At 40.7% G+C, this 288358-nt stretch overlaps 9 protein-coding genes across 32 annotated transcripts; 5 read left to right on the top strand and 4 right to left on the bottom strand.

Moving 5' to 3' along the window:
- Positions 1-2250: 2250 nt before the first annotated feature.
- Positions 2251-5113, bottom strand: LOC307120601 (ladderlectin-like). The gene is made up of 6 exons (XM_079807708.1): positions 5076-5113; positions 4883-4950; positions 4636-4730; positions 4022-4147; positions 2654-2765; positions 2251-2511 (listed from the first exon to the last, which is right to left on the bottom strand). Exons 2-6 carry the CDS (start codon positions 4941-4943, stop codon positions 2444-2446), a joined length of 462 nt encoding a protein of 153 aa, XP_079663834.1. The 5' UTR covers positions 4944-4950; positions 5076-5113; the 3' UTR covers positions 2251-2443.
- Positions 5114-34041: 28928 nt separating this feature from the next.
- Positions 34042-36975, bottom strand: LOC307120483 (ladderlectin-like). The gene is made up of 6 exons (XM_079807526.1): positions 36883-36975; positions 36690-36763; positions 36443-36537; positions 35823-35948; positions 34445-34556; positions 34042-34302 (listed from the first exon to the last, which is right to left on the bottom strand). The coding sequence occupies exons 2-6, from the start codon at positions 36748-36750 to the stop codon at positions 34235-34237; spliced, it is 462 nt and encodes a 153-aa protein (XP_079663652.1). The 5' UTR covers positions 36751-36763; positions 36883-36975; the 3' UTR covers positions 34042-34234.
- Positions 36976-119733: 82758 nt separating this feature from the next.
- On the bottom strand, positions 119734-126275 carry LOC307120680 (natural killer cell receptor 2B4). 2 transcript variants are annotated; one of them, XM_079807811.1, is made up of 4 exons: positions 126142-126275; positions 120986-121306; positions 120598-120900; positions 119734-120511 (listed from the first exon to the last, which is right to left on the bottom strand). In XM_079807811.1, the coding sequence occupies exons 2-4, from the start codon at positions 121260-121262 to the stop codon at positions 120333-120335; spliced, it is 759 nt and encodes a 252-aa protein (XP_079663937.1). In that variant the 5' UTR covers positions 121263-121306; positions 126142-126275; the 3' UTR covers positions 119734-120332. The 2 variants fall into 2 exon arrangements, with proteins under 2 accessions (XP_079663937.1, XP_079663936.1); XM_079807810.1 differs by lacking the exon at positions 126142-126275 and adding an exon at positions 124272-124429.
- LOC307120679 (SLAM family member 9-like) lies at positions 125190-139454 on the top strand. Its single transcript, XM_079807809.1, has 6 exons — positions 125190-125835; positions 129041-129376; positions 134066-134365; positions 134547-134693; positions 136892-137233; positions 138640-139454. Exons 1-6 carry the CDS (start codon positions 125793-125795, stop codon positions 138729-138731), a joined length of 1260 nt encoding a protein of 419 aa, XP_079663935.1. The 5' UTR covers positions 125190-125792; the 3' UTR covers positions 138732-139454.
- Positions 139455-143014: 3560 nt separating this feature from the next.
- On the top strand, positions 143015-152158 carry LOC307120769 (uncharacterized protein). Of its 2 annotated transcripts, none has more exons than XM_079807943.1 (7): positions 143015-143130; positions 143895-144221; positions 144675-144962; positions 145054-145197; positions 145296-145334; positions 151046-151408; positions 151685-152158. In XM_079807943.1, exons 2-7 carry the CDS (start codon positions 143924-143926, stop codon positions 151765-151767), a joined length of 1215 nt encoding a protein of 404 aa, XP_079664069.1. In that variant the 5' UTR covers positions 143015-143130; positions 143895-143923; the 3' UTR covers positions 151768-152158. The 2 variants fall into 2 exon arrangements, with proteins under 2 accessions (XP_079664069.1, XP_079664068.1); XM_079807942.1 differs by lacking the exon at positions 143015-143130 and adding an exon at positions 143218-143573.
- A 231-nt stretch (positions 152159-152389) lies between these two features.
- On the top strand, positions 152390-164898 carry LOC307120923 (uncharacterized protein). Its single transcript, XM_079808200.1, has 9 exons — positions 152390-152786; positions 154379-154711; positions 154799-155080; positions 155185-155307; positions 155419-155460; positions 155550-155582; positions 159886-159927; positions 162766-163121; positions 163358-164898. The coding sequence occupies exons 1-9, from the start codon at positions 152744-152746 to the stop codon at positions 163406-163408; spliced, it is 1305 nt and encodes a 434-aa protein (XP_079664326.1). The 5' UTR covers positions 152390-152743; the 3' UTR covers positions 163409-164898.
- Positions 164899-173548: 8650 nt separating this feature from the next.
- LOC307120925 (myelin-oligodendrocyte glycoprotein) lies at positions 173549-175987 on the top strand. Its single transcript, XM_079808202.1, has 4 exons — positions 173549-173692; positions 174393-174433; positions 175240-175566; positions 175716-175987. Exons 1-4 carry the CDS (start codon positions 173628-173630, stop codon positions 175841-175843), a joined length of 561 nt encoding a protein of 186 aa, XP_079664328.1. The 5' UTR covers positions 173549-173627; the 3' UTR covers positions 175844-175987.
- Positions 175988-176000: 13 nt separating this feature from the next.
- LOC307120922 (myosin IXB) lies at positions 176001-247265 on the bottom strand. Of its 22 annotated transcripts, XM_079808189.1 has the most exons (43): positions 246963-247265; positions 223932-224828; positions 209241-209335; positions 205458-205520; positions 203556-203655; positions 203371-203471; positions 203166-203295; positions 200683-200772; positions 200493-200609; positions 200282-200416; positions 200080-200201; positions 199856-199997; positions 197894-198089; positions 197548-197623; positions 195807-195920; positions 194772-194811; positions 193493-193609; positions 192645-192725; positions 192374-192484; positions 192160-192279; positions 191918-192067; positions 191668-191825; positions 190833-191572; positions 190523-190700; positions 190367-190430; positions 189286-189404; positions 188530-188636; positions 188266-188444; positions 188015-188122; positions 186325-186495; positions 186189-186230; positions 185995-186106; positions 185838-185911; positions 185371-185563; positions 185115-185243; positions 184929-185034; positions 184711-184842; positions 182966-183089; positions 182722-182769; positions 180390-180505; positions 180169-180296; positions 180000-180061; positions 178639-179839 (listed from the first exon to the last, which is right to left on the bottom strand). In XM_079808189.1, exons 2-42 carry the CDS (start codon positions 224766-224768, stop codon positions 180003-180005), a joined length of 6024 nt encoding a protein of 2007 aa, XP_079664315.1. In that variant the 5' UTR covers positions 224769-224828; positions 246963-247265; the 3' UTR covers positions 178639-179839; positions 180000-180002. The 22 variants fall into 22 exon arrangements, 18 of the variants coding, with proteins under 18 accessions (XP_079664318.1, XP_079664325.1, XP_079664321.1 ...); XM_079808192.1 differs by lacking the exon at positions 180000-180061 and adding an exon at positions 196678-196770 and having other exon boundaries at positions 176001-179839; positions 190523-191572; XM_079808199.1 differs by lacking the exons at positions 180000-180061; positions 195807-195920 and adding an exon at positions 196678-196770 and having other exon boundaries at positions 176001-179839.
- An 11641-nt stretch (positions 247266-258906) lies between these two features.
- Positions 258907-262250, top strand: s1pr4 (sphingosine-1-phosphate receptor 4). The gene is made up of 2 exons (XM_079808201.1): positions 258907-259004; positions 260793-262250. Exon 2 carries the CDS (start codon positions 260925-260927, stop codon positions 262092-262094), a length of 1170 nt encoding a protein of 389 aa, XP_079664327.1. The 5' UTR covers positions 258907-259004; positions 260793-260924; the 3' UTR covers positions 262095-262250.
- The last annotated feature ends 26108 nt before the right edge of the window (positions 262251-288358 follow it).

The following is a 288358-nucleotide window of genomic DNA, read 5'->3' as shown; positions in this document are numbered from 1 at the left end:
TTTTTAAGACACTTTTAGGAAAACTATCCTTTATTTAACATATTTGTGTTGATGTTTTAGGAGGTATGGTATACACCAGGGCGATACCGGCATCCGGCCACAGGGTTTTTGGAGGAGCGACTCCGTAATATCAGGAAGCGCCTTCACAGGCACAGTTCAACATCTAGACAGAGGCTGCTGAGCACATATGAGCGCCGAGCTACTGTGACTGATCGGATCACTTAATTGCAGGTAGGAAAATTTTAACCAAAGTTGCTGAAAACTTACGGCCATTTTTCTTTCTATTTTCTTACTTTTTCCTTTTTTATTCCTTAAATCCAAATTGTGCTGTGATCAAAGCAGCTCAATGTGAAACTGTCTAAATAATCCACAGATTTTGTTGTCCTTTATTTGGAAATTTTAGTAGTAACTGTTGATTTACGCCTGTAGGTACATAATTAATGACAACACATTTTGAATAATATTTGATCCATGTGTGTATATTTACCATTTCAAAATTCTATTTAAAGGTCGACGCAAACATCATTCAGGAGCAACGGAGGCAATTCCATGTCCTGTGTCCTGTGGTTACCTATTGTTACTGCGTAACAACCTGTAATAAACCTTGCACATTATACTTCTTTATATATACATATTATATATTTTATGTTAACCACTTATTTTTAAGTCTACAGTTTATCTCACTTATCATCCACATATTTTTTTATATATATATTTTTTTTTTTATATATTTTTTTTTTTATCTTATTTCCTATTTTTATCTTTTACTTGATTTATTTATAATTCTACTTATGTTAATACTTTTTATTCTAACTTTATTCTATTTCTATTTAATTTCTTGTAACTGTTATTTGCACTGTCCATGGAGCGGACCTGTTTACATTTCACTGCCAGTTGTATATTGTGTATATAACTGTGTATGTGACAAATAAAACTCTTGAATCTTGAATCTTGCAGCTTGGGGATAAAGTCAACTGCTCACAAGGCTTCATCATTGTGTGAGGAATGGCACTAGAGCAAGACAGATAATAGTTTTATGTTTTACACACAAGTCTGCTGCTGCTGTTTGGCCATTTCTACCACACACTACATATTCCGTGCCAGGAGGTGTTCCATCTACCCATTGTCGCCTACTTAGGCAGTTTATCATTGGATAAGCTGGACTAGCTTCAGTTTGTTTATTTGTGTTTGTGCTCCCTGTTTCTTAGAACTTAAAACATGGAAAATTATTTTTTTACATTAATATTCTGTGCCTGGAGGTGTTCCCTCGACACACTGTCATCTATACAATGAGGCAATTATTTATATGTGTTTGTATGTTTATTTGTTTATTAAAACAATTGCAACAATAACTACTGGAAATGTTCAACTTCCAATTGAATGTAAAATGTATTGAAGTTGTGAGTTATTTATTTGCATGGCAATAATAATATTAAATTATAATACTAGGTTGGTTAAAGCAACATTTTGGCCAAATGACCCAACAAATTAGTTATTTTGTAACCCAATTTATTGGGTAAAACTTACTACCCAATGTATTTGGTTAAAATAACCCAACAAAAGGTCGGTGCTATATCAACCCACCATTGGGTTATCTGTTGGTAATTTTTAACCCAACTTTTTAAAGTGAGTGGTTACATACGTAACCTGAGACGTTTATATCTTGTGGCCATAGAAGTGATTGAAGACCTGAACTCAATGATTTGGAGGAGTGTGTGTGGTGATTTGGAGCCTACTGTGCACCACCAGGGGCATCACTAGACCTTTTTTATTATATTACTGATAAATCCTTCTCTGATGTTGTACATTTCTGTAGCTGACCTGAGAATAATTTTTCTGATAATATTTCAGGAGTCATGTTCTGTGTGTTTTCTATCAGCTGTCTATCAACTAGCAATGCCAGAATAGTGAATGAATCACTATTGATCTAATCGGTCAAACAGGTTTAGAAAATGGTCTTTAATTGTTCGTGATTCAGTTTGATTCATTCGCAGAGGTTTCTCACTCTGAAATAGCAATGAGATATTTCATAAGACAGAAAACAAAAAGAGCACTGAATGAGGTTCATATTTGCTTAAAATCCATTGTAGGAAACAAACGCACAAATGTCTTCTAGTGTTTGTCAATGATGAAGCAGCTTAAACCCCTACCCTGACATTATATAATGCTGTTATAATAACCACATCCTCAAACCTTGCTACACAATATTCTTATATTTATATAATATAAAAACACAAACACACATGATTTGCTTTATCAATGCTTTTATTGATTAGAGGAGTGTTTCAGAGAAAGTCATTTAAATGAAGTAAATCAAGAATATATATTTTTTTGAGATCTCAAAAATGATAAGAATCCCCATTCCCACTTTATATTAAAGATAAGAAAAGATCAGAAAGTGTACAATCAAAGTAACTGTGGAGCAGCATGACTGCATGTGATCTCACGGGCCTGTAGCACAAATATAGCCGAACTGGGTTGAACAGGTACAATCGTTCCAGCAACGGTTAGCTGTAGGGTGGAAAAATGAAATAAGTTATTCTGATCATTATAGTGGTGTTAGAATCCAAATAAAATAAACAAACAATTAGCCATTGCATGATGCTGTATGATATGAAATTATAGTATTGTAATAGTATAGTATTGTACTCACAGGTCCAGCTGATCTCCAGACAGTTCTCGTCACCATAGCCATTGTTAGGCTCAATCGAGCACCAGTTGGTATAATCATACGCACTTCCATCAGACCACAGCCACTGTCCTTCCTAAAGAGCAAAGACAGTGATTATAAGAGTTTAGGACTGTACTCAGACTTCAGTAAGAAGCCGATTAAAGAGATAATGAATGAAAATGACCACATGATTTACTGACCCTCAGAGACTCCTGGGAGAGACCCCTGACGTGGTTGTAAAGTGCTTTGGGCGTACAGTAGTACATATGAATGCGCTATATAAATGCCTCATTCAAGTCATACTAGGTGTATATCACATTCTTGTTTCAGAGAAATACAATCAGAGTAATATTAAAATGTCCTGCTGTTCCAAGCTTTATAATGGCAGTGAATTTGAGATTTTGAAGCCCAAAAAAGTGCATCCATCCATCATAAAAGTAATCCATACGGCTCCAGGGGGTTAATAAAGGCCTTCTGAAGCGAAAACTTTATAAAGTAAAATAAATAAAATGGCTCAAGCTTCACGTTATTATTTCCCAGATGTAGTTTTAGTATTGAGGTCAAAGTCCACCTGCCTTGCGATCGCAGATTTGAATAGTTTCCTCCTATTACAGCGACTTTCTTTTTGCATGTTCTGCAGACAGGGAGATAATCCTCGATTAAGTTTCCCTCAGGACTTTTGTAAAAGCCAAAATATGACCACACCTCAGATTTGGTCCTTTTAGAGAAGGCTGAACAATCTCCCGGAGCTGTCACTGCCTTCCGCCATTTCCTCTCATTCAAAAAACAGCGTTGCGTGCTGCGTCAGACTGACACTGGACAGGATTTCAAAATCGTGATAATCAAACGCGGTTTTAATGAAAATTTTAAACGATATTACTAACCATCAGTACATTTTATCATGGTTTATTGTGAAACCGGTAATCGTTCCATCCCTAGTCAGGGGTCACTCTTTCTTCGTAAATCGATGCGTACCGCTGTCTACCGGAAGCTAGTTATTTTAGTTTATAATATTTTAAATATGAATTATTCTTACACAAACGCATGGCTTTGCTTCAAAAGTTTATTAACCCCCAGAGCCGTGCAGAGCACTTTTATAATGGATAGATGCACTTTTTTGGGCTTCAAAATCTCAACCCCAATACAGCTGGGAAGAGCAGAACATTTTTAATATAACTCTGGTTGTGTTCGTCTGAAAGAAGTCATACACCTAAGATAACTTGAAGGGTGAATAAATCATGGGGTAATTTTCATTTTTTGGATGAACTATTATTTCAAGTTCTTTGTATTTACTGTTTAAAGCAGAAATTTCAGATAAGACAAACAAACAGTTCTCTCAGTTTAACTTACTTGTACAGCATCATGAGCACCGATCCAAGCACGTGTGGAAGAAGAGGGCAGCAGACTCAGCAGGACATCATTTTCCACTTTATTATGCACAGATGCCAGATTCGCATCAAGCTTTAGGCAGTTTTTCTAAAAAGACAGATTTTTTTATTATCAATAATCTTTGTTAATCTATGTAATAATATTTTAGCATAAAGCATAAGTGACCTTTCAAACAAAGTCTGCTCTGATTGATTATTTGTTCACAATATATTTTTCAGAAAAGAAAGGTTTACTTAAAAAATAAATCACAATTCTCAACTATTGAGATTTTAAGTGTCTTTAACTACTACTGTACTAACATTTAAAAATAATAACTTTACTTGGTGCACTTATTGTTTACTTATATTTAAGAAATATCTGCATGTAATTACAGCTGTAGTTAATTTCTGTAATTAGACGGATGATTACGCCGTTGACGCTTCCCTTACACCTTAAACCGACCCATCCCACCAAAACTGCCCCTAACCTCACCCGTGTCCCACCTCGATAGCAGCGAGTGTTTTAAAATACATCAACTCAATGAGTACATTGTACCTTATGTATTTATTTAATGTAGAGTTTGAGCAACACATTACCTCTGCTGTGATCCAGGGAACCGTCTGAGAGAAGAACTTGTAGCACCGGAGTCCAAAGTTTGTCCATCCATTGGGGCATCTTTCAACTAAATCAACTGCATCCAGTGCAGAAATGTTAGGGCGTTTGTAAAATTCACAGCAAAAAATGCTTTTATTTTTTATTATTATTTTATGTTTGTGTACTTTGACCCTCTACATTTCTAATTAATCATGCAAATATTAGTAATATTGTACATATGTGTCTTACGTTCTGCGCTCCCCATGGAGAAGATGATAAAAAGAAGCAGAAAACTTCTCAGCATTGCCATGATGAACCTGAAATTAGGAAAGATAATGTCTGCACTCATATTCGGCACACTGTGGATTCTCAATGCATTTAAAGACAAAGCACAAAGATACTTTAGAAATGTTATTCAGAAGGTTTTGTCCCAGAAACTCACCTTGGTTTGGGTGTTGCCTTTAGAATCTCAGAGGAAGATTTTGTGATGTTGCAGAATCAGCCCTGCTTTTATACTTTACTTAATATCAAGTGTGTATGGGCCAAGTCACGAGGAAGATATCTGATCTTTTGATATGTAGATTTTTATACGCATGAAATAAAATCCAAATATTGGAGAATGGGATGAGCCAGTAGAAATTCAATTAAATATTTATTTTAAAGTATTTTAAATATTTGGGTTGCTGACGTGAAATGGCATTTAATCACACAAGATCATTATCATAATTTAAAATGCAGTAAATAGTTAATCATTTTATATTCACCCTTATATTCTTCATTCTTGCTATGTCACACATTTCAGTAAAAAATGTTCAAAAAACAATGAACGAATTGACAAAGTGACCTTTATTTTCTCAAACATCAGACTTCACACTACAGGTGCTGCATGGTCATATAATTAGAATATCATCAAAAAGTTGATTTATTTCACTAATTCCATTCAAAACGTTAAACTTGTATATTATATTCATTCATTACACACAGACTTGTATATTTCAAATGTTTATTTCTAGGGTTGGGCGATGTCCCCTAAATTGATGATGTTTACAGTAAAACATTGTGATGGTCGATGATATCGTCGTTTGGGGGGGGGGGGTCATTAGGTAAATAGGTAGATCATTTACTATATCTCTTTCCATAAATATTAGTTTCTACTTAAAAAAAAATAATAATTTCGTTATTTTACTAACCCAGTGTTTTGTTTGTGAATGATGTTTCACGTGAATATTACCACAGGAGTGAAGCACAAAGCTTTGTTTAGCCTAGAAAGGAAATAATGGTCAGATAGCACATTTTCATTCTGTTTTGCGATCTAGTCACTCAATTTTCCGTGAATTTTAACAATAGGCCTAGTCCATTTTATCCCAATGGACATAGACATCTCGTTTCTTTTCCCAAATCTTCACTCACGTGGCACCCATTTTCGCAGGGGATTATAAACGTTTCTTCCTTTCGTTTGATTTTTAATTCTAAAGTCTATTATAAATATTCTTTACTGTGGTAAAGTATAAAAACACTTTGGGACGAATACCTTACTTCAAATTTTATTTAACACAGTTTGTTATGGATGTTTCAGCCTCAAATGATTTCAAAATGTAGGCTATATATATATATATATATCTGGCATAGACGACAGTATTTAAAATAGCATATGGATTAGTTACATTCTCAATTTAATTTACAGAGCAATCCCTGCTAAGTTTTTAGTTTAAATAATAATATAGAAGAGGATTAGTGTGTGTCACACTCACAACAGACTCGCAACGGGGGCGTGGCATCACGATGGTGGCGCTCAGCTATCACGTCCATCGGCACAACCCTATTTATTTATTTTAATTTTGATGATTATAACAGACAACTAAGGAAAATCACAAATTCAGTATCTCATAAAATTAGAATATTACTTAATACCAATACAAAGAAAGGATTTTTTAGAAATCTTGGCCAACTGAAAAGTTTAAAAGGATTTTTATTTCTGTGCCCCTGAGAGTACAGTACCTACCACATATGGGATTTATAATGTTTGGAATTCTGTTTAGTTAGCAAATGCTTTGAAAATCACAATTGTGATCGATTGTTTATATAGAAGCTGTCAGGGTTCTGTCACTTCGGTCTGGTTTATTCTTGTTTGGTGGCCAAGTCATTCAGTCTTGAGTTCATTTGGTCTGTTCACTCTTTGTTCTGCATGTTGTTCAGGTCCCATGACTTTCGGTCCTGTGCCGGGTTTGAGACATTCCTGCTCTGTGTTTTTGTTGCATGGCAGCACATTTTGCAAATATTTAAAAATGTCTGCTTTTAAACTGTATACACATATTTACATTAACAATATTATCTCCATTATCTGTAATCTCATAGCATAAATATGGTTTTGTTGGTCTTGTTGGTTTTCCACTGAACATCTCTTCTCAGTTAACTTGTACAAACACACCACAGCTCCAATTAGAGGTTATATCACTTCATCATATCTTTTAATATTTACTGTAATGCTAAGGCGTGAAAAGAATCAACATGCAAGCACTACTTTATTAACCATTTATATAAAGCTTTCAACAGACTCATGGACATCCAAAGCCTCACATTCACCCATTCATACACCGACGGCAGTGTCAGCCATGCAAGGTGCCATCCAGCTCGTTGGGAGCAGCTGAGGTTAGGTGTCTTGTTCATGGACACCTCAACACTTGGTCAGGTGGAACTGGGGATTGAACCACCAACCTTCCGGTTTGTAGACAACCTACATGAACCCCTGAGCCACTGTCCGTACCCACATACAGTTAAGTAAATACATAAATGTAGTGCTATTTTATATGAAACCCTTAAAACAAAAAATGCAAATGTACATTATTGTATGTGTCCAAAATTTTATAAAAACCTGGCCACTTGGTGTTTTTGAATCTTGCCTTTGAAAGTGTATAACTAAGACCGCATTCATTCTGCACATCTTGATGCCCAATTCCGATTTTTTTTTTACGATAAGCTTATCTTCTTTTAAAAGTGACCCATTTCTGCGTTTACACTACACTTGGCGAAATGAACAAAAAATAACATTATGATATCAAGAAATCAATTTCAAATGGAATTGAATTCATGGAATTCATAGAAACATTCTTATATCAAAATCATTATATAGTACAAATTCTTCAAGATGAAAATGATTCTGTGGTGAAGTGAATGCTACAGAAAAAACTAATGCCATTTCTACATTAAAAAAAGTTAGTTCAGGCAAGAATTAAAAAAAGCGAAGTAAATTCTATATTAGTACTCAATTCAAGCTTGTAGAAATTAAAGGGTAACTTCAGTGATTTAGCATTAAGCTTTGTATCAGTAGAATCCCGGTAGTATATTTTAATTATGGTACTTTCCCCCATCATATCCCCCTGAGACGAGAGAATTATACATTTTATTTCTGGAAAAAATCCTCAGATGATGCAAATATCATCATTTTACGTCATCTGAGGATTTTTTGGCCAGAGGCTAAAAACTACAGCCAGTAGAGGGAGCTGTTCCGCATGTTTTCAACCCGCTCGCAGGGGAGGGATCTCACTCACAGAATGTAAATGCGCTCGGCTCGGCCTCGGGCATTAAAGGGTTAGTTCACCCAAAAATGAAAATTCTGTCATTAATTACTTACCCTCATGTCGTTCGACACCCGTAAGACCTCCGTTCATCTTCGGAAAACAAATTAAGATATTTTAGTTGAAATCCGATGGTCTTCACACTCTCAAGACCCATAAAAGATACTAAAGATGTTGTTACAAAGTCCATCTCACTACAGTGGTTCTACAATAACTTTATGAAGCGACGAGAATAGTTTTTGTGCGAAAAAAACCTAAATAACGACTTATATAGTGATGACCGATTTCAAAACACAGCATCATGAAGCTTCGAAGCGTTATGAATCAGTGATTCGATTCAGCGGTTTGAATCACCAAAGTCACGTGATTTCAGCAGTTTGACAAGCGATCCGAATCATGATTCGACTCACTGATTCATAACGCTTCGAAGCTTCATGATACGGTGATTTGAAATCGGTCATCACTATATAAGTCGTTATTTCGTTTTTTTTTCGCACAAAAACTATTCTCGTCGCTTCATAAAGTTATTGTAGAACCACTGTAGTGAGATGGACTTTGTAACAACGTCTTTAGTACCTTTTAAGGGTCTTGAGAGTGTAAAGTGCATTGTGCCAATGGAGGCCTTTCTGAGCCATCGGATTTCAACTTAAATATCTTCATTTGTGTTCTGAAGATGAACGGAGATCTTACTGGTGTCGAACGACATCAGGGTAAGTCATTAATGACAGCATTTTCATTTTTGGGTGAACTAAGCAAAGTGAGCGTTTCAACTTTTCATTGAATTCCTATAAAAGTTTAGCTTCCATATGCGATCAGAAAATGCGCCAGACTGGACACGCACTGAGAAGGACTCTCGCGCTTACCTCAGCTCTGCTCAGCTCTTACTTCCCTCTCATGCTGAATAAAAATCTGATTCCTGCTGCGTTTGTCCTGTGACTTTCGTTGGGCTCACTCACACTTTATTGAAAAGACACGTTTAGGTTTTAATTGTTGTGTTTATTCTCTAACTGAACGGAATTATTGTATTACTATGAAGATCAAAACGACGCTGGGGGTGGTGTAGGGAGTGGCCTCGTAGGGCAGCGAAGCAAGTGCATTCTGGGAGTTGTTGTCTTTCATCCACATCAGACAAATACATTTTGTGTCTTCTCTCAGTCTAGAAGGCACCAAATTCAAAAATTATTTCACATTTCTACTACATAAATGACAGTTAAATACACATTCATCTTCCCAGCGCTGAAGTGCCGCTTTAACAACAGTAATGTGCAAAAAGCTAATTTTTATAAGGAAAATTGTAATATTCCACGCTTATTAAATGTACTATTGTTCTTCTATAATATTATACTGAACTAAAAGGAACACTCTTTACTTGTTTTCTGTGTAATCCAGTCACAATTTGAATAAAAGTTTTTTTTGTGACTTCCATATATTAAGAAGTGGAAATGTCTAAAAAGTCAAATAAGTGCTCCTATGTCACCACCTACTGGTTATAGTGGTGTTTTTTTTTTTTTTTACCATAGAGTGGCCAGCACCTTTAAACTTTCAGTTTGACAAATCATCACACTAAAAATAATATTAAAATCGGATAATATTTAGAGCTTTGTAGTGCTGCAAAAAGTGTGAAACACTTGAAAAGTGCTTGAATTCAACTATTTCTTCCACAATACCCAATCCTTCCAGAAAAATGCGGCTTTTTTCGTGATTGTTGCGGGCAAAAATCCTTGATTATGCTGCACATATTCTTAAAAAATGCGACGGAAAATGCGGGATATTTATGCAATTTTTATGCAATTTTATGCAATGAAATTGCGGGAACTTGAAACTTGGTTTGATGAAAAAGAGAAAAAAAGCACTTCATCACAGAAAGTGCTTGGAATATTTAAATTCTCATCTTGTTTTATTGAAGACTTTAATAAACACATGGCTCAACAAAACATTGAGTCAAACAAGTTCTGTAGCTTTACAAAAGGAATATGCTACAACTTCTGAAAAAATGAATAAATATCTTCCTATTTTACAGAGGTAGCTATACAAAACAGACATTTGAGTGCTTCCAATGCACAAAGTGCAATATCTTACAGGGTTAGTTCACCCAAAAAAGAAAATTCTGTCATTAATGACTGACCCTCATGTCGTTGGACAGCCGTAAGACCTCCGTTCATCTTTGGAACACAAATAAAGATATTTTAGTTGAAATCAGATGGCTCAGAAAGGCCTCCATTGGCACAATGCACTTTACACTCTCAAGACCCATAAAAGGTACTAAAGACGTTGTTACAAAGTCCATCTCACTACAGTGGTTCTACAATAACTTTATGAAGCGACGAGAATAGTTTTTGTGCGAAAAAAACCTAAATAACGACTTATATAGTGATGACCGATTTAAAAAAACAGCATCATGAAGCTTCGAAGCGTTATGAATCAGCGAGTCGATTCATGATTCGGATCGCGTGTCAAACTGCTGGAATACGTGACTTTGGCGATCTAAACCGCTGAATCGAATCACTGATTCATAACGCTTCGAAGCTTCATGATGCTGTGTTTTGAAATCGGTCAACACACCGGGAAACTGCTTTGCGCAGTTTTTTGCTGTTATTTTTGTTGGAAAAAGGGAATTTGTGTGCTTCATCTTGGTGTCACCGATATCGTCTCGGTTACGGATGTAACCCTCGTTCCCTGAGGAGGGAACGGAGACGTAACGTTAGTGACTAACGAATGGGGGTTTCGCTTAGAAGCCTATCATCTTCGAGCATTTAGAAAACGCCCTATGGCGTGCCAATGCCATGGGGCATGCGGAATTTGCATACGTAACTCCGCCTCACCGCGTGAGTATAAAAGGAAGTACGTGGCAATATCGCATTATGTTACCTGCTGAGGAGCCAAGACTGAACTCCTGCGTTCCAGGTAGCACAGCTGATGTGGCAACGGGATGTTACGTCTCCGTTCCCTCCTCAGGGAACGAGGGTTACATCCGTAACCGAGACGTTCCCTTTCATTCAGTCACTACGACGTAACGTTAGTGACTAACGAATGGGGGTCCCAATATAATCCCGCCACTCAGCTGTCTTCCAGCGCCCTGCGTAAGTGTGAGTACCCTGTCGTAAGACTAGCACGGACGAAGGACTCCCACTTATCACAGGAATACCACATATTCCAGTGAGGAAATGCCAAGATGCCTACCCGTAGGGAGGACTTAAGAGAACACATATGACCCGCTAAGGGCTGCATATGGGAAAACTCTAGGGTACCAGCCGAAGGTGGATTTTTAACCCCAGGGGTGGCAGGGACTTGCCAAGGGAAAGACACCTGCTCACTGCGGAGGCTTACGGTGGAAATACACGTGTGGGGGTCGCCGGAGGGGAACCATGCACACGGGGCACCTGGCCGGACACCGAGAGCCCTGAGCCCCTTCAGCACTGCTTACGCTGATACCTGTGTGTCTGCCCTCTAGCGAGCCCAGACCCTCAGGTATCAGCGTAAGCAGTGCTGAAGGGACTCAGGGCTCTCGGGGAGCTCACCTGAGGAAGATATCGCACGTATCCAGTCCGTGGAGTGGAATGGCGAGCAAGCGAAGACACCTGAGCCCAGTCCATTACCGGCCCCGGGGAGGGGCGAGTACATAGTCGGACACTGGCTCCACTCGGAGATTATAGAATCTGACGAATGTGTTAGGTGTCGCCCAGCCTGCAGCTCTGCAGATGTCTGTTAGTGAGGCGCCATGCGCTAAAGCCCAAGAGGAGGCGACACTCCGAGTGGAGTGAGCCCGAACCCCAAGGGGACATGGTCGACCTTGCTGCTGGTAAGCCAAAACAATGGTGTCCACTATCCAGTGAGACAGCCTTTGCTTTGAGGGAGCTCTTCCCTTCCGCTCTCCACCATTACAGACAAAGAGCTGGTCTGAGGTCCTGAAACACTGCGTCCTGTCTACGTAGGCACGGAGAGCGCGTACTGGACAGAGCAGTGCCAAGGCTGGGTCTGCCTCCTCCATGGGCAGCGCTTGCAGGTTCACCACCTGGTCTTTGAACTGAGTGGTGGGAACCTTGGGCACATATCCAGGCCGGGGTCTCAGGATCACGTGAGAGTTGGCCTGCCCGTATTCCAGGCACGCTTCGTCAACCGAAAATGCCTGCAGGTCCCCGACCCTCTTGACGGAGGCCAATGCAGTCAGGATCGCTGTCTTCATTGACAAATATTTAAGATCCACTGACTGTAAAGGCTCAAAGGGAGGCCTCTGCAGAGCACTTAAAACTACTGAGAGGTCCCAAGAGGGTACGAGAGAAGAGCGAGGAGGATTTAGTCTCCTCGCTCCCCTCAGGAACCTGATGATCAGGTCGTGCTGACTTACCTTTTTGTTCTCCAAAAGATCGTGGTGGGCAGATATTGCGGCCACATAAACTTTGAGGGTGGAGGGAGACAGCCTTCGCTCCAACCCCTCTTGGAGAAGCGAGAACACAGACCCGATCGGGCATTTCCAGGGGTCTTCTTGGCGAGAAGAGCACCAGGTTACGAAGAGGTTCCACTTCAACGCATAGGCATGCCGAGTTTGGACTCTGCCCTAGCGGAAGTGATGGTGGCGACCACCGTAGGGGGCAGGCCACTCAAACCTGCCGCGTCCCATCGAGGAGCCACACGTGAAGGTTTCACAGATCGGGACGCGGGTGCCATAGGGTAACCCGTCTCTGAGTGAGGAGGTCCGGTCTCAGAGGAATAGGCCAGGGAGGGGCTGTCGCAAGGAGTATGAGTTCGGGGAACTAGGTCCGGCCGTGCCAGTACGGGACGACCAGAAGGACCTGCTCCTTGACCTCCCTGATCTTGCACAAGAGCTGTGCGAGTAGGCTCACTGGGGGAACGCACATTTGCGTATGCCCCGCGGCCAGCTGAGTGCCAGTGCATCCGTGCCGAGCGTGCCCTCGGTCAGGGAATAAAACAGGCTGCAGTGGGAAGAGTCGTGGGAGGCAAACAGATCTACCTGCGCGTCCCCGAACTGTTCCCAAATCAGCTGGACAGTCTGGGGATGGAGTCTCCATTCTCCCGGGAGAGGCTGAAACCACGAGAGCTCGTCGGCTGCGTGGTTCAGGACTCCCGGAATATGGACAGTACGAAGGGACCTCAGGTGCTTCTGACTCCATAGAACGATATGGCGGACGAGTTGAGACATACGGCGGGAACGTAGACCACCCTGGTGGTTGATGTACGCTACTACGGCCGTGTTGTCTGTCCGGACAAGCACATGTTGACCCTTCAGCAACGCCCGGAAGCGGTACAGGGCGAACTGTACTGCCAGCAACTCGAGGCATTTGACATGCAGAAGGCGCTGGGGTCCTGCCCAGGAGCCCGCGGCTGCTTGTCCATTGCACATGACACCCCAACCCGTGGCAGCGGCAACCATCGATACGACAATATGCCTGGAAACTCGTCCTAAGGGCCACCGGCCCGTAGAAATTAAGTTTGGCCACGGGGTGAGGGTCTGCAGGTAGGCCCGAGTCACTGGGACCCGGAGCGTGCCCGAATGCCATGCCCATCTCGGGACTCGATCGCGAAGCCAAAGCTGAAGCGGTCTCATATGAAACAAACCGAGTGGCGTTACCGCGGCTGCAGATGCCATATGCCCCAGGAGCCTCTGAAATAAATTCAGTGGACCGCACTCTTGCTCTCGAATTAACAAAGGCAAGTCAGCAGTGACTGTGCGCGCTTGCTGGTAAGCAGCACGCACATGGCGACCGAGTCGGAAACCATACTGAGAAAAGAGATCCTCTGCACGGGGCAGAGTCGCTCTTCTCCCAGTTAACCCGAAGGCCCAGACGGGCTAAGTGCCGGAGCACTTAGACTCTGTGTTCGCACCCCTGCTCTCGAGAGTGACCCAGTATGAGCCAGTCGTCGAGGTAGTTCAGGATGCGAACCCGTGCTGCCTGAGTGGCGCAAGGGCTGCCTCGATAGACTACGTGGAGTCACGAAGGGACAGAGCTGGCCCGAATGGGAGGACCGCATACTGAATGTCTGCCCCTCGAAGCAAACCGTAGGAAAGGTCCGCGACGAGGAAGGAGACATGGAAGTAAGCGTCCTTCAGGTTGATCGCTGCAACCAATCTACCGGACGAACGCGTCTGAGGAGGCGTTCGCCACCAACATCCTGAACGGAAGCCTGAGAAGGGATCGGTTCAGGACAGGCAGGTCCAGGATTGGCCGTAACCCACCGGTTTCCTAGGGTACAATTAAGTAAGGGCTGAGGAAGCCGGACTTCATTTCGGCTCGAGGGACAGGCTCGATTGCACCCTTCGCCAGTAGGGTGGCAACCTCCGCACGCATTACTGGGGCCTTTTATTGGGCCCCACCATGGAATCCCACCCCACCAACTGAATTGCGCAGCCGAGCCTGATGGCCTTCGCGACCCAGCGGACAGTCCCTGAAGCCAGGCTCCCAGGAACTGACCAGCAGGGTCACTCGAATCACAGACGTACCCCGGGTGGGGCAGCGAGGCAGCGTGACTGGCCCGGACGTGGGAGGTGTAGCGTCCCGGTGTGGGGGCACAGTCAGCAGCTGCGTCCTGACAGAGGAGACCAGGGAAGGACGCACGTTCCACTGGGGTCTGCTCTGAGAGGAGGCTGGCGACAGAGAGGGACGAGAGCGGCGCGGCCCGGGGGGCGTTACACACTGCCATCACCGCCCAGGGAAACACACACCAGCCATCTAGCAGACCACTGCGCAGATCAGCAGGCAGGAAGTATGCGATCACTGGAACGCGCCGTCACACCAACACCGACTGGAAAGCCGCTCGTCTCGAAGAGGCTGAGAGAGTCTCAGAAGGCTTGTGAGGAGTGAAGAGGTAGGTACTCTTGGCTCCGAAAGCAGAAACATAATGCAATATTGCCACGTACTTCCTTTTATACTCACGCGGTGAGGCGGAGTTACGTATGCAAATTCCGCATGCCCCATGGCATTGGCACGCCATTGGGCGTTTTCTAAATGCTCGAAGATGATAGGCTTCTAAGCGAAACCCCCATTCGTTCGTCACTAACGTTATGTCGTAGTGACTGAACGAAAGGGAACTATGGTTTCACCACGGGGTTTGCAGCTTTCCGATGATGTTCGCGTCAGGTAATTACGCCACTTCAAAACGTTCCCATGGCAATAGGGGGAAATGGCGGCTCTTGTGTGAAGTAAACAAACATTTTTCAACTTTCTGCAAATATATATGACTTTTTTGCAACGAAAATGTGGGGATTATGAAATCATGCTAGCCCCGCATATTTTGCACGCGGAAATAGGCAATTTATGTGGCGAAAGTGCGGCGTATTTGAAAAAATGCAGCCCCTGCATAAATATGCGGACTTTTTGCTGATTATGCATTAAATCATGTGATTGCACAATCACGTTTTTTCTGGAGGGACTGAATACCATGGGGTGTTACTACATTAAATCCATGGGGAATGTTTATGATTTGTGGACTGAAACCCATGAATGTTTCAAAATGTTTCTCCTGGTCTCAACGTCAGCTCTGTTTGATCTGATATCTGTGGTTTATAACAGATAATTCTGCACCAAATGCTTCCCGCTAGGTCTCGCAGTAGCGATGTTATTAATACTGAGGTGAATTCAAATGCTTTCTCACTGGATCTCCCAGCGCTGTTTAGTAATGGTGTCTCGTGATCGAGATCAGCCCATGTATGAGCTCGTGCTGCGATGTCTATTATTACTCCGAGCTGATTAACGGCCCGCGTAGCACAGCTTTAGCGAGTAGCGCGGTTCCGTTCCGCTTTCGATACGTTTGCCGTCCGATGTTTCTCATATGTAACAGAAATGGCAGCTCTTATCAGTTGGGCACCGCCAAACCAAACCAACCAAATTCAGTCGCACCAGCAGGAAAAAAGTTCCCAAAATGCAACCATTTAGTCGAAGTCTGGATCCCTGCAATTATGTCTTATATGGCATGTGTGCATGTGAACAACGTGTTCAGATGAAGGGTCTGTGACTCGAACTCTATAGTGGCTCAAAGTTTGACTGTTATTTTGCTTTTGAACTTTTAAATCAAATGGCCTAGACGAGTGCATATTTTCCACCATTCTGAATTCTGTTAAAAACTATTTTCTTCAAACCCATTAAATCTTAACCAAATCTTCAGATGATGATGGCAAAAAACGTCTCGGTTACGTATGGTAACCCTCATCCCTGAAGGAGGGAACGGAGACGTACGTCGGTAATAACCGACGAATTGGGATCACTTCAGAGAGCCCCTATCAGCTTTGAGAACTTAAGAACAGGCCAATGAACAATTGGCGTGCGAGATTTGCATCTCGCGCTCCGCCCCGCGCCGCGGGTATAAACAGGAAGCGAGAGCATCGCACTGACGTTTTTCACTGAGGAGCCGAACCAGAGACCTGCCAGGCAGTGATGGAAGGAACTGTGGCGACGGGACGTACGTCTCCGTTCCCTCCTTCAGGGAACGAGGGTTACCATACGTAACCGAGACGTTCCCTTTCAGTCGGTCACTACGACGTACGTCGGTAATAACCGACGAATTGGGATCCCTATGGAAAACGCCACAGTTACTACCACTTCCAGCGCCCAGCGAGAGCCCCTCAGACCCCGTACTGAAGCGGGCGGGAAGATTCACGCCAGAAGAGTCATACTGCTGTTCCGCAAGACCCATTCAGCAGACTTGATTGGATAACGCTGGGAAAGCGTGCCCGAAGGACGCTGCGGGAGCCACATCATGCCCGGAGGGAGTTACCACGTGGAGAGAACACGTATGGGCTGGCCGTGGGCAGCACAACATACGGAAGTCCCAGGGGAGGCCCCGGCCTAATGCAGGCGGGGGACGACACCGTACTGAGACGGCAGAGAACTCTGCCAAGGGAAAGACACGAGCTCGCCGTAGGGAGCTGTACCGTGGAAAATACACGTATGGGACCGCCGTAGGGGTCACGACATACGGAACCCAGCCTGACACAAGTTCCTCCAATGCATACGAGTGCCAGACCTGGCGTCGGACGCTCCGCAACATCCGACTGCCGAGGGGTGCGGAGGACTCAACAGGGTTCGCCAATCCTGGGGAACTCGACTGGAGAAAATAAGCGCACGTATCCGTTCCAGGGGAAGGGAATGGCGCAGCAAGCCGACACTAGAACGGGCACTTCAGTGAAGCTGACTATGGGAAGCGAGCACACGAGAAGCCACCAGCTCTACACGCAGGCTATAAAACCTAGCGAACGTGTTGGGTGTCGCCCAGCCCGCAGCTCTACAAATGTCTGTCAGCGAGGCGCCACGAGCCAGCGCCCAGGAAGAAGCTACACCCCTGGTGGAGTGAGCTCTAACCCCGAGCGGGCAGGGCACGTCTTGGGATTCATACGCCAAGACGATGGCATCCACTATCCAGTGGGCCATCCTCTGCTTGGAGACAGCCTTTCCCTTCTGCTGTCCTCCGTAACAGACGAAGAGCTGCTCTGAGGTCCTGAAGCTTTGCGTTCTGTCCACGTAAGTCCGGAGAGCACGGACGGGACAGAGCAAAGCTAGGGCTGGGTCTGCCTCCTCCGAAGGCAGCGCTTGCAGGCTCACCACTTGGTCCCGGAAGGGAGTAGTGGGAACCTTGGGCACATATCCAGGCCGGGGTCTCAGGGTCACCTGAGAATCTCCCGGCCCGAATTCCAGGCACGATTCGTCGACCGAAAATGCCTGCAGGTCCCCTACCCTCTTAACTGAGGCCAATGCAATCAGGAGTATTGTCTTTAGAGACAAGATCTTAAGCTCTACTGACTGTAAAGGCTCGAAGGGCGCCCTCTGCAGTGCGGTCAGCACCAGAGTCAAGTCCCAAGAGGGTATAGAAGAAGGGCGAGGAGGATTTAGTCTCCTCGCTCCCCTTAGGAACCTGACGATCAGATCATGCTTGCCTAAGGACTCACCATTAATGAGGTCATGGCTTGCGGCGATGGCGGCAACATATACATTGAGGGTGGAGGGAGACAGCCTTCTCTCCAACCCGTCTTGAAGAAAAGATAGCACAGATCCGATCGAACATTTCCGGGGGTCTTCTCGGCGAGAAGAGCACCAGTCGACGAACAGGTTCCACTTCAACGCATATAGCCGTCTCGTAGAGGGGGCTCTGGCGGAAGCGATGGTGTCGACTACCGCTTGCGGTAGGTCACCTAGAACCTCCGCGTCCCGTCCAGGGACCAGACATGGAGTTTCCAGAGGTCTGGACGCGGGTGCCATAGGGTGCCCCGTCTCTGAGACAGAAGGTCCTGCCTCAGAGGAATGGGCCAAGGAGGTGCTGTCGCGAGGAGCACTAGTTCCGGGAACCACGTCCTGTTGGGCCAGTACGGCGCTACCAAGAGGAGTTGCTCCTCGTCCTCCCTGACCTTGCACAGAGTCTGTGCAAGAAGGCTCACTGGGGGAAACGCATATTTGCGCAGAGCCCGGGGCCAGCTGTGTGCCAGTGCATCCGTGCCGAGGGTCCCCTCGGACAGGGAATAGAACAACTGGCAGTGGGTCGTGTCGTGGGCGGCAAACAGATCGATCTGTGCGGCCCCAAAGCGACTCCAAATCAGCTGGACCACCTGGGGGTGGAGTCGCCACTCTCCGGGAAGCACTGGCAACCGCGACAGCTCGTCGGCCGCACGGTTGAGCAGGCCCGGAATGTGAATAGCACGAAGGGACCTCAGATGCTTCTGACTCCACAGGAGGAGATGGCCGGCGAGTTGGGACAAACGGCGGGAGCGTAGACCACCTTGTTTGTTGATGTACGCAACGGCCGTCGTGCTGTCCGTCCGGACCAGAACGTGCTTGTCTTTGAGCGACCCTTTGAGGCGGCTGAGAGCAAGACGAACTGCCAGCAACTCTAGGCAATTGATATGCCATTGCAGTTGGGGCCCCGTCCACAGACCCGAAACTGCAAGCCCGTTGTACGTGGCACCCCAACCCGTGGGTGAGGCATCCGTGGAGACAACATGATGCCTGGACACTTGTTCTAGAGGCACTCCTGCCCGTAGAAACGAAGGGTCCGACCACGGGTTGAGGGTTTGGCGGCATCTCGGCGTCACTTGGACACGGAGGGACCCGCTGTGCCACGCCCATCTCGGGACTCGGTCGTGTAGCCAGTGCTGAAGCGGTCTCATATGGAGCAGCCCTAGCGGCGTTACTGCGGCTGCTGCTGCCATATGCCCCAGGAGCCTCTGAAAATGTTTCAGTGGAACCGCTGTACTGCGTTTGAGCGTACTCAAGCAGCTCAGCACCGACTGGACGCGCTCCTCTGTAAGGCGCGCAGTCATGGCGACCGAGTCGATCTCCATCCCGAGAAAAGAGATCCTCTGTACGGGACAGAGTTTGCTCTTCTCCCAGTTGACCCAAAGACCCAACTGGCTGAGGTGCCGGAGCACCATGTCCCTGTGTTCGCACAACTGTTCCCGCGACTGGGCGAGAATCAGCCAGTCGTCGAGATAGTTGAGGATGCGAACACCACGCTCTCTCATGGGAGCAATGGCCGCCTCCGCGACTTTCGTGAAGACACGGGGCGACAGGGACAGCCCGAAGGGCAGGACTTTGTACTGATATGCCCGTCCGTCGAAAGCAAAGCGTAGAAACGGTCTGTGACGAGGGAGAATTGAGACATGAAAGTACGCGTCCTTCAGGTCGATCGCTGCAAACCAATCCTGGGGACGGATGCATCTGAAGATGCATTTCTGGGTTAACATTCGGAACGGCATCCTGTGGAGGGAGCGGTTCAGGTAACGCAGGTCCAGGATCGGTCGTAACCCGCCACCTTTCTTGGGTACAATGAAGTACGGGCTGTAAAACCCGGACTTCATATCGGCTGGAGGGACCGGCTCTATCGCGTCCTTCGCCAATAGGACAGCGATCTCCGCCCGAAGCACGGGGGCGCCCTCCTTCGGTATAGAAGTGAAGAGGACACCCCTGAACTTCGGGGGACGCCGGGCGAACTGAATCGCATAGCCGAGTCTGATGGTGCGGATGATCCAGCGAGACGGGCTGGGGAGCGCTAGCCAGGCCCCCAGAGACCGAGCAAGCGGGATCATCGGCACCACGGACGTACCCGGAGCGGGGCAGCGCAGCGGAATGCAGGGGCCCCAGGACGACATGGGAGTGGTCCGTGCAGGGGTCTGGGTCTGACACACGACCTGCATCCGCTGAGGGGACGGGCGAGCGTGGGGAGGCACTTTGTGTGCGTCCGCACAACCGACGCCCCCTGTTGGCGAGGAGAGAGGTGTCTGAGGGGTACGAGGCATGGTAGCGTCGCATACCGCCAGACGCGCTCTCTTGGCACCCAGAGATGTTAGAAACTGCTCTTTTATTGAAAATTTGGGGCCAGTGGCGGAACAGAAAATAAAATGGGGTTCCCCCGCCCCTCCACCGGGGGAAGGAGTGGTGCTGCAGCAATCTCCCGAAGAGCAGTTTCCTCCATCTCTGGGCGGCCCGTCTCAGGGTCTCTTCCGACAGCGCTTGCCACCTGGCTTGGCAGCGGCCTGAGCGGGCTGGACGTTCTTCCCGCGACCGGCTCCACGGCCACGACCGGTGGAAGGCTGCTGCTGGGCTGGGGCGGGAGCGGGGGCGGCCGCAGGAGGACGTCCTCGGCGACGGGCAGGCGGAGGTGCTGCAGCCGGCGGCTGGGTGGAGGCAGCAGCGGGCCGCCGGTGCAGGATATGTTTGATGGCCTCCGTCTGCTTCTGGGCGGCCGAGAATTGCTGGGCGAAATTCTCGACCGCGTCGCCGAACAACCCGGCCGACGATATGGGGGAGTCCAGGAACCGGTTCTTGTCAGTCTCCCTCATGTCGGCCAGGTTGAGTCAGAGATGCCGTTCCTGGACCACTAAGGTGGACATCGCCTGACCCACGGAACGGGCGGTAACATTCGTCGCCCGGAGGGCGAGGTCCGTCGCCGCCCGGAGCTCCCGGAGGAGCTCTGGGTCAGACCTACCCTCGTGCATGTCCATGAGTGCCTGGGCCTGGTGCACCTGGAGCAACGCCATGGCATGCAAGGCAGACGCGGCCTGTCCGCAGGACCTGTAGGCCTTCGCAGTCAGACTGGACGAAAACCTACAGGCTTTGGACGGGAGACGAGGATCACCACGCCACTTGGAGGCGGTTGCCGGACACAGCTGCATCGCGACGGCGCGTTCGACTGGCGGGATCCTCTCGTAACCCTTGGCCTGTCCACCGTCAAGGGTAGTGAGGAGGGAGGAGCCTCCAGGTCTGTTTCTGGCACTGAAGGGTGTCGTCCACGACCTGGAAAGCTCCTCATGCACCTCCGGGAAGAATGGCACTGGGGCGGGACGCTGAGAACCAGCGCGACCCCCCCCCAGAAACCAATCATCCAACCTAGAAGGCTCGGGACGTGGTGGAGGGTTCCACACAAGCCCGACCTTTTCGGCGGCCCGGGAAAGCATAGCCGTCAACTCAGGGTCCGACTCAGCGGTTGCCACTCTCCCAGAGGGAGGCAGTACAGCTGAATCTTCATCCTCCGAGGACTGGAACTCCCCCTCCGATGCTGCGATCGACATCTGCTCGTCCGCGGGCGCTCCGAAAGAGATGACTGGGTGCCCGTGGGCGGGACCAGCGATCTCTTCCGGTGGCGCCACCGGCAGCGGTGCTTGTGAGGGTTCAGGGACCTGCGTAGGAACACTAGGCGGGTTTGTCCTGAACGTAATCCTCAAGTCACCCCGGTCATCTGTCGAAGTAGGTCTATCCTGGTTAGGGATAGCTCTAGATCGAGGTATGGGGAGGGGGACTCCGCCTTCCCGGAGGTAGGTGAGTCTCGACCTAAGCACCGCAATAGTCATGTTCCCGCAGTGAGAACACGAGCTATTCACAAACGCTGCCTCAGCGTGCTGTAAGCCCAGGCACGTGATGCAGTGAGTGTGGCCGTCAGCGGGCGAGAGGGAACGACCGCATCCAGAAACGCACGGGTGGAATGACATCTTGAAAAAGACGCAGTGTCACACCCGTGTTGCTCTTTTTGTGAGGAAACGCTCTTTTAAGAGAGTGCTGAAGCACCCAGGGAAACCGCGGCAACACACAGGGGATAGTGCAGCCTGTGTTTGCACTCAGAAGAAACGCCCACCGATACCAACAAGCTCTCTTGCTGTGATAACAGCAGTTGTTCCTCGCAGCTTTGAGTTTGCGGTCCCGCTGGAAAGCGCCGTCACACCAACACACACGATCCTCTTCTCTCTGTTCTTGTAGTAATCTTCGCTGAATAATCAGGAAACAGTCTGTAGACTTCAAACGCCGGTTAGGCTCCGAAGTGAATGACGTCAGTGCGATGCTCTCGCTTCCTGTTTATACCCGCGGCGCGGGGCGGAGCGCGAGATGCAAATCTCGCACGCCAATTGTTCATTGGCCTGTTCTTAAGTTCTCGAAGCTGATAGGGGCTCTCTGAAGTGATCCCAATTCGTCGGTTATTACCGACGTACGTCGTAGTGACCGACTGAAAGGGAACTTTCGGATTGAAGAATTTGCTGTTATAGAAGGCCAGAAACACTGCATGCATGGTGACACAATTTGCAAATATTTAAACGTCTGTCTTTAAACTGCAAAATATTTACTTAAACAATATTATCTCCATTATCATTATCATCTCGATATGCTGGGATTCCTGTTAACTCCTTTTCTCAGTTTACTTTGTTCTGTACAAACAGAGTTGCTTCCAGGTTATATAAGGTGAGTTCAGTTAACATAATAATGTTCTTCATTACATAAACTATATACTGTGTAATTTCAACTCAAATTTCTGCTTTAATTGAATTTCTTTAAAAATTAAGTTTTAGTAACTTAATGAAATTGTCTTGTTAACTTTGGACATTGGGTAGTGGATTTGTGCCTGTGTCTTTGTTGCCTGTTTAATTTCAGTTATATTCACGTATAAGGAGAAATAATGTTAATCTATCTAATTGTCCAGTGTTGCTTTATTAGATGTTTGTTCTTAAACATATGAAACAATATCGACAAAGAGTATGCGAACAGATGTAGGCATTTATAGATCAGTGGATGTAGACTACAATAGAGCATGTAAAATAAATGGTTTAGTTTTGCTTTTATAAACTCAGTATGCATGATAATATTACAGATAAATTAATTTTCCTAAGTTGAATTGTGTTAGGCCCATCTGTAAGATAATGCATGCTCAAAAAAAACAACTCATTGGACAAACTCAATTGAGGGCAGGATATATGTAGCCTCAACTCATAAAAAACAAATTCAATGAAATGTAATTGATTGGTCCAACTCAATTTGATCAAATACAGTTTAAATGAAATTGATACATTTAAAAAGTGACTTTTTATGCTTGTCAAACTTGAATTAAAACATTTAATTGGAAAAATCAACTATATGGATTTTCATTCATCATTATACACAATGTATATAATGAACAAATAAGAAAAGACTGCTGTCAGACCTTCCATCAGCAAAGATCCCAGAGTGCCCATCCTAAACACAACATTCAAAAACATTACAGAAACTCTTCCAAATGTCCATCATAACTGAACATTAAACACTAACATTAACTGGTTCACATCAGTTAGATTGATTTAAGCAAATTGCATTTGTTTTGGCCCGTGTGCAAAAGAGTTAGTATAATTGTCTACAATTTGCACAATGACTAATTGCACAGGCTTGTTGATCAACTGACGAGTTGATTCTCAGTGAAACTCTTCATAACTTATAAAGATTTCATTGAGTGAGCCATCACATGCAAAAAGATCCATTCAGTGATCAAAATCTGTCACACATTGTTCCATAAATATTTATGACATGAACTGTTTGTTAAATTGCAACACATAAACTTGCTCTCTCTTTCTCTCTCTGTGTGTGTGTGTGTGTGTACATCGATCAGGCATAACATTATGACACTGATTATCTCTTCATCACGGCACCTGTTAGTGGGTGGAATATATTAGGCAGAAAGTGAACATTTTGTCCTCTAAGTTGATGTGTTAGAAGCAGGAAAAATGGGCAAGCGTAAGGATTTGAGCAAGTTTGACAAGGGCCAAAATGTGATGGCTAGACGACTGGGTCAGAGCATCTCCAAAACTGCAGCTCTTGTGGCGTGTTCCCGGTCTGCAGTGGTCAGTCTCTATCAAAAGTGCTCCAAAGAAGGAACAGTGGTGAACCTGCGACAGGGTCATGGAAACGCATTTCTTCAAAAAATAAATGTACAATATAAATACAAATGAGTAAGTACAAATATGGACAAATAAGTACTGATGTAACTGCTGCTGTTCACTTCCACTTCTCTCAGTCCAGTCTAAAGAACTCCATTTCCATATGTTCAACAAAAACACTGCCCAGTTACAAAATTATGAAACACTGAGTATTAGGGGTGTAACGGTAAACATATTCGTACTGAACCATTTCGGTACAGGGCTTTCGGTTTGGTGCACGCGTGTAGCCTACCGAACGGTTTCCGAATGCAATCTTTAACAGTTAACAGTCGGCATGTCTTAAGCGCGGAAAACACTTCAATCCGAGTTCCCACACCAACATCGAACAACATTTATCACGAAATTCAAACGATAAATGGCATTTTGACGCTCTTTAATGTGACGTGACTGATCACACAGTTCAAGCAAAGCGGCGACGCGCGAATGAACGCGATCATCTGTGAGCGCGATCGATCGTCTTTTCCAAAAGAATAAACATGAATGAACATCTGAATGCATGTTGAGGATACATTACAACTTACTGTCACGTATCATATGTGGTGTAATCGCTCAATCAGTGTTTCAACGGCGGTGCAAAGTGCTTGTAAACTAACAATGTCATGTAGCATCACATTTACCTCAGGCAGTCATTCAGTGTCCACCACAGAATTTTATTCACTAGAGAAATCAACTCTTTCACTAAATATATGCTCTATATCTGCCTACATATTCATTATATTCTACTTAACCTGTTAGTGATGTCTTGATTATTTCATGTATGTTTAAATAAACCTGTCATGAAAATGACAGCCACTGTGTATAAATGATTATATTTCAACAACGAATTAGAGAAAAACTTTTATAATTAGATTTAGAAGTTATTGCAAATACTGCCTTATGTGAAGTTTACATGTTTGCGTTGTTATTAGAGTGTTGATTATTATAGGCTACCTAAAAATAAATAGCAACTGAATTTAGGCAAATAGTTTGGGCTCTGTTGATAACTTTAATATTAATGTGCAAGTAAGGGCTCCCTATATAGTTTACAGCAATATCTTCAATAAACTTTTAGTTATAATTTAATTAATTTAAAGGGGTGATGAATTGAGAAATCAACTTTCCCTTGAGCTTTTGATATATAAGAGGTCATGGTGATATAAGTATATATTGTAAGTTTTAGAGCTGAAAACTTTCTTGTTAGTCAAAGAAAAGCTTTTATAGACACCAGACCCAGAAAACGATTTTGTGCTTCATCTTTACGTCATCGCGCAACGAAACACCGCTTCTACAGAATAATAAGCATGTGTAATTCAGTAGCCCAGCCCACTGACTCATGGAGCTGGTCGGATTGCGCTAGCCAGCAGCAATAAACATGCCGAGGATATCACCATATTGCGCTATTCCTGGATGTGGAAGAACACAGTCGCTGCATAAGCTTCCTTTGGATCCTAATATTAGGAATATGTGGTTGAACTTTATTTTTAATGAAGTTCCAGCTCACGTGGGGATTTGCAGACATATTGAGATTGAAACACAATGCTGTTCCATCTATATTGGACACGACAGGAATGGTGCAGCAAACTTATATGAGTAAAACATGTTTTTTTTATACGTGATAGTATTGCATTGTTACAGATCGTTTGATGTGTACGATTGTCTATTGATTATGTGTAGGCCTACGTGTCTAAGAAGAGGCGCTGGTGAGCCTTCTTGACCAGGCTGGAGGTGTTGGTCGTCCACGACATGTCCGCCGAGATGTGGGTCCCCAGGAACTTGAAACTGGAGACACGCTCAACAGCCATTCCATTGATGTGGATGGTGTCGTGTGTGCCTCTTGACTCCTTCCTGAAGTCCACGATGAGCTCCTTCGTTTTGGTGGTGTTGAGGAGCAGGTTATTATCAGCGCACCATGTGGCCAGGTGCTGGATCTCCTCCCTGTAGGCGGTCTCATCGTTGTTGCTGATGAGACCAATCACCGTAGTGTCGTCCGCAAACTTGACGATGGAATTAGATCCATACACAGGCTTGCAGTCGGCGGTGAAGAGGGAGTAGAGAAACGGACTTAGCACACAGCCCTGTGGTACGCCAGTGTTGAGTGTGATGGATGTGGAGCAGGTGAATCCTGAACGAACATTCTGGGGTCTGTCAGTTAGGAAGTCCAAAATCCAGTTACACATTGAAGTGTTGATGCCCAGGTCTCCAAGTTTGGCTATTAACTTGGATGGGATGACAGTGTTGAATGCTGAGCTGAAGTCAACAAACAGCATGCGTGCGTAAGTGTTCTTATGGTCCAGATGGGTGAGCACAGAGTGCAGTGCCATGGAAACGGCATCCTCTGTGCTCCTATTGCTGCGGTAGGCAAACTGGTGTGAGTCCAATGTGGATGGTAGAGAGTCTTTTAGGTGTTCCAGGACCAGCCGCTCAAAGCACTTCATAACGATGGGTGTGAGTGCTACAGGGCGGTAGTCATTAGGGCACCTCGGGTTAGAGTGTTTTGGCACTGGCACAATGGAAGTGCGTTTAAAGCATGTCGGTACAGCTGCTTGGGCAAGAGACAGGTTGAAAATGTCTGTAAAAACCCCAGCGAGCTGCTCCGCACATGCCCTGAGAACACGACCAGGGATGTTGTCTGGTCCAGCAGCCTTGTGCGCGCTGATCCGGCTCAGTGCCTTGCAGACATCTGTGGAGGAGAGTGTGATTGGTGGGTGGTCAGCTGAGGGTTTGAGCTTGGTGGCAGTTTCTCTGTTGTCTCTTTCAAAACGAGCATAAAAGTAATTTAGCTCGTTCAGGAAGTTGATATCAGTGGCTGCGGGGGTGGAGTGGGTGGGTTTGTAGTCACTGATGGCCTGGATGCCCTGCCACATGCGTCGAGGGTCAGAGTTGGAAAAGTGACCCTCTATCTTTAGCTTGTAGCAGTGCTTGGCCTTTTTGATGCCCCTCTTCAGGTTAGCTCTGGATGTACTGTAGGCTTGTGCATCACCTGATCTGAAGGCAGTATTGCGTGACTTCAGCAGGAGTCGAACTTCCCTGTTCATCCAAGGCTTCTGATTAGGGTATGTGGTGATCTGTTTCTGGGTTGTAACACTGTCGATGGTGGTATTGATATGATCCAATACAGAGGAAGTGAATGAGTCAATGTCCGTGTGAGCGCCACTGGTGGCTTGAGAAGCAAACATACTCCAGTCTGTGTTTAGAAACCTTTCCTGGAGTGTGGAATCTGCCCCCGCAGGCCACACCTTGATGGTCTTCACTGATGGCTTCACACGGTTGATGAGGGGTGAATATTTGGGTGATAGAAACAAAGAGAGGTGGTCTGACTGTCCCAGGTGGGGGAGGGGTGTCGCAACGTAAGCTCCAGCCATGTTTGTGTAAACATGGTCTAAGGTTTTGTTTCCTCTGGTGTGGCAGGAAACATGCTGGTGAAACTTGGGTAGCACTGACTTTAGGTTTGAATGATTAAAGTCACCTGCAACAATAAACGCAGCTTCCGGGTGATCAGTCTGTTGTTTACTGATGGCTGCGTGAAGTTCTTTCATAGCAAGCTTGGCATCAGCATCCGGAGGAATATAGGCCGCAGTGATAATAGTGGAGGTGAACTCCCGCGGTAGATAAAACGGTCTACATTTAACCATGAGAAACTCCAGGTTAGCTGAACAATGACTCCCAACAATAGCAGAGTTTGTGCACCAAGCTTTGTTAATATAAATGCACAATCCACCCCCTCTGCTCTTCCCGGAGCCATCTAGTGTTCTATCCGCCCGGAGTGTGTGGCGTCCCGCTAGCTCAATAGCGGTGTCCGGTATTCCGCTGTTTAACCAGGTTTCAGTGAAGATTAGGACGTTACAGTTCAAAAGTTTCTTACTGTGTGTAATGCTGAGTCGAATCTCCTCCATTTTGTTCACTAGCGATCGTACATTGGCAAGGAAAATGCTGGGTAAAGAGAGCCGGTAAGGAGTTAGCCTTAGCTTAGCTCTTAGACCTCCACGCTTACCCCGCCTTTGTTTACGATCACAGCGCCGCCTTCTAGCACTTCCGCCCGGCCGGGCAGAGCGCATCGCCTCGGGCGTCCTAGCGATCTCAGGAAGGAGTTGAAGATTGTCCAAATATTGGAGAATGGGATGAGCCGGTAGAAATTCAATTAAATATTTATTTTTAATTATTTTAAATATTTGCGTTGCTGACGTGAAATGGACTTTTAACGGTCACACAAGATCTTTGTCATCATTTAAAATGCAGTAAATGGTTCATCATTTCTTTGTCTTACATGGACCTATTGATATTAAAACTGCTTTGTCTTTAGTCTTTAAAAATGTTTTTTTTTTTTTTTTATCTCAAAAATGTATGGTGTGACTGTCTCAAGCATGGTCAACAAATTACAACTTTTATAAATTAAAAAGAAAAGAATGCAAATGTTAATAAATACATCAGGCATAATTTTACAAGTGTCTATTTCAGTAAATGGCAATCGTTTTTTTCATCCATATATTTCTAAAAGCATAGGAACCATGTGACACCATATCCTGACTTTAAATCAGGCAATTCCACTGACAAGTTTAATTCGTTGACGGACCCCATTCAAGGTCTTGTTCCTGTGAAGCCCGTGACATGTGCACATGGTAGGTTTTTGTCTTAGAATTGCACAAATATTTTACTCTTTTGTTTCTGTTGTCCTTTGGTACGACACCCTAATATTCTTAATTCTTGCTGTCACACATTTCAGTAAAAATTTTCAAAAAACAGTGAATTAATTGACAAAGTTAATGACCCCTTATATTTTAAACAGCATGTTTTCTGCATATTTGCCAACTACCCATTTATAGTTAAAGGGTTAGTTCACCCAAAAATGAAAATTCTGTCATTAATTACTTACCCTCATGTCGTTCGACACCCGTAAGTCCTCCGTTCATCTTCGGAACACAAATGAAGATATTTTAGTTGAAATCTGATGGCTCTGAAAGGCCTCCATTGGCGCAATGCACTTTACACTCTCAAGATCCATAAAGGTACTAAAGACGTCGTTACAAAGTCCATCTCACTACAGTGGTTCTACAATAACTTTATGAAGCGACGAGAATAGTTTTTGTGCACAAAAAACCCCCTAAATAACGACTTATATAGTGATGACCGATTTCAAAACACAGCATCATGAAGCTTTGAAGAGTTGTGAATCAGTGAGTCGATTCAGCGGTTTGAATCGCCAAAGTCACGTGATTTCAGCAGTTCAGGCGGTTTGACACGCTATCCGAATCATGATTCGACTTACAATCATGTCTTTACGGGTGTCGAACGACATGAGGATAAGTCATTAATGGGTGAACTAACCCTTTAAGTTAAATGTTAGTCATCCAATACTTTTTCTGTGCCTGTTCAAAAAAATCTGAATGTGTATTTCTAATTCATTCTAATGTCTGATCTAGGAGGACATTTTTTTTTCACTTTCTTCTTTTAAACCCATCTGATGTGCTGACAGAATTAAATAAAGGCCTACATAAAATACTGACTCTTGATCACTGAACGGTTGATCAGGACGAGATGCTCAATGACTGTGGCACAACAACAACAACAACAACAACACACTTGTTTGTGTTTACAGTTGTAGGCCATGTGTGCATCTCAGTCAGCTAAAAAATATGTTTAAAATTCAGGCTGAATACATTTTTTAGTAATGACAACTCGTCATTTTTTTTTTCATGCATAATTTGAAAAATTATGTAAAATTTTGGCCGTTATAATCCAATTCAATGGGCACTGAAACATTCATCAAAATATCTTGTGTTCAACAGAACAAAGAAACTCCTTCGTTTGGTGAGTAAAGGATGACAGAAGTTTCATCTTCGGGTGATTCAACACTTTAACACTATTTTCAGCATTATTCGAAGTCATTTTTACTGGGTCATGTATAACTGCAATCTCAACACGTGAACTAAAATTATTTCAAGTGAATCTATTTTTTAGACAAGTAATCTTGTATTGTACTGTAATGAGCAGTGATGACGTAGCACAAAAACAAATTTATAACCAAAAAATCTGAACATGACTGAAATGAAATATGTTCTTTTAAGCTTTTTGTCCACTACACAATTTCCAAAGTTAATAATACTGCAACTTAATTTTTTTTAAATAAATTCAATTAAAGCAGAAATTTGAGTTGAAATTACACAGTATTAAGTTTATGTAATGATCAACCTTATTATGTTAACTGAACTCACCTTATATAACCTGGAAGCAACTCTTTTCCGAGCCGTCTGTTTGTACAGTACAAAGTAAACTGAGAAAAGGAGTTCACAGGAATCCCAGCATATTGAGATGATAATTGAGATAATATTGTTAAAGTAAATATTTTGCAGTTTAAAGACAGACATTTAAATATTTGCAAAATGTGTCACCATGGATGCAGTGTTTCTGGCCTTCTATAACAGCAAATTGCTCAATCCAAAAGTTTTGCCATCATCATCTGAAGTTTTGGTTCAGATTTAATGAGTTTGAAGAAAATAGTTTTTAACACCTAGGAGGAGTCGGAGCTGTTTTGGGGCCCTTTAGAAGTTTTGACATGCTCTGACATTTGTGTTTTTTTCAGTTGCTTATAAACACATTAATGGCAAAAGTGTAATTACACTGTATTTAGCACAAACTGGGCTACCATAATATGTGAGCAACATGTATGTACATGCTTGTATTTTTGAGAGAAAAATGTTTATGCATGGATTTTGGAAAAAAAACTTCTTTTTTTTTTAAATTGTTTTAAAATTAAGGCCTCAAAACACACAATAGATATCTGTTCCCAAGACTTTTGACTCCTGTCTGTATTTGTATATAGTTTAGGGATGAAACGATTACCGGTTTCACGATAAACCACGGTAAAATTTAGTGACGGTTAGTAATATCGTATAAAATTTAATTATCATTAAAACCGCATGTGATTATCACGATTTTAAAACTTGCGGTAAATCTTGTCCAGTCAGCGTCAGTCTGTTGCGCGCACCGCTGTTTTCTGAATGAGAAGAAATGGCAGAAGGCAGTGACAGCACTCTGGAGATTGTTCTGCCTTCTAAAAGGACCAAATCTGAGGCGGTGTCATATTTTGGCTTTTACAAAAGTCCTGAGGGAAACTTAAGGCGAGACACGGCAGGTGAAAACATCGTTTTTTCATGCAGTGGTCAATTTTGAGATTTTGGGCCAGTTTGCTCCCTTAACATGTAAGCTTTCATGTCAAAATAAAAAAAATGTCAACATTACACATTAAGGTGGTTATTTCATTATATTTTGTCACCGCGCGCCTTTAGATTTCTACCCGAAATCATCAAACGTTATTCTAGCGCGATCTCTCGTGCCGTCTCCATTCACAGAAACATGTCATGCTTGGTATCATTATAAAGCTCTCAGTCTCACACACAGCGCTGGCTAATCCAAATATGGACATTTCCTTTGTAAAACTAACCAACCGCGAAAGTTTGCAGCCAAAAACCACATCTGATTGGTCGATGTAAATTTCTCACGCGCTGCAGATTGCTTGTGTATTCTCCACCTGAGAGAAAGTGCAGACAACGCTGAAATCGGCTCATAAACGCTCACAGAAAAGACCAAGTAGCAACAGCTAGTAAAAAGAAAGTAAACAACAACAGATTAGACTACGAAACCCCGTCAGAATTAGATTCAAATAGTTATAGATGGACCAATACAACAAACAGGGACAGTTCATCTGCAGTTTTTGTGACTGGCGTTTGTTAAGGTAGTTCTCTTAAGGTAGATCTCTAATAGCTATTGCTATTAATAATTTATTCATTTATCAATTTCCACGTGTTTTAAATATTATACTCTACTGATATTAATTAACTGAATATATATTTTGTTTGTAGGTTGGGGGTTTTATAGAAATGTATGCAGTTGTAGAGTATACAACTTTAAAGGCCGTTTTCTCAAAATGAGTTTTTTCTCACACTCAGAGTCAGATTTATCCACTTCAGTAGCACCTACAAGCACCAACTTTTGCAGTCTTATACGGAACTACATTCTGAAGGCTTTTACAGAGGGATTTGTTGATATATCATTCCTATCCTGAGTTATAGGTCCTTTAACTCCAAAAAACATGGCGAAAATTGATTTTTTTAAGGCTATTGTCAGTATTCTCTAATTTACTAAAGCACAAAATAAGATATCCAGAATCCCCTCTGTTAAAGCCCTCTCATCTAACATGTCAACAAATAGAACCAAGAATTTTAAACATGGTCCTTTCCATTTTCCAGATTTTGTTTTTGGAAAAGTATGTAAATGAGCGTATATTTAAGTATATAAGGCCTCATTTGCATATTAAAACATTAATTTACTCAAAACGTGTAATACATTTTTTTCTTATGTTTATGCCAGTAATAAACTGGAGAAGTTTCACAGTAATATCTTGTAATTAAAAAAAATTCCCTATTCACCTGTAGTGTCTCGCCTTAATCGAAGATGGTCACCTGTCTGCAGAACATGCCAGAATAAAGTCGCTGTAATAGGGGGAAACTTCAAAACTACGAACGCAAGGCAAGTGGACTTTGACCTCAATACCAAAACTACGTCTGGGAAATAATAACGTGAAGCGAACGAACAAGTTCCGACAAGACTAGGATGACATTTAAGAGATAATCAGGGTTTGCCATTAACAACCGCCGTTTGCGGGTGTAAGTTAACGTTATTTCGGCTGCACACTAGCCACTCTGCTGTTGAACTTATTATAGTCTTCTCAAAAGCCATCTGTTATAATCGCGTTGCACATTATAACCACTCACACGTGTTTATATTGAGTTTATGAATGCAATGTCTCATAATCAGAGGCGTTCAGATTATCCAGAATTTTGTTCAGAGCGCGCGCCGCTCGCACGCTGAAATCTACACTAAAAGCAGAGATGTGTGTGTTGGTTAAAGCAACATTTTGGCCAAATGACCCAACAAATTAGTTATTTTGTAACCCAATTTATTGGGTAAAACTTACTACCCAATGTATTTGGTTAAAATAACCCAACAAAAGGTCGGTGCTATATCAACCCACCATTGGGTTATCTGTTGGTAATTTTTAACCCAACTTTTTAAAGTGAGTGGTTACATACGTAACCTGAGACGTTTATACGCCTGTGGCCATGGAAGTGATTGAAGACCTGAACTCAATGATTTGGAGTGTGTGTGGTGATTTGGAGCCTACTGTGCACCAGGGGCATCACTAGACCTTTTTTATTATATTACTGATAAATCCTTCTCTGATGTTGTACATTTCTGTAGCTGACCTGAGAATAATTTTTCTGATAATATTTCAGGAGTCATGTCCTGTGTGTTTTCTATCAGCTCTCTATCAACTAGCAATGCCAGAATAGTGAATGAATCACTATTGATCTAATCGGTCAAACAGGTTTAGAAAATGGTCTTTAATTGTTCGTGATTCAGTTTGATTCATTCGCAGAGGTTTCTCACTCTGAAATAGCAATGGGATATTTCATAAGACAGAAAACAAAAAGAGCACTGAATGAGGTTCATATTTGCTTAAAATCCATTGTAGGAAACAAACGCACAAATGTCTTCTAGTGTTTGTCAATGATGAAGCAGCTTAAACCCCTACCCTGACATTATATAAATGCTGTTATAATAACCACATCCTCAAACCTTGCTACACAATATTCTTATATATAATATAAAAACACAAACACACATGATTTGCTTTATCAATGCTTTTATTGATTAGAGAAGTGTTTCAGAGAAGGTCATTTAAATGAAGTAAATCAAGAATGTATATTTTTTTGAGATCTCAAAAATAATAAGAATCCCCATTCCCACTTTATATTAAAGATAAGAAAAGATCAGAAAGTGTACAATCAAAGTAACTGTGGAGCAGCACGACTGCATGTGATCTCACGGGCCTGTAGCACAAATATAGCCGAATTGGGATGAACAGACAGCATCGTTCCAGCAACGGTTAGCTGTAGGGTAGAAAAATGAAATAAGTTAGACTGATCATTATAGTGGTGTTAGAATCCAAATAAAATAAACAAACAATTAGCCATTGCATGATGCTGTATGATATGAAATTATAGTATTGTAATAGTATAGTATTGTACTCACAGGTCCAGCTGATCTCCAGACAGTTCTCGCCACCATTGGCATTGTTAGGCTCAATCGAGCACCAGTTGGTATAATCATACACACTTCCATCAGTCCACAGCCACTGTCCTTCCTAAAGAGCAAAGACAGTGATTATAAGAGTGCACGACTGTACTCAGACTTCAGTAAGAAGCCGATTAAAGACATAATGAATGAAAATGACCACATGATTTACTGACCCTCAGAGACTCCTGGGAGAGACCCCTGACGTGGTTGTAAAGCGCTTTGGGCGTACAGTAGTACATATGAATGCGCTATATAAATGCCTCATTCAAGTCATCCTAGGTGTATATCACATTCTTGTTTCAGAGAAATACAATCAGAGTAATATTAAAATGTCCTGCTGTTCCAAGCTTTATAATGGCAGTGAATTTGAGATTTTGAAGCCCAAAAAGTGCATCCATCCATCATAAAAGTAATCCATACGGCTCCAGGGGGTTAATAAAGGCCTTCTGAAGCGAAAACTTTATAAAGTAAAATAAATAAAATGGCTCAAGCTTCACGTTATTATTTCCCAGACGTAGTTTTAGTATTGAGGTCAAAGTCCACCTGCCTTGCGATCGCAGATTTGAATAGTTTCCTCCTATTACAGCGACTTTCTTTTTGCATGTTCTGCAGACAGGGAGATAATCCTCGATTAAGTTTCCCTCAGGACTTTTGTAAAAGCCAAAATATGACCACACCTCAGATTTGGTCCTTTTAGAGAAGGCTGAACAATCTCCCGGCGCCGTCACTGCCTTCCGCCATTTCCTCTCATTCAAAAAACAGCGTTGCGTGCTGCGTCAGACTGACACTGGACAGGATTTACCGCGAGTTTTCAAAATCGTGATAATCAAATGCGGTTTTAATGAAAATTTTAAACGATATTACTAACCATCAGTACATTTTATCATGGTTTATTGTGAAACCGGTAATCGTTCCATCCCTAGTCAGGGGTCACTCTTTCTTCGTAAATCGATGCGTACCGCTGTCTACCGGAAGCTAGTTATTTTAGTTTATAATATTTTAAATATGAATTATTCTTACACAAACGCATGGCTTCGCTTCAAAAGTTTATTAACCCCCAGAGCCGTGCAGAGCACTTTTATAATGGATAGATGCACTTTTTTGGGCTTCAAAATCTCAACCCCAGTACAGCTGGGAAGAGCAGAACATTTTTAATATAACTCTGGTTGTGTTCGTCTGAAAGAAGTCATACACCTAAGATAACTTGAAGGGTGAATAAATCATGGGGTAATTTTCATTTTTGGATGAACTATTATTTCAAGATCTTTGTATTTACTGTTTAAAGCAGAAATTTCAGATAAGGCAAACAAACAGTTCTCTCAGTTTAACTTACTTGTACAGCATCATGAGCACCGATCCAAGCACGTGTGGAAGAAGAGGGCAGCAGACTCAGCAGGACATCATTTTCCACTTTATTATGCACAGGTGCCAGATTCGCACCAAGACTTTGGCAGTTTTTCTAAAAAGACAGATTTCTTTAGTGTCAATAATCTTTGTTAATCTATGTAATAATATTTTAGCATAAAGCATAAGTGACCTTTCAAACAAAGTCTGCTCTGATTGATTATTTGTTCACAATATATTTTTCAGAAAAATAAAGGTTTACTTAAAAAAAAAAAAAAATCACAATTCTCAACTATTGAGATTTTAAGTGTCTTTAACTACTACTGTACTAACATTTAAAAATAATAACTTTACTTGGTGCACTTATTGTTTACTTATATTTAAAAAATATCTGCATGTAATTACAGCTGTAGTTAATTTCTGTAATTAGACAGATGATAACGCTGTTGACCCTTCCCTTACACCTTAAACCGACCCATCCCACCAAAACTGCCCCTAACCTCACCCGTGTCCCACCTCAATATCAGCAAGTGTTTTAAAATACATCAACTCAATGAGTACATTGTACCTTATTTATTTATTTAATGTAGAGTTTGAGCAACACATTACCTCTGCTGTGATCCAGGTAACCATCTGAGGGAAGAACTTGTAGCACTGGAGTCCAAAGTTTGTCCATCCATTGGGGCATCTTTCAACTAAATCAACTGCATCAAGTGCAGAAATGTTAGGGCGTTTGTAACATTCACAGCAAAAAATGCTTTTATTTTTTATTATTATTTTATGTTTGTGTACTTTGACCCTCTACATTTCTAATTAATCATGCAAATATTAGTAATATTGTACATATGTGTCTTACGTTCTGCGCTCCCCATGGAGAAGATGAGAAAAAGAAGCAGAAAACTTCTCAGCATTGCCATGATGAACCTGAAACTAGGAAAGATAATGTCTGCACTCATATTCGGCACACTGTGGATTCTCAATGCATTTAAAGACAAAGCACAAAGATACTTTAGAAATGTTATTCAGAAGGTTTTGTCCCAGAAACTCACCTTGGTTTGGGTGTTGCCTTTAGAATCTCAGAGGAAGATTTTGTGAAGTTGCAGAAACGGCCCTGCTTTTATACTTTACTTAATGTCAAGTGTGTATGGGCCAAGTCACGAGGATGATATCTGATCTTTTGATATGTAGATTTTTATACGCATGAAATAAAATCCAAATATTGGAGAATGGGATGAGCCGGTAGAAATTCAATTAAATATTTATTTTAAAGTATTTTAAATATTTGGGTTGCTGACGTGAAATGGACTTTAATCACACAAGATCATTATCATAATTTAAAATGCAGTAAATAGTTAATCATTTTATATTCACCCTTATATTCTTAATTCTTGCTGTCACACATTTCAGTAAAAAATGTTCAAAAAACAATGAACGAATTGACAAAGTGACCTTTATTTTCTCAAACATCAGACTTCACACTATACAGGTGCTGCATGGTCATATAATTAGAATATCATCAAAAAGTTGATTTATTTCACTAATTCCATTCAAAAAGTTAAACTTGTATATTATATTCATTCATTACACATAGACTTGTATATTAAATGTTTATTTCTAGGGTTGGGCGATGTCCCCTAAATTGACGATGTTTACAGTAAAACATTGTGATGGTCGATGATATCGTCGTTTTTTGGGGGGGGGGGGGGGTCATTAGGTAGCTAAATAGGTAGATCATTTACTATATCTCTTTACATAAATATTAGTTTCTACTTAAAAAAATTTTTTCGTTATTTTACTAACCCAGTGTTTTGTTTGTGAATGATGTTTCACGTGAATATCACCACAGGATTGAAGCACAAAGCTTTGTTTAGCCTAGAAAGGAAATAATGGTCAGATAGCACATTTTCATTCTGTTTTGCAATCTGGATCTAGTCACTCGATTTTCCGTGAATTTTAACAATAGGCCTAGTCCATTTTATCCCAATGGACATAGACATCTCGTTTCTTTTCCCAAATCTTCACTCACGTGGCACCCATTTTCGCAGGGGATTATAAACGTTTCTTCCTTTCGTTTGATTTTTAATTCTAAAGTCTATTACCGTATAACTATTCTTTACTGTGGTAAAGTATAAAAACACTTTGGGACGAATACCTTACTTCAAATTTTATTTAACACAGTTTGTTCTTGTTATTAAACTTGGTAAGGCGCATCAAGTTTGGTTTATTTGTATAGCGCATTTCACACACACACACACACACACACACACACACACACACACACACACACACACACACACACACACACACACACACACACACACACACACAGGTGATTTTAGTTTCGTTTTCTCTGGCAGTGAATAATCAAACATTGCCTGAATGTCTTGACTCTGTGGAAGATAAAATTCGCTCTTCGGACCTTTTACAACAAGTGTTTCTTTGCAACATCAGGAGAAAACATGAAGACGAAGATATTCGAAAAGGTCCAGCTTGTGTCCCACATTCCTCTCAAAGCGCAGAGCGGTATATGACACATCTTTGCAGGGAAATAGTATGAATCAAATATTTTTCTAACTAATATTTAATTTTCTTATATTCTTTAGGTTACCATTATTTACTGAAAATCGTTTAAATGTTTTATAGGCTGTAGGGTGTTGTTGTTTCACTGACGGAAGTGCTAAAATAAACACGCATGCTTATGGATGTTTCAGCCTCAAATTATTTCAAAATGTAGGCTATATATATATATATATATATATATATATATATATATATATATATATATATATATATATATATATATATATATATATATATATATATATATATATATATATATATATATATATATATATATATATATATCTGGCATAGACTACAGTATTTAAAATAGCATATGGATTAGTTACATTCTCAATTTAATTTACAGAGCAATTCCTGCTAAGTTTTTAGTTTAAATAATAATATAGAAGAGGATTAGTGTGTGTCGCACTCACAACAGACTCGCAACGGGGGCGTGGCATCACGATGGTTGCGCTCAGCTATCACGTCCATCGGCACAACCCTATTTATTTCTTTTAATTTTGATGATTATAACTGACAACTAAGGAAAATCACAAATTCAGTATCTCATAAAATTAGAATATTACTTAAGACCAATACAAAGAAAGGATTTTTAGAAATCTTGGCCAACTGAAAAGTATGAACATGAAAAGTATGAGCATGTCCAGCACTCAATACTTAGTTGGGGCTCCTTTTGCCTGAATTACTGCAGCAATGCGGCGTGGCATGAGGAGATCAGTCTGTGGCACTGCTCAGGTGTTATGAGAGCCCAGCTTGCTCTGATAGTGGCCTTCAATGGAGGCCTTTCTGAGCCATCGGATTTCAACTAAAATATCTTCATTTGTGTTCTGAAGATGAACGGAGGTCTTACTGGTGTCGAACGACATCAGGGTAAGTCATTAATGACAACATTTTCATTTTTGGGTGAACTAAGCAAAGTGAGCGTTTCAACTTTTCATTGAATTCCTATAAAAGTTTAGCTTCCATATGCGATCAGAAAATGCGCCAGACTGGACACGCACTGAGAAGGACTCTCGCGCTTACCTCAGCTCTGCTCAGCTCTTACTTCCCTCTCATCCTGAATAAAAATCTGACTCCTGCTGCGTTTGTCCTGTGACTTTCGTTGGGCTCACTCACACTTTATTGAAAAGACACGTTTAGTTTTTAATTGTTTTGTTTATTCTCTAACTGAACGGAATTATTGTATTACTATGAAGATCAAAACGACGCTGGGGGTGGTGTAGGGACTGGCCTCGTAGGGCAGCGAAGCAAGTGCATTCTGGGAGTTGTTGTCTTTCATCCACATAAGACAAATACATTTTGTGTCTTTTCTCAGTCTAGAAGGCACCAAATTCAAAAATTATTTCACATTTCTACTACATAAATGACATGTTAAATACACATTCATCTTCCCAGCGCTGAAGTGCCGCTTTAACAACAGTAATGTGCAAAAACCTCATTTTTATAAGGAAAATTTTAATATTCCACGCTTATTAAATGTACTATTGTTCTTCTATAATATTATACTGAACTAAAAGGAACACTCTTTACTTGTTTTCTGTGTAATCCAGTCACAATTTGAATAAAAGTTTTTTTTGTGACTTCCATATATTAAGAAGTGGAAATGTCTAATAAGTCAAATAAGTGCTCCTATGCCACCACCTACTGGTTATAGTGGTGTTTTTTTTTTGCCATAGAGTGGCCAGCACCTTTAAACTTTCAGTTTGACAAATCATCACACTAAAAATAATATTAAAATCGGATAATATTTAGAGCTTTGTAGTGCTGCAAAAAGTGTGAAACACTTGAAAAGTGCTTGAATTCAACTATTTCTTCCACAATACCCAATCCTTCCAGAAAAATGCGGCTTTTTTCGTGATTGTTGCGGGCAAAAATCCTTGATTATGCTGCACGTATTCTTAAAAAATGCGACGGAAAATGCGGGATATTTATGCAATTTTTATGCAATTTTATGCAATGAAATTGCGGGAACTTGCAAAAACTGCGGTTTGATGAAAAAGAGAAAAAAAGCACTTCATCACAGAAAGTGCTTGGAATATTTAAATTCTCATCTTGTTTTATTGAAGACTTTAATAAACACATGGCTCTACAAAACATTGAGTCAAACAAGTTCTGTAGCTTTACAAAAGGAATATGCTACAACTTCTGAAAAAATGAATAAATATCTTCCTGTTTTACAGAGGTAGCTATACAAAACAGACATTTGAGTGCTTCCAATTAACAAAGTGCAATATCTTACAGGGTTAGTTCACCCAAAAAAGAAAATTCTGTCATTAATGACTGACCCTCATGTCGTTGGACAGCCGTAAGACCATTCATCTTCGGAACACAAATAAAGATATTTTAGTTGAAATCCGATGGCTCAGAAAGGCCTCCATTGGCACAATGCACTTTACACTCTCAAGACCCATAAAAGGTACTAAAGACGTTGTTACAAAGTCCATCTCACTACAGTGGTTCTACAATAACTTTATGAAGCGACGAGAATAGTTTTTGTGCGAAAAAAACCTAAATAACGACTTACATAGTGATGACCGATTTCAAAAAACAGCATCATGAAGCTTCGAAGTGTTATGAATCAGCGAGTCGATTCATGATTCGGATTGCGTGTCAAACTGCTGGAATACGGGACTTTGGCGATCTAAACCGCTGAATCGAATCACTGATTCATAACGCTTCGAAGCTTCATGATGCTGTGTTTTGAAATCGGTCAACACACCGGGAAACTGCTTTGCGCGGTCTTTTGCTGTTATTTTTGTTGGAAAATGGGAATTTGTGTGCTTCATCATGGTTTCACCGATATCGTCTCGGTTACGGATGTAACCCTCGTTCCCTGAGGAGGGAACGGAGACGTAACGTTAGTGACTAACGAATGGGGGTTTCGCTTAGAAGCCTATCATCTTCGAGCATTTAGAAAACGCCCTATGGTGTGCCAATGCCATGGGGCATGCGGAATTTGCATACGTAACTCCGCCTCACCGCGTGAGTATAAAAGGAAGTACGTGGCAATATCGCATTATGTGACCTGCTGAGGAGCCAAGACTGAACTCCTGCGTTCCAGGTAGCACAGCTGATGTGGCAATGGGACGTTACGTCTCCGTTCCCTCCTCAGGGAACGAGGGTTACATCCGTGTTACCACGGTACACTGGGATGCATATTCCAGTGAGGAAATGCCAAGATGCCTACCCGTAGGGAGGACTTAAGAGAACACATATGACCCGCTAAGGGCTGCATATGGGAAAACTCTAGGGTACCAGCCGAAGGTGGATTTTTAACCCCAGGGGTGGCAGGGACTTGCCAAGGGAAAGACACCTGCTCACTGCGGAGGCTTACGGTGGAAATACACGTGTGGGGGTTGCCGGAGGGGAACCATGCACACGGGGCACCTGGCCAGACACCGAGAGCCCTGAGCCCCTTCAGCACTGCTTACGCTGATACCTGTGTGTCTGCCCTCTAGCGAGCCCAGACCCTCAGGTATCAGCGTAAGCAGTGCTGAAGGGACTCAGGGCTCTCTGGGAGCTCACCTGAGGAAGATATCGCACGTATCCAGTCCGTGGAGTGGAATGGCGAGCAAGCGAAGACACCTGAGCCCAGTCCATTACCGGCCCCGGGGAGGGGCGAGTACATAGTCGGACACTGGCTCCACTCGGAGATTATAGAATCTGACGAATGTGTTAGGTGTCGCCCAGCCTGCAGCTCTGCAGATGTCTGTTAGCGAGGCGCCATGCGCTAAAGCCCAAGAGGAGGCGACACTCCGAGTGGAGTGAGCCCGAACCCCAAGGGGACATGGTCGACCTTGCTGCTGGTAAGCCAAAACAATGGTGTCCACTATCCAGTGAGACAGCCTTTGCTTTGAGGGAGCTCTTCCCTTCCGCTCTCCACCATTACAGACAAAGAGCTGGTCTGAGGTCCTGAAACACTGCGTCCTGTCTACGTAGGCACGGAGAGCGCGTACTGGACAGAGCAGTGCCAAGGCTGGGTCTGCCCCCTCCATGGGCAGCGCTTGCAGGTTCACCACCTGGTCTTTGAACGGAGTGGTGGGAACCTTGGGCACATATCCAGGCCGGGGTCTCAGGATCACGTGAGAGTTGGCCTGCCCGAATTCCAGGCACGCTTCGTCAACCGAAAATGCCTGCAGGTCCCCGACCCTCTTGACGGAGGCCAATGCAGTCAGGATCGCTGTCTTCATTGACAAATATTTAAGATCCACTGACTGTAAAGGCTCAAAGGGAGGCCTCTGCAGAGCACTTAAAACTACTGAGAGGTCCCAAGAGGGTACGAGAGGAGAGCGAGGAGGATTTAGTCTCCTCGCTCCCCTCAGGAACCTGATGATCAGGTCGTGCTGACTTACCTTTTTGTTCTCCAAAAGATCGTGGTGGGCAGACATTGCGGCCACATAAACTTTGAGGGTGGAGGGAGACAGCCTTCGCTCCAGCCCCTCTTGGAGAAACAAGAACACAGACCCGATCGGGCATTTCCAGGGATCTTCTTGGCGAGAAGAGCACCAGGTTACGAAGAGGTTCCACTTCAACGCATAGGCATGCCGAGTTTGGACTCTGCCCTAGCGGAAGTGATGGTGGCGACCACCGTAGGGGGCAGGCCACTCAAACCTGCCGCGTCCCATCGAGGAGCCACACGTGAAGGTTCCACAGATCGGGACGCGGGTGCCATAGGGTAACCCGTCTCTGAGTGAGGAGGTCCGGTCTCAGAGGAATAGGCCAGGGAGGGGCTGTCGCAAGGAGTATGAGTTCGGGGAACTAGGTCCGGCCGTGCCAGTACGGGACGACCAGAAGGACCTGCTCCTTGACCTCCCTGATCTTGCACAAGAGCTGTGCGAGTAGGCTCACTGGGGGAACGCACATTTGCGTAGGCCCCGCGGCCAGCTGAGTGCCAGTGCATCCGTGCCGAGCGTGCCCTCGGTCAGGGAATAAAACAGGCTGCAGTGGGAAGAGTCGTGGGAGGCAAACAGATCTACCTGCGCGTCCCCGAACTGTTCCCAAATCAGCTGGACAGTCTGGGGATGGAGTCTCCATTCTCCCGGGAGAGGCTGAAACCGCGAGAGCTCGTCGGCTGCGTGGTTCAGGACTCCCGGAATATGGACAGCACGAAGGGACCTCAGGTGCTTCTGACTCCATAGAACGATATGGCGGACGAGTTGAGACGGGCGGGAGCGTAGACCGCCCTGGTGGTTGATGTACGCTACTACGGCCGTGTTGTCTGTCCGGACAAGCACATGTTGACCCTTCAGCAACGCCCGGAAGCGGTACAGGGCGAACTGTACTGCCAGCAACTCGAGGCATTTGACATGCAGAAGGCGCTGGGGTCCTGCCCAGGAGCCCGCGGCTGCTTGTCCATTGCACATGACACCCCAACCCGTGGCAGCGGCAACCATCGATATGACAATATGCCTGGAAACTCGTCCTAAGGGCCACCGGCCCGTAGAAATGAAGTTTGGCCACGGGGTGAGGGTCTGCAGGTAGGCCCGAGTCACTGGGACCCGGAGCGTGCCCGAATGCCATGCCCATCTCGGGACTCAATCGCGAAGCCAAAGCTGAAGCGGTCTCATATGAAACAAACCGAGTGGCATTACCGCGGCTGCAGATGCCATATGCCCCAGGAGCCTCTGAAATAAATTCAGTGGACCGCACTCTTGCTCTCGAATTAACAAAGGCAAGTCAGCAGTGACTGTGCGCGCTTGCTGGTAAGCAGCACGCACATGGCGACCGAGTCGGAAACCATACTGAGAAAAGAGATCCTCTGCACGGGGCAGAGTCGCTCTTCTCCCAGTTAACCCGAAGGCCCAGACGGGCTAAGTGCTGGAGCACTTAGACTCTGTGTTCGCACCCCTGCTCTCGAGAGTGACCCAGTATGAGCCAGTCGTCGAGGTAGTTCAGGATGCGAACCCGTGCTGCCTGAGTGGCGCAAGGGCTGCCTCGATAGACTACGTGGAGTCACGAAGGGACAGAGCTGGCTCGAATGGGAGGACCGCATACTGAATGTCTGCCCCTCGAAGCAAACCGTAGGAAACGTCCGCGACAAGGAAGGAGACATGGATGTAAGCGTCCTTCAGGTTGATCGCTGCAACCAATCTACCGGACGAACGCGTCTGAGGAGGCGTTCGCTACCAACATCCTGAACGGAAGCCTGAGAAGGGATCGGTTCAGGACAGGCAGGTCCAGGATTGGCCGTAACCCACCGGTTTCCTAGGGTACAATTAAGTAAGGGCTGAGGAAGCCGGACTTCATTTCGGCTGGAGGGACAGGCTCGATTGCACCCTTCGCCAGTAGGGTGGCAACCTCTGCACGCATGACTGGGGCCTTTTATTGGGCCCCACCATGGAATCCCACCCCACCAACTGAATTGCGCAGCCGAGCCTGATGGCCTTCGCGACCCAGCGGACAGTCCCTGAAGCCAGGCTCCCAGGAACTGACCAGCAGGGTCACTCGAACCACAGACGTACCCCGGGTGGGGCAGCGAGGCAGCGTGACTGGCCCGGACGTGGGAGGTGTAGCGTCCCGGTGTGGGGGCACAGTCAGCAGCTGCGTCCTGACAGAGGAGACCAGGGAAGGACGCACGTTCCACTGGGGTCTGCTCTGAGAGGAGGCTGGCGACAGAGAGGGACGAGAGCGGCGCGGCCCGGGGGGCGGCACACACTGCCATCACCGCCCAGGGAAACACACACCAGCCGTCTAGCAGACCACTGCGCAGATCAGCAGGCAGGAAGTATGCGATCACTGGAACGCGCCGTCACACCAACACCGACTGGAAAGCCGCTCGTCTCGAAGAGGCTGAGAGAGTCTCAGAAGGCTTGTGAGGAGTGAAGAGGTAGGTACTCTTGGCTCCGAAAGCAGAAACATAATGCAATATTGCCACGTACTTCCTTTTATACTCACGCGGTGAGGCGGAGTTACGTATGCAAATTCCGCATGCCCCATGGCATTGGCACGCCATTGGGCGTTTTCTAAATGCTCGAAGATGATAGGCTTCTAAGCGAAACCCCCATTCGTTAGTCACTAACGTTACGTCGTAGTGACTGAACGAAAGGGAACTATGGTTTTACCACGGGGTTTGCAGCTTTTCGATGATGTTCGCGTCAGGTAATTATGCCACTTCAAAACGTTCCCATGGCAATAGGGGGAAATGGCGGCTCTTGTGTGAAGTAAACAAACATTTTTCAACTTTCTGCAAATATATATGACTTTTTTGCAACGAAAATGTGGGGATTATGAAATCATGCTAGCCACGCATATTTTGCACGCGGAAATAGGCAATTTATGTGGCGAAAGTGCGGCGTATTTGAAAAAATGCAGCCCCCGCATAAATATGCAGACTTTTTGCTGATTATGCATTAAATCATGTGATCGCACAATCACGTTTTTTCTGGAGGGACTGAATACCATGGGGTGTTACTACATTAAATCCATGGTGAATGTTTATGATTTGTGGACTGAAACCCATGAATGTTTCAAAATGTTTCTCCTGGTCTCAACGTCAGCTCTGTTTGATCTGATATTTGTGGTTTATAACAGATAATTCTGCACCAAATGCTTCCCGCTAGGTCTCGCAGTAGCGATGTTATTAATACTGAGGTGAATTCAAATGCTTTCTCACTGGATCTCCCAGCGCTGTTTAGTAATGGTGTCTCGTGATCGAGATCAGCCCATGTATGAGCTCGTGCTGCGATGTCTATTATTACTCCGAGCTGATTAACGGCCCGCGTAGCACAGCTTTAGCGAGTAGCGCGGTTCCGTTCCGCTTTCGATACGTTTGCCGTCCGATGTTTCTCATATGTAACAGAAATGGCAGCTCTTATCAGTTGGGCACCGCGGTGGTCGCACCAGTGCGACCTCCAACCAAATTCAGTCGCACTAGCAGGAAAAAAGTTCCCAAAATGCAACCATTTAGTCGAAGTCTGGATCCCTGCAATTATGTCTTATATGGCATGTGTGCATGTGAACAACATGTGTCCAGATGAAGGGTCTGTGACTCAAACTCTATAGTGGCTCAAAGTTTGACTGTTATTTTGCTTTTGAACTTTTAAATCAAATGGCCTAGACGAGTGCATATTTTCCACCATTCTGAATTCTGTTAAAAACAATTTTCTTCAAACCCATTAAATCTTAACCAAATCTTCAGATGATGATGGCAAAAAACTTTCGGATTGAACAATTTGCTGTTATAGAAGGCCAGAAACACTGCATGCATGGTGACACATTTTGCAAATATTTAAACGTCTGTCTTTAAACTGCAAAATATTTACTTAAACAATATTATCTACATTATCATTATCATCTCGATATGCTGGGATTCCTGTTAACTCCTTTTCTCAGTTTACTTTGTTCTGTACAAACAGAGTTGCTTCCAGGTTATATAAGGTGAGTTCAGTTAACATAATAATGTTCTCCATTACATAAACTTAATACTGTGTAATTTCAACTCAAATTTCTGCTTTAATTGAATTTCTTTAAAAATTAAGTTTTAGTAACTTAATGAAATAGTCTTGTTAACTTTGGACATTGGGTAGTGGATTTGTGCCTGTGTCATTTTTAATTTCAGTCATGTTCACGTATAAGGAGAAATAATGTTCATCTATCCAATTGTCCACTGTTGCTTTATTAGATGTTTGTTCTTAAGAAACAATATCGACAAAGAGTATGCGAACAGATGTAGGCATTTATAGATCAGTGGATGTAGACTACAATAGAGCATGTAAAATAAATGGTTTAGTTTTGCTTTTATAAACTCAGTATGCATGATAATATTACAGATAAATTAATTTTCCTAAGTTGAATTGTGTTAGGCCCATCTGTAAGATAATGCATGCTCAAAAAAAACAACTCATTGGACAAACTCAATTGAGGGCAGGATATATGTAGCCTCAACTCATAAAAAACAAATTCAATGAAATGTAATTGATTGGCCCAACTCAATTTGATCAAATACAGTTTAAATGAAATTGATACATTTAAAAAGTGACTTTTTATGCTTGTCAAACTTGAATTAAAACATTTAATTGGAAAAATCAACTATATGGATTTTCATTCATCATTATACACAATGTATATAATGAACAAATAAGAAAAGACTGGTGTCAGACCTTCCATCAGCAAAGATCCCCGAGTGCCCATCCTAAACACAACATTCAAAAACATTACAGAAACTCTTCCAAATGTCCATCATAACTGAACATTAAACACTAACATTAACTGGTTCACATCAGTTAGATTGATTTAAGCAAATTGCATTTGTTTTGGCCCGTGTGCAAAAGAGTTAGTATAATTGTCTACAATTTGCACAATGACTAATTGCACAGGCTTGTTGATCAACTGACGAGTTGATTCTCAGTGAAACTGTCAAACTCTTCACAACTTATAAAGATTTCATCGAGTGAGCCATCACATGCAAAAAGATCCATTCAGTGATCAAAATCTGTCACACATTTTGTTCCATAAATATTTATGACATGAACTGTTTGTTAAATTGCAACACATAAACTTGCTCTCTCTTTCTCTCTCTCTGTGTGTGTGTGTGTGTGTGTGTGTGTGTGTGTGTGTACATCGATCAGGCATAACATTATGACACTGATTATCTCTTCATCACGGCACCTGTTAGTGGGTGGGATATATTAGGCAGCAAGTGAACATCTTGTCCTCTAAGTTGATGTGTTAGAAGCAGGAATAATGGGCAAGCGTAAGGATTTGAGCAAGTTTGACAAGGGCCAAAATGTGATGGCTAGACGACTGGGTCAGAGCATCTCCAAAACTGCAGCTCTTGTGGCGTGTTCCCGGTCTGCAGTGGTCAGTCTCTATCAAAAGTGCTCCAAAGAAGGAACAGTGGTGAACCTGCGACAGGGTCATGGAAACGCATTTCTTCAAAAAATAAATGTACAATATAAATACAAATGAGTAAGTACAAATATGGACAAATAAGTACTGATGTAACTGCTGCTGTTCACTTCCACTTCTCTCAGTCCAGTCTAAAGAACTCCATTTCCATATGTTCAACAAAAACACTGCCCAGTTACAAAATTATGAAACACTGAGTATTAGGGGTGTAACAGTAAACATATTCGGACTGAACCATTTCGGAACAGGGCATTCGGTTTGGTGCACGCGTGTAGCCTACCGAACGGTTTCCGAATGCAATCTTTAACAGTTAACAGTCGGCATGTTTTAAGCGCGGAAAACACTTCAATCCGAGTTCCCACACCAACATCGATCAACATTTATCACGAAATTCAAACGATAAATGGCATTTTGATGCTCTTTAATGTGACGTGACTGATCACACAGTTCAAGCAAAGCGGCGACGCGCGAATGAACGCGATCATCTGTGAGCGCGATCGATCGTCTTTTCCAAAAGAATAAACATGAATGAGCATCTGAATGCATGTTGAGGATACATTACAACTTACTGTCACGTATCATATGTGGTGTAATCGCTCAATCAGTGTTTCAACGGCGGTGCAAAGTGCTTGTAAACTAAACAATGTCATGTAGCATCACATTTACCTCAGGCAGTCATTCAGTGTCCACCACAGAATTTTATTCACTAGAGAAATCAACTCTTTCACTAAATATATGCTCTATATCTGCCTACATATTCATTATATTCTACTTAACCTGTTAGTGATGTCTTGATTATTTCATGTATGTTTAAATAAACCTGTCATGAAAATGACAGCCACTGTGTATAAATGATTATATTTCAACAACGAATTAGAGAAAAACTTTTATAATTAGATTTAGAAGTTATTGCAAATACTGCCTTATGTGAAGTTTACATGTTTGCGTTGTTATTAGAGTGTTGATTATTATAGGCTACCTAAAAATAAATAGCAACTGAATTTAGGCAAATAGTTTGGGCTCTGTTGTTAACTTTAATATTAATGTGCAAGTAAGGGCTCCCTATATAGTTTACAGCAATATCTTCAATAAACTTTTAGTTATAATTTAATTAATTTAAAGGGGTGATGAATTGAGAAATCAACTTTCCCTTGAGCTTTTCATATATAAGAGGTCATGGTGATATAAGTATATATTGTAAGTTTTAGAGCTGAAAACTTTCTTGTTAGTCAAAGAAAAGCTTTTATAGACACCAGACCCAGAAAACGATTTTGTGCTTCATCTTTACGTCATCGCGCAACGAAACACCGCTTCTACAGAATAATAAGCATGTGTAATTCAGTAGCCCAGCCCACTGACTCATGGAGCTGGTCGGATTGCGCTAGCCAGCAGCAATAAACATACCGAGGATATCACCATATTGCGCTATTCCTGGATGTGGAAGAACACAGTCGCTGCATAAGCTTCCTTCGGATCCTAATATTAGGAATATGTGGTTGAACTTTATTTTTAATGAAGTTCCAGCTCACGTGGGGATTTGCAGACATATTGAGATTGAAACACAATGCTGTTCCATCTATATTGGACACGACAGGAATGGTGCAGCACACTTATATGAGTAAAACATGTTTTTTTTATACGTGATAGTATTGCATTGTTACTGATCGTTTGATGTGTACGATTGTGTATTGATTATGTGTAGGCCTACGTGTCTATCCAGTCACACGAGAAACTTGTTGTAACGTTATGTGTCCGCACGAGTGTGTGTGTGTTTGATATTTTGCAAGTTCTCTGAGCATTTCCTCCAGACGATTCCTGGGACAGACGGTAGCTGAAACTCATTAAATATGCAAATATTATCCAATCCTAGCCGTGGGCGTTTACTTCCAAGTCTTCAGTTCGGCACGCCCATCAAATCCGAGTGTTTCTCAGAGAGCCTCAAAACCAAGGCAGAAAATAGCCTATTACTTATACTATCACATTATGATGTTTTTGAATGTACAAACCACATAAACGCCATAAGTTGACTTCAGACAACAGTATAAAAAAATTAAAAAAGCCAGTTCATGACCCCTTTAAGGACAGACACTTTTTTCCCCCAGTAAACCAATAAAAATAAATAAAAAGCCATTTTGTAAAACTGCTGTACCGAACCGTGACTTCAAAACCGAGGTACAAAACTGTCAGTTTTGCGTACCGTTACACCCCTACTGAGTATAAATACTTCAAATAACTATTTATTAATTCATGTGTTTGTATTAGTGCTTGGAATCGATTACAATTTTTTACTAATTAATCACGATTAATCGCAACTTTTTAATATTTTTGGAGTTTAATATTTTGATATTGTATTAATTTCAGTTACTCTCCAAATTAATGAAGAAACAATTTAAAGACAGCATATTTTAAATATTTGTTGTAATGGCATCTTTTTATGAATGAAGGCCAGTATCACTGATGTCTCTATGAAACATTAATGACGTTACATTACAGTATAACTAAAAGCTACCAATTTCAACATTTATTAGGCTTTAAAAAAACTACTTTTAATTTAAGTGAACTTAAAACAATCTTTACATAACCCCATTATAATAAATGTTATATTTACCCATGGCCTTCCCTGTTAGACATATACAGAACTGTAATAGTTATCAAACACCTTTACTGCATGAATAATAAATTAAATATAGATCAATCATCATTTAAGCTGTTCCCGCTGTTCTTTGATGAACATTAATGACAGACATCATCAGTGCTGCTGTCATTTTAAGATCGGACGCTGCGTTAATTGCGTTAAATACTGAAAAAATTAATCGTGTAAATCGTTAACGCGTTAATTTACCCAGCACTAGTTTGTATGTGTGTGTGTGTGTTAATGTATCATGGAAAATATATTACAATGTAACATTTTTGAGCCGTCACACTCCTGACAATTTATTTCCTGCACCATATTTCCCTGCGTGCATTCGAAGCCTCGAGAAATGAACCAGTTTTAACACATCTGGCTTCAAACTCAAAGCTTCATCTCACCACCACTACTTCTGTTACCCTACATTTCATCAGGAATAAGTGCTCAAGTGAAGACACAGAGGCCTTTCACATCTAAACCATCATCCATATTGCATTAGCTCCCTCTAGTGATCAATGCTGATCACTGACCAACTAGAACAGAGAGCAACTTTGTATAATCCAGTGGTTCCCAGTCACACCTTTTCCATTAAGTAATGATAAATAGATACCTTTAAAGGTTTAGTATTTATGAGGATCTATTGACAGACATGCTATATAATACACATAACTATGTTTTCAGTGGTGTAAAAAGGACCTTACATAATTTAGTAGGACAGCGCTCCAGATTCATTAACTAAATGCCTACAAATGTTGTAGTTAGGCCCTTCTGAAGTCACAATGAAATAATGTTCTTTTAGAAAGTTACTCAGAATTAAACTCTATATGCACCCAAGATAAACTGGTCAAAAATAAAGCAATTGAAAGAATAAAACTCTTGTAAAAGTAACAAAATGTAAATTATTTAATTAGAAATGGAAAGTCAAAAATTGATTTAAAAAAAATTAATATCAGAATGTGAAGAAATTCACACAAATCACATTTCAGAAATCACCTATTGACACAATATCACACTGATAATACAATATATCAGGTGATGATGACTAAAGTTGTCTATGCGTCACAAAAGACACTCAAAAGGAAATGAACAGGGTAACACACTGGAATGAAACGTATAAAAAGACTCACTGTGAGTATCAAAACTCAGAATATTCAAAACGTTCCCATGGCAATAGGGGGAAATGGCGGCTCTTGTGTGAAGTAAACAAACATTTTTCAACTTTCTGCAAAAATATATGACTTTTTTGCAACGAAAATGTGGGGATAATGAAATCATGCTAGCCCCGCATATTTTGCATAATTTTTGCAAATAGGCAATTTATGTGGCGAAAGTGCGGCGTATTTGAAAAAATGCACTCAGAATATTTATACATTTTCAGATATTAAAATGAACCAATATGTAAATGTTCGTTCAGTAATGAGGCATTCTTTTATGAATAGGTCATTGAATCTTTGATTCAACCGATTCATTCAAAGCACTGAATCATTCAGTAATACACTGTTGCTGTGAGATGCGTTATGGTTCTGCTGTGATCTTTGTTTTCGCTGCTCAAATAGAACAAAAACAGTTATTATTGCATCTAAAATGTAAGTTACTTAATGTTAATTCATTGCCTATGGAACTGTCAGTGTCATATGAAATCAGTGTCACATTTTCAGTCGTGATGGTATTCAGGAAAACAGCACTCTTGGTCGTGTGATGTTTTTTAACTGTATTATATGTTATAAATATAAAAACTTCACATTTTGAATTGTTACTGCAGTATGTGACTGAGTTTCTCTGTGTGAGCGGCGCTCATTTGTTGTGATTTCTCCTCGAGAGGCTGCTTGAGCCTCAACAGCGCAACCTTGTTACTGTCAGTTCATTACATTATATATATATTATTATCCACCATCGATCGCCACTTACACTAATGAAAGCAGAATCATTCTTGCATTTTGGTGATTCCCTAGTTATTTTTGTTATTGATGTTGTCCGGTCAGGCAAGTAAAATTCTCTTTCACTTGCCACTTACACGCGATAATGTTGAGCCCTGAAACTGATCAGAAAATGCAACGAAACGTTGTAGAAATGTAGTGGGGTAGAAAGTATAATAATTGCTGTAAAATGTAACAAAGTAAAAAGTATGCACTATTGATTCTACTTAAGTAAAGTAACAAAGTATTTGTACTTCATTACATTCCACCACTGGTGATGTAAGGCTTGGATAAGCTGCTCGGCCATGGAAACCCATTCCATGAAGCTCTACACACTGTTCTAGAGCTCATCTGAAGGCCACATGCAGTTTGGAGGTCTGGAGCTATTGACTCTGGAGAAAGTTGCCGACCCTCAGCATGTGATGACCCCGCTCTGTGATTTTACGTGGCTGAGTTGCTGTTATTCCAAATTGCTTCCACTTTGTTATAATACCAGTAACAGTTGAGCGTGGAATATTTAGTAGTGAGGAAATTTCACAAATGGACTTATTGCACAGGTGTCGACCGATCACGCTTGAGTTCACTGAGCTCCTGAGAGCGGCCCATTCTTTCACAAATGTTTGTAGAAGCGTCTCAATGCCTAGTGCTTTGTTTATACGCCTGTGGCCATGAAAGTGATTGAACACCTGAACTCAATGATTTGTAGGAGTGTTTGTGGTGATTTGGAGCCTACTGTTCACCAGGGGCATCACCTTTTTTATTATATTACTGATAAATCCTTCTCTGATGTTGTAGATTTCTGTATGCTGACCTGAGAATAATTTTTCTGATAATATTTCAGGAGTCATGTCCTGTGTGTTTTCTCTCAGCTGTCTATCAACTAGCAATGCCAGAATAGTGAATGAATCACTATTGATCTAATCGGTCAAACAGGTTTGCAAAATGGTCTTTAATTGTTTGTGATTCAGTTTGATTCATTCACAGAGGTTTCTCACTCTGAAATAGCAATGGGATATTTAAAAGACAGAAAACAAAAAGAGCACTGAATGAGGTTCATCACACAAATGTCTTCTAGTGTTTGTCAATGATGAAGCAGCTTAAACCCCTACCCTGACATTATATAATGCTGTTATAATAACCACATCCTCAAACCTTGCTACACATTATTCTTATATTTATATAATATAAAAACACAAACACACATGATTTGCTTTATTGATGCTTTTATTGATTAGAGGAGTGTTTCAGAGAAGGTCATTTAAATGAAGCAAATAAAGAATAAATTTTCTTTTGAGATCTCAAAAATAATAAAAATCACCATTCCCACTTTATATTAAAGATAAGAAAAGATCAGAAAGTGTACAATCAAAGTAACTGTGGAGCAGCATGACTGCATGTGATCTCACGGGCCTGTAGCACAAATATAGCCAAATGGGACTGAACAGGTACAATCGTTCCAGCAACGGCTAGCTGTAGGATGGAAAAATGAAATAAGTTAGACTGATCATTATAGTGGTGTTAGAATCAAAATAAAAAAGAGCCATTGCATGATACTGTATGATATGAATGTATAGTATTGTAATTTATGATCAGAAGTTCTCACAGGTCCAGCTGATCTCCAGACAGTTCTCTCCAGTCCCGGCATTGTTAGGCTCATTCAAGCACCAGTTGCTATAATCATACACAGTTCCATCAGTCCACAGCCACCGTCCTTCCTAAAGAGCAAAGACAGTGATTATAAGAGTTTAGGACTGTACTGAAGCTAATTAAAGAGAAATGAAAATTACCACATGATTTACTGACCCTCAGAGACTCCTGGGAGAGACCCCTGACGTGGTTGTAAAGCGCTTTGGGTGTAGGGGAGCGCCGGGCACGTTTTAACACTTTCCACACATGCCAGGATGACGAAACTTAGTGTATTTACTAGTTGCCATATCAACATTATTTAGAGAAAAAATAGCGCCAAAATTAAAAAATCTCTGGAAGATATCACTGAACATTTATTTAATCATAGCAAAGGTAAATTTCTTACTTAAGTTTATTTTTCATCTCTGTTTTTTGTGTTTATTTAAAATAAGACAAATCTGATATTATTGTAATCTTATATCTGTTATTTAACAGTTGAGATGGTTCTTTAATGTTGATCTAACAGCAGAAGACACGAGCCGCGGTTTAAATCCCAGTTGTGCAGGTGGGGTGTGTTGTCACACTGCGTTACAATGAGCCACTATTAGAAATATCTTATTATATTCTATACTTTTCTGAATTCTTTTGAGAAACCATGAGAAAACGGTGAATAATGACTTAGAGTTAATGTTCAGAAATTATTCATTATTATCATGTTTTGAATGCTGTTTAGCTGTATTTAGCAATGCGTTTGTTGTCAAACTCAAAAATGAGTATATTTTTAATGATTCAAAAATGCCATTATTCTATTTTAAAAAGTTAATAATTGTATTTTGTTGACAAAATATTTTAGTTTGTCTTAGATATTTTTTTGATTATATCAGGTAACATTTTAAGCTGTCATTTGGTCATGTACAATGTACCCCACCTACGGGGCATGTTGTCACATTTCACTTCCATTCTTTCAGGGTAAATCAAGAAAAAAAGTATACACTGTATTAATGAAACAAAAGCACATAATTGTACTAGACATGTGTGCAATTAATGTGGGGAAAAAATAAATACTCCGAACCCCAAGTGGATTTACACAAACTTAAACAGTCAATAAGCGTTAGGTAGTGCCCGCTCTCTCCTACAGTAGTAAATATGAATGCGCTTCATTCATTCAAGCCATCCTAGGTGTAAATGACATTCTTCTTTCAGACAAATACAATCAGAGTTATATTAAAAATGTCCTGCTGTTCCAAGCTTTATAATGGCAGAGAATGGAGTTGAGATTTTGAAGCCCAAAAAGTGCATCTATCCATCATAATCCATAATCCATACGGCCCCCGGGGGTTAATAAAGGCCTTCTGAAGAGAAAACTTTATAAAGTAAAATAACTAGCTGCCGACAGACGGCCTACGCAAGTCGACTTACACCAAAAGAATAACCCCAGACATGATGAAGGAGAAGCTTTGACGCCTTTCACGGTTCAAACTAATAGTGCTGGGCAACAAACTCAAGCCCCTCTTCTCTTATATTGAAACATTTCTCTTTTAAAAATCTTGTTTTAGACTCGAATTCTTGACCAGTGTTTTGCTTTGCTCTATTCCAGGGGTCTCCAAACTCAGTCCTGGAGGGCCGCTGTCCTGCAGAGTTTAGCTCCAACCCCAAATAAACACACCTGAAGCTAATCAATGTCTTACACGGCCCTAGTTAGACACCGATTAGCTGGTTCAGGTGTGTTTAATTGGGGTTGGAGCTAAACTCTGCAGGACAGCGGCCCTCCAGGACTGAGTTTGGAGACCCCTGCTCTATTCTCTGAGCTTCAATATGTTAGTACGTCATGCGTCAGGTCAGGGTTCACTCTTTCGCCGTAAATCGCTGGCCATCTACCGGAAGCTAGTTATTTTAGTTTATAATATTTCAAATATGGATATTTTTCTTACACAAACGCATGGCTTCACTTCAGAAGGCCTTTTTTTAACCCCCAGAGCCCCAGAGCACTTTCATGATGGATGGATATGTTTTACAGGCTTCAAAATCTACTGAATTCACCCATTCTTCCCACACTCCCATTTTAAAGCTTAGAACAGCAGGACATTTTAATATAACTCTCATTGTGTTCGTCTGAAAGAAGACCTAGGATGACTTGAGGGTGAGTAAATGATGAAGTTCAGCTTTAAACCAACTTTGTATTTACTGTTTAAAGCAGAAATTTCAGATTAGACAAACAAACAGATCTCTAGGACACACAGTTTAACTTACAGCAACATGAGCACCGATCCAAGCACGTGTGGAAGAAGAGGGCAGCAGACTCAGCAGGACATCATTTTCCACTTTATTATGCACAGGTGCCAGATTCGCACCAAGACTTAGGCAGTTTTTCTAAAAAGACAGATTTTTTTTGGGTCAATAATTGTTAATCTATGTGTTAATATTTTTAACCATAAAGCATAAGTGACTTTTCAAACAACATTTTAGTACTTTTCAAACAAAGTCTGTTCTGATTGATTATTTGTTCAGTATATTTGCATAAAATACATTTTTACTTAAAAAATAATAAAAATAACCATTCTCACTTTATTTTAAGTGTCTTTAACTACTACTGTACTAACATTTAAATTAATAATTTGATTTGGTGCATTTATTGTTTACTTATATTTAAAAAAAAATCTGCATGTAATTACAGCTGTAGTTAATTTCTGTAATTAGACAGATGATTACGCCGTTGACCCTTCCCTTACACCTTAAACCGACCCATCCCACCAAAACTGCCCCTAACCTCACCCGTGTCCCACTTCAATAGCAGCAAGTGTTTTAAAATACATCAACTCAATGAGTACATGATTGTACCTTGTGTATTTATTTAATGTAGGGTTTGAGCAACACATTACCTCTGCTGTGATCCAGGGAACCGTCTGAGGGAAGTACTTGTAGCACCGGAGTCCAAAGTTTGTCCATCCATTGGGGCATCTTTCAACTAAATCAACTGCATCCAGTGCAGAAATGTTAGGGCATTTGTAAAATTCACAGCAAAGAATGCTGTCATTTTTTATCATTATATGTTAGTGTACTTTGACACTGCAAATTTCTAATTAATCATGCAAATATTAGTAATATTGTACATATGTGTCTTACGTTCTGCGCTCCCCATGGAGAAGATGATAAAAAGAAGCAGAAAACTTCTCAGCATTGCCATGATGAACCTGAAATTAGGAAAGATAATGTCTGCACTCATATTCGGCACACTGTGGATTCTCAATGCATTTAGAGACAAAGCACAAATATACTTTAGAAATGTTATTCAGAAGGTTTTGTCCCAGAAACTCACCTTGGTTTGGTTGTTGCCTTCAGAATCTCAGAGGAAGATTTTGTGAAGTTGCAGAAACAGCCCTGCTTTTATACTTTACTTAATATCAAGTGTGTATGGGCCAAGTCACGAGGAAGATATCTGATCGTTTGATATGTAGATTTTTATACGCATGAAATAAAATCCAAATATTGGAGAGTGGGATGAGCCTGTAGAAATTCAAATTAAATATTTATTTTTAATTATTTTAAATATTTGGGTTGCTGATGTGAAATGGCATTTTAACAGTCACACAAGATCATTATCATCATTTAAAATGCAGTTAATAATTTCTTTGTCTTACATGGACCTGTTGATATAAAAACTGCTTTGTCTTTAATTTTTAAAAATGTTTGAGCCAAATCTCAAAATTGTTTAGTGCGACTGTCTCAACATGGTCAACAACTTACAACTTTTATAAATTAAAAAGAAAGGCATGCAAATTTTAATAAATACATCAGGCATAATTTTACAAGTGTCTACTTTAGTAAATGGCAATCGTTTTTTTCATCCATATATTTCTAAAAGCATAGGAACTTGATACATTTTGTCACTAAAAACCATGTGACACCATATCCTAACTAAATCAGGCAATTCCACTGAGAAGTTTAATTAGTTGAAGGACCCCATTCAAGGTCTTGTTATTGTGAAGCCTGTGACATGTGCACATGGTAGGTTTTTGTCTTAGAATTGCACAAATATTTTACTTTTTTGTTTCTGCTGTCCTTTGGTACGACACCCTTATATTCTTAATTCTTGCTATGTCACACATTTCAGTAAAAATGTTCAAAAAACTGTGAACGAATTGACAAAGTTAATGACCCCTTATATTTGAAACAGCATGTTTTCTGCATATTTGCCAACTACCCATTTATAGTTAAAGGGCTAGTTCACCCAAAAATGAAAATTCTGTCATTAATTACTTACCCTCATGTCGTTCGACACCTGTAAGTCCTCCGTTCATCTTCGGAACACAAATGAAGATATTTTAGTTGAAATCCGATGGCTCAGAAAGGCCTCCATTGGCACAATGCACTGTACACTTTCAAGACCCATAAAAGCTTCGAAGCGTTATGAATCAGTGAGTCGATTCAGTGGTTTGGATCGCCAAAGTCACGTGATTTTAGCAGTTTGGCGGTTTGACACGCTATCCGAATCATGATTCGACTCGCTGATTCATAACGTTTCGAAGCTTCATGATGCTGTGTTTTGAAATCGGTCATCACTATATAAGTCGTTATTAAGGTTTTTTTTGCACACAAAAACTATTCTCGTCGCTTCATAAAGTTATTGTAGAACCACTGTAGTGAGATGGACATTGTAACGACGTCTTTAGTGCCTTTTATGGGTCTTGAGAGTGAACCGTGCATTGTGCCAATGGAGGCCTTTCAGAGCCATCAGATTTACACTAAAATATCTTCATTTGTGTTCCGAAGATGAACGGAGGTCTTACGGGTGTCGAACGACATAAGGGTAAGTAATTAATGACAGAATTTTCATTTTTGGGTGAACTAACCCTTTAAGTTAAATGTAAGTCATCCAATACTTTTTCGGTGCCTGTTCAAAAAATCTGAATGTGTATTTCTAATTCATTCTAATGTCTGATCTAGGAGGAAATATTTTTTTTTCACTTTCTGCTTTTAAACCCATCTGATGTGCTGACAGAATTAAATTAAGGCCTACATAAAATACTGACTCTTGATCACTGAACGGTTGATCAGGACGAGATGCTCAATGACTGTGGCACAACAACAACACACTTGTTTGTGTTTACAGTTGTAGGCCATGTGTGCATCTCAGTCAGCTAAAAAATATGTTTACACAACAGTTTGACTAATTTTTTTAGTAATGACAACTTGTCATAAAAAAACATCCATCCATCCATCCAGCCATCCATCATCTTCCACTTATCCGGGGCCGGGTCGCGGGGGCAACAGTCTAAGCAGAGACGCCCAGACATCCCTCTCCCTAGCCACTTCCTCCAGCTCTTCCGGGGGAACCCCAAGGCGTTCCCAGGCCAGCCGGGAGACATAGTCCCTCCAGCGTGTCCTAGGTCTTCCCCGGGGCCTCCTCCCGGTGGGACGTGCCTGGAACACCTCCCTGGGAAGGCGTCCAGGAGGCATCCGAAATAGTTGCCCGAGCCACCTCAGCTGGCTCCTCTCGATGTGGAGGAGCAGCGGCTCTACTCCGAGTTCCTCCCGAGTGACTGAGCTCCTCACCCTATCTCTAAGGGAGCGCCCAGCCACCCTGCGGAGAAAGCTCATTTCGGCCGCCTGTATCCGGGATCTTGTCCTTTCGGTCATGACCCACAGCTCATGACCATAGATGAGAGTAGGAACGTAGATTGACCGGTAAATCGAGAGCTTTGCCTTGCAGCTCAGCTCCTTCTTTACCACGACAGACCAGTACAGCGACCGCATTACTGCAGAAGCTGCACCGATCCGTCTGTCAATCTCCCGTTACATCCTTCCCTCACTCGTGAACAAGACCCCAAGATACCTGAACTCCTCCACTTGAGGCAGGAACTCTCCACCCACCTGAAGCGGGCAAGCCACCCTTTTCCGACTGAGAACCATGGCCTCGGACTTGGAGGTGCTGATTCTCATCCCAGCCGCTTCACACTCGGCCGCAAACCGTCCCAGTGCACGCTGAAGGTCCTGGTCTGAGGAGGCCAACACGACAACATCATCCGCAAAAAGCAGTGACGAAATCGCGTGGTCCCCAAACCGGACACTCTCCGGCCCTTGGCTGCACCTAGAAATTCTGTCCATAAAAATTATGAACAGAACCGGTGACAAAGGGCAGCCCTGCCGGAGTCCAACATGCACCGGGAACAAGTCTGACTTACTGCCGGCAATGCGGACCAAGCTCCTGCTCTGATCGTACAGGGACTGAACAGCCCTAAGCAGGGGGCCGCCGACCCCATACTCCCAGAGCACCCTCCACAGAATGCCACGGGGAACACAGTCGAATGCCTTCTCCAAATCCACAAAACACATGTGGACTGGTTGGGCAAACTCCCATGAACCCCCCAGCACCCTGGAAAGGGTATAGAGCTGGTCCAGTGTTCCACGACCGGGACGAAAACCACACTGTTCCTCCTATCGGCCGAATTCTCCTCTCCAGTACCCTGGCATAGACTTTCCCGGGGAGGCTGAGAAGTGTGATCCCCCTATAGTTGGAACACACTCTCCGGTCCCCCTTCTTGAAAAGAGGGACCACCACCCCGGTCTGCCAGTCCAGAGGTACTGTCCCCGACCGCCATGCGATGTTGCAGAGGCGTGTCAGCCAAGACAGCCCCACAACATCCAGAGACTTGAGGTACTCAGGGCGGATCTCATCCAACCCCGGTGCCTTGCCACCGAGGAGCTTTTTAACCACCTCGATGACTTCAGCCCGGGTGATGCCCGAGTCCCCAGCCACTGCTTCCTCAACGGAAGACATGTCGGTGGGATTGAGGAGATCCTCGAAGTATTCCTTCCACCGCCCGACGATATCCCCAGTTGAGGTCAACAGGTGCCCATCTCCACTGTAAACAGTGTTGGTAGGGCACTGCTTCCCCCTCCTGAGGCGTCGAACGGTTTGCCAGAATCTCTTCGAGGCCGACCGATAGTCTTTCTCCATGGCCTCACCAAACTCCTCCCAGGCCCGATTTTTTGCCTCCACGACTACCCGGGCTGCAGTCCGCTTGGCCTGCCGGTACCGGTCAGCTGCCTCCGGAGTCCCACAAGCCATCCAGGCCCGATAGGAATCCTTCTTCAGCTTGACGGCATCCCTTACTTCCGGTGTCCACCACCGGGTTCGGGGATTGCCGCCTCGACAGGCACCGGAGACCTTACGGCCACAGCTCCGAGCGGCCACAGAGACAATGGAGGTGGAGAACATGGTCCACTCGGACTCAATATCTCCAGACTCCCTCGTGATCTGGTCGAAGCTTCGCCGGAGGTGGGAGTTGAAGACCTCTCTGACAGGGGGCTCGGCCAAACGTTCCCAACAGACCCTCACAGTACGTTTGGGTCTGCCCAGCTTCCTCCCCCGTCATCGGATCCAACTCACCACCAGGTGGTGATCAGTTGACAGCTCCGCCCCTCTCTTCACCCGAGTGTCCAAGACATATGGCCGAAGGTCTGATGACACGACCACAAAGTCGATCATCGACCTCCGGCCTAGGGTGTCCTGGTGCCACGTGCACTGATGGACACCCTTATTCTTGAACATGGTGTTCGTTATGGACAAGCTGTGGCTAGCACAGAAGTCCAATAACAGAACACCGCTCGGGTTCAGATCAGGGGGGCCGTTCCTCCCAATCACGCCCCTCCAGGTGGACAACTTGTTTTTTTTTCATGCATAATTGAAAAACTATGTAAAATTTCGGCCGTTATAATCCAATTCAGTGGGCACTGAAACAGTTTGGTTACCAACATTCATCAAAATATCTTCTTTGTTTTTCAACAGAACAAAGAAACTCATACCGGTTTGGTGAGTAAAGGATGACAGAAGTTTAATATTCGGGTGAACTAACACTTTAACACTATTTTCAGCATTATTGGAAGTCATTTTTACTGGGTAATGTATAACTGTCACAGTTCCTGTCTGTCTCTGTTGTTTTTTGTACTTCCTGGTTTCAGTTATCACATGTTCCTTTGTCTGAGTTTCCCGCCACTTGTCTGTTTCCTTAGTTACCCTCATCTGTATCACCTGTGCCCCTCGTTAGTTAGTCATCTGTGTTTGTATTTAAGTTCCTCCCATTCCTTCAGTCTCTGTCCGATCTCGTTTGTGTACGTTATGTATGGTGTGCTACTTTGTTCTATTTGAGTCTTCTGAGTATTAAACGTTGTTTGAGTATTCTACTACCTGTCTTTGCCTTCCTGCCTGAGCACACCCGCAACAATAACTGCAATCTCAACTAAAATTATTTCAAGTTCATTTATTTATTTGACAAGTAATCTTGTATTGTACTGTGATAATGAGCAGTGACGACGTAGCAGAAAAACAAATTGATAACAGAAAAATCTGAACATGACTGAAATTAAATATGTTCTTTAAAGCCTGTTGTCCACTACCCAATTTCCAAAGTTAATTAAGACAATTTCATTAATTTACTACAACTTAATTTTTTTAATAAATTCAATTAAAGCAGAAATTTGAGTTGAAATTACACAGTATTTAGTTTATGTAATGAAGAACATTATTATGTAAACTGAACTCACCTTATATAACCTGGAAGCAACTCTTTTCCGAGCCGTCTGTTTGTACAGTACAAAGTAAACTGAGAAAAGGAGTTCACAGGAATCCCAGCATATTGAGATGATAATGATAATTGAGATAATATTGTTAAAGTAAATATTTTGCAGTTTAAAGACAGACGTTTAAATATTTGCAAAATGTGTCACCATGGATGCAGTGTTTCTGGCCTTCTATAACAGCAAATTGCTCAATCCAAACGTTTTTTGCCATCATCATCTGAAGTTTTGGTTAAGATTGAATGAGTTTGAAGAAAATAGTTTTTTAACAGAAATTCAGAAAGGTGGAAAATATGCACTCGTCTAGGCCATTTGATTTAAAAGTTCAAAAGCAAAATAAGAGTCACAGACCCTTCATCTGGACACATGTTGTTCACATGAGTGAAGAACCTGGTTGTATCAATTGTTGTGGAAAATAAAATAAAATATGCATTAAAAAAAAAAATCTTAATCTCCTGAAACACGTACGTCAAATGAACGTACATCAATTCGACCTATGAATTGATGATCGCTTTGAGAGACCAATCTACTTTGAGTGTAAACTAAACGAGCCAATGGACATTGGCATGCGGTTTACGCATATAAATAAGGAAATGGATGCACCCCCACCTACGGGAACATGACCATCGCTGTGTTGCGGTCCAGCCTCGAGTACCTCAAACCTTTGCCTATTCCCCGATCTAGTTCTTCTTCTGGGGCACCCCAGAAGATACTTCGTTAATAGCCTTAGTGGTGACCTGAAGATCACAGTAAGGGCTTGCCCGCTGAGTCAACCTCCTCAGGCACTTCACTCCTCTTCAACACCACAAGCAGTGGAGCTTCCAAAAGAGTGCGCTGGCCCTTCCGATGTTAAAGGGTTAGTTCACCCAAAAATGAAAATTCTGTCATTAATTACTTACCCTCATGTCGTTCGACACCCGTAAGACCTCCGTTCATCTTCGGAACAGAAATGAAGATATTTTAGTTGAAATCTGATGGCTCTGAAAGGCCTCCATTGGCACAATGGCACTTTACACTCTCAAGACCCTTAAAAAGTACTAAAGACGTCGTTACAAAGTCCATCTCGCTACAGTGGTTCTAAAATAACTTTATGAATCGGCGAGAATAGTTTTTGTGCGCAAAAAAACCCTAAAAAAAAAAAAAACCTTCGAAGCGTTATGAATCAGCGAGTCGAATCAGCGGTTTGAATCGCCAAATTTCAGCAGTTTGGCGGTTTGACACGCGATCCGAATCATGATTCGGCTCACTGATTCATAACGCTTCGAAGCTTCATGATGCCTTGTTTTTAAATCGTCATCACTATGTAAGACGTTATATAGGGTTTTTTTGCGCACAAAAACTATTCTCGCCGATTCATAAAGTTATTTTAGAACCACTGTAGTGAGATGGACTTTGTAACGACGTCTTTAGTACCTTTTAAGGGTCTTGAGAGTGTACAGTGCCATTGTGCCAATGGAGGCCTTTCAGAGCCATCAGATTTCAACTACAATATCTTCATTTCTGTACAGAAGATGAACGGAGGTCTTACGGGTGTCGAACGACATGAGGGTAAGTAATTAATGACAGAATTTTCATTTTTGGGTGAACTAACCCTTTAAGGGGTTAATAAAGTAGTGCTTGCATATGGATTCTCTCCCTGCTTCATCCCTGCCTCAGCATTACAGTAAATATTAAAAGATATGATGAAATTATATAACCTCTAACTGGAGCTGTGGTCTGTTTGTACAAGGAAACAAGAAATTTGATCTGTACAAGAAGAGATGTTCAGTGGAAAACCAGCAAGACCAACGAAACCATATTTATGCTAGTTATGAGATTACAGATAATGGAGATAATATTGTTAATGTAAATATTTAAATTCAGTTTAAAGACAGACATGTTTAAATATTTTAAAAATGTGCTGCCATGCAACAAACACACGGAGCATGAATGTCTCAAACCCGGCACAGAACCGAAATAAAACTAGACCGAAGTGACGGGGCCCGAAATGAAGTGAAGCTACAGACGAGCTACTGTAGCGCAAATTGCTCAAGAAGTTAATGCTGGTTCTGATTGAAAGGTGTCAGAATACACAGTGCATTGCAGTTTGTTGCGTATGGGGCTGCTTAGCCTCAGACCAGTCAGGGTGCACAAGGAGGGAACGGAGACGTACGTTGGAACTGACCAACGATTTGGGGATCATTTTCAGAGACTAATCTACTTTGAGTGTTTAAAAACGAGCCAATGGACACTGGCATGAGATTCACGCATTCCACCCTCCACCCTGCAGCACGGGTATAAATAAGTAGAATAAGTATAAGTAGAATACCGCATCTTTGCTTTTCTGCTGAGGAGCCGGACTAGTGACTCTGTCCTTCAGCGGAAGCACAGCACCTGGCGATGAGACGATGAGATGTCCGTTCCCTCCTTCAGAGAACGAGGGTGTCATACGTAACCGAGATGTTCCCTTTCAGTCGGTCACATTCGACGTACGTCAGAACTGACCGACGAATTGGGGATCCTGGCCCTTCCAGCACCCTGCTTGATCTCGCTGGACTGGGAATGGGAGTCAGGGCTCCAAGCAGGGAAGGTCAGTCACTGCTGTTCCTGCAAGACCCACTCAGTGTGACTATTGGATAACGCTGGGAAAGCGTGCCCGTCTCGATCTCTGACCACAAATGTCTTCACCTCTGTGCGGAGCAGCGATGCCCATGTCTTGTGGTCAGAGATCGATGTACTACTGGCGAAGGACACGGTCGAGCCGGTTCCTCCAGCAGATATGAGGTTGGGGTTCTACAGCCCCATGTCGGGCATCGCTGTTCCGCACAGAGGTGAAGAGGATGCCCGTGTACTTGGGTGGCCCGCGAGCGAACTGAATAAACGCGGGAGCGTTTAGTTTGTTTTGCAAAGGTGTGTTCAAATAAAATGCCTTTAAAATTATTTTTTTTATTACTTGGCCCGCCCGATCAGTGAATATAACCGCAAAATGTGTACACGGCACACACGCACGCGCAAGATAGCCCGTCGGCAGGCCGGTGATACGTTTTGGTAGCCCGTCTGAAAAACACATAGCCCCGGGACGTTAGGCTTTTTAAAAAGTCAAGTCCGAGCCCTGGCCTATAACGTTGCAAGTCCGAGTATGTTAACGAATGAAGCTCCAAATAGAGAAATTTACAGCCTGTGATGGCGTGCTAAGGTACTTAATCAATAGATTTCAAACGATCTGTAACAATGCAATACTAACACATATAAAAAACATGTTTTACTCACATAAGTGTGTGTTGCACCGTTCCTGTCGGATCCAATATAGAAGGCACAGCATTGTGTTTTAATCTCAATATGTCTGAAAATCCAGTCTCGACCTGTATCTTGTTTACAAACGATTCTGCAGTGAAATGAAAGAACAAACGCAATGTCTTACGCACGTGAGCTGGAACCGGCATGTTTATTGCTTGGTGGCACGATCCATTTAGCTCCACGAGTCGGTGGGCGGGGCTACAGAAGCAGGCGTACATATTTATATGTTGAGGCGGCGTTTCTGCATTCTATGACGTCAGTGGTCGACATATTCTGAGATTGAGCGTTTTCTGGGCCTGGTGTCAATAAAAGCTTTTCTTTGACTAACAAGGAAGTTTTCAGCTCTGAACTTTTATATATCAAAGGCTCAAGGGAAAGTTGATTTCTCAAATCATCACCCCTTTAACATACCCTGTCATTCGCTTTGACAGATGCGTGTCCGTCCTCAGCGCAAAAAGTAAATTTTACATGTTATATCCTCATGTGTAAATGTTACTAATTCACGCGAGTATTTCCTTTTTGCATGAAAGCATGTCTTGACAGTCCGCAAGCTTCAAACTTCACTGAACGAGCGGCGGCGCACGCATTTGTGTCAAACAGAGAGAATGCAGTAAAAAGGGAGACAATTAATATTCAGCAAAAACATTCATTTAGCTGAAATATCTGCTGTTTGACGCTACATTTTAGTCTCAACATGTACACTACCAGTCAAAAGTTTGGAAACTGTACTATTAAGAAGTCTCTTCTGCTCACCAAGGCTGCATTTATGTTATTAAAAATACAAAAAAGCTGTAATATTGTGAAATATTATTAAAATGTAAAATAACTGTTTTCTATTTGAATATATTTTAAAGGGCACCTATTATGCCCATTGTCTGTGAAGTTTCAAATCAAGATTCCTAGCAGATTACTTAATATACCATTTTGAAAATGTCAATTTTTGGGTTTGAGAAAAATTAGCTGTTCCCTTTCGTTCAGTCACTACGACGTACGTTAGTGACTAACGAATGGGGGTTTCGTTTAGAAGCCAATCATCTTCGAGTATTCAACAGCGCCCAATGGCAGTGCCAATGCCATGGGCATGCGGAATTTGCATGCGTAACTCCGCCCCACCTCGTGGGTATATAAGGAAGTACGCTGGCAACATCGCATTATGTTTTTGCTTTGGAGCCAAGAGGATCTCTTCACTCCTACAAGCCTGAATTCTGAAGTCTTCTCTTCAGTCTTCGAGACCAGCGGTTCTCCAGGGTGTTGGTGTTACGGCGCGTTCCAGCGATCTCATGCTGCCTGCCTGCTGATCTGTGCAGTGATCTGCAACAGCTGTGTGTGTGTTTCCCTGGGCGCTTCGGCACTCTGCAGAGCTTTCCTCTCACAAAAAGAGCTTGCACGTGGCACGTCTTTTTCAAGACGGTTCGCCCGTGCACTTCCGGGTGCGATCGATCTCCGTTGCTGTCTATGGGCACATTCACTGCTCGATGTGTTTGGGCTTCAGCACGTTCGGGCAGTGTTTGTGGATGCGTCATGTTCCCACTGCGGGAACGTGACCATCGCGATGTTGCGGTCGAGACTCAGTGATCTCCGTGAGGAGAGAGAGTCCCCTCTGCCACACCCCAATCTACCGTCTCCGAGTGAGGTGGTACTTTGGCTGGTGGCCAGGGTGACCTGAGTGCGGTGCCGTGGTATTAAGAACCCCGACGATCATTCCTCGGGCCACGCCCCCTCTCGCACATTGCTTAAACCCGCGAGTGTTGGACTGAAACAGCGGCCCGTCTCTGACGCCTCGTTCGTTTCGTCCACGCTCCAGATAGCAGTGAGATGTCGATCGCCGCATCCCAAGGTGGGCTGGAGTCCTTTGGGGATGACGATTAGGAGTTGTGCTCCGCCTCCGGGTGTGTCAGCACTGCCTGATCCGACCTAAGGTTGACAGCCATGTTATCTCGGGCAGCCGCGAGTCTCGCGCTGGTGTGGAACTCCGCCCAGTCGCGAGTGCTCGTGGTTGCGCGATTGGTTTTTGGGGACGGCACCCGACAGCTGTTGGGCCCCGCCCCCAATGCCTTTCGCTCCCGAGGTGCATGAGGAGATCACGCGGTCCTGGAAGTCCCCGTGCTTCCCGCGATCGTTTGGTGGCCTCCTCCGCCTTCTCTGCCCTTGATGGGGCCGCGGCCTAGGGTACACTGGGGCCCCCTCACCCCCACTGTTGAACTCTCTGTTGCGCACTACGGTGTCCACAGAGGGCTTGACGTGGCGTGGTGTGGCTGTCCTAAGCACCCTCCCAAAGCCTGTGGGCTCGTCTACTTCGGTGGCGTGGTCCTGCAGAGCTACGGGCAGGCCGCCGCCCCGTTGCACATGCACAAGGGTGGAGCCGACCCAGGGCTCTTCATTGAGCTGCGTGCCGCGACTGATCCCGCCCCCGGGCGGTGAAGGTGGCCACACGCTCCCTGGGTCGGGAGATGTCCACAGCTGTGGTCCGGGAGAACATCTGGCCTTACCTGGTGGCTGCGCTTAACTGCGCCCAACAGTTCTCGGCCGCCCCAGAGCAGACTGAGGCTGTAACACGTACTGCCCCGGCGGCCAGCTGCTGCACCAGCCGCCGGCTCAGTCGCGTCAGTCCGCTCGCCGCCGAGGGCGCCCTCCCTCTTCCCGCCCGGCCCCAGCAGCAGCCTTAACCTGGGCCGCGCCGTGGAGGTGGTTGAGGATGTTGCCCAGTCCGCTCCCCAGACTGGTTAAACGCCACGCTGGAGGTGGACAACTCAGAGATGGGTTCCAGTTCTTCCCAGGGGATGGTAGCAGGGCCTCTCCTTCCCCCGGTGGAGGGCCGGGGGAAAATCCTTCCGCTGCTGGCCCCCGGGCTAGCAGCGCTTGGGAAGAACTCATGTTCCTGTCTCTGAGGACCCAGAGACCTTGGGAAGAACTCATGTTCCTGTCTCTGAGGACCCAGAGACCGGTGATGACAGTGCGCGCCACCCACGGGTCCCGCCACTCGCATCCCTCTCTGTCGCCAGCCTCCTGGCAGAGCAGACCCCAGTGGAACGCGCGTCCTTCCCTGGTCTCCTCTGTCAGGACGCAGCCGTTAACCGCACCCCCACACCGGGACGCCCAACAGCCTCCCTTGTCCGGGTCGGTAACGCTGCATCGCTGCCCCACTCCGGGTACACCTGTAGTCCGATTGACCCCGCTGGTGCAGTTCCTGGGAGCCTGGCTTCAGATTCCAGGGCTGTCCCGCTGGGTCGCGAAAGACAGTCAGGTGCGGCTACGCGATTCAGTTCGCGCAGGTTCCTCCCTGCTTCCGGGGAGTCCGTTCCACTATGATCGGGGCTAATGCCCCCGTCATGCGAGCGGAGGTTGCCACCCTACTGGCGAAGGGTGCGATCGAACCTGTCCCTCCAGCCGAGGTGAATTCCGGGTTTTACAGCCCGTACTTCATTGTACCCAAAAAGACCGGTGGGCTTGACCGATCCTGGACCTGCGCGTTTTGAACCGTTACCTCCACCGGTTTCCGTTCAAGATGTTGACAGCGAAACGCCTTTTCGAATGCGTTCGTCCAGACGATTGGTTGCAGCGATCGACCTGAAGGACGCCTACTTCCATGTCTCCATTCTACCTCAACACAGACCGTTCCTACGGTTTGCTTTCGAGGGGCGGGCATATCAGTACGCAGTTCTACCATTCGGGCTATCTCTGTCCCCTCGCGTCTTTACGAAGATTGCCGAGGCAGCCCTTGCGCCCCTTCGGCAGCACGGGGTTCGCATCCTGAATTACCTCGACGACTGGCTCATACTGGGTCACTCTCGAGAGCAGGTTTGCGGACACAGAGATTTGGTGCTCCATCACCTAGCCCGTCTGGGCCTTCGGGTCAACTGGGAGAAGAGCAAACTTTGCCCCGCGCAGAGGATCTCTTTTCTCGGTATGGATCGACTCGGTCGCCATGTGCGCGCAGCTTTCGAGCGAGCGCGCGCAGTCTCTGCTGACTTCCCTTCGACAAGTCGAGGGCAAGAGTGCGGTTACACTGAAACTGTTTCAGAGGCTCCTGGGGCATATGGCATCTGCAGCCGCGGTAACGCCGCTCGGATTGCTTCATATGAGACCGCTTCAGCACGGGCTACGCGATCGAGTCCCGAGATGGGCATGGCGGTCTGGCACGCTCCGGGTACAAGTGACTCGGGCCTGCTTACAGACTCTCTCCCCGTGGTCGAACCTCAGTTTTCTACGGAGTGTCCTTAGAACGAGTTTCCAGGCATCTTGTTGTATCAACAGATGCATCATCCACGGGCTGGGGTGCCATGTGCAATGGACAAGCAGCCACGGGCTCCTGGATAGGACCCCAGCGCCTTCTGCATGTCAATTGCCTCGAGTTGCTGGCAGTACGGTTCGCCCTGCACCGCTTCCGAGCGTTGCTGAAGGGTCAACATGTACTAGTCAGGACAGACGACACGGCCGGGTGGTCTACGCTCCCGCCGTATGTCTCAACTCGCCTGCCATCTCGTTTTTTGGAGTCAGAAGCATCTGAGGTCCCTTCATGCTGTCCACATCCCGGGAGTCCTGAACTGTGCAGACTACGAGCTCACGGCTTCAGCCACTTCCTGGAGAATGGAGACTCCATCCCCAGACGGTCCAGCTGATATGGGAACGGTTCGGCAACGCACAGGTAGTCCTGTTGCCTCCCAGGACTCTTCCCATTGCTCCCTGTATTATTCCCTGACCTATGGTCGGCACGGATGCACTGGCGCACAGCTGGTCGTCGGGGCTACGCAATTATGCGTTTCCCCCAGTGAGCCTTCTCGCACAGGTACTGTGCAAGATCAGGGAGGACAAGGAGCAGGTCATGTTGGTCGCCCCGTTGGCACGGCCGGACCTGGTTCTCAGAACTGCTACTCCTTGCGACAGCCCCTCCCTGGCCTATTCCTCTGAGACTCCTCACTCAGAGACGGGGCACCTTTTGGCACCCGCGTCCAGCGTTCTGGAAGCTCCACGTGTGGCTTCTGGACGGGACGCGGCTGGTTTGAGTAGCCCTCCACCTGCGGTGGTCGCTACCATCACTTCCGCTAGGGCAGAGTCTACACGACACCTCTATGCGTTGAAGTGGGACCTCTTCGTCACATGGTGCTATTCCCGCCAGGAAGACCCCTGGAAATGCCCGATCGGGTCTGTGCTTCGTTTCTCCAGGAGGGGGTGGGACGAAGGCTGTCTCCTTCCACCCTTAAGTGTACGTGGCCGCAATATCTGCCTACCACGATCTCCTGGGAGACAAAAAGGTAAGTAGCAGCACGACCTGATCATCAGGTTCCTGAGGGGGGCGAGGAGACTGAATCCTCCTCGCTCTCCTCTCGTTCCCTCTTGGGACCTCTCAGTAGTCTTAAGTGCTCTGCAGAGGCCTCCCTTTGAGCCTTTGCGGTCGGCTGAGATTAAGTTCTTGTCTATGAAGACGGCTCTGCTGACGGCATTGGCCTCGCTTAGAGGGTCGGGGACCTGCAAGCATTTTCGTTTGACGAAGCGTGCCTTGAGTTCGGGCCGGCTAACTCTCACGTGATCCTGAGACCCCGGCCCGGATATGTGCCCAAGGTTCCCACCACTCCGTTCCGAGATCAGGTGGTGAACCTGCAAGCGCTGCCTTTGGAGGAGGCAGACCCAGCCTTGGCATTGCTCTGTCCAGTACGCGCTCTCCGCGCCTACGTAGACATGACGCAGTGTTTCAGGACCTCAGACCAGCTCTTTGTCTGTTATGGTGGAGAGCGGAAGGGAAGTGCTCTCTCAAAGCAGAGGTTGTCTCACTGGATAGTGGACACCATTGTTTTGGCTTAACAGCAGCAAGGCCGACCATGTCCCCTTGGTGTGAGGGCACCCGGAGTGTGGCCTCCTCTTGGGCTCTAGCGCATGGCGCCTCGCTAACAGACATCTGCAGAGCTGCAGGCTGGGCGACACCCAACACATTCGCCAGATTCTATAATCTCCGAGTGGAGCCAGTGTCCGACTATGTACTCGCCCCTACGGGTGGCCGGTAATGGGCCAGGCTCAGGTGTCTTCGCTTGCTCGCCATTCCACTCCCAGGACTGGATACGTGCGATATTTTCCTCAGGTGAGCTCCCCGAGAGCCCTGAGCTCCTCCAGCACTGCTTACGCCGACATCAGTTCAGTCTGCCCTTTCGAGCCCAGACCCTCATGTCCGGCCAGGTGCTCCGTGTGCATGGTTCCCTCCGGCGACCCCCACACGAGTATTTCCACCGTAAGCCTCCTCAGTGAGCAGGTGTCTTTCCCTTGGCAAGTCCCTGCCACCCCTAGGGTTAAAAATCCACCTTCGGCTGGTACCCTAGTGATCTTCCATATGCAGCCCTTAGCGGGTCATATGTGTATTCTCTAAGTCCTCCCCACGGGTAGGCATCTTGGCATTCCTTCACTGGGATATGCTTCCCAGTGTACCTTGGTAATCCTGTGATAAGTGGGAGTCCTTCGTCCGTACTAGTCTTACGACAGGGTACTCACACTTACGCAGGGCACTGGATGACAGCTGAGTGGCGTTGTTGTATAGGATCCCCCATTCGTTAGTCACTAACGTACGTCGTAGTGACTGAACGAAAGGGAACGTCTCGGTTACGTATGTAACCCTCGTTCCCTGAGGAGGGAACGGAGACGTACGTTTCCTTGCCACGTCAGCTGTGCTGCCTGGAACGCGGAGTTCAGTCTTGGCTCCTGCAGCAGTAACATAATGCGATGTTGCCAGCGTACTTCCTTATATACCCACGAGGTGGGGCGGAGTTACGCATGCAAATTCCGCATGCCCATGGCATTGGCACTGCCATTGGGCGCTGTTGAATACTCGAAGATGATTGGCTTCTAAGCGAAACCCCCATTCGTTAGTCACTAACGTACGTCTCCGTTCCCTCCTCAGGGAACGAGGGTTACATACGTAACCGAGACGTTTTCTGTGTGTCTGTTTATGCTGCTCCCCTTCCCAGAGGGCGGAGCCTTCACGGCTTGTGAACACGCGAACTGAAGCATCATGCGCTGACCCTGCTCTGTGATTTTACGTGGCTGAGTTGCTGTTGTTCCCAATTGCTTCCACTTTGTTATAATACCACTAACATTTGAGCGTGGAATATGTGTGGTGATTTGGAGCCTACTGTGCACCAGGTCATCACCTTTTTTTATTATGTTACTGAAAAATCCTTCTCTGATGTTGTAGATTTCTGTAGCTGACCCGAGAATAATTTTTCTGATAATATTTCAGGAGTCATGTCCTGTGTGTTTTCTATCAGCTGTCTATCAACTAGCAATGCCAGAATAGTGAATGAATCACTATTGATCTAATCAGTCAAACAGGTTTAGAAAATGGTCTTTAATTGTTCGTGATTCAGTTTGATTCATTCGCAGAGGTTTCTCACTCTGAAATAGCAATGGGACATTTTATAAGACAGAAAACAAAAAGAGCACTGAATGAGGTTCATATTTGCTTAAAATCCATTGTAGGAAACAAACAGACAAATGTCTTCTAGTGTTTGTCAATGATGAAGCAGCTTAAACCCCTACCCTGACATTATATAATGCTGTTATAATAACCACATCCTCAAACCTTCCTACACAATATTCTTATATTTATATAATATAAAAACACAAACACACATGATTTGCTTTATCAATGCTTTTATTGATTAGAAGTGTTTCAGAGAAAGTCATTTAAATGAAGTAAATAAAGAATAATTTTTTTTGAGATCTCAAAAATAATAAAAATCACCATTCCCCCTTTATATTAAGGATGAGAAAAGATCAGAAAGTGTACAATCAAAGTAACTGTGGAGCAGCACGACTGCATGTGATCTCACGGGCCTGTAGCACAAATATAGCCGAACTGGACTGAACAGGTATTATCGTTCCAGCAACGGTTAGCTGTAGGGTGGAAAAATGAAATAAGTTAGACTGATCATTATAGTGGTGTTAGAATCAAAATATAATAAAAAAGAGCCATTGCATGATACTGTATGATATGAAATTATAGTATTGTAATTTATGATTGGAAGTTTTCTCACAGGTCCAGCTGATCTCCAGACAGTTCTCTGCGCCACCGGCATTGTTAGGCTCAATCGAGCACCAGTTGGTATAATCATACACACTTCCATCAGTCCACAGCCACTGTCCTTCCTAAAGAGCAAAGACAGTGATTATAAGCACGACTGTACTCAGACTTCAGTAAGAAGCCGATTAAAGAGATAATGAATGATAATTTACGCATGATTTACTGACCCTCAGATACTCCTGGGAGAGACCCCTGACGTGGTTGTAAAGTGCTTTGGGTGTACAGTAGTACATATGAATGTGCTATATTTAAAATGCCTCATTCATTCATTCATTCATTCATGTCATCCTAGGTGTAAATGACATTCTTCTTTCAGAGAAATACAATCAGAGTTATATTAAAAATGTCCTGTGGTTCCAAGCTTTATAATGGCAGTGAATTTGAGATTTTGAAGCCCAAAAAGTGCATCCATCCATCCATCATAAAAGTAACCTATACGTTTAATAAAGGCCTTCTGAAGAGAAACTTTATAAAGTAAAATAACTAGCTGCCGACAGACGGCCTACGCAAGTCGACCTACACCAAAAGAATAACCCCAGACATGATGTAGGAGAAGCTTTGACGCCTTTCACGGTTCAAACTAATAGTGCTGGGCAACAAACTCAAGCCCCTCTTCTCTTATATCGAAACATTTCTCTTTTAAAGGTCAGGGGTAGGGATGAAACGGTATGAACATTTCTAATAGAACAGATGCACACACAGAAAACATTTCAACAAGTGTTATATTTGAAAATCAAAAAACAACAAATAAAACAAGCAGCTCTATGCACTTTTTTAAGCAAGATTCTATTCTGAGGCACATCCGCATTATAACAGTGCACATCCACGTATTACAACGGACATGCTCTCTCGTTTCATTCAAATGCGTCTTGCGTCTCTGCTTTTGATTATATTGAAAATGACATTACTACATTACTGATAACTATTAATACTAATATAATTATTACTATTACTTCTTGTGATCATTGTCTGGAGGATTGTTTTGTACACTGTACAAAATGGATTATAAACAGGTTCAATATGTTCATAATTATTTATGTGGTAAAGAAAATCTGTGTAATAAGTGTAAAATAAATGTACATTATTATCCCTTAAATGTCACCCTAGTCTTGTCTTTGGCTCAAGCTTCACGTTATTATTACCCAGATGTAGTTTTAGTATTGATGTTCAAGTCCACTTGCCTCACGTTTGCAGATTTGAAGTGTTTCCCCCTATTACAGCGACGACTTCTTGCATGTTCTGCAGACAGGGTGACCTTCCTCGATTGAGTTTCCCTCAGGACATTTGTAAAAGCCAAAATATGACCACACCTCAGATTTGGTCCTTTTAGAGATGGCTGAACAATCTCCCGGCGCCGTCACTGCCTTCCGCAATTTCCTCTCATTCAAAAATGCGTTGCGCCTGCACCAGACTGACACTGGACAGGATTTACCGCGAGTTTTCAAAATCGTGACAATCAAATGCGGTTTTAATGATAATTACATTTTACACAATATTACTAACTCTCAGTACATTTTATCATGGTTTATCGTGAAACCGGTAATCATTCCATCCCTAGTCAGGGGTCACTCTTTCTCCGTAAATCGATGCGTACCGCCGTCTACCAGAAACTAGTTATTTTAGTTTATAATGTTTAAAATATGGATATTTTTCTTACACAAACACATGGCTTCACTTCAGAAGGCCTTTATTAACCCCTGGAGTCCCAGAGCACGTTCATGATGGATAGATGCACTTGTTTGGGCTTCAAAATCTCAACCCCAATAAAGCTAGGACATTTTAATACAACTCTGATTGTGTTCGTCTGAAAGAAGAATGTCATATACACCTAGGATGGCTTGAGGGTGAGTAAATCATGGGATTATTTTCATTTTTGGGTGAACTAACTCTTTAAGTTCAGCTTTAAACCAACTTTGTATTTACTGTTTAAAGCAGAAATGACAGTTTAAACAAACAGATCTCTAGGACACACAGTTTAACTTACTTGTACAGCATCATGAGCACCGATCCAAGCACGTGTGTTAGAAGAGGGCAGTAGACTCAGCAGGACATCATTTTCCACTTTATTATGCACAGATGCCAGATTCGCACCAAGACTTAGGCAGTTTTTCTAAAAAGACAGATTTCTTTATTGTCAATAATCTTTGTTAATCGATGTGTTAATCTTTTTAGCATAAAGCATAAGTGACTTTTCAAAACAACATTTTAGTACTTTTCAGGTTTAGTAGGTTTACTTAAAAAATGATAAAAAAAATAAATAAAAAAACCCACCATTCTCACTTCATTTTACGTGTCTTTAAAATGACCCTTCCCTTACACCTTAACCCACCCTTAACTAACCCATACCACCAAAACTGCCCCGAACCTCACCCGTGTCCCACCTCAATTGCAGCAAGTGTTTTAAAATACATCAATTCAATAAGTACATTGTACTTTATTTATTTAATGTAGAGTTTGAGCAACACATTACCTCTGCTGTGATCCAGTTAACCGTCTGAGAGAAGTACTTGTAGCACCGGAGTCCAAAGTTTGTCCATCCATTGGGGCATCTTTCAACTAAATCAACTGCATCCAGTGCAGAAATGTTAGGGCATTTGTAACATTCACAGCAAAGAATGCTTTTATTTTTTATTATTATTTTATGTTTGTGTACTTTGACACTGTACATTTCCAATTAATCATGCAAATATTAGTAATATTGTACATATGTGTCTTACGTTCTGCGCTCCCCATGGAGAAGATGATAAAAAGAAGCAGAAAACTTCTCAGCATTGCCATGATGAACCTGAAATTAGGAAAGATAATGTCTGCACTCATATTCGGCACACTGTGGATTCTCAATGTATTTAAAGACAAAGCACAAATATACTTTAGAAATGTTATTCAGAAGGTTTTGTCCCAGAAACTCACCTTGGTTTGGGTGTTGCCTTTAGAATCTCAGAGGAAGATTTTGTGAAGTTGCAGAAACAGCCCTGCTTTTATACTTTACTTAATGTCAAGTGTGTATGGGCCAAGTCACGAGGAAGATATCTGATCGTTTGATATGTAGATTTTTATACGCATGAAATAAAATCCAAATATTGGAGAATGGGATGAGCCGGTAGAAATTCAATTAAATATTTATTTTTAAGTATTTTAAATATTTGCGTTGCTGACGTGAAATGGACTTTTAACAGTCACACAAGATCATTATCATCATTTAAAATGCAGTAAATGGTTCATCATTTCTTTGTCTTACATGGACCTATTGATATTAAAACTGCTTTGTCTTTAGTCTTTAAAAATGTTTTTTTTTTTTTTTAAATCTCAAAAATGTATGGTGTGACTGTCTCAAGCATGGTCAACAAATTACAACTTTTATAAATTAAAAAGAAAAGAATGCAAATGTTAATAAATACATCAGGCATAATTTTACAAGTGTCTATTTCAGTAAATGGCAATCGTTTTTTTCATCCATATATTTCTAAAAGCATAGGAACCATGTGACACCATATCCTGACTTTAAATCAGGCAATTCCACTGACAAGTTTAATTCGTTGACGGACCCCATTCAAGGTCTTGTTCCTGTGAAGCCTGTGACGTGCACATGGTAGGTTTTTGTCTTAGAATTGCACAAATATTTTACTCTTTTGTTTCTGATGTCCTTTGGTACGACACCCTAATATTCTTAATTCTTGCTGTCACACATTTCAGTAAAAATTTTCAAAAAACAGTGAATTAATTGACAAAGTTAATGACCCCTTATATTTGAAACAGCATGTTTTCTGCATATTTGCCAACTACCCATTTATAGTTAAAGGGTTAGTTCACCCAAAAATGAAAATTCTGTCATTAATTACTTACCCTCATGTCGTTCGACACCCGTAAGTCCTCCGTTCATCTTCGGAACACAAATGAAGATATTTTAGTTGAAATCCGATGGCTCAGAAAGGCCTCCATTGGCGCAATGCACTTTACACTCTCAAGATCCATAAAGGTACTAAAGACGTCGTTACAAAGTCCATCTCACTACAGTGGTTCTACAATAACTTTATGAAGCGACGAGAATTAGTTTTTGTGCACAAAAAACCCCCTAAATAACGACTTATATAGTGATGACCGATTTCAAAACACAGCATCATGAAGCTTTGAAGAGTTGTGAATCAGTGAGTCGATTCAGCGGTTTGAATCGCCAAAGTCACGTGATTTCAGCAGTTCAGGCGGTTTGACACGCTATCCGAATCATGATTCGACTTACAATCATGTCTTTACGGGTGTCGAACGACATGAGGATAAGTCATTAATGGGTGAACTAACCCTTTAAGTTAAATGTTAGTCATCCAATACTTTTTCTGTGCCTGTTCAAAAAAATCTGAATGTGTATTTCTAATTCATTCTAATGTCTGATCTAGGAGGACATTTTTTTTTTCACTTTCTGCTTTTAAACCCATCTGATGTGCTGACAGAATTAAATAAAGGCCTACTTAACAAAATATTGACTCTTGATCACTGAACGGTTGATCAGGACGAGATGCTCAATGACTGTGGCACAACAACAACAACAACAACAACAACACACTTGTTTGTGTTTACAGTTGTAGGCCATGTGTGCATCTCAGTCAGCTAAAAAATATGTTTAAAATTCAGGCTGAATAAATTTTTTAGTAATGACAACTCGTCATAAAAAAACACAACTCGTTGGTTTTTTTTTCCATGCATAATTTGAAAAATTATGTAAAATTTTGGCCGTTATAATCCAATTCAATGGGCACTGAAACATTCATCAAAATATCTTGTGTTCAACAGAACAAAGAAACTCCTTCGTTTGGTGAGTAAAGGATGACAGAAGTTTCATCTTCGGGTGATTCAACACTTTAACACTATTTTCAGCATTATTCGAAGTCATTTTTACTGGGTCATGTATAACTGCAATCTCAACACGTGAACTAAAATTATTTCAAGTTAATTTATTTATTAGACAAGTAATCTTGTATTGTACTGTAATGAGCAGTGATGACGTAGCACAAAAACAAATTTATAACCAAAAAATCTGAACATGACTGAAATTAAATATGTTCTTTTAAGCTTTTTGTCCACTACACAATTTCCAAAGTTAATAATACTGCAACTTAATTTTTTTTTAAATAAATTCAATTAAAGCAGAAATTTGAGTTGAAATTACACAGTATCAAGTTTATGTAATGATCAACCTTATTATGTTAACTGAACTCACCTTATATAACCTGGAAGCAACTCTTTTCCGAGCCGTCTGTTTGTACAGTACAAAGTAAACTGAGAAAAGGAGTTCACAGGAATCCCAGCATATTGAGATGATAATTGAGATAATATTGTTAAAGTAAATATTTTGCAGTTTAAAGACAGACATTTAAATATTTGCAAAATGTGTCACCATGGATGCAGTGTTTCTGGCCTTCTATAACAGCAAATGCTCAATCCAAAAGTTTTGCCATCATCTTCTGAAGTTTTGGTTAAGATTTAATGAGTTTGAAGAAAATAGTTTTTAACACCTAGGAGGAGTCTGAGCTGTTTTGGGGCCCTTTAGAAGTTTTGACATGCTCTGACATTTGTGTTTTTTTCAGTTGCTTATAAACACATTAATGGCAAAGCTGTAATTACACTGTATTTAGCACAAACTGGGCTACCATAATATGTGAGCAACATGTATGTACATGCTTGTATTTTTGAGAGAAAAATGTTTATGCACGGATTTTGGAAAAAAAACTTAAAAAAAAAAAAAAAGTTTTAAAATTAAGGCCTCAAAACACACAATAGATATCTGTTCCCAAGACTTTTGACTCCTGTCTGTATTTGTATATAGTTTAGGGATGAAACGATTACCGGTTTCACGATAAACCACGGTAAAATTTAGTGACGGTTAGTAATATCGTATAAAATTTAATTATCATTAAAACCGCATGTGATTATCACGATTTTAAAACTCGCGGTAAATCTTGTCCAGTCAGCGTCAGTCTGTTGCGCGCACCGCTGTTTTCTGAATGAGAAGAAATGGCAGAAGGCAGTGACAGCACTCTGGAGATTGTTCAGCCTCTAAAAGGACCCAATCTGAGGCGGTGTCATATTTTGGCTTTTACAAAAGTCCTGAGGGAAACTTAATCGAAGATGGTCACCTGTCTGCAGAACATGCCAGAATAAAGTCGCTGTAATAGAGGGAAACACTTCAAAACTACGAACGCAAGGCAAGTGGACTTTGACCTCAATACCAAAACTACGTCTGGGAAATAATAACGTGAAGCGAACGAACAAGTTCCGACAAGACTAGGATGACATTTAAGGGATAATAATCAGGGCTTGACATTAACAACCGCCATTTGCGGGTGTAAGTTAACGTTATTTCGGCTGCACACTAGCCACTCTGCTGTTGAACTTATTATAGTCTTCTCAAAAGCCATCTGTTATAATCGCGTTGCACATTATAACCACTCACACGTGTTTATATTGAGTTTATGAATGCAATGTCTCATAATCAGAGGCGTTCAGATTATCCGGAATTTTGTTCAGAGCGCGCGCCGCTCACACGCTGAAATCTACACTAAAAGCAGAGATGTGTGTGTGATGTACGCAAGAGATTCACTCATCATACAGAGGTTGACTGTTTTTGTTCTATTTCAGCAGTGAAAATAGTTTCAAACAAACACAGCAGAACCACAGCGCATCTGATGTGACTGGCATAAAGTTGGTGAATTTAGGGACCGTCTCTAAAGTTACATACAACATTGGTAACGTTATACACGTTTGAAACTTTAATAGCATTTGAAGACAATGAAAGTCATAAAACTGGCTGTAAAGTGATCATCTAGGTGTCAGGTATGATGCAGTCATTTTGATATTTAATAAAATAAACTGTCAAATCATATGGAAATATGGATATGCATTATTTCTCTAGGATACTGTTTGGGCTCTTACACAAAACATGCTAGATTTAAATGCATCATTGCTGAACACTGATGAGAATATTGCTTGAGAATATATTTACAGAGATAATATTAGAGATTATATTTACGAGAAATTATTATTATTTATGCGTTGCTATATTGACGACGGCCATTATAAGGAAGAAAATCCCACAGAATCTTGCTTAAAAAAGTGCATAGAGCTGCTTTAGTTTGTTTGTTGATTTTCAAATATAAAACTTGAACAAAACCGTGATAATATTGATAACCGTGATAATTTGGGTCACTATAATCGTGATGTTAAATTTCCATACCGTTTCATCCCTAAGTAGTTTTTGCTTCAAACTGATGTGAGAATCATTGAGCCTACTCATTCACATAAAACAACACGCTGATTTAAAATTTGTAAGACAGTTTCTCTTCACAAAGCCAATATGCGAGGAGGCGTGATATCTAATGAATAATGATGGGATAGCACCTGAGATAACAAAGGACTCGCATTAATGAGCTGCATAATGAATGAGCTTCAGGTAGGCCTGTGCAAGAGAGCAACAGAGCAAAGGAAATATATATTTTTTGTAGTTTATTTTATTTGGAATGTAATCAACAAAGACCTATTATATTTTAAATGATCAGAAGATTTGACTGCACTGCAAAAAATGCTCTTTTTATTTGGTATTTTTTCTTGTTTCCAGTCCAAATATTTAAAATTCTTAAATCAAGATTAATTTACTAGATAAGTACAAATTTCTGGGGGGACAATCAAAATGAAGTGAGTTTTTGCTTAGTTAGTTAACTTTATTGTCCCCAAGAGGAAATTCTGCTTATAGGCACAGTGCAGAGTTGCTTCATAAAGGTAGGCCAGATAACTTAAAACAATCTATATTCTCTGCCACAACAATTTATGATTTATTCAACTATAATGTATGATTTATTACACCAATTTATTAAAACACAACAATTAGCTAATGAGAAACCATGTTTTTACTCCAAACTTACTTTATATCACAAGTCAAATGTTTTAAATAACCTTATGTGATCTCATTTGGCTTTGGATCACAAAATCAGACATAAAATATATTTTACAATATTCTGCATAGTTATAAAAGCTCGAGTAGCATTGCATTATAAATATAATCTATTATGAAAACACCCAACATGGTATAAATAACACAGATAAGCCATATATTAATTGTCGCGATTGTTTGTTTATTTTCTTCAAAATTGTTTATTTGCATGTTAGAGCGATTTCTGGAAGCTGTTTATGTCAATGTCACATGGTATCTTCTTCATGCGTGCTATATATGGACTACATGTGCACGGAGCGCCCTCCGGCTGCCAGTATGAAGTATGAAGAGTTCCCTTTCGTTCAGTCACTATGACGTAACGTTAGTGACTAACGAATGGGGGTTTCGCCTAGAAGCCAAGATCTTAGAAAACGCCCAATGGCAGTGCCAATGCCATGGGCATGCGGAATTTGCATACGTAAATCCGCCCCACCGTGTGGGTATATAAGGAAGTACGTGGGCAATATCGCATTATGTTTCTGCATCGGAGCCAAGAGCATCTCTTCACTCCTGCAAGCCTGAATTCTGAACTCCTCTCTTCAGTCTTCGAGACGAGCGGTTCTCCAGGGTGTTGGTGTGACGGCGCGTTCCAGCGATCTCACATTGCCTGCCTGCTGATCTGTGCAGTGATCTGCAACAGCTGTGTGTGTTTTCCCTGGGCGCTTCGGCACTCTGCAGAGCTTTCCTCTCACAAAAAGAGCTTGCGCGTGGCACGTCTTTTTCAAGACGGTTCGCCCGTGCACTTTCGGGTGCGATCGATCTCCGTTGCTGTCAATGGACACATTCACTGCTCGATGTGTTTGGGCTTCAGCACGTTCAAGCAGTGTTTGTGGATGTGTCATGTTCCCACTGCGGGAACGTGACCATCGCGATGTCGCGGTCGTGACACCATTGTTTTGGCTTACCAGCAGCAAGGTCGACTGTGTCCCCTTGGGGTTCGGGCACTCCACTCGGAGTGTTGCCTCCTCTTGGGCTCTAGCGCACGGTGCCTCGCTAACAGACATCTGCAGAGATGCAGGCTGGGCGACACCTAGCACATTCGCCAGATTCTACAATCTCCGAGTGGAGCCAGTGTCCGACTATGTACTCGCCTCTACTAGTGGCCGGTAATGGACCAGGCTCAGGTGTCTTCGCTTGCTCGCCATTCCACTCCACGGACTGGATACGCGCGATTATTCCTCAGGTGAGCTTCCCGAAAGCCCTGAGTTCCTCCAGCACTGTCTTACGCTGACACCAGTTCAGCCTGCCCTCTCTTGAGCCCAGACCCTCGTGTTCGGCCAGGTGCCCCGTGTGCATGGTTCCCCTCCGGCGACCCCCACACGTGTATTTCCACCATAAGCCTCCTCTGTGAGCAGGTGTCTTTCCCATGGCAAGTCCCTGCGACCCCTGGGGTTAAAAATCCACCTTCGGCTGGTACCCTAGAGCAGCGGTTTTCAATAGGTGAGGCGCGTCTCCCCTGGGGGGCGCCAAAGAGCCACAGGGGAGGCGCGACGTGAAGAAAAAATAAAAATACACCAAATACTCGCGTCGCGGTATACTGGGTAAAAGCTACGCGGTATACTGGGTAAAAGCTACGCGGGATACTCGCGTCGTGGTACAAACGAGTTGACTGATTACTGACAAGTAGTAATGCTGACAGATTAAGCAATGGCTCCTTCTGGCTCAACGTGTGCACAGGTGCTCAAACAATAGGCCTACTCGAAAACTGAAGGATTTTATGAATGGCACCTGTTTTCAACACAAACACTCTACGCAGAAAGAGTGTTTCTTGTACTTAGAAAAAACTGCAATACAATTATTTTTTTAAGGGGTAGGCTATGTTTATTTTTTTCAATCATTTTAAAATTAATTGGAGAATTAACTTGAATGTGCCTAATAGCCTATGTGTTGTAGCCATTAAATAAACGCATTTAGTTTCATATGTTAAAATATTATATGTTATTTTTTTCCATCTATATGTTGATTATGAAAAGTGAACACCATGAGTAAGATAGGATGATTCGGGGACATGGAGTGGGTCAGACATGATTGACCACTTCATTAAGTTTCGTTTTGTAGAAAGACTTTCTTTAGTTTAAAGTGAATTTCGTTTTGTATAAATTGTATCTTAATTTTAATAAATGTTTATTCAACAAATTGCCTGGATTTAATAAATAAGAAGCAAATATAGCCGCGATCAATTGCATTGCACGCGTGAACTGGAGCGCATCATAAATTCATATCTCATATCTCTTTAATTTTTTATTATAAATTAATCGAAACTCATTTATGCCTCATAGACATGAAAAAAATTTAAGAAAGCTTTACATTTCTTTAAACGAAACTATTCAAAACGAAAAGAAATAGGCTAGCTAACGTTACTCAATGTAATCCATGATGTGCATTTCTCTCTGTAGGCTAGGTGTGTTCAATACGGAGATGGCGATCTTCAACTTAATTTTTTGCAGCTGACACAGACAGAAAAGACTAGTGTAGGCCTACTAATACAAATCAATGCACGAAATCGAACTTTTTTATTTTAAATTTTTATTAAGCTTTAACAAAAACTGGTCGATCTCAGCTCGAATGTGGACTTGAAGCAGAGACTGGCAGAAATGCCGATCACGCGTTTCTGGTTGTCTGTGGAGAGTGAGTTCCCTCAGATCTCCACTAAGGCTATGCAAGTCCTAATCCCCTTCACCTCCACTTACTTGTGTGAGTGTGGGTTTCCGCACTGACCATGATTAAAAATAAATACAGATCAAGGCTGCAAGTGGAGGACGACTTGCGTTTATTTCTCTCTGCAGTGCAGCCCCGCATCGAACACCTCTGCGCGTCAAAAGCGCGTCCTCATTGTTCCCACGGATATGGGCGGTTATTCAAAGTTCAAAATTAAAATTAAAATGACGTGAATGGTGCATTTTGTTTATTGTTTAAATCTGAATGTATGATTTTAAATAATTTTAGCCACATACAAATCTTGTATGTGGCTGAAAAAAAAATTGTAATGCAAATCTTTTTGATCTGATAACATGCCTTCAATGCAGTTGACTGTTATGTGTTATGCGCTCCGTGAACAAAAAGCGTTGTCGTTCATTGATCAGAGAGCTGTCCATTGTGCTGATTTTGTTCGAGACGATGTGCATTAAAATGTGCGCTTAAAGGGATAGTTCACTTTAAAATGAAAATTCTGTCATCATATACTCACCCTCAATTTGTTTCAAGCCTGTATGAATTTCTTTCTTCTGCTAAACACAAAGCAAGATATTTTGAATAATGTCAGTAACCAAACAGTTAACTGGTCCCATTGACCTCCATAGTATATATATTTTTTCTTACTATGGAAGTCAATGAGACCAGTTAACTGTTTGGTTACTGACATTCTTCAAAATATCTTGCTTTGTGTTTAGCAGAAGAAAGAAATTCATACAGGCTTGAAACAAATTGAGGGTGAGTATATGATGACAGAATTTTCATTTTAAAGTGAACTATCCCTTTAAGACCCAGACACAAGTTTCACACTTGTAACATTCACATGTTAAGCATGTTTTGTTGACTTATGGTTAGGCCTACTGATGTTCTGTGATTTTTAAAAGTAGCCTCAAATAGGCCTGCATAAAGTTGGAAGTTATTTGCTGTTGCAAAGATTTATGAATGCACTTCTTAAAAAAAATAATAAAATACAATATGAAAATATTTACATTTTATTAGTTGTTATTGAAACTCATCATTGCCAGGAACACACAGAAGATGGCATTTACTGCCGAGGCGTGTGTGGGTTAGAGCAGGCGGACAGGATTTTGGGGAAGGGGGGGCTCGGCTGTCCTTACCTACTCATAGGGGAGGCTCACATTCACCCAATTTGAAAACCCCTGCCCTAGAGTTTTCCCATATGCAGCCCTTAGCGGGTCATATGTGTGCTCTCCAAGTCCTCCCTACGGGTAGGCATCTTGGCATTTCCTCACTGGAATATGCATCCCAGTGTACCTTGGTATTCCTGTGATAAGTGGGAGTCCTTCGTCCGTACTAGTCTTATTACAGGGCACTCGCACTTACTGAGGGCACTGGAAGACAGCTGAGTGGCGTGATTATATTGGGATCCCCATTTGTTAGTCACTAATGTTACGTCGTAGTGACTGAACGAAAGGGAACGTCTCGGTTACGGATGTAACGTCCATTTGCCACATCCGCTGTGCTGCTGGAATGGCCGGGAGTTCAGTCTTGGCTCCTCAGGTAACAATGCGATATTGCCCACGTACTTCCTTATATACCCACACGGCAGGGCGGAGTTACGTATGCAAATTCCGCATGCCCATGGCATTGGCACTGCCATTGGGCGTTTTCTAAGATCTCGAAGATGATTGGCTTCTAGGCGAAACCCCCATTCGTTAGTCACTAACGTTACGTCTCCGTTCCCTCCTCAGGGAACGAGGGTTACATCCGTAACCGAGACGTTTTTTATGAATGAGAGCAGCTGACGCTCGTATTACAATCTTTAGAAGGTACCGACGGTTTTCATATTCATAACTCCTGACACATATAAAAAAATTAGGGTCACAATATGACTTTGAGAATAAAACAGAGGAGAGAGAATCAAAAATGGAAGCTTGAGTCTTAGATCTTTTAAGTGTTGTATAGTTTGTCAAGGTAATTACTTACATCTGACAGTAATTTTGAGCTAATTTAAACAAAGAAAGCTTCGGTGCGCCCTCGTGCACAATGTGTTTGTCGATGTGTTTGTTTGAGCTGATGTGTGTGTGGGTGTCGCCTCAGTATTTGAATCTCAATAGAACACGCGCTTCGTGGGCGTGGTCGCATTAGTGTATAATGAGCCGCTCAGGAACGACTAACATCGCTCTGCTTTCAAACGGATTACATAAACAGAATATTTGGACTGCATTTATATAGCGCTTTTAACAGACCAACGGCCTTCCAAAGCGCTTTACACATTGCCTCACATTCACACACAAACGGCGGTGTCAGCCATGCAAGGCGCCATCCAGCTCGTCGGGTTAGGTGTCTTGCTCATGGACACCTCGACACTTGGTCAGGTGGAACCGAGGATTGAACCACCAACCTTCCGGTTTGTAGACAACCTACATGAACCCCTGAGCCACTGCCACCCCAGTTTTTGTTTTTATTGGTTTTTGATTTGGTTTACAGTGTTTAAAACCTGACATTTCAGCGTTTCTTTAGACATATGTCTCATGTTTGTGAGTCAAGTATTCACTAAGCTAGAGGTCATTTTCTGAAGACTTTCTGAATGAACGTCTTTGACAGAGAGGCTGCAGATTGCGCATCATGTTTGTTTGATTTCTTTATTTTGCAAAAAGCACAGCAATTTGTTTTTATTGTGACTGTACTGAAAAAAATAGAAACTTAACAGATTATAATGATGTATAACACTTGCCTGAATGATAAAAAACGACTTATTTGAGTCTCTTTGGCACTGATAAGAAAAAAAAGCAAGCCAATCACGCCAGCACGACGGTCGACTCGAGAGGGTTAACAGAATTCAGAATGGTGGAAAATATGCACTCGTCTAGGCCATTTGATTTAAAAGTTCAAAAGCAAAATAAGAGTCACAGACCCTTCATCTGGACACATGTTGTTCACATGAACACATGCCATATAAGACATAATTGTAGATATAAAGAAATATAATTCAAATTTATTTTAGTGAAGAACCTGGTTGTATCAATTAAAACAAAAAATAACATGAAATATGCATTAAACAAAAATATCTAAAACTCCTGAAACACGCAAGTCAAAACCGACCTATGAATAGGTTATCGCTTGAGACCAATCTACTTTGAGTGTAAACTAAACGAGCCAATGGACATTGGCATGCGGTTCACCCATCCAACGCTCAGTTGGTCAACATGTGTGTAGGCTGAGTATCCATATATAGTGGTTCCTACGGCAACCCCATATTTGTATTCTTCCACAGTACTAGCTACCCTACTTGGCTAGCCCCGTGTCTTTCCCTTGACGTCTCTGGTGGTGTTATTTCCCCCCCGGGACCAGGTTGGATCCACCCCAGAAACTGCCATATGTAGAACTACCCTGCTAGGTTAGTCCTTATGCGTAATCCACCACCTCTCCTTCCATTGAAGGATGTGGCTCCGCAGTGTTCCATCTCCCCGAGATGGGCACGCTTTCCCAGCATTATCCAATAGTCACACTGAGTGGGTCTTGCCGGAACAGCAGTGACTGACCTTCCCTGCCTGGAGCCCTGACTCCCACTCCCAGTCCAGCGAGCTCAAGCAGGGCGCTGGAAGGGCCAGCACCCTGGCATGTTGGTAGGATCCCCAATTCGTCGGTCAGTTCTTACGTACGTCGAATGTGACAGACTGAAAGGGAACATCTCGGTTACGTAAACAGTATAACCCTCGTTCCCTGAAGGAGGGAATGGAGACGGAATGGTACGTCCCATCGCCAGGTGCTGTGCTTCCGCTGAAGGACCGAGTCACTAGTCCGGCTCCTCAGCAGAAAAGCAAAGATGCGGTATTCTACTTCCGTATTTATACCCGAGAAAGCAGGTCCTTCCTCAGGGGAATTGGCCAGGAGGGGCTGTCGAGAGGAGTGTAAGTTCAGGGAACCAGGTCCGGTTGGGCCAGTAGGGCGCAACTAACAAGACCTGCTCCTCGTCCTCCCTAACCTTGCACTGTATCTGTGCGAGAAGGCTCACTGGGGCAAATACATATTTGCGTAGGTCCCGGGGACAACTGTGCACCAGTGTATCCATGCCGAGGGTGCCTCGGTCAGGGAATAGTACAACTGGCAATGGGTCGAGTCTGGAGAGGCGAACAGGTCTACCTGCGCAGCTCCGAAAAGGTCCCATATCAGCTGGACCGCTTGGGGATGGATTCGCCACTCCCCCGGAGGTGTCGGCTGCCGTGAGAGCTCGTCGGCTGTCCGGTTGAGCGCACCTGGGATGTGAATGGCACGAAGCGACTTTAGATGCTTCTGACTCCAAAGGAGCAGATGGCGGGCGAGCCGGAGCATGCAACGGGAGCGTAGACCATCCTGGCGGTTGATGTACGCAACGGCCGCAGTGCTGTCCCTACGGACAAGTACGTGCTTGCCCTGTAGCGGCTTTTTGAGGCGACCCAGGGCAAGACGTACCGCTAACAACTCGAGGCAATTGATATGCCAATGCAGTTGGGGCCCCGTCCACAGACCTGAAACTGCATGCCTGTTGTACATGGCCACCCAGCCCATGGACGAGGCATCCATGAAGACCACAGAATGCCTGGACACCTGTTCTAAACGAAGGGTCTGCCCACGGGCTGAAGGTTACGCGACAGTAATGCGTAACTGGGACCTGGTACTTGCCGCTCTGCCACGCCCATCTTGGGACTCGGGCGTGAAGCCAGTACTGAAGTGGTCTCATATGAAGCAATCCGAGCGGCGTTACTGCGGCTGCAGATGCCATTTGACCCAGGAGCCTCTGAAAAAAATTTCAGTGGGACCGCTGTCCTGCCAATGAATGTACTCAAGCAGTTCAACACTGACTGGACTCGCTCCTCTGTGAGACGCACAGAGTCTGGTTGACCGAATCCAGCTCCATACCGAGATAAGAGATCCTCTGTGTGGGACAGAGTTTGCTCTTCTCTCGGTTGACCCGAAGGCCCAACATGCTGAGGTGACGGAGCACCATGTCCCTGTGTTCGCACAACTGAGCCAGTATGAGCCAGTCGTCGAGACAGTTGAAGATAGCAGACGTCGATGCGTTCTCTGAGCATTCTCTCAGAACACGCAGGTCCAAGATTGGCCGTAACCCACCACCTTTCTTGGGTACAATGAAGTAGGGGCTGTAGAATCCCAACCTCATATATGCTGGAGGAACCGGCTCGACCGCGTCCTTCGCCAGTAGTACATCGATCTCTGACCACAAGACATGGGCAATGCTGCTCCGCATGGAGTTGAAGAGGATGCCCTTGTACTTGGGAGGCCGGTGAGCGAACTGAATAAACACGGGAGCATTTAGTTTGTTTTGCAAAGGTGTGTTCGAATAAAATGCCTTTAAACGTGGAAGGAACATCTGTTTGTGTATGCATTTGTAGACAATGCCGCCGCTCCCTATACGCAGAGTACGCGGATTGCGTAGGGCACCAACTCCCAGAGCGGGTACCATCTCGGTTGCTCAAATTTTCTTCTTTTTTTTAGATAAATAAATGAAATGAACCTTTTACTCTATATTGATATTAACAAAAATAAATATGAACATAAATATAATATTTTACGGTGAATGCACTAGGCAGTAGCCTACACAATGCGCAGTTCATCACAACGCTCCATTCCCGCATACGCGCCCGGCCCTCTGTTTGTGGCTGACTTCAAGGCTCATGCATTAGCGTTTAAAGGGGTCATGAATTGGCTTTTTTTATACTGTTGTCTGAGGTCAACTTATGACATTCGCATGGTTTCTGCATTCAAAAACATAATGAATAAGTAATAGGCTATTTAATGCGTTGGTTTTGAGGTTCTCAAAAGAAACGCTCGGATTTGATGGGCGTCCTGTACTGAAGACTTGGGAGTAAATGCCCACGGCTAGGATTGGATAAGATTTGCATATTTAATGAGCTTCAGCTCCCCTGTCAGTACATGTGGGAATTGTTTTGAAAGCGTGTGGGGAAACACTCACAGGACTTGCAAAATATCTTTATCAAACAAACACAATTATTAATCTCTCATCCACCCGCGATTGATTGGAATGTAATTTTTGTATTACTTGGCCTGCCCGATCAGTGAATATAACCACGAACCGTGTACACACAACAAACACACACGCACGCGCAAGATAGCCCGTCGGCAGGCGGGTGATACGTTTTGGTAGCCTGTCTGAGTCCGAGCCCTGGCCCATAGCGTTGCAAGTCCGAGTATGTTCACGAATGAAGCAATAACACTCCAAATAGAGAAATCTCCAGCCTGTGACCGCGTACTAAAGTACGTAATCAATAGATTTCAAACGATCTGTAACAATGCAATACTAACACATAAAAAACATGTTTGACTCACATAAGTGTGTGTTGCACCGTTCCTGTCGGATCCAATATAGAAGGCACAGCATTGTGTTTTAATCTCAATATGTCTGAAAATCCAGTCTCGACCTGTATCTTGTTTACAATCAATTCTGCAGTGAAATGAAGGAACAAACGCACAATGTCTTACGCACGTGAGCTGGAACCGGCATGTTTATTGCTCGTGGCATGATCCGTTTAGCTCCACGAGTCGGTGGGCGGGGCTACAGAAGTGCATATTTATCTGTTGAGGCAGCGTTTCTGCATTCTATGACATCAGTGGTTGACATATTCTGAGAGCGAGCATTTTCTGGGCCTGGTGTCAATAAAAGCTTTTCTTTGACTAACAAGGAAGTTTTCAGCTCTGAACTTTTATATATCAAAGGCTCAAGGGAAAGTTGATTTCTCAATTCATCATCCCTTTAACATACCCTGTCATTCGCTTTGGCAGATGCGTGTCCGTCCTCAGCGCAAAAAGTTAATTTTACAGGTTATATCCTCATCTGTAAATGTTACTAATTCACGCAAGTATTTCTATTTAGCATGAAAGCGCGTCCTGACAGTCTGCAAGCTTCAAACTTCACTGAACGAGCGGCGGCGCGCACATTTGTGTCAAACAGAGAGAATGCAGTAAAGAGGGAGACAATTAACATTCAGCAAAAACATTCATTTAGCTGAAATATCGGCTGCGCAACACGTGCGTGCATATTGCATATTAGGCTACATGTGGCTGGCAGCGCAACTTCAGCGTTGCTGGTAGGACCATCGAGCAGAGGACAGCCTTGAAGCCATCCACAGTTGATGCAATCCTTTTTCTGCATAAAAACCTGGATTAGGCCAAACTTTGATGGATGGATTATGTAAATAGATCCCATGTTGCAGTTTAGTAGCCATACAGTTTGAGAAAAATGGTAAGAGTGATTTTCATTTCAATAAGCTGCATTTGTGTTACGTTAATGTTTTGTTAGCTTGGGCCATTTTTGGTAGACCTTTGTACATTTAATTTCAATTGGCTATTTGATTGGGTGACGTTAACATGTGTAGCCCATTTGTTTCCCCATCTGGGCGCTGATGTGCTCATCTATAATCATTTCAGAATGCCTTCCTACAGTTGCTTAATCAAAGCGGGCTTTCCACACAAACAAATGTACTGTACATGTGTCATTAGTATGAGAAAAAAATAGATCGGGCTCGGACATAAATATCTTAATTCCTGTCGGGCTCGGGTCGGGTTCGGTTACTGCCCTGTCGGACGCGGGCCGGGCTCGGACAGAAAAATGTGGCCCGATCCGCACTCTAATGCGCACAGAGAGCTGGATGTCCGCTATTAAATTAGTCTAAACTTGTTCTCTTTCATTTGTTATTGCGATTAAACTGTCAAAAACACAAAGTTATGTCAGAAACACACAAATTTCACATGAAAACAGTTGATTATGTCTGTGCACATGCAGCAAGTACAGAAATCCCATGTGTATAGATCTGTGTATTAAAGTGAGAGCAGTGTAATATACAGTACCTACAGCTATATCTGCTGTTAATATGAATCAAACAAAAGAAGAACAACAGAAAATCACTCACTGCTCTTGACTGAGTAACTTTAGTAGCTTTATTAAGAACACATTTCTTATTTGAATGCTGCTGTCAAAGTCGGCGTGAAACGGAAGTTGAGATCGTCCTTTTCTCCTTATTGTGACGTATATCCGACTGAAACTGCTTCTGAAATCTATCAAATGTAGGGCGGGGCTTGATTTCGTCCTTCAGGAATTGAGGCAGATTTGAATGCCAGTTTGCACTCAGTTGTGGAGAAACTCAATCTAGCTCTTAAATAAAAGTATTTTCTCTCTAAATCGTTTCTATATGTTACTGAGCATGTTTCCTCACTTTTCGCTGGTTTATACTACAGATTCCACTCATTTTAAGCCTTTTATGGCTTTATTTCTGTAAAACTTTTTTCTCAGCTCTCCCTATATAAGGGGGGGGGGGGGGGGGGGTTCAAACACGCTGCATTCCTAAGTGCGAGCCGTCACGACAAGCTGATCGTCCGACTATATTGAGTACTTTTTACATAAAAGCTTTTACTTATCATATATTTCTCTCTTTTTGACTCAATCAAGGACACCTTGATTGAGGGCAATGTCCTTCCTGAAGAAGGTATTGTGTATACCAAAAAAATGCACCTAACCACCATATTGCTACGATCAGTGACAGGTTTCTGAGAGGCGGTGCAGAAACTAAACAGAGCGCGATAGCCCCGCCCTCGCACCATAGCACATGACAGGAAGAGAAGTCGTTTCGAGGGGGAAGGTAAGGTTAACATATTTCATTAAAGATTATAAGGGTAAATTAATAAATAAAAGAAAATGAAGTGCACAGATAAATCAGTTATAGTAAACACTACAATATTAAATATAAAAATTCGAATAGTAACATTTGATTTCATGCCAACTTTAATGCTCTGGCGAGGAGATAAACATGGCGGACTGTGAACTGCTCTCTGAGGGTGGGGTCTATGCTAATACGGCAGTGTCCATCAACACTCGTGGGCGGGGCCTGTGAAATGTGACGTCACTTTACCAGGATTCTGCAAACGGCTTGTTCTGAGACAATGCTTATTCAGGGCTCGACATTAACACTTGTCCGGGACAAGTGGATTTTTTGAAGGGGTAAGTAAAAAGACAATTTTACTTGCCCGACCGGACAAGCTGATTAAAGCGTCAATAACAAAAAATAAGTAGGGAATCACAAAAATGCAAGAATGATTCTGCATTCATTAGTGTTAGTGGCGATTGACAGTGGGTAATAATATATAATGTATAATGAACTGACGGTAACAAGGTTGTGCTGTTGACGTTCGCGCAGCCTCTCCAGGAGAAATCGAAACAAATGTGCACCGCTCACACAGAGAAACTCAGTTAACACACTACAATAAACATATAGAAATGTGGAGTTTATTTATATTTATAACATGTGATACAGTGGCAACCTCACACTACCAAGAGTGCTGTTTTCCTGAATACCATCACGATTGAAAACGTGACACTGATTTCATATGACATTTCCAGAAACAATTATTAACATTAAGTCACTTACATTTTAGATGCAATATTGAGTGTTTTTGTTCTATTTCAACAGCGAAAATAGTTCCAAACAAAGATCACAGCAGAACCATAACTCGTCTCACACTTACGGTCTATGGTCTCACAGCAACAGTGTGTTACTGAATGATTCAGCATTTGAATGAATCGGTTGAATCAAAGATTCAAGGATTTAAGCTGCTTCATCATTGACAAACACTAGAAGACATTTGTGTGTTTGTGTCCTACAATGGATTTTAAGCAAATTTGAACCTCATTCAGTGCTCTTTTTGTTTTCGGTCTTATAAAATATCTCATTGCTATTTCAGAGTGAGAAACCTCTGCGAATGAATCAAACTGAATCATGGACAATTAAAGACCATTTTCTAAACCTGTTTGACCGATTAGATCAATAGTAATTCATTCACTATTCTGGCATTGCTAGTTGATAGACAGCTGATAAAATGAAAAACATTTAACTCCTCAACAACATGCGCCTGTTTTTGCACACTGTCACAATACATATACTGCACCTCATGAATCACTTCTCAACCATTAAAAAGTGAGTATGCATGTGTTCTGGAGCAGTTCTGGAGCAATTTCACTGTTTTATGTGATTTGACTGTAACCACATGGACATAAAATGATGCGTGGAAAGGAAACTATCGGCAGTCAGTGAGTTTGATTCATACAGTTTGTAAGTATATTGTAAGTATATGATGATGATGATAATAATAATAATAATAATAATTATTATTATTATTATTAGTAACAATAATTTGTTACATTTATATAGCACTTTTCTAGGCACTCAAAGCACTTTACATATAGAAGGGGGGAATCTCCTCAACCACCACCTGGATGATGCGACGACAGCCACATTGCGCCAGAATGCCCACCACACACCAGCTGATTGTTGGAGAGGAGACCGAGAGATGAAGCCAATCGCATACATATATATGGGGATGATTAGGAGGCCATGATGGACAGGGGCCAATGGGCAAATTTGGCCAGGATGCCGGGGTTACACCCCTACTCTTTATCGAAGAACATCCTGGGATTTTTAATGTCAGAGAGTCAGGACCTTGGTTTAACGTCTCATCCGAAGGATACAGTATAATGTCCTCATCACTATACTGGGGTGTTAGGACTCACACAGACCACAGGGTGAGCACCCCCTACTGGCCTCACTAACACCTCTACCAGCAGCTACCAAGTTTTCCTAGGAGGTCTCCCATCCAGGTACTGACCAGGCTCAGCCCTGCTTAGCTTCAGCGGGAAACCAGTCTTGGGCTACAGGGTGATATGGCTGCTGGTAAATGACGCAGTGAGCAGTTCAGCACTGCAGTTCATATTACAGCTTCCCCTGCATTATGTTAATTATTAGGGTCAAGAAAATGTATTATTTGTCAAATTCGAATGACGTTTTAGTCATTTTTGACAGTATGAGTGAGTTGAATTTGTTGATGTTAATATAGTTAATGATTTAATACACTGAGCACTGCTCTCACAACACTCTACAACAGCAGAATTTTACTTTGAATTCTTTTAAGCTAAATCAGATTTAGATCTTTGTATTTTGCAGATGGGGAAATGCCTAATCAGCAGAGAGATTTACCAAACAGTAAGTTTATTTAAAACAATGTACATTGTTTTATTTCATTGTCCATTACAAGTAGCCTAATCATAAAAAATAAATCAAAATAAAATATAAATCTGTGATTATTGTTCAAACTAAGATCCCAAGATTTCCAATATCACAGAAACCAAAGGTTTGTTTGACAAGATATTAGTTGCATTTACATTTCTTTCCTCCAGATATGATTCGAGTTGGGCTAGATCAGTGGTTCTCAAAGTGTGGTACTCAGACTCCCTCTAGTGGTACGCAGAGGAATCACTAAATTAAAGGCAATTCTTAAATTTGTTTCTAAACACATTATAAATGTTAGAAATGTATTGCTGAAACACGTTACAAAGACCAAATTTTTCTGTGGTGTGACAAACTCATAACAAATATAAATAAATGTTAAAACAATACATTTCATTTTAATCTTTATTTGAGTAAAGGTTTTTTTTAACATTTAAGTACAGTACAGTATTAAATTTAACTTTTAGGTACAACACATTTTAATTTTATCATTATTTAATTATTGTATTTACCTGCATGTAAGCACAGTGCAGTGTTAATGTACAAACTGTGTAGAATGAAAAAAAAGTGGCTGACAACAATAATGTTGGTCATTATGGTGGTACTTGGAGAGCCAAATATTTTCTACGGTGGTACTTGGAATAAAAAAGTTTGAGGACCACTGGGCTAGATAAAGTGAAGAAAATAAAAGTGAAGCAGGGAGATACTGTCACTCTAAACTCTCGAGTCTCTGACACACAGAGAGATGATCGGCTACGGTGGAAATATGCTGATTCCAGAGTATCGGATTCCACAACCTTATTTAGCGCCATAGCTGTACAATAAAAGGACTAAAAGGTTCTCATTAAAGGATGGACCCGGTGGGAAATTCATACACAGACTGGTGCTGGACCATAAGACTTTTTAAATTTGAGATCTCCAGCAACACAAATCCTCTTACGAAAACAATCAAAGTCAATGTCTGTGGTGAGAAGCTTAAGATTAAGTCTTACTCAGACTTCCATTTTCTCTCCTTTTTCTGTTGTTTTTTGAACCCAGTCAACAATTATAGCTTTACAACAATTATATTTTACTATGTTTGTCCTAAACAATTCCCTTTGTTTTCTTACAGCTCCCACACAAAAGGATGGGGATGATCCAAATGAGACAATGTTGTCCTTGATACCAGAAGAGGACCCCAACAACACCAGTACATACACTGTGCAGCCGACAGGCACTTTATCCACTGAGGATGAGGAGTCTGCTGGAGAACAGTGACACAATTTCACATGGTGGATGTCAAGTCAAGTCAACTTTATTTATATAGCGCTTTTAACAATGCAGTTACAGTGTTAACAACAATAACATTTATCAATTATCATACAGTGACAATGTGGGCTTTAGATAAGTAATTAGATCAGTAATTTAGTTTATATGGTTAATTTAGTTTAATAATTAGATTTATTTGGATATTTAGTTGAAAAAATTAAGAAAAAAATTGTGAAATTTAGTGTCCCCAACTGAGCAAGTCAAGCCGGAGGCAACAGTGGCAAGGAAACCAAAACCCCATCAGGTGACCTAATGGAGAAATAAACCTTGGGAGAAACCAGGCTCAGTCGGGGGGCCAGTTCTCCTCTGGCCAATTAACAAACAGCGTATGATTATGATTCTGGCAACTTTACAGGTCAGCGGTCATAATAGATCGGAATATTCGAAAGATCAGAGGCAACACGCCGGAGACGGGTTTATTGAGGATGATGTGTTGATTAAATAATTTTTAAAGTACAATATTCGAAGGATCGGAGGCAACATGCCGGAGACGGGTTTATTGAGGATGACATATCGATTTAACAATTATTAAATTGAGATATTCTAACAATCGGAGTCATCACGCCGGAGATGGGTTTATTGAGGATGCCGAGTCGACGAGGCAATTTCAGGGGGAGTCTAATTTACAAGGTCTCTGCAGACACTTCAGGGTCATGCGTTGGTCATGTCTGGGCGCAGGTCCACCATCTGATCTGGATACGGCCCGGATCCGGCTGCCTGCAGTAAACCTCGGGATAAAACAGAGAGACTATCATTAGCGTAGATGCCATTCTTCTGATGATGTAACGAGCACATCAGTTGTTATGGGAAGTGTTCCCGGTTCCGGCTGACCTAGTTAATGCAGCCTAACAATCATTTAACTGAAAAAGTGTTTTTTGTGTATGCCATAGTGAAGAGATGTGTTTTTAGTCTAGATTTAAACTGACAGACTGTGTCTGCTTCCCGTTCAATGTTAGGAAGACTGTTCCAGAGTTTAGGTGCTAAATAGGAAAAGGATCGACCACCTGCAGTCATGAACGCATTAACTAACTGTTCAGCATTTTGCATTGAGAGCTTGTGCCGTAATTTAGATATATTTTTAAGATGGTAGAATGCAATTATACAGATGCTAGAAGCGTGGCTTTCAAATGAAAGATTGAAAGACAGAGCAGCCATCAAGTGTTAGACAGTATTCTAGGTTACTACTTGTGGAGCTTTTTTGTCCAATAATTAGAAATTCCGTTTTTTCTGAATTAAGTTGCAGGAAATTACTGGTCATCCAATGTTTTATATCAGCTATGCATTCCGTTAATCTTGTGAATTGGTAAGTTTCGTCAGGGCGTGAAGAAATATAGAGCTGAGTATCGTCAGCATAATGAAAACTAACGCCATGCTTCCAAATGATATCTCCCAGTGGTAGCATGCACAGGGTGAAGAGCAACGGTCCTAGCACTGAGCCCTGCGGTACTCCACACTGAACTTGTGATCGGTGTGACATATCTTCATTTACTGCTACAAACTGATAACGGTCACATAAGTATGATTTAAACCATGACAAAGCAATTCCACTAATGCCTACATAATTTTCGAGTCTATTCAAAAGCGCTGATTTCGATACTATCGATCACAACATTCTAAGATCGAGTAACACTAATAGAGAGATACAGCCACGATCGGATGATAAGAGTAAATCATTTGTAACTCTGATGAGAGCAGTCTCAGTACTATGATACGGTCTAAATCCTGACTGGAAATCCTTACAGATACCATTTCTTTCTAAAAAGGAACATAATTGTGAAGACACTGCATTTTCAAGTATTTTTGACAGAAAGGGTAGATTTGAAATTGGCCTATAATTGACTAATTCTGTAGGATCAAGTTGCGTTTTTTTGTGGTTTACTAAAAGTGGTTTAATAATAGCTAACTTAAAAGTTTTTGGTACATATCCTAATGACAAAGATGAATTAATGATATTAAGAGGAGGATTTATGACCTCTGGTAGCATCTCTTTTAATAGCCTAGTTGGTACATGGTCAAGCATACATGTTGTTGATTTGGATGATTTAACGAGTTTAGCCAATTCTTCTTCTCCTATAGCAGTGAGTGAGAGTAATTTTTCCTCAGTGACACTACCTGCCTGCCTGATGTGATACTGTAGACGGCTGCATGGTTAATTTTCTTCCTAAAATTATCAATCTTACATGTAAAGAAGTTCATAAAGTCATTACTTCTGTGCTGTTTACAAACATCAGAAGTTGAAGCTTTATTTTTGGTTAATTTAGCCACTGTATCGAATAAATACCTTTTTGTGGTTGTGTTTGTTTTCTTCCAAGAGAGTCGAGAAATAAGCAGATCTAGCAGTTTTTACGGCCTTTCTGTATGCGATCATGTGCTCTTTCCACAGATTACGAAAGACCTCTAGTTTTGTTTTCTTCCAGCTGCACTCCATTTTTCTGGCTGCTGTTTTAAGGGCCCGGGTGTGCTCGTTGTACCACGGCGTTGGACTATTTTCTTTAATCTTCTTTAAGCGCAGGGGAGCAACTGTGTCTAAAGTATTGGAAAAGAGAGAGTCAATAGTTTCTGTTGCAACATCGAGTTCTTCTAAGCTATCTGGGATGCTGAGGAGATGATACTGATGAGGAAGATTATTTAAAAAGCAATCTTTAGTAGCGGCAGTGATTGTCCTGCCATTTTTGAAGCGAGGGGGCGGCTTTGCAACCTTAGCTAAATTAAGTATAAATTATACTAGGTAATGATCTGAGATGTCATCGCTGCAGATGCTGCAGAATTTCAATGGTATTGTACAATATTCAACAGCAGTGACAATATTAGGTCCAAAGTATGATTATGGCGATGAGTGGGTCCTGACACGTGTTGCCTAACTCCAATAGAGTTTAGAATGTCTTTAAATGCTAATCCCAATGCGTCTTTTTCGTTGTATACATGGATATTAAAATCACCAACAATTGGTACTTTATCTACGGCCAGTACTAACTCTGATATAAAATCAGCAAATTCTTTGATAAAGTCTGTATTATGCCCTGGTGGCCTGTATACAGTAGCTAACACAAATGTTGAACGGGTTTTATCATGTACACTACATAACGTTACATAAAGCACCAAAACTTTGAAGGAATTATATTTGAAACTAGACTTCTGAGTAATACTGAAGATATTATAAATTACAGCAACCCCTCCCCCTTTACCTTTCAGACGCGGCTCATGTTTATAACAATAATCTTGGGGGGTGGACTCATGTAAAGTAATGTAGTCGTCAGGTTTTAGCCAGGTTTCTGTCAAACACAGCACATCTAGATTATTATCTGTAATATCATTAACAATAAGCACTTTTGGGGAAAGGGATAGAATATTCAGCAACCCAAGCTTTATCAATTGTTCATCTGTATTATATCTGTTTTTTATTTGTTGGACATCAATTAAATGATGTTGAATGGTTTTGATGTTTTTTTGTATTTACTAATTCAGGGAACAGACACAGTCTCTATATGATAATATCTAGATGAAAGAGTCTCTATGTACTGGGATTTATCTGACTCCGGTGACATAAGACAGCTAGCAGACGGTCGGTTTAGCCAGTTTGTCTGCTTCCTGACCTGGGCCAGTCAAGGTTTAGCTCTAAGACTATGAGCCAAATTACCAGAGAGAAGAGCGGAACCACCCCAGGAGGGATGGATGCCATCCTTCTTCAACAGGTCAGGTCTGCCCCAAAAACTTTTCCAATTGTCTATGAACCCTATGTTATTTTGCAGACACCACTTAGACAACCAGCCATTGAGTGATGATAGTCTGCTAACTCTCTCATCACTCCTTTTAACAGGGGGCGGTCCAGAAAAATAAACAGCCATATATAGTATATATGGATTGTATTCATACTACACACATGCATACTCACCTTTTTAATGGTTAAGAAGTGATTCATGAGGTGCAGTATTTGTATTGTGACAGTGTGCAAAAACAGGCGCATGTTGTTGTTGAGAAAGGTTTTCAGTTTATTTGGCAATACTAGGACAACAGACACTATGTTGCCTAAAGTTTTGGGATGCCTGCCTTTACATGCACATCAACTTTAATGACATCCCATTCTTAATCCGTAGGGTTTAATATGGAGTTGGCCCATCCTTTGCAGCTCTAACAGTTTCAACTCTTCTGTGAAGGCTTTCCACAAGGTTTAGGAGTGTGTTTATGGGAATTTTTGACAATTTTTCTAGAAGTGCATTTGTGAGGTCAGGAACTGATGTTGGACGAGAAGGCCTGGCTTGCAGTCTCCGCTCCAATTCATCCCAAAAGTGTTCTATCCGGTTGAGGTCAGGCCAGTCAAGTTCCTCCACACCAAACTTGCTCATCCATGTCTTTATGGACCGATGCTTTGTGCACTGGTGCGCAGTCATGTTGGAACAGGAAGGGGCCGTCCCCAAACTCCCACAAAGTTGGGAGCATGAAATTGTCCAAAATGTCTTGGTACGCTGAAGCATTAAGAGTTCCTTTCACTGGGGCCAAGCCCAACCCCTGAAAAACAACCCCACCCCATAATCCTACCTCCACCAAACTTTACACTCGGTACAATGCAGTCAGGCAAGAACCGTTTTCCTGGCAATCACCAAACCCAGACTCGTCCATGGGATTGCCAGACAGAGAAGCGTGATTGGTCACTCCAGAGAACACGTCTCCATGGCTCTAGAGTCCAGTGGCGGCGCGCTTTACCCCACTGCATCCCACGCTTTTCATTGCACTTGATGATGTAATGCTTGGATGAGCTGCTTAGCCATGGAAACCCATTCCATGAAGCTCTACACATAGTTCTTGAGCTCATCTGAAGGTCACATGAAGTTTGGAGGTCTGGAGCTATTTACTCTGCAGAAAGTTGCCGTCTTCTGCGCACTGTGACCCTCAGCATGTGCTGACCCCGCTCTGTGATTTTACATGGCCTACCACTTCGTGGCTGATTTGCTGTTTTTCCACTTGTTATAATACCACTAACAGTTCAGCGTGGAATATTTAGTAGTGAAGAAATTTCAGGAATGGACTTATTGCACAGGTGTCGACCTATCCCGGTATCACGCTTGAGTTCACTGAGCTCCTGAGAGCGACCCATTCTTTCACAAATGTCTGTAGAAGCGTCTGCATGCCTAGTGCTTGATTTATATGCCTGTGGCCGGATCTGCGTCATATTCTCGCGCATGTGTCGTGGAGGCACACACGGAAGACAAGAACAAGTTGGATAAAAGGTGTTATTTTGATTTTTTTTTTGCGCACAAAAACTATTGTCGTCGCATCGTAAAATTATTGTAGAGTCACTGTGGTGAGATGGACTTTGTAACGACGTTTTAAGTGCCTTTTTATGGGTCTTGTGAGTGTAAATTTACTGAATGCCAATGGAGGCCTATCTGAAGCCTTTCTCAGCCATCAGCTTTCAACAAAAAATATCTTCATTTGTGTTCCGAAGATGAACGGAGGTCTTACGGGTGTCGAACGACATGAGGGTGAGTAATTAATGACAATTTTAATTTTTGGGTGAACAAACCCTTTAACTGCACCTGTGCCCAGAGCTTTACCCTTTCTTTGGCATGTGGCTGTACCATGCAGAGGACTGAGTTTTATTCCCTTCTATTTTCCTATGTGTGCGTAATTGACCATGTAAGTGCTTTTGCTTGATATTTGAAGATTCCTTTTTGTATGATTTAAGTTGGTATAAATGTTTATTTCCATGCTTGCTGTATCTCCTGCCTAGACATGTGCTTTAGTTATTTCTATGTGTATTTGGGCTTTTAGTATGACTAGATGGCCTCAAGTATTGTTTAAGTTACTTTTGCCTGTGAACTTAATGTAATATAGCTAGTTACCTTTTTTACCTGATTTGGCATGGTTTATTGTGAAACCAAAGCTCTGTATTTGTTCCTTCTTGTAGAGACCACACACACGTGTATACCTTCGCATGTACATTCAATAACTGCCTGGGTGTATAATAAAGAGAACTTTTGAGTTGACTAGACTGCACCTGTTCTTACCGACAGCCCCACTGGCTTCAAGCTAGCTACCTAAACATCTCCATGAAATCCTTTACACCATCCTAGGTGTAAATGACATTCTTCTTTCAGAGAAATACAATCAGTTATATTAAAAATGTCCTGCGGTTCCAAGCTTTATAATGGCATTTATAATTGTTGAGGTTTCGAAGCCCAAAAAGTGCGTCCGTCCATCCATCCATCATAAAAGTAATCTATACGGCTCCAGGGGGTTAATAAAGGCCTTATGAAGAGAAAACTTTATAAAGTAAAATAACTAGCTGCCGACAGACGGCCTCCGCAAGTCGACCTACACCAAAAGAATAACCCCAGACATGATGTAGGAGAAGCTTTGACGCCTCTCACGGTTCAAACTAATAGTGCTGGGCAACAAACTCAAGCCCCTCTTCTCTTATATCGAAATCCTCAACATTTCTCTATTAAAAATCTTGTTTTAGACCATTTCTTGACCGGTGTATTGTTTTGCTCTATTCCAGACGTCTCCAAACTCAGTCCTGGAGGGCCGCTGTCCTGCAGAGTTTGGCTCCAACTCCAAATAAACACACCTAAACCAGCCAACCAATGTCTTACACGGCCCTAGTTAGACACCGATTAGCTGGTTCAGATGTTTATAATGTTTTAAATATGGATATTTTATTATACTTTACTTACAGTCAAGTGTGTATGGGCCAAGTCACAAGGAAGATATCTGATAGTTTGATATGTAGATTTTTATACGCATGAAATAAAATTCAAATATTGGAGAATGGGATGAGCCGGTAGAAATTCAATTAAATATTTACTTTTAAGTATTTTAAATATTTGGGTTGCTGACGTGAAATGGCATTTCAACTGTCACACAAGATCATTATCATAATTTAAAATGCAGTTAATCATTTCATTGTCTTACATGGACCTGTTGATATAAAAACTGCTTTGTCTTTAGGTTTTTAAATGTTTGAGCCAAATCTCAAAATTGTATGGTGTGACTTTCTCAAGCAACTTCTCAACTGTCTCAACTTTTATAAATTAAAAAGAAAGGAATGCAAATGTTAATAAATAAATCAGGCATAATGTCTATTTTAGTAAATGGCAATCGTTTTTTTCATCCATACATTTCTAAAAGCATAGGAACTTGATACATTTTGTCACTGAAAACCATGTGACACCATATCCTGACTTTAATTAGTTGAAGGACCCCATTCAAGGTCTTGTTATCGTGAAGCCCGTGACATGTGCATATGGTAGATTTTTGTCTTAGAATTGCTCAAATATTTAACTTTTTTGTTACTGCTGTCCTTTGGTACGACACCCTTATATTCTTAATTCTTGCTATGTCACACATTTCAGTAAAAATGTTCAAAAAACAGTGAACGAATTGACAAAGTTAATGACCCCTTATATTTTCTCAAACATCAGACTTCACACTATACATATGTATTTTTTTTCTTCAAAAGTGGTGGTTTACAAAAAGAGCATGTTTTCTGCATATTTGCCAAATACCCATTTATAGTAGAGTTAAATGTTAGTCATCCAATACTTTTCCGGTGCCTGTTCAAGAATTCTGAATGTGTATTTCTCATTCTAATGTCTGATCTAGGAAGAAAGATTTTTTCACTTTCTGCTTTTAAACCCATCTGATGTGCTGACAGAATTAAATAAAGGCCTACATAAACTATTGACTCTTGATCACTGAACGGTTGATCAGGACGAGATGCTCAATGACTGTGGCACAACAACAGCAGCACACTTGTTTATGTCTACTGATGTTGGCCAAAAAGCTACTTTGTTGAACTATATTTGACCTGTCCAATATACCGTTCGGCGGTCTAACGAGTCCGCCAGTGTATGTAGGCCATGTGTGCATCTCAGTCAGCTAAAAAATATGTTTACACAACAGTTAGAATTCCTTTTTAGGTAATGACAACTTGTCATAAAAAAACCACAGCTCGTAGTTTTTTTTACCTTTTCATGCATAATTAAAAAAATTATGTAAAATTTTGGCCGTTATATGCAATTCAATGGGCACTGAAACGGTTTGGTTACCAACATTCATTAAAATATCTTCTTTTGTGTTCAACAGAACAAAGAAACTCATACCGGTTTGGTGAGTAAAGGATGACAGAAGTTTCATCTTTTGGTGAGCTAACACTTTAACTGTCACATGTCTGTCTTGTCTTGTTTGGCACATGTGGTGTTTTGGTCAATTCCTGTAAGTGTTGTTGTGCAAGTTCTGTGTATTTGTTTCATAATCAATTCATTTACAAGTAATTCATAATTTTATGTTTTTGGTTTCATTTAATTTGTTCATATATTTGAAGTACAATTTAAGAATGTGATGTGAAATTCATTCATGGCCCCTTTAAGACGTGAAGCTCGCGATAATGCATCACTTTAGTGGAAATAATGAACTACGGTGTTGCCCCAAAGGACTGACGATGAGCAGACGCTCACGCGGCTCTGCCAAGTTGCATTAAGTTTAAAATTAGTATTTTCACAAGTCAAACGGACTGTAAAGAGCAAAACTAAGGACTCAAAGACCTCTTTTCATAACAAGCAGCCAACAAGGTATTTGTTTCACTTGTTTAATGTATTTTAAGCATCATTTGTATCTCTTTTCCTTTAAGACTATGTATTGTATAATTTTCTGTCTTGTTTGTACTATGCTCATTTACAAATACAGTTCTCACGGCATAAAGATGAGCCAAAGAATTAAACGCCCGTTTCAAGGAACCGACCTGTGTCTGTGTTGTTGTGGAGAGAGCTACAGTGAGAACTCGACTGCTCGATGGCGCGGGTAGGAGAGACAACGAGATCGTCGCGGGTGTCGACCGGATGAAAAGCCAGCGTATCAGATAAGCAAAGCCCATATCCGAACGTCGTTATAACGATCTCAAGCAAGCAACAGTGATTAGACTTTGAAAGTGCAACATATCAAGCTAAAATCAAGAAGTGCTCTGCTACAAGGAAGCTATTGGTGGCCTGAGAAGGGATTCAACTTGAAAATTGCATCAAGGACAAGTCTAATTATTCTGCATACCGTGTTTGGGACGATCTAATGTGCAGTTTTTTTATTGTTATATTTCTTAAAGGTTTGGAAAATTTATACCATTACAACTGAAATCAAGATTTTCCAATTTTGTGCTTGTGAGAAGTAATCAAGCTTCAAGTGCAATTTAAGTGAAGCTTAAAGGGAAACCGAAACATTTATTTTGTGGAAAATAAGTAATTTACTATATTTTGAGTATATTTTCTCTGCAGTTGAGTTTACAAATTGCCTTATACAACGTGAAGAATAATGTATAATCATTTGTTTTTCCTTGTTCTAAAATGTAAGTAATTTTCAAGTAGAGAAGTTTGAACTGATGCAATATTGAAGTCTTTATTTAGAAAATTCTGATTTTCATGTATATCTATCTGATTGTTCACATTCAGAGAATTGTAGTTTACACACATATAACCAAGCTTAATTTAACATACACAAGTTTAATTTAAGCTCAGTAGTCACATACATTTCAAGATGTCTGACCTAAATGCTGAAGTCTGCCATAAAAATGCCAATTCACCTGTTCAAGTTGAAAATCCAGATCAAGAATGTGCAGAAGAGGTGGAAAAGCTGCGAAGTGAAAGAACACGAACCCTCACAGAAAAGGAAAGAGAACTTCAAGAGAAAATGTTGAAAGGTGTACAACGACGGTACAGACTCATCTATGAAAAATGGAGGTATAATGCAAGATTAGGCAAGGAAATATTGTCTGATGAAGCCTCCCAAGACGAATTGAAGGAGCTAATTGAGAACATAGAAAGCACCAGTTCTGATGTAAAGTTAATTTATGAAGAGATGCGTCGAGTGCAAACTCCAGAACCAGATCTGCGACGCAAGGTTGATACATGCCTATCGCTTTCAGAATTTTTAATTCGAAGAGCTCATAGGCAACTTGAAGGACATGCAGAAAATGAGCCTTGGCCTGATCAATCTTAAACTCAACAGGTTCTTTATCAGGACCACTGTCTCAATCAAAATGTAATTCAACCCACTCTAGCATCCACTCAGCCAAAAGAAACGAAGCTGTAGCTGAAGCTGATACATCTCAGGAAGTTTTGGCGGTGTTGGAGGAACAAGAAAGGGAAGTGTCAGAACTTCAGAGGCTAGAGGTCGAAAGTAGACAATGTTTGGCACGATTTGAGTCTGAGGACCTGGCTAGACAACAAGCAATGCAGGACAAGCGCAGAAGGCATGAGCGTTTAGAAGAATTGAAGAAGTTGAATGCTGCAAGAGCTCGAGTAAAAGTCTATGATCAAGTTGAAGGTGATTTTGAAGTAGTTGATTTGTTGCATACTGAGACAGCAGGAGAACTTCAAGTTCCTAACTTCACGAATCCCCCAGCCATTCCCCAGTCTCTGCCTGTCATGGCCCAAGTCCTCAAGCCCTCCATTTATTCCCCCAAATCTGCCAGTCACAACACAAACCCTCCAGGCCTCAAGCCCCTCATTTGTTCCTCGATCTTTCCCAGTCGCAAGTCAAGGTCTTAATTTCCAATCTCCGCAATGGTCATCTCAAGCTCCACCACCTTTAACATATATGCCTCAAATGCAAAACAACTCTGATTTGGTCAGTGCGCTAACAGAGGCTTTGAGTGCCAACCGTCTTCCAACGCCAGAACCTGCAGTCTTTATGGGAGACCCTCTGAAATTCAAAGACTGGAAGCTCTCTTTCGAAACCTTAATTGATAGGAAAAACATTCCAAAGAAAGAAAAGCTGTATTACCATAGAAAGTACTTAGGTGGCGCTGCAAAGAAAACGGTCGAAGGATTCTTCCTACTAGGCACAGAAGCAGCATATGACTCTGCCTGGCAGCTGTTGGAAAAACGTTTTGGAGACCCATTCATAATTGGGAAGTCCTTCAGAGATAAGCTGCATGCATGGCCAAAGATAAGCTCTAAAGATGGTTCTGAACTAAGAGATTTTACGGACTTTCTCAAGAGCTGTGAAGCTGCAATGCCCCATCTTAAGACATTGGAAGTTCTCAATGACTGCAATGAGAATCAAAAAATCATGCTCAAGTTGCCAGATTGGTTAGTGTCCCGATGGAACCGCAAAGTGATGGAAGCCAGAGAAGCAAATGCTGGTTACCCAAAATTCAAAGAGTTTGTAGACTTTTTAATCAAAGGAAGCAGATCTTGCTTGTGATCCTATATCTTCAATACAAGCACTTAAGAGCATGGAAAGTGGGAAACCAAAATATTTACGAAACCAAACCATTCAAGCAAAGACCTTGTACACAAACGCAGCAGAGCAGTGTCTCAACATGCTTCTTCTGTAAAAGGACAGGACATGTCTTGGCTAAGTGTAGAAAATTTGGTGAGAAGACCGTTCAAGATCGTGTCAAGTTTGTGCGTGCAGAGAAACTCTGCTTTGGATGTTTTGCAGACTGGTCATCATTCAAGAAGATGTGAGAATAAGAGCACATGTGAAAGGTGCCAGAAGAGACATCCTACATGTTTACATGACGACAAGTTCAGAGAGTATCAAAGGCCTTCTTCTTTGAAGGGAGAAGATTGTTCAAAGGATAAAACTGACAGCAAAGAAATAGCTGCAACAGCAATCACCAATGCAGTCAGACAAGAAGGCTTAAACACACAAACTTCCACAATCATACCAGTTTGGGTATCATCCACAAAGTGGCCAGATCAAGAAGTCCTTGTCTATACGCTCTTAGACACGCAGAGTGACAACCTTTATCCTTGATGAAGTAGCTCAAGAGCTCGATACGAACAAGGAGAGTGTCAGTTTGCAGCAATCTACAATGTCAGCAAGGTCAACAGTCATACCTTGTCAGAAACGGACAAATCTGCAAGTGAGAGGATACAACTCTGAGAAAAGGATTCCATTGCCTGTGGTTTTCACACGAGAGTTTATTCCGACAAACAGGTTGCATATCCCAACTTCAGAAACAGCTCTAAAATGGCCTCATCTGGAACAATTGGCAGACAAGATTCCACCCCCATTAGATTGCAAAGTAGGTCTTTTCATAGGCTATAACTGTCAATGTAAGAGTCGGTTTTGGTGCTAAGACAAAAGTTGAGATACACACCTCAGCAATTGAACAATAAAAGTCACTAATCTTGAGGAAAAGATCTCACAGAAACTGTGACAACACCCTGACAAACATTCCTCCCCCCTCCCCATTTTGCCCTCTCCTTGTCCTGGTTTCAAGTCACCAAATGCAGATATACCAGTGATGATGTTATTTGTAAATTTATTGTTTTATCCTTTTCATGTTTGATGTCTTTTTAAAGGTCTCAGTGCGAATGGTAAAATGGTCTCAGTTTTACTGCAGTCACTGGTAGTATTAGAAAGATTGGAAAACTAATGAGAATTCAGTTCTCCTTTGAGTAGTCTCTTCAAAGATATCTGATCCACTCCCCCAAAACCAGGTGGGGGTGTTGCAAATATTTACAACCCTTTGTTCTAGTTGGAGTATTTAAGGCTGGATGTTCTAACTCTCTGGGGGAATATTCTGTAGTCAGACCCCCCGTGCAAACTGCATGTAGATGTGCCAGACATGATGACTCTTTTAAATTATTTTCATATTGCTTTGCAATTGTGTTTTATGTTTTTACGCTGATCAGTTGTGTACCATGGATTCTTGTTTACTTATTTACTTTTCCTGTCTGGCCAAAATAAATCTTAATCTTGATTTATCTTGTATGGTTCCGAAATCATTATTCTAGTATGGATCGATGTATACTCCTTTATTACCGCAAAATCTAGGGTTATGATAGATCACACCGATGACGCCACGAATGAAGCATGGAGCGCAGCGTGCGCAAAATTCCGATTTCTGACTATCGCTGGGTTAGCAAGTTGTAGTCCGTGAATATTACTAAAATTACACTTTTTGTTGAGTGAGCATGTGCAACCACTTAAAGGTAAAATATTCACTCTACACCCTCTGACTAAATCACAGAAGTAACCGTTTTGTGCCCGTGAGCACGCGAAATCCGGACGCGTCTGTCTCTCTGCGATTTAGGGTCTCTCGATGAACGAATATAAAAACTAGGAAGATACAAAGAAAATCAACGATCTAAATTAAACCGCAACTAATCGTAAAATCAGCTGATAAACTCTAAATGTAGCACACTTTATGGAGTCACTTAGAATTGGAGTCAGATAAAATTATTAATGAGTCAGATTTAAAATGAGATATCAATAAATTAAGAAAACTTCACCGAAAGGCTGAAAAGGCTTACACGCAGAATTCCTTCTGACCAAGTCATTAGTATCCGGTTTTTGGGCTAATGGATGGAGATTTACATCAACAAGCTCTTCTTCCCAAGGAGATCCTGTCTGGGGAGGACAATCAGCCATATGCACAACGTACCGACCTTGGCTGGAGTATTGTCGGCTGCTCGTACCCAGCAAGTGATTTTGATGATGTAATAGGAGTCAGTCACAGAACCTTGGTGCGACGAGTGATGCCAGTAGTGTGTAGCCGGGAGACATAATCCCTCCAGCGTTTCCTAGGTCTTCCCCAGGGCCTCCTCCCGGTGGGACGTGCCTGGAACACCTCCCTGGGAAGGCGTCCAGGAGGCATCCGAAATAGATGCCCGAGCCACCTCAGCTGGCTCCTCTCGATGTGGAGGAGCAGCGGCTCTACTCCGAGTTCCTCCCGAGTGACCGAGCTCCTCACCCTATCTCTAAGGGAGCGCCCAGCCACCCTGCGGAGAAAGCTCATTTCGGCCGCCTGTATCCGGGATCTTGTCCTTTCGGTCATGACCCACAGCTCATGACCATAGGTGAGAGTAGGAACGTAGATCGACCGGTAAATCGAGAGCTTTGCCTTACAGCTCAGCTCCTTCTTTACCACGACAGACCAGTACAGCGACCTCATTACTGCAGAAGCTGCACTGATCCGTCTGTCAATCTCCCGTTCCATCCTTCCCTCACTCGTGAACAAGACCCCAAGATACCTGAACTCCTCCACTTGAGGCAGGAACTCTCCACCAACCTGAAGTGGGCAATCCACCCTTTTCCGACTGAGAACCATGGCCTCGGACTTGGAGGTGCTGATCCTCATCCCAGCCGCTTCACACTCGGATGCAAACCGTCCCAGTGCACACTGAAGGTCCTCCCCCAAACATCCTTGAACATCATCCGCAAAAAGCAGCGACGAAACCGTATGGTCCCCAAACCGGACACTCTCCGGCCCTTGGCTGCGCCTAGAAATTCTGTCCATAAAAATTATGAACAGAACCGGTGACAAAGGGCAGCCCTGCCGGAGTCCAACATGCACCGGGAATAGGTCTGAATTACTGCCGGCAATGCGGACCAGGCTCTTGCTCCGGTCGTACAGGGACTGAACAGCCCTAAGCAGGGGGCCGCCGACCCCGTACTCCCAGAGCACCCTCCACAGGATGCCACGAGGAACACAGTCGAATGCCTTCAATTATGAAACACTGAGCATAAATACTTAAAATTATGGATGTCACGGTACCGAAATTCCAGTAGTCGGTACCAATGCCATCAAAATTTCACGGTACTCTGTATCAATTTCGGTACCACTGCTAAATGTTTTTTTTTAACTATTTAAAAACATGTATTCAATGTATTAAGTTTATTATTAATGATAATAATCATAAGTAAATAATACATAAACATTTAAAGGCTATATGCTGTTTAAAGGTCCCATGGCATGAAATGTTCATTTTATGAGGTATTTCAACATTAATATGAGTTCCCCTAGCCTGAATATTGTCCCCAAGTGGATAGAAATGTTGATCGGTGTAAAACCGAGTTCTGGCTGTCTTTCTCTGCCTTTGAGAAAATGACAGGCCAGACGAGCCAATCCTGAAGTCTACTGGTTTGATGTCCAAGCAGGAATGGTTACCTCCCTTTCCTCCGCCCAGAGAATCTGGCACGCCCATGCAAACGCTCCAGAGATCATGGGTTGTGAACGAGTGAATGCTGGCAGTTTCTCAGTGTTTGGATGTACAAATGAAAACAGAAGTCTTTTTCAGTTCCTTCTGATCTGTGATCAGTGATTTCTTATGTGTAGCTAATTATTTATTATTCGTGCACACACTGCGGCTTCTCTCTCTCCCGACAGAACGGTGTTTTCGTGTTTTCTATCTTGTGAGTCAGTGTTTTTGTACGTCCTCGTCGCGTCTATCTGTTCTTAAATGTGCATACAGTCGGGAGTTTCTGCTTAACATCGGCAGAGCCACATCTATAACCCCACGCACGCCGAAGCTCGGCCTTCAACATCCCCGACCCCCAGTACTGCATCTGGCCCACAGCGGAGGCACCAAACGCGGTGTGATATTAAGCAGAAGGAGGGTAAGCGTGAGGGTATCCGGCTAGGCTAGCCAGCTTTCCCCACAATAAACTGGATTACATTCGATTACTGCTGTTGTGTCTTTGTTTGGTACATTGCATGTGTTACAAAGTTGGTAATAATGATGAAGACGGACTCGGCGTGACTGGGACTCGTGTTTATTCAGAACTCTCAGATACAAACACAATAAACTCGCGCTGACAGACAGCGCTCTCACAACTCAGTAGTTACTATAAATAACTTTGTTAGCAATCGCTCCGTCTCAGTGATGTCCGGTTCGCGAACGAATCATTCTTTTGAATCGGTTCTTTTTAGTGAACCGAACCAGTTCACCAAATCGGACTGAATCGTTCTAAACGGTTCGCGTCTCGAGTCAGCGCTGATCCATAATTTACTAAAGTTACTAACTTTCTGACATGAGTGACAGCCCCTCCGACTAGAAATAAACTAATAACCTGAAGTATATTCTAGTAACTACAACAGTTCACCCTGAACTGAGACATGCTGAGAGAACTGATGTGAAGTGAACTCAGGTCCATCCGTCTCTCTGGCAGCAGCTCGTGCGTCGTAGATCATATTAAGAACGCCATAGACAGACTGGAATTAATATCTCCAGATTCTCCTAAATTCATTCTGGGCGACTTTAATCACTGTTTCGTAGAAAAATCATTGAAAGGTTTTCAGCAGTATGTCACGTGTGCTACTCGCTTGGGGAAAACATTGGACAAATGCTATGGCTCAATCACAGGTGCATAGATCTATCGCTCTCCCACCACTCGGTTCTGCTGATCACTATACTGTACTGCTTGCACCAGCATATTTACCGGTTATAAGGAGGACAAAGAAGGTTATAAAGGTTGTTAAACAATGGACTAACGACAGCATTGATATGCTACAGGGATGTTTTGAAACAACTGACTGGAATACGCTCATAGCGCCATCTATCGATATTAATGAGCAAGTAGATACAGTAACATCGTATATCTCCTTCTGTGTGGACAACATCATTCCTACAAAAAATATTACCATCTTTCCTAACAACAAGCCCTGGGTGACTAAAGAACTCAAAAACATTTTAAACAAGAAAAAGAGAGTTTTCTACACCGGCACTGAGTATGAAAAAAAGGAGGTTAATAGAGAGGTTAAGCGTGCTATTAAACATGCCAAACTGAAATATAAGGACAAGATTGAGCAAACATTCACTCAGGGGAACCTTCATACAGCTTGGAAGGGTCTTAAGAACATGGCAGCAGTTAATATTGCTCCCACTGCTCGCAAGCACATTCAGGTTGCAGGTAGCAGTTCAACGACTCTTCCAAATGACCTTAATTCTTTTTACACCAGATTCGAGACTGATAATAGCACTCAAGTAGAAACAATAATTTCTACCTTAAAACCTGGTGACTGTGCTCTCACCATCAGTACAGAGGAGGTTGTGCGAGCCCTCAAGAAGACCAAAGTTAAATCTGCGCCGGGTCCGGATACTGTCTGTGGCCAAACCTTAAAACACTGTGCGGAGCAGTTAGCGAGTGTGTTTCAGACACTGTTTCAGAACTCCCTGGCCTGTGGTGTTGTCCCTCAGTTGTGGAAACATTCCACGGTCATTCCAATACCAAAAAAGAGTTCCATCAACGTCTTAAATGACCTGAGGCCCATTGCTCTCACCTCTCGTGATGAAAGCAATGGAGAGGATTATTAAAAACGACATCACTAAAGTAACTGAGTTGCAGTTGGACCCACTTCAGTTTGCCTATCGCACAGGCAGAGGGGTGGATGATGCAAAAGTGTTTATCACAGATATTGTCCATAAGCATCTTGAGTCTCCTAATACCACAGCTAGATTTTTGTTCGCTGATTTTTCTTCGGCATTCAATATGCTACAGCCACATATTCTTGCTGAGAAGCTCATCAGTCGTTTCCATCTGGAGGACCAGCTGATCTTCTGGATAATTGACTTTCTGACAAATAGGCCTCAGAGAGTGCTGGTCAACAACACCTTTTCTGACCTCCTTTATACTTCAACCGGCTCTCCACAGGGCTGTGTCCTTTCACCGCTCCTCTTCATTCTGTATACTGACGATTGTAGGTCCACCCAATCGAATTGTAGTCTAATTAAGTTCGCTGATGATACCGTCTTATTGTCTCTGCTATCAGACTCTCAACAGCATCACGGCCCAGCTCTTCAGGAATTTGTGGAGTGGTGTGACAATTCGTGTTTGGAACTCAACGTAAATAAAACTAAAGAGATGGTGGTAACCTTTTCCAACAAGCAGAGGCAGTTGGCTATGGCAGTCACCACTGTGATTCACGGAAAGCCCATAGAGATCGTCGAAGAGTACACGTACCTGGGCACAATTTTTGATAATATGCTGAAATTCACCTCTAACACAGAACAGATATTGAGAAAATGCCATCAGCGGCAGTATCTTTTAAGAAAGCTCAATTCGTTTGGAGTTAGTAAGAGCATTCTTACTATGTTCTACTACTCCTACATCGAAAGTGTCATTACTTTTTCTATCGTCTGCTGGTTTCACTCCATCAGCCTTCAAAACAGAAATCGCTTGGAGCGCACAGTAAAAGTCTGTTCAAAAATTATCGGACTTCCTATTAGGACACTTTCTATTATAAGTGACCAGCAAACACTGAGGTTGTCCTGCAGGATTCTACAAGATCCGTCACATGTCCTTTTTTCTGTTTTTGAGTGGCTGCCCTCTGGGCGACGTCTTCGTTGTCCGGGCTGTAGGACACAAAGGAGGAGGGCAACCTTTGTTCCAAAATCGGTGCAGCTTTTAAATTTACAGCCGTCTTTAAGCACCATCAAGTTCACCATGCAGTGATTTTTTAATTGCATTTATACACATATATATTAACGTATTTATTCCTTTATATATGTTTGGACTTGTTTTAATATATTTGCACTTGTGCACAGTGTTATATGTCTATTGTGTGATTATTTTATGATAGTGACTGTGTGTTACTCTACGTGGCCTTGTTAATTGCCCCTTGGGGATAAATAAAGTATTGAAATGAAATGAAATGTAGACCTCGTTAACCCACGCCCCTCCGCTCATTTCAAATGCAAAGATGTCAGCCAATAACAACAGTGGGCGTTTTTACTGAAGTCTCACAGCAGACACGCCTCTTGAAGCAGGGCAGTCAGCCACAGGGCAAACAGCAGTATAGACAAAATGCCTTTTATTTCTAAATTATGACATTTTGTGATGTAAAAATCATACTAACAATATAAGTACACCTCAGGAAACACTATAAAATAATAGAAAAATGCCATGCCATGGGACCTTTAAACTTAAACATTGTTTATGAAAAAAAGATCAAGTGAAAAATAATCAACCATCTAGGCATAATTATTATTATTAGTTGATATGTATTATTATTACATAGAGACGTAGCTAAATCTACTGTAGTCTCCAACAGTAGCCTAATATATTGCCAATTTCAATTTTTTTAAACCAAACTTTTATTTTGACTGGTTGCCGTGAACAACTTTGAGTGTCTGTGTTCATTAAATGACAGTTTTCTCAAATGAAACGGTAAATTCTCATGAAGTGACGGTTTATGCGTTCGTGTCCTCATATAGTGACACACGGCAGAGACTACAAAGACAGCGAGCGCTGTGTGTGCACCACTTTTCAACCTCCCGCCCGTCATTCACACAGAGAGGCAGAACATGCAGAGTGATATTTAAATAGTATTTTGCAGTTTAATATCAACAGACAGCTGCGGTTACCGAATATACTCGGGAGTCGATACTACCGGTACTACAGAAATGCTGGTATCTTCACATTTTTATAATTTCAGTACCGACTTGGTACCGAAGTACCAGTACTTGTGACATCCCTACTTCAAATAAATATTTATTAATTCATGTGTTTGTATTAGTGCTGGGAATCGATAAAAAAAAAACGAATTAATCAATTTTTTTCTGTAATTAATCGCGATTAATCGTTTAGTTTTTAATATTTTGATATTGTATTAATTTCAGTTACTCTCCTAATTATGTGTTGTAATGGCATCTTTTTATGAATGAAGGCCAGTATCACTGATGTCTCTATGAATCATCAATGACGTTACATTACAGTATAACTGAAAGCTACCAATTTCAACATTTATTAGGCTTGAAAAAAAAACTACTTTTAATTTAAGTGAACTTAAAACAATCTTTACATAACCTCATTATAATAAATGTTATATTTACCTGTGGCCTTCCCTGTTAGATACAGAAATGCTATAGTTATCAAACACCTTAACTGCATGAATAATAAATTAAATATAGATCAATCATCATTAAAGCTAAAAATTTCTCTGTTCTCGTTGTTCTTTGATGAACATTAATGACAGGCATCAGTGCTGCTGTCCCTTTAAGATCGGACACTGCGTTAATTGCCTTAAATACTGTAAAAATGAATCGCGCGCGTTAATTTGCCCAGCACTAGTTTATATACGTGTGTGTGTAAATGTATCATGGAAAATATTACAATATAACATTTTTGCGCCGTCACACTCCTGACTATTTATTTCCTGCACCCTATTTCCCTGCGTGCATTCGAAGCCTCGAGAAATTAACCACTTTTCAGCACATCTGGCTTCAAACTCAAAGCTTCATCTCACCACCACTACTTCTGTTACCCTACATTTCATCAGGAATAAGTGCTCAAGTGAAGACACAGAGGCCTTTCACATCTAAACCATCATCCATATTGCATTAGCTCCCTCTAGTGATCAATGCTGATCACTGACCAACTAGAACAGAGAGCAACTTTGTATAATCCAGTGGTTCCCAGTCACACCTTTTCCATTAAGTAATGATAAATAGATACCTTTAAAAGGTTTAGTATTTATGAGGATCTATTGACAGAAATGCTATAAAATACACATAACTATGTTTTCAGTGGCGTATAAAAGGCCTAACATAATTTAGTAGGACAGCGCTCCAGATTCATTAACTAAATGCCTACAGATATTGTAGTTAGGCCCTTCTGAAGTCACAATGAAATAATGTTCTTTTAGAAAGTTACTCTATACGCACCCAAGATAAACTGGTCAAAAATAAAGCAATTGAAAGAATAAAACTCTTGTAAAAGTAACAAAATGTAAATGATTTAATTAGAAATGGAAAGTCAAATTGATTAAAAAAAATGAATATCAGAATGTGAAGAAATTCACACAAATCACATTTCAGAAATCACCTATTGACACAATATCACACTGATAATACAATATATCAGGTGATGATGACTAAAGTTGTCTATGCGTCACAAAAGACACTCAAAAGGAAATTAACAGGGTAAAACACTGGAATGAAATGTATAAAATGACTCACTGTGAGTATCAAAACGTCACTCTGAATATTTATACATTTTCAATGCACTGAATGATATCAAAATGAACCAATATTAAATGTTGTGGGCCCACACACACACACCAGTCATTCACAACCCACCCCAGGCCTAAATCGTAGTTTGTGTTCGTTGTGGCCGGGAAACTAAAAAAAAATGGCACCTTTACTCTCCTGAGCACAAATTAAAACTCAAACACAGATACCTCAATTTCAACGTGCAACCATACAGCGATTCCGGAATCCAGTCCCCGCGCAGCTCTTCGCGCGCTCTCTCTCTCCCGGGCTCACGCAGATCCTCGCGCTCTTTCTCGGCCTCGTCAGCCAACGACACGAACCTCCCTCGCAGCCAGAGGAACTCCAAATAACACGGGTATTTGGGGCGCAATCTGGTCCTCAAGGTTCCCATCGTTGTGAAAAAGACAACAGCGTTACCAGTCTTAAGTCTTTGTGTCTATCAGCCGTTATAATAACTTGAAAACAGCTGCGTCAGCCCTCTGCACCGCTAACTAACGTTATATAGAAAATGGCCGCGATAGACTGCCGCGATGTCAAACGAACGAGAACTGAGTAAAAAAAAAAAAAAAAACACTAATTCAACACTTGTGTGTCTTACACAGGCCACTATACACAATATTAGTGTTTTAATCCGATGATTTATCGACTAAACACCACTTTTCATTACCGCAATCTCTCACGCTCCTCTAGAATTTATACACAGCATCAGAGGCGGACTAAAACGCTCATAAACCAATAAAATAAAGGAATACCTAACGCTAACAATCAAACTTTGTGTATGATCGCGTTCTTAAAGGCATACATACACACAATATATCAACGTGAAATTCACTCACATTTAAGTTCTGGATTAAAACCAAACAACAACAAATACATTTGAAATAAACCCATTAATTGTAAAACTGTTTTCTACTGGGTCACATTTTTATAACCTTATAGAATGACCCATTTCTCTACAACGCGGGTCCCCTTACAGTGAAGTTGCCATTTTGCGCCATCATGTTTCTACAGTAGCCTAAAATAAATGGACAAACTGCTCTACAGAGCGATAGTCACTCTCTGCTCTCTCTGACGATGACATCTTTGTCCTGTGTCGGCCACCGTTGCTTCTCTATTACCCCTTTTCCACCAAGGCAGTGCTAGAGCTAATTCAGAGCCAGAGCTAGTCCCAGTTCATAGTTGGTTCGACTGAGGAGCCTTCTAAGAACCGGTTTGCTTTTCCACCTGCTGAGAGCCACAACAGAGCCATGTCTACGTCACTGTTTACGTCTCATCTCTCTCAGCAACGCTAGCGAGGCAGCGGCAATGTTGCCAAGTATGTGGTTTTGCCGCGGGCTGTTTTTTCATGTCCGTGGGATGAAGCGACCCCAATTATATGATATTTAGCCCCATATTGCGAATTTTAGTAGGCAACCATGCCAAAAAAACCACATATTTTACCCCCAAATGTGATTTTTACTGGGGAATCCCCCCCTGGAACGCGATTGGGCTTGTTTTGAGTAGCAATTGGGCGGGTTTGTTGTGAAAACCTGGCAACCCTGGGCAGCGGGAAGCACACACACACACACACACCAGGCTTGTTCGAGATGCATCGTTCAAGTGCAATTCACAACCTCACCGCTGGATGCAGCTAAAAATCACACACGGCACCTTTAAGTTGAAGTACTGTTTGTTTATTCCCGTTGTTGTTGTTTGATTAACATTAACGATACATGCACAGGGTTAGGTTGCTTTGACTTTAAGACCTACAATAATGCACAAATCCAATATTGAAACACGTCCCAAAATTGATCACTCAAGATATAACCTCCAAGATGGACATTTAGGCATAATTATGTGTGTATTTGATTATTTACAGGCAAATACGCCTAGAAATAGATCACATTTCTCATAAAGGGCAGGTTCTTCAGAAGTCACAAGTTTGCAAAACTAAACACTTCCTGTCAACACTTACATGCTGACAGGCCACAGAAACAGACCTGATACCTACACCAGACCACAAAAACAGAAGAAAATGACTGATAAGCATATCGTAGATGAAAGAAAAGACTATTTTGTGGCATAAACAGAGGTTACGTAAAAATCACACGAGACCAGGCTGCATGCCATGTTGTTTTAGAGGGCATTAATAAAGTATTAAAAACTTTTCTAAAATGAAGACAAACATTTTGTATTTCACTCCAGTAAAAGTGCTTCGGAAAAAAATTGTTTTATCCTTGACATTATTTTACATTTCCTGTTATAGTGGGCTAAATCAGTTTGATATTGATGTCTGAGCTCTGAGCTCTTCTTTTCTGTTCTTTTCTGTTCTTCTCTTCTCAGCTTTTCTGGATGTGATGTCATAAACCAGAACAACAACTGTAGCCACGCCCACCAGAGCAGAGAGGACCAATTGGATCACAGCTTCAGTGGGACTACAACAGCAGACACATTCTTAACGGAAAAAGAACAGAAAATATCAGTATATAAAACGATTGATATGCTTCTGATGTGCTGTTGAACTGATGGTTTGATGCTACCTGAACATGGCCGACAGAGTTGAGTGATGTCCAGATGTTGAGTCTGATGGCTGATGGGATTGTTCAGCACACAGCTGTAGGTGTTTTTATCCTGATAATCCACCTCCAGAGGTAGAGAGAGACTGATGCTGAGATCAGACGCACTGATGCTGGACAATAAACTGTTTCCTTTGTACCAGGAGAGAGTCACATGACTCACATTCACCACTGAACACAGTAACACACATTTGGACACCGATGATCCTGATGGTGATGAAGGATTTTGAGGACAGTAACTAGTGATGGCAGGAATGGGAAGATGAGCTGGAAAACATGAGGAAAAATATGAATAAAGAATTTGTAATGTCAATTTCATTTTTAGAGAACCTCTACCTATATCGGTACTCACCAATGACAGTAACATTGAAGGTTTTCTTTGAAACTTTATGTCCAATCAGCTGTGCTTTATAAAGCCCAGAGTCTGCGGTTCTGATGTTTGTGATGGTCAGTGATCCAGTCTGCTGATCCAGCTCCAGTCTGTCTCTGAATCTGTCGTTATTTTCAGAGATGATTTGGGAGGATATGTTGAGCTTAGCGATACAATAGTCTCCGCACATCCACATTATCAGATCGTCCTCTTGTATTTTATTCACACCAGTCTGTAGGGTGAGAGATTCGCCCTCCATCACTGACACCGACTCGATTTCATCTGTCTCAACACCAAACACACCTGAAACACACAGGGGCACTTTCTCAATCACAGACTACACTACTGAAGTAACTTTCTGTTGGATAATAGTTTCAGTTAAACATTTTTATATCTCATAATTCTGACTTCTCAAAACTGAAAGTTCATATCTTTCAATTCTGAATTTATTTTTTCTCAATTCCAAGTTTATATCTCAAAATTCTTTATTTTTTCGCAATTCCAAGTTTATATTCCACAATTCTGATTGAAGCTGGTGAAAATTCAGAGATCAGGAAGAGTATGATCCAAATGCAGTTTTATTTAAGCAAGCAACAATCCAAGCACAAGGAGCAGAAACTGGGAATCACAGGAGCAGAACTGAGATCAAAGACACATCCAACAATGGACAAGATCCAACCAAGAACAAAGGAAACACTGGGTGTATATACACAAGGGGTAAAAAGCAACTACAAAATGGCATTAGAAACAGAAAACAGGAAAAGAACCGGTGAGAATACAACTTAAAAGTCCAAATAACAGAAACACAAGGTACACAAAACATGTAACAGAGACCCCCTTTAAGGAGCAGATTCCAGATGCTCCATGACCAAACACAAGAGTCCAGGAGGGTCTTGGAGCGGAGGCAGACCAGGGGAAGGGATAGCAAGCCAGGCCCATGTGGTGGAAATGGACATGGCGACTGAAGCACAGCTAGCAAAGTGGAGAGCCAGAGCGGAGCCTGCAGAGCAAGGAGCTAAGGTGGAGTGGGGAACCAAGGTAGAGCAGGCAGTTCACAGAGCCTGGATGGAGCAGGTGACCAGGGTGGAGTCTGCGAAGCTGAAGGTCACAGTGGAGCTGAAGACCACGGCGGTGCCAGTGGAACAGACATGGAGAGCCCAGAGAGTTCAGGGATGCTTTAGTGGCCTGACAAGGGGCACAGGGAGTTCAATTATGGCCTCCCTGGCTATGACAGGGCAGGCAGTGGGTTCAGGGACGGTCTCCTTGGCCATTAACAGGAGGAGCCGCAGTAGATGCAGCCGCCGAGGAGTGTGTGCAGCCCACACACACAAGATGGTGGGACCAGCAAACTTGGAAGCGCTGAGACCACCCGGACTAGTGACCACTGGACTTTGAAGCTCTTAGACCACCGGACTTGGGACCAATGGACTCGGGACCATCTGATTTGGGACCACTGAGCACTGAGACGACCAGACTCATGACCACCTAACTTGTACCACCAGACTTAAAAGAACTGAGACCATTGGACCTGGGACCATTGGACTTGCAAGCGCTAAGACCACCGGACTTGAGACAATCAGACTCAGGACCACCTGACTTGGAAGCGCTAAGACCACCCGACTTGGGACCACCCGACTTGAAAATGCTGAGACCACCTGACTTGAGACCACCAGACCCAGGACCACCTGACTTGGGACCACCTGACTTGAGACCACCAGACCCAGGACCACCTGACTTGGGACCACTGTACTTGGAAGTGCTGAGACCACCTAACTTGGGACCACCTGACTTGGAAGTGCTAAGACCACCCAACTTGGGACCACCGGACTTGAGACCACCAGACTCAGGAACACCTGAAGCACAGAGACTACCAGACTTGGGACCCCTTGACTTGAGACCACTGGACTTTGGACCACCGGTATCTGAAGCACTGAGACCACCGGACTTGGAAGAGTTTAGACCGTTGGACATGGGACCATGGGACTTGGAATAGCTGAGACCCTTGGATTCGGGACACTGGCATAGGAGAGCGGAGGTCACCAGGCTTGGGAGCGGGCTTGTGAGTTTGTAGCTTGCTCCTGGAAGAGTTCAATTTAGGGGCTCATTTAACCAAAACATTTAAAAAATGTCTTAAAAGCAGTCTCCTCTTAGTTCAGACAGTCAGCCAGTGCACAAAACTGAACTGTATATTCCTCTGTATAGAGTCTATTTAAACAAACAACAATCCAAGCACAAAGAGCAGAAACCAGGAATCATAGGAGCAGAAATGAGGACACCAACGACACATCCAACAATGGACAAGATCTGACCAAGAACACAGGAAACACTGGGGTAATAGGCAAACAAGACACACTTGGGAACAATCATGGAACTAATAACTCGCAATTCCGACTTTTTTCCTTCACAATTCCAAGTTTAGATATAATTCTGTGGCAGAAACAAGCTTGCATAAATTTGGCACTATAATTTAAAAGTTAAATTATTTTCAAGTCATTGGGAAGTCAACAGAATAAATACAAAGTAGCATTGACACAAAGGAAGTAAAAATGGAACTGATGCTTTAAAATGTGTAGTTATGGAAGATGTTGTAATTGGAAAGTTGAATAAAAATGGGTTTATTTTCCTAAATGTCTGGAGCTCGTGCTTGAAGTGGGCAAAAAAAGGGCCAGTACTCTTGCTTTGACTCTGATTGGTAAATACCGGTCTGTGACCCACCGAATTATGTCTCAAATGCACACATACTGTAAAAACAATCACAGTAAAACCACAGATTGATAAGCTTGTCATTTAGGTCAAAGCTAAAACTACAACTAAAAGCAGGAGCATCACTAAAAATGAACTAAGATGTACTACATTTCATATGGTGTAGAGTGGCTTTTAAAAAATAACTTGTCCCCAGCTAACAGGAAACGTTCTCAAAACATCAGCACAAAAACATTTGTCTAACATTTTTTAAATGTTACTACTTGTTGCATGTTCAGAGAACATTCAAATGTTCCCTTAACGTTTGCATAACCAGGAAAAAATTACGTTTTCAACGTTCAAAGAATATTCAGAAATTACGTTTTCATAAATTACAATTTCCTAAAGGGACTTTTAGCATAATATTTTTAGAACATTTTTTTTTAGCTGGGTAGCAGTAAAGCAGCTGAGTAGCTTGTCAGACACTGCAAAAACCATTAAATTAACTGTTAATAACCTGTTTCTATTTCAACACCATTATAAAAACTGCATTGAACTGAAAAGCTAAAAACACATTTTAACTTACCAACGAGACGCCAGAAGCACAAACAAAAGAAAACTAACCCACAAAGCATTTTTTTCCGCAGTTGTCTGTACTGAGAAAACATAACTTGAAATGTGACCAAGTGTGAATCCCCCCACCTGACACTTTCCACCACCCTCCCTGTGCTCACGCTCCGCACTAACTGTGATTGCGTTTGTTCTACTTGCATATGTTATTCTAGTCCTTATTTGCCTTTGAACTGGTGGTAGGAAATATTATTTTTTATTGACAGACATGTTACCACGTATAGGCCCTTCAAAATTGCTGATATTTAAAAAGTAATTTCCCAATATCTTACATTACTAGTGTGTAAAGTTCAATTTCTCACAATGGTTACATTTGTTTGTATATTAAATAGTAAATGATGATTGTTAAATGGTGCTGACACTTAAATTTTAACTATTGTCGATGAATTCACTACTTTGTTTAACAGTTAACTTGCACTGAGTAACAGGAAAACATTGTGATGTAAAGGTTATCAGGACAGGAAGAAGCCCTTGAGCCAAAGGAGGCATAAAATGCACAACTTGTCCACTCAACAAAATAAAACCCACATATCGTTGTAGGTCTTAAGAAATCAGACCACAGCAGGTTTCAGTTTGACTCAGAAATTGAGCTGGTTGCAGAAGTGCATTGAAATGATCTTCTGCTGAAATAGCATGTGCCGAAAGTTGAAACCAACTAACAATACCACATTTGTTGTTAATATAACTATCAACACACTCCTTTTTTTTTATATATAAGAACATGTCAGTTTGATTTGGGGTCGATTTTAGTATCATGCCAGCCAGCATGGACTGAAAACAAGTACAATGCACTGTACACCATTATCCTCAAGTGGTCATTAGGTTGAACTGCAGCTTAAAACCCACACAGACCACAGGATGAGCGCCCCCTGTTGGCCTCACTAAAGCCACTTCCAGCAACACTCGGATTTCCTCATCCCTGTTTAGCATTCCATAAACTGACATGAATATAGTAAATATAGGCTGTGGAAAAGCGGCACCTGCCATGAGGACTAATATTAATTTATTTTACGTGTTGTTGTTATTGACCTTCAATCACTTCTAACAATTAGTTTGCATAAGGGACCCTGCATTATATTGTGTTTATTCGTTTGTACGTTTTACTCGGTAACGTTGAGAGAGAAACACTTGAAACAGTATAATTGAAACGGAGTTCACGTGGTTTTAACACGGACGAGAGAGAATTCAGTAATAGTTAAAGGTCGCTTTTTTTGAGTTGAGTGACAATATCACTGCGTCATGAGCCGACACCCTTCATTCCTATCTGAGGAACTTCCTGACATTAACCTACTTCCGAATCCCAACTTTTCCTCGCAGTTACGCAGATTTACTACCAGCAGTAATGAAGAATATAATTCACCAAGTCTCTGTTGTTGTTATATATAATACGATAGAACAAATATGTTAATCGTCGCTGTCAGCTGTCAACGGAACCGATGAGCCACGGCATCTTCACCACATTTCACTCTCCATCAGTATGATGATCTGTGTTTTATTTATCTGCCTTTTACTCTTGAAAGGTGAGTACAGAATTTAAAACCTCATAGACGTTAGTTTTCATTTATCGTCTTTTGCTTGGTTTCAAGCGTTTAAGTACATTTGCAGTTAAACTAAATATTTTACAATGTTTTTATTATTGAGAGACTTCATTTAACTAGCCTACCGTACTTAAGGCAACAAGTCTTATTAAAATGCTGATGTTGGCATAAACACTATTATTGTTTATTTAAACCTTTATTTTTTGTGTAAAGAACGAGTAGCTGAAACTGAATGATTATAGAAATAAAACTTAAAAATGAATGAATGTTCTGTCATGATTTACTCACCCTAATGACCTTCGTAACCCATGACCATATTTCTGGTCATAAAAGATGCTATCAGAGCATCCATGTTGTTGTTTTTTCATAAGAGCAAATGGGGATGAAGGCAGCAAGCTCCAGAAAATGACCCAATGACAAACTACTATCTAAAACTGTATTAAATTGGGTGTTAGTTCACCCCAAAATGAAAATTATCCCATGATTTACTCACCCTCAAGCCGTCCTTGGTGTATATGACTTTCTTCTTTCAGCCAAACACAATCCACAAAAAAATATCCTGGCTCTTCCCAGCTTTATAATGGGAGTGAATGGTACCTGAGAAGGCCAAAAAACACATCCATCCATTATAAAAGAAATCCACACGGCTCCGGGGTTTTAATAAAGGCCTTCTGAAGTGAAGCTGTGTGTTTTTGTAAGAAAAATATCCAGATTTATAACGCTATTAAGTATAATTGCTGTAATGGCTGTACACACAAGTCTAGTTCCGGTGGAAGAGTGACCTCTGACCTGACGCATGAAGTAGCAGTAACGTAAGCTCAGGTGAGAGTAGACCATAGAATGTTAAAAAAATATGGACGTAGTGTCCGTGACATCACCGGTAGTGTTTCTGAAGAGTAGTTTTGAAGCCTGAAAGTCGTCCGTTGCCATCTTGACAGTGTGTCATCACGAGCGTCACTACCGGATAACTGAAAATGGGCAAAGGAGCGGGACGTGGGTAGGGTTGGGTACCGAAACCCGGTACGGGTACCTATATAACCGGTATGTACCAGACCGAATCTGAACGCAGATTTCGGTGCCACTTAAATTCAAACGTGCTTTCGCGCTTTTGGCTGGCGCCGAGCCAGAGACAGACACGCTCAGCGCTCGTCACATATCAGAACTATTCAGTGTTTTCAACTACATAATGTTTATTTTAGGTTTCAGACATTTAAATGCTCATAAGTACTAGCAAAAAAACAAACACTGATGTCTATGGAAGCGGCAATAACAATCCTTTCAGACAGTTATAACTTGACTACGTGTTTTATTCATATCAGATACACATTATATAGTAACTCAATAGTTTACTCTATTCTTCTCCCAGTTCAGCGGTCACTTACTTTCATGTATTTCGTGAGACGTGAATGAATTTACGTGATGTAAATAAAATCTGCGGCCCCCATCACGCAGTATAGATCAACTAACACACATTCACTCACACATATTTGAAAATCAGAATATCAGAGTTCATAACATAGTTAACAAGAAAAAAAAACAAAATAAACCCAATACAGCTGAGCTGTCATACAGCGGCTGCTGTGTGTCATGTGAGAAGCATGACGCGTCGCCATGGAAACAATAAGGCGATGCATTTTAGAATATTTAGCCAGAGAATATGGTCATATTTCTGCAAAATAAAGCTGAAGCTTGTTTGTAGCAGACCAAGAATACAGACGACTGCTGTTATTACTGTAACTGTTATTTAGAGTTAAATTAGGCCTATTGAAGTTGGGTCAGGTGGCTTTAGTTTTACTGTGAATTTGTTAAGTAAATTGTGTTTTGTATTTATTTATATTTATATATTTAAGTATACTTTAAACTTGTAATAAATAGTTCAATTTAAATAAATAAATAAAAAGCCATTCTTAATCTCATCCACCTCGTTTTGTGGCTCTTTTTTTAAAAGTATCGGTTCAGGCACCGTTTAGGCACCGGTACCGTTTTAAAAGTATCGGTTTGGCACCGGTATCGAAACAAACCCAAACGATACCCAACCCTAGACGTGGGCGGAGCTGAGGTGACGCGATGACTAACAGACAGCAGACAAACGGCAATCCACCTGTCACTCAAAGTGGCCACACCCTTAATTATGCAGAGCTTTAAGCTTTAATATAATGTATACGAATGAGTTATAAAAAAATTCACCCCCTCACAGTCGTCATGAAGGGCAAAATTAGCCATATAGATCAAAACCACAATTTGTACCAGACTATATAAACATGTTTTTTTCTGCTGTAAAGTTGGGCATTTTAACATGGCGCTCAATGAGATTCTGCTCCTTCTGGAGCCTGTCTCTAGTGGCCAGTCGATGAAATACAGTTTAGGTCACTTACGTATTGGCTTGAAGAGAAACTTTGGTAGGTTACCACTTGGAGTAGACGTGTCTCACGCGGCATTCACACGGGGCGTCGGCATTAACGCTTCTCATTTACTTTGAATGGGTGACGTCATGCATTGCCGAACTGGATTGTGGGTTCCGTCGCGTCACTTCACTCGCGTTGCAAGCGGCAGAAGTTGAAGATTTCTCAATTTTTCAAGCGCCAACGCAGGCGTCATCCAATCCGATCACCCTATGCAAGTACCCTAGAGCTAACCAATTGCGTTCATGCAACCCTAGAGGAGACGCGGCAAGTAATGTGATTGGCTGTTGTCACTATGACGGTCGCATCAGCACCAAGCTTCAGCCACGCCCTCCGACAAGCGTTAACGCCGACGCCCCGTGTGAAGGCAGCGTCACAGTTCAAACAACAAACTCTAGCTCCTCCCACAAAAATGACCGGTGTTTTGTTTCACTCTATCCTCTGCGCTTCAGCGTTCGTCAATACGTCATGTGTCGAATCAGAGGTCACTCTTCCACCGGAACTCGATTCGTGTACGGCTGTTACAAGAAGCCAGTGATTTTAATTTATAAAGTCACAAATATGTATATTTTTCTTACACTTCGCTTCAGAAGGCCTTTATTAACCCCTGCAGTTGTATGGATTACCTTTTTTGGGCTTCAAAATAAAAATGGGAAAAGCCGGGATATGTTTTTATATAACTTATGAGCTAATTTTCATTTTAAAGTGAACTAATCCTTTAAGTCTCAAGAAGTTGTTTAGACAGGAATGATCTCCATTTGAGAAACTGTTTGTTTGTTCTTCAGGTGTGTTTGGTGCTGAAGATGAAGTGATCTCAGTGATGGAGGGGGAATCTGTCACTCTACATGCCGAGCTTCCTGAAACACAGAGCGTTGAGCTGATACTGTGGACGTTTGGACCTGACCGCACTCGTATAGCTCAGATCAACAAAATGATCAATAAGGTCTCGTTATACAGTGATGCTCTTGATGGGAGATTCAGAGACAGACTGAAGCTGGACGATCAAACTGGAGATCTCACCATCACAAACACCACAACTGAACAATCTGGACTTTATGAACTACAGATCATTGGAGGAAAAGAGATCCCATCCAAAAAAATTAGTGTTTTGGTTTATTATGGTGAGTAGTTCAAATATAGTCGGTTTGATTTCATTGCTTTGCAGTATTGTTCCCTACTGGACATAATGTCAGTATGTCAGTCAGCAGCAAAACTGACTAATAGTGAGAAATTTAACCAAGTTCCACTGAGCCCCATCATTCCATTATCCTAAATGCAAGCTGAACCTCCAGTATCTGGTTTCTTTTGTAAAGGGTAACATGAGTCACAGCCCGGTATAGCCTATATAATTTGAGACAATCAATCCAAAAAGAGAGATAATGAAATGTTTGGCATTTGCGGAGACTGTATTTAGGACTTTTACAAGTACATTTTTGTCTCTTAATCAATATTCGTAAATGATGGTGTGCGTCAGGATACAAGAATAGATTGTTTTATCTAGTAAAGTGTGTCATAGTGAACGACAACCAACTGATACTTCAGCATGTCATGACAGAAAGACTAGCATGTTTGATTTTTTTCTCTGTCTTCCACGGCGGGTTCCGTCACATCTGTGGCATTGACCAATAGGAGTACAGAAGCTCTAGTCTGGCTCCGCCCTCCTACGTACTTCCGCTCAATTTTCCAGTGTTTCCCACAGATTAGAAACCAATTTGTGGTTTGATTAGGGTGGGGTATTTGGGGTTGGTGATTGGCACAAATATCGATTTATTTCGATCTTGATTCAGTATCAATTCATATGTAAATAGCCTACTGTACATATAAGGAAACATAAGTTTGCCTTTTTAGCACTATTTCAAACTATTTTAAATGATATTTGCTCACATTCATTAATATTCACTTGTGTGTTCTTGTATAAGTATCATTAAAAATATTAGGATGCAAGTTATTAATGTTTTAAAATTTCACATTTAAAGAAATCTAGTGTTTGATCATGTCTAAATGTATTCAAATGCAAAACCTAAAAATAAGTAAGCAGTTATGATCTGCAATACTTTTTTTGAGCAACTCGACTAGATCCATGTATATTGATTAAAGAGCCATACAGACACCTATAGTGGGTAAACCATGGCATTACAAATTAAATTAATTATTTTTCCAGATACATAATGACTAATTTGCATTGGATTTCTCCATTTTAACATTAATTACTACACTAATTGATATATAAATAAGAAAAAATATATTATAAGTATTTATTTTTATTTAATTCATTAAATGGTCATTAATGGACCATAATTATTGCACAAATAATAGGCCTATTTAGTACCAAAACTAAATAAATAAATAGCGCCGCCGGGAGATGAGAGCATGTTGCCTCTGGCTTTAACAGTTATGCCACATTAGCGCCAAAACGCTATTTATTGTTTGAATTCCGTATTAAAACTTTTAAAAAATGTAAAAGCTTAGACTTTGCTTCATAACAAAAGCAGGTTTGGCGTTTGAGAGCGAGAGACGTGCGTGAGTGACAGAGAGACGGAGGGAGAGCAGGGAAAGAAAGTGCAGCTGAACGAATACGCTGCGTGTTTTAAATAGGGTAAAAAAAATTTTTAAAAAAAGAATAACGACACGCAATATGTGGCAGCCCGTGTTGATTTTGTGGCGCACCGCCACAAATTAGTCTATGTGTGGGAAACACTGATTTTCATTTTCCTTCAGTACTCTGTCTGGGACTGCGGTATATATTATGTTTTCTCAGATCACATTTTTACCGCTCCAATCAGCGAACAGAGGGAATGGCTGAGAACGATGACGTTGATGCCGTGCGCCAGTTTGAGTTGTAGTTCAGTAATGGCGGCGGAGAAAGAAGCGAGTGAAGCCATTCATTCTGTTGTGGCTCCGCTGCTGAATATCCAGAAGTTATAGCCGGAGCAAGAACAATCTTTGCTGAATTTTGTTGGTGGCCATGATATTGTGGTTTCTGGAAAAGTTTGATTTTCCAGTTCGCTCCGTTAGTGGTGAAGGAGTTGGCTGAAGCCGTAATCGGATGGTAATTGTTTCTCGTGCGGTTGTAAGGTATTGTCATCGTTAGGGGCTAGTCAGTGATTTTATTGCTGTCCGTCTCCCACCACCTGCGTAAAAATCCCTGGCCGAATTACCCACTGCTTTTGACAAACACCAAGATTGTGTGGTGATTTAATTGCTGGCCGAATCCACATCTCTGAGTTTTCAAGAATATATCACCTCAAAATTCACTATTTATATCCTTTTTGTCCACTGCAGAGCACCGTGCGGTTGCGCTTCGCTGTAATTTGGATGCATTTCTAGATTTGTATTTCTTTAACCCTCTGGGGGTCTTTGGTCATTTCTGACCCGATTTTTTTTTTTTTTTTAATGTTAAAAATCGTAGCTTCATCGGAATGGTCCGAAACTTGGTGACTTTATTGGTACTTGGTATATGAACACACAAAAAAGTCACACAGGGTCTTCGGGTCAAAAATGACCCCCATAGGAAATGAATGGGAAATTGGCAAAAATATGAAAATGCAGAGCTTTTTTGTGCATACAATCTACAAATCAGCCAGGATGCAGAAAAAAAGGACTCAACAGTGAAGGGGTGAATCTCTAAAACATCAAGAGTCCAAAACAGACAAAAAAACACACACACACACACACACACACACACACACACAAAAACACAATTAGGTTTTGGAATGGCACGCGTTAATTTGTGTGTGCGTGTGTTTTTGTGTGTTTAAGTGTGTGTGTGTGTTTTTTTTTGTCTGTTTTGCACTCTTGATGTTTCAGAGATTCACCCCTTCACTGTTGAGTCCTTTTTTTCTGCATCCTGGCTGATTTTTAGATTGTATGCAGAAAAAAACTAATTTCCCATTAATTTCCTATGGGGGTCACTTTTGACCCGAAGGTCCTGAATATGACAATTTTTTTTTTACGATCACTTAGACTTTTCAAATCCTGTCCCCAATTTTTTTGAGTGTTCATATACCAAGTACCAATAAATTCACCAAGTTTCGGACTTGGTGAATTTGAGTGGACAAGCTCAAAACGTTTTAGACCCCGTTTACACCTCTATTTAACCCCACTTGTGATCCGATCGACCAAAATGCATCTTAATACCATTTCTGCCACATAAGAAGAAAATGTATATATATATACATTTTTTATTATATTCAATGGGAAAAAATGGGTCATAATTATTGCATAAATATTAATTATTAATCATAAAATTATCTCAAAACACCAAAAAAGAAAAGAAAAAATATTATTGAACAAAAATATATTTCATTGATTTTACTCAAAAAAAATTTTATCTTAATCCCGCCCTCCGGGTCATTTTTGACCCGAAGGCCCTGTGTGTGACCCATAAATGAAGACTCCCATAGGGTTAAATGCTGGCAAGTATTTATTTATTTCAATCTAATGGACGAAATAGTCTCGCTTTCATTTCTGCTCTGACAGCCGCAAGACCAGCGAACGCTGTGAGTGTGTGTTACAAATCAGGAATGGTGAGCGAACATTGTGCTTGGTACGTGTTTTTTTTTTTCAAACCAAACTTGGGTCTTCAGCCACAAAGTTTAAATCCCGTCTGGCTAGCGCGCTTCCCATAATGTTTACGTGTTACATCAGTAGGCGGAGAGTAGGGGGTCTTTTAGTGGCTGTTTCGAACATATTCGACCACATGAGCGTCTACACTACGAAAGCAAGCCAGTCAAATGTGTTTTCCACTACCTCTGGAAGAGTTTGAAAGTGGACAAGCTCAAAACGTTTTAGACCCCGTTTACACCTCTATTTAACCCCACTTGTGATCCGATCGACCAAAATGCATCTTAATACCATTTCTGCCACATAAGAAAAAATTGTATATTTGGTTTGGGACATTAAAAAGTCATTATTTTCAGGTTACGTCAAAAACACCAAAGTTAATAAAAAGTTTAGTACTTCAGGTTAGGAATCAAATAAGTACATTTTTGGGACGTAGCTCCGCCTAACAATGCCTGTTTGGAAAAACAAGATTTAAAAAAATGACGGACTCATTTCAACATTTTCAGTGGCGTAGTCACTTAAGGCTTAAAGATCTAGGTTTTGACTGATCCACCCGGGTTCGGATTCGCCTTTTGCCGAACTCGCTCTTCTCTCTTTTTCCATCACATATCTCATCGGAAAGGCATTTACTTTCCGTACAAATTAAGAAAATGTTCTAAAAATGGAAATACATTTCCTAACGATTTTTTTTTATAATAATAAAAGCATTTATTTGGGAGGGTTAGAGGTAGGTGTAGGGAGGGCTTTTATTGTCCCATTAAGACAGCCTCCATTTGATAATTTTAATAAATATAATTATTTACACTGTTTTTATTACATCCTGTTAATGTACAACAATACTGAGGTGCAAATAGTATGTATCTGTCAAAATAAAGTATAAATAGCATGTAATTACTACTTACACATATTGCAAAGAACTGCTACTTTTACATGGTGTAAATAGAATATATCACTATTTTTTTACTTAACTGTCTCGCTGCGATAACTCATAATTCAATTGCTACATTATTCTTCTTATTGAAAAATGCGTCACATGATGGGAGTAAAACGTGTTTGCCAATAATGCCAAATTTCACAGTAGTGACTCCCCTGATTTCCCCTTTCTGCTGTAGTCTGATTAGTAGAAAGTGTACACATTTCTTCAAACTATTTTATCAAGGTGCCTCTATTTAGGTAAATATTAATATTTATAACAGTTGATTCACCTGTAAATTACAGTTGTCTGTTTATTCTCTCATGTTTTCCAGCTCGTCTGCCTGTTCCTGTCATCAGCAGTAACTCTTCACAATGTTCATCATCATCATCATCATCATCATCATATTGTTCACTGGTGTGTTCAGTGGTGAATTTGAGTCATGTGACTCTCTCCTGGTACAAAGGAAACAGTTTATTGTCCAGCATCAGTGTGTCTGATCTCAGCATCAGTCTCTCTCTACCTCTGGAGGTGGAATATCAGGATAAAAACACCTACAGCTGTGTGCTGAACAATCCCATCAGCCACCAGACTCAACATCTGGACATCACTCAACTCTGTTACGCATGTCCTGGTACGTCAGCGCTGAATTCTTCTTCTCTACATTATTGACACCTCTCAACTTTGTTTCCAGTTCTCAGGTTTCCCATAATTACAACGTTGACATTTTTGTCATCTGACCCATTTCAGATCTCAGTTTTTGCATATACTCACAAGTTTTGTACGTTAACTCGGTCTGATCTATTGTTTTACAGTGGACGAGTCGTTGATCAAAACAGAAAGAGGTTTATTGTCCAGTCATATAGTGCTGATCTGTTTTTTCGTTGGATTAATTGTCCTAGCCGTGGCTGCTGTTGGGATATTCACCATCCACAGGAAATATAGAAATCCAGATCAAGAGGGTAAGGAATTAATCAATTCCCATTTCTATTGATTAAACAAGTTCTAAACAAGACATGGTTTGTAGTAGGCTACTGATTATTGACGTCCATTCATCCGTCTTCCATGCCGCTTATACCAAATGGGACGCGGGAATGCTGGACGTTTACTGACGTACGGCAGGGTAAATGATATCGGAGTAAAGAGGTTAGAGGAACGTTCTGAGAACGTTCTGGGAAGGTTAAAGGAACGTTCTCCAAACCAACAGGGAACCTTCTATTTGCGTGAAGAGAACTTTCCTGGCTAACCAATAGAGAACTTTAGGATGTCTGTTCAGGGAACGTTCTGAGAACCAAAATTTGTTATCTGGGTTGCGTTTAAACCAAGTGGCAACCTCCCGCAGTTTCTTTTGAAGCAATTCCTCGACTGGCCACTAGAGACAGACTCCAGAAGGGACTCCAGAATCTCATTATCCTCATGTTAAAATGCCCAACTTCACAGCAGAAAAAAACCGTCTGGGACAAATTGTGGTTCTGGTCTAAATGGCTAATTTTGCCCTTCATGACAACTGTGGGGGGTGAATTTTTTTATAACTCATTTGTTTGCATTATATAAAGCCTTAAAGTTCTGCATAATTAAGGGCGTGGCCACTTTGAGTGACAGGTGGATTTCCGTTTGTCTGCTGTCTGTTATGTGGCGTTCACACCGGACGCGATTGACGTGAATAAATCGCGCTATTTTGAGTTTACTCGCTTCATTCGCGCGTGACATTCACTGCACAACAGACACAAATTCGCGTCATAGGAGGGGCTTCTTCCAGCCGGCTCTTCTCGTTGAGAAATGGCTGACATGGGCTGTGTTTACAGGTCTTTTTTTGTCAAAATCTACTGTTAATGTGTTTTAAGACTTTTTCAGGCGATAATGTAGTTGTTTAAAGCTCAAATCTGTGGTTTACTTTTAAAAAGAGCGCCTATTTGAAAATTTTATCTGCCGTTTTCGGAGTTGTGAGCTCCAGTGGATCAGCGGCGCTCCGTGCTCATTTACCCCGGCGAGAGCAGCCTTTCCTCGGCCAGTCCTTCTGCCGTCTGCCTCTGATGTCTCTGTGGTGTCTCGAGCTATAATTCGTCTTGTGTAGATGTAACGGCCGATCTTTGGTCTCATGGATCTATAATTTGTTCCCTGGCAAATCGTTTAGGCCGAGGGCAAAGTGAAGTTTCGTTAACTTTTCTATTTTTAGGCTATAACTTTACGTTACAGTTGTAGCCTACTAGCACTGACTTTGAATGTTTGACTGAATTGTTTGCTTTATGTCATGTATAGCTTATTGTACCTTTTACTTACCTTTTACTTATACTTTTGTATTATTGATCAAACATAAACTTGCATTTAACAAAAAGAGACTGGGTTGTGTTTCATGTCATTTAATGTTATCACAGTGATAATCATATTGTCTGAACCAGATATTAATATACAGATTTTCTCCTCATTGTTGTCACTACTAGAGCAAGCTCCTGATTTTTTTACGCGTTCAAAACGCTCAATTTGCGTGCGAGTGATTTACATGTTAAGTCAATGCAGAGACGCGAAATGGCATTCTGCGGCACGATTCGCGCGAATGAGGCCATTTCGTGTCTCTGCATTGACTTAACATGTAAATCACTCGTGCAAATCGCGCCATTCACGTCCGGTGTGAACGCACCATTAGTCATCGCGTCACCTCAGCTGCACCCACGTCCTGCCTCTTTGCCTATTTTCTGTTATCCGGGAGTGACATGCGATGACGTGCTGACAAGATGGCAACGGCCAGCTCGACCCTACATCCTATGGGTGACGTCACGGACACTACGTCCATATTTTTTTACAGTCTATGGTTTAAACATGACAGGGCTCGCAACATCACTAGCCCGACGTCCCGGGGTTATGGAATCTTCCAGCCGGTTAACCAAAACATATCACTGCCCTTCCCGACGGCCAGCTCTGTTATTTAATCATCTACTTTAAATAGTGAAATACAATTATTTTCTTGTTTTGTCAGTCAGAATATTTTTTTTCACTTTCATCCCTGTACTATGCTTGCTAGGATACTCACCAAGACGGGCATGTGTATATATGTGTATTATATATATTGTGTATATATAAACAATTTAGTTTGATGACAGTCTATTCTGTCATCAAACACCATTACAATGTTTAATCTCGATCTCCATTCCTGATTGTTCAGCTGGCGGGGACGTTCCTGAGAAAGTTGAACTGAAGACGGTGTCAGTGATGTTGGGACAGTCCGTCACTCTAAACACTGGCATAACTAAAATACAAAGTTGCGATGTGCTGCAGTGGAGGTTTGGAGAAGCGGGCACAGATCGCACAAACCCATTTGATGTCATCGCCAGACTGAATGAACTGAACAATAGCGTTTGTAACCATCATGAGGACAGAGTACACCTGAATCGAAAGACTGGATATCTCACAATCAATGACTTCAGACCTACAGACTTTGGAGTTTATAAGCTAAATATCACCAGGAATGGGAGAAGTACGATCTCCAAGACTTTTCTTGTCCAAGGCGAGTAGCTCAATTCTGTCGTTATAATGAAGGTAGACCAAATAATACATTTTACTGGATTTATTGGCTAAATTTAGCGAGCAGTTCCCATATTGCATTAAAATATGATTTAATCATCTAGTGCAGGAGACGTCAATCCAGTGCAATTTTAAAAGCTTCATTAACCTCTTAAACTCCGCAGACCATGTACCGGGTCCGGAATGACATCATCAAGTCTATTCTTTAAATGTTAAATGTCTGTGGAGGAGCTCTGACCTCATATGAACATTTTAAAGCATTTGAAAGCTTAGAATGTCTGCTTTCTGGAGATATGCATCACTTTGGCATTGGTTTCATTAAGTAACTTATTTGCACTAAATTACTCTGGTACCATTTCCGCCTGGATTTGGCCGAGCCAAATTGAAAAGCTTCCCATACCCACATACAGTGGTCTCTAAATACACAATTTTGGTGTAATTTTACAGGAAACCCTTTGAAGTTACATAAAAAACTGCTAAAAGTGATAAACATGTTAGTATATGTTGTCTTGAGCTGTGATACCATCACCCCCCCCATAAAAAAGAGACGCTTTCTTTATTTTTTGGGGTTATAAATTCAGTTTTGAAAGTGTATAACTCAGGCCCTGTGTGCTCTAGCACCCTGCAGACGGTTTGGGCCGTTTCCACTAGATTCCTAGATTTTTGTCTGTATCATGTAGGGCTGGGCTATATGGCCAAACAAATAATATCTCTGTATTTTTTTGGTTGAATGGCGATACACGGTATATATCCCGGTATTTTCTAATGAATAATTTTGTTTTTAAATCACTAAACTAAAAATGAAAATAAAAACAAAAGCATGTTAGCCTATATTTCATTACCACATTATAATGGTCACTTTCATATAAAATGCATAGGTTCCACATATGGCACATTTATTGTCCAACAACAAATATTTTATAAACATGTATATTTTAGTCAAAATTATTGCGTTCCTATTCTATTGCGCTCCGTCTGTTTGCTCATTCACCAAAGCCTGAATTTTAGCGGATACTTGTTATACACTTGTTATACATGAATTTATAACCAAAAAAAATAAAAAAGCACCTCTTTTTGGCAGTGGGGGGTTAGCTTATGGGTATGGGAAGCTTTTAAATTTGGGTAGGCCAAATCCAAGCGGAAATCCCCCAAAATGTTCCCAGAGCTTAAGAGGTTAATCATATCAATATCTAATGGCAGGTGAAAGGTCATATTACAGAAATAAAAGATTTGCAGTGTCAGTTGCCAACATGAGCTAAATAGATGCAGTGATAAATAAGTTATTTTTGTTCTACTGTATTTTGCAGGATGTTTTTATTCTCCCCTCTTGTATATTTTAGGCATATTTGAGTAATTGTAACATCAACATTTTTTGATACTATCTTACAGATTCCTCGGAAAGCAGAGAGGATTCATCCGAGCCAGAGGAGACTAAATCACTGATGAAGAATGGACAGATCTCTGAAAGCTCTCGTCTATAGCGGCATTATCCCTGTATGCTTTTACAAGCTTTAACATCTGGAAAATGTCTTTGAAATGAATGCTTCATACCTGGGAAACGTAACGACAAACGGTTTCTTTTAACTTCGCACTAACGTTTTTTTGTTATTTTAAAGTTGATGGGATGCGTTACCATTAACTGTGATCCTGTCTGTTATGCAGATATTCATGGCATGTGTATTTCATGTCTGTTACATTATATAGTGTCAGTTTCACTGATCTGAACAGTGATAATGAACAGAACAAAAACGGGTGTTTAAATGTTTATCTTTTTATAATCAGTTTTATAATGTGAATGAGAGACTGCAATTTTTGTGTGAAACTAATTTAAGCCTCATTAAAAACAAAACATGGATTTTTTACTTGTTAATATTATTTTAAAAAATTGTTTTAAGTAGTGTCAACTTCTGTCTTCGGAAGTATATTTTTCATACTTATATAATTTGCAGTAGAATTACTCATGTATCCATACAAATGTTCACTTTATGCAGTAAGTTGACATACAGTTAATATGCATTTTGCAGTATTTCATTATTTTCCATTAAAATTATTAGCCTGCATTTTTGACAGTAACAGTAGTTTTAACTTTGAGTTATTACATTTTCTAACACCCATTCACTGCATCAAATGTCAAAACTTTTGAAACTTGACTTTGTGAGTTACTTCCAGTGTCGGAAATCAAATATATACATTTACAAATGGACAAATGGACTTGCTTCCTTATTTTTAAGAAATGTGGATTTATGATGTTTTCCCAGCAGTGAAATTATCAGGAACAGTCACAAATAATTTTTTTATTTGTGTAAACTCATATAGCGTTAAATCTATCGATCTGAAGTCGGTTGTGAAAATTCTGTCATCATTTACTCACCCTCAAGTTTTTCCAAACCTGTATTTCTTTCCTCAAGCTGAACACAAAGGAAGATATTTTGGAAGAAATAAGAAGCCATTGACTATAGTAGTCTGATTCTTGTATTTGTACAGGTGCAAGTCTGATATAATAATATTTGTAGTATTTTTGATACAATAATATTTGTATATGTAGGTATCTGAGCACTGCCGATTCATTCACCAGCATTGCCAGCAGTTTTAGGTTGGGCATCAGCACTGTAGATGGAAAAACGGATGCGAAAAACGCAGAAAATCGAACCTGTTCCTATTTTTTTTTTTGACAAACGAAAGTTTCGGAGGCAGTGTGCAAACGTAATTGACATAACGTGAGGTCGAATTTATTTTTTGACGTGCGAAAATTTCGCATGCGAATTTCAGACTCAGTGTGCAAAGGCCTTTACAAATATAAAAAAATGATGGCGCATTTCCGGCAAAATCCAGCAAAACGCTCCACTCATGAACCCCTCACACTCACCGGTAAAACTACGTTTACTCATATCCCACTCCGACATGACGTGCTATAATTGTTGCAGCCATTAAGGTATTTATTTTTATATTTATGTTTAAATATTATAATGTGGGTTTTTTATGTCTATGTTGTCGATCTGTCTATGTCGATTATGAAAAGTGAACAGCATGAGATAGGACACATCATAAGATGAATGGAGTTGATCAGACATGATTCATTGACCACTTCATTAAGTTTTGTTCTTAAATTTAATCAATGTTTCATCAGCCAATTGGGGCATTCTGGGTTGAGCGAGCGGAGCTTAATTGGTCAGTATTATTAAATTGCAGACAAAGATTTTGGATAGCTTGGTGTGGTAGAGGGCCAAACATCATTTTCTTTCATAGGGCCCAAAATTGCTAGCGGCGTCCCTGCAAGTAACGTACACTATATTGACAAAAGTGTTAGGACATCCCTCCAGATCACTGAATTCAGGTGTTCCTCCGATCACTTCCACAGGTGTATAAATCAAGCACTAGGCAGACGCTTCTACAAACATCTGTGAAAGAATGGCTCACTCTCAGGAGCTCAGTTAACTCAAGCGTGATACAAAAAGAGTGTCAAAATTTTACCTTTAGGGGTACAACAGCTTGTCACTGGGGCAGTACTCTTAAAAGGACATCTTTGTAACTTTTTTACTCCTAAAAGGTGCATATCAGTACACATACATATACCTTAAGGTACTATTATGAACCTTTTTTTGGTAAAAAGGTACAAAGATGTCCTTTTAAGGGTACAGCCCCAGTGACAAGCTGTTGTACCCCGAAAGGTACAATTTTGAAAAAAAATTCTCTGTGTGATAGGTTACCACCTGTGCAATAAGTCCATTCCTGAAATTTCCTCACTGCTAAATATTCCACGCTCAACTGTTAGTGGTATTATAACAAAGTGGAAGCAATTGGGAACAACAGCAACTCAGCCACGTAAAATCACAGAGTGGGGTCAGCGCATGCTGAGGGTCACAGTGCGCAGAAGTCGGCAACTTTCTGCAGAGTCAATAAACCTCCAAACTTCCTGTGGCCTTCAGATGAGCTCAAGAACAGTGTGTAGAGCTTCATGGAATGGGTTTCCATGGCCGAGCAGCTCATCCAAGCCTTACATCACCAAGTGCAATGCAAAGCGTGGGATGCAGTGGGGTAATGCACGCCGCCACTGGACTCTAGAGCAGTGGAGACGTGTTCTCTGGAGTGACCATTCACGCTTCTCTGCCCGTATTTATCAAGCTTCTCAAAGTGCCATTTTAGTCTTAAGTGCTGAGAATTCATTTAAATTACTCCTAGTTTCAAACTTAAGTATAAAAGCAAGTTATCAAATTTCTTAAAGCTAAGAATCACTCTTACTCCCCCAGTTATTTAAGACAGCTCGAGAGGTCTCTCAAGTGGTTAGGAGTTGCCAGTAGGGGCTTGTGATGGCACTGAGGAGATAGAGATATGCGCAAATCTTTTTAGAAGAGGATTCATGTTTTTGAAATGTTTGACAATGAGCAGTTAATCAAATATTTGGTATCGTTTGGACAGAGCAGGCATCATCTTTGTCTGTGCTGGATAATGTTGGGCTGAACTTGCCTTTTATAACATTCCGCTGTTCAACTAATTCAGCAAGCAGTAGCGCTTCTTCCTCCCGCCAGTTCTGTTTTCTTTTGGAATCCATGGTGGCTGATTATATTAAAAAAATGTACGCTATATATCGGCAGGTCAGTTAATTAAAAAGACATGGTGGAAAACGTGTTCATCTTTCATTTCAGATGTGTATATTATAATTTATTTATTTATTCTTTGTTGTCAAATGTGTGTTGAATGTATACTCCTCTTAGGAATTTCACCATTCAATGTGAATTTGTCTGAGAATATTCTTAAATAAGGACATCTATTCAGTGATTGGTTCATGCCTATGACATCATCCAAAATCCTGTTTGTGGCACAGCAAAGTGTCGTGAATCAACTCTAAGACTGACACTTAAAATTTAGTCCTACACTTCACTTAAAGTATGATTGAGATGCTTGATAACTAACTTTTATGCACAGCTTTGAGCCAAGAATTTTTTTTACTCTTAAGTCAATTCTTAGCAGTGTTCTTGTGAGTAATTCTCAGACGCTTGATAAATACGGGCCCTGGTGTACAAGTCAGGGTTTGGCGACTGCCAGGAGAATGGTACTTGCCTGACTGCATTGTGCCAAGCAGTGTTGGGAGTAACGCGTTACAAAAGTAATGCATTACAGTAACATATAACGTTTTGCTGTAACACAGAAGTGTTAGGCATTACTAATCAAATTTTGGTACTTGTTCAGTAACGCTTGCGCTACAACACATTTTTAGCCCAAAATTTAATTGTTAAAAAAACGAGAAAAAAAACCCAACAAAAATCTGTATAACAAAAAAAAAATGATGTAGAGAATCACCTATGGTACCTTTAATGTTAGAGGGGAAAAAAGTAGGCCTAGTGTATTGTCTCATATGCCCACAAGAAGGCGCAAGCGAGCGCAATAAGCAAATATAAACCAAATCAAGTACAGCATCTTTTATTGAATGACATTCACTTTTTTTTCTTTTTTTTTTTTAATGTGCATTAACTTTTAAACAATTTTTCTTAAATAAATTATAATTCCATTAATGTGCATGCAAGGAAAATGAGGTAACAAAAGTGCATAAAATTGTGAAGGCTAAGTGTTTTGCTTAAAGTATCAAATATGGATATTTTCTTACAAAAACGCATTGCTTCGCTTTAGAAGGCCCTTTAACATCTGAAGCCTTAAGGCAGTGGTTCTCAACTCCAGTCCTGGGGACCCACTGCTCTGCACATTTTGTATGTCTACCTTATTTAAGGCACCTGATTCTGATCATCAGCTCGTTAGGAGAGAGCTCCATGAACTGAACTGAGAGTGTCAGATAAGAGAGACACAAAATCTGCAGAGCAGTGGGTCCCCAGGACTGGAGTTGAGAACCACTGCCTTAAGGTGACTTTAAGATGAGTAAATCATGAGGTAATTTTACATTTGGGTGAACTATATCCCTTTAACGAGGATGAACGAGAATTCATTGGAACTCACAAGTTATGGGAAGATTTCACTGCGTCATATTTACAAACCAGCTGCAACTGGTCATGTGAGGAACATCCTCCTGACATTTAAATCTACTTCGAAACGCGTTTCTCAGCAGGAATATGACTCCGAAGACGAATTTAATTCACCAATAAATACCATTGGGTATGAGGTCTCTTGTCAAATCAGTTAAAAGTACTCATGTAGTTAGAAAAGTGTGTTAATCGTCGCTGTCAGCGCGGATGTAACTTATTTAATACGAAACCGAGAGCTAAATGAAGGCTACTCGAAAGTCGAAAACGCAATGTAAAATCCCATTTTACTCACATATACACCCAAAAAAATGAGGACATCTGTTCATATTTTGTGCTTTTTGCTCGTGAAAGGTGAGTATTTAAAAAGCTTTCGAAAGACTTTCGCTTTCACTTTTTTAGCCCTTTCATTAGTTTAAGTGTTCATTGTAATCGAACTTAATATTTAGCCTACTTTATTGTTTATCGATTCACGAAGGCCTAATATTTACATAATTTATCTAACATCTGCTCACTGTATTAGCGTACGACCATTTCTCCCATAAACACTAGCATACTAGCCTTTTTTAACTGTATGAAGTCTCATTAACTTAGCGAACTCAATAACCTAATTTGGATTTGTTTAAAGTTGTCAGTCCCTCAGTCTGAGAAAGTTTACGTTGTTTTTGTTCTCAGGTGTGTTTGGTGATGAAATAAAGTCAGTGATGGAGGGAGATTCTGTCACGTTAGACACTGATCTTACTGAACTAAAGAAATATGAACACATACTGTGGACATTTGGACCTGACAGCACTCGGATAGCTCAAATAAACAACGTGGTCAATAAGATCTCCTTGTATAAGGATGTTCTTGATGGGAGATTCAGAGACAGACTGAAGCTGGACGATCAAACTGGATCTCTGACCATCACAAACATCACAACTGAACATGCTGGACTTTATGAACTACAGACCTTTGGCGGAAACGAGATCCCACCCAAGAAATTCAGTGTTATTGTTTATGGTGAGTGATTCTGTTGTTGAATTCTGATTGAGTTCAGTGCATTACATAACCATATTGAGTATACTACTAGTCACCCAAAGTCAGTCAACAGTAAAACATACATTTAGCCAGGCCACAATGCTAGTTGGTAACTTTCCCATGTTTCTATCACCCTATATCCTCTTGGAGACAAAGCCAGCTAGATGTACAGTGTCTGGTTTCTTTTGTAAAGGGTAAAATGAGATCTGTGTCACAACCTGGTATGTGTAATTTGCAGCCAGCGCGTGACCCAGAGAGACAAAATTAGTGGAAATTTTAGAGGTTTAGTACTCTCTTTTTTTTTATTTTATTTTTTATCAATATTACAGTTTCTTTCGTAGTTACTGAGACGATGACATGGATGCTGATAAATGGGTATGTGTTGAACTTAAAGACTTGTAGATGGTTATTATCGGTTTATTCTCTTGTTTCCAGCTCGTCTGCCTGTTCCTGTCATCAGCAGTAACTCTTCACAATGTTCATCATCATCCTCATATTGTTCATTGGTGTGTTCAGCGGTGAATGTGAGTCATGTGACTCTCTCCTGGTACAAAGGAAACAGTTTATTGTCCAGCATCAGTGTGTCTGATCTCAGCATCAGTCTCTCTCTACCTCTGGAGGTGGAATATCAGGATAAAAACACCTACAGCTGTGTGCTCAACAATCCCATCAGCCACCAGACTCAACATCTGGACATCACTCAACTCTGTCACACATGTGCAGGTACGGCAGCACGGCTGATATTAGCTGATTTGTTCAGTTCTAGATGCAAGTCAAACGTTTTTTATTTGTTAACTCTCTCTGTTCTACATAGTGGAGGTACCGAGTTCCGATAGAAAAGAGCGCTTACCCAGTCCTGTGGTGCTGATCTGTGGTGGTATTTTAATTACTCTACTAGTCTTGGCTGTAGTTGGGATATTCGGTATCTACTGGAAATTTAGAAAAACAAATCAACTGGGTAAGTTTACTCTCAGGTAATGGAGCAAGATGAGCTGTTTTGTGGCAGCATATAAAAAATGCAAAAATATTTAGTTTCTGTGGTTTGTGTTGAAACAGGTCAGACTCCTGGGCAAGAATCCATTGAGATGAGTAATGGTAAGACACTGTATTTTCTACATCCAGTATAGGGGTGGGCGATATGGCAAAATATCGGATCATGATTTTTTAACAGTCTTATCACGATTCTTTTTCATGTTGGTTTTAAGACTATTTTGCAAGTTACTACTGTGCAGTAAAAACTAGTATCTAACTATCTAATGTAAGACCTTCTCAAGCTTAATTGAAGCCAAGTAAACAATCAGAACAATGACAAGCAATAGAACAAATAAATACAAAAACAAAACAAAAATAAATTGTCCAGATAAGCCCATCTAACACAGGGGTGATTTTCCTGCAAAATAATGGCGTTTATTTGGAATTATTCAGCCTTTCATGAACAGGAAGAAACGAATGTACAAACGGGAATCTCATTGGCTGGCGCGCACCTATTACTGTGCCTGTTTTGATTTCAGCAAATCAGTTCGAATGAGCGCTGACAACGTGATTAATATTCATGAACCCAGAAGCTCATTATTCCTTAGTGCAGTTTATTTTTATTAATAGAAGAATTCGTGGTATTATTATCTAATCAACTCAAATTACTGAAGTTCTATCATTAAATTATTATTTTCAACTTTTTTGTAATCTGAAGACATTTTTGGGATAATTACTTTAGCTGTTTCTGCTATTTTTACCACTGTTTGCACCATGAGTGTATGAATAGATACAGAATCGGTTTACATGTAAAACTTTGATTTGATTTCATTGATTTGAATTATTATTGTTTGTATTGTGTGATGTTTTTGAGCACAGTTGCACTATTTAAACACTACCTGCACTTTTACAGAAGACAATTATATCTGCAACTTTTCCATTTCTGAAAAGGCTGGTGTGGAATTTTACATAAATATATATATATATATATATATATATATATATATATATATATATATATATATATATATATATATATATATATATATATATATATATATATATATATATATATATATATATATATCAGGGTTCCTACGGGGTTTGGAAAAGTATGGAATTTGATTTGAGTGATTTCCAGGTCTGGAAAAGTATTTGTTTCCAGACTATTGTCCCTATTTCATTTTCTAAATATAAAATTAAGAATTTCTAAATGTATATAATAAATATATACACAATCGTTTTTTTTCAATGAATGAAAAACTTGTAGCCTGGCAGTAAAGGTCAGACCTCTGCGTTCCTTCCTTTTCTCAGTTCAACAGTGGTTAACACAGCACTTCGTAGTTTGAGAAAGCATGGGTTTGAGGATAAAACAGAGTCGATAGTGGAGTTCTTAAAGGAATAGTACACCCAAAATGAAAATTTGTCATTTATTTACCCCCCATGTCTTTAAAAACCATAAGACTTTATTATATTAACATTTTTAATATTTTAAATCTGAGAGATTTCAGTCCCTTTATTAAAGGACTTGTTCACCCCAAAATGAAAATGTCCTAATCATTTACTCACTTGTACTCACATTTAATGACTTACTTTCTTCAGTGAAAGATAAATTAAAGGGGCTATATGCAACTTTTTCCCCAAAATAAACGTAACAATAGCCTTTTTATTTGACCATTTATGACTCAAACATCTCCTGATGAGCATACTGACACCTTGTCCGCTCACAGTGGGTGCACCTATAAGCCTGTATCCTATTTTACCTATTTTCTGTCGGGTCGTCTTTTCCCGCGCTGTCTTCGGATGTGACGTCACCACCGCTGCGAGAGCGAGCAGAAAATAAGAGCAGTTCTGTTTTTTGGCCACAGGTGTCAGTCGCGAGTTTAAATTTCAGAAAAACGCATATAGCCCCTTTAAGTTTTTGAGCAACCGAGTTGGTGCCATTTTGGATGGCATTGGGGTGAGTAAATGATTAGGACATTTTCATTTTGAGGTGAACTAATCCTTTAAATATCTTCATGTGTCCAAGATTTCCAAGATTAACAAAAGTCTTATTAGTTTAGAATGACATGAGGGTAAGTAAATTATGATAGAAATTAAATTTTTGGGTAAATTAATAACCCTTTAAAAAAATTGTGACTGATTTAGCATTTTGATCATTAAGGTCACAAAAGGCAATATTTTAATATAGGATTTCTAAATATTAGATAGCCTACATAGAGGTTTTGACTCCGAGTGTTACATACTTGTCGGTGCCGATGGCATTGTGGGTAAGTGCGTCGCCATGTAGTGCTGTTGTGCTTCGGGAGACCCAAGTTCGAGTCCTGCCTCATGGACTTTTCCCAATCCCGCCCCCCTCTCTCTCCCACCTTACTTCCTGTCTAGCTACTTTCCTATCCTAATAAAAGCCAAAAACGCCAATACTAAATCTTTAGAATGTAACACTTGTTAGCAGTTGAATTTGAAAACATTTTATCAGAACAAGTTAAATATGGTCGGAAAAATCTGTAGGAAGTCTGGAAATTCGAGTCTGGAAAAGTATGGAATTTTGAAATGAAAATTGTGTAGGAACCCTGATATATGTATTATAGGAGCCTATTTGATGACATGTACGTTTTACTGTAGGTCATTGTTTGTTTTTCTGAGAATCTCAAGAATGCATGCAGCTCTCACTTGTATCCAAAAACATGGGGAATGATACTACATTTATCGTCATTGATATCGTTATCGCAATAAATACTAGAAAATATCGGGATACATTTTTAAGTCCATATCGCCCATCCCTACTCAACACCTGTCCGGAAGTTTCTAGTATGCCTAATAAGACCTTGATTACCTCGTACAGGTGTGTTTAATTGGGGTTGGAGCTAAACTCTGCAGGACAGTGAAATGTAAATTGATTGAAACACAATTATTTGCTCAAAACAGTGCGAGTAATTTTCTCTTTACCTTTTGTTGTTTGATTAACATTAAGGACTAAAGACAATATTTAACATTGAGCGTTCGTGCTCTTATTCCAGTCTTTTAAAATGTGGACAAGTACACAACTCCATTACTTGAGTAAAAGTAAATACTATTGGTTAAATATTACTCCATTACAAGTGAAAGTTGTAAACATAGATTTTTACTTAAGTAAAAGTACAAAAGTACTTGCTTTTAAAAGTACTTAAGTATCAAAAGTAAAAGTAAACGCATTATTTTATTATCGTTGTATTGTTGAATGAATGCACGCTGTTCCGTCATGGTGGTTTAAGCCAGTCATGCTCCATCTGACATGCTAGCATATCTTGATCTCATTTAAATACTTGCTTAAAAGTTATCAAAGTCAAAATCATACTAGAAAAGAAAGGTTTCTACATTGTGTTTATTTGACAAGATAAAGTAAAACATATTTCTGAAAGGACTTCATTGACTAACTAACATCATTGTTGAACGTTATGCGTTAGCGCTGTATCCACAAGGCTATGGCAACTTGGTGGGTAAATCTATAAAAATCATTTGACCAACCATACTTCATACCAGTGTAAATTTTGACAGCAAATTTTGATTTAGTTTTAGTCAGTCTTTTGACTATAACATTTCAGGCATCTGAATTGTTTTAGTCTAGTTTTAATTGACTATAATAAGATTTGAGTAGATTCAATAGACTAAAATTCAGTACTTGTGGTCTGAGAGGCAGCTTTCTGTGTGCACTTTCATGTCGTCGCACTTTTTTAGACTTATCCACGTCTGCTCTTCTGAATTGTAACTTTTAAGTATGACCATGGTTGCGCGCACTGCGTCTGGGAACTGCCGCCTTCTATTTTGCCATCAATTGATTGGTGTTCAAAAAAATACTTGGAAATCATTGAACTTCATGTGATCCTACAAGAGTGATTACTGATAGGCTGTGGCTGTCTGCAAAAAACAAAACAAAAAAAAACAATCACGTTTCAATCAATCAAGAAAACAAATCATCCACTGACTTTCAAAGCGGCTACGACTTTCTACTTTGAGGGCCTTGATAGAAATGTAGTGGAGTAAAAAGTACGATATTTGTCTTTCAAGTGTAGTGAAGTAAAAGTCATAAGTTTTCAGAAAAAATACTACTCAAGGAAAGTACAGATACTCAAAAAGTGTTCTTAAGTACAGTACTCAAGTAAATGTACTTAGTTACTGTCCACCTCTGTATTTGAATGAATGAATGTGGTACGTGCCTTAAATAAAAAAAAATGTAATTAGTGCTCACACACTTCAGCATTGCGATCACTAGTTTAGACAAGCACTGATACCCTGTGGTGAAATAATCGTGTATGTTTAACAGATCAGCGTGGGTTGGATTAAAACATAATATTTAGTTGAGGAAAAATCTTTAGACAGTAATGATCAGTCAATGTCCAGATTCTTCTTGCAGACAAGCGTTTTAGATGGCATTTAGTCAACGAGGTGACTACAGCAAACTGAAAATATACATAACCGGAAATAAATTAGTTGGACTATTTCAAAACGGAAGTCCGTCACAAAGATCAGTGCAAGTAGTCCATTGAACTTTAACGGTTGATTATGACATAGTATGAGAACACAAGGATGCAAGATCGCTTAAACCGATCACCGAAAAATTTAAATTAGCCCATGATTTACTCACCCTCAAGTCATTCTAGGTATAGCCTAGATGACATTCTTCTTTCAGATGAATACAATCAGAGTAAAACTTTATAATGTAAAATAGCTAGATTCCGGTGGACCGCCTTCCGTATTCAACTTGCACAGAAAGTGTAACGCCTCTCGCAGTTCAAAATGCTTAGGCTACGTCTGACCTAACACACCAGTTATGATTTTTCTGTAAGTTGAATACGGAAGGCGGTCTGGCGGAAGCCAGATATTTGACTTTATAAAGTTTTAAATATGGATATTTTTCTTACACAAACCCATCGATTCTCTTCAGAAGGCCTTTATTAAGCCCCCTGAGCCGTGTGGAGCAGTTATATGATGGGTGGATGCACTTTTTTTTTGGCTTTTTATTTATTTATTTATTTTTGGGCTGCCATTTACTGCCATTATAAAGCTGGAAGAACCTGGAGATTTATAATATAAAAAATTGTTTTTTTAAATTATATAAAAATGTTGCCATTTCGGCAGTGGACCGGGGTCAGCATGGGTACCCTGACTGGTCTGCGGTTATGCCGCCCCATACGCAACAAACTGCGAAGCACTGTGTATTCTGACACCTTTCTATCAGAACCAGCATTAACTTCTTGAGTAATTTGAGCTCCAGTAGCTCGTCTGTTTGATCGGACCACACGGGCCAACCTTTGCTCTACAAGTGCATCAATGAGCCTCGACCGCCCATGACCCTGTCGCCGGTTCTCCACTGTTCCTTCCTTGGAGCACTTTTGATAGAGACTGACCACTGCAGACCGGGAACACCACACAAGAGCTGCAGTTTTGGAGATGCTCTGACCCAGTCGTCTAGCCGTCACAATCTGGCCCTTGTCAAACTCGCTCAAATCCTTATGCTTGCCCATTTTTCCTGCTTCTAACACATCAACTCTGAGGACAAAATGTTCACTTGCTGCCTAATATATCCCACCCACTAACAGGAGCCGTGATGAAGAGATAATCAGTGTTATTCACTTCACCTGTTATGTCTGGTCAGTGTATGTAGGAATATGTAATTTCTCCAAATAAAAGATCTCCAAAAATGGCCAAAAAGTTGCAGCAACAATGAGAAAGTCACTAAACTTGGTGACCCAATCCTCAAATTGGCAGCACAGTCTTCAAGATCGATCACGATACATGAATATGTTTGTTAGCATTATTATAGTACTTGTACTGAATGTTTACTCTCTGTCTAGGTTCTTCAGATGATCCTTTGGCTGAGTCAGACGTAATGAAGATCGTGTCAGTGACGTGTGGAGAGTCCGTCACTTTAAACACTGGTGTCACTGCAATACAGACATGTGATGTCCTACAGTGGAGGTTTGGAGAATTGAGGACAGATAGCACAAAACCATTTGAAGTCTTTGCCAGACTGAATGAACCAAACAGGTCCGATTGTAATGGTCATCATGATGAGGCATTCAAAAAGAGAATACAGCTGGATCAAAACACTGGATATCTCACAATCAATGACTTCAGACCTACAGACTTTGGCATTTATAAACTAAGTATCACCAGGAATGGAAAAAATGCGATCTCTAAGACATTTCTTGTCCAAGGTGAGTAGTTTATTCAACACTGAACAAGTTAAATGCCCTGAAATGACCAATTAATGCATTTCAACAGATTGAATAGGTGAATTTTCCTATAATGCATTAATAAATAATAATATTTAATAATCAAGTGCAAGAGACAATCATGTAACACAATTTTTAGATTGATGATTGATCATTTCAAGTAAAAAGTAATATTACAGTACAAAAAAAAAAGAATGTAGAATCGACCAAATATGAGCTAAATGTTTCAAACAATGATCTTTCAATATTGTTTTGCAGATTCCTCAGAAAATGGAGAGAATGAGCCAGAGGAGAAGAAATCATTGATGAATGGAGAGATCTCTCAAAGCACTTCTTTATAGCTATATCTACATTATAGTATTTTAAAATAAAACATCCCTGCTTTTATGAGCCTTTAAAACTGTTTGAAATGGCCGCCACATGCTGTTCACCTGTGAAAAGTAACATAACGGGTGGAATGGAATATGTTCCACTAACCGTGGTCTTGTTTGCATGTCGGGTATTTTTTAGTATTCGTTTTAATATTTAGTTCAGGGTTAAAGAACAAAACAGTGATGTTTGATCGTTTTCTGCCCTCTAGTGGACATTCTGAATGTTTGCTGTTTCAGACAGTTGTATAATGTGAATAAGAGACTGCTATTTTAGCCTGAAAGTCCAATTTCAGCCTCATTAACAACAACATATTAACTTTTTTATACAACTTTTTTATTTATTAAAAAAACCTTGTCTTATAAAGTTGTGTTGTATCTGTCAAGTAAACTGCAGAGGACCATGCAGGCTAAAACTTCTTATCCTGTCACTTCTTATTAATTGTATATAAATGGTAAGTATTGCTTTTTACTTAAGCTATACAAACGGGATTTTCAGTTTCATTCTTATAAAAAATTATAAAAATTGCATTACATTTTCCTCAAAGTTTGAACTGTGACCTATATCTCGCCTACACACTTTCTAAACACCATGATGTCAGTGATGTTCGCTGTGGTGTGGGACTTTTCTTGTGCTAGACGCTGATCTACTAGTATGTCCTGATTGACAGATCCCATATTGGGGAGTTCCAGTCAGTCAGTGAACTTACTTCCTTATTTTTTATCGTCTTGTTCGAACTGAAATAACTAACGTTTAGCGTTTCACTACTATAAACGCTACCTATTGATCTGAAGTCGGTGAATTATGATAAAGTCATCTGTAAAAGTGAAATTATGTTAATCGTCGCTGTCACCATAAGTTTGAGCTCGTTTAGAGAGATTGGACGAGTGAGATTCAACGGAACCGTTTAACAATTAATGGACAACTTATACTCACGTGTACAAAACTATGGAGATGTTTGTTTTGTTTTTCGTTCCTTTACTTGTGGATGGTGAGTAGCTACTTCACCTTACACTTTTTAGAAATGTCTAAAATTATGAATGGTCTAACGTTATCTCTCCCTCCCTCCTATTTTAGTAACATTTTCAATTAGTTATGTTTTGTGGAGCATGAATTAAAAATATTCTGTCCAATCACTGCATTAACATTAGTCAGTGAAGTTACCTGTGAACTCTCTTATGCTCATGTGTTGGGCGTAGTATTAAGTAACGCGAGGTACGTATCAGATCACTTTTTTGTAGTTGTAGTTGTAGTAAATTAACGCATTCATTTTAAATTTACAACAAAATATCTTTTAAAAACTGTTTTAAATAAGTAACTCTAAGTTACTTTGCTCCCCCATTTATTGACTGACATCTGTTGCCATGTTGTGTGAACTTGATGTTATTGTAGTTTTAGACTAAATGTGAGCATTAATTTGCTCACTTGCAAAAAACAGATTCAATATTCATCAAAAGGTATAAAAACAGTGAGATGCAAACTCAGAATATTACACAAACCTGAAATAATTAAATAGGCTAAGTCAAATTACACAAATATAGCGTTATGATAGGCTTTATGTATTTAAACTAACTTTATTAACCAATGTCTGTGTCGCTGATCATTGATGAAACAATTCGACCATAAAAATAGTGTCGGTACCAAATTTTTAATACCGAATTTTTAAAAACTTGACGATACCAGCATTGCCCTCTAGCATTTTGAATGTGGCTGAACGGATTCTTAAACACATCTGATTGGCCACTGTGTTCACACGCTCAACGCATATGTCTGTGATTGGCCATTGTGTTCACACGTTCAACGTATATGTCTGTGATTGGTTAAAATGATCAACGCTCTTCACCGAGCGATTACACGATACACAAGGGAGCATTTTAAAGCAGGCTTCTTTCAGTGGATCTCTAATATACATATCAGAGATTAAAAAAAAAATTACTGTAGCACGCAACTTTCTACAACACTGCTCATGACCACCTTTCATTTTGTTGTTCCTGTTTTCACAAAATATCCTGAAAGACTTGAAACGTGGTCTTGAACTTGTGAAGATTTAAATAGGACTAGAAGTAGAAAACAGAACAGAAAACCTAAACTTTTTACTCACCCTTAAGGGATAGTTCACCCAAAAATGAAAATTAACCCATGATTTATTCACCCTCAAGTCATCCTAGGTGTATATGACATTCTTCTTTCAGATTAATACAATCAGAGTTATATTAAAAATGTACTGGCTAATCCAAGCATCATAATAGCAGTGAATGGCAAAAATTCAATAAAACTGCTCCACATGGCTCCGGGGGTTAATAAAGGCCTTCTGAAGCGAAGCCATGCATTTGAGTAAGAAAACTATCCATATTTAACACGTTATAAAGTAAAATAACTAGTTTCCACCAGACCACCTTCCATATTCCACTTACAGAAAACTTACTTCAGTTAAAGGTTCGATTTTTGGGAATTTTTTGAAGGAAAGATCAAAAGGTTCAACAATGCAGATTTATTTTTACAGCCATCTTTGATCATATTTACCAAGGGGGGCAATAATTCTGACCTCAACTGTGAATCTCTGAAACTGTCTCTGTTGTGCAGGAGTGTTTGGCGTTACAGGTGAAATAAAGTCAGTGATGGAGGGAGATTCTGTCACGTTACACACTGATCTTACTGAACTACGGAAATATGAACGCATACTGTGGACATTTGGACCTGACAGCACTCGGATAGCTCAAATAAACAACGTGGTCAATAAGATCTCCTTGTATAAGGATGTTCTTGATGGGAGATTCAGAGACAGACTGAAGCTGGACGATCAAACTGGATCTCTGACCATCACAAACATCACAACTGAACACAGGGGCGTTTATGAACTACAGACCTTTGGCGGAAAAGAGATCCCATCCAAGAAATTCAGTGTTATTGTTTATGGTGAGTGATTCTGTTGAGGCATCAGGTTTGATTTCTTTGCATTGAAGTATGGATGGATTATAGACTTTATTCTCTTATGTTTTCCAGCTCGTCTGCCTGTTCCTCTCATCAGCAGTAACTCTTCACAATGTTCATCCTCATATTGTTCATTGGTGTGTTCAGCGGTGAATGTGAGTCATGTGACTCTCTCCTGGTACAAAGGAAACAGTTTATTGTCCAGCATCAGTGTGTCTGATCTCAGCATCAGTCTCTCTCTACCTCTGGAGGTGGAATATCAGGATAAAAACACCTACAGCTGTGTGCTGAACAATCCCATCAGCCACCAGACTCAACATCTGGACATCACTCAACTCTGTCACACATGTGCAGGTACAGCAGCGCTGATTTAATCAATATGTTGGTCATATTCAGGTACGTCAACAGCAAGTTTTAGCAGTTCCAATACTGACACGGTCTCTCTCTTTCCACTGTAGCGGCAGGTTTGTCTGCAGGCCATATAGCGCTACTTTGCGTTTGTGCGCTGGCTGTGGCTGCGGTTTTGTGTGGTATTTACTATTACCGTGAACGCAAGACGTCTAAATGTACAAATCATGGTGGTACGTGTTAACTAGAGCTGAAAGCTTTATTGTGCAAAATATAAGGTTACATTTTCTTCTGCGTTCTTGTTCGTATACATTCACATACAAGACATTGTTCATTTTTCACAGGTGGGGAAACCTCATATAATGAGGACAGATATTCAAAAAACGGTGAGTTACTGTAAACTGTGTGTACTTTGTTTGAAAGTTACTATGTCAAAAGGTGTGACTTAATTAATTTTGTGATATTGGTTAAACAGGTGAAGTTCCTTTGTTAGCTGTGGAGACAGACGGTAAGATATCATGTTGTAATATTGCAGGTTATTGTGAAGTAAATGTACACCGATCAGGCATAACATTATGAAGTGAATAACTAGGGATGAAACGGTATGGAAATTTAACATCACGATTATAGTGACCCAAATTATCACGGTTATCAATATTATCACGGTTTTGTTCAAATGAGATGAAAGTGTTCAAAAAGAACAGATGCACACACTTAAAACATTTCAACAAGTTTTATGTTTGAAAATCAACAAACAACAAATAAATCAAGCAGCTCTATGCACTTTTTTAAGATAGATTCTGTTCAGTGGGATTTCCTTCCTTATAATGGCCGTCGTCAATAGCAATGCACAACGCATAAATAATAATAATTTGTCGTAAATATAATCTCTAATATTATCTCTGTAAATATATTCAAGCAATATTCTCATCAGTGTTCAGCAATGATGCATTTTAATCTAGCATATTATTGTGTAAGAGCCCAAACAGTAGGCCTATCCTAGTGAAATATGCATATTTCCATATGATTTGACAGTTTATTTTATTAAATATCAAAAGGTGTGTATCATACCTGACACCTAAATGATCACTTTACAGTCAGTTTTATGACTGTCATTCTCTTCAAATGCTATTGAAGTCAGAAATGTGTATAACGTTACCAATGTTGTATGTAACTTTACAGATGGTCCCTAAATTCGCCAGCGTTATGCCAGTCATATCAGATGCGCTGTGGTTCTGCTGTGTTTGTTTGAAACTATTTTCACTGCTGAAATAGAACAAAAACAGTCGACCACTGTATGATGAGTGAATCTCCTGCATACATCGCACATTTATCTGCTTTGAGTGTAGATTTCAGCGAGTGAGAGCGGCGCACGCTCTGGACAAAACTCTGGCTGATCTGAACGCCTCTGATTATGAGACGACATCGCTTTCATAAACTCAATAGAAACACGTGTAAGTGGTTACAATGCGCAACGCGATTATAACAGATGGCTTTTGAGAAGACTATAATAAGTTCAACTGCCAAAATAGTGTGCAATAGTGTGCAGCCGAAATAACGTTACACCAGCAAATGGCGGTTGTTAATGTCAAGCCCTGATTATTATCCCTTAAATGTCACCCTAGTCTTGACTGAATTTGTTTGTTCGCTTCACGTTATTATTTCCTAGACGTAGTTTTGGTATTGAGGTCAAAGTCCACTTGCCTTGCGGTCGTAGTTTTGAAGTGTTCCCCCTATTACAGCGACTTTCTTCTGGCATGTTCTGCAGACAGGTGACCATCTTGGATTAAGTTTCCCTCAGGACTTTTGTAAAAGCCAAAATATGACCACACCTCAGATTTGGTCCATTTAGAGGCTGAACAATCTCCAGAGTGCTGTCACTGCCTTCTTCCATTTCTTCTCATTCAAAAGCAGACTGACGCTGACTGGACAAGATTTACCGCGAGTTTTCACAATCGTGATAATCACACGCGGTTTTAATGATAATGAAATTTTATACAATATTACTAACCGTCACTAAATTTTATCGTGGTTTATCGTGAAACCGGTAATCGTTTCATCCCTATGAATAACACTGATTATCTCTTGAGCACCTGTTAGTGGGCGGGTGAACATTTTGTCCTCAGAGTTGATGTGTTAGAAGCAGGAAAAATGGGCAAGCGTAAGGATTTGAGCGAGTTTGACAAGGGCCAGATTGTAACGGCTAGACGACTGGGTCAGAGCATCTCCAAAACTGCAGCTCTTGTGTGTTGTTCCCGGTCTGCAGTGGTCAGTCTCTATCAAAAGTGCTCCAAGGAAGGAACAGTGGAGAACCGGCGACAGGATCATGTGCGGTCGAGGCTCATTGATGCACGTGGGGAGCAAAGGCTGGCCCGTGTGGTCCGACCAAACAGACGAGCTACTGGAGCTCAAATTACTCAAGAAGTTAATGCTGGTTCTGATAGAAAGGTGTCAGAATACACAGAGCATCTCAGTTTGTTGCGTATGGGGCGGCATAGCCGCTGACCAGTCAGGATGCCCATGCTGACCCCTGTCAACCGCCGAAAACGCCAACAGGGGCACATGAGCATCAGATTCCACACCTTCAGGGGTCTAGTGGAGTCCATGCCTTGATGGGTCAGGGCTGTTTTGGCAGTAAAATGGGGACCAACATGTTACGCCTGATCTGTGTTTTTGTTCAGCATATGGGGCATGTTGTCATGAAGCTGATTAACTCAGAAACAGCATAAAATAGAAACTGGCTGGATATATCCCATCTAAAAAAAAGTGTGTTCTTGGTTATGCAAACATTAGAGAAAACATTAAGGGAACATCCCATTTTAGGATTTTGCAATCAGTATGGGAATGTTAAGAGAACCTTGCCAGAGCGTTAGCTAAAGTTCTGAAAATGTCCGCTGTTAGCTGGGTATGCCTAAAAGAGTATTATAAGGTGAGGCTGAACAGATAACAGGTTTATGGATTATCCTCAGGTGAAGGGTGTGACTGAGAGAGGTATGGAGCATAGATTGTAGGAAAGCACATGGGAACTCCAAAACTTTTCACTCAAACACAAACTCTCCCTCCCTCTCTCTCTCTCTCTCTCTCTCTCTCTCTCTCTCTCTCTCGCAAAATGTCACTTTTTTGAGAATGAGCCATTACTATGTATATATACACTCACCTTAAGGATTATTAGGAACACCTGCTCAATTTCTCATTTATGGCAGTTGCTTCAATGCATTTAGGGGTGTGGTCCTGGTCAAGACAATCTCCTTAACTCCAAACTGAATGTCAGAATGGGAAAGAAAGGTGATTTAAGCAATTTTGAGCGTGGCATGGTTGTTGGTGCCAGACGGGCCGGTCTGAGTATTTCACAATCTGCTCAGTTACTGGGATTTTCACGCACAACCAGTTCTAGGGTTTACAAAGAATGGTGTGGAAAGGGAAAAACATCCAGTATGCGGCAGTCCTGTGGGCGAAAATGCCTTGTTGATGCTAGAGGTCAGAGTAGAATGGGCCGACTGATTCAAGCTGATAGAAGAGCAACTTTGACTGAAATAACCACTCGTTACAACCGAGGTATGCAGCAGAGCATTTGTGAAGCCACAACACGCACAACCTTGAGGCGGATGGGCTACAACAGCAGAAGACCCCACCGGGTACCACTCATCTCCACTACAAATAGGAAAAAGAGGCTACAATTTGCACGAGCTCACCAAAATTGGACAGTTGAAGACTGGAAAAATGTTGCCTGGTCTGATGAGTCTGGATTTCTGTTGAGACATTCAGATGGTAGAGTCAGAATTTGGCGTAAACAGAATGAGAACATGGATCCATCATGCCTTGTTACCACTGTGCAGGCTGGTGGTGGTGGTGTAATGGTGTGGGGGATGTTTTCTTGGCACACTTTAGGCCCCTTAGTGCCAATTGGGCATCGTTTAAATGCCACGGCCTACCTGAGCATTGTTTCTGACCATGTCCATCCCTTTATGAGCACCATGTCCCCATCCTCTGATGGCTACTTCCAGCAGGATAATGCACCGTCACAAAGCTCGAATTATTTCAAATTGGTTTCTTGAACATGATAATGAGTTCACTGGACTAAAATGGCCCCCACAGTCACCAGATCTCAACCCAATAGAGCATCTTTGGGATGTGGTGGAACGGGAGCTTCGTGCCCTGGATGTGCATCCCACAAATCTCCATCAACTGCAAGATGCTATCCTATCAATATGGGCCAACATTTCTAAAGAATGCTTTCAGTACCTTGTTGAATCAATGCCATGTAGAATTAAGGCAGTTCTGAAGGCGAAAGGGGGTCAAACACAGTATTAGTATGGTGTTCCTAATAATCCTTTAGGTGAGTGTATATCATGTATCTTCTGCAAAATTAGTCTGTTATCGATTTTTTTTTTTTCATCTGAAACATGCTGCAATTTATATTCTCATATAAGGGATATTGTACATCCAGTCGGTTGTTATTGAAGAATAAATTTTTTCAACCAAAATGCTGGGTTGAGACTGTTGGGCAAGAATGCTGGGTTGATTTAACCCAATTTGTAATTTAGTCAATCTGTGTGTGTAAAAGTGATTTCATAATGTCCATGTTTTCTGGGTTTAATTTCAAACCCATTTTGGGTTAATTTTAACCCAGCAATGGACAACCCAGTGCTGGGTAACCCAGCATTTTTTATAGTATAGACATCTAATATAAAGTGTGACCCAATTTTGACCCAGTGCAACTTGACAGTGGTACAGCGGTTCATACTGAAGCTCTGTGTGTCTGTGTTTTTGTGTATTTACAACAGAATAACAGTTGTGTTTGTTTTCACCAGGCGGGGACACGTCTAATCATCAGGAGAGATATTCACAAAACGGTAAGTTACTATTTTATAACTGAGAGGATTCATTTGCCTGTACCTTGTATACATCAAACACCATTACAAAGGACGTAGATCTACATTTATTCGTTTTTATTGATGCTTTTATCCAAAGAAATGCTCCATTGCACAACTATCCAATTGCTCAGAAAGGACAACCTAGTGAAGATGCCTGGAGAGATCCGTCTGTGAGGTTCAGGATGGAGTTTGATAGTGTTGAAGGCTGCATGGAAATGGATACAGGGCTTCATTAGTGGAGAGCGAGGTCCTTCTATGAGAGGGAAAAAGTGTTTAGTGTTGGTTTTTAGCAGAGGGGTTAGAACAGCACCCGAAATGGTGTGTTATCGTGAGGCACTTTTGTGAAAACTACAGATTATATTTTTGCATTCTTGTAAGGGTAGGTTTATCACTGAAAATTGTATCGTAGTATGTCTACTCTTTAATCCGCGTTATGGAAAACAATGGCAACAGCATTATTACCTGTACGGGACGTCGCTTTGCTTCAGGTGGAACAATTTTCCCCCTTCGTTTGGCCTAAAACACTGTGTTTGTGGTCATCCAGTCAACGCTGACTACAAACAGTAGTTTTCAGTCATGCCGTTCTCTCTGTATTTACGATTCTTTGCAGTCTTTTGTTACTGCTTACAATGTATGGATCCTTTACTGGAACAGAAAGTATTTCACTCCCGCTAATTTTTGCACGCAATACAAGTTGACACCATTATAAAAGTTTGCTAAGAGGCATTTTCTACTAAAGGCCAAAGTATACTTCACTTTTTACGCGTACATGAGGATCAGCGTACAGTGCGCGTGACGCGACTTTCGTCATCAGAAGAGTAGCCTATGCGCATACTGAAAGCGAACCGTCTGATTTCTTTTGTACACCAGTTATCACACAGAGAGGAGAGTGGTGTATTCAGCAGATATTATGAATAATAAAACCTGTTTGTTGGGAGTTGTGGGAGAAAGGGTGTTGCCGTGTCCTCTGGGCAAATCCAGGTTTAAGACCCAGGAATGCTTTGACAACTGACTGCCATTTCCACATTCCCACACACAGAGAGCAATGAGAAGAGGCAAAGAGACTGCTTGTTGGATCATGTTGTACAGCACAGTGCTGTGACCGTTGGCCGCCATTTCAAATTTTCTAAAAAAAAAATAAATTAAAAAAAACCTAGAACTCCTCCTAGGCTGTTTTGTTTTTTTGTTGTTGATGGTTTCCAATATGAGCCAATGGGGGAGTTTGGCCCATGATGAATACGAGTGAACGCAAAGTTTCTCGGGGGAACATAAAGGTTTTACGAGTGAACGTAAAGGTTTTACGAGTGAATGTAAAGTTTCTCGGGGGAACGTAAAGGTTTTGCGAGTGAATGTAAAGTTTCTCGGGGGAACGTAAAGGTTTTACAAGCGAACGCAAAGTTTCTCGGGGGAATGTAAAGGTTTTACAAGCAAACGCAAAGTTTCTCGGGGGAACGTAAAAGTTTTACGAGTGAACGTAAAGTTTCTCATGGGAATGTAAAGGTTTTACGAGTGAATGTAAAGTTTCTCGGTGGAACGTAAAGGTTTTACAAGCGAACGCAAAGTTTCTTGGGGGAATGTAAAGGTTTTACAAGCAAACGCAAAGTTTCTCGGGGGAACGTAAAAGTTTTACGAGTGAACGTAAAGTTTCTCATGGGAATGTAAAGGTTTTACGAGTGAACGTAAAGGTTTTACGAGTGAATGTAAAGTTTCTCGGGGGAACGTAAAGTTTCTCGGGGGAACGTAAAGGTTTTACAAGCAAACTCAAAGTTTCTCGGGGGAACGTAAAAGTTTTTCAAGCGAACGCAAAGTTTCTCGGGGGAACGCAAAGGTTTTACAAGTGAACGCAAAGTTTCTCGGGGGAACGCAAAGGTTTTACAAGCGAACGCAAAGATTCTCAGGGGGAACGCAAAGGTTTTGCGAATGAACGCAAAGTTTCTCAGGGAGAACGTAAAGGTTTTACAAGCGAACGCAAAGTTTCTCGGGGGAACGTAAAGGTTTTGCGAACGAACGCAAAGTTTCTCAGGGAGAACGTAAAAGTTTTACAAGTGAACGCAAAGTTTCTCGGGGGAATGCAAATGTTTTGCGAACGAACGCAAAGTTTCTCGGGGGAACGCAAAGGTTTTACAAGTGAACGCAAAGTTTCTCGGGGGAACGCAAAGGTTTTACAAGCAAACGCAAAGATTCTCAGGGGGAATGTAAAGGTTTCACAAGCGAACGCAAAGTTTCTCGGGGGAACGCAAAGGTTTTACAAGCGAACGCAAAGTTTCTCGGGGGAACGTAAAGGTTTTGCGAACGAACGCAAAGTTTCTCAGGGAGAACGTAAAAGTTTTACAAGTGAACGCAAAGTTTCTCGGGGGAATGCAAATGTTTTGCGAACGAACGCAAAGTTTCTCGGGGGAACGCAAAGGTTTTACAAGTGAACGCAAAGTTTCTCAGGGGGAATGTAAAGGTTTCACAAGCGAACGCAAAGTTTCTCGGGGGAACGCAAAGGTTTTACAAGCGAACGCAAAGTTTCTCGGGGGAACGTAAAGGTTTTACAAGCGAACGCAAAGTTTCTGGGGGGAACGTAAAGGTTTTGCGAATGAACGCAAATTTTCCTTGGAGAACGCAAAGATTCCTTGGAAACTGGCTCAAAGTTTCAGTAAATAAATTGTTGGTGCAACCGGTGTGTTTTTTTCCCCTATGTTTATTTTTATTTTTTTCTGTGCAGAAAAACAAATTAAACGCTGTCATGTTTTCTTGCATTCTGATGGTGTTTGGGGACACAATTGTGGTTCAATCTCCCTTTTAAAAAAACTGTTTCTGTTTGTTCTCCAGGTATGTTTGTTAAGGAAGATAAAATCACATCAGTTCAAGTGATGGAGGGACAACCTGTCACGCTACACAATGATGATACTGAAATACAGGACATGGATATGATATGGTGGAAGTTTGCCAATTTCAAAGAAAGCAATTGTGCTAAATTTGTTGTCATCGCCACACTGAGTAAAACAAACAATGAGGAAGACCCATATAATAGAACAATTCTACAATTCAAAGACAGTTTGAAACTGGACCAAAATACTGGATCTCTCACCATCACAAAAATCACACCTAAACATTACGGACATTATAAACTACACATCACCAGCAAGGGACAGATGATCGTTCATACGTTCAATGTTCTTGCTCATGTGAGTAGGTCAAGTCTTTCAAAGTAATATTTGTCTTCGTAAGATGAAAACTATTTTAAAAAGACAGATCATAAAATAAAGCAAGTTTTATGTTCTTTGTATATATTTTTTGAAACCCAGAAATAAGTCATGAGTGTCATATTTCACTGTAGTGAGAAGACCAATTGCATTTTTAGATTGGAACGATGGGAACATTCAAACACTATTTTTACTTCTGCTTCTTTATTTTCTTACAGTTTAGAGAGCAGATCCCAGCCCTTCCCCAGAGAAGACAGACCTGCCCTTGATTACTCTGATGACCATCCAGTATATAAACACTGAAATATCCTCCACATTTCAATTCCACTGACGAAAACAAGAAACATGTTTCTATTTGTTTTTCAACCACCTAACATCCCTAATGTCAAAATACCTTAACGACAAAGGTAAAGTTGAGAGTTCTGTAAAGCTGACATAAAATGTATGTTTTGTCACACCACACCTATTTGTCAGGAGAAAGGAGCTATTAACTGTAAACACAACAGTATTTTAATACTGCTATTAAAACTATTATGACTATTACTACTATTCAACTTTTTGTTAGTTTTTTTATTTAGAGTATTTAAAAGGGTTATGACATGAGACATCAAATGTGCCTTGATATTTTGACATATTAGAGGTCTCGTCATGGCTTAAAATGGCCTCCTCATTATAAAGAAAGCATTTCAATCTATCTTCAAAAATGGCTCATTTTGATATTACGGGATCTGTTACGTCACACTGGCTAAACCATTTGCATATGACCGCCTCCAGAGCAAAACATCAACCAATAGTTATACATCATCTCACCATAGGCCCCGCCCACTGGCGCTTAACGGCTGACATTTGCCTAAACTGCAAGCGAGTGTCAAAAGCAACTAGAGCCCGTCTTTATTACACTGGATAGAGTATACAGATGTGCGTTCAGTTGAGTCTGTTGAAAACAGGACGAATGGAAGAGTGAAAGAACGTTTGTTTTGACGCTTCTCGAAACAGCTGGTTTACATTTACATTTATGCTTTTTATCCAAAGCGACTTACAACTTGGGGGTACAATAAGCGATTGGTCATGAAGAGTCAAGTGAGCGCAACAAGTGCCTGAAATACTGAGTCCGTGTACATTTCTCAGTGTAGCACAGGCTAGAGTAGGGAGGGGAAAGGGAAGAAAGAGGACTTTTTTTTTTTAAGAGGTCAAGTGCTCACGGAAGAGATGAGTTTTTAGTTGACTTTTGAATGTTGTCAACGAATCAGCGTTTCGGATGGCGGTGGGAAGATCGTTCCACCAGTTGGGAACGTTGAATGAAAATGTTCTGGAAAGGGATTTTTTGCCTCTCTGTGATGGTATCACAAGCCAAGTTTGCGTCTATTTATAGACTTCAAAAGGATCACAAAGTGTCATAAACAAGTGGATGGTTAATTTTATTGCCGTCACATCGGAGGATTGTATGTTTGTTTGGAGCATTTTGTTTTGTAAACGAGGCACAGTGTAATGGAGAGTTCGAGTTCACAGATGAAGCTCCAACAATCTGACAGCAGCTGCATCACAAACCGTATGTAAATGATTTCATAATTCTGTGTCTGTAAATTACGGGTTTATATGGATAACGTTTTCAAAATACTTTTGTGCAATAGCCCATTTGATTAAATAGGTTTTTTTTTTCCATCAAAAATTTGTCTAAATTGTTGGCTAAATATAAAAACTGGACTGGATCAAAACAAAAAGTGATGAAAAATGAATAAACTGCATTATATGTATATCATACTTGTGTGTGTGTGTGTGTGTGTGTGTATTATATATATATATATATATATAATTTATATATTAGGGCCGTCAATCAATTAAAAATTATAATCTAATTAATTACTCTGTGATTAATTAATCTAAATTAATCGCATACATAATTTTTAATGTGAAAGTATTTTAAATATTTCAATTCAAATGAATCAATGAATAATCAGCATTGTGACATTAAAGTTCAAAAACTCTTTTATTATTTTCACTGTTCAAATATTGGCCATAACAATAAACAATATGACCTAATATGCTGAGGAAATAAAAGTGCTTCAGGAAGAAGATTTTTTTCCACTGTACATACAATCAGGGCTTGACATTAACTTTTTTCCTCACCAGCCACTGTGGCACTGGCTAGTGGTTTTCCAAAGTTACTAGCCACTCAGCATTTTCACTGGCCACAATTTTGCTGCTTGGAAATGACATTTTATATGATTAAAGTTGAATTTGGCCTGCTTAAATTACTTGATGTTGAGTCATTTTACTTGATTTAGAAGATTTAAAACCCTTTCAAACTTTCAATGCAGAGTGACCACTCAAATCAAGACTACATTGTATATCAGCTGGTATGTGCAGGTGGGCCAGGGGTGGGCAATATGGCTAATATGAGAAATTTTATATAGGCTAAATAAAAGAACAAAGAAGCAAATTACAAAAACAATAGTACATTTCTTAAAAAAGATACAGATACAGTAGGTTTATTTATACATTTATTTAACATCTGTAGTTGTTTGATTAACATTAATGACATGCGGGTATTCATTTGGGCTGCTAAATGCATGGACGTTGTAAACGAGTATGAATATGTGGCCCCTTTAAGAGTGTGCGCTTCCTGTTGAACTTTTGCGAACATTTAGTTATTTTGTTTTATTAAGTAACGCTGTGGACGGAATGGAGTTTGTGACGGACTCTTGTGGGAGTTTCGCAGGGAATAAAGTGCAAGCTGTCTAATGTCAATCGCCTCTGTGTTAGTTTGCATCAACTCCAGTTACGTTAAGTGAGCTATCCCTATTTTAATTCGGACACAGCGCGTTAAAACCAAGCGGCAACCTCCCGCAGTTTCTCTTGAAGCCAATACGGAAGTGCCTCAAACTGCAATTCATCGACTGGCCGCTAGGGACAGGATCCAGAAGGGAGCAGAATCTCATTGAGCTCATGTTAAAATGGCCAACTTTAGAGCAGAATAAAACATGTTTACAGTCTGGTACAAATTGTGCTTTTGGTCTATACGGCTCATTTTGCCCTTCATGACAACTGTGAGGGGGGTGAATTTTTTTATAACTCTTTCGTTTACATTATATAAAGCCTTAAAATTCTGCATAATTAAGGGCGGGGCCATTTCGAGTGACAGGTGGATAGCCATTTATCTGCTGTCTGTTAGTCATCGCGTCACTTAAGCTCCGCCCAAGTCCCGCCTTTTTGCCCATTTTCTGTTATCCGGGAGTGACGCGCTGCCAAGATGGCTCGTCCCTACTTTGCGCTTCAGAACGGCTCATCAGAATCCTATGGGTGACGTCACGGAGACTACGTCCATATTTTTTTACAGTCTATGGTTACAACCTTACACCGTTATATTCTGACACATATCCAGTTATGGTTATTGCCCACCTGTTTACGTACACTTAAGCCTGATAACTCATAACTAATAACTCCACACGATGGACATTTTGACATCTGTATGCGCGTGTATTTTACTATTCAGGCACTAGAATTACTAGAAATGGGCATACCCTCGCAGCGAGAGCAGCGTCCGTGTGGGCCTTGCCCGTGCAGATCGATCACGCACCCGTCGTGGTTATCCTCCTAGTGCAGGTAAGTACTGCACACAAGTGATATGTTTTTCTCAGTATTGTACAGAAAGGATACACCGTAGTGTTTCACCAAAGAGAGCAGGGGAAAGGCGTGACAGCTCACGGGATCGCTGGCGATTTGAGCGCGCTGAAATACAGCAGGCCGCTGACTCTCGCAGGACGTCCGGTCTGGCTAGCTCGCTATTCCGCTGCAGGCTCATCAATTCACGGTGAAGGTGGTGTAGTTCGAGTTTATCAGCGAGGACCATAGATCGTCGCTGAAGGAGATTAATCTGACGTTTTTGACAGTTACAGCGTATTTTATATGCCCCTTTCGCGGGCTCTTGCACTCAGCTTCGCAGGCTTTGTGCCCATTGGTTCGCTCAGATTGCGCTGTTCTGCCATTGGTTCATGCAGTTCCAACTGGCCAGCCAATAGCGTGCGAGATGTCTCGACAATGTTTTGACTGGGCAGTAGCACTGCGTGGTTTTACAATTATTTCAGTATATTCGAGAGTAGGAGAACCTACCCATACAGCGTCTTAAGACGCAGTACGAACTGACCGTTCGAAAGGGAACTGATCACGCGTGCGACAGAGAGAGAGCGTGCGCACGCGAGAGAGCACTTCTTTTGTCATTCAGTGCGATTCCGCCTATCCCGCCTTCACTAACCGCAAGTCAATCGATAAAGAATTGTAATTGAATTGTAATTTTGTGATACAACGGGCTTGCAGGACATCGTAGATTACTTTATTTTTAGAATCTGGCAGTACGTTTTGGGAGTTCATTTTTAGTCCATCTCTGCAAAACGGACTTCAGGATGGACTAAAATGAACTCCCAAAACGTACTGCCAGATTCTGGAAGATGAATTCTTCAAACAGTGGTACTAGAGGATGTGGTGCTGGTCCTTCAAGAGTCACTCTCAACCTATCTGTCCATAAAGCCTATAAAAAAAACTTCTTCATGTATTTTACAACACTTCAGCTTGTGATTCTTATCTAGTGGGGATCATTTTTTAGGATTCTTTACCTAACTGAAGTCTCTGAGATCCTGACACCTTGCACTTCTGGAGACTCCAGGTAGGTTGCAGCTTTGGAAAATGGTGGCGCTGGAGACTAAAGGGTTCCTGATGGTTTCACCCTTAATTCTTCACCTTAATTCTTTTGCAGTTAACAGGTGTCTTTACTTCACCACCTGTTTTTGTCAGATCCTGCTGACCCAACGAGCATTTCACTGTCCAATGGTCATGCCTTAACTGCAATGTCTAGTATTGCATTAGTATTGCATCCTTCTCATGGGCATTTAATACCTTTTGACTTTTCAGTCTGAGTTAAATCTCTTTTTTGGCTCAATTTATCTGTAAAAGAAAACATGCCTAATAATTCTGCACACCTGAATATAAGGTGATTTTCATTTCCAGCCTTCATGAACAATTATATATCACTTATACATTATTAAATACTAAATCAATAGTAGTTATTAGGATTACTGTAGTTTGGAATTGGTCAAATGTGCCTGGAAAAAAAATATGATCAGAAAATCAACGTGCCTAATAATTCTGCACTCCCTGTATATATATATATACCATCCATCCATCATCTTCCGCTTATCCGGGGCCGGGTTGCGGGGGCAACAGTCTAAGCAGAGACGCCCAGACTTCCCTCTCTCTAGCCACTTCCTCCAGCTCTTCCGGGGGAACCCCGAGGCGTTCCCAGGCCAGCCGGGAGACATAGTCCCTCCAGCATGTCCTAGGTCTTCCCCGGGGCCTCCTCCCGGTGGGACGTGCCTGGAACACCTCCCTGGGAAGCGTCCAGGAGGCACCCGAAATAGATGCCCGAGCCACCTCAGCTGGCTCCTCTCGATGTGGAGGAGCAGAGGCTCTACTCCGAGTTCCTCCCGAGTGACCGAGCTCCTCACCCTATCTCTAAGGGAGCGCCCAGCCACCCTACGGAGAAAGCTCATTTCGGCCGCCTGTATCCGGGATCTTGTCCTTTCGGTCATGACCCACAGCTCATGACCATAGGTGAGGGTAGGAACGTAGATTGACCAGTAAATCGAGAGCTTTGCCTTGCAGCTCAGCTCCTTCTTTACCACGACAGACCGGTACATCGACCGCATTACTGCAGAAGCTGCACCGATCCGTCTGTCAATCTCCCGTTCCATCCTTCCCTCACTCGTGAACAAGACCCCAAGATACCTGAACTCCTCCACTTGAGGCAGGAACTCTCCACCCACCTGAAGCAGGCAAGCCACCCTTTTCCGACTGAGAACCATGGCCTCGGACTTGGAGGTGCTGATTCTCATCCCAGCCGCTTCACACTCGGCCGCAAACCGTCCCAGTGCACGCTGAAGGTCCTGGCTCGAGGAAGCCAACACGACAACATCATCCGCAAAAAGCAGTGACGAAATCGTGTGGTTCCCAAACCAGACACTCTCCGGCCCTTGGCTGCGCCTAGAAATTCTGTCCATAAAAATTATGACAGGAACCGGTGACAAAGGGCAGCCCTGCCGGAGTCCAACATGCACCGGGAACAGGTCTGACTTACTGCCGGCAATGCGGACCAAGCTCCTGCTCTGGTTGTACAGGGACTTAACAGCCCTAAGCAGGGGGCCGCCGACCCCATACTCCCAGAGCACCCCCCACAGAATGCCACGGGGAACACAGTCGAATGCCTTCTCCAAATCCACAAAACACATGTGGACTGGTTGGGCAAACTCCCATGAACCCCCCAGCACCCCGGAAAGGGTATAGAGCTGGTCCAGTGTTCCATGACCGGGACGAAAACCACACTGTTCCTCCTGAATCCGAGGTTCCACTATCGGCCGAATTCTCCTCTCCAGTACCCTGGCATAGACTTTCCCGGGGAGGCTGAGAAGTGTGATGCCCCTATAGTTGGAACACACTCTCCGGTCCCCCTTCTTGAAAAGAGGGACCACCACCCCGGTCTGCCAGTCCAGAGGTACTGTTCCCGACCGCCATGCGATGTGACAGAGGCGTGTCAGCCAAGACAGCCCCACAACATCCAGAGACTTGAGGTACTCAGGGCGGATCTCATCCAACCCCGGTGCCTTGCCACCGAGGAGCTTTTTAACCACCTCGATGACTTCAGCCCGGGTGATGGACGAGTCCACCAGCCACTGCTTCCTCCACGGAAGACATGTCGGTGGGATTGAGGAGATCCTCAAAGTATTCCTTCCACCGCCCGACGATATCCCCAGTTGAGGTCAACAGGTGCCCATCTCCACTGTAAACAGTGTTGGTAGGGCACTGCTTCCCCCTCCTAAGGCGTCGAACGGTTTGCCAGAATCTCTTCGAGGCCGACGGATAGTCTTTCTCCATGGCCTCACCAAACTCCTCCCAGGCCCGATTTTTTGCCTCCACGACTACCCGGGCTGCAGTCCGCTTGGCCTGCCGGTACCGGTCAGCTGCCTCCGGAGTCCCACAAGCCATCCAGGCCCGATAGGACTCCTTCTTCAGCTTGACGGCATCCCTTACTTCCGGTGTCCACCACCGGGTTCGGGGATTGCCGCCTCGACAGGCACCGGAGACCTTACGGCCACAGCTCCGAGCGGCCGAAGCGACAATGGAGGTGGAGAACATGGTCCACTCGGACTCAATATCTCCAGACTCCCTCGGGATCCGGTCGAAGTTCTGCCGGAGGTGGGAGTTGAAGATCTCTCTGACAGGGGGCTCGGCCAAACGTTCCCAACAGACCCTCACAGTACATTTGGGTCTGCCGGGTCTGTCCAGCTTCCTCCCCCACCATCGGATCCAACTCACCACCAGGTGGTGATCAGTTGACAGCTCCGCCCCTCTCTTCACCCGAGTGTCCAAGACGTATGGCCGAAGGTCTGATGACACGACCACAAAGTCGATCATCGACCTCCGGCCTAGGGTGTCCTGGTGCCACGTGCACTGATGGACACCCTTATGCTTGAACATGGTGTTCGTTATGGACAAACCGCGGCTAGCACAGAAATCCAATAACAGAACACCGCTCGGGTTCAGATCAGGGGGGCCGTTCCTCCCAATCACGCCCCTCCAGGTGTCACTGTCACTGCCCACATGGGCGTTGAAGTCCCCCAGTAGAACGACGGAGTCTCCAGTCGGAGCACTTTCCAGCACCCCTCCCAGAGACTCCAAGAGGGCCGGGTACTCCGCACTGCCATTTGGGCCGTAGGCACAAACGACAGAGAGAGACCTATCCCCGACCCGAAGGCGCAGGGAAGCGACCCTCTCGTTCACCTGGGTGAACTCCAACACATGGCGGCTGAGCTGGGGGGCTATAAGCAAACCCACTCCAGCCCTCTGCCTCTCACCAGGGGCAACTCCAGAGTGTTAGAGAGTCCAGCCTCTCTCGAGAAGTGTGGTTCCAGAGCCCAAGCTGTGCGTGGAGGTGAGCCCGACTATCTCTAGTCGGTACCTCTCGACCTCCCGCACAAGCTCAGGCTCCTTCCCCGCCAACGAGGTGACATTCCACGTCCCTAAAGCCAGATTCCGTGTCCAGAGATCGGGTCGTCGGGGGCCTCGCCCTCGACTGCTGCCCGATTCACAATGCACCGGCCCCTTACGCTCCCTCCTGCAGGTGGTGAGCCCACAGGAGGGCGGCCCCACGTCACTCCTTCGGGCGTATATATATACATATACAATTGTATTGTATTTTTTAAAACTAATATAGTTTAATATATTAGTTTTAAAACTAATATTTTTTATTACTAATATATATATATATATATATATATATATATATATATATATATATATTATTTATTTATTTATTTTAAATGTCATGCATTGAAATTAGTTAAAAAAAAAAAAAATTATATATATATTGTAAGAAAAAATTTGTAAAACGAAATTCAGAAACTTCTAAGAAAAGCAAATCATCATTCAAACACATTTATGACGGGTCACGGGAGGCGTCACATCCTTACAAGTTAGCCTATTTAATGCAAATATAGTGTTAATTAAGTAATTATAGGTTTGATTGAGTGTATTAGGAGGCATGTTATTTGATTTATGTGAAACCATTCAGTTTGCTTTTATTTATCTGTGTAAATGCTTAGTGTTTGGGCTCAACCGCTGAATAACCTAGCCTGGATGCCAGCCGAGTTTAGCCCCGCCCACAACATTTTAACTCGGGCAGTTCGGTCTGGAATCTCCGGGAAAAAAAGGCATTTGGGGGGTAAAATATGTGTTATAATTTCGCATTCCTGGGTCTAAATATCACATAATTGGGGTCGCTTCAACCCAATGACTTGGCAACACAGTGCAGTTGAGTTCTGTTGACATTTGACAACTAACGTTATGCGTCGATCCGTTGCTCTGATTGGTTGTAGGTCTATCCAATTGAGGTCTTTCCTGGTTCGGTTGAAACACGCCCCATAATCACAGCACAACAGAGGAGGCAGTATCAGACTCAAATCCTGACTAGAATTGAGTATGACGACGTCAGGCTAAAGAAAAATACTTTTTTAATCAAAACTACTTGTGTTTGGTCCTTGTGTTCAAAAGATCACACATTTAAATATACAGATGTATTTGTAGATTATGTGCTGAACTGCATTCAAATCATTCATTATTTAAAAAAAAATGTCATGCATTGAAATTGCAAAAAAAAAAAATGATTGTAAGAAAAAATTAGTAAAATGAAATTCAGAAACTTCTCAAAATAAGCTAATCATCATTCAAACACATTTATGACGGTGAGGTCACATCCTTACAAATTATTTAATGCAAATAGTGTTAATTAAGTAATTATAGGTTTGATTGAGTGTATTAGGAGGAATGTTATTTAGTTGATGTGAAACCATTCAGTTTGCTTTTATTTATCTGTGTAAATGCTTAGTGTGTGGGCCCGGCTCAACATATCGTTGGCCATAATGTTTTTTTTTTTTTAAACAAGAGCTATTACACATTATCATAATAACATTAGCTGCCAGGAAAAAAAGAAAAGAAAAAAAATTACAAAAAATTCAATGCTTTCAAAGCATTAGCCTACATGTTTGACGTTAAAGCCCCGCCCCCTTGTTTATTTTTGAAAAAGACCGTTTGGACTGTGTGGTAGTTTTCGCCATAGAGACAGAGCGACACGCGTCATAATCTGAAGACCACGCCCACCGGGGGAGGGGGGGGGGCAATCAAATCAAAGCCGTCTCCATTGACTTTGCATTGCGAGGCTGCCTCTTTGTCATTTCGGACTTATAACAAAAAACTGAACAATGTATAAAAGCTGATATGTGACAAGGTGTACAGCAAACAAGCTAAACAAAACCCAGACGTTTTTATAAGCTGTTGACCTAAAAAACGAGCGTTTAGTACAAAAAAGTGGATTCAGGTCATTGAGACAGCGCGCGGGTCATATTACACTGAGAACTACGGCGACTAGAGGGGAACGTAATCAGCGACAGTAATATAATATATAAAACTGACATTTGGATATTTGACTTAACAGTGACAAAATGTTTACTGCACACATAGACATATTGAGGCATACTGAGTGTCAGGATCCCAGAATGTACCCATTCTTCCTGCTGAAGCTTCACGACTTATTGCCTGTATCCACTTTTATCTTCTTAAACGCTCGTTTTTTGGGGTCGACAGCTTATAAAAACTTATTTCTGTGTTTTTTAGCTTGTTTGCTGTACACCTTGTCACATATCAGCTTTTAGACATTGTTCTGTTTTTTGTTATAAGTCCGAAATGACAATGAGGCAGCCTCCCGCAATACAAAGTCAATGGAGAGCGTTGGATTGTTTTCCCCCCCGGTGTGGGCGGGGCCTAAATACGCTCTGTCTCTATAGAAATCCATAATTCGCCCTCCTCCTGCAGTTGAAACATTCACGACTTTCACTTTTTAAGAAGGCGCGTTTTTTAAATTAGTTGCAGGGCTATCCGAGACGCAGCATGACGCTGTCACCGACGGCTAATTCTGAGAGTAACCCTCACACACAGCACAACACCTACCGACGGTAAGAGCTTTGATTTAAACTGCATGATGTTAAATACTGTACAAGTCTGTCATTTTCCGCGTACAATGTAGCTTCTTGGGAGACTTGGAAGGGCTTGCGATATTGAATTAACGTTTCAGTTAGTTATGTGGGATAGAATGACCCTTATATTCATGTAGTGCAATATTGTAAAAGAAAGCATTATATTATTATATTTACAATGTCCTAATATATTTTAAAAACTATTTGCAGGGACATTTTTGAATGAAACAATTCTAATATTATAGGCTACTTTGTTTCAGTATTTTTATTTTTTCAGAGGCCTACATGTTCATTCTATATCTTAGTTGTTGTCAGTCTGTTCTACATACTCTGAACTCTACCAAAATGTCTTATATTTGTTTTGTACTTGTCTGTAATTTAACTAAAAAAAAGAAAACTAAGGAACCATGTGCACGTCGCTGAACTGTAAATAAGACAAACCTTCACAAAGATTTCATTCATCCCATTGAACAAAACAGCTGTCAGTTAACTTACGGATCAGCCAATCAACTCAAGGCTGGGCTACACGTGGGAAGGCGGGGTTGTTTTCAAATGATGCACATTTGAAAAAGGATCAAAGCTTGTTTTGTTTTGGATAATGATGGCAGAATATTTTGAATGACTTTTATGGACTTGGCATCGCTCCGCATGATTAAAAATGTTCTCTCTTGATTTCCAGATGCTGTTTCCTCTCTCTGTTGGTACTGTTAATAGATAAAGGTGAGAACAGTAAATACTGTAGAGCACAGGTTTTCAAGCCTGGGTCACAAAATGGAGTTACGGAGTTTTTTAAAAATAAAATCAGATTTGTTTTTATAAAATCATAATCTATAGGGCAATATAAAAGTAATACATATGCAAAATACATTTGACTTAATTAACAGATTAACAAAACGAAAGGAACAAAAAAGTGACTGTGCTACTGTGATACCTGGGGTAAATTGAGCCACAGGAGCACTTTTTTTTGTAAGAAGCCATATATTATTAGCCACATATACCATTTATAATGATAGCAAACATCCTGAAATTACTTTAGATACTTTCAATGCACTTGAGGACCATATCAGTAAAACATGACTCATCTTACCCCATATCAGCCAAGTGCTTGGCATCATCAAATGTGGTTGTTTTGTGCCATCTAGTGGTTTAATGGAGAATACAGTCAAATGGCCCATTGTGTAGAAGTATTCTAATGCTTGGCTTGACTTGTTTGAATGTAAATGGTTGTATATGGGTTTGAAACCACTAGTGAAACGTTTTACTCTACATTTTTATGATTGAATACTTTTTGCCATTACAAGTTATTTGCAAAACAGCATTTTGCATTTCAATGGAAGAAAATCAAACTGTACAAAGAGTCACATGAGCTACATTTGATTTCGTACGTAGAAATTCAGAAATAACTAATAATATTGAATATTTGAGGGAAACAAATCCCAGATTTTCAACATTTTTCATGGTTTTGAGTCCCACTGTATGATAATAGTGAACGATTATGTCTAACTAATAAAAGTTGTGTTTTCTAGCCTCTCTGTATCCGGTAGTTGAAGGCGTTGAAGGAGGCTCAGTCGTTTTGCAGTGCAGTCACAGAAGAATTGTTCATGAAGAAAAACATCTGACCGCCCACTGGAGACACAACGACACCAGGAATGTGTACGATATTATCCATGGAAAGGTTTCTGTAAATGAACAAGAGCCAGCGTACAAGAACAGAGCTGAAGTTTTACTTGAAGAGCTCAAGAAGGGCCAGATCTCTCTCAAACTCACCGGTCTTCAGCTCTCAGACAGAGGAACTTACCTCTGTTTTGTCCCAGACGTGAGACTCTATCACAGCACACAACTGCTGGTCAAAGGTGTGTTGTAATACCTCCTAACTTTATACATTTGGAATTGGATTAAATAGTCAAACATTTTGTATGTCCGACAGTACACATACTTTGGTGTCAGGCTACTAACTAATCGTTTTCCAAGTGTTTAATTGTACACGTTTTTGCCCTCACAGAACGAGCAGTAACAGAATACAGAGCAGATCAATTAAGAAGCCATGGCACAGGATCAAGCCTGGGAAGGACTCCGCACCTCCTACTTCCTTTATCAGGATTCATTCTGCACATTATGTTGTTCCATTGATATACACTTTCTGTGTTGTTTGTTTATAGATGATGTACTTCTTTTTATACTACACATTGCAAATGTATTCAAAATGTCTACTAAAACTGAACATATTTTTAACATTGACTCGGTATTTGTAATAAAACACTGCTTTAAATAATGAATGAATGACTTTTGTGTTCATTTATTGAAAGGTGATAATTAGGATTATCGATTATGAAGAACAGGCAGAGAAGGAATAGATGGTCAGTAGGGGTGTGACGAGAACTCGCGAGATTAAAGGTCCTGTTCTTCGTGATCCCATTTTTCAAACTTTAGTTAGTGTGTAATGTTGCTGTTAGAGCATAAATAATACCTGTAAAATTATAAAGCTCAAAGTTCAATGCCAAGCGAGATATTTTAATTAACAGAAGTTCCCTTTCAAAGCCTACAGCGAACGACCGGTTTGGACTACATCCTGGTACTTCCTGCTTTAATTACGTCAGTAGAACAGTTTGTCGACTAACCTCCGCCCACAAGAATACGCGAAAAAGGGGGCGTGGTCTTGTTGCTCCCTCGTGGAGAAGAGGAAGTGTTGCGTTCGGTTCGGTTTGGTTGCGTTTGTCGCCATGTCGTTCAGACGCTGTTATTTTCATCCTGGAGTCAAATCACCTTAGTTTGGTCTTCAGGGGCAGTAGTTTGAGCGCGTTCATCTCCCCGTTATGGTAAGAGGTGTGACTTTTCCGGGCAACGTGCGCTAAGCTGCTGTCGAATCACAACACGGGAACCGCTGGCACAATCAGAACTCGTTACGTATTTCTGAAGGAGGGACTTCCTAGAACGAGGAAATTCTCAGGCCGTTTTGAGGACAGTGAAAACAGCGGTATACAGATAAGTAAATTGTGTGAAAAATACTCTTTTTTTACACATGAAACATGAACACATCAACACAATCAAAGCTTCAAAAAAACGGGACCTTTAAAATGTGATGAGGCGAAAAGCTGTCTCTCATGATATTGCCATGACGGAGCGCGAGGGTGAAGCTGGGATATTAATGCTACCGCTACCTCTACATTACACCTCCACTGTTGTTTTGCTTTTCATAGAAATAAAAACTATTTAATTCAGGTGGATAACGGTCGCTTCAATTCCATCAGCTCACCCAACACGAGCTGTTCGAGGACCGACAGGACCGTGGCGGAGGATTCGTTGCGCAACAGAAGCGTCTTATCTTGTAAAATGCGCGCTAAGCGGCGTCACTCCCTATTCACAGAGTACACACGATCGCGAAATTCAAAGTAAACGCGAGTGCGGATTACAATACCCCACTTTTTGAAAGCGGCTCCCTGACGCATGCGGGTATCTCCCAATATGAAGCTATCGTAGACTGGGCTGTGTAGTTGTAACCATCTCTTGCGCTGCATTCACACGGGTGTCGGCGTTAATGCTTCTCATTTTCTCTTAATGGGTGACGTCATGCGTTGCCAAACTGAATTGTGGGTTCCGTGAGTATAACTCTACCCCTAACGTGTGATGTGAATGTATGTCGCGTTGTTCAGTATCGGGATGGAGGCAAATTATAGATTGTGTCGAAAAATAATTAATTAAATGCAAAACCGGAAAAAACGCTATTCACAAGTGCGTATTGAACCGTGAATGCCGTACCGAACGGTTCAATATTTTATTGGGAATTGTGGCATCCCTAGCAAATACCCTAGAGCAGACGCTAGCCAATTGCGTTCATGCAACCCTAGAGCGGACGTGTGATTGGCTGTTGTCACTATGACGGTCGCATCAGCACCAAGCTTCAGCCACGCCCTCTGTCATGTATGGTGATTTGAGTTCTTCAAGCCTTCACTATTTTCATAATAATAAGGTATGCAGTGCTGATTGAGTGCAGACTTTATCACTGTATAGAATAATGTAAAACAAAGCATGTCTGCCTCATTCTGTCCAACAAAATACAACGTTATTAAACGTAGACGTATTTTGCGGGCAGGTAATTGCATTTGTCACGGGATTTGTAGTTTTATCACTGCGTACGTGTACCAACACCAATATCCCCCAGAAATAACTACTACACACCGAACAAACGTTCTGAGGGCAGTGTAGCAAAGACTAGAGCTCCGCTTTGTAGTCTACGATTCGATACTTTTTTGCTACTGTGTAACGTTTATAACTTTCTGCGGCCAGTGTTTCTGGAAATGAACGAGGATAAAACCTTTTTTTTAGACCTAAATAAATTAAATTTAAGAAAATCTGGGTGTTTTTAAGACGTTTTTAGGCCTTAAATAAAAAAAAATAGAATTTTAGACATTTTAAGATCCCGCGGGAACCCTGTTGTAAGTATTCAACTGAACAAAATATATAACACTGGCCTAGTGGCTTTTGGATATTTTACTGAACAAATGTTACATAGTGCACCTTTAATATCTATGAACTTGTGGGAAGGAGTTCAGTTAGGAGGTCAGAAGTTGTAGAAGCTCATAAATCATGTGCGGTTCTACTGTCTGAAGAGACGATCATACAGGAGAGAAGCCAATCAGTTGAGTTTGTGGCAAAACCTTTACAGTGCTTGAGTATTGTTGTCTTTTACTGACAGAAAGTAGAACTGAAATGACATTCATTACAAGATGAGTTAAAAGATTTCAAATGCACCTACTGACTATATTTCTAGTCATGTATTTCGTCATTGAGGAATGCTTAAAAATACTGCGTAAAACTCTCGTCTCGTTCTCGTGAGCTATCGGTCTCGTCACACCCCTAATGGTCAGTGATGTCTCCGTAAAAATGAAGCCACAAAGAATTAAGACACATGAAAAAAACACAGGTTTGCGGCCAGTACAAATTGTATTGTAAGAAAATAATTAGTTTCATTTCTCCATTAAAAGCGAAAAACATCACTGAGGACTCAAAAACAGCGACACTAGTAGGCACATTCGGTCCACGTGACGCAAAACAATTGACATCATAGACATCCAGCCGGCATTCGCTCCATACTTTTCAATCATGACCACATTCAACAGCAGACGTAACGCTTTACTTTAGTATTAAACACAATGGCTTGGCCACTAACTGTATTTAGTCCTACACAAAGCTATTCTGAATAGACATCCACGCAGATGCAAAGTGTCATATCACAATGAGAGAGAGAAAAAAAAAGAGTTCCGAGTTATTTTGGAAAATTGCATTCGGTTATGACATTCTGGTCCAGGAGGAAAGTGGCTAGTGCTGCATCCTTCCCCCTCCAGTCAAAACTTGTCCATTGAGTGTTTGTGCAGAACGTTAAGCTTAAAAGTCATTAAGATGAACCAAACATCAAGGCGATATTCCTCATGGTTGAATTAATCATTCCTGTTCGTTAAGGACATAAAAAAAGGTGCAAGACTGTTTTTTTCTTGATGCTTAAAAAGTAATAAAAAATAAAAAAAAATCAAGCAACAAACATTGACATGTCAATGTGTGTATGCAGCACAAATCTGAGTCTTAAAAAAAGTCTCTTAAAATCCAATATATTATTAGTATGGAAAAGTGCTAGGTGAGACGATTCTCTTTATCAGTCACTATGACCGTGGCAAACTGTTCTTTCGAGAGCAGGCAGCTTTGCAACTCAAACCTTGTCGTTTACGAAAGCAATGTCCGGGTCCGAGAAACGTCGGGAGGAGTTCTGGAGCTCTTGTGTGCTGGAGGTGTCTGAGGCCGCAGTTGAGGACGGGAAGAGGAGCTCTGTTCCTGCTGCGATGTAGAGGGATTGGATGCTGTCTTTGCGGCGCCCGGGTTGCTCGCGCCGCTGGATGAGGGTGAGCGACAGCGCTTTTCGGGGAGGGAGGGACTGTACAGCCGGGTGGCACAGGACTCCTGGGGGAAGTTTGACCGTTCCGGGGATGATAGGGTGGCGACGCTGGAGCTGAAGCCTGGGAGAAGACAGTGAAGGAAGAGAGGGGCCGTCAGCCCATGTGCTGCCTCCCTGGGCCAGGATGACAGACTTAGGAAGGCAAGCTGGTTTGGATAATCTTGGCACTACCATTGGTTGTCCTACAATAGGGAGACAGAACCAATCAACCCCCGAAGCAGGAAAAAAACCCAATGCAGAACCCAAGACATGCCACCAAAGGAAGACAACATGCAGTGTCTTATTCCGTCACCGCAACCATGCACATAACACCGAAGCACTTGGGTTAGAAGAGATCACAACCTGCTACAGAGTGGACGGCACCGCCACCCTCTTTAAATGCGCCAGGAGCATCCCGTCCAGACCTGCGCTACACACAACAGGGACAGGACCCACACACATGGGTGACTACTGCAGAGGAGAGAAAAGGAGATTGGTCCGAAACGGAGGGAGTCTGTACCTTAATACTGACCTTCCGTGTCCGAACAGACTGCTCGCTCGTCCAGCAGGCTCTCGGAGCTGACAGACGCTTCCGAGTCAAGGTTCTCCTGGTCAGAACCGGGCTGTTCTAGTTCAGGCAGCCTGCAGGCGAGGTCCTCTCTGGAAGACAAACGCCATTCAAGAGTTAGGATGCAATCTGATACAAGTGGTCCTGTGATTACTTGTGATGAGATTTCTTCTACATCTACATACTTTTCTTGCTTGATGGACTTGATCCGATCCAGCAGGCTTTTCTCAGCCTCCGTGTCTGAATCCAGGGGCTCGTTCTCAGGTACAACACAAAGGTCGGAAGCTGGCTTCTCCCGTATCTAGAGTCCAAACAGAGCAAATTTAACTCAAGATAATGAGATTGACATTAAAGATTCTTCCCCCGTTGCCACAATAAAAGGAAACACAGAAAGGAGGTTATTCAATGAAGGGACTATACTCCTGAAAGAAAATCCCCCGTTCCCGTTCAGTTAGTCTATGGCCCTGTTTACACCTTGTATTAAGATGCGTTTTGGTAGATCGGATCCACTGGTAGATGAGGCAGACATACCCTTTTACACCTGGTGTTTTAATCTGTCTCTTTTGTCCACTTTTGACCACTTCTGGGGAGGGTCTATGGGCAGGTAAATGTATGGGTCTTTTCAGATCTTTCGATCTAATGGATGAAATAAGCTTGGACACTTTAAATATGAACGTGAAAGGAGTTTAAGGTGCTCTAAGCAATCCTGGGTGGAGTAACTTCTTGTTGACGTTCGAAGTGCTAGCTAGACCCTCCCTCCTCCTCCCCTTCCCTCCCCTCCATGCTTCCTGATTGGAAGCCCTTCTGCCGCCGGAGTAAATTCGGGACTTTGTGCGTTCCTTCTCCTTTTTCCTTTTCGTTGCAAGTTGTTCATCAGAACGTTGTCTCTTTGGTCGTGTGTCGGCCATATCAAAATCATATAATTCGAACTTCCCTCTTTATGCTTCTCTCTTCTACACACACTTCATGTGCACGCGCACTAACCCCAAACCTCCACCCCCAAATCATTCTTGTCGGTTATTGGCTGGAGCCCTGTTTTGTAGTCCAGACTGCCCATGTTTGTTTTTGTTGCCGTTTGTGGAGCTTGTGCTGACTACAGAGACCGCTTTTTTTACAGTGTGTTCAGGGGACAGGCAGCTAGCGGATAGTGCGGAGATGTTTGCTGTATGTGACAAAAAATGTTTTGGCCTAAAAAAACGTGTGACATCGCTTAGAGCACCTTTAATGGAAAAATGCACGGAGAGCAGCAACTTTTGTTTCTGCTCTGCCAGCCACAATACCAGCTAAACACGAAGTGTGTGTTAGAAATCAGGAATGGTGAGAGAACATTGGGCTTGGTACATTGTTCGTCTTCAAACCAAACTTGTCCTTCGATAAAGAGTAGGGGTGTAACCCCGGCATCTTGGCCAAATTTGCCCATTGGCCCCTGTCTAACATGGCCTTCTAATCATCCCCATATATATATATATATATACGATTGGCTTCATCACTCGGTCTCCTCTCCACCAATCAGCTGGTGTGTGGTGGGCGTTCTGGCGCAATATGGCTGCCGTCGCATCATCCAGGTGGTGCTGCACATTGGTAGTGGATGAGGAGATTCCCCCCTTCTATGTAAAACGCTTTGAGTGCCTAGAAAAGTGCTATATAAATGTAACAAATTATTATTAATTATAAACTTAAGTTTCAGCAGACAAAGTTTAAATCCCGTCTGGCTAGCGCGCATCCCATAATGTTTACGTGCTAGGTCAGAAGGCGGAGCGTAAGGGGGTCTTTTAGTGGTTGTTCGAACACATTCGACCATAAGAGCATTTACGCTACAAAAGCAAATGTTTTTTTCGACTACCTCTGGAAGTGGTTTAAAGTGGACAAGCTCAAAACGGTTTAGACTCCGTTTACACCTGTATACAACCTGTCTACTTGTGATCTGTTTGACTTCTACTTGAAGTTTTCAAATGTGGCACAACTATCCCTTGTGCAGTGGAAATGAAGAGTGCTAGAGATGTTTTAAAAAAGTAAGTCTGGAAGAAGGAAAGGTCTCATAGGGGAGAATTTCAAGCACCTGGATGGATGGATGTTATATTGTATTGAGGAACTAAATACAATTCAAGCCTGGAAGTTTCCATGGCATGAGTTTCAAAGGTTTGTAGGAATCAAAAACAAAGTCTAACAGTCAGACTTGACAACTTATTTTTCTTCATGTTGAATACTATTGCTGTTCATGAAACACCAATCACAAAAAAGGATTGCTTAATATACAAATAGAATGCGTATTGCTTATTATTCGGCACAACTGATTTCGCATAGCTTTGAAATTCATGCCATTCACTGCAGTGACCACCCAAAACCAGCACACATCTACACCGACACCCTCCTGAATGTCTACAGGTCTAAAGTGACACTAACACATGCAATGGGTTGAGTTAGTATTAGTAGGGCATGACTTCTACACTGCATGCACACTGGATGCATGAGCATGCCAAACTACTGGGGTTCACAATACCACAGGGCCATACGTACCGCCACTTCTTTGTAAGGAGTGATAAATCTGAGAGGTAAATGCCAGCACTACAGAGACATTAAAAAAAAAAGAGAAGCAAAAAAGTGTTGTGACAGTTACTCTCTGTTGGTGCCTTGAGGAAGGTTGCGGACTGTTGGGAAAAGTAGTTGTTCAGGGGGGGAAATATGGGCATTTTTTTACAGGCATCTGGAAACAAACCACTTTCAAATGATGCAGAAATGCATTCTGATAAAAGACGTTTACCGTGTTTTTTCTTTTTAGCTTGAGCTGATTGAAAGCCAGTTCCTCAGCGTATTCCAGCTGCTCGATCTCTTCCATCTTCTCATTGTATCTCCGGATCTGTTCGTGAAGTAGCATCTCCACACAACTGAGGATAGTAAAGATTCAGTCTTGAGACTTAACTTTAAAACAACACATCTTATTAAAGGGATCGTTCACCCAAAAATGAAAACTAGCCAATGATTTACTCATCCTCAAGTCATCCTAGGTGTATATGACATTCTTCTATCAGACAAATATAATCAGAGTTATATTAAAAATGTTCTGGCTCTTCCAAGCTTTATAATGGCAGCGACTTGGTTCGTTTTTGAAGTCCAAAAAAGTGCATCTATCGATCATAAAAGTGCATCTATCCATCACAAAAGTGCATCTATCCATCATAAAAGTGCATCTATCCATCATAAAAGTGCATCTATCCATCATAAAAGTGCATCTATCCATCGACTTGCGTACCGCTAATGGCCGGAAGCTAGTTCACTCCTAAAAGTTTTAAATATGGATATTTTTCTTACACAAATGCGCCACTTCGCTTCAGAAGGCCTTTATTAACCCCCAGAGCCGTGGGGAGCAGTTATATGATGGATAGATGCACTTTATGGACTTCAAAAATGACCCAACAAGTCACTGCCATTATAAAGCTTGGAAGAGCAGGACATTTTATATAACTTTGATTGTATTTGTCTGAAAGAAGAATGTCAAATACCCCTTTTCCACCAAGGCATCGGAGCCAGAGCCTAGTTTCAAATCGGTTCTTTGTGTTTCCACACCCAAAGCCCCAGCTCAGAGCCAGGAAAAGTGGTTCTTAAGTAGCACCAAAACATTGCTGGGCTAGAACAGGGCTAGAAGTAAGAACCGATTACGTCAGGCGCTGGGGGCGGGGTCAACAAGACCAACACAAACTTGAGATCCGCCATTGTTGAAATAGCAGCTAATGGAGCTAACAGCTGCTGCTCGTTTGTAATCTCCTTGCGGCGAACTGCATGAATGCGTTGGATTCGCTGTGTTTTCGTTGTGTTTTGATGCCGATGTAGGATCGTAAAGCCATGTGAATCAATAGTAACGCAACGTACTTTGCATTGTTGATGGAAGGCTTGTTCGCAGCGGTGCTGTGCAGCGCCGATACATCTCGAACAAGCCTGGTGTGTTTGTGTTTCCGCTGCCCAGGGTTGCCAGGTTTTCAAAACAAAACCCGCCCAATTGCGACTCAAAACAAGCCAAATCACGTTTCAGGGGGGCTTCCCCGGTAAAAATCACATTTGGGGGTAAAATATGTGTTTTTTTGGCATGGTTGCCTACAAAAATTCGCATTCCCGGGGCTAAATATCACATAATTGGGGTCGCTTCAACCCGCGGACATGAAAAACAGCCGCGGCAACAGTGATGAATTAGCCCAATTCCACGGGAACACCGCAGACTTGGCAACACAGCTGCTGCCTTGCTAGCGTTGCTGAGATAGATGAGACGTATACAGTGACGTAAGACATGGCTCTGTTGTGGCTCTCAGCATGTGGAAAAGCAAACGGTTCTTAGAAGGCTCCTCAGTCGAACAACTATGAACTGGGACTAGCTCTGGCTCTGAACTAGCTCTAGCACTGCCTTGGTGGAAAAGGGGTAATATACACCTAGGATGACTTGAGGGTGAGTAAATCATGGGCTAATTTTCCTTTTTGGGTGAACTATCCCTTTAACGAAACACTATAACTTCTTACGTGGTGGTTTTGGCAACATCCTTCATGCTCATGAGCGGGTCAGCGCTGTCCGGACAGCGGAGAATGCAGGGGGCAAAAACGATGGCCAGAGAGTTTGGCGTCATCCGATTGCTCTTCTCCTCCTTCGCAACCCTGAAATGAAACCAGAGCATTAACACCTGACGGCTGCACGATTTTCTACTCTCAGCGTTCGTGGTGTACGGAATAAACTTGTGTACCTGACAAGGTGGAAAATCAGTCTCTCCAAGGTGTTGAAGTTTGCTGTTGGAAGCTGTTCCAGAACTTTATAAATGGCTTGCAATTGCTCCTGCTTCTCAGGAAGTTCTATGAAAGGCAACAAAGGTGTTATAGAAAGCCTGAGGGATACCACAAGGGCAAGAGAGAGAGGTGTCACAGGGACCAACCTATGGTACGGAGGAAGTCATTGTAGTGCGTGAAGGTCATGAGAGGTTCGGGCAACTCCCTTAGCCACTGTTTGACCAGGCCAGTGACAGCATGGATGGGGTAATCCTCCAGACAAACATTCTCTGGGCCTTCACAAGTCATTAAACAAAGTTATACAAGTGGGCACTGTAAGCTACTAGACATCATGTCAACAGTCAAAAGTCTGCAAAGAGGTCAATGTGCCATTGAGTTCTGGTAATATCCATGATGGCTTACCTGCTTCCAACAGCTGGTGTAGCTCCTTCATGCGATTGGCCGAGCCAGACTTCCTGTAAATGCCCTCTGTATACAGGCCGTTCATTTCCACGTGTTCCAGCATTATCTCCAGCACAACTGGCACAGGGCTCTTGCTATTGACCAGGTGGCACACGCGCACACCAAAGTGTTGCGATCCAGGCTCATCATCACACTAGACCCAGAAACAACAAAAATCAACCAATTGAACAAGATGTTAAAATGAATGCTTAGAGCAGGGGTGTCCAATCCTGCTCCTGGAGGGCCACTGTCCTGCAGAGTTTAGCTCCAACCCCAATGAAACACACCTGAACCCGCTAATCAAGGTCTTAGGCATACTAGAAACTTCCAGACAGGAGTGTTGAGGCAAGCTGGAGCTAAACTCTGCAGGACAGTGGCCCTCCAGGACTGAGTTTGGACACCCCTGGCTTAGAGGATAGGATCCTTACCTTCTTGGAGCAGAATGTAGAGCAGTCTACGGCGATTTTACAAATGCACTTCTTATGGCAAACCATTTTGCAATCTGAAACAAAAATGAGTCGTCATCATTGTCGTCTTCAGGCTGATTGAAGGTGAATCAATAGGGTTTATATCAGAGATACTCACAACTGCACATGTAGGCCTTCTCCATACCCCAGATGTAGGACGTGCAGTGATCACAAGACTGCATGATGTTGACTTGGTAGTTTGAAAACACATGGTCCAATGGATTCTCCAACTAAATCCAGACAAAAATGTTTACATTCATTCACAATGCAGAGTCAGTCTGAGAGGATGGATAGTTGGACAGAAATACTTACACTTTTAGCCTTCTTCCTTCTCATCTTACGACTTTTGGGGGGCTAAGACAGATTTTGACAGATGTATTAAAGTTATCATCATTAATAACTTATTATAATAATGAAAGTCGGTAACAGGGGATGCATGAACTTTCACCTTGGCTGGTTCGGCCTCTTCTTTTTTGATCTCCGCTCTGATGAAGCCGTCCAGAACTGACTGGAAGAGATTGACCACCAGCGGTACCTCACCCTTCTGCTTTTCTCCAGCCAGACTGATCACTTTATTCTGGTAGCAATTCATCAAAGCCTTATACCCGATTTGAGGTTTCTGTAGATGTGTGAAAGAAGAAGAAATGAATAAGATGAACTAGACGCTTCACTATTTTGAATATAAGCTGTGTTTGCCCACGCAAAGCTTGGATGATTATTGTAGGCAATTACCAGGGCTTTGCCTCCAGTAGCTAATGTACTTTCTTTCACACAGGGTGTATATGAACTCAAGAACTAGCCACCAGGGAGGTCCCCTGAGAACTACATTTTCAGTCACACTTTATATTAGGTGTCCTTAACTACTATGTAATTACAACAAAAAATAAGTAAAATGTACTTATTGTGTTCATATTGTATTGCAAAACCCTTTTGCAGCTATTGAGGTGGGATACGGGTGAGGTTAGGGACAGGTTTGGTGGTATGGTTAGGTTTAAGGATGGTGTAAAAGGTAAGGGAAGGTCAACAGTCGAATTACAGATGTAATTACATGCAGGTATTTTTTTAATATACAAGTACAATGTAAAAACATGCAAGTTATTAAATGTTTGTACATAGTAGTTAAAGACACCTAATATAAAGTGGGACCAAATTTTCCCTTAGGGAAATTTTCCTCTGAAGGAGGAACTTTTAAGTGACTTAAGCCATCACTTGAGTCCTGCCGCTCTGGTTGCGGTGCAGGACTTTTATTTTGTCGGCATGACAGACGTTTATTTTGATGCCGCTGAGTTCTCCCATTCTCCGTCTTCATTCGTTTACGATCTGTTCAACAGCCCTATGTTAATACGTTATTAGAAATGTTAAACGAAGACAGTATACGGAAAAATATTAGCATTGGCTGTGTGGATGATGCCCAATGTTGCTAGCCAAGCAGAAATACATAATCATGTTTTGTTTAGTCCCTTCAAAGTTGCACTGAATTTCCTCTTTAGCGTAAAGGTTGAGAAGTGCCTGGACGTTGGCGTCTCCACCATCTATCGACATTTTCCATGTTCGCGGAGTAAATTTATACTAAAAATTATACTAAATTTAGGCTAAAAACTGGGTGTTTACACAGCTTTTGAAAAATGGCGGGCATTTGCCATGCGTTTGGCCAATCAACGTACACTTAGTAGTCCCTATTGTGTTCGGTTTGACCCTACTCTGAAGTAGAAGCTAATTTAGTCCCCCAAAATGCGTTCCTATAACTAAAATCTTTCCCAGTGCTGCGGTGTGAACATGCCAAAAAGTGGGCACTTCCGCCAATAGTAGGAACTATGAAAACGTTCCTCCGGTGCAAAAGCCCCTATTGCTGTGCAGTTGTACGCATGATGTGGGCGGTCGTTTACTAGCCCAAATCAAAAGATCTAAAGTCAATCAATGAAAATGTCGGGGACTTTTTCACCCACCAAGAGTAAGACCTAAATCTTTCATGCCCATAGTTAAAATTATTGGTTATATACTTAAAGTTTAAAACTCAACTTGTAAAACGCAAACTTGAGCAATAATAATGCTTGACCTAGCAAATCGATTGATAGGATGTAGAGTATGTGGTCTACATTGCAGTTTTGGGGTGTGTTGGTTGTATTAGCTCTACTCACAGAGATTGAGTACATTCCCTTGATGTTTTCTCGAAACTGCACAGTGGCAGTGATGAAGATGTGCTCCGTTCCTGAAAGCTGTTTTCCCCGTGAGCGCAGGTCATTCACCTACACCACAAGAGCGAAAGAGCAAGTCTGAGAAATTGTATGTATCATAAACACAAAGTCTTTAACAGTTTTTTTTTCTCTTTTACACTCTTCAAATCACAATCGACTAACCAACATCTTGCAGTCACAGACATTCTTCATACCTGATTGCCCAGAAACTCATCGAGGTGGCGTAGCTCATTTGTGTTGGTGATCACACGGTTCAGTGAGGCGTTCCACTGCTCAGAGGCCCGAGCCGTCGAGTGTCTGATCATGATGCTTGGTGTCCGACCCAATCGGCCCGCATGGGTCTTTGAATTGTGTGAGCGTGATGGAGAAGTGGCTATGGAAGAGAACAATAGGATAGGATGAATAAAGGCAGAATACATTGATCTAAATGAATCACGTGTTGTCTTCGCAGTATGCACCTTCTTTTTGATCCAAAAAGGAGGCCAGGCTCAGGTCTCCATCTTCTGGGGTCTGAGCTTCTTTGTGTGGACGCTTCTTCAAGATCTTTCTGAAAAACCCTGTTGTCCTATGGAACAAAAAAATTACCATTTCATAAAGTTAGCTGTAACAAGTTTGGGATTTTATTAATAAACACCCTAGTAAAACATTCTGGGAGGTCCTATTAGGCAAGGGATTGGACTATCAAAACATTCAAGAAAACCCACACCTCTACAACAAAGTATGGAATTTCAGGAATCTCCCTTCTCTCATAGCAGATGCCTTGCATCCATATAAAGGAGTATGTAACCTATGCCAGGAGTCAGACAAATGACTACCACTGATGTAAGCCAGTGGCCTTATTTTCCCATGGGTTCAAATGAGTCAGATTTCCTGTGTGACCATGTTCTACTACAGATAAGAGAATGCATTTGGGTGGGATGAGCCAATAAGCTCTTTATTTTGAGTCTTGCAGATAAGGCAAATGCCTGACACATAGTCTATGTAAATATGTGAAACGTTTCGATCCATGCCTCATTTCACACATTGTTGCATTGTGAAATGTGTCAAAATGCAGTTCATAACACAATGCAAGTATGCGTTACATTCTCAAGGGATGCCGTAGATGACGTTAGAATAAACTGTCTTCTCAAACAGTCTGATACGTCTTGGTGAAGCAACTGTTTGAGAAGAAGAAAAGGTAGTTAAACTGGTAATACTGGTAGGTAGGACAGTACCTCTCTGGGGTTGATGGCTGGAGAGGCGACACATCTTGCAGGCTGTGGCTGTCGTGAACTTTTTCCTTCAACGTGTTGGCCTTTGTTCTATCTGGACCAACACCAGTGCTGGACTGTGTCTACACCAAAATGTATGAACACAGTAGATGTCTTAGTTTAATACAGCACAGTCTAGTGTACAATAACAACCATTTTTGCTAATTAGATGACAATGGGCAGTCTGTCACACTGTATAGAAGAAAGTTCCTTCTTCCTGTATAGATAACACCTTAAATGAAGGTAAAATCTAAATGCCTCCCTTTATGTATCCCAAAATGAGTAATTAAAAGAATCAAGAATTGAGCTTTGAAAGAAACAATATGGAAAGATGGAAGAAATAATAAAGCAAACCAGAGTCTAAATTGTCTGCCATTGCTAGTTGAGGTTTTAGTCTGTTATCCCATAAGTCCATGTAACCCACTGAGCTGTTAGAATAAAAACTGCAGTGAAAGGAGTTTTATTCAAATCAGAGCAAGCTCTACTGCGTTGGCAGCTTGACAATAGGTCACTCAATGAAATCTGATAGTACAGCATTTTAAATGCTGTGTCCTAAAAAACTGTGCCTAGTTGATAACAGACTAAGGCCTTCAGGTCAATTCAGTGTAGTACAAGATTTCTGCAATCCCTCCCATTCTAAGCGCTTAATCCACCAGCAACCCGCACACCACAGCTCCCCGGACGGCATCTTATATCAGGCTGCAATACAACACCTCAAATGGACTCATGGGGGGTAAAGGAAAAGTCCAGTACTCTGCATCCTCCATTTCAACACTTTTAATGGGTACACATATACGTGCAAGGGCGAGCCGCGGCCTGCGTCTTCTACGAGCTTTTCCCTGAATCAGCCAGAGAAGCATAATCACTTAAACTCAAGTGATTGTTTCAATTATAATCCTAAATTACCAGCAGATTGTCTGGTTGCGTACAGAGACAAATTATCCCCAATGGGAAGCTTGCAGTGGAACTTAACTTCAAGGCACACAATCAATATATTCCTTCACGTTTACCATTGTATTACCCAGCTGAATCAAGTAAACGTTACCTGTGATGGGCCACCTGAACCTATTTTGGATACATCATCTAGTGACATAGAGATCCCGCGATTCCTGGTAAAGTTTGGAAAACCAGACAGAAAATATTGTTAGAAACATAAGAGAAGTTGAAGATGGGTATAAAAGAACAACATAGGAAGCCGTACTGGAGAGTTTTGATGTTCTTCTCTTCCAGACTGCGGGGTCCTGCCATGAGGTTTTCTGGCTGAGTGTTGCTTCTCGATGGTTCCTTTCTCCTGTTGGCCTCTGCTTTGGCAAGAGCCGGTTGAGCAGCGGTGGGCGGGTCGCTGTAGCCATTTCTTCCAGGCCCGGAAGTAGGGATATCTAAGGGTAAGGTGGAGGGTCGAACAAGTTCGGTTGGGACATCTTTAGCATCCCTTTTGCCCTTGTCGCCTTTCCAAGCCACAAAGGTGTACTGATCCAACTCCTTGCTGTCGGACCGCTCCTTCAACTTACCGTCTGCTTTTCCCGGACTCTCTAGAGTTTTGCTCTTGAAAGGAGTATCGTCTTTCCCGGCCGAAGCCGCCCGCTCACTTTCTCTCTGGCTGTGCTCTAGGCCACGCTGTCTCCTCAGCTCCCGTTTTTCCTGACTCTTGGACACTGGTAGTTTGGAAAGCGGAGGAGCTCTGTTCAGGCTCTGTCCAGTCTGGGTTTCAGGAGACATGGGTTTGCCTTGTGTACCTTCATCTCTGGGAAGTGTGGATGATTCTTTCTCAGTTTTCTTCTGTTGCTCCTTGACCACAAGGTGAGGACCAGCCTCCACTTGAGGGATCTTCGTAGAACGATCTTGCTCTTTTAAGACAGAAACATCATCAACATGGGCCCTGCCCTTACCTTCAATCTCAACATCCACAGGAGCCTTATTGTGCTCCGGCACTAGTGTCTTCTCATCGCCAGGCTGCTTGCCTGATGTTGGTACTTGTTGTAGTGGCGTCTTCTCCTGCCGCTCAGCCTCTAAAGCAAGCCGAGCTTCCCTTTCCTCTTGCTCTTTCTGTCTTCTATCTGCTTCCTCTTCCTCTCTGGCTTTCCTGGCTGCCTCTTCTTCCTCTTTGAGTCGCCTGGCTGCCTCCTCAACTTCTTTAGCTCGCCTAGCGGCCTCTTCGGCTTCCTTGGCTCGTCGAGCTGCTTCCTCCTCTTTTCTCCTGCGAGCTTCTTCTTCCTCTCTCTTCCTCTTCTCTTCCTTTAGGAAGTAGTACCTAACCAGATCAAATCCAAAACTTACTGAATCATGTTCAATAATCCACAAATCTGTATTAAGGTGATTTCATGTTGACTTGAGTGAGGTCTATACCGTTTGCGAGCTGATTGCCCTCTTGCAAGTGCCTGTATCTTTGTGATGGAGTCTCGTGTTTTTCGATATTCAGCTCTTTGTTTGGAACCTCGCCATGCTGTCTGGATCAGAACCACGGCTTGGTAGAACTTCTCTTTGCGGAACCTACGCCATGAGCGCTGTAGACAAGGTCAATCAAATATCAGACATGAGTAGACATGAGCCAAACACAAGACAATTGCAAGAACACTACCCAAACAGTTTGATATACCTGGATCACGATGGCTGCCTCTCTCATTTTAACAAATTCCATTCTCTCAATTTTGGCTCTAAACCAGCGCTGCAAGAAAATGATTTTGTGCATGACATCCTTGTGCAGGATGTCCTGAAGCTTTTGCCTTTCAAGCTCTTTGAGATACACCTGTAGAAGTGGAACATAACTGCTGTTAAGAGTCAATAACTAGAGACATTATCACTTAAAACACTTTAGGGCTCCAAGAAAAAAGATGTAACCTTGGTTTTTCCAATCTGGTAGGTAGTGTGGTCAAAGCCAAGCTTGTGCAACAGAGATGATATGTCCTCCTTTGACGTAGAGTTCTTTGGCAGCAACACACGAAACTGCTCAGTAAACTCCTGTAATGCAAAAAAGGCTTTGCTTATTTAGACAAACCATATTACACACGTTTAATTCGTAGGGTTCAATCACTAGGTCAAATCTATGCGTTACCTGAAAGGTGTATTTGGCTCCATAACCTGACCGTCTGATGCGCACGGTTTCCAACATGCCTGTGTACCGCAGTTGCTGCACAATGAGGGCCTCATCAAAACACATTTCCCTCTGAAAATTAGATATAAAATAACAGACAAAATAACTTTAGTCAAAAGACAGATCTCATATAGAAGATTTTCTCGAGGTATAGATGAACAGTTAAAATGAAGACAAGGAAGGCAGGAATTTCATGTTGACTAATTAGCGAACAAGGACGTGTTATTTGCACCTTTTCAGCATTGGAGCGGAGGCATCGGATGAAGAATGGTTCTGCCTTCCCCAGCGTTTCCAGGAGCTTACTAAGAGAGGTCTACAAGATAGAGAGATAGATAGATATAATAAGTGGAAGACCAGAAGAGAACCACACATGAAGCCTTCAGTCTATCACATCCATTAGAGAATAATATTCTTAGCATTCTCTGATGCTAGCATTTGAAAATGTAAGTGCTAGAGTTAAGCCGTTCCAAAACATAGTGAGATTTCTGTTATTACTTTCTGTCTACTGCCCTACATAAGCAGCTGTTTTCTGTTCTGCCACACCACTAGCACGTGGCACAAAATGTTTATGTTAGCATCTCGCTAAGCTAACAGTATGTTCCTCCAAGCATAAAAACACATAGAAAAAGATAATTTTTATCAATATGTGTTTGCTTTGTAGACTGAACAGTTGTACTGATAATTTTCAGCACTGAATTACATTTTTATACACAAGCACCATTTGGAACAGCTTGGTGCTTATAGGCTAATTTACAACGCACAGACAAAAGCCAACAAACAAGTTGGCCGTTGGATTTAGAATTGCATGAAAAATAACTGTCATGTTTATAATGCCACAACAAACGCTGATTGAACATGTTCAGTCGGGTGAAAACAAACCCCAACTAATGCCAACAGACGGTAATAGGGGCAACACACCGCACAGACAACCACCAACAAACATGTTTGTCTGTGCGGTGTGAATTAGCCTTATGATATTTTGGAGCAGAGCATTTGCTTTTAGGCTGAACCACCAAACTTGATATGAACAGCCAGGCTAATCTAATAAAGACTAATCTAATAAAATAATAACATTTTTACTTGAAACTGGGCACTGATGCTGGGAGGACGTTTCTTCTTGTGCAGATGAAGCAAAGACTTGGTGGTGCGATCATGGAGGCCCACTATGAACTTCAGCGAACGAGAGTCCAACAGGCTCTGCCCAAACACACAAAAACAGAAAGTGAATTTCTCTCACACAGAGACTTTCTTTTGCCACATGAGTGCCATGGGAACATGACGGCATGGAAATTCTCATTCCAGCCAGAGCCTAAGCGGTAGAGTCTTCAAAACATTTACCCTGCACAGCACATGTAACGGAAAGTCATAAACAATCAAATGGTGATGGAAAGGAGAATGTACCAGCTGTGCTGCAAATGCTCACCGGTAAAGTGTTTTTTTTTTAATGGCCACACATAAATGCAGTCTATGCAGGACAAAATGATTATCAAAGGAGCTATCTATCTTGTTTATAAAGTACAGTTTGCAGAGTAGACCATGTTTTTTTTTTTTGCACACCAATATTTTTGTAATGCTAGGTTGACCATGTTGAAATTACTCTAAGGCCCTGTTTAGACCTGGTACCAAGATGCATTTTGGTCAATCGGATCACAAGTAGACAAGGGAGACAGCTGTTTACACCTGGGGTTTTCATCCATCTCTTTTGTCCACTTTCGACCACTTTTGTCCTGATTTCTTCGAGGGGAGGGTCTATTGCCGTTTTTGTTCATATCTTTCGATCTAATGGACAACACAAGCTAACGCAATTTACTTATGAACGCAACCAGAGACGATGGAAAAGCACACGGAGGGCCTCAACTTTCGTTGGCATAACGCTGTGTTTTAGAAATCAATTGTGAAAGAACAGTGAGCTTGGTACGTTTTTCATCTTCAAACCAAACTTGGGTCTCCAGCCGACAAAGTTTAAATCCTGTATGGCTAGCGCACTTCCCATAATGTTTACGTGTAAGGTCAGTAGGCGGAGAGTAGGGAGTCTCTTAGTGGCTGTTCGAACACATTCGACCATATGAGCGTGAAAGCAATCTGGTCGAATGTGTTTTTCACTACCTCTGGAAGTGGTCGAAAGTGGACAAGCTCAAAACATTTTAGACCCCGTTTACACCTGTATTTAGCGTCATCCACTTGTGATCCAATTGACCAAAACGCATCTTAACACCAGGTATAAACAGGGCCTAAGTCTGGTTGAAGTTATAAAACTAGCTGAAATCATTTGCAGCACCTTGAATGTCAAAACAAACACCTAGTCTTGTGTTCTTTAAAATATATACTGTTCGATCAATTCAGGAAGCGAGAGGTTTACCTTGGGAATGAGTTGCTTGGTCTTGGTGTTCTTGTTTTTCCTGTAAGGGGGAAGAGGAAAGTTGATGGTTTGTTGAGATAAGAAGCGAATGGATGCCGCATGTTAGTAGAGTGAGTCATGCATTTGCTTGTGGGACATGAGTAAGGACGCCTACACACTTGGGAAGCTCTGACGGTGCATTTGACGAAGAATAATGTGTTTGATTTTTTTAAGCAATGGTGTGTAATATGTCTGGTCTACAATTGAGCCCAATCAGTTGTCTAACATCCCCATTGAAATGAATGGATTCGCAGTGTTCTTGGACGTTAAATCTAGCATGTAGACGGAGAGGAAGATGCAAGACTTGGTGTGGGTGCACATTCCAGCACTTGAATTTGTCAACCATCTCCATTGAAACTCAAGGATTCGCAGTGTTGTCTGAGGTTAAATCTAGCATGTAGATGGCATAGCAGCAAAGATGGTTTCATGGGAGGGAGGAATTGTGGACATTTCACGATACACCTAATCTATGATATTCCTAATTTAGGCTGGACGACAGCTAGGAAGGTTTAGAGTTCAAGTGAAGTCTATATCTGTGGTCTTTGCAAGCAGTGATTCTGCAGCTTTCCACACCTCATAAAACACTACAGACTTAATAGGTGGGACTCGAGAACCAATAAGCTCATGCAGCATGTTAGCATGTGGATTCCATTCTGAGCTAGCGTTAATGAAGATCACTGCTTTCAGCTCATAAACTCTGCATTCGTCTTACATACGCCGCAAGGGAGCCATCTAAAAATAATTGAAATGCTTGTTAGATGGGTATTAATAGAGCAGGGCTAAGGGTGGTTTGAGTAACGCAGTTAAACACAAGGTTAGCCGACAAGTAATGCTGCAAAGTTGGGAAAGTTTGGGAGCAGGGGCTGTTTTGCGAAGGTTTCTCAAAACTAAGCTTAGCCGAGAGCCAAAAGCATTGGCTTCAATGTCAAGGCATGAAGGGTCGGCAAGGTGGACCCATCCATTCCAGGCCAGAGAGGAATCAGCGGTCAAACTCACTGGAGGGCGTGACGTGGGAACCGTAGGCGACCCCAGGACTGAAGCAGCTTACGTGGATCTTCCCCATCCAACTGCAAGTCCTTAATGGAGTTGATGATTTGGGCATGCATGTCCCTGATTCAGCCCGGTGGAAAGGTGGGAGAGCGGGGGGAGGAGACAGAGGGAGTAGGTAAGATTGGCGGGGAAGGGTAAGTACAGGAACCCAACACCAACGATGTTAACAGACCTCTTGGAAAACGAACGCCCTCCACCACAAAACAGGAACCCATAATGTGGACATGAACAAACGCAGGCAAGTGTGTTAAGTTTGAAATTAAAAGACCCTTAATTTGGTGAAGTACTCCTTCAAGCTTCATTGGTGAATCCATGCTGTTGTTACTCTGGTTTTGACCTGACGGGGTGTTAAATGGGGGTCGGCCCCCCATTCAGCAAAGACCTGGATTCATGCACTGGTTCACTTACCACACGGGCCAGAACAACAGGAGGTCAAACAGGTAGGATTGGCACTGGGGGCTGGGGACGCACTCCTAAAAGCTCTTCCACAAACCAGGAAGTGACCCCGCTTCTATTATAAACGTCTTTAAAGGACATTTTATGGTTTCCTTCCCACTTGGGAGCACTTAGAGGTAATAAACCTCACAAGGTCCCAACAGGGATTTATGAGTGCATGTTGTGGATTGTGGATTGCTTTGAACAAACCAGGTTAAACAGAAACTCTGGCTTGGCCTTTGCTCACATAAAGAGAGAGCACAGCTAGTTTCTGCGAACATCTGAATGTGGTATTTGAGTTTGCTCACAATACCAGAAACCCAGCCTTCCCAAGCCGCCAAGCTCTCCGTCTGACCTCAATGTTCTGCTTAAGTCCACTTACTTCTTACTCTCATAACTAGCAAAGATGTCCTCAAAAGCCTCTAGAGGGCGCTCCTCTGAATGATCAAAGGAGAAATCAAGCATAGGAGCATGGCTGTAGAAAATAAACACCACACACACAGTCACTCGAGGGCCAACGCCACCAGCAGGTGCCGATCTATGACCAGCTTTATTGCCCATAGGGGTTAAACTTTAGTGAAACTGATCACAGGTCAGTAACTGAGGGGAAACCCTTGACAAACACCAGAGGGAAAGCACAGGGGACATTGCAGGGATATACTTGGTAATTCTCACAAAATACCAGTCAAGAACATGTCCAGGGTCATATTTCGCATTGCATTTTGCATAAATTATGCAGACGTGATCACCATTATTGTGATCATGATATTTTCCATTAAAAGTAAGCACACCCCACCCAATAATGTTAAATGGTCTGTAATGTATGGTGATAAGCACAGTACAGTGGTATTTAAATAAATAAAATGTTAAATGTAGTGTCTTTTTGTGTTTTTTGTTTTGTAAAATGAAAAGCTTTAATATTATTTCTTCATGGAAAATATAATTTCCAATTTTTGCCTTTGGATTTTGAGATGAAATATGACCCGGACATGTTTTTGTGCCATTCACCCAATATATACCTGTGTTATATTGTGTAGTTGCATTAAAAATGGGTTAGAAGTGTATGAGATTACTGTGAGAATCGGCCTGCAATGTGCCTTTGTGGAGAGAGCATGGTCACATGATCACCTGCCATACAAAGGCAACGAAAGGACAGGAAGAGATCAAGTTCCTCACAATACTTCCTCCCTCTCTCTCTCTCTCTCTCTCTCTCTCTCTCTTTTAGTCACACAAGCCCGAGTCCAAAGCTTACCGGTACATCCTCTCAATGGGCATGTTGGATCTCTGCAGCTCTCCGAGAGGAACTCTGGAGTTTGGTCTGACCACACCTGTACATTCACACACACAGACACAAACAGCATTGACGGCGTTATTTCAACATGCGACGAGACACCCCACCCGAAACGTCTTGCAAACAGGCTTACTCACTTATTTTTATTATCCCTTCCTAGTTTAATCATTCCGAAATCCTTCTAAATATGACTGTTTGCGTCATTGGGCAGCTTTCTCACGTGCAGGCTATAAATAACCTTCTTAGACCCTGAGAATCCAAAGTTTTGGACTAATCTGAATCTAATCCATAATGCTCCATGGGTTACCCGCAGTCTTGGCTGCCCAGCGGCGACCGGCCTCGTTGAAGGCGGCCAATGCGCGGACGGAGGCACGGAGGATCCCCCATCGGAACATCGCCACCGGATCCATCCCGATCAGCTGCCGGACATAAGCTCGATCGCTGCTCCGCAGGAGGGCCACGATATCCGGACGCATGTGATCCGTGTTCTTCTCACGGAAATCCTGGTCGCAGCCAATGTACACGATGAACATTAGCACAGTCATTCTCCCAAACAGGACTCTTTTGCAATGCATTAATAATAATAATTAGTGCTGGGCAATCGATTAATTGCGATTAATCACATCCAAAATAAAAGTTTGAGTTCACATAATATCCGTGTATGTACTGTGTATAATTATTAGGTATATATAATTATTAGGTATATATATATATATATATACCTATTACACACTCCATGTATATATTTAAGACATATTTGCATGTATATACACTGTATATATATTTATATAATTTATCTTATATATAAATATAAATATTTTATATATAAATCAAGCATACATGCATGTGTGTATTTATTGATTGCCAAGCATTAATAATAATAATTGGTTAAAATATTAATAGATTAAAAAGATAATAAAAAATAATTATTAGTATTTATACATTTATTAATCAATCATTTTACTATGGTAGGTTCATTAAAGACATTTTGTAAACATCAACAATTCTGTTAAAATTAAATGATTAAATATTAATAGGAATAAAAACAACAACAAACAAATTATTATAGCTTTAATAGTTAAGTAATTGTCATTTAAGGTATTTTGTAAGCATATAAATATTTGTATTGTTTGGCCTGACCAAGTAAGAAAAACAACAAAAAAAATTAATATATTAAATACAAACATGCACAACATATTCTAATACAGCTTTAATAAATAATAATTTTATTTTAAAGACTTTAATGACAAAGTAAATTATTAATTGTTAAAGTTGTAATAAAAAAGAATTTTAATTTGACTACGTGTCATTAAATGCATCTGGTGGAGATGACCATTTATTTTCATTATTTAAAAAATAAATGATAAAAAACATTAAATATTAATTATTCTAAATATATATTAAATTATAAAAATATTGACTTTGATATATTACACATAGTAATTCTACTAATTGTTAAAGTCATAATTTATAATATATATATTAGAATAATTAATATTTAATATATAAATATATATATTTTTTTTAAATAATGAATTGTTGTTGACAAAATGCCTTAAATGACACACAGTAAAATATATATTTTTTAAAGCTTTAAATAATTTTTATTGTATATGTTATCTTTTTTATTATATAGTGAAATAATATTACTATATTATATTACTATATTTTTAATATAGTGAAATTATAACTTTCCTGTGAAGCATTTTTATTGTGTGTTAATATTTTATTATATAGTAAAAATATATTATTATATTACTATATTTTTAGTATAGTAAAATTATAATGTTAAAGCTGTAAAGAATTTGTATTGTGTATGTTAATATTTAGTATATTAATTTTATTTAAAAAATTTTTAAATGAAAATATATTTTTATGTTTACAAAATGCCTTTAATGACACAGTAAAATGTGTAATTGTTAAAGGCGTTTTGTAAATTTTATTTTAAATATTACTATAATATAATATAATATAATTAATATAATATAATATAATATAATATAATATAATATAATATAATATAATTAATATAATACAATACAATACAATACAATATAATTAATAATATAATATAATATAATATAATATAATATAATATAATATAATATAATTAATATAATACAATACAATACAATACAATATAATTAATAATATAATATAATATAATATAATATAATATAATATAATATAATATAATATAATATAATATAATATAATATAATATAATATAATATAATATAATATATGTCTTATTCTCAGTTGCCGTTACCTTAATCTGGTATTTGACCTTCCCAGCAAAATGGAGGATGACGAAAGCCGGTTCCATCACTGGAGTCGCCACAAAGTATTGATTCTGTTGGTGCTGCTGTTTGAACTTGGCCAGCAAGGTCTTATCAGTGGCGTGAGGAAAGCTACAAAGACAATGTGTTGAGAATATCGACAAAAACACAATTTGGCAATGATGATTGACCCACTGAAGGATGAGCGCCTCACTTGCTCTCCTCGTCCAGTAAATAGAGGAGTCCAGTGGGCTTCTTGCTGACGAGGTGAAGACATCCCACATTATCCGTGTAGTCGATGTTGTGCCAGGTGATGCCCTCGGACTGATACTCCTCCTGCCGGGCGACCAAACGCACTTCACACTCAGATCGCCACAGGAGAACGGGTTTACCCATCCCGCATAGAGCCCACTAACCTGTTCAAGCTTAAAGATGTGCTGGTTGAAGTAATACTGAAGCTGCTCGTTGGCGTAGTTGATGCAGAATTGTTCAAAGCTGTTGGTCTCGAAGTCTTCGAAGCCGAAGATATCGAGCACACCAATGGACAAACACTGAAACACAGCAGACACAACATGAGCCCTTGAGCATCCTCGATTCGAACTCTGACCGCTGCGGTTCCCATCTCACCGAGACGGACTCCTCCATGTCCTTCTTATTGAGCAGCGCGTGGTTGATCCGCAGGACGATCCAGTCGAACAGGGCGCTGTACAACGACTTGGCCATGGAGTCCCTCGCCGTGATCGCCTGGAGAAACCACACTGGTTCAGATTCAGAACATCTGGACGCTGGGATATGAGAGCGGCGTATGAGAGCTTACCTCGCTGTGGCTGTAGGGCAGGATCAGCTTGTCGTTTACGGTCACCGTTTTCCTCTTGGTAAGAGCCTCCACCAACAGCTCCTCCTTCACCTGCACACACATGTAGTGTTTTCATCTTTTATGGGGACTTTCCATAGGCGTAATGGTTTTTATACCGTACATACCGTATATTCTATCCCCCTACACTGCCCCTGCCCCTAAACCTAACCCTCACAGGAGACATTCTGCAATTTTACATTTTCAAAAAACATCACTTAGTCTGATTTATAAGATGTTTTCCTCATGGGGACCTAAAAATGTCCCCGCAAGGATGAGGATTTCGGATATTGCTATCTTTGTAGGGACATTTTGTCCCCATAACGTGATGATTACCAGTCCACACACACACACACACACACACACACACACACACACACACACACACACACACACACACACACACACACACACACACACACACACACACACACACACACACACACACACACACACACACACACACACACACACACACACACACACACACACACACACACACACACACACACACACACACACACAGACAGACACACAGACACACACAGACACACACAGACACACACAGACTTGAAAAACCACATCCTACAAACTACAGAGAGCATCAAACACACGTCATCCGCTAATGACAAACATTAATCTATTCAATATGACAATAATAATAATAAATCAATAAAATAAATGTATATCTATTGCAATTAAGCTATTGTACAGCAAGACATTTGTATTTTTTATGAATAGAAAATATTATTGTATATATTATTTAAAATAATTGTATTAATATTTAGTTATTTTTAGTGCTGGGGGAAAATAAATTGATTAATCGCATCCAAAATAAAAGTTTGTGTTTACATAATATGTCTGTGTACTGTGTATCATTATTATGTATATATAAATACACACATAATTTATAATTTTTATTTTTATAAACAATTATATTTATATACAAGATAACATTTTTCTTAAATATATACATGCATGTGTGTGTATTTTTATATACATAATAATTATACACAGTACACACACATATATTACGTCAACACAAACTTTTTTAATCACGATTCATTTTTCCCCAGCACTAGTTATTTAATTTTTTCAATTATAAAAAAAATTAAGAAATAAATATATAGTACCAGTATATTAGTATATATTACTAACTATTGTAATATTACTATTATTATGTTAAACATTGAGTATTTAATAAGAATAGTAATAACAAAAATAGTAATCATATAAAATTAATATTTTATTTCTTTATTTGAATTAATAAAAATTATAAATATTAAACAAATCAATAAAGAAATATATTAATATGGCAATAATACTATTGTACTGTAAAAAGTGAATATTTAATAAAAATAATAATAAAAAACATATGGGCATTTTATACAAAAATATGTATAAAACAATAATATAAGATATTCCTAAAATAATATAAAATAATAACAATAATATATATTTTTTATTTAATTAAAATTACAAAAAAATTATTACTATGCAATAAAATAAATATATTAATACTGCAATAATACTATTGTTTTCCATAAAAAGGGAATTTAATAAAAATAATAATAGAAACATCTATAAAATTCTGTAAAAAATAATAATAGAAAATATTTATAAAATATGTAAAATAATAATAATACATTTTTTAAATATAAATAATATAAATAAAATAATAAAATAAAATAATATAAATTACAAAAAGATTTATAAATATTATAAATATATTATATATATATATATATATATATATATATATATACACACACATCTTATAATAATAATAGCAATAATTACTATTATTATACATTTATTAAAATATATAAAATTATTATTAGTCATATTATTGAAAACATTTTTTGTTCATATTTTATTTATGTTATTATTTGAATGATAAAAATTTGAAGCATTTAAGAAATATATTAATATATAAATAATATTATTGTTCTATAAAATAAAATAAATATTATATAAAATAATCATTTTATTCATATTATTAAAACTATTTTCTGTTAATATTTTTTTATTTTATTATTTGAATTATAAAAATTCAAATCAATTAAGGAATATATTAATATCACAATAATATTATAGTACTTTAAAAATAAGTATTTAATAATAATAATAATAATAATAATAATAATAATAATAATAATAATAATAATACAATAAAATTATTTAATTTTACAGAACAAAAATAGTAGAGCGTTTATTTTGGTGTAAAACCGCTCAAATTTATAAACAAACTTGGGAAGGAAATCCATGCAATAAATCCATGTTCACTAAATGCATTTGAAATTTATATTACTGAATTTACACAATTCACTTTGGTCATACTTCCAGTCGAAAAAAAAAAAAAAAAAGAACGGTATAATAAATAATAATAAAACAATTGCATCCCAAATTTTTCAAAAGCATCCGGAAAGTTTGAGAACCGTATTGACCTTGAGCAGGTCTGAGAGCGTGGAGAGCACCTCCGGAGGCCCGACGTCCAGCCCTTCCTCTCGGCCCGACGACTTCTGGCTGTACGTCACGTTCCCCAGGTACAAGATGGCCGACAGGACGGAGAATATCCTACAAGGAACGCAAAGCTCTCAGATACGAGTCCTCAAACACATCAGCCCGTACAGAGTGTGACAGGAGACTCACTGTCTTTTGGTGGCCGGCAGGAAGCCGACCATCTCCATGGCCTGCTGCAGTCGCTCGAAGTCGTGCCGGAGGTCGTCCGCATCCTCGATGGTGAAGTTTTGCTGCAAGAGAAGAGCAAAAGAGCGTTTGAGCGCCAGCCTGTGTGGAGGTTGTTGACCTGTAGAGCGCTCCTGAACGGGCGTCACCTGTTTGAGGTAGAAGTATTCTTCAGGCTGCAGGAGTTTGAACTCTCGTCGCTCGTCCTCTGATGCTCCCACCAGCAGATAGTAAAACACGTGGTAGTTCCTGCGGGAAGAGGAAACGCCAACAAACCACAGTCAACCCGGGACTAGTTAGCCAATAGCTGCTAACAAAAGACAGCTAACAAGACTGAAGCGGCTGGCGGAGTTTCTGGACCGTTCACATGAATCCATTCACGAACGCAAACCCCAATGCTACATGCTAATATTAACTTGTTACAGTTTTACTGTATAATATTTTGGAAACGGCTGTCCTATATTAAATTTGAAGGCGCTACTTTGATTTTGGACCACAACTATTTGAATGAATCAATTCATTCATAAATAATGGTACTATTTATTCATTTATACTGATTTAAATTGGTAATTTAAACATAATTATGCAATGTTTAATTATGCCCCCCCCCATCAATAAATGCATGCATGTACATATATTAATATAGTAAATACATTATTTATACGTTTTGAAGGATGTGATCTTGTTTTTGTGTTCCAATTCATTTACATTTTTAAATCAAATTAATCAATTAATTCATTAATAGAAGGTAATAAATGTGCTAATTTTGATTGAAAACCTGAATGTATTTGTTTTCTTTTATATTATTATTATATATGTACTTAAATGTATTTATACATAATTTTATTTATTTATGCGTTAAATTTAAAAGAGGTGATATCTTGTTTTTTACATAAACCATTTGAATAAATCAATTCATTAATAAACCATAGTAATTTATTTATGCATATTTAAATTAAAATATTCATTGTGATCGTTTTCTTAGTTCCACTTTTTTTTACTTAAATGTATTACTATATCAAATTTGATGGAGTTGGTATCTTCAAATCCAATGAATCAACGAATTCATAAAATATGGTAATATTTAATTATGCTAATTTTTTTTCTTCAAAACATTAAATGTATGGATATATATATATATATATACACACACACACACACACACACACATATATATATATATCAAAATATATAATGTCTGTGTACAATTTTTTTTATAATACATTTAAAAGTGATAATAAATAAAATAAATCGTTTTTGGACCAACTAATTTACATAAACCATTTGAATGAATTAATTTATTAATAAACTATAGTAATTATGCAAATGTATTTATTTATACATTAAATTTGAACGAGGTGATAGCTATTTTTGCTGATTTTTTATTCAAAACCTGAACGATGTTTACATTTATTTTTATATTATTATATACAGTATATGAATTTACTTAAACATTTTCATTCCTAAACCATAATACTATTTATTAATGCTGATTTAAATCAAAATACTCATTGTAATACTTATGACCTCAACATTTGTTTGTTTATTTAAATATATTATATATACAATTTTATGTTTTTGGACTGAAATCAATTAATTCATTAAATATTTAATTATGCAAAACAAAAACGTATGTAATCATTTGCATACTTGATCTTGTTTTTGGATCAATTCTTTCACCTGAACTGTTGTTATGAATCAGTTCACTAAAGGGGAATCCCAACGCCTCACACTGGTTCTCTTGTTACTCAGAAATATGCTTTACAATATTTTGGAAACATCTGATCTTCTGTCACGCCATTGAAAAATGTTGCTAAGTTTGTAGCGTGGTTATATTTAGCCCTCCAGCAGTGCAGGCTCTGTTTTTCGAGTTCTGCAACCTGATTATCTTCTGCGACTTCCACAGAGAGCTGATAATAATGAGGTTAGCGCTGCAGAAACCAGCGCGAGTGAGATGGATCGACAGATACACGGGCTCATCTGTGAGAACCAGCTGTCTCTGGCCAAATCTGGCTTTCGTCGTCAAGTAGAAACGTCTTGAAAGCTTTTACCTCTCGTTCTTCTCTCTGGAGACCAGGCGAGATTTCTCCAGCAGATATTTTTCAACCACAGCCCTGAAAGACAACCAGAAACATTACACACGTCAGATGCCAGCAGCTCTTGGTCGTAAAACGGGGCTTTAAAGTGCACAGATGTCAATCAAAGCGGCAGATGGCCTGAACAAAACTCTCAATGGAACGCAATGGTGAACGCCCACTTTATTCCCATTCATGTGTGTCAAAGATCTTCGATAAGACTTGAACCAAACCAACCTGATCTGGGAAGTATCCCAATACTACAAACTTTAATTTGAAGCAGTGTCCTAGTGTCTAGTGTCCACTTAATGACCGTCATCCAGTGAAGTAGGCCACACTGCACTGGGCCAGAGAACAATAGGGCCACTGAAAGCATCCGTATGGCTTCATTGACTTCCCTCGCCTTTGTTTAGAGGAGCACAAGTACAGCGCAGGGGAGACGGGAACTATATTTACCCCTAGGGCTGTTTTTGCAGTTTTTTGTAAGTTAGACATCAACCGTCTTAGTATTCCTCAATTCATTATTAACAATATAACCAGGGAAAAAACACTATTATTAAAAGAATGCTGGATGCCAGCCGAACTTAGCCCCGCCCACAACATTTGAGGTCGGGAAGTTCGGTCTGAACTTGATCCGTTGTGGAGCAACTATGCTGGAACCAGAGCTGTTCTGACCAATCAAATTGTCAGTGCGGGCTTTATACGATGATAAGGGGTGTGACGAGACACTTATCTCACGAGACGAGATGAGACACGAGATCATAGATATTAAGTGCAAACAATAACCATAACACCATAATCAAAGTACTCAATATTCAAAGTGCAAATAGAGACCAAATTTTTCTTCAAGCATGATACAGAGCTTGGGAGCCTTTATATCGGGAGATATCCGCATGGCTCAGGGAGCCGCTTTCAAACAGCGGTAACGTATTGAAATTGCGATTGAATGCGCGCTAGGGATGTGATGGTGAGGAAATTTTCCCACCGGTTAATTGATGTGTGACAACACCGGTAATACCGGTATCACCGGCGGAGGCTTTTAAATCACTAATTCTATCTAACCGAAAGTAACATGCACACGACCGCTCTGAACTGAAAACGCGCCAGTGTTGCGTATTCACACACCGTGAATGACAGCTCGTCTGTAAATGCGCGCTCTGTGAGGCCATGGGCGCGTCTCAATCAGTTCCCTAGTTCAGTAGTCAGGGCACTGATCAAGCATTGATCAGTCTATGTTTGAGATGCACGCCATGAATGAATAACAGTTCGTCCGTAAAGCCTCGTTTATACTCGACGCGCCCGCACGAGCGCGAGGGTGCGCGCGGCAAAAATAAATGCGCGCAGTCAGCGTAGCGCGGAGGCTCACACTGCGGAGCCAGGCAAAAGTAAACAATGCGCGCTCTGTGCGGCCGTGCACATTTTACTTTCGGTTTTGAATTAGCGCCAATTCGGCTGCGGGTTGCTTGAATTGTGGGTTCATTAGCCTATTATTTTTTATGAAAAACACAACAACAAAACAAATGACAAACTCCCTTAAATAGGCGCTTTTACGTTTCGCTTTGAAACCAAATCCTCCCCGATCATCTCAGTCAGCTCCTCACTCTTAAATCTGATGAATGACTCCTGCCGCTGTCCTGCTTTATTAAGCAGATACGTTCAGTTTTTATTTGTATTGTCTGTTCTCTAACTGAACTAAATTATTTTATTACTATAAAAAAAAAAATCAAAAAGACGGTAGGCGGTGCCACGGTGGGCAAGTGATGTAACCGGTGTTGAGTCTGGACACCGGTAACACCGGCAACACTGACTATCGTAGCAAGCCTAATGCGCGCTCCTGTTTACTTTCACTTTCAATTCCGCGATTGTGCGTACTCTGTGAATAGAGAGCGGTGGTGTTGAACGCACTCAAATATAAGTCTGACGCTTCTGCTGCACAACGAATCCTCCGCCACGTTCCAGTCCAGTCCACTAACACGTAACACACACTCGTAACACACGCTCAATGCGAGCTCTTCACTAACACGTAACACACACAAGGCCTGTCACGATTGGTCGATACAATCGACTGCATCGACACTGATTATTAGTCAACTTCAATATTTTTAGTCACCAAAGAGCGCTTGGGTTGAATTCGTTTACTAAGCGGAGAACTTGTTTGTATATGCGTTCACCTTTACTATTTTTCTCAAAAATGATGATCGTGTTGGTAAGTACTCCGTGTATCCTTAAATTCTTTTTACAACGCCGGCAAAGATCGTTTACACTCCTCTTCTTCTTCTACTTCTTCCAGTGTGCATGCAGTTGAGTTCTGTTGACAACTAAGCGTACTATACTGAGTGTTGACTTGTCTTTAATAATTCCTGAAGTTGATATTAGTTAGGCTAGTTATTTTGGCTATGGTCTTTATAAATCCTTGTGTGAGTGTTCTTCAGCCTGTAGATTTTTGTTCATGGTACTCAGCGACAATGAAATGTTTTGCGATAAGACTTAAAATGTGAATGATATCTAAGTTTTTTTTTAACCTTATTGGAATCAAAATGTACCCTTTGTCTCTCGTACATTTCATTTGTTCAGAGAGTCTGGCCACTCTCCATTGACAAGCGTTAACTTCCTTGAAGGCGGGAACTCCGCCATAACCAATCGCTAACGTTCGGTCATGACACATGTCATGCGTTCGCCTTAGCCAACTCCTTCACCACTGACAGAGCGAGCAGGAAAATCAAACTTTTCCCGAACCCCGTGGGGAGGAAGGCCACAACATCATGGCCACCAACAAAACTCAGCAAAGATTGTTCTTGCTCCGGCTATAACTTCTGGATACTCTGCAGCGGTGCCACACCAGAATGAATGGCTTTACTCGCATCTTTCTCCGCCTCCATTACTGAACTACAACTCAAACTAGCGCACGACATCAACGCCATCGTTCTCAGCCACTCCCTCTGTTCGCTGATTGGACCGGTAAAAATATGACCGAGAATATACCGCAATCCCAGACGACGTACTGAAGGAAAATTAAAATTGAGCGGAAGTGCGTAAGAGCCAGGCTAATCAAAATTGGGAATCAATTAGAATTGGAACTCAAACGATACCAAACGCCTATATTACACACTAAAAAACAAACTCTTTTTTTAAAGAACTCTATTTTGATCAAAAGAAAATGCCTCGAGTGCAACAGTTGATTCCGGAAGTAAAAACTCACTTACAGTGAGATAAGAGGTGGTTAGGTGCTTCTGTTGAAGCCTTTAGCCTGCATTATTTCAACTTAATGGTGTTTAACAGCAGAATTCCTGGTGGAAAACTACATTACCCATGGTGCTGTACAAAAAATTCCACCAATCAGAGAGTCGAAAATAGCAATTGCTCTAGCGCCGCCCATTTCCTTGTATCAGTGCAAATGACTTAATCGAGCCGACCTCTCGAAGCTCTCAAAAAGGAGCAAAAGTGACTAAAACAGATATAAAATAAACTAGTTAGACGACGTAAATTCAATCAAGCTCTACACATTCATCCACTGATCTCTGTTATCTCTGCGGAGGAGGAACCATGTCAGTTCCTTAAATGTGTTTATACAGCGTCTGCCAGGGGTGAAGGTGGAAGTGATGTGTATGAGCGGAGTGTGACGTCTGTGGCCGACGGCAGGGTGTGTGAGAGCGAGCAGCAGCTGATAAGAGCTTCAAAGGCAAGGGTCGCTTTCTGAAGGCCGCAGCCTCGTCCCGCCACGGCACACATGAAAAGAGAGAGAAATGAAAGGTTGCTCACCCTCGCACCACTCCGCTCTCCAGGTAATTGACCTGGATGAACTTCCCAAACCGGCTGGAGTTGTTGTTGTGGGCGGTCTTTGCGTTTCCAAATGCCTGTTAAAGAGAAGGAAAAAAAAAGAGGATGTGAGACTTTTGAAATATTATTTATATTTTTTGTTTCTTTTTTTGTGCACAAGTTTTGTTGTGTATGTTGCGGGAAGACCGTGTGTTATTCAAAAACAAAAATACATTTTGCAGTCCTTCTAATCTTTAAATAAACCAAACATTTTGTCAAAGACGAAACGTAAAACTGATCTATTTGTTCAAATTGGTGTACTTGTTTCGAAACATTGAAAATTATATTTTTAAAACACAAAATTATATTCATTATAAAAACATATTATTATAATTACAATTTTGTATAATAATAGTATTTATTATTATGATCAATTATTAATAATAAAAAATATAATCGCTAAACAGCATTTTACTAAACATTTTATATAAACTAAACTTAAATGATTAAAACATTATTATTCATTATGATCATTATCGTTATTACTCTGTAAACAATATTTATTTTGTTTATATAAAACAAAATATTGTTTATTTTGTTTTTATTTATAATTTTACAAATTATAACAATGCTTACAAAATAATAAACGATTTCATTGAAAAAAAAGATTATACAAGTATACGATTAATTAAAACATAATTATCACTATTTTATTTATAATTACCATTACAATTATTTTAATAATAATAATAAGAAGAAAAATATATATTATCTTTCATCAATTTTTCGAAATAGATCATAATGATTCTTCATATTACAAATTAAAAATAAAATATAAATACATGTATATTAAGAGAAATAGATAAACAATAATACACTATTTCAACATCAATACAAATGTATTATTCATAAAACATTTTTAATTAATTATGACTATCATTATTTAAATAATAATAATAATACTTTCAAATATATATTATTTATTAAACTAATAATAAATAAACAATTAAAACATCATCACTACAATATTATATGTTATATAATAATTACTATTCTTTTAACAATACAAATATTAATCATTATTATTAATAATAATAACAACAACAAAATATTTTTAATAGCAATATTATTTTTAATAACGGATAAATAAACTTTAAAACAACATACAAAACCACATCTATGTGTAAATCAGATTTATATGAATAAATAAATAAATACATTTAAAATAAATAAAAACTAAAGTTAAACAAATAAATGAATTAAATTTAATAAATATGTATGTGTGTATGTATGTATGTATGTATATACATACACATATATATATATATATATATATACACATACATACATACATACATACACACACCACACGAGGAACAGATATAGAAAGCTTAAATCATAAATCAGATTAAATCATGTTTCAGATGCAAATAACTCCAGTCCCCGTGACTGAAACAAACACACACTCTGAGAGTAATTTGCGTGACGTTATCGCCTGTAAATCACATCTCCTCGTCCTCCAGCCGCTCACACCTCCATCTGTGTGAAACGCTGAGATTAATGTGGAAAGCGCCGCGGGCCGATGCCAACCTCTGCCAGAGGGCACAGCGCCGCCCCGTCCCTCAATGAGGAGCAGTGTTTGCCCAGATCGGCCAACAAAAGCCCGGCCGTGGGGGAGAGCGGCGCTGTGCATGTTAAAGAGCGCGGCTTTGTGCCAGACACCAGTGGAAAAACGCACGGGGCAGGGGGAAGGGCCCTAACCTAATTAAGATTCCCTGCAGTCGACCTGTGACCCCTTTCCCCAAACACACCACAGATATCAGGGAAAGCTGGAGCGTAGAGTGTAGCCAATCAGGACGGCCGTACTGCCCCAAAATGAGCATTCTGTCACTGCTTACTTACTCTCGTGTCCAACAGCTTGAAACACACAACAAGAAACTTCACACAACAGCTCGAAGCAAGTCCAGCTCCAACACACACAATACAACTATCCCAACAGTGGTCATATGACCCGCACATTATAATCACAATAGCTTTCCCATATTATTTCCAATAAAGCCATTTCCAGAGGCTTCGCACTGAGATGTAAAATATGTGATGCATGAACTTATGTCTGTTTATGTCATACAGCATAGCGTGCAAAATCTCATATAGACTCATTTATGATGCTTTAACTGTGCTTTTATTATTATTTTTGGAGGACAGACCTGGTTAAATAAATAAATAAATAAATACAAATTATTATAGTAAATAAATAATGAATCCATATTAAATAAATACATAATTAAGAATAAAAAAATTATGAATAATAAAAAATAAATAACTAAATACATAAAAATAAACCATTAAGTAAAATTAATAAAAAAATTATTACTAAATAAATGTAAAATATGTAAAAATAATAAAATAAATGTAATGTGTATATATATATATATATATATATATATATTTATTTACTTAGTCATCATTTATTTATTTTTAATTATGTAGTTATTTTATATGGATTCTTTATACATTTACTTTACTTCAAATACAGTAATTATGTATTTGTTTATTTTATTGTATTAATTTATTTACTGGTTTATTTTATTTACATAGCAAATAAAAACTAAATAAAAATAAAATAACTTAGTATTTCTTTATATTTGTTTACTTATCCATTTTAATTTATTAATTAATTTATAAATAAAGACTAAGCAAATTAAAATACATAAATAACCATCAGTAAATAAATTAAATAAAAATAAAATAACTAAATAAATGCATAAAAATAAACCAATAAGTAAATAAATATAAATCAGTAACTAACTAAGTAAATATATAATAAATCCATAAATTTTATAAGTATATAAATTATTAATTAAATAAATCAATCAATCAAATGACTAATACACAAGTAAAAAATAAATAAAAAAAATATAAAGACTAAGCAAATAAAAATACACAAATAACCATATAAATAAAATGTATCAGTAAATAAATTAATAAATAATGACTAAGTAAAAAGATGAATATAAATAACTTTACAAATAAAATAAACCAATAATTAAATAAATATAAAAATTTGTAAATAAATAACTAAATTACGAAGTACATACATTGTAAATCCATAAAATAAACAAGTAAATAAAAATAAATAACAATACAAAAGAAATACAAAGCAAATAAAAAAATTACCATGGAAATAAAATAAAATAAATAAACAAATAAATAAATAATTACTATATTTGAAGTAAAGTAAATGTATAAAGAATCCATATAAAATAACTACGCAAATAAAAATAAATAAATGATGACTAAGTAAATAAAACAATAAATCAGTAAACAAATAAACAAACCATTAAAAAGAAAGAAATAGACTAAGTAAATAAAAAATAGAACTAAAAACTAAATTCATTACAAAATCATTACAAATAAATTAATTATCTGTAGCAGAAACAATATTTTTAGAAAGACGATAATAAACTGTGACAAGAATTTTCATTTTTGGGTGAATTATCTCTTTCTCAAGACAACTCATAAGTCATAAGATTCTATAACACACACACACACACACACACACACACGCACGCACACACACACACACACGCACACACACACACACACGCACACACACACACACACACACACAGAAGTGAAAGAATATTCCGGTCTGACAGTGGATCTGACAGTAGATAAACAACACTCATGCAGGCGGCCGCTTCAGATTCAAACAGGTCTTCTCAAACACTCGCTCTGATTGGCTGCGGGACTCCAGGGGAATGAGGAAACTCGACATGCATTTCTCTGAATGTCGCAACAGCAAACATGCTAAACCCTTTTCTGCCAGACCTGGGAATGGAAATAAAATGGGGTAGGGGAGAAGACAGAAACCTGCCGACCTGTCTGGACTAGTTCTTATTCCTGGCTGTTATTTGGGAGTCAGCAGCTCGCGGAGATTTCCACGACAGACCACAAGCCTCTCGTTCCGTATAGAAACTACAAGTTCAACAACAATCATTAGATTCAATCAGTCCCGTTTCGGTTCACTGAGATCTGAGCAGAACAGAACGAGAAACGGCCTCACAATCAGCTCTGACAGCTGAAAAAAATCAAATAAAAATTATATATATCATAATTATATATATATATATATATACACATAAAAAATATGTTTGTTTGCATACAATAAATATAAAATTATTATTACATAATAATTAAATATAATTTAATATATTTGAATAAATTATTCATAATATATGTATAATATTTATTACAAATTATATTTATATATATATATATATATATATATATATATATATATATATATATATATATATATATATATATATATATATACACATACACACACACACACACTATAAAATGTATAATATTAATTATGTATAGAAAATTGATGTATAGAAAAATAGATAAAATAATATATATTAAATACCATTTATATATTAAATGGTTTATTTATATTAAATATCATTAAGTTATTATTAAATAATATATCATATTATTTATAATATATATATATATATATATATATATATATATATATATAAATAAATAAACAATGATTTATATTACATACACACACATTATTATTAATATATATAATTAAAGTTTTTATATATATATATATATATATATATATAAAATTCAATAATAATAAAAAACTTTAATTGATGTAATATATATTAACTGTGTGTATAACAATACATTAAATTATACATTACATTATTTATATTATATACCTACAAAGATATGTACATAAACATATGTATTTGTGTGCAACAGCATACATGCTAAATCCAAGATTTATTTAAATATATTTAGATAGCAAAACAACTTTGTATAACTCTAAACAGACAAATCATTAATACAATGTATAAAATGTATTGCACGTTCAACCCTCTGGTTCGGCGGCCACTGAAATCGAAGCCATCCATACAATACCATCACAAATCAACAAAGGGCCTATTCTCACAGAGATCTTCATAGAAAGGCCAGAAGAATCGCATTACTCACAAATAACACTATGGGACGCTCACATGACCGTTAAATATAGCAGCTTCTCCTTTTATTCTCGGCCTCGGAGCGATCATGTCCAAAAATCAGGCCAAGGCAATCTCATCGTCTCAAGTGAACTGTGACTTCATTCTTCATTCTTCCTCTTCAGCATTAGCACAAAAAGACGAGTCCGGGTGGTTTTGTTCGGAGTTGTGATATCGGGTTAGTTGGTGACAGCCTGTACGAGCGCTAATTGATATCACGGACACAATAGCATATAAACAAACGTCCTTCAAGAAGAACGAGGCATCAATTCATTAGCTCATTTGTACATTCATTAACATTTGTACATTTTCTAACTCCAAGTACAAGGAAAGCAAAGAGTGATGCTTGTCCTAGCATAAGCGCTAACTACAATAGCCTTTAAGGAATGAAAAATACACAAACATGGAGTGCTCTCGAGAAAAACTGTCTTAAAAACGTTGTGCAGATGGGGAAAAATCACACAAACAAGACCTGAATCCACACTTTTGGTGTTTGACTACAGTATTAAGGCATTTAGATCTTTAAAATTACAATCATTTCTTTCCAGGTTGCTGGAAATTGAGATTCTTGGGTCTCCAGTGTGCCTGTAATCTAGGCTGTAACCATGTCTTAGGGTGCTTTCACATCTCTAGTTCGGTTCATTTGGTCCGAACCAAGGGCAAACAATTATACGTTGTAGCATTTTGCAGTTTTTTTGGTTCCTTTTCACACCGTAGCTTTGGTTCGAACCAGTTGAAACGAACCAAAATGCAGTCACATGACAACATCCACATCCCTCATTGGCCATGGCGTATTTCCTAAACTGCGACTGCGCGGGCTGGTTTTGTCCCTGGCCATAATCTATTACATTGTTTGTATACAGCACAATATGCAAACAATATATTTCTATAATGAAGCGCGGATGCGGCTTGAAAACAACGCTCTAATGCACTGCAAACGCGCATCGCTCGTCACTTCAAGTGAAGATCGCGCTGTTCTTGTGAATTTTCGAAAGTTGGGACCTAATATGGTCATCAGACCAAATTTCTATGAGGCTCCGCAACTCTTAACTACTCCAACTTTGTCCGCGAGTCAAAAAACAACTGTCAACAAACACTTCCTCATCACATAATGCACAGCGCACAGCTGACTACGGCAGCTGGTTTAGTCCAAAAATGATCAGTACTTTTTGCAGTTGGGTCTGTTCGAGGTCGGATCACGTTCTCACCACAAACAAACCGCTCCAGAGTTGGTTTGAAAGCGTACAGACACCACCTCTTCATGGAGCTCTCGGTACACTTGTTTGGTCCGCTTTTGGTGCGCACCCGAGTGCGATTGCTGCTCTCACACCTGACCAAACGAACCGCACCAAAGGGGAAAACCAACTCTAGTACGATTCAACCGAACTAAATGAGGCAGGTGTGAAAGCACCCTTAATAGTGATGGGGAGTCGGCTCCAAAAGAGGAGTCGATTCCTTGACTTAGAATAGCCCCAGAGTTGGGGTCGACTCCAGCACCGGAATCGACTCTGTGTCAACTCTGTTGCCGAGTCAGAAATCACTCACTTGTTTACTTATTCTCTAATCCGAGGCCGGTTCTAGGCATGGGTATGGGTGGTCTGAGTCCACCCAAACGTTTGCCTTGCCCACCCAATCAAAATTAAGGGACTGATAGCGTTAATCTGTTTTTTTTACGATGTAACAATCTGAGGTGGGCTCCATGTTGAAAGGTTTGATGAAGGGTTGTAGAATGCCCCACACAATCACAAAAATAACACCAGAAATTTGCTGTATTTTTTCCTTTATTAACTGAAAGTAACGGCGCAGCACGTTATAAACTCGATATGGCTGAAAACTGTATCACGATATTGGTGTTCCAGATCGGTCAATATCGATAATTATTGATACTTTTTATTGATACTTTTACTTTTTATAAGGACCAGGAGAAAAATATATTACATTTAAACATTTTTATTTTAAACTTAACCTTCCTCTGATTATACTCCCCTCAGTTATAAAGGCAGAAATGTCAAAACAACCATGGAAAAAACTCAAATAATTAAAATGTAAACATGCGTATACCCGGCGTCCACACGAGCGCGAGGGTGCGCGTGACAAAAAAAATACATCAATGCAGAGCGGGCGGTCGTGTGCATTGAGAGACCCCGGTGCGTCTCGATCTGAACTAGGGAGAGGATTGAGACGCACCCCCCATTTCGCTTGGAGGTGAACTTTCCGCGCGGCTCCACAACCGAAGATGCACGAGTTTGCGGCGAATCTGGCCGAGCACGAGGTCTTATCACGCCGGCACCCAGTTTGCGCGTCTAAATCAGTTGCTTATATTTACAAAATGAGCCAACAATAGAAGAAATATGCCCTTTTAATGAAAATAAAGATCCATGTTTAATAAAAATGTTTAGAGAAATGAGAAAATGTTTAATGGTGCGTTCACACCGGACGCGAATGACGCGATTCGCGCGAGTGATTTACATGTTAAGTCAATGCAAAGACGCAAATAGATATTCTGCGGTGCGAATTGAGCGTTTGACGCGTGATTCGTGCGAACGGCGCGAATCGCCCGAGTTGAGAAATCTGAACTTTGCCGGATATTCGCGCCGCGTTAAGCAATCAGGAGCTTGCTCAAGTAGTGACAACAATGAGGAGAAAATCTGTATATTATTAGTGATAACATTAAATGACATGAAACACAACCCAGTCTCTTTTTGCTAAATGCAAGTTTTTGTATGATCAATATCGTGATACATATCGTTATCGTTTTAATCGCCCAGCCCTACTCACACGCTTCAGTCTGTAGCAGAAAAGCAGAGGCTGACAATCACACGAGCGAAAACAGGCAGAAATATTGCGTGCCATTAAGGTGAGGAGTTGTATTTCGAATCAAATATTTTTTGGGGGGGGGGGGGGGCAATTTGGCCATTTCTAAGTATTCGGAGGGCTTGTCCCCCTCAATGTCTATGGTGTTGTTACAGCCCAGCCTATAATGACAGAATGGATTCTTGGGCCATTTCATTTGACAAACCTTTCCACATGTCTCATTACAGTTGTACCACCAAAAATAGCTCAGACGGCTCATAAGCCAAAGTCCACACAGGACTAACACAAAGCCGAGAGATAAACAATGGCCACAAAATAGCCATTACAGCTTCCTGAGGAACAATATGCTGACTCTCAACACAACATGCGCAGATCAGCCAATGGGGAGTGAAGCCTCTACAGCTACCACTTCCTGTTGCAAAAAAAAAACTGCTTCCTGTTGAAGTGATCAGCCAGAGGGAACTTCCTGTCTGTGGGTATTACTTCAGAGGACTCATGAGCATTACGTGTGAACAAAACCCTCGCCGTTCTCGGCAATGCCTGAAAAACAGAAAGCAGAGGTGTTTGCAGAAACGTCCTGGTGTACTGCTAAAAAAAGCAAAAGCTCAGTGCCATGTGCAGGGTCTGCGGCAGCAAAAAAAAAAACTCCTGTTATCTGATACCCAATGACGTAATGCACTCAAAGCCACTTGGGATCTGGAAGAAAACCACATTTTTGGCTTGATGGATTCCAAGCTGTTCTCCTGTAGGGCAATTCAAAAAGAATGTACCACATAAATAGGTCACTCACCGTAGATGCTCGTTTCTAGTATTTAGCATGCATGCAATGACGTGAAGGTCAAATATGCATTCAAACAAAGCAACACGGTTGTAGGAGGGGATTACGAAAGAGTGTAGCTCCGGTGAAAAGGCGACCAAAACCGGTCTGACGTGCTGGTCAACGACAATTGATGCCAAAGATCTCTGTTTACATCATAAAAAATAAGCAAGTTGAAACGGAGACAATAACGTGCAGCCTTTAAAAAGAAAGGACTGCAAAATTACAGTTTACTTTGAGTCACAGTCCATGAATTTGCTTGTAATACAGTTTAAAGCAAAACCTAGACAAAACTATTTGCTACTGGGTGAGGCTTTTCAGTAGGTGACAATAGCTATGTTTGCATTCACCCTTTTTTACAATCTCGCATTAAAAAACAACAATTAAAAAAAAGGCTGGATGGAAATGGCAAGATGTGCATTCATTCTGACAATGTTTTTATGCTAATTTTTAGATAAAAAAAATTAACTACGATGGAAACACATTTACCGTATAAATTCCTCTATGCGCATTAAAAATGACGCAAATTTGAGATGGGCGGCATAACTGGACCAACCTCGTAGCACAACATCTGAAATGCCTGAGCAAAGTCTGTCATCAAAGTGGTTCCCACAACCGTCTTACATGAAACTTTCCCAAAAAGCAGGCATCCGCATCCGAACGCAAGATAACTTTACAGCGTTTCGTCTACACGCTCTGGAGCGCAAGTAATTTATTATATACAAAATGATTATATACAGTGCAGTTCTCCTACTGCACTAGGCATGTGCCGGTATCAAATTTTCATGTTGCGATTAATTGCTGAAGCTTTTATCACGGTATACGGTATTATCACGATATTGAAATAAGTTGCAAAAAAAGTGTTGTCATACTATAACAGGTTAAATCACTTTCTCATAACAAAAGAACCAAACATTTAAATACAATAAAGCAATACACAAAAATGTATAAATTAAACAAATATTTAAAACAGATTAAAGTGCAAAAGAATTATAAAGAACAATAGGTATGCTGAAATGTACATTTAACTAAGATTAATACATGCTTTAGAAGTATTTTTCATTGTCAGTTTGTTAATGAATGAACTAATGTTAAATACTGGAGCCTTGTAAAGTGTGTGATTGAACAACAGTCAGAACATATTCAAACAATATCTAGGGCATGTAATTTAGTCCAGATTAAAATATAAAATTCAAGTTTGAAAATGAATAGCCTTAAGTCTTTAAGTATTATGTATTAGGTTATGTGATTACTGGAGAAACGGCTGCATTTCTGCTGTTCCGTCAGCGCCCTCTGCTGTCGAAGAATGAATGTGCACTTCAGCGCGTCTCCTCATTCCGCCATGTGCTCGGCTCATACACGGTCTATTTACGTCAGTGCGCGTTCCTCTTTGACGTGTTGTTCATTTTAAACGGTTGATGGGTTAAGTATTCTTAAAATTCATTCTAAAAATCTGAATAATTCGTAATAAATAATTATTCACGGTATTTTGAAGTGCCCACGATAACAATATTGTGCATGTTCATTATTCCGGTATATCGTATTACCGTTTACCGGCACATGTCTATACTGCACTAACTTCCATATTTCTTAGTGATATTTAGCGCCAGTTGATCAGGAAGTGACGATTTTGTTCTCTTAGGCTCACTGGATGGAAACGATGCAAATGTTTTATGCGACAATACAATTTTACGCAAAAGTTAAATTAGCAACTTTGGTTGGAAATATAGCTTATTAGAACCAGTTAACCCTTAAACGCATACCTTGGGTCTTTAGTGAGCCGGAACGTCATTCCCTACCCTCCTCCTCATTCATTTTTTAAAATTAGACATCAACCTTCTTAGTATTCCTCAATCAATTCATTATAAACAACATAACGAGAAAAAAATAAAAATAAAATGCCTGTTTTCCCAGGGTCGCTAATGACCCGCGGTGTGTAACAGTGTATTTTTTTTGCAATAATATAATCTTTGTTAACTGAATACGTGCAATTAACCTTTATTCCTCAAGGTGGCGATGTCTGATACACAGTGATAAAGTGACGTTTCACTCATAGTTACCGCAGGCAGAAAACAAAAGAATAGGAAGTACCATCAGCAAAACTTAAAATGGCTCAGCGATTTACTGCAGTTAAATATTAGTGTCACTGTCACTTGATGGTGGATCTGGTGAAGAAGCAGTCAGCGATCAACATATTAATTTTGAAGATGCTAAAAATGATATTTTTGAGAATATGTTTGAGACGGCGAATATGAGCCAGATGCTGAATGTGTTGGCAAATGAGCTCTGACGAGGACAGTGATGAGGGTATAAAACATCTGCTCAAACAGAACCCTTCCAAGCTCCAAAAGAACAAAATATGCTTTATTTTATTCTTCTGTAATTGTTACGCTAATATCAGGAGAAATCCATCCGTGTTAGATATAGATCCGGGTCGCTAGATCCGGGACTAAATGGTTGCAGTTTGCAACCTTTTTTCCTGCTGGTGCGACTGAATTTGGTTGGAGGTCGCACTGGTGTGACCACTGCGGTGCCCAACTGATAAGAGCTGCCATTTCTGTTACATATGAGAAACATCGAACGGCAAACGAAGCGAAAGCGGAACGGAACCGCGCTACTCGTTTGAGCGGTGCTGCGCGGACCGTTTATCAGCTCGGAGCATTAATAGACATCGCAGTGCAAGCTCATATATGGGCTGATCTCGATCACGTGACGCTGTTACTAAACAGCACTGGGAGATCCAGTGAGAAAGCATTTGAATTCACCTCAGTATTAATAACATCGCTACTGCGAGATCTAGCGGGAAGCGTTTGGTGTAGAATTCTCCGTTATAAACCACAGATATCAGAGCAAACAGAGCTGACGCGGAGACCAGGAGAAACATTTTGAAACATTCAGGGGTTTCAGTCCACAAATCATAAACATTCACCATGGATTTAATGTAGTAACAGCCCATGGTATTGGGGAAGAAATAGTCAAATGTTTTTTCTTTTCTTTTCTTTTTTTTACATTATTCATCTCAGGGTTCGTACAACCTTTTAAGAGTAAAATTCAAGCACCTTTCAAGTGTTTTACACTTTTTCCAGCACTTCAAAGCTCTAAATATCATCCAATTATTATTACAACTATTATTTTTAGTGTGATGATTTGTAAAACTAAAAGTTTAAAGGTGCTGCACTCTCAGAAAAAAAGGTACAGTGCTGTCACTGGGGCAGTACCCTAAGGTACACAAGTGAAAAGGTACATCTTTGTACCTTACTCACCCCTAAATGGTACATATTAGTACCTTAAAAGGTACATATCAGTACTTTAAGAGTGCATATAAGTACCTTAAAGGTACATATTAGTACCTTTTCGGTTTTGTACCTTAGGATACCGCCCCAGTGACAGCAATGTACCTTTTTTTTCTGACAGTGTGGCCACTTTATGGCACTTATTTGACTTATTAGGCATTTCCACTCCTTTATATATGGACAAAAGTAGGAAGTCACAAAAAAAACCTGTTCTTCAAATTGTGACTAGATTACACAGAAAACAAGTAAAGATTGTTCCTTTTAGTTCAGTATGACACTATAGAAGAACAATGGTACATTTAATAAGAGTGGAACATTACAATTTTAGGTTTTTGCACATTACTGTTTTTAATAAAAGTAATTTTTTTCTGCATAACACTTCAAGCTCAGCGCTTCACTGTTAAATTTCCAATAAACAAACAAACAAACAAACAAACATGTACTATTATTAGTAACTGCACTTATTAACAAAACAATGCAAAACAATAGTAATTTTATGATTAAATTAACCTTGTGATAAATTTTCCTCCAGCGCCACCATCTGTAGAACTTGGTGCCACTGGTGCCACTGCTCTCAAATGTTAGTCTGGAGCCCAGTTATCAAAGTATTTATTAGCAACACAGTGGAAATTAGTAGATTTGGCTAGCATGTTGATTTACGGTGTGCGCCCCTAAATTTTCTGGTTGTGCCCCTAAAATTTTCAGTTGGGGGCCACTGTGCTCCTAGTGAAAAAAGTTAGTCTGGAGCCCTTTTACGGATTAACTATTCCACTGTTGGAAGAAGAAAACTTGCTAACTGAGACCTTGCGGTCCAAAAGGTTAGAAATGGGACTGCAAGCTCAGTTGATTTATCCGTCCAATTATCACACGTGGAAGGCTGGACTAGAAGATGGAACTTTGCATTGACCCACATATGGTAACATTTCTCTCTAATACAAGGGAAAGAATAATAAATGGAATATTGTGTCCTTTTTTTAACAAATCAGCACCAATTGATAGCCTTGGAAGATGGATGAGACAAACAAACTTCATAAGACCATAAAAGGAAGAGAAACCTCACGGAGATCTGACTCCTATCATTGAAACCGTCTGGATGGAGCTTTGTTCTGGTCTCAGTGTTCAATTGACCAGTTTCACAGGCTGCTTCTCACCACAAGCGCAGAGACGCAGGAATATTTTGCAATGAGGCCTGAAGACGCGTCTGCCAAGGGACAATGACTATGCTGACTGCGGGGAAATTACTTCTAGTTTTCAAAAACCACAAACACTGAGGCAAGCGTCAACACAAAACCTGCCATCTTTCATCTCTTTTCCAGGACTTGCTACTTGAGTGAACTTTTCTCTGATATAAGGGGGCTGAGATAAGATACAACACCAAACGGTTTCTCATGACATCATGTGTACAGGAAACTTTCTAAAGTGCACAGAAGAGAGAGAGATGTGAATCTCGGAAGCCGAGTGGGTTGGTTTTGTACCCAAGAAATTGCCTGATAGAGAACTTCACATGCAAGTGTAAAATCTTTCTGGGGCCTCTAGGCGTTAACGCTTGAACTGTGAAAACTTCATGAGATCCACTCTAACCGTTCTCCAAACTACCATAAACCACCGTGATATCAAGGGTTTCTGATGAAACTTTGCAAAGTAACAGAATGTGCTTGAACAGGTTTATGGGACCGAGCAATAATTTTAAAGCATGAGACGGCCCCCTGGGGAAAGCCTCCAGATATAGGTTAGCCGGTACTGCAACATGAGATATGAAAGTACAGCAAGTTGAGACCCCACGTTTCAAGTACAGGCTTGTGGGAAAGCACACTGTAAATAACTGATCTAAAGAGCTACAGTTTACAGTGAAGACTGAGAGATCTGTGGGTAAGCTGTCATTATGGTTACAAAGCATTGTTCAAAGTGGAGTGCTTTTCCAAACCCTACAATTCCAACCATAAAGTCATTTTGTAGCAACAAGTTTCCAAGGATTCAAAAAGTTACGCACAATATTCATTAAATACTACACAAACACCAACTTTGACAATCAAATTAAAAGTTCTTACATGTCATTACCATTTTTGGTGGTTGTTCTAATGCTGACAACTACAAACCGCAAACCCATCAGCTGACTTCCTTTATCTTCACACTTTTAATACTTTACAACAAAGCATGGGAACTCTAGATACTTCTGTTTAGAATCTGTACAGTGTGACACGTAAGAAAACCTTTAGAAACAGTATTCAAACATCCCACATCCCAGTAATTCCTCAAACAAATCTTCTGATCCCCAACTCAATTATTCTAGGCCTGCCTTGCGATTGTTGAACGTCCATTGCTTTTCCACACCCTACAATACCAACCAAAGAGCTAAGCGAGTTTCCAAGGGTTCAAAGTCATGCATACATCTAATGCATAATGCTTAAATAAAGACAAAAAAACAACATTGACGATCAAATGTGTGGTTCTTACATGCCATTACTATTTTTGGGGGCTGACAAGGTCAAAGGCATGACGACTGCAAAGCCAACAATTGACTTCCTTTACTCTTTAAATACATCTGAATCTGATAGGTTTCAAAACTCTAGAGACACAAGCTTCGAATCTGTCCAAGAGGAAGTTGGCACTTTCAGCTATCCCATGTCCCAGTAAGCCCTTAACCGAGTCTACAGATCCAGAGATCCCTTGCGAATGTTATGAAACATGCAACCAAATACAGTTTGCGTCAAGATGTTGATAATCTTACCTCCAGTACAGGTCCTGCACCCAAGATGGTCCGCTCCACGCCGCTTGCGTAACCCTTCTGACTGAGAGCCGTCAAGCAGTGAATGAGGAAGTTAGTGCTTTGCGTTTTGCCCGATCCACTCTCTCCTGAGATAACGATACACTGGTTGATGTGCTTGCGCAACATGGCATAGTAGGCCACATCGGCAATGGCGAAAATATGGGGTTCCAGCTTGCCCAACTGGTGGTTCTCGTACATTTTGACGTATTTGGGGTTGTAAATTGGCAAGAACTTAAAGGGGTTGATGGCAACGAGAATGCTGCCAGCGTACGTGTAGATCTTCTTCTTTTGAAAGCGATTGCGAAGGTTATCCAAGATGCTGTCCTCACTGAGGACCGGAAGGTTGCAGAGGTCCTCAAAGTCCTCCTGCTTTGGTGGGAGGAAACCCCGAGCAACCAGTCGCTTGGACTCCTGCTCGTTTGCAACGGCGGGCAGGTGCACATAACGGATGGAACCATCGCGGTTGCGCTCCTGCAGGAGAAAGTAAAACCCCTCTTTCCGAGAATGTTGCTCCTGGGCTTTCCTCGGCCAGAGAAGGACCCTGTGCACAGGTAGGTCGGTCGATTCCAGCACCCACTCCTCCCCGCCGCACTCCTTCACCTCGGCCAGGACGTAGCGCTTGCTAGCGTCCAGTCCGAGGACCGATGCAACATCCTGGATGACGCTAGCTGCGGTGGCCTCCTTGGTGACTCTGAGTGTACAGCACGACGCCGTCTCCAGAGCCAGTCGGGGGTATATCTGAAGTTCGTAGGCCTTTCCATCTTGGCTAGTCGTCCCATCGTCATCTTTGACACTCATTCTGACTCAGGACGAGCCCCTTCAGCATTACGTACTGCCACCGCAACCACCATCTAGCACCTGGAAAAGAGGGTGCAAGGAATTAGGCATGCAGCTAACAACTTACATGAGTGATTAATCAAATATTTCTTCCATTAATCATTCTATTTTGTAAAATAATCCCTAAAAAGCATACAAATTACAGTAACATACATACATACAGAACATACACATATTAATCAATTTGACAGCACTAATATATGTTCCTAGAAATGTACAGATGCCTACAACAAAGCAACATTTATTGACAAAGGTTGTCCTTGACAGCACACAAAGCCAACCAACCAATAATGACATTTGTCAACGACCATTTCCATTGATTTTATTGATTAGTTATTGCAGTCCTACATTACGTACTGGCCTACTTTGTTTCTTTCTATTAACCTTCCACTTTCTGCTTTAAAACTAGTTCCAGCGAGTCTCATTCATCTCGATTAGATCAATCATTCATAAACAAGAGCTTCAGGATTTAATTAAACGTAGATAAGGTGCCATTACTGGTGCTATTTAGATGAACATGCATCACCCCTATCCCTTATTTGTCAGGCCTGCAGCTCTCCATCTGACCTTATTATTCGTGGCGTCTGACTCAGACTAAACAGCTCTTTTATTTAATCTCCCCAAAGCGTGTCTGTGCAATAAACTCTGATCACAAGTCTGTGTAGCAAAGCCTCACAGGAAACTGTGGTCACGGTTTTAGTCTGTGCGTTGCTGTGAATCTGCCCCCTCTTCCTAGCCAGTAATACACAGCACATCTCTAGATATACAGTACAAAGTCACAGCTGCTACATTATAGGTGTCAATATCGACATAGCAAATGCATCCCTACATTGCAACATAAAGGGTCATCCAAGTCAATATGAGATCAAAATGTACCTTCTTATTGCAATTTTTTTTGTTGTTGTTGTAATTTTAACAAAATGTAATACATTCTCATGCATTAAGAAATAAGTCACATTACAGAAGAACAATGCTTTGCGAATGCCAATGATGGTGCTTTACAAGGAGCCCTAACAGGCCACATGCTCCCAAAGGCTTCTTGGAGAACCAAAATCTGACCTACCAATAAGCTTATCGTTATCTTATATTGCATCGTTGATTTCATTTACAGATTACTGAATTTGGGCGTGGCAGAGTTATTTCTATGCGGCGTAACAAACGCTGCAGAACACTGTACGCTTGTTCTAACTGTAAATTTGAGGAAGCAAGTTAATTCCTGGGAAGACGAGAGCCAAGTGTCTTAAACAGCTGTCACTTTATATTGAGTGAAATTAAGTTACTCTGGAAAATCCTTGTGAATGAATGGACGTATTTTCTGACGGCTTGTCATAGTGGGGCATCCATTGAGACTAACATTTTTATCCAAGATCAAATCAAACCATGAGGGGGTCGATAAGCTAGCCCAAAGTGCGCTTGTTTATTCATTATATTTCCTAAGTTTAGTAAAAAAAAAGAAATACTTGCTGAATTTGCTGGTAAACAATGGCTAAAATGTAAAACGAAACGTCTGTAAAATAAACAGTTGAACGGTCTAAACTTTTCCAGCCTGGTTTCTCAGATGGGTGAAAGTAGGCCATCCTCCTAAATTGGCTGCTGACCATAACCAGAATCAATAAAACTCCAAGGCATGCAAAAAGTCTGCAACCACAAAAACAGCATCATCATTACGGCTCATTTTGAGCTGGTCTGAAATAGCCGAGCCAAGCCAGGTTAACTCTTCATAAAGCAGAACTTGAGATCGGGGGTGTGGGGGGGGGGGGGCATATAGTTTAATATATCTGTCATGTTTCAGAGAAAGTCAAAGATTCTTGAGATAAAAGTGAGGCACATCAGCCTGGCAACTTTGAGGCAGAGTTTGAACAACACTTCCGGAAGTAAAAACTCTAGTCAATTTCTCCATAACAATAACTAACCTTTAAAGACAGCCTTACTGTGACCTACGAAACTGTTAATCAATAGTCTTTGCCTGCATTATTTCATCATAGTTTAAGAAAAATCATGTTTAACAATGGAATGTGTGATGAAAAACTACATTACCCATAATGCTGTACAGAAAACTCCACCAATCAGAGACCCACTACCATGAAGCACTGCGAATGATGTAATCGAGTCTACACTCTCAAAATACTTGAAAATATATGCATTTTTTTGCAATAAACTTAATTATATATTTTTTCTAAATACTGCATATATAATCAACATTTTTAAATGAGTGGTTTTATATTTCTCTATTGTTTTAATTTTGATTATGTTGTTCCCAATGCTTCATGGGATTGTAGTTCTTTCCCTCACTAAAACCGTTAAATTCACAGTCGATTTTCAGATACATTTTTGCTTCAAATCAAAGTTTGTAATGTTATGATTCACCTCAAAGACAATTTTTTAACAGGCATTTAACATAATGCAAAAACCCTTGCGAGCAGCATAATGTATAAGTCATTCCAACTTAAATTATATCAGACTGACTTAAAAACTCAAGTTGAATCTCGTATGACTTAGAATAGCTTAATTTAATAGCATAATATGAGTTAAACTAATGTAAAAACATATGTTGACATGACTTCTTGACCATATTTTTTAAAGTGCAACCATTATTTCCATTTTCCGTCATATAGCTTGATTTTCAGTTAAAATAGTCCTTAAAACAAGATACATTTACTTGAGAAGCAAGTATCATGTATAGTTTTCATAGATTGTCTCTTTAATATGATTTTGGCCGATTTTTTTCCACATCTTTTAAATATTAACAAGTGAAAAATCTGTCAAAAACAAACTACACTTGATTTTCAGAATTCAAAGTATGAAAAACAAGTCTTAATATCTTATGCAGAGTTGCTTCTTAAGTAAATGCATCTTATCTCAAGGATTTTTATATATTTGAACAAGTCAAAAAAAGACACAAACTTGAGAGTTTGTTGGTTTTAGAGAAGATCTAAGACGCTCTTCTCATTTCCATTGTGTTTTTTTAGCTAAATGACTTGAAATCACTGGCATAGTTGAGAACAAGCACACACAAAAAAACTGCAAACAAAGTCACAAGCGAACCGTTAAAATCGTCACCAAAGCCGTTACTCCTTTTCAAAACATCATCCCTCGAACGGTTTTCTCAGAGGAAGCTCAACTGACTGGCACGAAAACAAAAGTTCTGGCCTCTTTTCAGGAGGGCAACGGGAGTGATTTGTGAATCGCCAGAAGGGTCGATTCTCCAGCTCCTCACGTTTCGGCCTCCTTCAACACTTCCTTCGGATAGAGATACATGCAAGTTGGCCGAGCTCCCGGGGGAGGGAAGAGAGAGAAAAACCCATGAGGTAAATCAGTCACAGGTTTTTTATGGAGCACAGATGCAGCTGGAGACGTTCTGAATGAAAAGGCCCGTTGAAGTGGAATGTGCGGCTGAAACAGAAACAGGGCTTTTGTTTTAATATCACCTCCATTTAGGAAGCAAGTCTTTTAGCAGACGCGTGGGCAGGGGAAAGACGAACCTCCGCACGGCGCACAGGCTTCCCTACGGACGGCGGTCTCGTCTGATGGACGCTTCCTTCTGGCTCGGGCCTACGCTGAATGCTTTTCAATCAGACTCAAAATGCTTAAAGTCACCCACCCACAGGTTTCTGGATGACTCGAGTCGCTCCTTCAGTGCAAGTCTGTGGGATTTTTCGGCTGTTTTGGTGCTAAAACTAAAGTAACAATGACTCTGAATAATGCAAATTTTTTGTGGGTTGACTTTTGTGGGTTTCCCCTGGCTTCAAGAAGCGTAGTAGCAACTGACACTAGATTCAGTTAGAGAACAGACACAATTGACCGTTCGCAAAGACCCGCCCCCTTTAGTTACAGTTGCTATGTCCGACAAGCCTTGGCGCTATCACACCACACACACGTTCTCACGTAGAGAAAATACATCGCGGAGCAAAGAGGACAACACGCAGACAGACAGGAGAGAGCGAGTTACTTTTGATATGAAACAAAGTCTCAACTTTGAAATTGTCATAAAAAAAAAAAAAAAAATTTAAACAAATACCGTTTTGTGGCTCTTTAATGTGTCGTCATCGCTAAGCTGCTTGCGAACCTATCATCTCTTCCTTGTAGTTCATTGATAAGCACGAAATAAACATGAATGAACACTAAAAGAAATGTTTCAACCGCGGAAAGATGTCAGTACACACCGTTTTTCCAAATTCAAGTCCACCGACGTTAATCTACTAATTCTCCTGACTGCTTTGTCGGACAAAACGCCAGATTCAGCGATGTGATTGGTCAGATCGCCTGTCAATCAAACTTGCGGCGAAGGGTGAATTAAAACTGAACGTGTCTGCTTAATAAATTGGAGCCGGAGCAGGAGGAGCAGGAGTCAGATCTCATTCATCACGAGAGTGAGGAGCTGACTGACAAGATGATGGCAGAAGATTCGGTTTCAAAAAATTAAACTAAACAAAAAAATCAACCCACCATTCAAGCAACTGCCGCCCTTAAATTGGCGCTAATTCTAAACTGACAGTAAAATATGCGCGGCCATTCATAATGGTCCGTGTCCATTGGTGCATTTCCAGTTCATTCCTGTGGAAGCTCAACTTCCAAAGGAATTAATTGAAAACACTTGCTTTGCTCTGCACCGTTATGAATGGCCGTCCACATTTTACTTTCGCTTTGCGAATTAACGATTTAAAAGCGAGGTGCAAAAGAGGGAAAACTCCAACGGTGGCACCGGTATTACCGGTCTTGGCACACATCGGTTAACCGTCGGAAGATTTCCTCACTGTCACATCCATACCATAGATGCTGCTGTGTTTAGCGTCCTTGTTAGCTCACCTGCCTCCCATGCCAGAGACCAAGGTTTGAATCCCGCTCTGAGTGGGTTGAGTAGGCCCGGTTACATTTGGTGCCGTGACCCGGATGGAAGTGAGGTTTACACCATGTCCTAACTACACGAGACGCGATTCCAGCGACAAGCAATTTGACTGTCCACACCAGACGAGACGCGACTACGAGATGCCACAAATCAATCAAAAAACCACAGCCAATCAGAACAGCGTGTGGGCGGGCTCTCGCGCCAAGTGCACGGCACCAAAGATTAATCTTGAGAGCACACGCAAGGAAATGGAGAAGTAGTCTACATAATCAAATTCAGAAACATTACACCAATTAAACATTACTAAAACACATACCGAGTTATTAAAACAATCACAGAATAGACTTGTTTGTTCACCTGACCTTATTGCTCATGCATTTGTGGGAGTTTCCCTTTCAGACGCAAAATGTATGGGAGGAGAGTATTTAAATGAATCATGCGAGGTGAATTACTAAAGGTTTGCGCTAATAAATTTACTGATATTTGCCCCAAAAAAGCATGTCTTCAACTGGACGCTAATTTGCGCTGCTCTCAGTAGATTGCGTTGGTCATTTTGGAAATGATCCGGCTGTGTCTGTGTTCATTGATTTGTGCATCGTCAGTAGATCATGAGCTGAACTTTACACTCCCACTTTCCTTCCATCTGCTCTTTTTTGGGGGATTATAGTACTCTCAAGCCTGTTTAGTAAATCTGGCCCTAAAATGTGGCACTATAAGTAAATTCTATGAATAAGTAAAGATCTAAAAGGCCACTTTAGCCCAGCTAATGCTTGGGTTTCATGAAAGCAAGCTCATGTATGTAAAGAGGCAGTATTGGGTCAAGAAACGCCTCCAACTCCTGTGAGAAATCAACTCCAGTCTGAGCGGAGCTCAATAAAACATTGGCAGTAGTTTCCACAGCGGGACACAATCTCGACGGCCTGGACCTCCTGCAGACGCACATGTGCTCCAGCTTTAGTTTCACCATCCTATTGCAGTTCACCACAGGAACAAGCAGTTACTGGAGACAAAGAGACCCTACAATCTGGAAAAGCACAAGATATCCAGAAAGCGTCTACAGTCATGCAAATCACTCTTTAATAAAGTCCAAGCTTCAAACTACAGTTTTATTGACTCTTATGTTACTTGAGCTAGAGTTATACATGATTTTACAACAAAAAAATGACGAATGCTTGGATAACTTTAAGACACCATGAAATCAAATTTGACAATTATTTTTTTTTTTTAAATAATAATAATAATTTGTTACATTTATATATATATATATATAGCGCTTTTCTAGGCACTCAAATCGCTTTACATATAGAAGGGGGGAATCTCCTCATCCACCACCAATATGCAGCACCACCTGGATGATGCGACGGCATTATATATATATATATAGGGCTGGGCGATATGGAGCAAAAAATATATCTCTATATATTTTGCTATATCTCGATATACGATATATATCTCGATATCTTTACAGGAAAAATAACCCCCCAAAAACTACTGCAAAAACAAATATGCCAAATACCACACAGTCTTTTTTTTTTATTGAAGTGCAAAGGCAGTTCATGTAGGAACAAAGTAGGGATGCAACAATACAGTAAGTCCACGGTTCAATACATACCTCGTTTTTTTTTACCACGGTTTTCGGTTCGGTTCGGTTCGGTTCTGATGGCTAGTCGCAACAGATTTTTGCTATTCTATTCTTAGCCGAACAGCAAGAGCTTGAGGAAAAAATACTATTTTTTTATTGCAATACTCTTTCTTTATTTTACTTAAAAGACTTGAAAAACCTTACTTAAACTTAAAACTTTACTTTTAAAAAACCTTGTACACATTCCTAGTGTACTGTATAATATAAAATAAATATATATTTATAAAGATTTACACTGGCAGCTCAGAGCTGTACAGCAGCATTTAAGTATGAAATTGAATTAATAAATGTAAAAATAAAACACTACATAGACTTCCCTATAAAATATACATTGATTCTTATTAAAGCTACTGTATTAGTTTTTCAGTCAAGAGCCTTGAGTGATTTTGTCTTTGTCTTTAGTTATTTTATTAACCACTAAAGGAATAGTTCACTCAAAAATGAAAATTCTGTCATTGATTACTCGCGCTCAAGTTGTTTTAAACCTGAATAAAGTCCTTTCTTCTGTTGGACATAACATATATTTTGAAGAATATTGGAAACCAAACAGTTGCTGGTCCCCATTGTAGGAAATAATAATATGAATGTCAATCGCTACTATCAGCTGTCTGTGTTCAACAGAAGAAATTAATACAGGTTTGGGACAACATTAGAGTGAGTAAATAATGACATAATTTTAGAGTGAACTGTCCCTTTAAGGACAAGCGGCAGCGTGTTCACTATAGGCTGCCCTGCTGTCAATTTAAGACTTTCACGCATGTAATATACAGACACAAGCCGATTTTACTTTCACTTTAGACATAACCGACTGTGTTAACCTTGTGTGTATTTGACAGTATTAGCGCAGTAAGATTTAGTCCAGTAATCACTTGTTTGACAGGCTTTTAGTGCACGCGCTCAGGAAAGCGCATGGTGCCCTACGCGCAAGGCTTTAAAACGCATGCAAATAATGAATTTTCATTCAAAAATAAAACAACTCAAATCAAGGGCATAGTAAGTAACCTTCTCCAGCAAGCAAGCCGCTCTCTCTCCGTAGTGTACAGTCGCGGGAGTTCTTGTCTCGCAAAGGTATGCCGCCTAGGTAAACTGTATCTTGGATCAAGTGTTTGAGAACCAACTGTCGGCATTCATGGCAGTAGACATCTGTCTGCTGTTCGTCCGACACCGAAGTATCTCCATATAATGGAGCCAGTTGTTTTTAAGACGAGTTCTGTAGCCTCCGAGCTGGTTGCGGACGCGGCCATGACAACACGCGAGGGGAGGGGGAACAAAAGCAAGGAGGCGGGGGGCGAGCGAGCGGGGGCGAGCACAGCTCAGAGAAGGCAAACAAGCAAAGTGGCGGAATCAGAATTAAATATAAACAATATATCGATATATACGATATGTCAAAATCCATATCGTGTTTAAAAAATATCTCAATATATTTTAAATATCGAGATATCGCCCACCCCTATATATATATATATGGGGATGATTAGGAGGCCATGATGGACAGGGGCCAATGGGCAAATTTGGCCAGGATGCCGGGGTTACACCCCTACTCTTTATAAAATCATATTCGTTTTAAATTCATGTGCCTCGTAATCTTGAATCAAAATCACCTCCCCTCCCTCTTGCAGCGACTTCTCTTCTCTGATGACGAGGGCGGGGCAACCTGTCAATCACATCAGATCCACCAATAGCAAACCACAACCACAGAATCAATTCCCTACAGACAAAATCAAGCCCCACCCTACATTTGGTCTTGTTCCAGAAGCCGTTTCAATTGGATATGCCACAATTCAGTTTCATGCCGACTTTAAAAAGGTAGTTTTTGCAATTTTAGTTTTGAAAAAAAGTGATTTCCCCAACACCCTGTTCTCACTAGGCTACTACCTTAAATGTAAAGAGTCCTTTCTTATTACTTCCTATGATAACAGTGTTTCCCCTAGAATTTTTTCCAGCAGCGGTGCCGTTACGTGCCGGTGGTTGTTACCAAGCCGCGCGTCGGGGGGTCCGGGGGCATGCACCTTCGAAATAAATTTAAAAACAAAAACACCCCTTAAACCATGATTTCTGGCAAGTTTTGTGGATATAAATAGACATTTTGAACATTAAAATCCAAAATAAGCTTTTCATTAGTTTAAAAGGTGACTAGCTTATAGCCTATTTTACTTCAATAACCTGCAGGGACGTCCAAAAAGTTCCTAAGGGGCAAGGGCTCAAATGTAAGAAAGGGGCAATATGTAAAAATAAAAAAAATAAAAAAGTATTTGGATACTATTTTATGTTTTTGCAAAAAGTCTCATGCTTATCAAGCCTGCATTTATTTAATCAAAAATACCGGAAAAAAAAACAGTGAAATATTATTACATGATGTTTTTTTTTACCTTTTTAATCAAATTTTATATATATATATATATATATATATATATATATATATATATATATATATATATATATATATATATATATAAATAAATAATGATTAATAAAAAGGTAAAAAAAAAAAAAAAAAGTAAGACCATCACATATCATACAAGAGCTGCAAGTAATTTTCTCTTTGCCTTTTGTTGTTTGATTCACATTATTGGCTCAATCGTCACCAGGTTTATTAGATGCTGCCCCTTTAAGACGCAGATCTAATATCATTCTCCCATTAATTTCTCCCAACTATTTACGCCCATTTAAGCTAAACTGTGTTTAAGTGAATACTCTCCAAGCCTGTCATTTTGAGATATAGGCTATTTTGTTGTGTATTTGATGGTTTAGTCGCGCAAACGAAGCACATGTGCAAATCAGTCCGTTTAGCAGCGTGCGTACACACACACCCGCCTTGAACTTGGAAACAGCGTCTATTGCGCGGATTATTGTGCTTTTCATTTAATCAAACACGTTCTGCAATTTAGCCAAAGTGGAGAGTGCATTTGACAACAATCACAGATTGTGCTGAATCTGACGCTGAATGCATGTTGGGGAGAAATGACAGCGCGCGCTATGAAGGGAAGGAAGTTGTGCTAGACGATGCGCGAGCATATCTTCTTTTGGAAGCGAAAATAAAATAAGATTAATATCACAGCCCTGTGATATTGTGTAAGTGTAAGCAGACTACATTTTTGTTTAGTTCTCTGGCCATCGTCAATCTCACTCTCTCTTTTACAGTGTGTGAGTGAATGTGATATTGATCATGTGAAGATTTTGCAGCGCCGCTGTGAATACATTGTAGGAGAAACACTGGATAAGCAAGCATAGGCCTACTACATCACAGAAAGTGCTGAGAATATTTAAGTTCTCATCTTGTTTTATTTCAGACCTTAATACACACATGGCTCAAACTTACAAAACATTGAGTCAAACAAGTTCTGTAGCTTTACAAAAGTAATATGTTACAACTTCTGTAAAAATGAATACATAAAATATAAAAGTAAATGTGTTCTTCCTGTTTTACATCTTCTGTTAAAATAAGTGCTTCCAATGCACAAGTGCAATCTTACTGTAACGTAAATTTACATACGACTAATATACTTACAACTGTAAGGTTTTTGAAACATGATTTAACCCACTGGTAACAAAAAAGTGCAATTTTACAACTGTAAAGTTGCTATTCGATGATGTGCATGTCGCATCATTACGTCACTTCATAACGTTTCCATGGCAATAGGGGGAAATGGCTGCTCGTGTGAAGTAAACGCAACATTTTTCAACTTTCTGCTAAGATATATGTGACTTTTTTTCAACGAAAATACGGGGATTATGAAATCATGCAAGCCCCGCATGTTTTGCGCCCGGAAATCGGCAATTTATGCGGCGAAAGTGCGCCGTATTTGAAAAAATGCAGCCCCCGCATAAATATGCAGACTTTGACTGATTATGCATTGAGTTATGAGATGGCATAAATCGCGTTTTTCTGGAGGGACTGCCAATATTTCTCATTAGCATTACGCTAGAAGAACAAAACAATGAAAGCTGAGTTACTTGAAGGGAAAAACGTGTCATTTTTGCATAATAAATGGCATTTTCTAATTGTTTTAAAGCTCTCCGAATACTTCAACTGTCATTGCCATTGGTCGGACAAAACAGATTAGTGAAATATGAAACGTGTTTAAACCTCAACAAAAATGACTTGCATCATCTTTAACTCCCTGAAACGTCTCCATTGTTGTCTTGAGTTTTCTTCCGGGAACGAACACGTCACAATATTTCTCATTTCAATAATTAATATGCGGAATAAAGGGGCGGGGCCTGATTGAGTTAGTTAGTAGTGTGATGAAACTGGCGGTTATGGTAAGTGGCGGGATATTTCCCAAACACGCTCAAATCGCTTGACCAATCACAACACACTGATCCAGCCGACCAATCAGAGCACACAGTGAAGGAGGGGTTTAATAGAGACTGGGAAGAGACGAGCTGCCACACTGGAGAATATGGGAAAAATTATAAATAACATTCAAGCATGAAAGCCTGTTCTAGTAAAGCCCAAAAACAACATTAAGGCATAACAGGCCATCTTGAAACTTCATCTTTCTTTTGAGATATAAATCCCTCTGTGCAGCGTATTAGTTGCTCTGATATAATGGCTGTTTTGAATGTTGTCAAATCATTTTGTATCCGACCGTCATGCGCAATCTGTGCCATTTGCATGCAAACAGTCTCCTGGACGTGCCTGTGAAAACACAGGCCTCCGAAACGCTCCGGGGCAAAAATCACTGTATACAATCCTGACCAAAAAAAAAACCTGCAGATAGTTAATGAGGAGCAGCCAGATTCACAGACTCCATATGAACCGGCATGACGTCAAACCGAGATAAGCTTACATTTGTGATCCTAAAGGTCACCCCTGTCCAAGGGGAATTGCTGATTATGATCCAAAGAAAGCAGAAAGTGCATCTCATGTGGAAAAACCATAGAGGAGGTGGAAAGAAAGTCAAGGAATAGTTCAGACTCTTGAGTCAAACATGAGACTTGTTGCATCTTTATGCTGCGTTCACACCAAACGCGAATAGAGCGTCTGGCGTGAGTGATTTCAATGTTAAGTCAATGGAAAGGCGCGTTGACGTGCGTCTGGAGTTCCCGCGGCGCGGAAGGCGCGTTTCGCGTGGCGCGAAGGACGCGGATCCGCCTCGTTCGCGCGAATGACACAAATTGGACGCGAATTGAGCATCTTGCGCGTTACACGCGAGTGGTGCTTTTGTGCATTCACGCGTTTGAAGCGAATTCGTGTTGAAAAATTTGAACTTTGGCGTCAATTCGCGCCGCGTTAACCAATCAGGAGCCTGCTTGCTGCTGTCACGTGGTGAAGTGAGGTGATGAGAAACCCTGCATAATTTAAAAATACTACTATTGTGTCACAAAATGTAGTTTTAAGATTTTTTTAGGTGAGAATGTAGTTGTTTAAAGCTCAAATATGTGGTTTATTTATAAAGAGAGCGCCTATTTAAAAAAAATTATCTTGTGTTTTTAGAGTTGTGAGATCAAGGCGATCACCGGGCGCTCAGCGCTCATTAACCCCGGCAAGAGCAGCCTTTCCTCGGCCAGTCCTTCTGCCGTTTGCCGCTGGCTCTGATGTCCTGTAGTGGTTCGTCTTGTGTGGATCTAACGGAATCTATAATTTGTTGTCTGCCAAAGAGAAGTTTCATAACTTTATTTTTTAAAGATATTTAAATATACATGCAGTGAAGATAATGTAGGAGTTGCCTGGACCACATTTGTTTAGCTATTAATGTTTAATATATATTTTTAATGAAAATGAAAAGACGCAGAGTGGTGTTTTATGACATATTTCTCCTGGAGCGCCTTTTGAACGCGCATCTATTTCGCTTCAAACGCTCGATTTCTACGCGCGAATGGATTCAAAATGTTCACGCGTCAAACTAGACGCGGTAGACGTGATTTTGATGCTCTATTCGCGTTTGGTGTGAACGCAGCATTAAAATGCTTCATAATTATTATTTTTGGCCTTTACTAGAACATGTTTTACTGCTTGGATGTTGATTCTTTTACATATTCTCATTGTTGTAGCTCGTCTCTTTCCAGTCTGTCAGTAATGCTCGGTTTAGTTCCTGCCTCCTTCTGAAAAGCAAACTGTGCTCTGATTGGTCGGCTGGACCAGCGTGTTGTGATTGGTCAAGCGCTTCCGGCGTGTTTGGGAAATATCCCGCACAAGGAATATTGTGACGTGTTCGTTCCAATGGAGGCGTTTCAGGGAGTTCAGAAACACTGACACTGATATAGAGAAGAACTCCCGCTGGAGCTATTTGACAGCAACACTCAAACAGCAACACTAAAAAAAGAAGAAGCTGTAAACAGGGTTTTTCCTACATTGAAAATTTTTTGGCGGCCGCCAAAACAAATTTTTGTCCCGCCAAAGCTTTATTTGATGAGTTATTGTGATTTATGAATGATGTAGAATAGATGCTGCGCATAACCGACTGTCAGAGAGAACGATCAGAGAGCTCCTCCCCCGCTCGCACGCTCTCTGTATTCAAAATAAGCATTCTTAGCTTTCTAATATTTCACATATTACGTTAATCAAAATCAAAAGGTCGGAAGACCGAATCCATGTTGCACGTGGCGCTATCAGACAATAGGCCTATGTTTCCTTTAATAACCGCTGGGTGTGAAATGCGCTCAAAAAACATTGACTGATTCTCTGACCAGCTGACATAAACCATACTTTCAATAAACGGGAAACAAATCCTATCCGGTTATGAAGTGTTTTCTGTGTGTTTACAAATCTTTAGCGATGTTCTAAAGACGGGATTCACACACAACGCGTCAGCTAATGTCCGATTCGCCACCTAATGACTCCTTTGAACCGAATCATTTCAACGACTGGTTAGAACAACTGATCTGTCCAACACTGAACTCACAAATCAGTTTATTAATTTACTCAGAACAATCTGAAATGAGAACACAAGTGTGCTTACCCAATTTAGCAAGAGTGTAAGAGTTAGTTTTAATTATCCACAGTCTTACAGCTTATTTATGTTCATAATGTGTAGTAAAATAAATAGCCTATAAATCACTTAGTTTAGACTGGAGTGAGGTGAACCCAGAACAAAGTTGTTGTTAGCTAGCTGATAATTTTATGAAATTGTATATGGCAGAAAATTAGGCTATTTGTTCATTTTTTTAATACTACTTTTTAATATTGATATGATTATATACCAAAACAATTATCAGTAAATAGTGTAAAAATGAGGAACAAAAACAAACATCAAGGTATCCCACATGGAAAAATACTATAGTAAAATTACTATAGTGTTTTTGAACCATACTATAGTAAAGATACTACAGTAAATTGTAGTATATTATAGTATTTACTACACTTTGTTAATTTACTGTAGTATATTTACTATAGTAAGGTTCAAAAACACTATAGTATTTACTTGAGTAATTTTACTATAATATACTCTAGTATTTTTTCATGTGGGATCAAAATAAGATAAGCAAAAGTTACAAACTTTCTTTGAATTTATATAAAATGTATTGTCAGTATTGTGCTTGCAGATCACGTGGGTAGGGTACTTTTTTACTGTGTGTGCGTGCGTGTGTGTGTATGGATGACCATGTCTGTCAGCCACCACCGAAGACCATTTTTGACCCAGGAAAAACCCTGTGTAAACATGTAATAGTTTTTACTAATGGCTAAGTCTTAAATGTACAGAAAAACTCAATTAAATGCATGCATTTTGCAGCTAAACACTCGCTCAAACGTACAGGTCAACGCTGTTTTCGACCCGAACGCCAATTAGCCTCTAAAACATGGTCAAACAGAAGCCAAAGCTGCATCAAGTCATCTGCTGCGCTCTGAACACATCTTGAAGACATTAACCGCTCCTCCTAAATCTCCCGATATTACGGTCCCAGACTCCGTTTGGCTCTGTAAGTGCTTTCCAATCACTGAATGTTTCTGTTGGTCCGGCGCTCGCAGTCATTACACGAGCTCTGGGATTAGCTGGCATATCCAAAAGGAATGTCACGTCACCGGCAGCCTCGCCTCGATGACTTACTTTTGCCTTGTGTGGCATTCGGCATGAGAACCCAACTGAAGAAGACCCAAAAAACGCTCTTATTTTCACTGAGGTTAAGGGTTGGTGTTTTCCCTCGGCTGCACAAAGATCAAGAAACTAGAGCTTAGTGAGACTAGTACGATTTTTTAGGCTTTTTACGAAAGTCTGTTAAAGCTCAGCAAGTCAAAAATACTGTAAAAACGGTAATATTGTAAAATATGATTACAATATAAAGCTGTTTTCTAATGTAATTCATTCCTGTGATCAAAGCTGAATTTTCAGCATCTTTACTCCAGTCTTCAGCGTCACATGACCCTTCAGACATTATTAAAACACCCTGATTTGCTGCTCAAAGAAACATTTCTGATTATTAATCGGCTGAAAACAGTTGTGCAGCTTCATAGTTTTGTGGAAACCGTGAAACCGTTTTAAAAATATTATTTTATCAATTAAGTTCACCAGCATTTATATGAAATATAAAACTTCTGATAACATTATAAATGTTTTTTACTGTCGCTTTTGATTGATTTAAAGGGATAGTTCACCCAAACATGAAAATGATCCCATAATTTACTCACCCCCAAGTCATCCTAGGTGTATATGACATTCTTCTTTCTGACGAATAAAATGGGAGTTATATTACAAAAGTCCAGACTAATCCAAGCATTAGAATTTGATTCATTGTTGCTCTGTTTTTGAAGTCCATAAAAAGTGCATCTGTCCATCAAATAACGTGCTCCACGCAGCTCCGGGGTGTTAATAAAGGCCTTCTGAAGCGGATCGACGCATTTGTGTAAGAAAAATATTAATAATTATAACTTTATCAAGTACATTTTCGACCAACCGCATTCCGTGGAAAAGTGTTGAATGTTGAAAGTGAAACTCAAGATGCGTGCGTGACGTCATGACGAGCGGACCTGGTCGCGTTAGTCTTTCGATCGGCAGGGGAACTTTCAACAATTTTTCCATAAATTGAACAGGGAAGGCGGTCGGCCGAAAGTTTACTTTATAAAGTTTTAAATATGGTTATTTTCCTTACACAAACGCATCGATTTGCTTCAGAAGGCATTTATTAACACCCCAGAGCGTTATTTGATGGGCAGACACACTTTTTATGGACTTCAAAAACAACTATGAATCCAATTCTAATGCTTGGATTAGCCTGGACTTTTGTAATATAACTCAGATTTTATTCGTCTGAAAGAAGAATGTCATATACACCTAGGATGACTTGAGGGTGAGTAAATTATGGGCTAATTTTCATTTTTGGGTGAACTATCCCTTTAATGCATCCATACAGAATAAAAGTACTCATTTCTTTCAAAAATACAAATAAACTCTCATGACCCCTATGAGTCTTATTTCATCCAAAAAATTTACAAGAAGCCTATTTTAGGACCATATATTATTTGTTCACGTGTGTTTGTGTGTGTATATTCTGTATTTAAATCAAACGAAAATATGTTTTTTGTATTTTATGACCGTTAGTCACAGTGTTCGTTGATGGCCCATTTCGCGGGCTCAAACCTCCCGCGCGCCCGCGGCGTATTTATCAAATGAAGAGCAAAATGGCGCAATGTTTGCTCGTTTACCAAACAAACGGCGTCGAATAATAAAGCAAATGTCAACAGAAAGCTCGCAGCTGCGTCGACGCTAACAGCCACGGTTAATGAGCTCGCCTCGCCTGGCGACGGGGGACTGAGGGCGGGGGCGTTTTATGAAGTCTCCCTGGCACTCGAGCCGCTCCGGCCACTTTCCACTCAGACCCGGCGCTTCCTGCATGAGATCAATAGGCTGTCCAACATCAAAACCACACCATTACCAACCCGCTGACAGTAGCACAAATGGAGACTCCCATTCATCTCCGGGACAGTATGAGCACATTGTCTCTCTGACTAAAGGTTAGACAATAAACGCTCCGTTATTCAGCTGACCTAAACAGTCAAATATGCCAGGCTAACTTTGAAGGGGTTAATGCAAAACAGCGACCGAATGCGTGTCAGCTAGACTCGTTTCTTCAAGTGCTCTATAATTAGAGTTATTTATAAACTTGGATCGACTGCGTTCGTTGGACACGGAGAGACTGCTAGCAAAACCGTCCAAGCTTAGCTTTAACAATTTCCGTCCGCTCCTACCACGTGTGCGTCATCTCCAATGCGCACCGCAAAGTTTGCTCGGTTTGCTTCAAAGTCTTTTATCTCTCCTCTCCTCACCCCCCTCCAAAAAAAAAAAAAAAAAAAACCCGACACACCCATAAGGCATCGCTGTCAGGCCACTTTGGGGCAACTTCTAGATTAAAAGCCTGTCTTTACCACAGGGAAACAGATGAGTGACCGGACCACGGTGGATGTTTCACTAAATTAGGCAAGCATTCCGCTGCCATCTGCAAATCTTGCAGATTTTCGAGAGGAAGGCGGCTTCTTTGAGTAGCTCATGGAGAAAATGGATCTAATTCTTGCCATCTGCTCGTCAATACTCATTACTGGGCTGTTATGATGGACGAATATGAAGCCCCTGGTTTATATATCAGCAATGGCTTCATATATCACGCATTACAGAAGAAAATAAAGAACTAATATGTGTGACCCTGGAGCACAAAACCAGTCATAAGTCGCACGGGTATATTTGTGACAATAGTCAACAATACATTGTTTGGATATTTTCATAACAAAATGTATTATTTTTATATAAAAAATGTATTATTAGTAGGAATATGCATGGCTAAGGACTTCATTTGGATAACTTTAAAGGTGATTTTCTCAATATTTAGATTTTTTTGCACCCTCAGATTCCAGATTTTCAAATAGTTGTATCTCGGCCGAATATTGTCCCATCATAAAGCTTTCAGATGATGTAATGTCAATTTTAAAAAAATTACCCTTATGACTGGTTTTGTGCTCCAGGGGGTCACATATAATAATAATACATATTTATTTTATATAGCGCCTTTCTCAAAGTGCTTTACAAGCTTACATAAAACAGAAAACAACACACTTTAAGTACAACAAATAAAATTAATATTCCAATAAAAGCAATCCTAAAATAAAATATAAGGTATATATACATATAAGGTAAGGCTGGGTGATAGGCCATTATTGGAGTCTGCATGCAATTAAACATATAAATATTCATTAATATTTATTTCCAAAAATGTGCTGCAAAGTTTAGCAATCCTTCCTTTAGCAAAACTTTAGTAGCAAAACTAGTATGTTCGATTCATTTCTGTGAGTAATTGAATCTCAGAATATATTTTGAAAAACTCAGCGTAGCTTTTTTCATGTAAAATTAGACGTATTGTAGAAAATATATGGCAGTGGTTATAGCGATATAGATGCTGTTTACACTGTAAAAATAGCAGTATTGTCTTTGCAAACAAATAGTAGTAAGATACTATTTGCACCTCAGTATTTTAGTACATTATAAAACAGTATGCAATAACATATTGAGTGTAAATTATTACATTTATTAAATAAATGCCTCCTTATTGGGTAAATAAAGCCCTCCCTACACGTACCCCTAAATCTACTCGATAAACACTTTATCATCAAATAACCGTTAGGTTTCTTTAATTCCACTTTTCACATCATGTTCTTTAGGGGTGACGCCTTCGATAGGAGGACTACAAATCTCACAGCAGAGGTGTTATGAAAAGAGGATCGTGCCATTTTGGCTATATGTGGGAGCTCAATAGCCCCTTTCACACGTACAGTCTTTACTGGTAAATCATGTGTGAACAGGACCTTTTCAAAAATACCAGTAAATCAGTTCCAGCAATTTACCAGTAAGGGAAGTTGTAACATAAGACCCTGCCTTCTTCTCCATTCATCAGCGCTGCGGATACCATTACGTGTGTCTCGTGTTTTTAAGAGCAAACACACTGTTTGATCGCCCCTTATGCCTTTCACTCAGACGTCAAAATATATTGCAAAATATGCAAATAAAGACAACAGCAACGTTTTAAGATGGCTGACATCACAGAATTGACTGGTATTTTGAGGGTGATGTGTGAACCGTCTCTTATGCTGCATTCACACGGGGTGTCAACGATTGGCTGATACTACTTTTCCAGCGTTGTATGAATGCAATTGGCTTGCGTCTACGTTAGAGTATTTGCATATGCGATCTGATTGGCTGACGCTTGAAAACTTCAACTTCTGCCGAGAGCAACGACAGTGACGCGATGCAATGCAACGGAACCATAGACTGTAAAAAACCATGTCCGTGACATCACCCATAGTGTTTCCTCAAAGTCGGCCGTTGCCATCTTGGCAGGGCGACACCACGCATCACTCCCGGATTACTGAAAATGGGCAAAGAGGCGGGACGTGGGCGGAGCTGAGGTGACGCGATGACTAACAGACAGCAGACAAACGGCAATCCACCTGTCACTCAAAGTGACCACGCCCTTAATTATGCAAAACTTTAAGGAGACATATAATGTAAACAAATGAATTATAAAAAGATTCACACCCCTCACAGTCGTCATGAAGGGCAAAATTAGCCGTATAGACCAAAACCACAATTTGTCCCAGACTGTAAACATGTTTTATTCTGCTGTAAAGTTGGGCATTTTAACATGAGCTCAATGAGATTCTGCTCCTTCTGGAGTCTGTCTCTAGTGGCCAGTCGATGAATTGCAGTTTAAGTCACTTCCGTATTGGCTTCAAGAGAAACTGCGGGAGGTTGCCGCTTGAACGGAACCCACAATTCAATTCAGTTTGGCAACGCATGATGTTACCCATTCAAAGTAAATGAGAAGAGTTGACGCCAACGCCCCATGTGAATGCAGTAGGAATGGCTCGATACCCAAATTTTGGCTTCAGTACGGTACCACAATCGAATTCCGAAGTACCGATATTAAATCGATACAATACAGGGTCTGAATTTTGGCGCGTGTATTGCGCATAACTTTACTCACTCTCGCAATTTTGGGGTTTATGAAGCAGGAAATTACCGCAAATGTTCATTATTACATACTGAACGTACAGCATTACTGCGCGTCTCCCTTCTCTAGCTCTCAAAATTTGCAAATGGCTTCTGCCTTCAAAAGACATTGCACCTGCACTATAAAAGCAATCTGCGCGCTCAGATTCAACACTTTCGCTGCCGTTTCGGGACAGCTGACGGAAATCACTCGCCCACGTCTTTTTAAACCTCGCCAATTTGAACATTTTATAGCATTTCGTAATACATGTATTGGAGCTCTTTGAGAGTTTTCTTTGCGCTCATGCCAACAACAAACACGCATTCCAAATTAAGTTGTTTTTCCTTAGTCAAATACACACAAAATTATTTTAAAAATGTCCATTTTTAGTAAATAGTCACATAAACAGTTGGTTATGTCTAGCGCGAATGTAAATAGTGCAATAGTGTGCGTGCAAATCAAACGGCAACCTCCCACAGTTTCACTTGAAGCCAATACGGAAGTGACTTAAACTGCAATTCATCAACTGGCCGCTAGAGACAGACTCCAGAAGGAGCAGAATCTCATTGAGCTCCATGTTAAAATGCCCAACTTTACAGCAGAATAAAACATGTTTACAGTCTGGGACAAATTGTGCTTTTGGTCTATACGACTAATTTTGCCCTTCATGACGACTGTGAGGGGGGTGAATATTTCTATAACTCGTTCGTTTACATTATATAAAGCCTTAAAGTTCTGCATAATTAAGGGCGTGGCCACTTTGAGTGACAGGTGGATTGCCGTTTGTTAGTCATCATGTCACCTCAGCTCCACCCACGTTCCGCCTCTTTGCCCATTTTCTGTTATCCGGGAGTGATGCGCGATGAAATGCTCCCAAAATGGCAACAGCCAGCTCGCCCCTACTTTACGCTTCAAAACTGCTCTTCAGAATCCTATGGGTGACGTCACGGACACGACGTCCATATTTTTTTTTACAGTCTATGGTGCAAATATGATGAAATCTAAACGTCACTGGTGGAAATCGAACGCTGGAGATTTTGTTATATTTAAACGATACGATCTTATGAAAATGTATTTACATATTTCACGTGTACTCCTCTCTTTATTACTTAGTTTTGGGCGTGTAGAGTGAGACTCAACTGTTGTATTCATTCTATTTATTTATATTTGCAATAACTTTTTGTTTAATTAAGGTCAAAAACTTCCTTTAGGCCATGTTCATTTAGTTAAAAAAAAGTGCCTTGAGATTTATGTCGCAACAACTTTTTCATTTGAAATGACTTCTTTAGTTGAGGACAAAAAAAAGCTGCATTTGAGCAGAATAGAACCACTGAGATACATATAAAATATTAAAGGCTGAAAAATATTGTGATATTTGAACAGCTAGACTGCCCAGCCCTACTTCCAGGTCTCTCATTCAGTGGTTCCCTTTCAATACGTCAGAGCACATATGGTGCAACAAAAAAGCTTTGTGGGCCTCCCTCTCAACTTCACAATAACTCTTTAAAACAGAGACTGGGAAAAAAAAGAAAGAGTGAGAAAGAGTAAATAGGGCAGGGACACCCAGCCGTCTAACACTCCTGGCAACCTGAATTTCCTATGACTATGTCTACATTCATCAGCAAGTATCAACTTCCTGTTCACGTCTCCTAGTCACTGAAGAGTTTCTCAATATGCCACCCATCCCCTCTATTATGCTGTTCACTGTCATGCTACATAAAGTACAAGTCATTAAAGTCAACACGAAACCCAATAAGAAAACTTGACTGACACCAGGCCAATCAGGTACGGTTATCAGCCAACGCAGACCATCTTGAAATGGTGAAATATTAGCCAGTATATTGGGATTAATATCTATTTGGAGTGGCATGCACGTATGAATTGTTCACAATAAAACCAAGAACGTTTTTCTCATGATACATTCACAAACAAAAATAACAGCGCGAAAAAAAACTTCACCACTAACACATGACACGCAAAAATGTATCTCGCTTCCTGTCAAGTTTCTGTTCTTGGTGATGAAGGGTTTTTTTTTCATGGCTGTTGAACACAGACAGTAGGAGGATAGAAATCAGTCAGAGTTGGAAAAAGGCCAATCCTAAAGTCCAGACAGGGATGACCACCATCCCATTGGTTTTTCCAAAGTGATGGTTTACATGGCTGTGCGTTGGATTATTAATTTATGATGCGAATATGCAAACACTTGAAGCTTTATGTGACTGTAAACTCAAATATGACCAAGCAAATCCCATAGTGGGTCAAAATTATGAGATATGAAAAACACAATGAAGCACAATGCAACAAGTAAGAGGTTCAACCCGAGATCCCAACCGGGTTTATGTCTATTGAATTCATTTACGAAGAAGCACAGATTGTATATCACACATCATTGATAATGTTCAAGCTGGAGTTGAGATTTATGTCTAATGAACCACCGCAACAAAGCGGGAAATCAAAGATTAAAAGTTACATTGTCATTCTTTCTAACAAAGACTCAATCCGGGAAGTAGCCGATTTATTTTGAGCCGCTTCGCGGCGAAAGGACTTCGTTATTAATGTGCCTTTTAGTTATTTTCTAGCTTAACCGCTATTTTTTAGAGATTATATTTAAGATACTTAGATCAGAAATGTTGCTTGGGGTTTTGAAACAAAAGCCTTTTCACTTCCAGCCACCCGGAAAGTTTCTGTTCGCCGGCGCGGATCTGAAAACGACTCGAATAAAAGAAATGATAAAAACAGCCGGTAAACTTACCTTGATGTGTGCATGTTGTGCTGAATGAAGCTTCTCATCTTTGATAAGTTAATAAATGTGGCAGCTCGTGTGTTGTCTCCGTGTGTTAGTGTATACGTGTATGCGGCTCCTCCTCTTCGTCCAGCGGATCGCCTCTTCATCAAACTCATCCAGACAGGTTTATTTCCACCCCAGAGATCTCTTTAAAAACATAACACAGAGATATGAGTCCGGAGAGGACACACGGACATGCTGAATGCGACCTGAGAGCTTTGTGCTGTAGATCTGTACAAACACACAGTGAGGAAAACTTCTCGTGTGAGCAGATGCTGAACAGCGACGCCGGGCGGATGACAGAAAAGAAAAATCCAGCCAGACACCGGGGTTGTTCCTTCATTTGTTTCATTCTGTTTCTTAATTAGTGTATTTGAATTGTTAATATTACTTACTTTAGTAATATTTCTACATGGGCACCGTTACTTTTACGCTACGTTACTTTTACGTTACATTACTTTTCGCTGTACATACTTTGCATTATGTCAACAAAGCAGAGTAAAAAGAAACTACAATACGCGTTTCTGAGTTAACATGGAGCTTGGTAGGCTATACAGATTTTATTTCTAAGCTCTGGTAAAGGTGAGCAAAGAGCAAAGCCTTGTGGATGAATGTGAGCAGTACAGCTGTCTGTAAAAACTCAAATGTGAATGCATTAAACTACAGCTAGATGTCAGTAGAAATTCAGATACTGAACTGCCAAGTATGTCCATCCAGACTTTATAGCTTTTAAATATTTGAAGGTATCTAAGAACGGCCTTCATTTCGAGCTTCCTACACATCTCACTTTTTATTAGTGTATTTTTCTCTTTAAATTTAAAGTGTAAACTCCTTATATTTGAGTTTGTTTCTTTGTCCAGATTCTAGCTCTGCCCACTCTAGACATTCATCAACCTGTTTTATGAGGTGCATGCTGGGATGCTTACTGAAGGGGGATTGAAGAACATGATGCGCACTTCATTGTGCTTTTTCTTTACTATCCACTACAACGTTTAAAACATTTTATGAATTTTCAACATCTTTAAAGATCATGAAAACAAATTCACACAAGTGCAGAAACATTGGTGTATATTTGAGAGTTTCCATTGAAATTGCACGTGTTCATGCATACAAAGATGAAGCATCCATATAAAGGTCTGTTCACAAGAACGATAACTATAATGATAACTATATTAGCACCCACACCCACAGAAATATCTTTCTGTTTATTAAGCACGGTTTTGTCATCTGTTGCTTTAAATGCTCAAGATCTTAAAGGGATAGCTCACCCAAATATGACATTTCTGTCATTAATTACTCACCTTCATGTCATTCGAAAACCCGTAAGACTTTTGTTCATCTTTGGAACACAAATTAAGATAATTTTTAATGAGATCTGAGAGTTTTCTGTCCCTTTGTTGACATGCTACGCAACTACCACTTTTTTTTTATTTTTCATACTTTATTGAGTTTTAACATTTTCCATTACAATTATTCCCCTCTTCCCCCTCCCCTCGGCTTTGAGAAAAAAGAAAAAAAAAATATTTATATATTACAGCACTGACAGTGAAAGAATCAAGGGTTTCATTTTGTTCAGTCTATTAGTTATCTTTAAACGTAAAAGGCTTAACAGCAGTTAGGTAACATATGAGTGATCTATATGGGTGTAACAGCACACAAAAAACACACAAAAAAAACCACAAAGACTGCTAGAAAAGGCACATCTTCACAAAATACATAATTGCACACCATAAGAATATTGCCCCAAAAAGACAGAATAGAAGAGCTAACACCAGTGGTTTTAATGGTAACAGAGTCCTATGAACAAAAAGTCCCAGACATAAATAAATACTTAAAATAAATAATATAGATAAAGCAGAATATGAGATGGCGATAAGCAAGAAGGGGAGATTGCGGTAGATTACGGGGAGTTCTTCAAAATATCTTATAAAGGGGGACCATATGTCTCGAAACTTGCGTTTTGAGCCACGAACCATGTATTTAATCTTTTCCAGCTGAATGCAAGACATTACTTCTTTCACCCAACGGCTATGTGTTGGGGGGTCTGCCCTTTTCCACTGAAATAATATTAAACGCCCTGCCAGTATAGCGTAGTAAAGGCAATTACAGAACAAATGCCCTTACGGAGTTCTATACCCTCGGGCACAACACCAAAAATGCACATTAAGGGATCAGGGTCAATCTGGATGTCATACATGTGTTTATATGACCCGAAAATTCTTCCCCAAAAACTCCTCCAGCTCAGGACACAGCCAGAACATATGGGCAGTTGTGGCAGGTGATTGCAAACATCTACTGCATGCGGGACTAACATTCGGGTAAATCTTGGCTAGTTCGGAGTTAGTGAAATTAAGCCAATGAAGAACCTTAAATTGAACTAGCCAGGTCGAAGAGGAGTGCACCTCATTTAAAGCATCCTCCCATTCTCCATCTGTAAGCCCTCTGCCCAAATTACTTTGCTTGGCGAATATCCTCCAGGTTCTGTGGATCTATTGACATTATAATAGAGTATATGCTTGAAATTAGTCCCTTGCTGTGTGGTTTCAGATCAAGCAATGTCTCTATAGGTGAGGTAGGGGGCATTTTTGGGAAGGAGACAAAAACCTTCTTGATAAAACTCCTGGGCCCGTATTCATAAAGAATCTTAATGCAAAGAGTAGCTCCTAGTGACAAAATTCTAAGAAAATTCTTAGAAATGTGGGCGTTTACTCTTAAAATTAACTAAAAAATCCTAGTAAAGAAAAAAGTAATTCAGAAAGCATCTTAACCTTTAAAAGAGGTCTTAAGGTCAAATTTGTTAGGAGCACGGACGAGGACTTTTAAGAGGCTTAAGAGTTTCTTTAGCAGCGGAGAAAATGGCAGAAAGACGAAGAGGGAGAAGAAATGTGTTGCAGACAATGGATGACAGTGACTTAATAAGACGCTATAGATTAGATCGTGCAGGGATCATTTTTGTTGCATTAAATCCAACTTTCAAACCACAAATTAAATAGACATGCCAGCAATCAGTGTAATTGGAAAGAGTGGAACAATGTTTATAATTCTAAGCCAAGAATTATAAATCAAATACCTTATAGGAAATTAACAGCATGGTAAATAATAAAAGGATTTATATACACTGAAAAAAAGGATTTGTTGAATTTACTAAAAAATGTTATCGTAAGTGGTCGCAATCAATTTATTTGATCTCAATTTAAACAAAAACACATACAATTCCCATAAAACCAATTCATTTTTAAAAATTAAAATCAAAAAACTAAATTCAAATTATTTAAACGAGCACAAATTAATTATGCTTAATTAAATTTTTCAGTGTACATATATATAATGTGTGTGTGTATGTGTGTGTGTGAGTGAGAGAGAACGGTAAAATAGGACAATTTGCGCTTGTAAATTCAAAGTGAAGGCTTAGAATAGACCCTATACTTAAAAAAAGCACTCCTTTTTCCCCTTTTTGGACAACCAACCAATCACAGTCTTCAAAAGACTGTGTCATACGTAGCAACGGGGTCAGCCCCGCCTCTTCACTAAGATAAAAGTTTTTGTATTTTCCTTGCTCAGAGTAGCTCTCAGATCGGTCCCGAATAGCTCTTAAGCTAAGACTCCTACGTAAAAGTTTTTAAGCTAAATTAGGAGTTTTCTGAGAGGACTCTTAGAATCTTTATGAAGACGGGCCCTGATCTGTAAAAATCTAAAAAAGTGGGGTCTAGGTAAAGCAAAATTACTAGCTCTTCAAATGAGCAAAAGTTATTATCTATATATAAAATGTTTAGGAGCCTAATCCCCTTCTCCTCCCAGACACGAAAGGCTGAATCCATATGGGAAGGCAGGAATAAACAGTTGAGACAATAGGGCCTATAATGGAAGCTGATTGTAAACCAAAATGTCTTCTAAATTGGGCCCAAATTTTTTAAATATGAGTCAGTGCAGGATTAGGGGAGGAGATGTAATTTTTCCCCACTAGGGGGAGTGAAGAGCAAACTAGGGAGCTAAACTTGAAATTAGCACATGATTGTTCCCCTTGCAACCACAGAGGGGTATTCTGAGGATCTACACTAGACTGCCAATAGATTATTTTCTGAATGTTACTTGACCAATAATAAAATAAAAAATTAGGTAGCGCCATCCCTCCTTGATATTTTAATCTCTGTAAGAAAGTCTTCCTAATGCGAGGGGTTTTATTCCCCCACAGGAAGGAGGTGATCCGACTGTCCAGTTTAGTGAAAAAAATTCTTCCTAATAAAGACTGGTATATTTGAGAATAAATATAGAAACCGTGGCAAAACAGTCATTTTGATCAGGTTGGTACGACCCGCTAAAGAAAGGGGCAGAGATGACCATTTCACAAAATCGTTTTTACATTGATCAAAAAGTGGACAAAAATTGGCTTTAAATAAATTATTAAATGATCTTGTGACTTGCACTCCCAAGTATTTGAAACTGTCCTGTACTACTCTGAACAGAATAGAGGAAGAGCCTCTACAGGCGGCCGGAGTAATCGGGAAAAATTCACTTTTATGTTAAGCTTATAGCCAGAAAAACGACCAAACTCCTTTAATAGTGAAATAATTTGAGGTATTGAGGAGGGTGGGTTTGTTACATACAACAAAACATCATCCGCGTATAATGAAATTTTATGCTCTGTAAAATGTTGTGTAATACCTTTAAAGTTAGAAGACTGACGGATCGCCGCAGCCAAAGGTTCAATTGATATGGCGAATAGCAAGGGAGATAGAGGGCATCCCTGCCTGGTGCCCCGGTATAGAGGGAAATATTCAGAGTGTACATTGTTTGTGCACATTGAAGCAACTGGGGAGGTATACAACAATCTAATCCATGAGATTAAGTCTGCAAGAAAGCCAAACTGTTTAAAGGGCTAGTTCACCCAAAAATGAAAATTATGTCATTAATTACTTCCTCATGTCGTTCGACACCCGTAAGACCTCCGTTCATCTTCGGAACACAAATGAAGATATTTTAGTTGAAATCCGATCGCTCAGAAAGGCCTCCATTGGCACAATGCACTTTCAAGACACATAAAAGGTACTAAAGACGTCGTTACAAAGTCCATCTCACTACAGTGGTTCTACAATAACTTTATAAAGTGATGAGAATAGTTTTTGTGCTCAAAAAAACCCTAAATAACGACTTATATCATGATGACCGATTTCAAAACAAGGCATCATGAAGCTTCGAAGCTTTATGAATCAGTGAGTCGATTCAGCGGTTTGAATCGCCAAAGTCACGTGATTTCAGCAGTTTGTCAGTTTGACACACGATCCAAATCATGATTCGACTCGCTGATTCATAACGCTTCGAAGCTTCATGATGCATTATTTTGAAATCAGTCTTTTAGAGTATACCATGGATCCAGATCGGGGCTAATATGAGTTATCATTTTCGAGTTATTGCATTGACGAGACTGAAAAGCCAGTAATTTACTGGCTTTGTCCCCAAATTCATAAAATGTATGCCGGTTTTTTAACAACCTCTTTTCTTGATTTGTAGTTGAAAGTAGGTTATATTCTGACTGAAGACTTATTCTTTCTTTATATAAGCGAGGGCAAGGAGAGATGGCGTACTGTTCATCAAGCTTGTTTATAGCATCTGAAATATCTCTGAGCTTAGAGAGTTCTTGTCTTTTAACATAAGAGGAGAAAGAGATTATTTTGCCCCGTAAATATGCTTTCAACGCCTCCCATAATATAGATCTAGATATATCATGAATGTCATTTAACTCCAGGTAAGTATTTATTTCTTTAGTTAGGTAGGTAATGAACTCCTCATCTGCCAAAAGCAGAGGATTTAGTCTCCAGGGTTTAAAGGAAGAATGCTGAGTTGGTAAACTAAGCACAAAAGAAGAGGGGGCATGGTCAGAAATAACAATGCTATGATACATGCTAGATGAGACAAAGGGCATGAGACTCTTATCCACTAAAAAAAAAATCAATGCGACTGTTTGAATGGTGAACAGGAGAGAAAAAGGAGAATGTTCTGGAGGAAGGGAAAAGGAATCTCCATGGGTCCAATAATCCAATTTGATCACAGAAATTCTTAATGGTTATGGCTGCTTTAGAAGGTTGTATGACTCTAGAAGAGGATCTATCCAGAGATGTATCCTGAACACAGTTAAAGTCCCCACCTATAATTAATGCAAAATTATCATCTGGTGGAATAGATGTAAAGACCTTATTGAAAAAATTCCTATCATCAAATTTAGGGGCATAAATATTAACAAGAATAACTTGCTTGTCGAGCTTGTCGAACTTGCATAGCGACCAGAGTAGTCACTGATAACCTTTTCACTGGTGAACGAAATGCTCTTCTTGATGAGTATAGCCGTCCCTCTGCCTTTTGCGTTAAAGCTCGAATGGAATACCTGTCCTCCCCAACTCGCCTGAGTTTAATTACATCTGAATTAAGAATATGGGTTTCCTGTAGGAAAACAATGTCTGCGCTAAATTGCCGTAAGTGAGACAAAACCTTATTTCTTTTAATAGCGTTGTTGATACCTTTCACGTTCCATGTTAAAAAATTGACGTCACATTTATTAAGCATATTATCAAAACTTAATTGTAAATGAACAAAACAAAGGTATTGAATCCGTCATAAACCATGTGAATTTTACACCGAACAACATAGTGAAAACTGGAAAGAGAGAAGAAGAAGAAAAAAAACCCTATAAGAAACAATGTGTATTGTGAAAAGCGCTATACAAATACATTTGAATTGAATGTAAGCCGTACAATTTCCCTCACCTCCCCCCACCCTTGTCGCAAACGACATTTTAACAACCTCAAACAGACATCTGCTGGTTTACTAAGGCCCTGTCCACACGAACACGGGTATTTTCAAAACCGCAGCTTTTTCTATGCGGTTTGGCTGTTCGTCCACACGCAAACGCAGTATCCAGTTACTGAAACCGGACTTTTTTGAAAACTCCGGCCAGGGTGAAGTTTTTTAGAAACTCCGGTTACAGCGTTGTCATGTAGATGGTGAAACCAGAGATTTAGGATTGTTAAGTCAAAATGTGCGCCGTTCTCTCCTTTGTTTGACGTCAGTTTGTGCGCCGTTATCGCTTTTGACGTAGCTTTTAATAACTCTGCTAATAGCGCTAATCACATGTAGCCTATACAGATACATGCGCAGTTATCTCATTGTATTGCAGAACAGAGGCGCCAGAATGCAATAATACATCATAGTAAGGCAAGTGTGTGAAGCTTCAGTCCACTTGGGCCTGCCCATGTGTACAGTTACCTGTCACTGAGTCCAAAGTAAACTTGTAGAAGGGTTTCACTGAGCCCATAGCATCCCTCCGTGGATGGGACCCATGTGGAAATCAGGCAGCCAATCATAGCGCGGTTTTGCGTTTTCATGTGGACAGAGATTTTTTTTAAACCGTGCTTGTGTGGACGCGATTGTTTTTTTAAACGGAGGAGGAAAAACTCCGGTTATAAAAATACCCGTGTACGTGTGGACTAGGCCTAAGAACCATAACTCACCAGCTCATGTTTCTGCTCCCTTGAAACTGAACTGTTATTGACAGTAGAAACAAATTACATTTTGAATGTGAAATAAAGAGTGTGGACCAGTCCCGACTTAAATTAGTCTCTTCAATTTTCCATCATCCACTCGAGCCAGAAGATTATTCGAATTCAGCAGGATGCAAGAGTCAGTGTATAGGCTACACATTCTCTTTGGTGATGTGCATTCTTACTCACTTGTTGAAGGGGGGACAATTCCCCTGACAAATTCCAAAGCTTGTTGCGGACAGTCAAAAAAATTTCTGGTTCCATCATGATTGATCCGTAGACGCGCAGGGAAGAGCAAGCCGAATTCAATTCCCGGTCCTCGGAGTTCAGCCCTAACCTGGTTAAGCTGCTCTCCGCTTTGCGACCTCGGCGCTGAGATCCGGGTAAAAGTGAATACGCGATCCTTTGTATAGCACCTGTCCCCTTTCTCGTGCCAGACGGAGAATCAGTTCTCTCACCTGGTAGTGATGCATACGTACGATGAACGGTCTGGGGGCTTGATTAGCTTACGGCGGGGGAGCCAGAGAGCGGTGAGCCCTTTCCACTTCCGGCCTTTTGGCAAAACTCTGCTCCCCGAATACCTCGAGCAACAGTGCTTCAATAAACGCAGAAGGATGAGTACCCTCTGTGCCCTGGGGAATACCAATCACGTGAATATTGTTCCTACTGGATCGATTTTCCAAATCATCGAGTTTGGCCCTCAGTTTTTCATTATCTTTCGTCAGCGCTGAGCACGTAGATTCAAGGGCAGTAACGCAACCATCTACATCCTCCACATCCTTCAGCTTATGTTCTTGCTTTAATAGTGAAGTTTTCACCGCAGAGATAGATGATTTGAGCTCTGTAAGAATCTACACTCTGAGCGCCGCTACTTCTGATCTAATACCGCCAAGGAGTTCTCTGATATCCCCCTGGCTCGAGGCGGCCTCGCCAGCATCCTCAGTAATATCAACCGTTCTTTTAGAATTGTTTCTCGGCATGTTGTTTCTACTAAGGGTCGCAAATAGTATTTTTCAAATTATGTCATCCAATAAGTGTAAGTAAATAATAAGCAATGCGTGGAGCAGAAAACTTAACGACTTCTCACGCCGCCATCTCACCGGAGGTGCAACTACCACTTTGACGCTTCAAAAAGTTAATAAAGAAATGTTAAACAAATCCATATGAATTGAGCAGTTTAGTCCAAATTTTCTGAAGAGACTTGACTCAACTCACACATCAGTTATGATAAACAGAAGCTCAAGCATGTTCGCTTGACACATGCAAGAACCAATGAGGTTCATTCTCGTGTTACTCAGCACGTTTGAGCTTCAGCAAGAACCAATGAGGTTCATTCTCGTGTTACGCATTACATTTGAGCTTCAGCAAGAACCAATGAGGTTCATTCTTGTGTTACGCATCACGTGTGAGCTTTTCAAAAACCAATGAGGTTCATTCTCGTGTTACGCATCACGTTTGAGCTTCACAAGAACCAGTGAGGTTCATTCTCGTGTTACACAGCACGTTTGAGCTTCAGCAAGAACCAATGAGGTTCATTCTCGTGTTACACAGCACGTTTGAGCTTCAGCAAGAACCAATGAGGTTCATTCTCATGTTATGCATCATGTTTGAGCTTCACAAGAACCAATGAGGTTCATTCTCGTGTTGCGCATCTCGTTTGAGCTTCACAAGAACCAATGAGGTTCATTCTCGTGTTACGCATCACGTTTGAGCTTCAGCAAGAACCAATGAGGTTCATTCTCATGTTACGCATCACGTTTGAGCTTCCACAAGAACCAATGAGGTTAATTCTCGTGTTAATCAGCACGTTTGAGCTTCAGCAAGAACCAATGAGGTTCATTCTCGTGTTACGCATTACATTTGAGCTTCAGCAAGAACCAATGAGGTTCATTCTCATGTTACGCATTACATTGGAGCTTCAGCAAGAACCAATGAGGTTCTTTCTCGTGTTACGCATTACATTTGAGCTTAAGCAAGAACCAATGAGGTTCATTCTCGTGTTACGCATTACATTTGAGCTTAAGCAAGAACCAATGAGGTTCATTATCATGTTACGCATTACATTTGAGCTTAAGCAAGAACCAATGAGGTTCATTCTCATGTTACGCAGCACATTTGAGCTTCAGCAAGAACCAATGAGGTTCATTCTCGTGTTACGCAGCACATTTGAGCTTCAGCAAGAACCAATGAGGTTCATTCTCGTGTTACGAATCACGTTTGAGCTTAAGCAAGAACCAATGAGGTTCATTCTCGTGTTACGAAGCACGTTTGAGCTTCAGCAAGAACCAATGAGGTTCATTCTCGTGTTACGCAGCACATTTGAGCTTCAGCAAGAACCAATGAGGTTCATTCTCATGTTACGCAGCACATTTGAGCTTCAGCAAGAACCAATGAGGTTCATTCTCATGTTACGCAGCACATTTGAGCTTCAGCAAGAACCAATGAGGTTCATTCTCATGTTACGCAGCACATTTGAGCTTCAGCAAGAACCAATGAGGTTCATTCTCGTGTTACGCATTACATTTGAGCTTCAGCAAGAACCAATGAGGTTCATTCTCATGTTACGCATTACATTGGAGCTTCAGCAAGAACCAATGAGGTTCATTTTCATGTTACGCAGCACATTTGAGCTTCAGCAAGAACCAATGAGGTTCATTCTCATGTTACGCAGCACATTTGAGCTTCAGCAAGAACCAATGAGGTTCATTCTCATGTTACGCAGCACATTTGAGCTTCAGCAAGAACCAGTGAGGTTCATTCTCGTGTTACGCAGCACAACCTCAAGAACCAATTAAGGGTGCGAGATGACATGAGGGCGAGTAATTAATGACAGAATTTTTATTTTGGGTGAACTATCCCTTTAAAAGCAGGATGTTTTATCATTCATCAGCTGGGGAAAAAAATCGTTCTGAAAGTGATTCCAACTATATTGTTTCTCTGTGCTGTTATCATTTTAGTTATGTCGTGGACTCTGCTAGTCTTTTATATTTACAAGCTGTAAACAACTCATTTATCATGCAGGTTCAGTTTGTTCATACGTGATCATGTTTAACAGTGACGCATGTTTTTATTTTTTGTGGCTTTTTCTGACAACACTTTTTTTATTTTCAGAGTGCAAGTGTCTCGAGGGCGTTGGCAACTGTGAAGGGTGTTGCTTCTCACCTCAGGATGTGGTAGTTTCAGAAGTCCCCCCTCCTTTATCTTAGCCCAACATTTACAGGATGGTACAATTCAAAACAGAAAAGAAACTGCATGATTCTTCTCAAATGATTTGACAATATTTGGAGGACAGCGAAGAAATGATGCACAGATAAAAAAGAAAAGGCTCAAATCAGATAGGTTCCCCTCTGGATTGTGCATAAATAAATGCAGAAATCTGAAGTTTCTACTTTATAAATCATGTATAAAACATTATGAAGAATGTAATGGATCATTGCACATCCAAAATATCTATGATCAGCAAGCATTGTCTTGTCAGTATTGGAAAATTTAGGATACATCAGCTAAATGTGTAGATTGAAAATGTAATGATTGCGGTTTGTAAAGTGTGTGTTTCCACCCAGCTGGATGAGGTGAACTGAAAACAGTAAGGGAGGAGGCCACATTTACTAGGTCATCAGTGCTTCCTGTTTGCTGACTGGCTTCTGAGAAATATCAGTTAAAGCAACTTCAAAGCTGTTGTAAGAATATTCGTGTAGCATGATTTAAAGGGTCTTGCAAAATGTTTTCATTTCAGCAACACGTGTGGACTAGAAACTGGCACATTGGCTTCCTGTAGTATAATTGATGTCCATTTGTTGCAGTTCAAATATTTTATTGCAAATATAATATATTTTATGTTGATTTTACATGCATTTAATATTGCTTGTTTTAGATCATTATATTTCAAGTATGCATTTTTATTTGATTTAAGTCTTTATTACATTTCACTATGGCCCGATTTCACAGACAGTGTTTAGATTAAGCCAGGATTAAGCTTTAGTTTAATTAGGGCATTTTTATAAGCTTGCCTTAAACATTATTTGGGTGCATCTTGAGACAAAACAATGGCACTGCCTTATTTTAAGATATCAGTTCAAGTTTTTTTCAGTTAAAACAGCTCAAACATGCATTTTAGGCTGGGACGAGCTTAAGCCTTGTCTGTGAAACCGTTTTTGCAGGCCGTGCATGTAGCATTCATGTAGATGACAAATGCACAATATCCTTTACCGAATGATATTGCATGAAATGCAACATGATGTTTCTCACGGCAATCCATGATTTGCCCACATTCTGGGAAGATGTCACAATTGTGCATTTTAGAAACAGTGTAGAAACTAAGAATTTTTTTGCTTTCTCCATTGGGTGTGTCAAATATCTGCAAGAAGGCTTCCTTCCTTGTTACTGCAGGGTATATAATCGTTCAGCGACCCAACGCTCGAGCTTTCTGCATCAGAGCATGGCTCAACACCAATTACCCGAGCATCACTGACAAGAGGTGAGTTAAAATGCACCTGCAAAATATGGCCTTTTTTTTTTATTGAAGAAAATTTGTTTAAAAAATAGCATATACATTCATTTATTAAAGTCTATTATGAACGATTTAATAGTCGTTTGAACAGAAATGTTTTGCATTTATAATATTGAGATTAAAAATGTTGACATTGTATTGGTTTTTGATATTAACCATATTGCATTTCAATTAAACATTAAAATGATTCATTTGTTTATTGATTGATTGATTTATTGCACGTGTTGGCTCTTTAAACATGTCACGCTGAAATACCCTCTTAACCACAAGTGCAGTAGTGAAACTAGAGATATTTAAATGTACTGTACACGTGGCGAGATTAAATTAGGTCAAACTCAAGACTACTTCTACTCCTACTTCTAGAATAACATTTTTGCAACTAAATAACATTTAAAAAATGTATAGCTAAAATAATTGATTTCCTCTTTACTATTCTCATCATTATTCTGTATTTTGTGGGTGGTGGTGTAATCTGGCGGTTACAAATCTGGTGACCGAAACAGGCACCGCAAATAACATTTTCTGAGATGACTCCATTGTGCGCTTGAGCAAGGCGCTTGGGGCCAGCGGGACTGTCCCTGTAACGCGAAGCCATTTCAAAAACCAGATGGGTTTTTACAATCGCATGGCATCATGTTAGCAGGGTAGCTTGGTAAAATTTGCATTTCACTACCATCACCTTTAGGATGATGATTTTACCACACTGTAAAAAAAAATCAGGTCTCCAATTGAACATTTTCTAGTGAGCGATCACATCTAAAATTTTCAGTTGGCCAAATTGATTTTCTTGAATTTTATTTGAATTAAATTGCATCAATTCAATTGGAGACCTGATTTTTTTTTACAGTGCAAGTAGAACGTGTTCCTGGATTGACAAAATCATAGCATTTTTTTTTTTTTTTTTTTTGGCATCTATGGTTCCATGAAGAACCATTAACATCTTTGGAAACTTTCCATTCCACAAAAGGTTCTTTATAGTCGAATTTTTTTTTTTATCAAGGTTCTTCACAGTTAGAAGAAAGAAAAAAAATATTTGTAATAACTTTCACTGAAAGGTTCTTTGGAGAAACCAAAATGGTTCTTCAAAATGTTTCTTCTATGGCCCCACCTCCATTTTGGAACGCTGGCACTAAGCCTCTTGCTCAAGTGCACAATGGCGTAATCTCAGAAATTGCTATTTGCTATTTGAATTAGCTTTAACTAGCTAATTCAGTCAATTTTAACTCCCGGATAATAGAAAATGGGCAAAGAGGCAGGACGTGGGTGGAGCTGAGGTGACGCGATGACAGCAGATAAAAGGCTATCCCCCTGTCACTCAAATTGGCCACGCCCTTAATTATGCAGAACTTTAAGGCTTTATATAATGTAAACGAATGAGTTATAAAAAAAATGCACCCCCCCTCACAGTTGTCATGAAGGGCAAAATTAGCCGTATAGACCTAAACCACAATTTGTCCCAGGCTGTAAACATGTTTTATTCTGCTGTAAAGTTGGGCATTTTAACATGAGCTCAATGAGATTCTGCTCCTTCTGGAGTCTGTCTCTAGTGCCCAGTCGAGGAATTGCAGTTTAAGTCTCTTCCGTATTGGCTTCAAGAGAAACTGCGGGAGGTTGCCACTTGGTAACAATGCTCTAATAGCATTAGCAAAGCATAGGAATTGCCCAATGAGTATGGCAATATAAAACACTCAACATACCTGTTCTCTATCATTAGGGTTTACAATTAACTTTGTCTAACGAACTGTTTTCCATCAGGTTATTCCGAGAGGGAAAGAATATTCGGGACTTATTCCGAAGGAGCCGGAGTCTGATTGCCTGGAGTCCGATTGCATCGACGACCGAATCGACCCCAGTGAGATTCAACTCCACGCTCCTGCCGTTCACACCATGGATGTCCTGCGATCTTTCAGCTCCGCCTCTTCCTGTCCGGACGTCTACAACTGGACAAGCAACAGCCTCATCCTGGGGCACTACAACTTCACCGGGCGCCTCCAGCACCGCAAGTCCTCGAAGAGCAGCGTCAGCGTCGTCACCGTCCTGTTCCTGTGCTTCAGCGTCTTCATCATCCTGGAGAACCTCATGGTGCTGTTGGCGGTGCTGTTCCGCGTGCGCTTGCGTCATCGCTGGATATTCATCTGCATCGGCAACATCGCGCTGAGCGACCTACTGACGGGATCCGCCTACGTGGTCAACATCTGCATGTCCGGCGAACGCACTTTCAAGTTGAGCCCAGTTCTGTGGTTGCTCCGTGAAGGACTTCTGTTTGTGGCCTTAGCGGCGTCCATATTCAGCCTGCTCTTGATTGCCGTAGAGCGCTACGCCACTATGATGAAGCCCGTCCACCAGAAAACCGCCACAAAGACTTACCGAATCTACATAATGGTGGTGCTGTGCTGGATAACAGCCTTAATAATCGGCTTCCTTCCGCTGATGGGCTGGAACTGTGTTTGCGACCTGAGAAGTTGCTCAACACTCCTGCCGCTCTACTCCAAGAGCTACATCTTGTTTGCCCTGATCATCTTCCTCATAATCCTGCTCACAATTGGCGCACTCTATTTTGCCATCTACTGCCACGTCCGCAGCAGCACAGAGACGATATCGGTGCGCAGCCGCAAGCGTTCGCTGCGCCTCCTGAAGGCTGTGATCTCCATCGTGGGAGTCTTCATGGTGTGTTGGGGACCTTTGTTCATCCTCCTGTTGGTGGACTTCTTCTGCTACTCTCGCAATTGCAGCCCGCTCTTCAAACCCGAATGGGTCATTGCCCTGGCCGTGCTCAATTCCGCCATGAACCCGCTCATTTACTCGTTCGGCAGCCTGGAGCTGCGCAAAGCCATCGCCTCGCTCCTGTGCTGCTGCTGCCTGAAGGCAGGACTGCTAGACCCCAAGACCTTCCTGTCCAAGGAGACCTCCAGCACCTCGGGGAGTCGACACAGCAGCTTGCGCAACAGCTTCAGCAAGGTGCGAAACCTGAGCACCAGCCCTCCGCCCGAACCGAAGAACGGCAAGAAAACACGCCTCAGCTCCACCACTTCTTGTTTGTCTGCATCGAGCGGTTAGGCCACCTCCTCAAACTCACCACGATTGTGGCTTTCACTTGTTGCGGGTTAAACGTCAGCTGGTGCGAGTTTCCATGCTGATGGTCAAAACATGCAGAAAGGACTTTAATAGCGAGCAGCTGTGCAAAAAAAAAAAAAAAAAAAGAACAAAAATAATCACTCAACTTGAGGAATACATTTGAGCTGAATGCAAAGCAAAGCAAAGCAATCAGACCTGTAAGATTCTCAAATACGAAACTGCCTTTCCTTGTTCTATGAGAATGTAAAAGTAATTTAAAAACTGTAACTTAAATATATAAAAAAGTATATTTTCATATTCTTTAAAGTGAAATGTTTATATTTTTGTACATGCACATGTAAAACTGTTTTAAAGTTTTCCCGGGTGACATTTTAAGTGTGTGAATTGTGAAAATTGTGTCAAGGAAATAAAAATGCATTTGTCCAAGATTTCTTAAAAGATTATCAGTCAATATCTTTCATTGAACACAAGAGGGAGACAATATACAGATTTCGGTAATGCAACATGCTTCAGGACATCGGGTATTTTCATTTCAAACACATCAAACTAAGCTTTTTTGTTAATAATAATAATAATAATGCATGCAATATAACACAATAATATTCAAGATGCCCAGTGATTAAGGTTTAAAACTTTAGGACTCTTTAGGACCACATTTTGAAATCCACCGCAGCATTCAAGAATCTAAAAAAAAAAAAAAAAAAAAAACATTGAAGTGTGCATGGGAAACCACAGCCCTCCAAAAATAACATGACAGCCCATCTTAAAACCATCTGGACGATCCAGACAGCAATTGGAAGAATGTGGACGGAAGACATTAATATGGCCAGAGATTACAGAATATTAAAAGATGTAACAAATGTATGGGCAACATACCAGTAACATTTCCTAAATAATCATTAGCATGTTAGCTGTAGTAGTTTTCTAAACTACTTGAGGAAATACATAGATTTTGACTCAAAATGGCCCTGATTAACTCATACTTGATGGGTGTTGTGCCATGTTCACTAATGTACACAAAGTCAGGCATTAGCACCATTTTGAGATTTCTTTATTTTCAAAAAGGGACTATGTACACTACTCAACATTCATGAATGTACCCAAATTAGCCCGGAGGCTAGTTTTCATTGGTAGTCCCTTTGCCAGACGTTACTAGGCATAAAGGCCTGTTCCCACTACGACAACTATAACTATATAATTTTAATAATAATTCTACTTTTATGACAAGACAAGTCGATTCAGATAAAAGCTTTTGCCAAATGTACAATTATAACAAAGATGACATAGCAGACGTATCATTAGAAATGCTTTAATAACTGACTTTTTCCAGCTGATAGAGAATAAAACAGTGACCCTCATCACATTTCTGGGTTTCTCAAACGCTGAAGTCGTCATAGTTGGGTTCGTCTACAGCGGGGGTTTTCAAACGTTATAACGCCAAGGACCCCCAAATATGAGAAACCTTTTATGAGGGACCCCCTTCCTAAAATCCTTCTATATATGTGACCCAGGACCACAAAACCATAAGGGTCATTTTTTGGAAATAAAGATTTATACATATATCTTCATGAAACATGATCTTTACTTAATATCCTAATGATTTTTGGCATAAAAGAAAAATGTATAATTTTCACCCATACAATGTATTGTTGGCTATTGCCACAAATATACCCGTGAGACGCAGGACTGGTTTTGTGCTCCAGGGTCACATATTTTATGTATGAAAAAATATTTAAACTGTTAGATAAATAGTAATATAACAAATTGTTTCCAAACATAAATTGGCTATACTTTATGTTGGATGTAAAAACCTGAAGAAGAACATTTTTAATTAAAATGTATTTGTATAAGCAACTTTCACAATAAATGTTAGGGTTAGTGATCAGTTCACCAAGTCATCTCAATGGCAAAAAGTATCCCAATCATCCTGAATTCACCCTACTACATTATGAAAACTGCCTTACAACCCCAGCGAGCGAGATAAAGGGGACTATAGTGAGAAAAAATCAAAGCAAACATATACAATTCTTAAATTCTCTTATAATGTTCAGTAGACTTTAACCATTTTTGCTGTCTTTTTATTCCCTGAAATTTTCTGGAGACCCCTTAGAACCTTCTGGAGGACCCCTGGTGACCCCAGTTTGAAAACCCCTGGTCTACAGAGAGGTGCTTTATATACGTGCGAAAGCGAGTTAGCATTTTAGCACTTCCGGTTCCCTCGTCCAGAAGTCAATGGGTTTTTTGAATGGGGTTTTGGTTAAATGGCTGAAATGAGCTTGTGTTCACCACAGACCTTAAGACACTTTCATGTTTTATTCCACAACATAAAATACATTAGATTTTTTGAAGCGGTAAGCTACGTGCCTTGAAAAACGGTTAGCGGTTGCTAACAAGTGGCTAAATGGGACTAGAGGGGCTGTCGAGGAGATTAAACGTCACGTTAAATCAGTCTGCTTTTACATCCTTATTAGTGCTCTTATAAACAAGTCTTACTCAAACTTTCTGTGAAAATGTTTTTCGATAAAAACTGAAAGAGTTGTCGGAAGCTTAGTGATGGTGACATTGAAGTCAAGTGACCGTGGTGTAGTCCCTTTATAGCCTACCTTTAGCTTTCCACTTCTGGCGACTGCATTTAGGCTTCAAAATTCATAAAAGTTGTTTTCATCTGTGATAATTATCTTGATGGACAAAACGTGCAAGTATCATAAACTTTTGTTGCTCACAGAGCTTGTTTTTAGCGATAATCCAAAAGGAAAATCCTTTTGGGTTATTCTCGAGGGAACCACTCCGATGCGAACTGCCAGTTGGTCTACAAAGTGATTTGTGTTTGACGCGCGTAACGAGTGATTCGAGCGAGTTGAAAAACTGAACTTTGGCAGATATTCACGCCGCATTAACCAATCAGGAGCTTGCTCTAGTAGTGACGTGATTACAAGCGGGAGGCAGAAATCCGAACAACAGTGGAGGACAAAATCATCGTTGCTGTATGTGGATACCCAGAGCTGTACAATACATCTTCGTGTTATTATAGAAACAGGAATAATAAGGATCTTGCTTGGAAGAAAGTGAGTGAGGAGGTCGGACAATCTGGTAAATTGTAAAAAATGCTCTTTACTCAATTTGAGCTATACATAAGCTGTGTCTCATTTCGAAAGGCTGCATCCTCCGGAGGTCGCATTTGAAGGCTGCATGCGTCTGAAGGCTGTCTCATTTCAAAAAAGTAAGTAGGATACTCCGAATGCGACCTTCAAATGCGCCCTTCTTTTCAGGAATTCGGAGTGTGCATGAGATGTATCCGTCGTTGCTGCAGATAACCCACAATTCTTTGCGTCGCCATTAACAACCGTCATGTTTTTTAAATATTATTTGAAAAAATGGCGCCGCCGGCAGATATACATGCAAGCGAAGATGTGGTGTTTAAACTTAAGTAGTTTAAAGCTTGTTTTTGTTTTTAAGCTGTATATATACCTCAAATAGATAGTTGTGGTAAACAGGATTAGAAAGTGTTGTGATTTTTTTTTTTAAACGTTTAGAACAGTACTTTGCTGTCAAGGCAAAACATTTCATAGTCATTTTCAAGTTATAAATAATTTTTATTCATATAATTGGTGTGAGAGCGCAACTCCACGGTGAACGTGTTGGCATAGCAACATGATACTTCCTGCCTGTGTGTCCTACGGAGGACGTCTCGTTTAATTCTGATTAAGGAATCTCCGTATACCGCATCCTTCATAGGATGTGTCCTCCAGAGGATGCAGCCTTCAAAATTAAATGAAATGAGACACAGCTATAGACATATTGAGACTACAAGCTAGCTAAAGCCGGCAAATTGAGCTTATTCGCCGTATTTTACAGCTAGAAGCGGAAGCTTCTCCCATGACGCGAATTCGCGTCTGTTGTGAAGTGAATTTCACGCACGAATGAAGCAAGTAAACTCAAAATGTTCAAGCGTCCAACTACGCGCGAATAGCGCGATTTATTCGTGCAAGTCCTGTCTGGTGTGAACGCACAGTTAGGCTTAAAGGGTTAGTTCACCCAAAAATTTAAATAATGTCATTTATTCCTCACCCTCATGCCGTTCCACACCCGTAAGACCTCAATCTTCGGAACACAAATTAAGATATTTTTGTTGAAATCCGAAGGCTCAGTGATGCCTCCATTGGGAGCAAAGCAATTTACACTCTCAAGATCCTTTAATGTACTAAAAACATATTTAAATCAGTCCATGTGAGTACAGTGGTTCAATATTAATATTATAAAGGGACGATAATATTTTTGGTGCGGCAAAACCCCCCCAGAAATAACGACTTATATAGTGATAACCGATTTCAAAACACTGCTGCATGAAGCTTCGGAGCGTATCGAATCAGTGAGTCGAATCAGTGATTCGGAGTGCCAAAGTCATGCTAATCATGATTCGACTCGCTAATTCATAACGGTTCGAATCTTTGTGAAGCAGTGTTTTGAAATCGGTTATCACTATGTTTTTTTTGCCGCACCAAAAATATTATCGTCACTTTATAATATTAATATTGAACCACCGTACTCACATGGACTGATTTAAATATGTTTTAGTACATTAATGGATCTTGAGAGTGTAAATTGCTTTGCTCCCAAAGGAGGCCTCACTGAGCCTTGAGATGAAGATGAACGGAGGCGGGTGTGGATCGGCATGAGGGTGAGGAATAAAATGACATTATTTTCATTTTTGGGAGAACTAACCCTTTAAGAATCTTGGTTTTGACGCGATTGACCCGGGTTCGAATCCGCCTTTTTGCAGAGTTCGCTCTTCTCCCTTTTCCCATCACATATCACATCAGAAAGGTATTTACTTTCAAATGAAGAAAATGTTCTAAAAGTGGAAATAAGGTGCCTAACGAAATGTTTAATAATAATAAAAGCATTTATTGGGTAGGTTTAGAGGTCGGTGTAGGGAGGGCTTTTATTATCCCATTAAGGCGTTATCCATTTAATAATTTTAATAAATATAATAATTTACACTCTATGTTATTATTGCATCCTGTTAATGTACAACAATACTGAGGTGCAAATAGCATGTATGTGTCAAAATAAAGTATATTACTATTTACACATATTGCAAAGAACTGCTACTTTTACATGGTGTAAATAGAATATATCACTATTTTCGCTTAGTAACTAGCATCTTCAGCTATTTGCACTTAGTGTAAATATCATCTATCGCTAAGAAAATATGCTTATTTCACTTTTGGTGCTATTTTTACTGCCTTGTTCGTTGGTGTCGACGCTAATAGTCATCCTTATGGGTGTGAACATGACCTAAAAACGGCATTGCACACACGTTCCTGGGATGATTACGGTGTAGTTTACGACTGCATGACCTGTTGAAGGAAACATTGATTTATGTTCTTCTCATTAGAGGGCTTGAAGGGTTAACTGCGGTTGCGTGCAGACAGGCCGACCCGCCCTGCGTGATTACCGCGCGTCGCCTCCAGGTGTTCTGCAGACAGATAATGACGTCCTCGGGTCGGGTTTCTGCACATTTGTAGCTGTTTAGCTTCCCTTCAAACCATTCAGAGTCCATGCGAATTAATTCAAAATTACAGTTATTGGACAACTCTGAGCAGAAATAAAGGCAAACACAATGTTCTCATTGTCTAGTATTTTATTTAATTAAGAGAAACATGTTGTTTCAATGTTTGTGTGAAGAAAAGAAAAAAAAAACAAATCAGATACAACCAACAGATTAGACGTGTTCCTGGTTAGTTATTGTGATTTGCATATAACTTCACTGTGTGATATTTGGCTCTGGGCAACATAACTATGATTCTTCCCTTTAGGACAAGAGTCTGCCAAACAAGAAATTAAGCATGTGTTTATTGTTATTCATTTGCTTCATGATTTAACTTGCTTGCGAGATCCTAAAGATTAACCCAGATGTTGCCTGAGAAAACTTCGGCCAATGCAATAAAGTGTCTGCATGCTGATTGGAAGACAGGAAAACATGCTGCGTGCTGATTGGAAGAGAGTAAGGGGTGCTGCTTGTTGATTGGAGGATAGTAACACATACTGCATGCTGATTGGATGACAGCACATGTGGCATGGGGACCTCACCGGCATTAATGTGGTGTCAGCTTGTCTTTAAATTGTATTTTAATAAATACATTACAACCACGTACATTCAGCGCAGATGTGAAATTCTTTTCCGCATGCGCTGGATCATGACCCCGAAGGATCTAAGGACGCCCGGCTCTGTGGGTTTCTTCACATGGCTTTGCTGCTTTATTGCACAGCTGGTCTTGTTCAAGTTAAACCAATTATAAAGCGCACAGCTCTGGTCTGGACCGCAAACACACTGACTACATGGTGGCGGAGGGAACAAAACAATATCAAACAACTTAAGGAGGCCACGTCACGAAATCTGGTCAGTCTCTGAGCGCATGATAAAAGGCCTGTGACATTGCTGTGAAACTAAAATAAGAGGCTTTCTGCTTTCATCCCCGCAGCTCCTTCCCACTGATGCATTTATGACCTATAATTGTTTCTGAGTAGCACAAATCTTTCCAAGTAGCTGTCGATGCTGCGGACGGAGGGCGGTTCATGTAAGGCCGCGAGACCTGCAATATGGAAACTATCCTATACAGATACTATATAAGAGATCAATGATCGAGAAGCAATCAAATCGTGCAGCATTTTATTTTTTACTATGTAGTAGTTTTTGGCACCCTAGCAACTGCATAGCAACATGCAGTAAACCCCTTAGAAAACCCTAGTAACAACATAGCAACAGTATGAAACTCATGGAAGCACATACAGTAGCAACGTGCTAAAACTATTCAGAACATTGTAGCAACGTTCTACAAACTAGGCAGAATTCCCTAGCAACATTACAGCAACATGGTAAAAACAATTCAGAACATGCCAATAACCACATAGCAATGTTCTAAATTTCCCATGCAAATTCCCAAGCAAATGCATAGCAACATGCTAATAAATACCAAGCACAACTAACAACTGAATTGCAACTTGTTAAAAGCACTAGGAACACCCTAGCAACCACATAGCAACACGTTAGAATCTCTCAAAACACCCCAGCAACTGCATAGCAACATTCTAAAGAGTGTTCGGAACACCATAGCAACTGCATAGCAACATTCTAAAGAGTGTTCGGAACACCATAGCAACTGCATAGCAACATTCTAAAGAGTGTTTCGGAACACCATAGCAACTGCATAGCAACATTCTAAAAAGTGTTCGGAATACCAAAGCAACTGCATAGCAACTTTCCAAAAAAGTGTTCGGAAGACCATAGCAACTGCATAGCAACATTCTAAAGAGTGTTCAGAACACCATAGCAACTGCATAGCAACATTCTTAAAAAGTGTTTAGAACACCATAGCAACTGCATAGCAACATTCTAAAAAGTGTTCGGAATACCAAAGCAACTGCATAGCAACTTTCCAAAAAAGTGTTCGGAAGACCATAGCAACTGCATAGCAACATTCTTAAAAAGTGTTTAGAACACCATAGCAACTGCATAGCAACATTTCGGAACACCATAGCAACTGCCATAGCAACATTCTAAAAAGTGTTCAGAACACCCTAGCAACTGCATAGCAACATTCTTAAAAAGTGTTTAGAACACCCTAGCAACATTCTCAAAGGTGTTCAGAAAACCATAGCAACTGCATAGCACCATTCTAAAAAGTGTTCAGAACACCATAGCAACTGCATAGCAACATTCTAAAAGGTGTTCGGAACACCATAGAAATGGCCATAGCAACTGCATAGCAACATTCTAAAAAGTGTTCGAAACACCATAGCAACTGCATAGCAACATTCTAAAAAGTGTTCGAAACACCAAAGCAACTGCATAGCAACATTCTAAAAGGTGTTCGGAACACCATAGCAACTGCATAGCAACATTCTAAAAAGTGTTCAGAACACCATAGCAACTGCATAGCAACATTCTAAAAGGTGTTCGGAACACCATAGAAACTGCCATAGCAACTGCATAGTAACATTCTAAAAAGTGTTCGAAACACCATAGCAACTGCATAGCAACATTCTAAAAAGTGTTCAGAACACCATAGCAACTGCATAGCAACTGCATAGCTACATTCTAAAAAGTGTTCGGAACATCATAGCAGCTACATAGCAACATTCTAAAAAGTGTTCAGAACACCATAGCAACTGCATAACAAGATTCTAAAAAGTGTTCAGAACACCATAGCAACTGCAGGGCAACATTCTAAAAAGTGTTTAGAACACCATAGCAACTGCATAGCAACATTCTAAAAAGTGTTAGGAACACCATAGCAACTGCATAGCAACATTCCAAAAAAGTGTTCGGAACACCATAGCAACTGCATAGCAACATTCTAAAGAGTGTTCTGAACACCATAGCAACTGCATAGCAACATTCTAAAGAGTGTTCAGAACACCATAGCAACTGCATAGCAAGATTCTAAAAAGTGTTCAGAACACCATAGCAACTGCATAGCAACATTCTAAAAAGTGTTCAGAACACCATAGCAACTGCATAGCAACATTCTAAAAAGTGTTCGGAACACCATAAACAACTGCATAGCAACATTCCAAAAAAGTGTTCGAGACACCATAGCAACTGCATAGCAACATTCTAAAAAGTGTTCAGAACACCATAGAAACTGCATAGCAACATTCTAAAAAGTGTTCAGAACACCATAGCAACTGCATAGCAACATTCTAAAAAGTGTTTAGAACACCATAGCAACTGCATTGCAACATTCTAAAAAGTGTTCGGAACACCATAGCAACTGCATAGCAACATTCCAAAAAAGTGTTCGGAACACCATAGCAACTGCATAGCAACATTCTAAAGAGTGTTCTGAACACCCAGCAACTGCATAGCAACATTCTAATGAGTGTTCTTAACACCCAGCAACTGCATAGCAACATTCTAAAGAGTGTTCTGAACACCATAGCAACTGCATAGCAACATTCTAAAAAAGTGTTCGGAACACCCAGCAACTGCATAGCAACATTCTAATGAGTGTTCTTAACACCCAGCAACTGCATAGCAACATTCTAAAGAGTGTTCTGAACACCATAGCAACTGCATAGCAACATTCTAAAGAGTGTTCAGAACACCATAGCAACTGCATAGCAACATTCTAAAAATGAGGATAATTCAACAAGCATCATACTAAAAATGATATATATATACAGCATTTCATAATCGTTTCCCTAATGGTTCCAGGAGCAGCTCTGCTAAGATGCGAAAAAGGAAAAGCCAAAGTTAGACTGCAGAAAGTTAACAGTCTGAGGTAGATTTATGATCTACCTGAAGCCTTCCATTTTTTATATGCATAAATGGATATGACAGTGCGACCTATATTAAGTCTCTTGCCGTAATTCATTTTAACTGTCTTTGACACGGTGAACACCCAGAGACACTGCAGGCGTTTCTGAAGCAGAATATGAGGTAAAGCTGAAGCATCTCGATATCGTGTGTCCCCATGGCCATGCTTGAGCTGAGAACACAACGCAAAATATGGACATGGCTTTAATCAGTATGCAAAAAATCCATTATCCTCAATGCCTTGACTTCTAATGGTTAACCATTCATATTTTATCAAGGTTGGTTCACTCGGAAAACATGTTTTATATTCACTGATATAAAAGGAGAGTAAAAGACACTGCATTCTGATTGGAGGATACTGAAGCATGCTGCATTCTGATTGGAGGAGAGTAAAGGACACTGAATGCTGATTGGAGGATACAGAAGCACGCTGCATCCTTATTGGAGAGTAAAGGACACTGAATGCTGATTGGAGGATACTGAAGCATGCTGCATTCTGATTGGAGGAGAGTAAAGGACACTGAATGCTGATTGGAGGATACTGAAGCATGCTGCATTCTGATTGGCGGAGAGTAAAAGACACGGCATGCTGATTGGAGGATACAGAAGCACGCTGCATCCTTATTGGAGAGTAAAGGACACTGAAAGCTGATTGGAGGATACTGAAGCACGCTGCATTCTGATTGGAGGAGAGTAAAGGACACTGAATGCTGATTGGAGGATAATGAAGCACGCTGCATTCTGATTGGCGGAGAGTAAAAGACACGGCATGTTGAGTGGAGGATACTGAAGCACGCTGCATTCTGATTGGAGGAGAGTAAAGGACACTGAATGCTGATTGGAGGATACTGAAGCACGCTGCATTCTGATTGGAGGAGAGTAAAGGACACTGAATGCTGATTGGAGGATACAGAAGCACACTGCATCCTTATTGGAGAGTAAAGGACACTGAATGCTGATTGGAGGATACTGAAGCACGCTGCATTCTGATTGGAGGAGAGTAAAGGACACTGAATGCTGATTGGAGGATACTGAAGCACGCTGCATTCTGATTGGCGGAGAGTAAAAGACACGGCATGCTGATTGGAGGATACAGAAGCACGCTGCATACTTATTGGAGAGTAAAGGACACTGAATGCTGATTGGAGGATACTGAAGCACGCTGCATTCTGATTGGAGGAGAGTAAAGGACACTGAATGCTGATTGGAGGATACTGAAGCACGCTGCATTCTGATTGGCGGAGAGTAAAAGACACGGCATGCTGATTGGAGGATACAGAAGCACGCTGCATTCTGATTGGAGAGTAAAGGACACTGAATGCTGATTGGAGGATACTGAAGCACGCTGCATTCTGATTGGAGGAGAGTAAAGGACACTGAATGCTGATTGGAGGATACTGAAGCACGCTGCATTCTGATTGGAGAGTAAAGGACACTGAATGCTGATTGGAGGATACTGAAGCACGCCGCATTCTGATTGGAGGAGAGTAAATGATGCTGCATTCTGATTGGAGGGGAGTAAAGCAGTGGCGTTTAGGGCTTCACTCCTGTTCCTGCTGAACTGAGCCAGCACTCAATAAGCACACTGATACCAGTTTAGCAGGCACAAGAGGGCACAGCCCTTTAGTCAAAACCACACCATCGCAATTATACAAATGATCTGAGAGGATTTGTCTGGACAATTTGCAGGGATGGTCACGACACCACACCTTGTTTGCAAAGACTCTGACCCCAATTTTCTGTTAATTGTAGGTTAAAAGTGCAGTTATCGCAGCTGGCAAAAGCAAACCTACACCGACAACCCGACAAATCTGTCCTTCGACGTGACGGATAATGATTCCTTGTAGCTCAACCGCTGCTTTCCTGGAACATCTACACCTTTCAGCTTTTTAATGACTGGAGTGAATTTACTAACATACAAGAACTGGTCTAAATGGACTTTAACTTTCTGTGCCAGTGCTTCCATTGAGTTCGACAAAGTGGTCAGAACCGGCTCTGTGAAATGAAAGCCTGACACGTTTGCCTCATCCATCTCAGCTAATAGTACTCAGACAATGGGTCTAAGAGCTTAACCTGCCTCATTTGCTTGCGTGTCCAAACCGGTTTCACATTTACTGGCATCCCACCCTTTATTACACCCAGTTCCTGCCCTGTCTCACTTTGATGCCAGGAGCAAGTAGGTGGACTTCGCCTGACCTTGATGGAGCGGGTGGATTTCCCCGGACACATAACCGTCATACAGTTCACTTCAGGCACTGAACTTAGCCACTGTGAACAGTATTCTTAGGGGATCAATGCTCACCAATCAGCTAAGCTCTGCGCCTTGAGCAAGTGATGACCTGATGGACCAACTTAAGATGGAAAGGGTGCGACCGGATGAGGCGTATTAGCTAGAAACATGATGTATCTTGGGTAATTATACCCGCTTAGTCATTGTGGCCTTGCACAAATAATTTACAATGCTAGGTTTGAATTAAAAATAACACACTTGAAGCTGTTGTGAAACTCTGATAAATGGACACCTACATTAAAGGATTAGTTCAAACTTTTGCTGATAATTTTTTCACCTCCATGTCATCCAAGATGTCCATGTCTTTCTTTCTTCAGTCGAAAAGAAATTACGTTTTTTTATGAAAACATTCCAGGATTGTTCTCCATATAATGGACTTCAATGGGCTCCAAACGGTTCAAGGTCCAAATGGCAGTTTCAGTGCAGCTTCAAAGGGCTTTAAGTGATACCAAACGATGAATAAGGGTCTTATCTAGCGAAACCAAGCAGTATTTATGATATTATTTTACCTCTTATCAGACGAACGTGATAATCTCTGAGCTCCACCATAACTTCTGCTAAGTGAGGTCAAAATACGAGCGTGGTCAAAGATGTATACGTAGATGCCTCATTAGCGCCTGCACGGATCAGTAGAATGAGGCATCTACGATCGATATATCTATGACCAGGCTCGTATTTTGACCTCACTTAGCGGAAGTTATGGCGGAGCTCAGAGACGATCACGTTCGTACCATAGTATAAATACTGCTACTGTTACGCTAGATAAGACCCTTATTCATCGTTAAAGCCCTTTGAAGCTGCACTGAAACTGTCATTTGGACCTTGAACCGTTTGGAGCCCATTGAAGTCCATTATATGGAGAAAAATCCTGGAAAGTTTTCATCAAAAAACTTAATTTATTTTCGACTGCAGAAAGAAAGACATGGACATCTTGGATGACATGGGGGTGAGTAAATTATCAGCAAACGTTTATTTAAAAGTGAACCAATCCTTTAATGCACCATGTTGATACCAAGTTGTCAATGTTTGGCTTAGTGTGGCTCAGTTAGATCATGTTGTTTGAAGATCTGATTCTAAAAAGCCATTCAAAAATAGTTGTATAAATAAAATAAAATAGTCACTGGCGAAGGCTTTGGGATTGTGAGCTGTTGTGGTGCCATCAGCCAGTCCGCATTATTTTATTCAGGATTCTTCAGTCAATCATAACGTACCCCGTCTGATAACGGTCCTAAGCGCAGCGGGTGTCAAACATGGTTTGCATCTCCATTTTTTTATGAAACTTGCCAGATGCCCTTTCGCCTTCGCCGATATTCCAGTAAGCCATTATCTGTCATTCCTGAGGAAACATGATATTTCCAAAGCGATGAGTCACTGTTTGTGTTATTGAGTCTGAAAAATATTCCAAGCAGTTGCACTCACATGAACTAAATGCCAAAGAGGTTGCATAAACAAAGACTGAATCTCAATATGTTGCAGCAAGCGCCACGTAAAAAAGTTTTACATTTTCTGAAGTGGCATTTGTCAGAGAAAAACTCACCACCAATGATGATAACTATATTAGTGTCCACACCCCCACACATTAATGTTCTGTTTATAAGCGCACTTTAATTTCACCTGGTCTTTAAAGCAGGATGGATTCTGATTGGCTGACGATTACGATTCATCAGTTGGAAGAAAACATACTGAAAAAGATTCCAATGACATCGTTCCTCTGTGGCGTAATCGTTATAGTTGTGGTGTGGACTATTCTTTCAAATTAAGAATGATTTTTAAAAATGTTATCATTATAGTTATCGTCCTCGATGTGAACGGCCTTTACTTTGGTTCCTCCTGGGATTTTTTTGTGTGCACATTTTTGCCCGAGGACATGTAAGGTATGTAAGGTTTCTTAGAAAAGTAATCAACCAAAGTTTAATTCTCGGAGTTAGGGGTTTGTTTAAATCACTAATCCCAAGTATGTACAGAGCCCCTAAAGGGACATGGTGATGGAAGAAAATATGAGATGAATATGAATATGAATCTCAAATCCCTTGAAATCTTGCGTTCATTTAAAAAAAAAAACTGATTTCCCCCAATAATCTTTGCATTCCTTCGCAAAACTTTTGAGTTCTTTGTGAGCAAACGCAAAGTTTCTTGGGAGATCGCAACGGGCAAAGGTTATGCGAGCGAAAATAAAAGGGCAAAGTTTATTCGAGCAAACGCAAAGGTTATGTGAGCGAACGCAAAGGGCAAAGGTTATGCGAGAAAACGCAAAGAGCAAAGGCTATGCGAGAGAAAGCAAATGTTATGTGAGCAAACGCAAAGGGCAAAGGTTATGCGAGCGAACACAAAGGGCAAAGTTTATTCAAGCAAACGCAAATGTTATGTGAGCGAACGCAAAGGGAAAAGTTTATTCAAGCAAACGCAAATGTTATGTGAGCGAACGCAAATGGCAAAGGTAATGCGAGCGAATGCAAAGGTTATGCTAGCGAACACAAAGGGCAAAGTTTATTCAAGCAAACGCAAATGTTATGTGAGCGAACGCAAAGGGAAAAGGTTATGCGAGAGAACGCAAATGTTATGTGAGCGAACGCAAAGGGAAAAGGTTATGCGAGAGAACGTGAGCGAAAGCAAAGGGCAAAGGTAATGCGAGCGAATGCAAAGGGCAAAGGTTATGCTAGCGAACGCAAATTTTATGTGAGCAAACGCAAAGGGCAAAGGTTATCCGAGCGAACGCAAAGGTAATGTAAGCGAACGCAAAGGGCACAGGTTATGCGAACGAACACAAAGGGCAAAGGTAATGTGAACGAACACAAAGGGCAAAGGTAATGCGAACGAACGCAAAGGGCAAAGGTTATGCTAGCGAACGCAAATGTTAAGTGAGCAAACGCAAAGGGCAAAGGTTATGCGAGCGAACACAAAGGGCAAAGGTTATGCGAGCGAACACAAAGGGCAAAGGTTATCCGAGCGAACACAAAGGGCAAAGGTTATCCGAGCAAACGCAAAGGGCAAAGATTATGCGAGTGAGCGCAAAGGGCAAAGGTAATGCGAGCGAACGCAAATGTTATGTGAGCGAACGCAAAGGGCAAAGGTTATCCGAGCGAACGCAAAGGTAATGCGAGCGAACGCAAATGTTATGTGAGCAAACGCAAATGTTATGTGAGCAAACGCAAAGGGCAAAGGTAATGCGAGCAAACGCAAAGGGCAAAGGTTATGCGAGCGAACGCAAAGGGCAAAGATTATGCGAGCGAACGCAAATGTTATGTGAGCGAACACAAAGGGCAAAGGTTATCCGAGCGAACGCAAAGGTAATGCGAGCGAACGCAAATGTTATGTGAGCAAACGCAAATGTTATGTGAGCAAACGCAAAGGGCAAAGGTAATGCGAACAAACGCAAAGGGCAAAGGTTATGCTAGCGAATGCAAATGTTATGTGAGCAAACGCAAAGGGCAAAGGTTATCCGAGCGAACACAAAGGGCAAAGGTTATGCGAGCGAACGCAAATGTTATGTGAGCAAATGCAAAGGGCAAAGGTTATCCGAGCGAACACAAAGGGCAAAGGTTATGCGAGCGAACGCAAATGTTATGTGAGCAAACACAAAGGGCAAAGGTTATCCGAGCGAACGCAAAGGGCAAAGGTAATGCGAGCGAACGCAAAGGGCAAAGGTTATGCGAGTGAACGCAAATGTTATGTGAGCAAACGCAAAGGGCAAAGGTAATGCGAGCGAACGCAAAGGGCAAAGGTTATGCGAGTGAACGCAAATGTTATGCGAGCGAACGCAAAGGGCAAAGGTAATGCGAGCGAACGCAAAGGGCAAAGGTTATACGAGCGAACGCAAAGGGCAAAGATTATGCGAGTGAGCGCAAATGTTATGTGAGCAAACGCAAAGGGCAAAGGTTATGCGAGCGAACACAAAGGGCAAAGGTTATCCGAGTGAACACAAAGGGCAAAGATTATGCGAGTGAGCGCAAATGTTATGCGAGCGAACGCAAAGGGCAAAGGTTATCTGAGTGAACACAAAGGGCAAAGGTTATCTGAGTGAACACAAAGGGCAAAGGTTATCTGAGTGAACACAAAGGGCAAAGGTTATGCGAGTGAGCGCAAATGTTATGTGAGCAAACGCAAAGGTTATGTGAGTGAATGCAAAGGGCAAAGGTTATGCGAGCAAAGGGCAAAGGTTTTCCGAGCGAACACAAAGGGCAAAGGTTATGCAAGTGAGCGCAAAGGGCAAAGGTTATGCGAGCGAACGAAAAGGGCAAAGATTATGCAAGTGAGTGCAAAGGGCAAAGGTTATGCGATCCAACGCAAATGTTATGTGAGCAAGCGCAAAGGGCAAAGGTTATCCGAGCGAACGCAAAAGGCAAAGTTTATGTGAGTGAACGCAAATTTTATTGGGGGAGCGCAAAACATTTGGGAGAAAATGCAAAATATAATTTTTCCTCCCATCTCATATCACCATGCCCCTTTAAGACCTTCATAAATATGAGCATTAGTAATAGTCATTTTTGGCCGATTGAAGTAAAAAATTTCCTAGGTGGAGCAAGTACATTTTGATAAATGATAAAACCAGCACATTAAAAGCAGGGACATGGATTAGGAAAGTAAATAGGGTCAGTGTTGACTTTAAGCCACATGCACAAGAGCCCTGACAGGCTAATTCAGAAAAATCTCTGTAGTTCTTTGTCTGTTGTTACAGGATCTCAGAAATACACCTGGTCAGGTTGGCGGTGTAGGTGGGGCACCTGAAGAACTGTGCAGGGGTGGAAATCCCTGGCAATGTGATTTTCATTTCTGTTTATCCACCAAATCACGGTGCCAGGAACCCTCCCCACCACAGCAGCAACTTCAGATCCAAGAGCTTTACAGCTGCGGTCCAGCTGCCCGTACCCTATGGGGAGAGAAGGAGAGATCGTCAGCTTATCCAAACCAGGTCTGCATTGTGGGGTTTGACCCCGGGCGGCAGTCTAAACCACTGAATATCATTAACACTCTCAGGGAAGCTACTCTGAAAACGTAGTTTCAAAAGGCAAGCTTCTCATAACTTAAAGTAGTTAACGCTGAAATGTGTAGGGTTTTTGATGTTACAAAAACTTTCTGTTTGTCCCACCAATTGCAGATGGAGTGAGTGTTCAGGAAACCTGTTGGAAAACAGTCATTATTTAGCCATTTCATTGGGTGTCACGGAAAAATGTACGCTTAACTTAATTTGACTTATCACTTAAGTAACTTTACAGTGATGAGAGATAATAAAATGGAAGCTATGGGGATAATATATTTTACACAATAATGAAACTATATAATTTAAAAAAGTATACTAAATAAAATAAATATTTAAAAATAGTTTTGATAAATTAGCACCACAAACAATTAGAGTTACGTCATCAAACTCGTACACATAAATTAACAATAAATACAGCACATTAATCTTATAGTTAAGTATTTTTTCCTTATGTTTTCCAGCTGAAACAAAATCAATTTAACTTTTTTTCACTGAATAGCATCAAACCTGGGGCGGTGCATCTATGCATAATTTTTCTATCAATGTTTATGCAAAGCTTGAGCTTGTCTATTATAATTTTTACATTTTATATGATATTATATTACTCCAAAAAAAGTGTTCAAGTTTTTTTAACTACTTTTATGGCACCTTTTTTTGAGATCTTTGGAGCATGACAGACACAGTCGCCGTCATTCAAAAGAGTCAGATTTAGCGCTTTAAAATGTCTAATTTAATGCTACAAAAGAAATGAGAGTGAATTTTTTTATTATGTTTTAGTGAACTATTCCTTTCAAGTAGCACTGTTTTAGAAAACTTCCAGATTCAGTATATTAGGACTAGGGTTGGGTACCGAACTCGATACTTTAAAAGGCACCGACCGAATTACGTCGGTACTACCGAGTACCGATTCCCATCAAATCAAGCGGTACCAAATTTCGGTACCTGAGAACACATCTGGTGATATAGACTAGTGTCTGTGAATATTAAACTGCAAAAAGACTATTTAAATATGAATCCTGCGTATCTCTGTGCGAATGAATGGAGCAGAGGCGTGGTTTAATTTACCTCACACACACACACACACACACACTCTTAGAATCGCGCGTGTTGGTCGCATGTTTCCATCTCTGCCGTCTCATATGAGGCACGAACGTCATCTCCAGAGCCACCGGGAGTCACATTATGAGCATTTTACTGTGTCATTTGAGAAAAACTACCATCATATCATAAACACACAGAAACTCAAAAGGTCTTCACAGCAACCCGTCAAAATAAAAGTTTGGCTAACTTGACAAATACATTAATGTTGTACAGTAGAATTTAGATATGTCTCAATGTAATAATAATACTAACACTAATGTAATAATAATAAAACATTATCAAAACTTTATCTTTTAAGTAATAAATTACAATTTCTGTTCATGTTTTAATTTTAACCGTATAAAGTTGTGCAGCACTTTGTTTGATAGATTAATTAAATGAATGTCTTATGTCTTCATTTGATTACCAGAAAATACACAACACATAATTTGTGGGAAATCTTTTCATAGAAATTAAATTAAAAAGAAAGTTGTTTTTATTAATTAAATTAAGTACCTACACTGTAAAAAAAATAAAAACATTTAAAAAGTAAGTTACCTGGTTGCCTTAAAATTTTGAGTTCATTGAAATGAAACATTTTAGTTAATACAATAAACATTTTTGAGAATCGACATCACCCTTTATTCAAATATTATTATAAGATTTTGTAAGCATATTGCACAATTGTGTGTTTTATTTGTTATAATGCAGTGAAACATGCAAAATTGTGCTATTTTCATGATTTATCACAAACAAAAATTATTTATGTGGTTCAGTTACAATAATATTTTTGAGTTTCTATTTATTAAACCGATTTACTTCATTGTATTAACTCAATTTTAATTTCAATGAACTCAAAATTTTAAGGCAACCCGTTTACTTACTTTTTTAAGTTAAACCAACAATATTTTTTTACAGTGTAGTAGACTACTATTTACCAGTAAATATTACAGTATTAAACATCATAGGCAATGGCAAACAGAGACCAGGGCAGCTCTGGCATTATGTCAATAACACTCCAATAAATCACTTACAGTTTCTTTATAGTTATTGATGTAAACATCCCTAAAGTACCGAAAAAAGGTACTGTTGGGTTCCGGTACCGAATTTCAGGTACCGGTATCGGTACCGGTTAAAATGAGGACCTTGATTGGAGGATAACGGGCTCCACAAATCCTGATCCTAAGGCCCTGTCCACACAAACACGGGAATTTTCAAAACTGCAGCTTTTTCTACGCGGTTTGGCTGTTCGTCCACACGCAAACGCTGTATTCGGTTACGGAAACCGGACTTTTTGGAAAACTCTAGCCATGGTGAAGATTTTTAGAAACTGCAGCGTTGTCGTGTAGACGGTGAAACCGGAGATTTCGGCTTGTTAAGTCGAAGTATGTACCGTTCTCTCCTTTGTTTGACGTCAGATTGTGCGCCGTTATCTCTTTTGTTTACATGAGTGGAGTCTATGCAATGGCGGACGTAGCTTTTAATAACTCTGCTAACAGCGCTCATCACATGTATACTGATATATGCGAAGTTCTCATTGTTTTGCAGAACAGAGGCGCCAGAATGCAATAATACAAAATAGTAAGGCAAGTGTGTGAAGCTTCAGTCCACTTGGGCGCTGCCCCTATACAGTTACCTGTCACTGAGTCCAGTAAAGGAACTTGTAGAAGGGTTTCATTGAGCCCATGGCATCCCTGCAGTGCATCGGTATTGCGTTTTCATGTGGACAGATATTTTTTTTAAACCGTGCTTGTGTGGACGCAATTGTTTTTTAAAAGCGAGGAGGAAAAACTACCCGTGTACATGTGGAATAGGCCTAAAAGTCAGAAAAACACAGTGTCCTTAAACCTAGAATTCAATAATCGACATCTATAAATGTTCTAGTTTAGCTGATAGACATCAACTGCCTGAGAAGAGTCCAACACGATTAAACAGCAGATGTTACCGTGCAGACGGCACAGATTCAGCTGTCCAGTCAAAGTTCATCGTTTCAAAGCACTTCGTAGAAGAAGAAGAAAAAAAAAACGCCTGTGTTTTGAATGGCTCCAGACTTGAGAGCTGCACACAGCTACCGGACAAATTTGTTCCCAGAATCCTATTTTAAGGGCAGAGTGAATTTGACTAACATTTTTTTCCTCTTCCTGTTCCCTCTTATGGACTGAAATTTCCTCAACAATATAAAACGAGGGGAAAGGGGGTGAACGTGTAGAAAAAGAGTTTGCTACGGTCCTGTACAAAAGCTGTCCGAAATGTCTCAAGTCCTTTCATGGACCTAATCGGAACAGAATGATCCATTAGATTTGGACATTTCGGACTGGAGGACGGAGAACCGAATTTCAAAGCCATGATGACTGCAACTTTTCAGTGCTGCAGAAAAATGTGATGTATTATTGTTGTTTCCACAGCATTCCTAGGCCACCCTCATAGTGATGTAATAATGGTGCGATTGTGCTCCTCCGTTTTGCTGAGGGAGGAGAATATATTCCTAACTTGCATCACTACGTCGTGTGCGTTCAACTAGTTCAAAGTATTTTAAGCAAACGCGATAGTGTTGGTGTACACTGGGTTTACGGTGTAGCAACTGTACAGCTTTCTCCAGGAAATTGCTAAAGGGGTTGAGGGTATGTGTCAGTGTGCTGTGAATAGAACACCCTGGTGGCAAATTTTTCCAGCCGAGGAAAATGTATGTTAACACCTAGTCTTCCCGTACATAATCATGAATATTGATTGGCTCATTTGGCTGTGTCTACGTTAAAACAACATTAAACCAATGGCTGAAAAGAGGGAAACAGAAGCCAGAAGTTTTACTTCTGTGCTTTTGAAATATGGGAATTTGCTGTAGATTATGGTTTCTCATTGCCAAATACATTTCAAAAGGTCACAGAGTTGGTCTGAGAGTGACATGTTTTACTTCGCAACTACAGACTACAGCGTAACTGAGCACTAAATTTAAAAAGTTGGGTGTTAAAGGGGCTATATGCAACTTTTTCCCCAAAATAAACGTAACAATAGCCTTTTTATTTTACCATTTATGACTCAAACATCTCCTGATGAGCATACTGACACCTTGTCCGCTCACAGTGGGTGCACCTATAAGCCTGTCTCCTATTTTTCCTATTTTCTGGCGGGTCGTCTTTTCCCGCGCTGTCTGCGGATGTGACGTCACCACCGCTGCGAGAGCGAGCAGAAAATGAGAGCAGTTCTGTTTTTTGGCCACAAGTGTCAGTCGCGAGTTTAAATTTCAGAAAAACGCATATAGCCCCTTTAAAGGGATTTTTTTTGTCACCATTTACTCCCTTAACAGAACAAGTCACTATTTTTGAAATTAGGCTCATTTTCCAACTCCACTAGAGTTAAACAGTTGAGTTTTACAGTTTTCGAATCCATTCGGCCGATCTCCGGGTCTGGCGGTAGCACTTTTATCATAGCTTAGCATAGATCATTGAATCTGATTAGACCGTTAGCATCTTGCTCAAAAATGACCAAAGAGTTTCGATATTTTTTCTATTTAAAACTTGACTCTTCTGTAGTTACATCGTGTACTAAGACCGACGGAAAATGAAAAGTTGCGATTTCTCATTCCTGCGTAATAATCAAGGAACTTTGCTGCTGTACCATGGGCGCAGTGGCGCAATGATATTACACACAGCGCCTGAAAATAGGCTAACTTCCGTCAACATAACCAACGTGGAAACCTGCTTGCACAGAGAGCGCTGGGGACTATTTTCCGGCGCTGTGTAATATCATTGCTCCGCTGCACTCATGGTACGGCAAAGTTCCTTGATTATTACACGATGTAACTACAGACGAGTCAAGTTTTAAATAGGAAAAATATCGAAACTCTTTGGTCATTTTTGAGCGAGATGCTAACGGTCTAATAAGATTCAATGATCTATGCTAAGTAGGGGTGTAACGGTACACAAAACTGACGGTTCGGTACGTACCTCGGTTTTGAAGTCACGGTTCGGTATGAGTTCGGTAGAGCAGTTTTATAAAATTACTTTTTATTTATTTTTAATAAACAGTGATTTACTGGAAAAAAAGTGTCTGTCCTTAAATTAATTAAATTATAACTAAACGTTTATTGACGATATTGCTGTACACTATATAGGGAGCCCTTACTTGCACATTACTATTACAGTTTAACAACAGAGCCCAAACTATTAGCCTAATTTCAGTTACTATTTATTTTTAGGTATAATAATCAACACTCAAATAACATAGTACGCAAACATGTAAACTTCACATAAGGCAGTTTTTGCAATAACTTCTAAATGTAATTATAAAATAGTTTTTTATCCAATTCATTTTTGAAATATAGGCTAATCATTTATACACAGTGGGCCCTATTTTAACGATCTGAAACGCAAGTGTCAAAACGCGAAGCGCAAGTAACTTTGTGGGCGGGTCTCGGCGCTGTTGCTATTTTCCCGGCGGGATAAATGGCTCTTGCGCCCGGCGCAAATCTAAAATGGGTTGGTCTGAAGTAGCTTCATTATTCATAGGTGTGGTTTGGGCGTCACGTGAATAAACCAATCCGAGCGTCATCCAACATTCCCTTTAAAAGCAGGTGCGCAAGTTCCATTATGGATTGCTATTATTATGGCGTATTTACCAGGCGCACGCCAGGAGCGGTTCACAGCCGAGGAGACTGATGTTCTTTTAAGAGCAGTGAAAGACAGAGAAGTGAAGTTGTAATGTTGTACATTATGGTAAAGGTGATTTCACAGTCTTTTTTTTTTCAGTCTTTCAGTTTTTTCAGTTTTTCAGTCGATTTTTGTTCCTGGTTCTTGACGGACAAACCAATTTGTCAGATGTCCTTATATACATATATGTCTTGCCACTATTGGGCAAACAGGTCTTATCCTTAATTATTACAATTAGCCTGAATCATTTGTAAGCTAGATTTATGCCTATTTTTTCACATCTTCGTGGCACACCACAATGATTTCCGTCATATGACGGATGAAGATGAAGATATCTCATGTGTTAATATTTTTTTAGTGTAACAATTTATGATTTGCAAAAATAACTTGCATCTGTGTAGATTACATGAGCAAAGTGTATGCGCGTTGTGCACGCTATACATTATGGTCAAGCATGCGCCCTTAAAATAGCATAATGAACAACGCGCAACGCGCCACTGACTTTAGACTAGGTTTTTTCTGGTCAGTGGCGCAATTGTTTAATGAAACAGCAAAATAGCACCAGGGATTGTTTGCGCCGGAACACGCCTCCTTTTTTGCGCTGAACCGCCCAGGGAGCGCAAGTGCATTCACTAGTTTAGCGACGTGCTTCTGTGGAGGGAAAAGCGCGCTTTGCGCGGGTGCAAAATAGGAATGACACATGCGTCGGTGTACAAAGTCAATTGCGCTGGGTGCAAGATAGGGCCCAGTGTCTGTCATTTTCATGACAGGTTTATTTAAACATACATGAAATAATCAAGACATCACTAACAGGTTAAGTAGAATACAATGAATATAACGGCTAATATAGAGCATATATTTAGTGAAAGAGTTGATTTCTCTAGTAAATAAAATTCTGAGGTAAATGTGATGCTAAAGTTACATGACATTGTTTAGTTTACAAGCAGTTATATTGAGGTCTTTCCGCCGTTGAAACACTGATTTAGCGATTACACCACATGATACGTGACAGTAAGTTGTAATGTCTCAACTAGACATGTGCCGGTAAACGGTAATACGATATACCGCAATAATGAACATGCACAATATTGTTATCGTGGGCACTTCAAAATACCGTGAATAATTATTTATTACGAATTATTCAGATTTTTAGAATGAATTTTAAGAATACTTTACCCATCAACCGTTTAAAATGAAAAACACGTCAAAGAGGAACGCACTGATGTAAATAGACCGTGCATGAGCCGAGCACATGGCGGAATGAGGAGACGTGCTGAAGTGCACATTCATTCTTCGACAGCAGAGGGCGCTGACGGAACAGCAGAAATGCAGCCGTTTCCCCAGTAATCACATAACCTAATACATAATACTTAAAGACTTAAGGCTATTCATTTTCAAACTTGCATTTTATATTTTAATCTGGACTAAATTACATGCCCTAGATATTGTTTGAATATGTTCTGACTGTTGTTCAATCACACACTTTACAAGGCTCTATTATTTAACATAGTTCCTTCATTAACAAACTGACAATGAAAAATACTTCTAAAGCATGTATTAATCTTAGTTAAATGTACATTTCAGCATACCTATTGTTCTTTATAATTCTTTTGCACTTTAATCTGTTTTAAATATTTGTTTACTTTATACATTTTTGTGTATTGCTTTATTGTATTTAAATGTTTGGTTCTTTTGTTATAAGAAAGTGATTTAACCTGTTATAGTATGACAACACTTTTTTTGCAACTTATTTCAATATCGTGATAATACCGTATACCGTGATAAAAGCTTCAGCAATTAATCGCAACATGAAAATTTGATACCGGCACATGCCTAGTCTCAACATACCTTCAGATGTTCATTCGTGTATATTCTTTAGGAAGAGATGATCGATCGCGTTCACAGATGATCAGTCACACCACATAGAGCGTCAAAACAGCATTTACCGTTTGAATTTCGTGATAAAATGGACTGAATACTTAATATGTTCGTGTGGGAACTCGGATTGAAGTGTGTTCCGCTGAACTGTTAACTGTTAAAGACTGTATTCGGAAACCATTCGGTACACGCGTGCACCGAACCGAAAGCCCTGTACCGAAACGGTTCGGTACGAATACGTGAACCGTTACACCCCTAATGCTAAGCTATGCTAAAAGTGCAACCGCCAGACCCCGAGATCGGCTGAATGGATTGGAAAACGGTAAAACTCAACTGTTTAACTCTAGGGGAGTTGGAAAATGAGCCTATTTTCAAAAATAGTGGCGTGTTCTTTTAAATTGTTCCAAACCTATATGAGGATATTTTGAAGTATTTCGGGAACCAAACGGAACCCTCACTATGGTAGTAAATCGCTGTCGAGATCTGCTTGGTTACAAACATTCTTCCAAATATCTTCCTTATGATAATGATGTAAATGATGACAGGATTTTCATTTTTGGGTGAACTATCCCTTTAAAGGAATAGTTTGTCCAAGCATTAAAACCGTTGAGAGGTTTCCAAACCCATTTGCTTTTATGTTGGCCTTTTTGAAGCTGGACAATCATAGTCCCTATAAACAGTTACATATAGCCAGAGCTTCATAAAGACGCTTTAAAATGTTCATTTTTCTGTTCCACAGAAATAAAGAACAACACACAGGTTTAGAATGACATGAAGCAAGGTGAGTGAATAATATGTCTTGAATTTTTGGCTGAACTATCCCTTTAAGTCAGTCAATACTCCAAAGATGACCGTGACCGTGCCACAGAGCTCATGGCTGGACTGGTTCTGCTCCGGCGAGCAGCCATGCAGGAAAAGGTCAGACAAAATCTCTGAAACTGATTGGATAATGGCCGTATGGCCTCATGTTTGGGAGCCGTTAAGACTAAATCATCTGCGGTAGAAATGTCAGATTCTAAAAACATGTCTGTAGGGTTGCGTTAAGACATTTCCAGCGTCTTCTACCATATCGGTTTGGATGAATATCATGAATAACAACTCAAATCTTTAGAATGTACATTAATAAGACGAGGCAAAAAGTGGGGTTCAGAAGCCTGAGAGCATAAAATTAAGTTTTGACTCAAAATGAAAATGAAACATTCTGCACTACTTCTAGGTCACTGGTAAATGAGTGGCATTTATCATGTGACTCCTTGTAGACAGGCGATGAGATGCTCTTTGGAACATGTCAAAAACAAAAGAGATCCACCAAATATTAAGACGTTCATGTTCAACTTTTAACTTAATTTGTTATGCTGACAATATAATTTGTAATGGAAAGTTTGCATTAAATAAGAAAAGCAATTTACTAGTGGTATTTAGATTTGGACACTAATGTGAAACACGTTTGTGCACATAATATTGCATTGCATACATAAAGGACACACATGGAAGCCATTTTACCAAATTCACTAACCAGTCTGCTAATATTTCATCCTCATGAGAGGTCACAGACTCAATGATTGTAGAATAAACACCATTTAACTCTAATTTCCTTTGAAGTGCACATGACGGAGACCGCCACAAAAATGCATTTTAAACCATAACGTGTGGACATGGGCCGACTGTGATCGTGTCAAAGGGGAAATCCATCCTTCTAAACATGCTACGCGTCTCAAATTGCTAGCATTTCAATTCTGTGACGCATTTCTCTTTGCAAGCTGATCGTCACTTCAGTGCACATTGACCTGTAGATCACAAATTTTCACTACTGTTTCTGATCAATATAGCAGTCCCTCGTTTTCCTAGTTTTTCATTGTACAGCATGGCCTGGCGCATATTTTTCGATAGAAGAGACATAAACCAAATTAATCTAGCACGGAAGTTCAAACGAAAGGATTTAGTGGAGACCTGCTGTCTCACAAGGTGTCCGGAGCACTAAAAACGTCAAACCCCCAAGCCAATGCATTATAGGCCCGCGTCACCACGTGTGTGAGCTTGCACTTCATCACC

This window comes from Gobio gobio (genome assembly GCF_949357685.1).
Source record: "Gobio gobio genome assembly, chromosome: 24".
NCBI lineage: Eukaryota > Metazoa > Chordata > Actinopteri > Cypriniformes > Gobionidae > Gobio > Gobio gobio.
The sequence above is the reverse complement of the archived record's forward strand: the minus strand, read 5'-3'. Positions and strand labels throughout refer to the sequence as shown.

What these genes read in the sequence shown, in the direction of transcription:
- LOC307120925 (XM_079808202.1), top strand. Translation starts at nt 173,628, where the DNA reads ATGACGCTGTCACCGACGGCTAATTCTGAGAGTAACCCTCACACACAG. An exon ending in CAGCACAACACCTACCGACG is followed by an intron (nt 173,693 to 174,392) that starts GTAAGAGCTTTG and finishes CTTGATTTCCAG; the next exon opens with ATGCTGTTTCCTCTCTCTGT. An exon ending in GGTACTGTTAATAGATAAAG is followed by an intron (nt 174,434 to 175,239) that starts GTGAGAACAGTA and finishes TGTGTTTTCTAG; the next exon opens with CCTCTCTGTATCCGGTAGTT.
- LOC307120769 (XM_079807942.1), top strand. Translation starts at nt 143,531, where the DNA reads ATGAGGACATCTGTTCATATTTTGTGCTTTTTGCTCGTGAAAG. An exon ending in ATCCATTGAGATGAGTAATG is followed by an intron (nt 145,335 to 151,045) that starts GTAAGACACTGT and finishes CTCTCTGTCTAG; the next exon opens with GTTCTTCAGATGATCCTTTG. An exon ending in TAAGACATTTCTTGTCCAAG is followed by an intron (nt 151,409 to 151,684) that starts GTGAGTAGTTTA and finishes ATTGTTTTGCAG; the next exon opens with ATTCCTCAGAAAATGGAGAG.
- LOC307120483 (XM_079807526.1), bottom strand. Translation starts at nt 36,750, where the DNA reads ATGGCAATGCTGAGAAGTTTTCTGCTTCTTTTTCTCATCTTCTCCATG. An exon ending in CTCCATGGGGAGCGCAGAAC is followed by an intron (nt 36,538 to 36,689) that starts GTAAGACACATA and finishes CACTTGATGCAG; the next exon opens with TTGATTTAGTTGAAAGATGC. An exon ending in TCTGGAGATCAGCTGGACCT is followed by an intron (nt 34,303 to 34,444) that starts GTGAGTACAATA and finishes TCTACCCTACAG; the next exon opens with CTAACCGTTGCTGGAACGAT.
- s1pr4 (XM_079808201.1), top strand. Translation starts at nt 260,925, where the DNA reads ATGGATGTCCTGCGATCTTTCAGCTCCGCCTCTTCCTGTCCGGACGTC.
- LOC307120679 (XM_079807809.1), top strand. Translation starts at nt 125,793, where the DNA reads ATGATGATCTGTGTTTTATTTATCTGCCTTTTACTCTTGAAAG. An exon ending in TAGAAATCCAGATCAAGAGG is followed by an intron (nt 134,694 to 136,891) that starts GTAAGGAATTAA and finishes CTGATTGTTCAG; the next exon opens with CTGGCGGGGACGTTCCTGAG. An exon ending in CAAGACTTTTCTTGTCCAAG is followed by an intron (nt 137,234 to 138,639) that starts GCGAGTAGCTCA and finishes ACTATCTTACAG; the next exon opens with ATTCCTCGGAAAGCAGAGAG.
- LOC307120601 (XM_079807708.1), bottom strand. Translation starts at nt 4,943, where the DNA reads ATGGCAATGCTGAGAAGTTTTCTGCTTCTTTTTATCATCTTCTCCATG. An exon ending in GTGCTCATGATGCTGTACAA is followed by an intron (nt 2,766 to 4,021) that starts GTAAGTTAAACT and finishes TTTGCTCTTTAG; the next exon opens with GAAGGACAGTGGCTGTGGTC. An exon ending in TCTGGAGATCAGCTGGACCT is followed by an intron (nt 2,512 to 2,653) that starts GTGAGTACAATA and finishes TCCACCCTACAG; the next exon opens with CTAACCGTTGCTGGAACGAT.
- LOC307120923 (XM_079808200.1), top strand. Translation starts at nt 152,744, where the DNA reads ATGGAGATGTTTGTTTTGTTTTTCGTTCCTTTACTTGTGGATG. An exon ending in TAAATGTACAAATCATGGTG is followed by an intron (nt 155,308 to 155,418) that starts GTACGTGTTAAC and finishes CATTTTTCACAG; the next exon opens with GTGGGGAAACCTCATATAAT. An exon ending in GGACAGATATTCAAAAAACG is followed by an intron (nt 155,461 to 155,549) that starts GTGAGTTACTGT and finishes TTGGTTAAACAG; the next exon opens with GTGAAGTTCCTTTGTTAGCT.
- LOC307120922 (XM_079808192.1), bottom strand. Translation starts at nt 224,768, where the DNA reads ATGAGTGTCAAAGATGACGATGGGACGACTAGCCAAGATGGAAAGGCC. An exon ending in GAAGGAAGAAGGCTAAAAGT is followed by an intron (nt 186,107 to 186,188) that starts GTAAGTATTTCT and finishes GTCTGGATTTAG; the next exon opens with TTGGAGAATCCATTGGACCA. An exon ending in AGCTAAAAAGAAAAAACACG is followed by an intron (nt 182,770 to 182,965) that starts GTAAACGTCTTT and finishes ATGTCTCTGTAG; the next exon opens with TGCTGGCATTTACCTCTCAG.
- LOC307120680 (XM_079807810.1), bottom strand. Translation starts at nt 124,353, where the DNA reads ATGTTTTCTCAGTACAGACAACTGCGGAAAAAAATGCTTTGTGGGTTA. An exon ending in GTGCTTCTGGCGTCTCGTTG is followed by an intron (nt 121,307 to 124,271) that starts GTAAGTTAAAAT and finishes TGTGTGTTTCAG; the next exon opens with GTGTGTTTGGTGTTGAGACA. An exon ending in ACTCTGTCGGCCATGTTCAG is followed by an intron (nt 120,512 to 120,597) that starts GTAGCATCAAAC and finishes TTTTCCGTTAAG; the next exon opens with AATGTGTCTGCTGTTGTAGT.